Consider the following 285,802-nt stretch of genomic DNA (forward strand, 5'->3'; position numbering starts at 1 on the left):
CCGGCCAATACCCCCAAGCTGCCAGGTGGAGCCCTCCTTGTAGCATGGAGGTCCCCAGAAGACCAGCAGGGCATCATGGACATTGGAGTTTTTATGCAAAGCCCTGCTGGATGCCGTGGGGGCCACAGGAGGGAGCTGCAGGGAGGACCGAGGGCTTCTTCGTGCCCTGTGACCTGGAGGTTCGTCACAGGAAGAGCGGCGGACTTCGGGTTGAAGAAAGGGACTATTTACCCTGACCCGGAAGGAATAAGGACTTGTGGACTATTGGGCAGAAACACTTCCGGGTCAGGAGGTATAAAAGGACTATGGGAACTCACAGACAATGAGCTGAGCTGGGTGGAAGGGTGGCAACGCGTCTGGGAGCTGGAGGATTGGTTATTTGTGTATTTGTGATTAGTATTAGTGATTTATATGAGTATTGTGGAGGAGAGTGTGCTTTGTACACTGTGGAAGAAAAATAAAGTCGATTTGACGACTTTTACCTCGTGTCTGGAGTCGTGGACAGGGGTTCAAGGGAGCGAGGGCGCCCCCTATCGTTCACTATATATATATATATATATATATATATATATATATATATATATATATATATATATATATATATATATATATAGTGATAGACTGCCGGCATTTCAGTCCAGCCAGGACATCCCTCAAATGAAGAAAACAGCCTTTGCAGGACAATTCATCCCGCGGGACGCTACATGGCAGATCCCTTGGATGGAAATGGTTCCCCGGACTCCTGCAGGGCAGCATGGGACATGGAGTCCAGTTCTTCAGCCCTGTTGGGTGCCGTGGGTACAACCAGGTGGAGCTCACCAAGAACCAGGGGGATATTACAATGACGTTAACCTGGAAGTACTTAGGAGTCAGGAGGACGGAAACTCGCAGCACTTCCAGGGCACCTGAAGAAAGCATTTGACCCGGAGACGGAATACTTCCAGGTTAGGGACTTTAAAAAGGACTATGGGAAACCCAGCAGATCGAGCTGGAGTTGGGTGGTAGAGGATGGAGCTCCTGCGAGTGGAGGATTGTGTGTGATTATTGATTATTATTATTATTATGTTGATTGAGAATTGTGGATTGTGCGGTGCTTGGTGCACTATTATTGAAGAAAATTATTAAAGAATCTTCTTGTGCTTTTACACGCGTGTCTGGGACGTCTGTCTGGTGGGTTCAACGGGGCAACAACGCCTCTAGCGTCCACAATTGGTGTAGTCGGCAGGATTCTGGCTGTTTGTTGGGTCAGAAAACCTTTAATATTAATGTGGACAGAACCCCCAGACAGCAACAGACGAAACCGCCAAACTCGTTTCAACAGTTTGTTATGGGAAAAAAGAAGTTGATTAAGCCGACCAACAGTGCTGAGGGAAATCTGATGCAAGACAGCCCCTGTGTCCATAAGGAGCAACGGAGCCACACTGTCATACGGGAAGACACTTTTCCGGGTGCCAATAACAAAGACAAGGTATGTGCCAGGGGAGGGATTGAAAACATATTTAAAATAACCCATTTTGTCCCCTGCTCATTCCTCGTAGATGGTGCGCACCCAGAGGTTGTCATTAAAATGTCAAGTCCTCCCAAAGATGGTTGTGCATTATCCGAGGGGAATGAAAGCACGGAAGATTTCCGCATGAGGTCAGACAGCCTAGGACACGTGACCAGCCCCAATGCATCACGAGAAGGAGAAGGTCAACCTCAAGACCCCTTGACGGATGCGATTTCTTCGAAAAAGGAGGGGAAGGTAGATGAAGTGTCGAACACCATGTTTAAAGGTAATGAGTTTCAGGGAGTGATCAATCGATCCACCGTAAAATTGAGTCAGGCGGATCGCGGTCGGCTCAAAGCCAATCTCAGGAACTCCAAATCCCAAAAGGCCGTGCGAGACCCAACGGCACAGGCGCAGGTAAAGCCTGTTGGCTTGCAGCTGGAGGGTGAGGTTTTTGAAAGCCTGAACTTGTCTCCAGCCGATTGGGAAAAAGACTTTAATGTACGGGACCTTGAAAAACTAATAGCACCTGTCCAAAGCTTTTTACAGATCATCACCTCAATTAAAAAAATAATCAAGGAATTGGGAGAGATGGCCGAGGCACCTCTAAGGAATGTGGAGGAATATTTACGCCGCTGTGGACAGAGGCTTCCACAGATGACTGATTCAGCGGTACAGGTGAGCGTATCCAATACCGTACTTGTCTAGTCTAGTATCGGCTGCCAAGTAGTCTCACATCCCACAGTTGATCTAGGTGTGATGACTGAGTGTCTGATAGAAGGGGTGGGGCCGTCAGAGCAGTGAGATAGTGCTGGCTTACGAGTGGTACCAAACCTTAGGACATCGGCCACACTTAAATCAAAAGGGGTGCAGACAGTAAAGGGTCTCTCTCTTATCCATAGGGAGACCCAAACTGTCAGCAATCCCCAGAACGAAAAGGAAAACCCGCAGGATAGGCAGGGAGCTCCTAACATAGAGCATGTGTGGAGGGAACGCTCTCTTCATGGGTGGGGAGATAGCCTTTTGTTTAGCTGGGGGTGGACTACGCAGAAGTTGCAGGCCTGCTTCCAGTCCCACAGGACATTACTAAATAGGAGGAGGCTATGTTATGAATGCCATAGGCCAGGCCACTTATGGCGAAACTGTCCAGGGAGAACCGGGGAGGTTGTTAAAGGAAAACAGAAATGCCATATCTCCCCGTTGTTCTCCTGTTCTTTTGTTACAGGAAGAAGCCGTGGTCCGGTCAAGGCAGACAGTCCCTCCTGGGGAAGAACTACCCTAGTGGGGTTGGCTGCCTCACATTATAATGTTCGGCTGGGGGAGGAGTACTGCGATGGATGGCCGGCATTTCACTCTGGCTGGGACGTCCCTCAAATGAAGGAAACAGCTTTTGCAGGACAATACATCCCCCGGGATGCTAGATGGCAGCTCCCCTGGATGGAAATGGTTTATGGTCTCCCACAGGGCAGCCCTGTTGGGTGACGCCAGGGGGAGCTCAACAAGAACCAGGGGGATATTACAATGACGTTCACAAAGACAGCCAGGCAACCAGCCCACCATGGGTTCTTGCTGGACATCGAGCTGCCCCCCGCATAGCCGCTGCTGCCACAAACTGCAAACAGGCACTGACAGCAGGCGCAACAGGCAGCAACAGATGTTTTATGTTGATTTATGTGTGAAACCATTGCTTTGTGCGCTTTTCAGAAAACAGTTTTTTGGAAACTATATTAGCCCTGAAAGAGTTGCTACTGAACATAGACTGTTTATGCTGTTCCCAGATAAAAAAAAAAATGATTCTACTGGTATCTGTTCAGATGAAAAAGAAAATAGCAATTTGCTGTTGCTCGGAAGATGCCTGTTATAATATTGTGATCGTGGCTCTGGACTCTTATGTTCTCTATGAACAAACTAGATAAAACATTAATGCCCTGGCAGTGGCAAATAGCTTTGGTTTTATATTTGATTTGATTACATTAATGTTTAAGTTGAGATTTACAAGAAATATTTTAAGTGTTACTATGTAAAGGGAATACTGCTGTTAAAAAGCACCTTATTTGTTTAAAGTGCTTGCAAACCAAGTACATGCAATACATTACTTTTGAGTTCAATATTGAATTTTGCACATAACAATGTGATTGTTGGGATTGTCTGCAATTAAAAATTTTAATCGCTGCCCAGCACTAATTTATATATCAAATATATAAGTATATATGTGTCTATATCTATACTAATAAAAGGCAAAGCCCTCACTGACTCACTCACTCACTCACTGACTCATCACTAATTCTCCAACTTCCCGTGTAGGTACAGTAGAAGGCTGAGATTTGGCAGGCTCATTCCTTACAGCTTCCTTACAAAAGTTGGACAGGTTTCATTTCGAAATTCTACGCGTAATGGTCATAACTGGAAGGTATTTTTCTGCATATACTGTAATGGAGTTGAGCTCGAAAGCCGTGGGGGCGGAGTTTCGTGTGACATCATCACGCCTCTCACGTAATCACGCAGTACGTAGAAAACCAGGAAGAGCTCCAAAAATCGCTGATGAAAACATACATTATATAATTAAGAAGGCAGCGAAACAATTAGAAGCGAGCGAGTGACATATAAAATCGTATTCAGCGGCTCACGTGAACTGACGCAGTGCGCAGACAAAAAGCAAAAGTTCCAAAGAGTGCTGAACAAAAAACGAATTACACTGCTATGCTTAGATAGATAAACCACATGCCGTGGCGCAATTATAGAAGCTTCGCCTCTAGCGCCGGCGTCCAAGGTTCGATTCCTGAGAGGGGATGCACTGAGTATGTATGTGCGCTTCACAATTCATTTTAGCCTTGCATCCCCTTGGTTTGAGACATATTAAAAAATATGCGGTTAACGTAGAAACACAGATCACCAATTGAAGCTTTATGAATAATGGATACTTTATTCGCGATCAATGATTGTTTTGGTAAAGCCATTCTCAGTGTATTCATTAGATGAACGGTAAAAAAGTAAGAGCAAGGGAAGGGTAACTTATTGAGGCACGCAGGCAAAACCACAATAGCGCACGGGCTCGATGTACTGTAGTGCACGTCAACTCTATCTGAATTGCGCGATCACATTTGAAAAAATATATCTTTTCAAGTTCTATCTAGTCCATATGTGTCAAACTCAAGGCTCGCGAGCCACATCCGCGCGTGTCATTTTCTGCGCGCGAGATCATTTTATATATTATTGTTAATAATGGCCCGGGGATATGAAGCGCTGGTAACACGATAAACTACAGATCCCATAATGCAGCGCTTAAGCTGCCTTGCCGAACACTTACCGCGTTAATCAAGTCTAGCTTATGATGCTGCAAGTTATTGCGAAGCTAGCCCACACGATGCCGAAGAGAAAAGGTGATTCTGAACATAGAGCCTTTAAAAACCGATGGGAGGCTGAGTATATGTTTACTGACATTGCCGGTAAACCCGTGTGTCTCATTTGTGGAGCTAATGTGGCTGTAATTACAGAATTTAATCTAAGACGGCACTATGAGACAAAACATCAAGATAACCTGAAAGACCTGAATGCAATGCACAAGATACAGAAAGCAGAAGAGTTAAAGAAGAATCTGACACTTCAGCAGACGTTTTTACCCATGCAAAATGAAAAAGTGATTTCAAGTGAAGCTACTTTTATGGGAGACACAAATGCACCAGTGCAACTTGCCCCACTTTCCCTGTTGCCAAGTAATGTTGAACCAAGTCGGCACAACGGTGTTCCCAAATACGCACTTTGCTGATTAACTGAGCACTACGCACTGAGTTCGCACGGCGCTTTGGTGACTTTGATAAACAAAAAAAGAATTTTGAGTTGTTTCACAACCCTTTTGCTGTTGATGTGGAAACTGCACCTGTGCAGATTCAGATGGAGGTGATTGAGCTGCAGTGTAATGGCACACTGAAGGCAAAGTACGATACTGCAGGGTCCGCACAGTTTATTCACTCCATTCCCGTACAAATGCTCCAGCTCCGTCTACATGCGGCTCGAACCTTGTGCATGTTTGGTAGCACATATCTGTGTGAGAAGCTCTTCTCAGTCATGAAGACTAACAAAACAGCACACAGGAGTCGCCTCACTGATGAGCACCTGCAGTCCATCCTGAGAATCTCCACAACACAGAACCTCACAGCAAACAGAAACGAACCTGTGGCCAAAAAAAGATGCCAGGCGTCCAGCTCTAAAATGACATATGAGCAAAGACAACTGAATGATTTGATTTGTTATTGCTGAAAGGAACACATTTTTTTTATATTTCCAGGTTTTGTTATGCACCATGTTCATATTTGAATTTGTATAATTTTGACAGGATATATTTTTATGGAGAGCAAAATCTTTTGGGATATTTAAAATTTAAGTTTATTTTTTATATAAATTTACATAAGAGTAAAGAAATTTGAATGTTTGTTCTTTTAACGTTTACTTTATTTCTAACTTGTATAATTTAGACAGGATATATTTTTATGGAGAGCAAAATATTATAAGTTATTTAAGGTTTGAGTTGATTTATTCCGGAATAATATTCTGTCGACTAAATAAAAATTCCTTCTACTTAAAATTTAAATAAAACTTGAACAGATACGATAGTTCATAATATTCTGGCACCCCCAGCAACAGTTGCTCGCACCCCAAAGACTGTATATATATATATATATATATATATATATATATATATATGTGTGTGTATATGTATATATTTAGATATGTATGTATATATATGTTTATATTTATGTATTTGTGTGTATATATGTGTGTGTATGTATATGTATGTGTGTATATGTAGATATATATATATGTATATACACTGTATATGTGGATATGTGTGTATATATATATATATATATATACTGTATATATATGACAGCAGCACTCATCACTCACAACAGTGACAAAACAATTACATTGACAATCATGTAACGTTATTTTCAAAATGTTTCCTTTTCTTTTTCATTGCTTCTTTAACACACTACTTCTCCTCTGCGAAGCGCGGGTATTTTGCTAGTATATATATATATATATATAGTGGTGCTTGAAAGTTTGTGAACCCTTTAGAATTTTCTATATTTCTGCATGAATATGACCTAAAACATCATCAGATTTTCACTCAAATCCTAAAAGTAGATAAAGAGAAACCAGTTAAACAAAGGAGGCAAAAATATTGTACTTGCACGTTGTTGAGCCGCATGTGCCATTTGCTTCTTTTCAATGTTGTATCTCTTCATCTGTGTCATTAGCACAACGTCATTGTTGAGTGGCGGCATTTGCAGCACACAGGTCTTTCGTAGTGTGAAGTGAGGTACATGCAAGAGCCGAAAAAATTTAAAAGTGCATGCATGAGCCATCTAGTGGCTGAGGTTGAACGTGAGCAGTGTACTCCATACACACACACAGGTCTTTCGTTTATATATATCTAATAGGTTCTAAATTCTGTGCTGAACATATCTTGCAATGTAATCATATGTTTTTTAATATATTTTATGAGACAGCTTTGTTGTGAAATGCTCGAAGTGTGAGTCAAATTGCATTCCTTTAGGCTGTTGTACTAAGACTGAAGACAGTTAGTTAAATGAGTTAGTTCTGTTCCGGGAGTAATTCAATATGTATTATATGTCTTGTCAACTGAATTATTGAATGTAGTAACATTGTCTTTTTTAATGTAATACCGAGGACATCAATACTTTTAATTCTTCTTCTTTTCAGCTGTCTTCATCCTTAAAGTTCTTCATAGATTTTTTATTTTCTTACATTTACATTAGCATTAGCTTTACTTTGCTAAAAATGCTAATTGTTTTTAGTTTTCATATATATGCTCTTCCAAAACACTTTCAAATTTGTCATTTTATAATCACTAGTCTGAATTCTTGTTTGTTACAGAATATTAAGTTAAGACAGATGTAATATGTCAATGGTGTTATAATGAAAGTCAAAAGTAAAGCATAAAGGTTTGGTGTACCATGAAGTGTTCCCCAAAAAATTTTTGAAAAACAATAAACATGCAGTAACTATAGAAATGTCTTTCCAGATGTGAGTCTTCAGCTAGACTACTGGAAGATGGCAGTCAGTATATCAGGTGAGGCAGGTGAAAAAGTTGGGTTCGGGAGGCCAGATTCCAAAAGTGACATCATAGGTCTTTGTCCATCAATTTCCAGCTCTGCAGAGGGAGGAAGGGAAGAAGCTTTAAGAAGCAGCACCAGCTCCCTACTTGTGGTGGAAGTAGCATTTGACAAGCCCTGAAGTTGTCTCCTAAGTGCTTGTGTGTCCTTTGATACAATGATTTATAAAGAACCATTAATTACATTAAAGCACTGGAGCCCCTGTTCCAGTGCTTTATTATTTAAAGGGACCCCCTTTTATATTTTGGTAATTAAAGTTTTAAGACCTCATTAGCAGCACTTCACTAAACTGTATTTTTTCCTGTTGTTGTAAAGTTGCCTTGATTTGAAGAATGGCATCTACATCCTGGTCCCATTGCAATGTCTTTGTCCTTCAAGCTTTTTAATAAGATTATAATATGCAAGCTTTCAAGGCAACTTGCCTGAAGAAGGGGCCTGAGTTGCCTCGTAAGCTTTCATATTGTAATCTCTTTAGTTAGCCAATAAAAGGTGTCATTTTCCAAAATGGCTAGCATGGTACAACACCCTAGTACTGCACACATACAAGCTTTCCAATCAAAAGTCATCAAGATGCAGCTGCTTTTCAATCTTTTGCTGACTTATATTTAAATTATTTCAGTAAATAACCCCCAACTTTCTGTGCTGGGCATTTGTATTATACGTATTCACATATCTAAAATTCAGCCATGTTTTTGTTACTACTGTAACACTGTATTTATGTGCTGGTACATTTTAAATTTTTTTAATAATCCATGGTGGAGTGGTGGCTCTTCGGTCGCCAGGCCAGTGATCTTTGGTTGCCGGTTCAAATCCCAGAAGTGATTTGTTGGGCCCTTGAGCAAGGCCCTTAACCTGCAATTGCTCCATCCTGGGTATGACGTTAACCTGCCTCCAGCCCTGCAAACAGGTCCTCCAAATTTCAGGGAGAATTTCCGGAATAATTGGTGAATTGGTGGCAGGATTGACAGTCCAGCCATCATTAAAAATATCTCACACTGCTCCACTATAGTGAAACTAGTGTGGTGCAGAGGAGGCACCTGTTGCTTGGCTGCACTTGGGTCCTAATTTGGGATCCTGAGGTTCTTCATTGTGTGATGGGTACGGTAATGCGCTGTAAAAGTGCATGCTCCCAACCTCTTGTCTCTCAATACTCCCACAGCAAACAATGTTTGGTCAAAAAATTATTAATACTTTGTCTATTCCCAGCTACAAAGCAATTTTAAAGTTATAAGTGGGTTTGGAAATTTTATATTTTTTCCAGAATTATTTACTGTCTGATACTTAACATGAAGTTTTACACCTGCTCTGTTCTTAACTCAACTTTAAAAAGATTCTAATAATGTGTTTTCATTGACAGGCAGCAAGAAGATGGGAAGACGCACAAGATGTGCTGTAATACAACTGAAAGGAAGACAGCTTTCATAAAAACTTAGGGGGCAATAGGCAACCAAATAAGCATGAAGAACTTTTCTCATTCCATGTTCTTAAATACAAACTACAGTAACATTGGGCTTTAATTAGCCCCAAACCTTTATGCTTTATATATAGTAAATATTTTCATTCATTCGGGCACCTGGCATACAACGTAACTATTGAATCAAACCTAAATAGTGGCATCTTCCAAATCTCACAAACAAGTTACTTACATAAAAATATATTTCCTATGATGCATCCATGGAAAGCTGAATCAGTTGCATAATTGAGGAGAAAATGAAGATAGATCAGAAAACTAATTGTTTTACTCCTGCACTCTTGCAGGATGAGTCTCTGTGCATGACACTTTTTTATTTTGAATTTCCATAAATGTCAGTTAAAACCGAGGGAACTTTTACGGTATTTCAGTTTGTTATTCAAACTAGTCACTGCTTTGGCACGATTGGCTTTTGCTTCAGAGCACCAGCCAAAATGGGCATTCTCCAAGGTTACTGCTGTGTCTGTCCTACAAAGGATAATTTTCACCTCCTGAAGGATCATTTGAGAGGCTGGAATGACGCTCATTTATATCTTGGGATTAATGTCACACAAGTCATTTTTAAATACAGATCCGCTTCACTGGCAATTGGAAACGTTTGTCCATTCACCTGGGGCAGAACATGAGCAAAATAATATGTTAATTTGCTGGACTGGCAGAGGACTGGTAGATAATTCAATCCAATGGAACACTGAACAGCTGGAATTGTCCTGAAGAACAAACACTTAAAACAAAAAATGCAACAACTAATTATTGGTTTTAACTAAGGGCACAACTGGAAAAAGACAATCACAAAGTGGAGTGGATCGATTTTGAGGCTAATAACTAACTAATGACTACACCTTAGCCTATAAGCCTGGAGTGGTGCTGTGGTTTGAGTGTTACTAGATGATGACACTGTACCCATGAACTTTCTCCCCAGCAATGAATATCTATGATAGGACACCATTCAGTGAAAAACACAGACATAACCAAATTGATTTGTTGATTTGAGAAACTTGGGAGGTTACAGTGCAGCACAGAGTTGCAGGTTAACCCCATCACCGAGAGACTCCATTCTAATTGGGTTCTAGGTACTGTCTGCTTGGAATTTGCAATATTTCACATCTATTGATGGGCAAACCCCATGGAAATATTTGCAAACTTCGTCAAACACTGTAAAATGCATTGAAGACATTAGAGAAGGAAGAAGTAAACTACTTTTGTGTGGATTATAATGGCGCATTGGTTTTTTGATCATCCCTAAGTGCTAAAGAAACATCTGTCAACTATGGTAGACCGATTATTATGGGCAAATAAGTGATTTGAGCTTTGAGGCAGCAGTGGAATCCATTACGCCACTGTGCCTCAAATAACAAAACGCTCAGATGGAACAAATGCACAAATAAAAAAACAACAAACTTCCTCAAACTAGAAATAAGTAAATAAAACGTGCATCATGGTGCTCAAACAGTTTCACTCTTAAGGCACATATTGGCTTGTTCCATTGTTTGAAGTTACGAATTTGGGCACAGCAAGAATGTCTTTTTTTTCTTCCCATGTATCTGTGCAGATACTTTGCAATTTTCTTTTCCATTAAGAAGAAAAAACGCCTTGTAAATAGTAATAAAAATGTTGCTATTATTATTTCACTGTGTATCCTGTGTTTGTGGTGAGGGGAGGGTGGGCTTGTTTTGGGGATCGTGGCTGGGCACATGAATAATTTTGATACAAAATTAGCATTGCAGTGCTGCGCTGCCAGCTCACAAGGATCAGTGTTATATATCTAGTGGCAGTACTCATACTATTCTCATTACGGTTAGCTAATGAAAATACTGAAAGTTTTTGTTGTATTGTCTCTTTAAATGCAATGGGGTGCAAATCTGGCTGGATAAAGTGGTGGTTATTGCAATGATTTTACAGTATGCATGTGTGAAAGTTCTGACCTTGGCTGCTACGGTTCTGTGATGTCACACTGGCCTCGCAAAGCATTATGTTACACTTGGAAAAATATGTTAATCTAAGATGTCTGTATGGTGTATTTCCCAGAAAATATTCATCCAACAAGGTCACTGGTTCACATAGTATATTCGCTGTGAAAAGTGCTTCGGCAAGTTTTGCAAATCAACACTAGTCACATCCCAAAGCAGTTGGTTTAGGTTGATTCTGAATTGGGCTCAATTCCTCCTCAACTGGCTCTACATCTCAATTTGATCAAGCAGGTTAAAAATGGATAACTCTGTTGTGACTAAAGAATACATACAGTAGCTCTACCTGAGAAGGGACAAATCTATTAAGTATGGGAGTACAAGATGAATAGTCTGGCTGTAATGTTACAAGAACATTTTATTGAAATTAAATATTCATTTCTGGCTATATATTGAAACAAAATGGGATGAACAAAGCAAAAAAAAAGGTACAAAAATCAAAGTAAAGCAAAAGGAGAGAATTCACATAATTAAAGTGGCTCCCCACAAATACAAGTGTTAATGCCTCACCAGATCCAGGATCCTTTGGGCATAAGTTTCAGTTCTTTTGACTGAAAAGAACAAATTACAAAACAAAAGAAAATGTGTGATGTTACAGTCTCTGCTAGGCATTACTTACTAACTAAGTAACTTACTAATATATGAAAGTTCTCCTTCTTCCCCCAAAAATGGTATTAAAACAGGTCAATGTAAAGAAAGATGAAGATTCAGCATGGGAAAAAGAGCAGCAAACAGAAATTTGAATTGTGGTAAATTTATTTCCACAATGATCAACTGGATATTTATTTGGTTAAATGGTTTGTAAACTCTTTTAGACAGCATCAGTATGTATAAATGATTTAAAAATTTGTAAATGATCCCTCTGCTCATTTTTTAATCTGTCTGACTCAGTCAGGGGCAAGTGTGGCTGTATCCTAGCACAGCAGCAACAGGCAAAAGGCAGGAACCTATCCTAGATGGAGCATATTTCAATCCCATGGTTCACGTACACTTATACCCACAGTCAGCAATCAACCTAACATCCATACCTCTGGAATATGGGGGGAAAAAGCAAAGAAACCAGAAAGGAACACATTGGAAAGGGTAAAACATAAAAACTCTGCACAAGCATTGGCCAAGCCATGCCTTGAGTCTAAGACTCGTGAATTATGAGATAGCAGCACTATCCACTTTGCCATCATGTCACAATTTAAAAGAAGTACTGGGTTATAATTTGAAGACAGTGAGAAGGGTTGCCTCCTGTTGTCTACAGTGCACTAAAAGCCCATCAATTCTCAGATTTGGTCCTGAAGGGCAGCAATAATTGACTTCTAATTTAGACACTAAGTTGGAGCAAAAGCTTAATGCCAGTGCGGCTCTCCGTGAACCCAGCTGAGGACCCCATTTTAGACAGTTTAATATGAGCTGGCTATGCAGGGCCTCCTTCCAGTTCTGTGGAGATATGGTATGTGCAAGCAGTTGTAATATGGGCGAAACAAATAAAGGTGCATTATGGTACTGGCATTAAAGCAAATGTAACTTAAAAAATGTAATTATACATAACAATGACTATAATTGACTGTACTGAGCAACTCTATAAGGCACATACGACTAATAACTCTAAAACAAACTATAGGGCATATGTAAGAATGAAGGCTACCAGAATTAGAGAAGTTAAAATATATAAGGACAAAAACTCTAAAGTTGCATTCTTCTGAAGTTTTCACAAGAAATGGATAACCTCCCATCAGTAACAGGGACTACTAAGGAGGTGTTTAGTGGCTTAGAAATTGTAAAGAAGTACTGCATGGATTAAATAGATCAAAACCTCATAAATCACCAAACCAGATAAGATTTATCTTTAAGTGCTTAGGGAGGTAAATTAGTACATACATAAAACACTGACACATTTTTTAGAACATGAATTCCTAAGGACTAGAAAACAACATGGGGACTTGGACAGCATAAATGTTTAGGCAGATTTGTGGCAAATGATGTTTAAAGCAAGTAAATATAAGGTATTACAAGTAGGAAGTAAAAATGTTAGGTTTGAATACACAATGGAAGGTCTGAAACTTGAAGGTATTATATGATGGACCCAGGAGAAATATTAGACTCATCACTATAAACCTCCAGGCAAAATGTTAGCTTATATAGTACGATGTCTAGAGTTCAAGTCCAAGGAGGTTATGCTCAAGGATGGATAGATAGATAGATAGATAGATAGATAGATAGATAGATAGATAGATAGATAGATAGATAGATAGATAGATAGATAGATAGATAGATAGATAGATAGATAGATAGATAGATAGATAGATAGATAGAAAACAGACATAGCACCACCAGAAAAAGCCCAGAGAAGAACTGATTCCAGCACCAAGAGATATGAGGAAAGATTGAGTGAGCTGAACCTTTTCAGTTTAAGGAAATGGAGCATTAGGAGGTGACATGATTGACCTGTTTAAAATTGTGAAAGTAATTAGTACTGTACATTGGATCAAGACTGTTACTTTTAAATGAGTTTAACAAGAACACAGGGGGTACAGTTGGAAATTTGGTAAGTTGTTAATCACCCATACTGTATATTAGGAAGATTTTCTTCACACAGAGAACTAGAGACACATGGAATAAGTTTTCAAGTAGTGTGGTAGACAGTAAGATTCCAGGGAAATTCAAAATTCAATTTGATGTTGTTTTGGAGGAATTAGGTGGATACTGTACTCATCAAAAGTTTTTCTAATGTTTTGATGTACTGCTCCCCACTACTGTACTGTAGTGTACTGCCTGGAGAATATAGTAATATCTATACCAAACCAATTTAGCATTACCTGTTAATCTACAACACAATATTTATCCATGGGGGTACCTGAACATCTAGAGAAACCCAAAAAAAACCAGGATCTATTAAATTGATGTTTAAATAAGGCACCACAGATTTCTTGTGTTTTTTATGTAATGGTGTAGTTTGTGCTAGCAATGAAGACTTTTAATTTCTTCTTACCCTTCTGTGATGCTACTGTGACATTAACTAAATTCACTCCATACTGAGCACATATGAATGTTTCAATACCTCCACAGAACTTTAAAAAATAAGCAGGAACTGACTAATTAAAAAATTACTTTGGCCAGATCAGACATGGATAAACTTTTTCAGTTCACAATATTCTGTGGCCTTAAATCTTCAATGATTTCAGTTAATTGCTGTAATTCATGGTCAAGAATGGATCCTAGAAATAGAAATAGTTAAAGAAAACAGTGACTTTTTTGAGACATATTAAACCTAGAAAAATATCCATCTATGAGTCATAGGCTTCTACCAATACCACTTCAAAGAGAAACCTGATTTTTCTCATGAGACTAACCTCAAAGATACTAATCAGACTTTTCCAATTTGATCAAGCATCAAGTGAGAATTATTATTTGATCAAGCATTAAGTAAGAATTATTGTGAAGGTTTATAAGGAGGGCACCAGCGAGGGTGTAAATCACTCCACAAAGAAAATGAAAAGCCATTTCAGACTTCATTATATCAGTGTGTGTTTTTTTGGTGTTGTGGATATGGTTTCTTAATCAGTATTTTCGGCCCTGACTTCCACTAGTGAGTCTTTATTAAAACCCAGTTCCAAAAAAAACAAAGAAATTCTCTGGAGACCAGTTCAGTATCCATATGTTGAAGCCAAAATAAAATACAGTGAAATGTGGACCATCGGAATAGCGGTGTGCACAAACGCAGCAGCTCGGTGCTCTTCGTTTCAGTGTTTAGTGTACATGTGTGTGCTGGTATTACTACCTGTTTTACCTACATCTTGTCAAACCGACATCATCTACAGCCGACAGGAACTTCTCAAGATCAGAGTGTGCAGCAAGGGGAGTGTTTCACCAGAGTTTCTCCGCTCCCACAACATTCCGGCATGCATATCGAGGAGTCCCACATCTCCATGGATTATCATCCCAACGGGCAGGCGACAGAGGCAGTGTAGAGAGAGAAAACAAAAGCGAGGTTACGTAGGTAGCCTGTTAAACTACTGCTTACCAGTGTTTTTCTCATAAATGCCAGACCTCTCGTCAACAAAATTGATGAACTGAGGCTACAGGTTGTAACAAATAACATCGTAAAGAACAGTTGCGTTCTGTTGATCACGGAATCCTGGCTTCCCTCATTGATCCCAGACTCTGCTATCCAGCTAACAGGCTACACTGCACAGAGCCATGATATGACTAGTGACTCCGGTAAGAGCAGAGGAGGGGGGCTGTGTGTGTACGTAAATAACAACTGGTGTACAAATACAGTGACTGTAGACAGTCACTGCTCCCCGAGCCTGGAGTATGTGACTGTTAGATGTCAGACCCATATATCTCCCTAGAGAGTTTACTGTGGTTATGATTACCGCTGTTTACATAGCACCAGACGCTAATACAAACTCGGCTATCGAACTTTTACAACACAGTATTAGCAGTCAGCTGACCAAGCACCCTGATGCTGTGTATATCATTTCTGGGGACTTTAACCATGTGGATTTAAAACCTGTACTGCCTAAATTCCATCAGCACATCAAGTGTGCCACCAGAGGAGCTCACACACTGGATAAAGTCTACAGAAACATTAAACAGGGCTACAAGGCTACACCGTTGTGTACACAGTTGCACTTATCAAGAAGTGTGGTTCATCAGTGGTTCATCAGGAACCACATCATGTCATTCATTCCTCCCATGCTTGATCCGCACCAGTTTGCCTACAGAGCAAACAGGTCTACGTAGGACATTGTGGCGACTGTTCTCCATGTTGTTCTGTCCCTTCTGGAGCAGCTGCGGAGCTACGCATGGCTGCTCTTCATAGACTTCAGCTCTGCCTTTAATACCATCTTACCCCACAGACTGGTGACCAAATTGTCAGACATAGGACTTCCACACTCCACCTGCCTTTGGATCAAAGACTTCCTGAGTGATCACACTCAGAGGGTTAGAGTGGGCCCCTACACCAATCAGTCTCAGCACTGACTCCCCACAGTGCTGTGTGCTGAGCCCCGTGCTCTATATCCTCTACACCCACGATTGCATTCCTGCCCACCACAGTAGCACCATTGTTAAGTTCACTGACAAAACCACTATAGTAGGGCTCATAACATGGGGGGATGAGTCTGCCTACAGGGAGGAGGTGGAGCAGCTGACAACGTGGTGTAGGAACTTGCTCCTAAATACAGCCAAGACCAAGGAGCTCTTTGTGGATTTCAGGAAGAAGGCAGACAACATACAGCCACTCATCATCAACAGGGACTGTGTGGAGAGGGTCTCAGACTTCCACTTCTTGGGAGTCACCATTAGGGAGGACTTGACCTGGGGAACACACACTGCTGAGGTAGTGAAGCAGGCTCAAAAGAGACTCTACTTCCTGAGGGTTCTCAGGAAGAACAACATCCATGAGAAACTGCTGGTGTCCTTTTACTGCTTCACAGTACAGAGGATCCTGGTCTACTGTCTCTGTGTGTGGTTCTCCAGCTGCACAGTAGCACAGCAGAAAGAGCTCCACAGGGTCATTAGGGTCACCCAGCGGATAGTCGGCTGTCCTCTCCCCTCACTAGAAGAACTACATAGTTCCTGTTGTCTCAGGAACGTAAAGAAAATTCTTCAGGACCCATCACACCCAGGACATGCATTGTTTGAATGCCTGCCTTCCGGCAGACGTTTCAGATTCATAAAGACTAAGACAAATAGACTGAGAAACAGTTTCTATAATTCAGCCATCACCATGCTGAATTCTGCTAAGTGGTCAATCTGACCTAGTGCACCTTCATGTTTACAATACAATATACTCTCATGTTTACAATACAACTCAAAGTCAACATTGGATAAGGGACAAGTGCAATATGCTGTGTGTATGAATGGAAAACAGTGATCGGCTGTTATGGACTATTTTGGTACTTATTTTATTTCCTTTTTTATTTTAGTTTTAACTTGAGTGATTGTATTTTTATTTTATTTTTGCATTGGAAAATTGCACCTAAATTACATTGTACAATGTCTCATTACTAAAATGACAAAACAATTTTGATTGATTTGATTGATTGATTTTAAGGGAGAGGTGCAGCACTATTTTTAATTTTCACTTTGTGTTTTGCTCTGTGATTTCTTAAAGTATAAATCATGGTGAAGGTTTTAGAAAATAAAATCTGACTGACATAGTTTCAGTAGTTTAAAATTCAGAAAGATACATACTCACAAATGATTCAGATTCCTATTAAAGCTTGAAAAGGCATTTCATATTAACAGATTCCATTAAGAGAACATATTTTAAAAGGATTCTTTCAATCATTGGTGAACTCTGCTCCACTGCAAAAAGAAAGCATTGCTGTCTGGGAAATTCTTGCCGTGACAAATGATGCAAAGCTGTTAATAAGGCAATATTTCCCCCAGGGCACGTGACCTCATGCACCCGCCATGTCACTAATTTCTCCCTGCTGCTGTCAGGTATTTTGTAGTGATGGAACCATTCATTTCACATTCATCCAAGAGGTTCGTCTGAATTTAATGTGTCTTTATGCAGTTCATTCTGCTTGCAACTTAATTAAGAAGCAGCCATTTCTGTCAGATGGAGCTTTATTAGCGAGAAAAGATCTCACTTTCATTTCATCACAGAGCTATATTGTATTAACACAGAGCCAGTGTGAGGAATTTAAAAAAAAAATCTTTCAGATTACTGAGACTTGTGCTAGTGCTTCTTGAAATCCAATCTCAGTGAGGAGTTTGGGATTATTGGCACAAGCCACTTAAAATGGTAAAAAGCTTAATAAAGAAATAGTCATGAGTCAAGGCTCCTGAAAAAGACAGAGCAAAGGTGAATGCTAACACTAAGAAGTATAACATTTACAATCTGCTTTATCATGCTCATATTAACTAAAAACATCAGATTACCTGCATATAGACTCTGCTGTGAATTATACCGAGTAACAGTAACTAAACCACATTAAAGCCTAAAAATAAAATTCAGGGTTTGGGAAAATGTACAAAAAATGTGTTATTACAAATAAATGACCCAACATCACTTACACATTAAAGAAGCCCTACAATGGAGAAGACTTACTGTACATTCCAGACTAGGTTTTGCATTTCACTCATTCTTGCTTACACTGTAACAGGATAACTGGATACCTGGATTTGGAATAAAGCAAGTAAAGAAACTATACAAATAGGAACACAGCAAACACAAAGAGATGGGGTGCTCTAATTTATAATCTAACATCATATTTGTGAAATAGTCCGCTGCTTGATGCAAGACAGAGAAAAAAAAATCCTTCACCAATTATACCAGCTTTTGAAGCCCATGATCAATTAATCTTCCCACTTCTAAGGTGTATATATTCCAACAGATCAATTGCTTTCTAAAATGTTTCCATTCTTAAGCACATTGTAGGATTGTGAAGACCTCTGTGTAAAGACCAGAGTCAGAAGAATTTTTGTTGTTATGCCTGCAGAACAGATGAGATCTGGAGCTACCATGAGAAGGACATGAAATCAAAACAGTTCAGACTGGGAGTTCAAAGAAAAACGGACATCAAGGCCAAAACAAAGAGAAAGAAACAAAGTCAAGAATGTATGGGAAAGGTTGATATGCAAACAAATGAAGCATGAAGCTGGGATATGAAAAGATTGCACCAGAAGACCTTTTATATCCATTGGGTCATAGTAATCAGGTCATGACCCCCAAAAACAAGAATGAACCCAAGAGTGTGGTTAAATGTACAATTGCCTGTAACAGAATAATTTCTATCAGGTGCCTGATGAGCTGAAACATGGAGAGCAGCATTGATGGGTATTCTGGGTAGTTAGTGTTGGCCATTTTGTAAATTAATTGCAGATTGTGATAAAGGATTAGGTTTTTGATAGACTGCCAATGCAGTCAATTCAACTGACGTCTAAAGTAAATGCAGGGTTTGACCTAAATCAGGACTTTAGCAGCTCTAATTTTAAGTTATACTCTATTGATACCGTATTTACTGATGAAGACTACTGAATTTGGAGATATAGTTATCTTGAAGAAATGTGGTAAAACCAAGAAAAAAATGCATCAGTTTAGATAGATTAATTGTGATGATGTTAATATATGAGGTGATAAACTCTTGACTACAACTAAGAGGTTCATTCATTCCTTTTCCAAACCTATTTACTCTGTTACAGGATCACTGGGACCCTTGTCTATTATGGGCTACACACCTTCAGTTTTATGCTGAACAAGAGGTTTAGGTCAAAATTCAGTCACATGTGCTTGCTGTTGTAGAATGATGGGATCATTTGATAGAATGCAATATTCAAGACATTGTACTAGGGGTTTCAAAGGATTATTTGCTTGTAGTCAAAGGAAGTTTCAACTTATTCAATGTCTGATTTTATTGATGGAAATAGTGACTTCAACTAAAACCTCATAATATATTAAAATAGAAAGTTTCTGTGGTAAACAATGTTCTTTTAAGCAAAAGAGTTAAAAGATTAAAGTCTTTGCTATCTAACCACTGTGATTTCTATAATTGACATGTAGAGAAGAATGTTTTAATGTAGAACTGCCCTTAGTGTACAAGCATGTGCATGTGAGACCATACTAATCAAAAAAGTAACGCCAAGTAAGCATGTAAACAAAAACAAGCTGCAGTCAAGCATTGTCATCTGAACTTATCACTATTCAGGGTATTAGGGTATTAGGTTACATATTATACTAAGGTGAGAACAAGTTAAGACAGGATATGTTTAAGCTGTACAATGCACTTATTAGCTCTTGTCTATAGCAATGTGTGAATTTTTGTTCCCCATATTACAAAAAAAGATATTTCCGCTCAAGAGAAAGTCCAGAGAGGAGTGACTAGTCTTGGTCTAGGGCAGTTAAGTCTGAGCTATGGTGAAAGACTCCAGGATCTGAATTGTTTTACAAGCTAATCAAAAAGTAATTAAGAGGTGACATGAATGAGTCGTTTAAAATTACAAAGGAAATTAGCAGAGCAGACACTCTGTCACTTTAAAATATGTTCTTCAGCTAGCACATAGGGGCACTCATGGTTAAGACTACATTTTGCACTAATGTTATAAAAGTCTTTTTTTATAGAAAGAACAGCAGATAGATGTTGTACCTGTACTTGTCAAGGATTTCCAAATATCTCAAAATAGTTCATAATGGTTCAAAATGCAGCTACCAGACAAGTTTTCCAGAAAGTTAGTATAACCTGTGTACAAAAAATCTCTTCAGTCCAAGTGTCTTTATTTAAAAAAAAATTGTGAAATTCAAAGCAAACAGTTCACACAAAAAATAAGTAAGAAAGATGATAATACACACAATGTCTAACAGTTCATGTTACTTTCTGGCCTAACTACAATGTGAGGACATTCAGAGTTGGCCTTTCCACCTCTGCTTGCACCTGGATAAAGCAATTTCCACCCACAAATGGTTAAACTTGACCCTCATCTTTCTTCTTCCCTTTTGCTCAGCATAGGATCTCCACAAGGCTGTGTGTTGAGCCCACTAGTTTACCTAATGTATACATGTGACTGCACCTCAATCCATTCCACAAGTTTGCAGATGACACCACAGTAATAAGGCTCATATTAGAAGGAGATGAGTTGGCTTGCAGAGACTAAAAAAAAGGTGTTCAGTGAAAAAACACTGAACACCATAAAAATCAAGGAACTTATTCTGGACTTCATAAAGTAAAGCACAAAACCAGCTCTTCTTTACTTCAACAGAGTTTAATTGTAAAGTGTGCAGACCTTTACAACCCACATTTCAGAAAACCTTTCCTAGTCAGAGAACAGCACAGTAATGGTCAAAAAAGTGGAACAGAGACTGCACTTTCTGAGAGCGCTCAGGAAAAAACAACTTGGAGCAAAAACTATTGGTGGCTTTTTATTGTTCAACCATCGAGAACATCCTAGCGTACTGTATCACAGCACAGTACACCGGATGCATGGCAACAGCCAAGAAGGTTCTCCAGAGAGTCATAAACACTGCACAAAAAATAGTAAAAATCACAGGTTGTTGTCTGCCCTCTCTGGAAGATATTGCCCACTCTCGTTATCTCACCAGAGCCACAAACATCATAAAGGATTGTTCACACCCTGGTCATTACTTGTTTGAACTCTGGTCAGCGTTATAGATCTCTGAAAGTATGGACTGACAGATTCAGAAGCAGTTTCTTTCCAATGGCTATAAATACATCAAACAAAAATAAACAAATTAAGACAGTTTAAATGTCTTTTTTTTTTGCTCTTGTGTGCAGCTACTCCCAAGTGGAATGATATTATTTTACTGTATTACTACTGGTTCCATTATTATTTTATCTCATTTCTTTTAGACAGCATTTTTACATATAATATTATTATTTTTTTCTTCCTTGTGTTATGTGTTATAGCATTGGTTCTGCTTCATGAAAGTAGTGTCATTTTTGCTTTTTGTACTCAGTTGGAGAGGCACACATAACTTCATTGTAATTATTATGCAATGACAATAAAGGATTTCGGTTCAATTCAGTTCAAAAATATAGCATAGCATTAAGGTCATTCCATTAACTTCTTAGCTTATATGAGGTAAAATAGCATCTTCCATTATCTACGTGAAACCAATTCAAATTAAGTGTAATTTTACAATTAACATTAACTGAAATATTTGGCTCACAGTATATATAATAACTACCCTTCAAACAGTCAACAATCAGTATGTACATGGAATAAGCTGCCAAACCGTATAGCAGAAAGTAGTACATGGATACCTTCAGTTCTCATCTGATGCTTTTTAAGAGTTAGTGGAATGTAAATTGACTAGCTAATATGGCCAAATGGCGTACTGACATCAGAACTTTTATTAAGTTCTAACTGAGTCTGAATTCAAAAACAGATTATCAATGCATATAATGAAGAAAGAAACATTAGGAAAGTAAGACTTCACTTAGGGGAAAGGATCCAGTTAGCAAATTCGAATGAGAGACAAGAATAGTAGCAGCAGGTTATATTCTTTGTCATTTACTTTTTGATTCATTGTTATACACTCCCTTAAAACTGATATTCACAATCGTTCTTCTGTATCCTATCATTCTAAGGACTCTGATATGGTACCAAGAAAAGCAGACATCTACTCTGCCCAGTTCCCTGTATTCTCAGTGCTCAGTGTTTAGTCACCAAACAGCACACTCATGCCTTGTCTGACCCCTGTAATAAAACTAGCTTTGAAGAACAAGAACATATGACTTTAAGAATTTATTCTGAGAAAAATGCAGATATTAACATCTGTTCTTTATCTACAATAAAATATTCTTCATTTCTATCCAAGATAGCTTGTCTGACTTTGTTTTTTTCAAGTGTGCAGTTACCAATAATATTCTAACTGATGACTTTTAAGACTGAAATTATTCCAAAAGGTATTATATAAAATAGACCTACATAAGTATAGTCCTTCTCCCTTAAGGAAGGGTTTCTGTACCTGCCTGACTGAGCAAATATATCTTTAAACTAGTTCCAAGTGATTTATAGAGGCTGGTCTTTCTCCCGAGTAGATAAAGATTTTAAAGCTTAAATGCTTAAACCTCCAGCCACAGCACAGTCTGTCAAGTATTCTTTCTTTAGGCTCCAAGTACATACTTCAGAAGCCATGCAACTCTTGGATTTCTTAGCGGATGCAGATTTTACAGTATACAGTATGGTATACAATTGAATACAGATGTACCAAATCAGACAAGGATATAACTGGTTAAAAGACAACATAATACCACTATCCCTACATTATCATCAGTGGATGAATTACAATGGATTTGCAGTTTCAGTTTTAGGTGTCAGTGGTGGTGCTATACTTCAATTTGAAACATCTGAGTCAACAGGTACTTAACCTTTGCCTATAGATTAACTGATACTTCACCTGGAAGTCCCCTGGTTTGAAATCATTTTACCTCTGGGTTACAAACTCTGTTTTGAAATTATGATTGCATAATTGTTAATGTCAGTATTTAGTGGATGCACCTTCGGCACCCATAATAGCCCTGAGTCTGTGTGCACAGGTCTCTACCAGCTTTGCACAGCTGGGCACTTCCATTTTTCCCCATTCTTCTTTGCAAAACTGTTCAAGCTCTATCAGGTTTCATGGAGATTGTGAGTGAACAGCCTTTAACAAGTCCAGTCAGAAATGGTCAGTTAGATTGAGACCTGGGGCCTCATGCATAATGGCGTGTGTAGAATTCACTCTAAAACATGGCGTACGGACAAAAGCAGAAATGTGCGTACGCACAAAAAAATCCATATGCATAAATCTGTGCATTCACAAACTTCCACGTTCTTCTGCTCCATAAGTCACGGTCAGCGTGAAAAGTAATGCATGTGCACGCGCCTGCTGCCACTCCCAAACACCTCCCAGAATTACAATACTTTGAATATGCAAATCAATATAAATAGCCCTTAAACTCAGCGTTCTGTGAAAAGGCAATGGCAAAAGTATGGGGGAAAAATAGAAGAATTTCAGCGAATACCAAGTGGAGGCAAGGAAAAACATACTATTTGTTGGTTTAAACAGTGGTATAAACAACAAAAGGAAGTTGATCAAGTGACTTAGAGTGTCAGAGAAACTTGACAGCTCAAGTTCATAAAGTCGCACAGTGCCTGAAATAAAAAAGAAGTTATCAGATATCAAAGTCGCCGTGAAAAGGTGAATCGTAGCCCACCATCTTAGTGTCATAAGAAAGCTTATTAGGGTACAGAGAAAAGAAAAAAAAAATAGGTTCCGTCGTAACTAAAGTAGCACGTTAAATGCTTTGTTTTGTATGTGTTCTTCTTTGTGCTCTATGTGTGTGAATCACTACGTGCTTTTTAAAATGGGCTTTCTCTTCCTCTGACAGGACACAGAATCCATTACATTCGTGATATTACAGCTCTGTGAATAATTCAAATACTGAGATGTATACTTGATATCATTTTCATGATGATAGGAGTTAAAGCATGTTATTAAACATGGGAACACGGTGGCGCAGTGATGGTAACGAGCTGGCACCTCATCCAGAGATTTTTCATGCCTCCCGCAAGATGCTTGCTGTGCCTTCGATGAAATAATTTATTGTAGCAGTACTGTCTCTTTTAAACATTCTAACCTCCAATTCCAGTCCTTCCTTTTCTTTCTCCAAGTAACCAATCGCCACACAATCTGCTCTGTAACAGATGTTAAGCCATCTGTAAGCTAAGAACGCAGATTCTTCAAAATTTTTAAGGAACATTGAAATATCTTCATAATACATGTTTAATTATTTCATCAAGGGTCATGCCAGTCCCAGCAAGCATACAGCACGAGGCAGAAACAATCTCTGAACAGGGCACCAGATTGTTGCTAGCGATGCGCCACGTGTCCTCACATGTTTTAATTATTAACAATGTAAATTATTTAAATAATGTAACATTTTATCTGTAAACATATTTTGCTGCATTTCATCTTAAAAATGATATCATCATCATATGTAAATAAGGTCTTTATAAAGTGGCTCAGGTTGTGTAATATTATAACTGTATTGCAAGTTTATAGTGAAGTGATTGTAATTATATAGCACTTGATGGACTGATTGAGTGCGTTTAGAGTTCTTGGGATGAAACTGGTCTGTACAGGAAAGGCTCTGAAGCATTTGCCGTTTGACTGTGCGCATGGCTGAGGCAGCGTGTGCTTAATGCTGTATACCAATAATTCTCTTTCCGATCAGCTGCTGTAGAGCTGTGATTCCACACTCAGATACAGTGGGATAAATACTCTGAGTGGTGCATTTAGAGGAACAACGCTAAAGCAGCTATGGCATTTGGAATAGTTTGGCCATTCCGTGGACCATTACATTGTTACAGGTTAATTACAATCAGATGCCTTAAACTAATAAACAATATGCGGTTAATTTCAGTGTATATGATAAAGCCGCGTCAGGGGTGTGGATCTAAAAAAGAAAGGGAAACCATACTGGAACAAATGCACTGCTTTGATGCTGGGTGCTGCAAGTTTGCAAAACCGAGTGGAGAACTTGCATACGCGTGGCTTTATGCGAAGTTTAGGTTTTATACATTGTGATGTGAGCGTGGAAATGGGCTTATGCAAAATTTTTGTGCATACACACCGTTTATATATGAGGCCCCTGGACTCCTGATTATTGTGCCCCAATTCTTTTCATTGATTTCAGTTCAGCTTTCAACAACATCATCCCTCAGAAATGCATAGGGGAATTACAATAGGTTGGCTAAGCTACAACACTTCTCTAGGCAAATGGATCCTGGACTTCAGAACAGAGAAACCCCGGACAGTCCTCATTGAAAACACAATCTTCAGTTCTGTCACGCTGTGTAAATGACCCACTTCTGTTCACTCTGGTGACTCACAATTGTATGGATTGTACAGCTGCATAGAGATCTAACACCATTATTTGGTTTGTAGATGACACAACAGTGGTGGGTCCCATCAGCGCCGGACTTAGTCAGCTTACAGAATGGAGATATAATTGGTGGACTGGTGCTAGTGCAACAATCTGTCTCTTAATGCAGACAAGGCAAAAGTGATGCCTGTTGACTTCAGGAATGCCCCTTTTGCCCACACCCCACCCCACTGTACATCAATGGCATTGTGGTAAAATTGGTCAAGAACATGAAATTTCTATGTTGTACACCTGACAGCTAACCTTACTTGGTCAACTAACACCACCTCCATAGCCAAGAAGGTGCAGCAGCACTACACTCTACAGGGGCACCATCAGGAGTGTTCTGACCAGCTGCATCGCTGTCTGGTTTGGTAACTGCAGTGTCTCTGAAGGCAAGATCCTACAACATAAAGTGCAGAAATGATCATTGGAACCTCTCTTTTCTCCATTAAAGACATCCTTGATATGTGCCTAGGACTTGATTGGAATCCACCTGTGGCAAACTGAATTGACTGGACATTGTTCAGAAAGGCACATACCTGTACGTATAAGATCCCACATTTCACACTGCATGTCAAGACAAAAACCAAGCCATAAAGACTAAGGAACTTTCTTCTTCTTCTTTTTTTTAAACATTTAATTGACTTTATTAAAAGCAAGTAACATTCCACACAAGCAAGTCCAACTTGACAAAACCAAGTTCAAATCCAACCCCACCAAGGGACTTTCTTCTGACCGCCATGATAAAACTGTGTGGAAACAGAGATTAGGGCAAGTGTATAAAAGTATTTCCAAAGCTTTGAGTGTCTTCTAGAGCATAGTGGCCTCAATAATTATAAAATGGAAGAATTTTTGAATCACCAGGACTTTCCTAGAGTTGGCAGTCTGGCCAAACTGAGTAACTAATAACCCAATGATCACAGTAACGGAGCTTCAGAAGTTCTTTACTGAGATGGTAAAACCTATTTTAAGGACGACCATCTCAGGAGCACACCATCAATTGGGCCATATGACAGCCTGCTTGGAGATTGCCAAAATGCATTTAAGGGACTCTGAGAGCATGAGAGTGCATATTCTATGATGTGATGAGACAAAAATTGAACTCTTTTAAACTCTTAAAACTATGTCTAGCAAAGACCAGGCAATACTCATCACCTACCTAATACCATCCCTATGGTGAGGCACGGTTGAATCATGCTATGGGTGTGCTTGTCAGCAGGTAGGACAGGATGACTTGTCAGAATTGTGGGAAGGATTAATGAAACCAAATACAGAGAGGTTCTTGAAGAAAACCTGCTCCAGAGTACACACAACTTTAGACTGGGGTGATGGTTCACTTTCAACACAACAAGGAATCAAAGCATGCACCAAAGCCAGTGGTTTCAGGACACGTCTGAGAGTTCTTGACCCAGCCAAAGCCCAGACTTAAACTCCATAGGACATCTGAGGAGAGATATGAACGTGAAAGTTTATAGACACTTCCCATCCAGTCTAATGGAGCTTGAGTGGATCTGCCATGTTGAATGGCATTAACTGCCTAAATCCAGGTGTGCAGAGCTTGAAGAGATTTACCCAAGAAGAGTCAAAGCTGTAATTACTGCCAAAGAGGCTTCTACAAAGTACTAAATGAGGGGTCTGAATACTGAATACAGTTTTTGATTTTCAATAAATAGGTTTTCAGTTCATCATTATGGGTTTGTGAGTGTAGATTGATGAACAAAAGTGCACATTTATCCATATAAAATGTAATCTACAACAGAATATAATAGGCAGAAAGTGTAGGAGTCCAAATATTTTCTGAACTATAGGTTTAACAGAATTGTTTAGGTTGAATAGTGAATCTCATACCAGAAAAAAATAATGAAAATTAAGTGTAAGTATTCAAAATATGTCAAGAAGTATTCTTTGCAAGAAGGATAATAGGAATCTGGAGCAGAATCTTGAGTCACAGAGTTTTCTGTATACGCAAGAAATTCCAGAATCTAAGTATATTAACTTTTTGCACATTTTAGTGAAATTCAAAGTTAGAATAGTTCACGTAAAAATTAAGAAAAACATTGATAATACAAAAAATATCTTCTTGCTTGTGATCTTTCAGTTTCACACTTATATATTATAGCCTGCATTGAGTGCACCAGCCACCCAAACCCGACACAGACAGACACCAGGCACAAGTTCCAAGCACAACACACATTTATTTAGTGGGAAAGGCTTAAAACCTAATACAGAGAGGTCCTTGAAGAAAACCTGCTCCAGAGTACACACAACCTCAGACTGGGTTGATGGTTCACTTTCAACACAAGCAGCCCAGTACAATACAGTACTAATCAACACAGTGCTTTCTTTCTCTGTCTTTCTCTTTCTTTTGTTCACCTCCACTCCTCCTCTGGCAAGCATTGTCCTCTCCTTCTCCTTAGTTTTTATCTAAACTAAGCTGATACAGTTATTTAAGGACATAACAGAAGAAATGTTATTTGGTCTGAAAAGACTCCCATGACTTCTCAAATATCTGTCCAGACATACAGTTCATGTATTGTTACATATTGAGAACTGAGTCTGCATCATTCCTTATGGATCTGAGGTTCAGCTATTGAACAAATTCTCTAATACAAGACAATGGGGCCTTCATAGGAATTCTGAGGTGTGGAATCCTTCAATGACTTCAAGAACACACCCACCTATACCCCTTTTTAAAAAAGGAGGGCTACCATTCCTATCTGTCTCAAGGCACTGTTCCCACCATCCATGAAACAGTAAAGTGGCATACTATCCAAAACTCCTCCACTACATCCAGATCATTTTAGTCCCCCCATGCAGCCTTGTCACTACACATATCTTTAATTACTACAGAGACCTCTGTCACAGTGTTTGACCTAACTTTTCCTTCTCCTTTTCATGACATTCATGAACAGGTTATCAAAGTGCAACCATGGCCAGAGAGATATGCAGCTTGGGAACCTAATGGTTATGATGTTGTCCTCTTTGCCTTATCCAACAATGATTTCTGACATGCACTTAAATGGTCTGCAGGTAAGAGTGATGAAGTTGGGATGAGAATTAGCTTCTCCACATCATAAGTGCCTTGCCTTGGATAAAAGAGATCTTGTTCATTTAATATAAAATTTGATTAGCTATCTATTATGTAAGAGTTGAGGTACCTTGGTCTACTCTTCTTCAGCAGGATATAAGTGATTGTGAGACTAACCAATAAATCGGTGCAGTGGCAGCAGTTTTGCAGATGGCAGTTAAGAGGGAAGTAATTTTCTGAACTAAGCTTTTGATTTGCCATCTACATTTCCACTGTCATATATGGTAATATTCTCTGGATAATGACCAAAGATATGTGATTGTAAGAACAAGCAACCAAAATGTGGTTCCTATGTAGAATTGCTGGGTTTACAGTATCCTCCATGACAGGTGATGAACTAGGCAATACAAGAGAACCTTGGAGTAGAACCACTGTTTCCCTGGATTGAGAGGAGCTATTTGAAATGGTTATGGAATATAATGTAGATTCCATGGACTTTCGATGGGAAATGTACAAATTATAAAAAACTGGGAGCATGTGGTAAATCCCCATGAAAGGTTGGAAGAAGTTGCTGAGAACAGGATGGTCTCATCTGTCAAGCTGGGCAAGCTGCCATTACGACCCTCACTAAATAAATGATGTGAAAGTGAAATTAATTTTGTTTTAATAATGGTAAATAGAGTTTTCTTACCTTTTAGCAATTAATTTAAGACAGATCAATCTGGAGCGTAGAATTAATTACAACATATGTTTTACTTATTTTGCTGTCTGTAAATTAAAAGATTTAAACGATTAAAAAGTTATTGGCCCAACAATTACACTTCTTTCAGTTTTCATAGAGCATCTCCACAAAATAGCTACCATTCTTTAAATACACAGTGAGGTGAAGTGATCTCACTTGAATAACAAATAAGACTGCAGGTGAAAGGAAAACATGCCTGCAAAGACCATGCATTGCTTCTTCTGGAGGACATAAACAAATGAGGTGTTTTTGTGTAAAGTCATGAGTTGACAGATGAGTGAGGGCTCATTTTAATATATGCAATAAATGAAATCAAATGATAACCTGGTATTAATCCTTGCAGTGTAACACTTAGTATCATTGAATTTCTTGACATGGGAAGATCAATGAGAATACTGGCTTACAGGTAAACTTTTGCAAAGATTATATTCTATGGCCTATCCATATATAAATAAGGCCAAATAAAAAAAAAGCATCTGGTGAGGAGAGGGTTACTTCAGCCACAGATTTTTAATCTTAGTGGTGCCTCAGCCCTGAGGTCCCGATGAGCAAGTGCACACGGAGCTCTAATTAGAGGAATACTGTCAGGGGTATCTGGCGCTGATGAAACCCCTCCCTTCTGCCTCTGGAGACTAATTTGGGGACACAGAATCTCAATGAGTGGCTGGATGTGCTATTGCTATGGAAATCCCTGATGCCCCCATCTGTCTCATTGGGATATATATATATTTTTTTAAGAAAGATTCTTTGCACGGAAGAAGTGAGCTCTTTATTTCGTACAGTTGAGTTTTATTGTATAGTTTTTTTGCCATGTTTAAAAATAAGAAATCACTTGTTTAATTTTTTTCATCTTTGTGTTGATTTCATGCTGTTTCATACACTCCAGGATGCCACAGAAATTCTTTAGATATCAGCACCTGGTAGGGGGCATCAGAAGGGCATCAACACAAATGTGTATATTGCAATCTTCTGCTGTGCCTGGTGTACTTTACCTTTCAAGTTTAATTTGCTGTTGCAATGTTTGTTTTTTTTTGCATTTGCTTTACTCCTCATCTTGATTTAATTTAAGCCGTAATGTTTACATTTTACCTTTCACATCTTTAACATTTTTGTTATTTTCGTTTTGTTCCATTTACCTCATTTCAGTTTCTCACTGCATTTATTATTACTTTTCATGCAGTTTTCTTCATTACCTTCCTCCCTTTAACAATGGCACATGCCCCTTTTAAGCAGTGATTAGTTTATGGAACCTTAGCATAAGTGACAAATCATGAAGTTCCAACTAAACACTTCCATACATTAAAAAGAATGCAACACTCGGAGACTAAATAGTTAAGATAAGGGGAGGGGGGATTAGCCCTGGTGGCCCATGGGATGCCTGTAATAACTTTCAAAGCCTGTATTTCCAAGGTATTCCCAACTCACAAAAGCTGCAGCTGTGACATTAAACCCCACTGTGATGGATGACCTTGCTGCCACCTCAGTGGCTCTGTGATTGATAGCATCCTTCAGGCCTCTGGCAGAAATCAATTGTTCCTGCCTCCCTCATTTACATGGACCCAAATAAGCAAAATATTAATAAAATTCAGTGAGTGCATGGGGCGTATGTTTAGGGATGCAGCAGTGCAAGACCAAATGTGGTACCAGATGACATTGATTACGGAGGTTGTTATTTTTGATAAGGATAAGGGTTGATTTGCAATAACAAAATAATTATTAGAAAAGCTGTCATGTCCATAATGCAGAATGTTACAAGTATCAATTGAAAGGTAGCTCCTTCTATGTTAATATTAGCTAAATGTAAACTGGAAGAATAGGTTTTCATTAAAACAGGAAATGTATAAGGGAGTAAGCTACACCTGTTTTTATGACATACTGTAAACACAAAAATTATTTAAAGATACCATACCATTTTCTAACCCTGCTTTATCCTGAGCAGGGTCACAGGGGACTGCGACCTATCCTAGCAAGTACTGGGTGCAAGGCAGGGACAATTCCTTGGAATGGGCTCCAGTCCATCACAGGGGAGCACACACAAACACCACACACTCACTAGAGCCAATCCGCCTAACTTGCAAGTCTTTGAACTGAAAACCAGAACATCTAGGGGGAACCCACAGAGACACGGGGAGAACATGCAAACTCTACAAGGGGAGGATCTGGGACATGAACTCTGGTCTATATACAGCAAAGCAGTAGTGCTACCACTGCACCTTGTCAGTTATGCCACCACCTGCTCATTTTTGCTTGTTTTTTTGTTTGCATTAAATGGGGTGGCTTGTTTGGCACCCCAAATTTTATTTAGTTTTCCTGGTCCTTACTTACCACCTCTACCCTCTGCAACATGCATTATGCTTTGGCATAATTTTATGCATCTAAGTTTTAATTTTTGTTAGATGAAGATTATACTTGCATAGACTTATCTCTCTATTATAAAAATATCTTGGAAGGGAGACGAGGAAGACGAGACGTGATCTTCTTGGAAAACACTTTGATGTCCCGCAAGACAAGGCAGTGAGACAAAAGGACAGCTGCTGCGCAGGCTTTTAAATGATTGACGCGCAACGCGAAAAGCAGAACACACAGCTTGCCAGCAGCTGATCCAACTGCATCTCCATATCGTGCGTTCAGCCCACCCTTTACAACACGAGCAGTGTTATAAGAGTAGATGACTAAGTAGAACGTCATAAAGAATTAAAAAATGTTGGCACAGTATACATACACAGCAGGTTGTAGATAATGGAAGTACGAACATTAAAAAGTCGCAAAAAAATGATAGTAAAGATCGCATTAGTGCAAACAAACGGAAATTATTACAGAATTATAACAGAACAGCGAAAAAAGCTTGAATATATTGTTTGGATTTAAACTTTAAGTCGGAGACTTGTAGATCGTCTAATTTGCGTTGCCAATGAGAATTAAAAGATTCCAAAAACATTGGTGCGGTATGAAGTCCTGTGAGACGGAGACTTTTAACGCAAGATTCTTTCAAGTCACACCCTACTTACAAATGTTTTCAAACAATACCACAGTCATCTAACCTCAGTCGTGTGAATGCTTTTGTCACACACACTTCCTGCGCACTAAGCTCTTATACATTTTATCAGGACAATAATTTTAAACATTATAGATGACATGTCAATGACAAAGCGAAGAAGAAAGAGCATGGACAAACATTCGAAAAAGTTGTTTTATTTATTAGAGAGAAAGAAATGATATTCACTCACAGGCAGTTCTACATTGCGTTGACACAATGTAAGTCCAAACACAGAATCAAAATTCAATACGATCTTGAAGAAAACTTAATTCTAAATATTGTTTTAACTGAAGTTTTAAAGCAAAAGTGAAAATAATGCATATGTAACAATGGTCATGAAAATAACAATCTCTTTAAATTGTATATCTGGGAAAACAAACCTGGGGGTGGGCGAGTAGGGGGCAGAGCCCCCTAGTATTTAACATAGAAGTACTGCACATAGTCAAAGCTATAACAAGAAGATTGAAAATACACACCTATACTACAATGGTTCACTGATTTATACTTTTAATTGTTTCAATTGGGACGCAGTAGGATTCAATGTCATACTCAGGGTCACACCATAAGGCAGAGGGCAAACATTGAACTAGTAACATTGTGGTCTAAAGTACATTACTTTAGACATTATCCAAAACTGTGAATCTCATTCACACATTTTAATTGTGTAGTATCATTTATGCATTATTTAGAAAACATTATATAACTATATACTGCAGAGTGGCACACTGATTAATGCTGTGTGAGGCAACACTTATTTGAATCTCTGACTATTCAGTGACAGTGGGGAATTTGTATGTTCTCTTAGTGTCTGTGTGGATTTCCCTCACACATTTTAAAAACTATTAGCAAATCAAAACTGTCCTGGAAATTGTGAATTTAATTATGTGTAATACTGTGCTCAGTGGTAGACTGCTCTCCTTCAGCTAGAGATGTTTTGTGTCCTGCCTTTAATGCTGCGACACTGAATAAAACCTGGCTGGATTTAAACAACAGGTAAATTGACAGCAGGATGGAGATACAAGGGTAAGTCAATAATTATCTGCAATTTTGTGATAATTTTGTTTGCGTTGGCTATACATCTTTACCTAACCACATTTGGAAACATGGTGTGTCTGTATCACAGTGGTACATTTCCAGACTTGATTCACCAGTTTCTCTTGTTGTTTTCTTGGAGTAAACATGGCCACTCCACTCTCTGTTTGCACCATAGAAGAGCATTGAACAGTGATCTGCTTTCTGTGAGCTGAAGGTGTACCAGGGGCTGAAATCCTAAGGAGGCTTTCTACACAATATTGAGGCAGTCTTTTATTACAACAGAGTATTTACAAATGTACTGAGAAGGTCCAAAAGTGTCGGATAAGTGTTAAACATGAAAAAAGAGCGGGAGGCCCGTCAATGTATACTACCGACAACAATGTTGAGCAAGTCCATACGATGATTCTAACAAATCAAAATGAATTCATCCCTTGGTACACATTCAGCCCAAAAAAAGTGGATCACTGCTCATTACTCTTCTTTAGTGCAAATTGACAGTGGAGCAGCCATGTTTGCTTGCAGAAAACAACAAGAGCAACTAACTGATCAAGGTCAAAATGTTACCACTGGGATCACAAATGCACCATGTTCTCACATGTGGGCAGGGAAAGCAGTACAGCTAACCCAAACAAAATTATCTCAAAACAGAATAATAATTGACTTAACATTGTACAAAGAATATAATTCGATGTCTCTAATTTCTGGGACCCAAGTACTTTTACAGCCCCAGTCACTGTCAACCCTCCATGTATCGTTACAGAATTTTTATTTTACCAGGCAATGTGTCCTTTAACTAGCACCTCTAAACTGGCTCTGAATGATTAGCTATGAGGATAGACTGTAGTGTGAGAGTGTGCATGCCTGTGTACACTTTTATGAACAATTGGTATTTTCTGGGTGTTTCCCGTCCTCTGAGTGACGATTCTAGTGTGGTCCCTGGCTTCCTGTGAATTTTCATTTAGAAAAGCAGTTTCAGAAAAAGGATAAAAGCATAAATTAATTTAATATAAGTATTTAATCACATAGAATGCTTCTGGTTAAACCAATGTACTGTCTTAAGCAATTACAAATCTATTTTGCATGACTCCCTTAAATTATAAAATTGACTAATGTTTACCCATTCTGAATAAAAACAATCAAAATCAAGTCTGAATATTTTGTTCAAAGAGGTCTCCTATAAACAACAGAGGCAGATCCTTTAACAGCCTTGGAGTGGCGCCATTACCTCAACATGTATTCTGTTGCACAAAAGGCAAGGAAAAAAATCTTACTGTTTTCAAGTTGTAATGCACATGTGTGCTTTTTAGATAATTTTGAATAGCATTTATGAAAAAGAATAGCTTTGAGAATGATTTTACAACAGCACTCACAATTTTCCCTCCATAAATGTTACCACTAATGTTATTTTGCCATCTTTGAGCTTGGGTTACTAGTGCAGAATATAAAATTAACATTACAGTGAGCTACACATTGTAGTACTGTGGTCAGCTGGCAAAGTTTTCACAGGTCAGATGGGTCTTTAAGATGGCATCTGAATGGTGAAGAATCCAGAAACAACTTTCAAAGGCAGGCCCTCACTGATTAATAAATACTGTACAGTATATGTCATTGTCACTAAACAGGAGCCCCAGTGAATCGTTAGACCCTGTGAATGTTTAAGGTGCCTTAGAAAGGAACTCTGTGCAGATGACATCCAAAATAACATTATTATATTGAATAACGTAAACCCAACAGGACACAGGTGTGCTCAGCAGAGGTCATGAAGCACTGAAAAGTTTTATGTATACCAGGCCATTTAAATAAAAGAGCTCAGTCAACATAGTTTGTGCAGGACTTGCCAGAAGGAACTATGCCATGGAATCTTTGATGGATGGCCTAGAAGATACCACAAGGTGGAGTTCTAAAGGGTGACTCCCCACCTGTGGTTTAATTTCAAGATGTAAAGCTGGGCCAAAGGTTTACTGGCATGAAGACCAATCATTCACACAAATATGTGAGATGGTAGATGACTCTCAAAAAAACAGGTAACCAATTAAAGTTCCCAAAGCTACAATGCCCTCTGGTACCCAGGTCAGATTACAGGTCTCTTTCCTGACTTTCTTTTTAAGGTTCAGGTATCAGTAAATACTCATTAGGTGCAAGTGTTACATCAGTGGCTGTAATGGGTCCTGAACTGCCAGTGAACAATGATGCTTCCAAGCCACCTAACTAGACATATCTATTTGCCTAAATTTTTTATTATGATTTAATCTCAAGTACAGATGGATAGATAGCTAGATATAGCATATTGTTCAGCATGGTTACAGTCTGTATGGCATTTGCACTTTCTACCCCATGTTAATGTTTTCTCCTGATACTGCGATTTCTTACACTATCTGAGAATTGGTGTTCAAGATGAACTGTCATTTAAAACTTTTCTGTATGAGAGTTGGTGAATGTTTCTTCTTGGGTACCCTGTGATGGATTGGTGATTTACACAGGGTGAACTTCTTTCTTCTTTTCAATACTGCTTTTCAATGCTGTATTTCACCAAGTATACAAAGGATGAGTAGCAGAGAGGGATATACAGGATATTTTGGTATGCTTGTGTGGCCCTTTTCTGACTGTGTCTTTGCTGAATAACTCTGGTCTTTGGGTAGATTTCCTAGGAAAAATAGATATATTTGATATTAGCATTTAGACATTAAGTACAAGAAAGATGAATGCTGAAGTCTTTATTAACTAAGCTAAGATGGATAAAATATGACCTTTGAAACATATAAGCCAGATGTCTCTTGCTCTCTCTCTGATATTTACACAATGTCACAGCTCACTCTTATTCCTGGAAGCCATATAAAAAGCATACAACTGGCAAAGGAACAGGAAGAACCTGAGAGTTGAGACCACCAGAGGGAGTCGAAAGTAAACAATGCATCCACACCCCTCCTTGTAACATGTCACCAGGATCCATTATATAAAAAGGAGCCACATAGTGAGCTCAGTTCATTTCCATACACTCATGAAGAGGGAACACCATCAAAGATGACACATAATTACTTTAAGAGAGACTCTTGCCCCGATAACTGGAGAAGCATGCTATATTACAAGGGGAGTGGAAAATAGGGCTATAAACTGCATGGAAATCTACTAGGCTCAAAAGTGTAACATAATTTCTCTTAAAAGAACTGGAAATGAATTTGAGTCTAGGGCTGGGTACACCTGAACAGATTATTTTCTGACAATTTCTGTACTAGCTGTTGTTTTATTGCAGTTTATTAAAGGTTTCTGTATTCTGGGATGAAAAACTACTGGAATTTGTTCAGGTACTAGAAAGAAAGAAAATCTCAGCTTTGAAATGGCCTAAGATGATCTACTGTCTTTTAAATTTCATGAGAATCTAACACAAGGTTGTGAATATCCTCTAACAAGTGAAGATCAACAAAATTAAACTACTCTTTATAGTCTGACTCAAATCAACAAATTTCATTCCTTGCTACTGAATCTCACCTCCTGCAAAATTAGTTTATTTCCATTGGTTCCGAGCCTTGGATTTGTTTCTTGACAGTTCTGTGATGTTTTGAATATCACCCATTATCTACAGGTATTGTTCCTGCCTTAAACCTGATGCTTGCTGGGAAAGGCTTCGGCTACTCCATGACCCTCCTCTGGATAAGTGGGTTTAGAAGGTGGATGGATGATACAAAGAATGCTTTGCTTCATCTTCATCAACTTGACTGCTTGAGATATTTGTAAATGTCAAGAGGCCTAAAATACTACGATCAGAATCTTGACTGGTAGCAAACACAATGAATACATCACACGTCAACTGAATTGATGGCACTGCCCTTCAATCCAATTCAAAATCATCTTAAAAAAAAACGCTACTAATTTACAAAGCTGTAAATGGCGACTCCTTAATTGTTCATCCTATTTCATGGTCACATAATAACTTACCACATATCTGATATCATCATCAAACTCTAGGTCAGTTACTAAGTGTACAGTAAATGCTCATTTAACTTCACAGCTTCTAAACTAGGTCAGTGTGTGAGACTTACTCAGTTACAGCAATCAAATCACGTTGAAAGCCTATCCTTTGTAACTTGTTTTTTTAGATTAATAACATGTCTTTGTTGTACTCTCCAATTAATGTTTATAAATCTACTATAGGAATGCTAATCTCACTGTAAAGAATACTATTAGGCTGTTTCTATGTAGCATCAGTTCAGATTTCTCTTTGTACTCTGGTTAGTGTTTATTTGTCTTTGTTTTACAAGGTGTTAAGATTGTACTGAATCTTACTGTGTTATTTGAAATGCCTTTTGCTTGCTTTATCAAATGTCTGTGAAAGGTGCTATATAAATGTTTGATTTTTATAAAATTTATTTATGATCATCATTAGCTCTTCATCAGGGGTAAGGAAGGTAGTATGCTGGGCATATGACCATTTAAACCAGCTGGTTTAAGGAGTAAAATCACAACCTAACATAAAACTAATATTTTGAGCATGTGATTTTTTTAAAATAGACAAAATAGTTTTCCTTAACTTTTGTGTATTTGACAGACAATACCACCCATCTACATTTAGTTTAATCAGAAGTCCTCCTTTAAACCTTCAGTAAGATGTTATGAAGCCATTCTTTTGTAACCAAAGCTCTGACAATTGCTGCAGCCCATCTGGACTTTTAATGTAAATCAGTCTTCTGGGAAAGGTTTACATGACTCCAATCCCCCTACCTAATGGCATTCATTCCTAACTTAAAAAGTATATACAGTACATTTTACAAAACAAATTAGCTTTAAATACAATATTTTTAGTTAAAGTAACATATGGAAGTTACAGAGGAAATTATACAATGTGAGTGTGGCAGGAAAGCACAGCTGATCTCACTAAAGAAAAAGTGTCAGTTCTGCCTTTAATGGTAGTTCTTTGCTCCAATGGAGCTGTGCCACTTTTGCTGAGTAATTCCCTGAAAATAACACATATGTATTTTTTACTAAGCACTCAAATTACACTAAAATGCTACAAAACCACAAAAATGTCTGGAGTTTCAGATACTTTATTTTAAAATCCAGATTTTTAACTTCTTGGTTTGATTCCAATGTACAACTGTTTTAAATAAAAACTCAGGTATAAAAAAAAAATACAATTGTTTTTTTTCCCCAGTATTTTATTATTAGTGTTTAATGAAAACTTTTCAGAATTGGAAAGGAAAAATGTTCTCTAAAATGGGGCTACTCACCTCTGTTCAAGGATGGCAAGGTGACTGCCGGAGTTCATTGTAATCAGTCTTTATAGAAGCAGGTAATTTTTAGCTATAAATTAAGTTCACTGCCAGTGCGATTTTTGTTTTTCGCCTTCTCTACTTAATCTGTGAGTTATAGTTTACCAAAACAATGTATTAATATTTCAATAAATTGTTCCACACAGTTGTGTTACTTTTCTTCTGAGTTCATTGCTACTTTATGATTCATTTTAATAACAATAGCTGATAAAGTGTCTAGTGTTGCCGGGATGAGTTTCATCTCTCCATTACTCTAAAACTGGGCTTAATTAGTTCAGTAAATATGGTATATAAGGAAATAGAAACATGCAAAATTTCTAGTGAAGTCAGACATAGTAATAAAATGACTTTGTTAGTTAAGCAGCAGTCATGGAATATTAACTACAATACAACACTTAATTCTCAAGGAATGGTTTTTAATCTTGTGTTTTAATTAAAAATTCCTTAGTTATCAGCTGGGAGGAGCCATTTCTATTAGCAATGGTCTTCCATTAGGCATTTCCTTATTACTCTAAACAGTTAAAGGTAATTTTCCTCAAGGATTAAGTAGGTTTGAGGTAAATGTTATGTTAATAAAGACAAAAAAGGCCACACTGAACACAAAAGAGATTTTACTATCAATTCAAGTCTTCTGATGGGTTTAATTCCAAACAGATGTATAAATTAAAGTTATTTGTTTACTTAACCAAAACAAATTCATAGCTACTTACAGCACAAAACAAAGTACAAGTACATCTAGTTCTGTGTTTCCACTACTGGAGCACAAGAATTTTACCTGACCTGTTTAGGTCACAAAGCAAGTGATGGTGTGACTAAACAATCACTGTAAGTAATCAAATATAAATAATCTATTTACAATATAGAAAAGGCAAAAAGCCCAGATGAAAACTGACAAGTCAAATATTTTACTTTATGGTATGATAATAAAAATATGAATTGCATATGCTTATATTTTCTTACACAGCTATAAACTTTAGAAGATACCCACTTCTGCCAGGAACACCTTGTTGTTCATACCCTTTATTTTTGAAAAACAGAAAGAATTAAAAGTACTGCACAATTCAATGAGGCTCATCTTGCTTTCAGAAAAAAGGCAAATAACTGAATTCCATATTATCTGAAGCTTTAATACTCATTTCACAAATACTTAGCAATTGTAATGCTTTTTTATATACGTACATTAAAATTGAAGTGCTGTTATACTGGACATATTTTGACACTCCTATCAGAGAAATACTGAGGTATATGAAAAGTGATAAATTCCACATTAATTAACAACTTCTAATCTTGAGGCATTTGAAGCCATGTGACAAATGCAATGCCTCCAATTTGATCCCAAGAGTAACTTCAAAAGACCTTTAGAAATGGACACAGAAGACTGAGAAAAAAGATGTTTAAGAGAAACATTCATGCATTTTGAAACCAGCATATCCAGGTCAGGGTTGCAAGGGAGCTGGAGCCTATCCCAGCAATCATCGGGCGCAAGGCAGGGACAACATTTGGCTAGTACCAGAAGAATTTAGTGTTAAACAATTACTGACTGAATTGGTGGCACTTCATTTTGATAATTAATAATAAAAAAATAAAAAAAAAGTATAACTGGGTTCATAAGAATTACCTATGAACAGTTTGAAATCATTTTTTTTTTGTCCATGATGCACCAGTACAAAAATATCCCCACATATAATATACTGTTTGACTCATATTCATGTCTAGTTATACAAGACATCAAACTCTTTGTGGTTCCCCCATATTTTTAGCCATCAAGACCAGACATTCAGACAACCCCTCCTTTTTAGGACATTTATAACCATAGTTTGTGCAGAAAATTACACCTTTACTTTAAACAGTAAATCAATTGGTCTCTTCATCAAAAATGATCAGAAGGACTTAAAGTTGTGCATGCCACATCAAGCAACCCCAGTGGTTCACCCCATAAGGGGAAACGAGAGGTCGAAGTTACTGTGCTTCACAAAACTTCGATAAAATGAGGATCATTAATATTGGCATATAGAGTGTCGTTTTACTCTGTATCGAGGTTACTAATCACTAATATTTTTGAGATTATGCCACTCTCAGAATTTCAAACATAAGTATGCGGAGGATCATTTTAGACTATTTCATGGTCAGTGATTAAGAATATTCTTTATTTTTGATTCTTTACTAGGGATGTAGCTCTCTATGGACCTCTGTCAGAGGGAGAAATATGACAAATTTCCAATAAAACTGGGAATATTTAGACTTTAAAACATTTAAATTGAAGCACACATTTTAATATTTCAAATATATGACACAAATATTTTTGTTTGTTATGTACTTCTACATCATGACATAAGTCATATTTCTTATGATCATCTCGAATTACAGTGGCTTATGATAATTAAGACTTCTTTCACTTAAAGACTGCCAAGAATTCAAGATTTAATTAAGATACACATTAAGGCACATACTGGCAACCCTCCAACCTAGCACCGAATACTACGATTATGTGTCAGCTCCTTTCAAATATGAACTGAATTAAGCCGGATTGATCAAGTATGGATGGATGGATTTTCCTAGTCTTGGAAGGATACCAGTATATGGTAAAAGTATTAAGATCATTGAAAATGGATAGATGTACTTTAATAAAGACAACTATTCCTTAATCATCTGTATGACAGTAGATTCCTTTTCCAATCAATTTTATTAAAAATGGTTGATGTTTCACTGTTTCTAGACTGCTACAGTAACTAAATATATGTTAAATCCTTAAACATCTAACATCATTAAACAAAAATACCCATTCTATGTTTACATTTCCAATTAATCTAACAAAGACATGTAAGTTTTTGTGGCTTTTTAAGGCAAATATTTAGTATTTTTGTGGTGTGACAAATAGAATGCCTCTAATTTTATCTCACAGCAAAGAAACAAAAAATGTTCACCTACTTTTACTTTTATTAATAAAACTCTTACTTGTGAATAAGGATACAAGTGCAAACTAACAATGGTAAATCTGAAGCATCGGACATGTCTTAAAGAAGAACCGCCTAGTGTTAAGACTGTAAATGACAAGGCTGCTAGTTTTACCGTAACCATTAACTTTCTATGTCACTGTGAGCACGTCATATTTAATGACATTGCATCAGTTAACTATTCTATATTCTACTTGTAAATCACCGTGGGGTAGTGTTACTTTTGAAAGGTGTAACATAAAAAGTTTGTTGTTGATGAAATTCATGCTTATAGGATACTTCTACTAGTACTATTAATATATTTTTACTGGTGCCAGATGAAAATTGTTATTTTTAAAAGGCAACTACAGTGCAAAGGTCTCCTTATAACAAAATAAAAGTACTCAATAAGTTAAGGCAGTCATGTGTACTGAAAATTGAGGCAATGCATTTAAAAATGTATTTGTCTTTTTTCTAAATTTAAAAAAATATCAATGGTTAGTTATTGATTCAACATAATTAGACATTCCTGTTCTCATTTAACAGAAACACTTCCTAAAGTGGGTTGAAACAAAAAAACAAGTGCCAAAGTTTTATTTTAGGATCAAGTGTGATATGCCTTGCTTTACATGTTTTTGCAGCAAAGATAAAGTTTTAACAATTACACATAAAAATATTCTAACACCAGATTCCACTGTCACATTTTAAAGAGGATCCATGTTTGAAAAATAACAATGGTCACAGGATGATGGATGAGTAACCACTTACCCAGTTGCCAAACACTGTGGCACACTGTAGATATTTTTTCATTCTGTCCAAGTCTATGTATTAGCAATACACCAAATAATTTAGATAATGCTAGCAATAACCATATCTATGTATTGCTCACAATAAACTTAATGTGACTTTTTTTCTCTAGATAAACATTTAAAGAGAGGTGTAAGTCTTTAAAAAATAATAAGCTAAAAAAACTTTACTTGGCTCAAAGTTTTCATTTGTACCTTCATAAAAGACTGCAATTTTAAATAATCGGAGAGAAAGTAAAAAAATAAATTATTTCTCAGAGAATTCAACCAGTTTTCAACTATCCACACTTCCACGTAGGCACAAGAGATACCTTCACATTTTCTTTAAAGCGATAAGCAAATCAGTCCAAACACTAATGCCCCATACGTCAAAATCACCGTCCGCAGCCTTCAGGGAGAACAACGCACTTTCCGTTTCTTTTTTAACTTCCTCTGGTCCTTCCAGCAAGATGCGAAAACGCGCCAGCAAATTGTTCCAGTCCAGTCCATCTGATGTGTGAATCCACTCTCTTAGAACCACGTCGTACTGCATGGACCGCCCTTGATCCGTCAGGAAGCCGACGTAGGCAGCCCTGAATGATGGGTATCTTTGGGCCAGGAAACCTGCAGGAGTTAAGTGCAACTTTTCACACAGCCTACGCATTAAGCAATTGTTCCTCGTCAACCACTCAAGCAAGAGCTTAAAAGGTGCAGATCCGAACTCATCCTCGGATATTAACAAAGACGATGCCATTAATGGACAAAAGTATGCGCTTTGATTCGCGTCCTCTGCCAGGGATGACAGTAAGAGAGAGTCCATGAGGTCCAACACTTTATCCACTGTGCCTAAATAACCGAGACTGTCCCGCAGCCACCTCATAAGCATCTTCCCAGCTGTCTCTATATCGTTAGTCCCTAGAGACAGGCCATTAATGTGCGGGTGCGCAGCCACGGATAGCACAGACGCTGCAGCCTGCTGCCTCATAACGTCTGCTAAATAGTCCACATTTTGCTTTCCAGGGGCGTCCCACGGATTGATCAAACTAAACAGCTCGGACGAAACTGCATGAGGTAGCGAAGGGTTGCAGAGTAGCTGGGTCAATAGCACGCCCTGACAGTGTTCGAGGTCCCCGAAAGTTAACTGTCGGTAACCCCGGAGGAAAATCCGGCGAATTTCGGAGTGGGCTGTCCCCAAAGCGTCCTCCACAATTCTTCGCACACGTGGGTTGGAGTCAGCCTGGCGGTGTACCTGTTCGAAAAAGGCTGCCCAGCGAAAGGCACTGCGAACGTGTGGTGGCTCCCAGCTTGACAAGTGTGGACTCTGGACAATAACGAACACCCGTGCCATGTGAACTACGTCCTCGAAGAGAGTCTCCGCCGTCGCCATGGCTATCGCTTAAACAAGTAAACAAGCAATCAAACAAGCAGCAGCGAAGCAGATGTCCACTTTATCCTGGCAAAAAAAAAGTCCGAGAAGGGCCGGACCGGTAAGTGCTCTATACTGTAGTGCGCAGAGGTTTAAGGCACGTGTTTAAATTGCCCGGGTATTGTAACAATCTTTGTGTTCGGTTTACCCTTGGCGCCAAGCAAATCAAATAGTGAAGGAAGTAGAGAGAGAAAAACACTTCCGTTCCTATCTGAACCAGGAAACTGCAAAATGTGTGTTTAATAGAGTGCCTGCAAATGCAACCATGTTTACATGAAAACGAGGCTGCGAATGACAAGGAAGTAATGTCTATTTTTTAAACTTTTTTTTCTTTAGACTTATTCACGATGCATAAATTAAATGCAAATACAGTGTCTTTATTTACAGTGATAACTTACAGCTGCTTGTATTTATGAGTTTTATTTTTAGATAAAAATGTAAGAAACCTGTGCAGCACGGTGGTGCAGTGGTCGCGCTGCTTGCTTGTAACAAGGTTTCCATATGTTTGACATGCAAGTTAGGTGAATTTACGTTGTTAAATTTGCCTGTGCGTGTTTGCACTACAAAGGACTGGTACCCATTCCAAGGTTTGTTCCTGCATTGTACCCTGTGCTTGCTGGGATAGGCTGCTGCAGCCCTGCGACCCTACTCTGGATAAGCGGGTTAAAGTAATGGGTGGATTGATGCAAGAATCAATTAAATTACACAGAAAATAGAAAATTAGGCACTTTATTGTGTGCACTGTTTATCCTTACTGTATTTTTTATGTGGCAGCAGCCCAGTGTTAATTATATTCATCCATGGATAAGTTACACTTGGCAATTAATGCAGGTTTTTATACATTGGGAAGAAAAGTACTGAGAGAACTCCCAAACTCCACATAGTAATTGCCAGTCTGAGATCACAGCCCAGCACTCTGGAGACGGAAGAACTAATCATTGTGCCCGCATGTACCTACAGAGGAATATTTCAGACAAAAATAAATAAATGAATACTCAAATAAAAGTACTGTGAAATGTGACAATAAATAAAACAGCATGAAATCTGAGCATAAATAATGTATCACAGAATATGTTTTGTTGATAATTTATTTATTTAATTTTGTCCATAGTATTTTTCAGAACAAAGCATGGAATATGGCTTGTATTTAAAACTGTCTGTTTCACCTGTCAAAGCTAAGACAGGTACCAGGAGTACATGCAGATAAAGACAGGAAAATGTATTTCAGATTTCATATAATGCAAAATTATAAATCTAACATTTCGATCATTGACACAAGTAATAACACCTGCTCTAATCTGGTGTACAATTATGCTGTTTTTCTGGAGCCAGAGCAAGGCTGACAGGTGTTTTTTCATGTAACAGAGATATAGAAACCTGACAGAAACAGAAACACGTGTCCTTTTATTAAGGTGAATGTTTATTTTCTAGTACATACTTCTTTAAGGTTATCTGATAATTATGTAATGTAAAAATTTAAAGTCTCATTGAACAGTCCAAGCAAGTGCTTGCACATCACCTGTGCTCTGCGGTTACCTCCCCAATTTGTAAATGTTATATGAAATAAATGACCAAATATGATAAGTGTTAAAAAATGGCTCATCTAGTGATCTGCGTGATAATATTGGCTGATACCAATCTGTGTCTGTCATAACTTTCTGTGTTCTCACATCAGCATGCAGAATGATTACTCGGGTAGCATTGGGTGCACAACTATGCCACAAAAGGAAATACATGATTTTTTCAACCTTCGAAAAAAGGTAATGAAGACATAACAGGAACAAGGCTTGGCTCCTACTGGTGATGAAAAAGCAGCATTATATAAAATGAATGTGGTTTTTATTTGTTGACAGAATCAGTTAAGCTGATAAAATTTTAACATTCAATTGTATCTCTTTGCTCATAGGCTTTATACATTTTTCATTTAGCCATAATATAATATTCTCAACCTCACAAGATCTAATTCAGTGTTGCAAATGGGGCTGGGGCCCATATTAGTAGGATCAGGTGCAAGGCAGTAACATTTTAAACAATAAGTCATAGAAATACTGTTATTAAAGTATAATTTACAGCAGAATGTACAAAGTGGTGATTAAAAAGGATTTCAAAGCAGTATCTGCTTATTTTTTATTTGAGTTGTAATAAAACATATTTAAAATGGATCTAATGAATTTACTGACCTTATTATAGACCAGATATTTACACAGATTATTAAATTAGGAAAATGTATTTTGACCTTATCCTGAATAGACTGAGGGGGTACTTCTACTGTCATCTGTATCTGCAGATACAAACTGGAGAGAAATAAGTTATTCTCCCAATGAATTTGTCTTTGCTTTTCATAGCTTCTTTCACATAGTATAATACAGTATTTAACTTTAGAAGATCACAAAAATGTAAATTAAAGCAACTATATAAAAATGTGCAGTACAATGTCATCAAAATACCCAGTAATTCATGTAAATTAGGCAATAAATTCTAGTTAAAGATAAATATTTTCTGTTCCCTGATTGTGTGTCACATACATCTATATGGACTTTAGTTGGTGTTCTCACTCTCATAGATATAGGAAGTGTAAAGTTTGATTTTTAAGCTCAGCACAAACTATGTCTCACATCTCTGTATAGCTTAAGGGTATCTGCTTCATTGGAATCTGGGCTCCAAGTCTAACTTGCACAATCCACATGTTAATAGAAGAAATGCTCCAATAAATTGTTTCTATGAATAATACCAGGTGAAACAGAGACATACATTTTTTTTCTATAAATGGTACCTGCACACTCTCATTTGATCAGCAGAAGGGTCCTAAAAATATAATTTCTAAATATATATCTAGGAAGATTCATTAGTGGCTGTGTGTACAACTAAAAGAAGGAATATGAGATGAACTAGCAGTGTTAGAAATAAGTGGCCAAAAATACTAGTGCATGAGCAGCACTGACGTAAATGAGCAAGAATTGTAAAAATAATGAGTCCTAGAGTTTAGTTTGTCACTGTGTTTTGGTCAAAGTCAAGCTGAGTAAACTGAGAACTTATTTTGAATAACTCTCATAAGAGCATATGGGAAACTTTAACTCTATGAAAAAATCAGAGTTAGGTGGTGTTCCCACATGCAGGTTATCAGGATGTGTTCTCAACTGCCTTCTTAAAAAATTCTAAATCATTGTAAATAATTTATTTTTCAACTAAAAAACAATATGAAGTGCTCCTAGGGTTGTAAATGAGTTTTATTCCTGTCGTTTTTTTGTAAACCCAATTGTTTATGCAAGTTAGAATTTCCACTGAAAATGTCAGTTTATGAAAGTATTGGCAAAATGTCATAATGTTTTAATACTTACCTTATAGAAACAATGTTTCAAACTTATGAATAAAATAATAGTGAAGCAATATTACTGTACTTTAAATCATAAAACACAAACAATCAGCCTAATACTTAAACATCCTAAAGATTTTGATAATGATACAGTATCTATCTAGAAGTATCTAAGAGTTGGAAAAGGCATAACAATTGCACAAAAACCCACTACTCACTTATTGCTTAATGGGTGTGAGGTGTATCTAAGATGCTGGGAGGTACAAGTAGCAGGTTCTATTCTATCTCTCTTACATCTACATTGAGCTTGATTGGCTGACATGACATATACCCCAAATGAGCAACTTTTTAAACTGTATGTTGGAATGAGCACATCATTTCTATTCTAATCTTCACTAATTCTCCTTTCACATACAATAATGTTTCACATGTCTGTCAACCATTCAGCTTCAAGCCCTTCTGCTGCCTTTAACAATTTGTCATTTTTTTTCAGTATTTTAGCGACCTTCTCTTTGGAAAACTTACAGCTATGTTGTTTTGTTTTTGTCACAACAGATGTAATGATCCCATATTTTCTCTTCATTCAGCAACTTCTCCATGTACATCTTCTAGGTATCCTTAATGTCACCGCTATGAATCAAGGTGCTCCCTTCAGGATTTTTCATGCAATTTACACCTACTACATTCTGCCTTTCTTTTGCCACATACTTCACGATCTGCTTCAGAATTCTGTCTCCTTCCCCTTCAGTCTCTCATTCACTTGCAAAATCCTGTTTCTTGGCTTTTCACAACTACTTTTCTACTCTGCTGTTTCAACTTCTGGACTTTCAACCTTGGCACATGCATCCTCTTATACTTCTTAATGCCTCGGTATCAAAGATCTTCTACAATCTTACAATGTTGTGATGCACAACCTTATCAAAGGATCACCTTCACATTTACATTCATGTCCTGGTCAACAGTCCTCATGAACAAAGCCTATCATAATATTTTTAAGTCACAAAGAATTCTAGATAGAAAGATATATATTGAATATTTTATAATTAGTGTGATGAAAGGAAGAACCTCAGTTTTAATTGGTGACCATGAAGAGCATAATAGTATGTTATTGAGAAAATATTTTCTTAATCCTAGGAATTTATTAGCAACATTTGGAATTTTATCTGTACAGGAGTTGCAGCCAATCATTAAGAGACAGGGTTTGCTGCAAACAGAAAATAATAAGATGAAGAAGTACTTAGAAACTATGAAGAAAACAGGTATGTGTGTATAGGAGAGGCATTTCAATTTAATATGTCCTTAGGTACTGTGTAGTCTTAGTTGAACTTGGTTCAAATCTTGTGATTTCAAAGCCACTAATTGCCTTTTTAGTTTTGGGTGCAAATGTTGTTATTGTCTGCACAGGTTTTGCTTTTTTTGTAATAGATTTATTTGTGTTTTTTCAATTCAAAATAGCTGTGCATGTGGATATTTTAAAGAGCATAAGGTTTGATGAGAGCAACTCATTCAGGCCAAACAAACAGGTTAATCCCTTCATTTATTTCTTTCTTAACTTGTGGTATCTTATCAAATGTTAATAAAAATAAAGATAAGTAAAATTATTGGAAACCCTGGTGAGTTGAAGCCCTGTGTTCTTTCCTAATAAAATTCAAAAATATTTCTAAAACATGATCTCCATTTAACCCTGTTTTGACTGTTTTACTAATGCACCTCTGCTTAATAAGTGTTATTCATTTTTGTGTTTAGTAATTGGTTGCATTAATGTATTTGTGATAATCATTAAGATAACTTAAATATAAGTGCTAGGATTAAACCAGTCGCATTTTCCTAAAGTGGGGCAATGTTTGTGAGCTTCCAGGCTACAGAAAGGGGGATAATTTATTAGCCATGTTCTGACTTAGCATGCAAAATCAGTTTTTATCCTCTAAATCTATCTGTCCTAAAGTTAATAAAACAGAATGAGTATTGAAAGTGCCAAGTCATAACTGAATTGTGATGTGGTTATCCTCCAATACAGTAAAAGCATTTTCTACATCAGAATGTCAGCTATTTTTGTTTGTAACTGAAGATCTTCTTTGACCTGCATGTAGGAAGTCTGAGCAACTGATTTAGGCAGACAAGGACCCCTATTGTTGTGACAGTGAAGCTGGATCTAAGTATGTCACACTTTTTTGTTGGCATTTAGAGGTCATTCTGCCAGGTCCTAGTCAATGTTCATAAATGTGAAGCTAGAATATCGCAGGGAGCTGCTAATAAGTGTTGACTATGCTTTTATTACTTTAAAAATGTAGACAGTCCCCAAAGTTTCTGATGACTTGCTAAAATCTCAAATGAAACTAGGGTAAACTGGCAAAGCAGTTTCCTTATGTCTATATATTTATTTTTCTTATTAAATAATTTAGTATAAAAATATCTGCCTATTCATTTTACCTGTCAGCATGTGTTCTACTTTGGAAGAACCACTTCAAGATTGTATTGTAGTACATTAAATGACTCATTTGCATACATACACAATCAAAAGGTCAGTTTAGTTAACCTGAGTTTATTTCTTTGGGCAGTAATAGTAAAGTGAATTCCCTGGAGGAAATTCAGAGGAACATAAGGATGAAGCGTACAAAGTCATCTGTCTAGGTGTGATTGGTATCCGTATAAAGACAAAAAATAAAAAAAAAAAACACCCATTTTTTTCTGGCTGTGTGAGTATCATAAATTATATTTCTTTATTCATCTGCCTAATCATTTTATAACCCACTTGTCAAGTTAGGGTCATGGGTGCAGGAGGCAGCATTTGGCATAAGGCATGATCAAATCTTGTAGTGGGTGCCAGTCCATCCCAGGGTGCATTCATGCACACATCCTCTTGCTTTTCCATTTTAAAGCTGCATTGAATTGAAGTCAGTCTCAGCAATAACCAGGATTGAATGATATTGCAGCATTTGATCAGTACATGCTATTTTACACAATTTTTCAAAATCCCAGATTCAAGGTTGAATTAAATGCTGTATCTTAACAGGAAATCTTCTTTAAGTTAAATTAATTACAGGACGCTGTGGTCTTAGTTTTTTAGACAGTATCTTATGTACTACTGTATAATGTTTACAGGTTGCTGGTTTAATTCACATCTCACCCCCACTTTGTGACTCCAAGCAATTCAATGAACTTGTCTCTACTCCAATTGTAAGAAAAATAAAGTCCTAATATTTGAGGTTGCCTTGTTTAACGACTCCTTCTAAATGCAGTATATTACTTTTGTCTGTCTTCATTATTTTTATATCCATTACTCAATGAAGGCCATTTGACATCTGTGAAAGAAAGAGCTGCCCCTTATGATGGCATATTTAGCAGAGGGAATACCCAGCTGTAATTTTAATGGTGTATAATACATATTCTGTCCTTGGAAAATGCTTAAAAGAGCTGTTGAGGATTTTAACAAACTGACATGTTAAACATAATCACATACCTGTCTCATGTGAAGCTATTCATCTTTTGGAGACTTTTCCATTTCAAAATGGAAATGTGGAAAGTGACACATGTTATTTAGGATAAAACAGGTGTTTTGGCATAAGGCAGATTTTACATCATGGCATTATTTTTTGTTTCTTGTAATACATTATTGCAGTATGGTGTGTCCTGCCTCAGCTTTATGTCACACATTTTAAAACAGTTCACCTCTGTTTTGGTATTGTGAAAAAGTTATTGAGGACATTTTGTCAAAGAAGCTGTGCAAAGAATATGGAGAAATTCTCTTGGTGTACTTCTCATACTGTAGATGATAAGTGTTTGTGGAAATTTCTTTCTTATATGTGCAAAATCTATGAATGTAATTCATTTTTACATTGATGGAAGATTATGTTTGCCATAAAACAGAAAAACGTTTGGTCGGAACAGACCATTTAGCCAAACATAGCTTTTAAATTCCAATTCAGTTAACTCTTTTAAAAAATCAAGTAAAATCTGAAAATGTTTAAAGTACTAGTATATGTTACACTACTTGACAGCATTTTTGTATATCCATTATCCAAAGTGTGAGAAATTTACTTCTAAACAGTTTCCATCATCCTGTCATTTTCTAGTTCAATAATTAATTTTAAACTGATGGCTGGCATCCACCCCATTAACTCCTTAAATAATTTGAAACACTTGTATTATATATCACTTCTTAATCCCAGTTTCTGTAGACTGCAATCTATCTAGTATATCTTCTATGTATTTTAACTAGATCAGATGTGTAATTTTTGTAATATAGAGTCTATATATATATATATATATATATATATATATATATATATATATATATATATATATATATACATCTTTAAAATAACCTTCCTAGACTTGTATTCTATATTGTATTCACTAAAAAAATTTAAGATTTTAAATTTCATATTTTCTAATTTGAAATTATACATTAACTTTATACGCCCTACATATAAAACCTTACATGTATTTACATTAGACTTCTTTTGCCACAAAATCTACCCAAGTCTGAATTCCTTTCAGGACTATTTATAATGGCAATTCACGGGTATCTGCCAGTCTTCCTAGTTTAATTTGACCAGCCGATTAGTTACCATTTTATTTGGGTGATTTATATAGATTTAAAAGAGCACTGGGATCAGCACTGACCTTTGAGGGACTCTTCTAAAATATTACTAAACCTATTAAGTAATGGCTACTCCATCCTAGGGATCTTATTACCTTTACATCCTGCATTCTGTCTTATTTATTACTTCACTTACGATTAAAAAAAATGATCACTAATTTCATCTAGAACCTGCGCTTTCCTATTTGTTGGGGTTTCCCACTTAATATTGGGGCTATAAATGTGCCCCATTATTATGACACCCCCCCTCTAAACCTGTTCTTTTATATTAAAAAATTACATCGTGACACTATTATCAAAGTGGGCGGCATTATATTACACTCCAGAGTTGTGATTCTCTCCTTGCAGCTCTCTATTCAAGCTCAAATATTTCACTAAGATCTGGCCTTCATTTGAAGCTGTCTCATATTAAACCCTTTCCCGAGCAAGTGGCTACCCCTCTCACTTTGATCTTGCTTGAGTTTTCTTAAATAAAATGTACCCATTTATATTATGCTCATTACCATTTTCTCAGACTCAACAAGGTTTCTGTTACTGCTATAATACCATATTTATTTGGCACTACTACTCATACAAGAGGAGTGACCAAAATATTCTAAGAGTTATCATTTACATTGACTATTACTAGGAACGTTTGCCTTCAAAGCAGTCTCTGTTCTTAATTTGTTCCAAACGTTAATCCCACTTTCTGAAGCAATGCAAGACTTGTCCAAATATGGTATAACTAAATTGTGTTATGTTATTCTTGATTTCTGGGCTGTCTTCAAATATCCTTCTTTTCAGTTTCATTTTAATATTTATGAACAAATGATGGAAGTAAAGTTAATTTCCAGCCTTTTTTTGACTTTATCACACACTTCTTGACAGTAAAACTCATAATCAAGGTTAACTTTTGGAACAGATTTTGCAGATATTTGATGCATGCAGAAGTTTTGACCAAAAATCAATTTACAGTATTCTAAGGAGATTTATAGTTTATAGGCTATTATTTGGAAGTAGAACTATCAAAATTCTAAAATTCTCTTTCACCTTAGTCAACACTTCATAGATGATTGAATTTGGAGTTCAACCTTAATGTACTGTAAGTTATCTTTGACTAATTATTGACCATCCTTTAAAAATAATATTCAAACAATAATCAAAACTGGTAAGTCTTGACATCTAGAGGACTTTTGATCAATTTCTATAATTTTTCACAAAAATCTGATGGTGGTGTTTTGTTCCTCCTTAATTGAAATTTAATATTTTTTGATATTCTATTTATTCTCCTTTTTACTCACCTCAACACATCGAACTTCTGCTATAGTCACACCTGTAGTAAACAAAGAAATACAACTATTTGATTGGACCTTGTGTAGCTACTTCTTTAGTATTATTGCTAATATTTGTAGCATTGAGGTTAGTAATTTTAATCTACAGCTGACTGTATGTTCTCTTATTCTCAGTGTTAGTACTTTAAGAAATAAATTGTAGATTTTTTAAATACTACTTTCTATTATCTAACATAAATTTTAAAAAGGTCCTGTCTTAAACTACCTGTCTCACTGCCTAGTTTAAACAGTCCTTTATTACTCAAAAGCCTTCCCAATGTGTAATTAACCTACAGTATCACTGAAATATTATAAATACATACTTAAACATGAAAAAACAGATAGATATTTGCAAAACTTAATAGTTAAGCAAAGAATGAACGCAAAAAAACTTACAGCTCTTGGGGGACACATGCAATTCCTGTCTTTCCTAGTTAGAGTTGGAACATTGTCCTCATGTCAGCAGAAAATTTTTTAGGGTACTCTGGCTTCCTCCCTTTGTTGTAAGACATGTGTGGTGTATTAACTGCCAACTCTAAGCAAGCTGAAAGTGAGTGAGTGAGAGAGTGTATCCTGAGATGGTCTTTTCCACAGCTGGATCTTGATTTGCATCTGAAACTGCGCAGATAATCTCTGACTCTCTATTGCTTTTTAATAGTAAATATCTTTTTTGTGTTTATTTTTGTTTCATCTTTATGAGTTTATTTTTCTCCTGTTTGTAGTTCCATAAATATATGTACACCTTTGTTTTACACCTTTGAAAAAACATATTCTTCTATTTTCAGAGCTCTTAGTCAAGTTCTGGATCATGGGAGGCTGAAGCCTGTTCCAGCCACACTGGGCGCAAAGCAGAAACCAACCCTGGATAGGTTGCCATTCCATTGTATGGCATTTGCAAGATACCCAGTTTTAAACCATCAGCTAACCTAATACTTAAATATTTACAACTGTGGAAAGAAAGTTTGAGTATATCCAATATGTGAATCCTACATGCATGCTAACTAAAAATGGCACTTGGCACTGATAATTTGAAATCAAAGAAAAATTAAAAAGAGTAAGCCAATTCAGAAATTCTTGGGTGGATGAAGTACCCCTCCAACTCACCATTATCAATCACAAGGCATAAGGTAAAGGGTGCACACTGTCTGGGTGCATCAACCCCAGAATTAGAAGCATCAAACCGTTATCATGTCCTTGCGGAGCTGGATGATGTCTCTGATAATCCTGAGGTGGTAGGCACGGATGAGGAGCCCCAATGGGCCACCTCAAAACCAGTTTCCCAAAAAGACAGAGGTAGTGATAGTTGGGGGATTGAAATGCAGGTGTGCTCCAGAGAGAGAGAGACAGTCTTGCACGGTGTGTTGCCTTCCAGGAGCACAGGTGGGAGACCTCCCTGGAAGGTTGGATAGGCTCTTGGCCAGAGCAGGGGTGGATCCAGTTGTCATTGTCCATGTTGGAACAAATGACATACATAAGGGTAGTCAGTCTGTCAGTTCTGCGATCCAAATTCAAAGAGTTAGGTGCCAAGCTGAGGAGCAGAACTGACAAGGTAGTCTTCTCCGAAGTTCTGCCTGTGCCATGCCCAGTCCAGGTAAGATTGAGGAGATTAGAAGGCTTAACGTGTGGCTCAAATCTTGGTGCAGGGTAGAAGGGTATAGGTTTATGGGGCATTGGGACTCCTTTTGGAACAGATGGGACCTGTTCCGCCGTGACGGGTTACATCTGAACTGGAGGGGCACCAATGTATTGGGGAGGCGTATGTGTAGGCTAGTCGAGGATTGTTTAAACTAGGGAATGGGGGCAGGGAGTTTAGGACAGGCCAGGTTTAGATCTATACATGGAAGAACAAACAATGGTGTAGAAATAAAAATGCATAGTAATGTAAATTTTAAGCAAACATAAAATGAAGGATTAACACATTAAAAATAGCTTGCCTTAATGCTAGAAGTATCAAAAATAAGGTAAGTGAGTTGGAGTTGTATGTAGCAGAGCATAATTATGATATTATAGCAATAACGGAAACCTGGCTAAATAACAAAGATGGGGATGAGTGTAACATAGAGGGATACACATTTTTTAGGAAGGATAGACAGAACAGAAAAGGAGGTGGGGTTGCTGTTTATGCCAAACAGGGTTTAAATGTAAGTCATCTTCAGTTGGATGATGAGCCCCATCTTAGTGAGGACATGTGGCTTCGCCTGGAAAATATTAGGGAAACAGGTCTTATTTTAGGAGTGTGTTATAGACCACCCAATTCAGACAGTAATTTCAACACACATCTTTTAGTAATATCAAAAGGTTTACAGGGGATATTATAGTCATGGGGACTTTAATTATCCAAATATTAACTGGGATAACCTTACAGATGGAGGAGCACAAGAGCAGGAGTTTTAGAAGTAATCAGTGACTGTTTTTTAACACAGCATGTTAAAGCACCAACAAGGGGTGAAGCCTGTCTGGATTTAGTATTCTGTAATAATCAGGATAGAATTGAGGGTGTAGAGGTGATTGAACCACTAGGGTCAAGTGACCATAATGTAATACAATTCTCAGTATTTTGTAAGAGTACAGATGCAAAGACTAAAATTGTTAAGTTGAACTTTAGTAGGGCTAATTTTGAGCAGATGCGACAAAGTCTAAGTAGGATAGACTGGGATAAGCTTTTAAATGTGGAGACAGTCAGGAGCAGTGGAACAGGTTTAAAAATGTTTTACATGTAATGCAGGACAGATACATACCTAAATTTGGAAGTAATAGGAAACTAAAAAACTCCATGATGGATTAATAAAGATTTAAAAAAGAAGTTGCAAAGGAAAAAACTGCTGTATAAGGCATATAAGACTAATGACTGCAAAGAGAATCATAGAGCGTATGAGAACATGAGGGCAACCATTAAGAAGGATATCAGAGAGGCTAAAAGACAGTTGGAGAGGAATATAGCAGATAAGGCGAAAGAAGACCCCAAGAGATTCTTTCAGTATTTTAGTAGTAAAAGAACAGTTAAGGAGGAGGTCAAGTTCATCAGGAATAGTAAAGGGGAATTAAAAGATACAGACAATGAAATAGCAGATGCCCTAAACTTACATTTTTCTGAGGTGTTTACAAGTGAGCAAGTGGATAACATCCCAGAGGTAAACACGGCTACTAAGGAGGTACTGAGGGATTTGGAAATTGTAGAGCGAGAAGTGCTGCTCAGATTAAATAAGATGAAATCAAACAAATCACCAGGCCCAGATAATATTTATCCTCGTGTTCTTAAGGAGGCTAGTGAGTACATATATAAACCCTTGACACATATTTTTAGGAAGTCACTGTGCACTGGAGAGATTCCAAAGGACTGGAAAATGGCAAATATCATCCCATTATATAAAAAGGGTGACAGGGCAGATCCAAGCAACTATAGGCCAGTAAGCTTAACAAGCATCACAGGAAAATTAATGGAAGGAATTATTAAGGATAAGATTGAGCAACACATGGCAAGGACAGGAGTTATTCTGAACAGTCAGCATGGGTTCAGAGGGAGGTCGTGTTTTACTAACATGTTGGAATTCTATGAGGAGGCAACAAAAGGATACGATCAAAGTGGAGCTTATGATATTATTTATCTGGACTTTCAGAAAGCATTTGATAAGGTGCCACATGAGAGGTTGGGCATCAAGTTAAAAGAAGTGGGAGTTCAGGGTGATGTTTTTAGATGGGTGCAGAATTGGCTCAGACACAGGAAGCAGAGGGTGACGGTGCAAGGAACCTCATCAGAACTGGCTGATGTTAAGAGTGGTGTTCCACAGGGTCAGTGCTAGGGCCACTGCTATTTTTAGTATATATAAATGATTTACATAGGAATATAAGTAACAAGCTGGTTAAGTTTGCAGATGATACCAAGATAGGTGGATTGGCAGAGAATTTGGAATCCGTTATATCATTACAGAAGGACTTGGATAGCATACAGGCTTGGGCAGATTTGTGGCAGATGAAATTTAATGTCAGTAAATGTAAAGTATTACACATAGGAAGTAAAAATGTTAGGTTTGAATACACAATGGGCAGTCAGAAAATCGAGAGTACACCTTATGAGAAGGATTTAGGAGTCATAGTGGACTCTACACTATTAACTTCCTGACAGTGTTCAAAAGCCATTAAGAAGGCTAACAGAATGTTAGGTTATATAGCATGATGTGTGGAGTACAAGTCCAAGGAGGTTATAACTCAACCTTTATAATGCACTGGTAAGGCCTCATCTTGAGTACTGCACTGAAAAAAGTAAGGTAATGATTCACACTTAATATTTTCAATGTGAACCAATATAATTCTTTTTAGCTTATTGATCCCAAAACTTTTAAGTTGAGACAAATCATTTTAGAGTGATTGGGTGCAATTCACTTGTTTTATACTGTAGTAAATCTATTTTTTAAGTTGTTCTTTTTTGGCAGTTGGAAAGCCATCAAGCTGGAATGTTCGACCGGAAGAATATACAAACGGCCCATCAAACACAGCACACAAACAACCCAAAATATTAGGTTAACTGAAACAGGATTTTTACGTTTATTCCCTCCACCATAACTTACTTTGGTACAAACAATTTTTTTTACTTTGATTGAGATCTGAAACCAAATATTTCAAGCTACAACACTAAATGACTAATCTTAAGTTGCTTGAAAGAGAAAATTTACGTTGAATGAACAACATCAATGTTATACTTTTTTCGTGTGCAGTTTTGTTCTCCAGGTTACAAAAAGGACATAGCAGCACTAGAAAAGGTCCAGAGAAGAGTGTCTAGGCTGATTTCAGGGCTACAGGGGTTGAATTATGAGGAAAGATTAAAAGTGCTGATCCAATACAGTTTAAGTAAAAGAAGATTAAGAGGTGACATGATTGAAGTGTTTAAAATTATGAAGGGAATTAGCACAGTGGATGGAGACTGTTATTTTAAAATGAGTTCATCAAGAACACGGGGACACAGTTGGAAACTTGTTAAGGGTAAATTTCGCACAAACATTAGGAAGCTTTTCTTTACACAAAGAATGATAGACACTTGGAATAAACTACCAAGTAGTGTGGTAGACAGTAAGACGTTAGGGACTTTCAAAACTCGACTTGATGTTTTCTTGGAAGAAATAAGTGGATAGGACTGGCGAGCTTTGTTGGGCCACCAGTGCCATCTGCCTATGTAGTTACCTCACAAAACTCTTATAAAATGCCATTGCAAAGTCACATTTACTTTATATGCTGTTTTTATATGAATTTGAATAGCCTTGGATAATTCGGATACTTCACTATATCAATAATAATAATAATACATAGCTATGTACTTTTATATTAGGCTATAGCCGTATTTTATTCATCACCACTTTTTAATATGACAAAATAACCCAATTTTAAAACTAAAAAGTATTGTATTATAAACTAAATAAAAACAGATAATAGTTAAGATACTTCACTGTTGGGTTGAAAAGACGCATGTTAAGTGCCTGTAATCAAAACGCGATCCGGCAGGAACTATTCCTGGATGGGACGCCAGTTTCTAACAAAAGAAACTTGCAATCTGGTTTGACTCTTGGCCAGTCTGGAGTCCCAGGTATGCCTAATATGTTCGTTCTCGGGATGTTGGAGTAAAACCATAGACTGAACCGATATCCTGTAAACTGAGAAGCGACAGTACGGCTGAGCCACACAGCTACTAAATGATGTCTGAAGGAACATTTTCATTATATACAGTTTTGAATCTCTCCGTTATCGCATCAATAGTAATATTTTACATTGCGTAAGTCCGCAAATTTTGTTTTATTAATTATACATAAGTAACAAACTAATCTACCTGTTTTCATATAAAAATTCAAAACCCTGATACATTCAGCGACAACACGGTGATATTTAACAACTGCACGTTGCTTTTGCAAGCGCATCAATGTGATTACCATCTGTACACACGGAACGATTCTTTGAGTGCATGTATCATTTTTCTGCCTCTAACTTTTTTTCTTCATTTGCGGCGAGGAAGATGGAAATGTGAGTAACTGGCACGGGTTACAAATAGGCCCTCGGCCACGCGTGACAAGGATCGTTTCAAAAGTCGATCCCACACGTCTGAAATTTTTATTACGTTTTTGATCCACGAATGAACAAGCAGGAGTTAAACCTTCTCTACTCTCTTCTCCACACTTCCCCCTCAAAAACCAACTGAGCTGCCGGGAGACCAGCCTACGGTAAAGGGGGTTGAACGATCTCCGTGGGAAAGCGGAGCCGTGCAGAAAAAGAACTGGCAAGGTACAGATGTGCGGAGCAGAACAGTCGATACATCGTGGTGAGGAATACAGATAGCGTAAGTGTTTTCTCGTGTTGTGATTTGCAACTTGAAGGTCTGTTTTTGCTGGGTGTGGTGTGTTTCGCATTGCTCCACCGGCAGTCGGGTTGCGCAGAATTTTGAAGACTCGGTTTTACATCAAAAAGCGCAAGCCGCACATAGACGCTAGTCAGTGGAATGAGTGCACCTTTTGCTGGAATGGTCTACTTCGCCGAATTATATGTCTGTGTACTTAATTATAACCAAGTTAAATTCGGGAACATAGTAATGCAATTTATATAGATGATTTGTATTATGTATATGTGCTAGTAATATATTCGAGTTCAGTTTTTGGATATCTTTTAAAGGAATTGCTGCACCATGTGAAAGGTGCTAAGCAGTGATTTTTAAACATTACAAAATTACGAATTGATACACTAGAAGTACTCATATTCTGATTAAAAAATATGTTTATCAGTAGTGCAGATGTTTATAAAAATATGTTTTTGCATGTCAGCTCATGCTAAAAGTATGATATACTGTCTCCTAAAATGTGAGCAGATAGGATTTGATAAAGGGGCAGAATTACCATGTGATGTTGGTTTTAAATGACAAACACAGCCTTTATCATCTTTATTTGTGTAGTCCTCGGGATACAAGTTCAAAATTCTTAAAGCCTAAGGCAAACTCATGGTTTGGCCATGCATCTGTATAACACAATACTTTACAATAAGGGGCCATCCAGATGCATCTACTAACTGATGTTTACAAACAAGACCTTAACAAATATTTTGGTGCTAATAATATCTACAAAGCACCAATGGCAATAATAAAAACTACCAGCTATATAGTGAATGTAATACAATTTTGTTTTGCTATAGAGACAAAACGACTTCACAGCTGTTGGTGTTCCTGGGGTCCAGAATGCTAAGTTTTCATTGTAGTGAGATATAAAGTTAGAGGTTGGGTTTCTGCCTTTTACTGAATGTCTTACATTACGTGAATTGCTGATGTCCTCTTTTCATAGTCCTTTTTCACCTATTTTTTTTTTTTAAAGAATTTGTTATACCATTAATGAACTTATTTTACTGAACTGTGATGTGTTTTCAATCTGATATAAATATAATTGCATGGCATTCTATCAAGTAGCATTTAAACCACAGTGAAACCAAATCCCACTTCTCTAGTGAGAGTGAAATAAGATTGAAACAGTACCCAAAGAATAACAGAATGTACATATCATTGTGCCCTATCTCAGTAACAGATACAGTATGAGAAAAATTTTTATGCAATATACAGTATGTTCATTTTGAAATCACAGTCTCGCATTTGCCATGTACAGCAAATATTTGTTGTATATATTGTCATTATCTGCCTTGATTATAAATTATTTCAACCTAATTTATATTTTGTATTAAACATGTAGTGTGCTCAATGTGTACATATCTCTGGAGAATTCATTAATTGGTCTTATGAAGTTTTTTGTTCGCTTGTGAATAGAGTCCTGCTTATACTGTGTTTCTCAAAGCCTCAAAAATAAGAAAAACTGGAGTAGATTCAGCACCCAATCATGGAAGTCAAGACCAGGATTCCTTTGGCTTTTTCTTTGTGTTTTTGGTGCATGAATAAATTGATTGGGCCAGTTAAATATTGATTATATAAAAAGCAATTAAAACCGAGAATACAGCTGTTTAAGACTAAAATAAGCCATAAGTGTTCAAAATCTTAACGAGCTAGACAACTAAAATGAAGTGTTACTTGAGCAATAAGTGCTTCTTAGTAAGCAGTTTTGTTGGAACAAAAACCTGCAGCCAATGCGGCCCTCCAGGAATGAGTTTGTCCACCCTTGCTCTAGAAGATACAGGGGAGGACAGCTAATCTGGTTCTCTCCAGTACACCTTAGCAGTAAGAGAAACACACAGGAACAACTGATAACACTAGGGGTAGTTCTTCCCATATGTCACTAGGGATTGATGATGTTGTCTGGGATCCCAGGAGTGCTTATGGCGGGGTCATGGGAGGAAGTATAGAGCACATTGTGAAAGGACCTTCCATCCCTTTTGGTCCAGGAATCTTTGAGTTGAGAGGCAGCTTATAACAAAGGCTTAGCTGGTCAGAGTGAAGAGCGTTGGAAGTTGAGTAGGGAGAGCACAAGTAACGGAATAGTCAGAATTATTACTGTTTAGCTAGGTCCTGAGGACAGAGGTGTCTGTTATTTTTCTCTTTTGCTGCACTTTGTCTTTCCTGCAAGTTACTTATTTCTTCTTTTGTTAATAAAAAATTTTTTTTGTTAACGTGAATTCCACTGTTGGTGTATTGTAATTTGAGAACAACTGAAGAGTTTCCGCACAGTCCATAATACATTTTAAACACATCCATTTATAGACACATTAATCCATCTGACTATTATTGAACCTACTCAGTCAAGTTTAGGGTTCAGAGATTATCCAAAGTGTCATTGTGATAAAATTCATTAGTACATCTATAATAAAAAAATGTCTTTTAAGATTATGTAATGGATCTCTGTTAAGCCTCCATTATTTACTTTTGTTCTCTAAATATTATACCTATAATACATATCTTTTTATCCACTTTCAAGCCATAGAGCAGCAGAATGAACTAGAGGCAGGAACCAGATTATGATGGAGTACTTGTAATAATTATGTTATATTTGTAAATTGTGTGCTTATGACAACAATATGTAGGCAATGTCTAGAAAAAAAATAATGCCATACCAAATCAGAAAATTTCAAGCATCTCCAATTTGTGTCATGAGTGTCTCTGCAAAATCTATCTGCTCATTTTTCTTAAGCTTCAACAATCCTAATAGTAATAATAGTACCTTTTATTTATAGAGTAACTTTTTCATGCTAAAAGTGCTCATATTTCAGTAATAGCTGTACTACCTATCTAAGACAGGTTGAAATCTCAGTAACCTCAGTCATTTCCCCTTGGGATTAATAAAGTTATCTATCTATCTATCTATCTATCTATCTATCTATCTATCTATCTATCTATCTATCTATCTATCTATCTATCTATCTATCTATCTATCTATCTATCCCTCATCTTTTTCTTATTTGATACATGGGTTGTCCATTTGGTCTGGTATAAAAATACCCACCTGATCTGTTTCCTTCCCTCACTGAACTTTTTGCTTCTTGGATTGCGCCGCCTGCTTCACGACTTCTTCCTGGCATTACTTGTCAAACTACCAGTAATATAGTCAAAGTGTTTGTCTAGGAAAATGTAGTGGTGGTCACTACCACATTGACCTGGTTTAGCTCCAATATGACTAGGCTATAGTTGCTTTGGTTTCCTGATGCGCATGTTGATTTTTTTCATTATTTTTACTCATCTATTGCCAACTATATGAAGCTATCAGTCATTCCCACTATAGCTACTGTATAAACCTCTTTCATTCATGTGGCCCAAATGAGTGCAGGAAAGTCACTACCACGCTGCTGATACATGCGTATAACATTGGACAACAGAATAGGCAGATAAGATCAATTTCCTTATTTTTAGACCCTTATTTGGTAATTTTATTATCATTTTTGATTTTGTTGGACCCCCTTTCTACATGTTTTGCCTATCTTAAAATTTTTCTATCTTACTGTAGCAACTGGATGGACACACAGTTACACAGACACAAGCATACACATTTGTCCTTTTATTAAGATGGATAATATTTCTGAATTGTGAAGTCCTGTGACTTTCTCTCCTGTTAAAACCTAATTTACTTTACTGGTCTAAAAGTTAATTTTGCATATTTTTATTCTTCTTAATAGTTCCTGGAAAATGTGTAGCTTTATCATTTTTTTTTATTTAAATGTTTAGATTTAGTAACCAAAACCTTTCCTAATATGTTGAGCAGATGGTAAATCAGATCTTACAAGAAATCCGTTAGAATCCACTTTTTTATATAAATGTTTAGCTGTCCATAGGAATACTTTACTTTTATTGTTAAAGCTATCAAGACTGAGGGGCAGACAGACCTTACTAAATGTAGAGTGAGACACATTGAGTTTGAATAAAAGCAACATCTGGCTTCTTGCAGCTCACAAGATGTTAAACCACTACAGAGTCCTGCTGTTCAGGCCAGGCTTCTTTGACGCAGTATTGATCTAAGCTTCAGTGTCCTGGACACTTCTGTCAGCAGCTTTCCTGCTGCAGCAACTCTGCACCCACACTTGAAAAACTCAACTCAAGTCTTAAAAGCATTACCCAGGGAAGAATTCAGACTAGCAGTCTCCCTGAAAACATTTCAGACCATTCATTGTTTTTCCACTTTTCTTGTTTTCAGTGGTTATCTTAGCTTGGCATGTTTGATCGTGGATTTTGAGAAAAGTTTGTGACTGTCGGTATATGCTGGATCTCAGCTGCCATTCTGTCAGATGGTGCCAGAGCGGCTCCGTCTACCAGCTTTGCGATAAGATAGTCCTTGACCTTTTCAAGTGTAGCCTGGTGGAGCAGTGTCTAGCCTTGAGCAGACTGGCTTCCACGGCTTTTGAACTGTGAGACAGCAGTGTAATCCCATCATTATGTAGCTGTCTGAAATGTTTTCTTCTTTTGTGAATTAGTGAAAAACACATAAGATAACTTTGTACCATAATTTTTGTCTTCCTTTGTAGTTAATCTGCTTTCCTTGTTTCAAAAGGAATTTCTAAACTTTCTTTTAGTTATTTTTTTGCTCATACAGATTTCTTTTCATGTTTAATATCATGTTTGCATCTTTACACCTTTGAGACATTTTTCATCTCTCATCAGTCATTTTGTTGTTAATTAAATGTAAGTAAAAGATTTCATCTATCATATTTAATCGGTGGTGCAGTGGGTAGCGCTGCTGCCTCGCAGTTAGGAAACCCAGGTTCACTTCCCGGGTCCTCCCTGCGTGGAGTTTGCATGTTCTCCCAGTGTCTGCGTGGGTTTCCTCCGGGTGCTCTGGTTTCCTCTCACAGTCCAAAGACATGCAGGTTAGGTGCATTGGCGAGCCTAAATTGTCCCTGGTGTGTGCATGTGTCTGTGTTGGCCGGGATTGGCTCCAGCAGACCCCTGTGACCCTGTAGTTACAATATAGTGGGTTGGATAATGGATGGATGGATGTTTAATGCTAGAGTGAAATTATTAACATTAAAAATGTGATGTTTTTGGAACATAATTGAAAATATAGAATATGCTTAAGCTAGTAGCCATTTTTTGGTTTACTATAGTGTTACACTTAGAACTGTTCATGATAAAATTAATACAACTGGTTTATTTATGGAAAACATTGAATAAGCAGTACAATATAACTAAAGTATATTGAAGAGAGATTTATATTTAGAAAAATTCCTGTGATCAGTACTTACAGTAAGTGCCACTGTGTGTTACACACATTCCCTCATTTTTTATTTACTGCACAAAGTCTTTACCCTCACCCCCTGCTGTGACCTAAAACAATGAATGCAATTCATTCAGTGTAATAACAAACCATACAATTGTACATGCCAATTAATCCAGTTCAGTGCTATCACTTCTCTTCCTCTGAGAAGGTTCCAGATCAATTTTAAGATACCTCTAGATATTTAACCTAACAAAATTAAATGTCAGAATTAATAAAATGTGGATGGTTTTAAAGAGAATTTGCTAAATTGAATGAAGTTTTTTCTCAAAATGTTGGTCCTCAAAATGGCACTAAAAATGTATATGTCATCTAATACAAAGTCCTTGATGTTCTCTACAGACATTTTAATAATTGCAAGAGAGGATGGAATGGAGCAATATAGCTCTTGCATGAGAAGAAGAGTATCCAAAATAAGGAAACACTGGAGGAGAGCAAGGGATTCTATAGTATACAATGGCTAAAGGGGCATCTGGCCCAGGAATAAGAATAATCCATCTCAAATGACAAGTTATTTTTATTCCTGTTTATTGTTTCCTTATGCAAACCCAGAGTTTTGTGTATCATTTATGTGTCTTGTTATCTGGTCTTTAAAATTGTTATTACTATCTTCTAGCCAGTGCTGTTTACTGAGGTTCTTTTTTGTGCATTTATTCCTGTTGTCCTTCCTTCTATCCATATTCTAACATGTTGAACCCAGTAATGGGTCATGGACAGCTTGTGCAGTGCTGGGTGCAAGTTGGAAACAAATCCCAGACAAAATGGTATTCCATCATGGGTCATCCAGCCCCCAAATTCTCTCATACCTGATCAAATTAGAGCCTTCATTTACTCTAACATCCACTACAATACAAGAATATCCAGAGAAAACATATATATTGTGGACTTGAACCCGGACACAGACAGGCGGACATCTTAATTTCAGCCAACCCACGTTTATTTTACAAATATTTACAAGTTGACCTCATGTGCACCCCCAGTGCCTCCAGCACCAATCCCCCAAAGTCCAGGCCACACAGTCCTTCGTGCCTCTCTTTCTTGGCCGCCTCCAGTCCTCTCTCCAGCTCTGTCCACCTCCACCCGACTTCCGCCATCGACTGAAGGAAGGCGGCCCCTTAAATAGGAACACGTATGGGCTCCAGCTGCTTCCCAGCACTCCTCCATAGACCCGCCCCAGTGTGGCGGAAGTGCCGGCTGCGCACCCGGAAGCCGCCAGGGTGTCCCCGGTCGTCTTCCCCCCAGCACTTCCTGGTGTGGCGGAAGTGCTGGGCTCCAGGGTTGTTCAGGCACTTCCAAGCCCTTTACCCGTGGCCCCCAACATAACCAGGGCGGACGCCCCCTCGCGGTCTGGAGGAGGTACAAGCCCTCCTCCGGTCATCCTGGGCGTCCCGGCCAGATACCACTATATATATTATATATATATACTGGAAGAATATACAGGCTGCACACAGTATTGTTATTATTTATCCTGTTTGGACTAAATAGTTTGTGAAGATTCTGTTTGGTGGAAACTTTACTGGAGCATAAACATATGTGTAAAGTATCAGAGGGTCTTATTGGACATTTGGGGTGATAAGCAGCAAAAATGAAAGATGACACAAACAGCTCCTATACTTGGATGAACTTAATCCCAGTGTGCCATGCTGTTGTATTTAATTAACCTTATATGGTTGTGATTTTCTTCTGTTTTACTTATTTTGCACAACTTCCATTTTTGTGTGCTTGTATACAGAAAAGTGCTGTTGTTTTCTGTTATGAAACACACTTTACATTATACTTGAGAAAGTGCATTTATCTAGTAATAAATGTCAATGACTGAAACATCACTGAAAACATTACTTTCATTTTATGATATCTCCCAGTTACTTTGATTATTTTAGCTTATTTCCTAAAATAACTGCCTCCATTATTAGTTACTTACCTGAACAGTCAAATTACAGTATACTTAGTGTACATGTTTTGTTTTGTGGCTTTAATAATTTTTGTCCCTTCATTAAATAACAGATAAGCTTACCCTAACTACTGTTTGCAGCAAGTAACTGCCTAGTTAAATAACCTTGGATATTTAAAAAAAAAAAAAAAAGTTTGTGTTTCACAGCAGACTGAGGTGAAATTCTAATCGGTACCGTGCTTTTAAAAAGATAAATGCTCTACTGTATTGTAGCAGATGGTATGAAAAGCTCCCTGTTCTCTCTTCAGAAAGGAGGGAGGAATTTAACTGACAGGGTTATTGAAAAAGTTACATGTCATTAGGTGTACTGTAAACTATCCTGGGCAGAGCCCATGAGGTGGACAATGCGGCTTAGAATTGGAGATTCCTCTCTCAACTCTTAATACATTGACACAGAAGCTGTGAGTACAGGCTGTGCACAGCAGGCATTTAAGAAAAACAGCTCTTGTCCTCCTCTTCAGCCTTTACCCAGGACCTAAGACATAATACTCTACTGTCCATCTGGCAGCCAAGACTGAGGTACATGAAACTTCTTATGCTTTATCTTTGCTGGGTGAACTAGCTTTGTGCAATGTATTACACCTGATGGTGACTGAATGTTTGATTTTGTTTCTACTAATGTCTTTATACATTTTTACGGCAACTCAGAAAACATTGACATGCTGCTGGTATTGAAGGGTATCTTGTTAGGGTTACTGAAGAATGTATGCATTAAGGCTGAGAGTGTTGAGTGCTTTTAAGTATAAGTATTTAAAATGAAATTTAATACTCGGCACCAATTAAAAGCAAAGTTGCTTCTGCTTTTTCCTGAATCCTGTAGCTCATATGTTGTGATAATATTTTTATTATCGTAACATTTATAACTCACTATTTCTAATTGAAAAGTATTGTGCTGTCATACTGGGTGAATACTTTGCATCTTATTATGGAATAATATTTAATCTGAAGACATTCTAGGAAAAATGATCACACAATATTATTATATTTAAATAATACATTTCATCATTAATTGTGTTTAAAAACACTGGCATAATTGATGTGTAGAGCACTTTTCAATTATAGCTCATCCCCAGTAAAAGTGGCTACAAATCATAGTCCATTTTATATAGCATCTTACAGTGCAATATTAAGTGTTTTATAGCTGCAATACACTATTTTAACAGAATTTTTCATGGGAAGCACCTTAAAAAGATGAGACACATAAAACTTTCCTCTTCACTCTGTATACCTCCAACTATAATTATAACACCAAGTCATGACATTTGCAGAAATTCTCAGATGATATTGCCCTTATGGGGTGTATTGATAAGGGGGAAAAGACAAAGTATAGGAGTGAAGTGGTGAACATCATTTCTTGGTGCAACAAAACATCAGCAAAACCAAGGTACTGGTATTTTACTTTCGCTGTGCCTCTATGTCCAGTCAATATTCAGAGAATGGATGTAGAAGTGATGCACTTCTATAAGTACTTAGGGGTCCAAATCAATGACAGGTTGGACTGGTCTTGTAACACAGAAGAACTATTGTATATAAGAAAGGGCAGAGCCATTTTTTTTAGGAGTCTGTGTTCCTCTAATGTGAGTAGTGACATCCTTCACATCGACAACTATGCAATGGTCAGTGCGATTGTGTTCACTGTGGTGTGCTGGGCTGGTAGCATTACTTCAAGAGAGACCACCAAATCAAAAAGCTAATCATAAAGAGAAGGATCAGTTATGGCATGCAGTCTGGATTTCCTAGAGGAAGAAGCAAAGGAGAAAATGGAAAAAAAACTGAGTGCCATTATGAACAAAGCAGCACATCCTCTCTGTGACACACTAACACTGAGGACTTTCACCATGAAATTATTCTAAAGTGTGTCATGTAACACTGCTGGGGCATCTTTATACCAACAGCAATACTCCTGCATAATGCCTTACTGTGACTATGACTGCCAAGTTAGAGGTTTTTCTTACTTTTTAATTTTTTTCATTGACCCTGTAGTTAGGATATAGCGGGTTGGGTAATGGATGGATGGATGGTTTGTTTACAGTTGTTTACAATTATTTAACACCACTAGGCGAAAATGCTAGTTTTAAAATAGCAGTCTTTATACTAGGAAATTGTTACTCAGTATTAATGTAGTATAACATGTGACTAACACTTCACTCCAGGATCTGCTAAGCTTCCTCCACAGAGCCTGAATATTGATTAAACATCCAGAATTTCAAGTTTTGTTATTTCTTGAAGTACTGTATATTACTAGATCCTTAGAGATGTTTCCATGCAACCTGAAGTGATACAAGATTGCTTACCTCAGTCTTTCTGTGCTTTGTTTTTTTTTTTTTTTACTGCAGATCTGTTTGTAGGTTCACCATGTCTAATGCCTTAAGCTCCAAAGAGTTCAGAGGGCCCAGTCTTGCAGATGTTAACCAGTACAGCCAATGGTTGGCTAGCCGACATGAAGCCAGTCTTCTGCCCATGAAGGAGGACCTAGCTTTGTGGCTTACCAGCTTTTTGGGTATGTTTTTCAGTGAGACCCGGAAAGAGTGAGAGTTTGGTTGCTCAATAGTGCAGTAACAGACACAAATAAGTAGCATTTCATTCCTCTGTTTATTTTGCAACATGCCTTGTAATGTGGCAAAACTCTGTTCTCTGAAAGATATTCTGTCAAACAAATGGTTCACTTTTTTATTTTATTTATTTTTTAGTGAAAATGGTCTTTGCTGCTAAGACTTTAGGTAGGATTTATTTTTTACTATCATTTAATTAGGGAAAATTCTTCCATCTAAGCTAAATGAAATTGAATTTCTTAATTCTGTTCATTCATCGATTTTCAATATTTGATTATTCTGTTCAGAGTTGCAGCAGTATGTGACAAAGCCAAAATGAACTGAGAAATAACCTGTGGAGAAAATGTCAGTACATTGTAGAGCACCCTCAAACATATTTATGTATCTTCATCACGTTTAATTTAGAATCCCTCTTCCTTTCAAATCAAAATAATTGCATTTTCTTAAATTGTCAGAAGAGACTGAAATGAAAAAGAAAAGCATCATTTCATTGTTTAAATCCAAATTTGTTCGATTTCTTGTAGACATAATTTCACATATTCTTAAATTACTTGCACCAATACCTGAAACCAGGCCATGGGTAATTTTTGTAATTTTAATCATTGGAAAGTCTGGCATGTCAATTATATTTAAAAATATTAGTCATTTTTTATGTGTTCTTTTCCTTCTTCATGTAGAATTGATATAAAATTTTACTTACCATAATGTGAACTATTTTCTGTCAAATAATGGAAATATTATTGCTTCTAATTTAAAAAAAAAAAAATCGTAATTTTCATTTTGGTAAAGCGGGGTAAAAATTATTCTTCTACCAAATTTTGTTTAGTCCCACATATAAAGCAGACTATATACAGGTACAGCATATGTATGTATACATGTATTTCTGTATGGGTGGGTGTATGTGTGTGTACATATAAACATTGTGGCCTTTAGGGGGCACCACTAAGCCCAAAACATTAAAGAGGAATGCTTTGTGCAAAAAACTATGCTGATTAGAATGTGGATGAATAGTCTTAATTTGAAAATGTCGCTTAAGAAGGTGTACTTCAAAAAAAACAAGCCAACGGGCTTTCACACATACGTAGAATAGAATAGTGAGTTGTGTTTGATGCCCCCATTTTGAAGAACTTGAGAATACTAGTGCAGAAAAGGGTATGTAGAGAAACATTGTTTTAATATTTTGTCAGCTTTGGGCTCGCTAGCAAAATTGTGCACAATATTTTGCTCCAGTCCTAGACTGCATTAGAGTGCTATGTTTGAATCATGTGAGTTATTTGGAGATTCATTCCATGTTATTGTGGGTTGTCCATTTTACAAATGAAAACTATGCGATTCTAATTTGAATACTGTTCTGTATCAATTTAGGTAGTTCATAGCTGATGTGTTCTTTATGTCAAAGGCTGGCTAAGTGGCTTACAATTTACACATCATTTGATGTTGTGTTTTTCCAGTTGATGATAGTAGAAATTAATTCTGAATTAAATACAAAATGAGCAGACCAGGCACCAAAAGGTTTTGACACTAGGATTCAGTATCAGTTGTTCAGTTTTTCAGAGAATACCTACAGTGTTGCATTGCCTGGCAGAAATCCCACCTGTGGGGGAAAAAAAAAAAATAAAAAAAAAAAATTGGTGTGTTGCTACTGACACATCTCTTGTCAGATAAGTGTTGAAGAATATATCCAGCTCAAGGGTGTACTCAGTATGCAATAAATACTATGCTCATTTAAATTCGCACAAAGTCACTGGGCTGTACCTCTGCTTTCAAAAATAAAAAAAATCATGCCATTAACTGGGTGGAGAAGAAGTGAGCCCACTTTATCACCATGAAGGTACTGGTATGCTTAGGTGCCCTGTATAATTTTTTATAGTCTTAGTATTTATGATGAGGGATTAAACCAAATATTTAAAAATGTCCACATATATTACAGGTGGCCACTTGCATAGGTTGTTCTTCCAGTTTGCCAGCTGGTGTGAATTTGGGGTCATTACTCTATCCAATAATAATAAATAAGTGGATTAAACACACAGCCAGTATTGGAGTACATCACTGAGTTATCTGAATCTGGTTAATTCTAAAATTTAAACCAGAAAACATCAGAGATCATGCATAAGGTGAACAGACAGATGGTAGAAATCCTGAGTATATGAGAGCAGTATTATGGGTCAAAGCTTGCTTGTTTCCTGGAAGCTAGATATTGCAGAGGAAACCCACACAGGCATAATTAGAACATGCCAGTTCTACACTATTACATGGCCCTGTATTTGAACTGTAATGGTAAATGATAATGCTAATCATTGTGCAAAAGTCCAGATTACAGAAGATTTTTTTAAAATGTATACTTTTATTAGTGTGCCTTATATTTTATTTAAGACCTTTATTATTTTGTTTTATGCTAACTACTACACTGCAGTGCACAGTACCTATTGGTTTAATTGTATGGTGCGCCTTTCATGTGTTTAAGGGGGGCAGCATTTGATATTCACAAATTTCAGTTTTTTGCAGTAGGTTTTTGGGATTAATTAATGATGATTATGTGCAGAAAAATAATCAACAACACTAGGTAAATAATATTAAAAATCAAAAACTAATTATTTATTCCTTTATCCCAGGCAGTCAACATTGATTACATTTATTTCCAACAGGATTGTATTAAAATGATGTATTAAATAAACTTATGCCTTATTAATGCCTTTTATTGATAAAAAGAGCAATGAACTCATCATCCATCCATTTTCTAAACCCACTTATCCAGAACTAGGTCATGGGGAAGCATGTACACACATGCACACACACACCTGCATGTCTTTCAACTGTGGAAGAAAACCAGAGCACCCGAAGGAAACCCATGTGGACACAGGGAGAACATATAAACTCCATCGGAGTACCTGGGATGTGAACCCTGGTCTGCATGTTGGGAGGCAGTTGTGCTATCATTGCACCAACATACAACATGCATCCCATAACCATTTTAATGTTATTATTTTAAAGATTTATTATTTTTGAAAAATATAGCACAGTTCCTATAATTAACATTTCATATTATGTCCATAATAACACAATAATGCATTTATTTTAAATTATTTTATTGTCTGGAAAGAAGGAAGGCATGGTAAAAAAACAGAAATCAACAGAGAGAGCACAAAAAAAACACAGTTGGGGCACTTAACAAACAGTCAAGCGGTCATACCTTTGAAACTCAAATATTGTGCATATTCTAAATTGGAAGTTGGTATGCTGCACATTAACATTTTTGAATGTATGGCATTAAGTACCTAAATTTGTATGCATTGTGGGTTTGAATGACAGATTTTTAATATTTGTAGATTAAATTAAATGAACCAGTAGCATTGCTTTAAAGATGTTCAACTTTTATACTATCTTAAATTTGTTTTGAGAATATGTTAACTACAAAGTCTATGCTGATGACATCAAGACAGTTATTTTGGCAAACATCTGCTAGAGATAATCACTGCAGCTACACAAACCATCTTCAGGATGTGGTGTATTATATTAAGAAGATAGAAGAACATTTTTGGAATTGTTATAGAGCTATAAATAATAATCAAATTACAGTATATCTTTTTAAAAGTTTAATACAAAATACTAAAAAGAATAACTAGACTTTTTTTCCACATTTAAAAAGCTTTAAAGAAATAGCTTAATTATGATAAACACAGATGCAAGTGGTACTAATGTTTTTTAAATTATAATTTACACTGCATTATTTATCATTGTTTTTTAATAAGAAAATCTGTTAAGAACTCCAAACTTTGAAGAAGAAATGAAGTGGATTAGAGAAAAAATGTAAAGAATAAGTAGTCATCTGACAGTTCAACCAAGAAAAAATGTCAGTCCATCAAGTTATTTTGACTTGCTAATAGTTTTACAAATATTTAATATAACAATATAAGAAATCAGATAAGTTGTTTTTGTTTTCTGGTGTTATCTGTAGAAGTCATAGTGCTGCACTTGTTATAGCTTGAAATTCTATGATAGTATATCTGGATAATGAAAGTAAACCCACCCATATTTTGCAATCAACCCAAACTATACAATACCATACCATACCTAAACTCACTTAATCCTGAGTAGGGTCATGGGAGCTGAAACATATCTCAGCAAGCAAAGGGCACAAGCCAGGAACAGTCCTCTGGACAGGGTGTCAGTCTATCACAATGCGATCAACCCTAATGTTTTAAAACTTGCTTCCAAAATAACTTGTGGCTAGTTGAAATTCTTTTACTCTTAATTTCATTTTGTCAGGTTTGCACAAGAGTGTGTGAATTATTTCTGCAGTTCATGAAGATTGATAAGTAAGATTACTAGTTAACAGAAAAGGATATGCTTATAGTCATTATTTTGGTTTTGTTCCTTAATTGTCACCAAAGAACAGTGCAAGAAAAAGTCAACTCCAGCCAACTGTAATTTATGTGTAATAAATATTATATGGTGCAATTAAATTGAAATTCCATTTTATTTCCATTTTACTGTCTAAGCATCCATTCTTCACACAGGTTGCAGGGTTTTGTACATAATATTCAAATACTGAATTATATATCATTGTAAATTAAACGCTCTATTGCCATCCATTTTAAAAGTTTGGCCTTGGTTTATAAAAATATAGCCTGTGATTAAATAACAGCCACTGATATGTTACTGTAGCCCTCATAAACCAATATAACATTAAGTATTAAAAGCAAAAGATACATAGCCAAATTATGGAATGTACATTTACTGATGCACTCATGTAATAGATGCTGACCATCCTGTATAGGAAGAGGGACAGAAGAGTTGTTTTTTTTTGTTATTGGAGGCTTCTGTGGAGGTCAGCAGTCATAAAATGTGCCTAGAATTTTATGAATGACTAAAACATAATGCACTGAACAGAAGGCTACTTAATATATAAAGTAGAAAAATGTTTGTGCCATAATGATGAGTCTTCCAACACACTGAAATAAGTACTGGTTTTCGGCAAACAGAAAGAGGTCATCAACCATTTTTTTAAGAACATCTGTCTTAAGTAACATAAATTCCATTTTCCTGCTTGGTCCAAGAATGCCAATATGAGTCATGAAGTTCTTTCCAACATTCTGCAATGTTAAATTGTAGACAAATGGCATTGTGATAACCCTTTGGATGTTCAGTATATAGAATTGGGCTTGCCATCTAGTCAAAGTAATGAGGCATTTGGGAATTTGTTGTACACTTGGTTATAATACGTTTATCAGCTAATTATTTATTATACATCATACTCTTTTATTTTAATGTCATAAATAAGTAATGTAAGGTTCCTTCCCTGTGAAACTTAACATTGGATTAAGCAGGTTAAAATGTGGATAGATACAAATTTAAATTACATTTATAAAAATAATATCTGAACCCTTCTCAATTATCACAATGGTTCTTACAAAAAAAGAAACAGACTGTACATATATACTCTATCTGAAATGAAATGAAGAGAGACTTCTGTCTGCTGTCACATTCCCATATATTGTATTGATTATTTCTGACCTCCTGCAGTATATGAAGATCTGCATGCCTTTCTGGGAAATGTTATTTACAGAGTAATATTGTATGGTCTCACCTTTTAGCATCTCTGCCAGTCAAAGTGTAATCTGATAGCTAAGGATTGAATTTAAAACCATTTGGCCTCAGATTAAATTCCACCCTCAAAATACGCCCCATACTTATTTTGTATAGTTATGTTATATCATAATAGATGTGTATATGTTTGAAATAGTTTTTATTATGAAATGTACTGTAAAGCTGACTAAGCGACTGTAATGTATAAGCAGCCCAGTTTTAAGTCCCTAATTCTTAGTGATTTGTTTGGACAATGAGAGAAATCTTCTTATATATAAACGTCTACGCGTGTAAGTGTGAGGCTACAGCATGAAGCTTTAAGAGCTGGCAAGGCAGCCACAAGTTAACAAGTCAGAGACAAACGCACTTAGCTGCTAATATGCAAACAAGGTTAGCATATCGGCAAAACGATACCTCAGAGAAGAAAGAAACTTGCTTACCAGCTGATGGACAATGGGGGCGAGCATGTCCATAAAACAAAACTGCCGACTCTGCATTTCAAATTTTTTTTCTGACGATTTCAATAGTTTCTAGGAGCCTGGGTTTTTTACAGCATGGGCTCTCACAGCTAGTATAAAATAATTGTAGAAAGGTGGATGGTAATTTAGCTGCTTTTTCCTAGAATTTTCAATAATACGGAGCAGAATATGGTGACATATTCTTTATATCTTAGCAAAACAGTATTTACGGGCACTGAGTAAAACATTTTATGGTACATTTGTAGGTTAAGCTCCCAATGTTAGATTTTTTTAAACTAAACTGTGGCTTGTCCTCATTATTTGTCTACTCCGTATTCTTTTCATGGTAGTGATGTTTCATTAAATTACAGACATAAAAATGTAATATTGCTTCAGTTGTGGATTAGTTGTTTACTTCACTCATTTAGAAATGTTTAGTTAAGGGTTTAATCACATGACACACTCAGGATTCTTCCTAAAGTTACTTCTGTTGTGTTTGTGCAGGAATTTAGGCATATTTTTGTCAAAAACTAGCCCAGAGATGCAATAGCTTGCAACATATTCAACTGAAAATTCAATACGCGAGAGGAAAATATGAAATAGATTAGGGAAACCTGAACCTTCTTGGTTTCTGAGTGGCAAGTAAGGCTATGTTTACATTACCAGGTCTCGATGCCTAAATCAAATTTGGCAAAGAAATCTGATCTGATGTCTGTGGTATTTACATTACATGATCTAGATATAGCCTGAGTGGTACATACACATTCAGCTTGTGTGGAATATACGTATATGTAATATGTATATTAATAACATTCAAATGTCTCAGCAGTAAAAATGTTGTTTCCTTGTTATCATTTTTTAACCTGCTAATCCCTGAATAGGGTCATGGGGAATGCTGGAGCCTATCCCAGCTAGCCTTGGACGCAAGGCAGGAACAATTCCCTGGACAGGGTGCCAGGGAATTGCAGGGTGAACACACACACAAACCAACTTCACACTAGTGCCAATTTAGTATAGCCAGTGCATCTAACCTGCATGTCTTTGGACTGTGGGAGGAAACCAATGCGGACATGGGGAAAACATGCAGAACTACACGTAAAGGAGGACCTGGGATGCAAACATAGCTCTCCTTACTATGACGTCATAGTGCTACCACTACGCCACCGAGCCACACATTTTAGTATTTCACATGATGCATTAAAACAAGTAAAGAAGGCATTTCCTTGTGTAAAATTCTGATTTGACAGTTTAAATTCAGACTGGTTATGGGTGATTTGAATGGAAATGAATGGAGTATTGGGCATGCAAGTGGACTGTATTTTGTTTCAAAAAATAGGACACCATGTGGGTTTTGGCAAAATTTAATCAGTGTCAGATATGTGAAAAAATAGGAATCGGGTCACATCCAAGTGGTAGTGTTAAGGTAACTGTTTAAACAGAGGTAACTCTATGTATATACTGTATACTGTTATAGATTTAAATTATGAAATTATATATAAGGACACTACTCTTGTACTAGTTATATATTTATATTTTATATTTTCACATAGATTTATTTATTTTTCTTTACTTATTCATTAATGTTCTTATTTGGTTTTTTTCTTTTCTTGTAAATTTCTCCTTGACATCTTGTAAAGCACTTTGAGCTAATCTTTGTATGAAAATGTTCTATATAAATAAATGCAAGTGGTGATCCATGCACATTGACATAAATAATGAACTGAAGATAACAGTTTTAAATATTAAAATATTGCTTTTGTTAGTATAATTTATAATGTGTAGGGACTTTGGGTGCATCAGTGGCACTAGGATTAACATTTAGACAAAATAAAAGTTAGCAGCACTCCTGACACAGGTACAGGTACAACCTTTGTGTGTAGTTTTCAAAAGATGACTGATATTGATACCCAAAGGGTAAATTCTAGTGTAATTCATGCTGGGAGCAAGTAAATCTGTAAATGTCTAAATTGCAACCAAAATTTTAGTTTTGTGACCATCTAGTTGAACTTGACGAAACCTATATTATTTATAAGGCTTAGTGTGACCATACTGAAACAAGCTAGTAAACAAATTTGCTTTTGCCTTCTCTATTAGTTGTTACAAAAATAGATTTTTTGATTCCACTAAGTCATTTTGAAATGTGTACTAAAAGAATTTTGTTTGTTTATCTTTTACTGCATTTCTGGTAGTCTGCTTTCAAATTATATAACTAAGAACAATAAAATATATTTTTCCTACAGAGCAGCACTAACAAGTACTTAAACATAAACACAATGTATTTAAGCATTTACTATACACGTTCTAATCACATTTTCTGGTTCTGCACAGTAAATGCTACTGAGAAAATAGACTTAAAACAGAGAAGAAAATGATTCTCATTATGAGCTCACATATATTATTGCAGCCCATAATTTCTGGTGGCACAGTAAACATTTTCATTCCTATTAAGTAATCAGTTGGCTGAACATTTTAATTGGTGGTTCTGCTATACAGTTATAAAAATAACACTATCCCCATTATTGTACTAGTACTACACATTAGTATACTTTAAGAACTGGATTATTTAAGAAATAACAATGTAGAAAGATTACAAAGCAGCAGTGTACCTATGTAAATCTATTTTGCACTCTTAAAATAAGGCATAGGCGCTGTCACACTTCAAATAGAAAAATAGTGTGTTCTTCACCAATGACTTATTTTCATTTTTGTGTTTCATTTTTTAACATGTAGACATTACAATGGCATTCTACTGAATCAAACAAGTAATAATAACATAACAAATACTAATTATAGCAACAATCATTTGCTTCAAAATCAACATAGAGAAAACAAAGGAAAATAGAAATACAAAGGTGAAAAAAAATTATTCTGTTGCCCCTTTCCTGCCATTTCTGTTGCATTACAGGTTGCTTTTGACTTACATCTTGACTTACTACCGTAGTTGAGTGATGACTTTGAAATAAGTATCACAGTTTTTTTCCTTTTCATGCACATTCTAAATAAACGATAAGGATACTTTTACTTTTTGTGAAAAAGTGTGTTGATTGCATTAAATATCTGTTTTAAGTTGAATGCTTTTGGAAGGCAGTTTCCATTAAATTCCATGCTTTTTTTCTTTATGTACAGATGGCTGTCATGGTCATTAATTTTAATGGCTTTGAATGTAACCATTCCCCATATGGCTATAGGAAGAGGCATTTTATTTGACAGTCTTCTTTATTAGTTGTTTCAGAATTAACAGGTATGGATGTGTGCCTGAATTCCCCTGTGATGGACTGATATTCTATCTATGGCTGGTAGCTTTTAGGATAAGCTCCAGCTTTTCGCTGTCCTGAAACAGAAACGATTTCAGAAAATTAATGGATTCGATGGATGTTAGTTATAAAGACAAGCATGTTAGGGTAATCAATATTTTTAAACTGTCCCTGTGTAAGTGTAGGTGGTGTGCATTAGTGGGTCCTCAAGTGGACTGGCGCTTGATACTACTGTATAGACCTAAGCCATCCATGATATTGAATTGGTTAAATCAGGTGTTATGTTGTTTTAATACCTAATTCTTCTACTGGTTACAGTACTTATACATACTATAAATATTAATCTGATAGTAATTAACAGAATAATAACACTTGACATTTTGTTGTAATATTTGAATACACAATATTTGTTTTCTGCCTGATTGCATGTAAAGTATTTTCTGTTCTCTCTGTGTCTTATCCTTGCAATAGTTTTGTTGTTAACAACAGATGACACTCTTTTCTATTCTTGCATACTTTATGTATTTCTGGTTGCCGAACTCACTATATTGTAAAGGTCTGACTTTAAATTAAACATCCAGTAGTACCAAAAATTTATACTGTTTCAGAGAGTACAGTTTTATGCCTCACTCTTCTCCTTTAATAAAATACCCTGAAAATAAAAGAGAATACCGTTGAACCATCCCGAGTCTGCATAATATCAAGAAGAAAGTGTAACAATGATTATAATGTACTTATTTATTTATTTATTTATTTATTAATTTTATTACAATCCATACAAAGCAATCAAGTTTTTACAAAAAGAAAAATTGAGTTAAGAACAGATCGATCCCCACCCCTTATAATGTACTTATTTAGACTAATTACTTTTGTGTGTTTTTATTTAACATTACACTTGCATTTGTAGTTTGCACCATTTCTTACTTTTGTTTCCAGCTCTTCACAATTTCTGCTGCTGCTGCAACCACCAAATCTTCCGGTTCAATTTAAGAAAAGAATATCCTTTCCTGTTTTCTGTTCTGGTAGCCAGTGGTGACTTTGCAGTACAATAATTGTTAAAGGAACCAAATAGCACTAAACCCTCAAAAACCAGGAAAAAAGCGGGTGAAATCCTCATGAGAATTTAAGTGTTGGGTCGTGTATTATCCTTTTAAAATTATTGAACATACTTAATTGTTTTAGTGTCCTTAAATAGTAGAATTTGATTTTTTTCTAGCTATTGTGTTGTTTAACATGCTACATGATCTGGTAATCTTTTTTTTTTGTTAACTGCAAGAGTGGCACATATGGGAAATCTAGTGCTTTGCAGTAAGGAGGTTGTGGGTTCACTTCTTGAGTCTTCCCTGGGTGGAGAGCGCTTTGAGTAATCAGAAAAGCTCTGTATAAATATAAAGAATTATATTATTATTATAGTACAGCCACCTTTTTTACTCTGAATGGTTTACTACCACAGGAAATATGGGAAGTCAAATGTGTAGTAATACACATCTCTTTAGGAATAGTGATGTCAGTAGTACTTAAACTCGGGTATAAACACTTGATGTAATGTGAATAACCTAGAGATCCGGTGTGACTTGGAGCATAATACACACCTATTCTTTTTCTGAACATGTATTATAGTGATGTTGGGAGCATTTGTGACCAGAAAGAAAGCACTGAGAGGTGTGCTAGTCACAGGCTCCGCACATGCGCACACACACTCTTTTTTATTTGCAGATGCCTGTTAACCTAATGTGCATTTTTTACAATGTGGGGGAAAGAAAGAAAGATAAACATGACTAAAGAGAAAGCAGACAAGCAAAATAAACCCAGATCATTGATGTTGTGAGGAAACTGCTGTAACTACAAAGTCACTGTGATACCCCTCCTATAATTAATCAGAGCTAATATCCTTATTCCCACTATGGCTCAGTTGGACAGAGAGTGGAAGGAGGGCCAGAGCTGGAAGGTGAGTAAGGAGAAAATAAGCAACTAAGTAGTCAGGGCAGAGGTGTCTGTTATTTTTTTTATCTTTGGTTGTACTATGTTATTCCACTTTGTTGTTTATTCCTACTTTTGTGACCTTTTTTTATTATGCTGTATTCCTGTGTTGGTATTTGGGACTGGGAGACAGCTCAAGAGTACCTACAGATCTTTCAAGGCATTCCCTTCAATTCTTCTATAGCTCGTATCACACAATTCTGGTATAAGTTCAGAAGTCTAGAACTATTTTTATCGTATTTATAATTGACAGATCAAAACAGCACACTGGACTCCATATGTTCCTTTATATGATAATATATACCATAAGCATTATAACTTTTGGCTTGCACTCTTGATTGTGCTGTTATTCCCCACCACTTTAGTATAAAGAGTCAATTATTTGCATTGGTTATTTACAACTCATTTATTTGCAACTCCTAGCATCACAGTGTTTTGCATTATGAGTCAATTTAATTCTATTTATACAGTCATATGAAAAGTTTGGGAACCCCTCTCAGCCTGCATAATAATTTACTGTACTTTCAACTAAAAAGATAACAGTGGTAATGTCTTTTACTTCCTAGGAACATCTGAGTATTGAGTTGTTTTTCAAACAAAGATTTTTAGTGAAGTAGAATCTAGTTGTATGAAATGAAATCAAATGTGAAAAAATGGCTGTGCAAAAATTTGGGCACCCTTGTAATTTTGCTGATTTGAATGCATGTAACTGCTCAATACTGATTACTTGCAACACCAAATTGGTTGAAATAGCTCGTTAAGCCTTGAACTTCGTAGACAGATGTGTCCAATCATGAGAAAAGGTATTTAAGGTGGTCAGTTGCAAGTTGTGCTTCCCTTTGAACCATGTTCAGTATCATGGTTTAGGGGAAGGCTACAAAATACAGTCTCAGAAGTTTAAACTGTCAGTTTCAACTGTAAGGAACGCAATCAGGAAATGGAAGGACACAGTTGCTGTTAAACCCAGGTCTGGCAGGCCAAGAAAAATACAGGGGCGGCATATGCGCAGGATTGTGAGAACGGTTACAGACAACCCACAGATCACCTCCAAAGACCTGCAAAAACATCTTGCTGCAGATGGTGTATCTGTACATTGTTCTACAGTTCAGCACAATTTGCACAAAGAACATCTGTATGGCAGGGTGATGAGAAAGAAGCCCTTTCTGCACTCACGGCACAAACAAAGTCGCTTGTTGTAAGCAAATACTCATTTAGACAAGCCCGATTCATTTTGAAACAAAGTACTTTGGAGTGAAGAGACAAAAATTGAGTTATTTGGTCATAACAAAAAGCGCCTTGCATGCTGGAAGAAGAACACCACATTCCAAAAAAAAAAACACCTGCTACCTACTATGAAATTTGGTGGAGGTTCCATCATGCTGTGGGGCTGTATGACTTTTTTCAGGGACTGGGGCCCTTGTTAAAGTTGAGGGACGGATGAATTCAACCCAATGTCAACAAATTCTTCAGGATAATGTTCAAGCATCAGTCACAAAGTTGAAGTTACGCAGGGGTTGGATATTCTAACAAGGCAATGACCCAAAACACAGTTCGAAATCTGCAAAGGCATTCATGCAGAGGGAGAAGTACAATGTTCTGGAATGACCATCACAGTTCCCTGACTTGAATATCATCGAAAATCTATGGGATGATTTGAAGCTTGCTGTCCGTGCTCGGCAGCCGTCAAATTTAACTGAACTAGAGAGATTTTGTATGGAAGAATGGTCAAAAATCCCTCCATCCAGAATCCAGAGACTCGTCAAAGGCTATAGGAGGCGTTTAGAGGCTGTTATATTTGCAAAAGGAGGCTCAACTAAGTATTGATGTAATATCTCTGTTGGGGTGCCCAAATTTATGCACCTGTCTAATTTTGTTATGATACATATTGCATTTATTATGTTAATCCAATAAAGTTAATGTCACTGCTGAAAAACTACTGTTTCTATAAGGCATGTCATATATTAAAAGGAGTTACTACTTTGAAAGCTCAGCCAATGATCAACAAAAATCCAAAGAATTAAGAGGGGTTCCCAAACTTTTTCATATGGCTGTATGTAAATTGTTATATTTATTTACATGGAAATATTTTGGCTCTAAATTTTATATATGTAAATCTATAGGAATTTACTGACTTGAGAGGATCTCCAAATACACTTAATTTAGTGTTAATTTTAAATGTAACATAGTTTTTAATACTTTTCTTTGTAATTAATTTTTGTAAATTTAAAAAACCACAGCCTTTTGGCAATCCCCTTCCATACCATACCTTTGACATTTCATAATTATGAAAGTGTTTGAAACATGATAGCCTTCTTAATTCTTTTTAATTCTTTGTATAAAGGCCTCTGCACAGTATCCTACATGGAACTACTCAGTAACATAAAGGTTTGCAATAAAGGATAGTTGCTTCCTGTTTAAAAATAGTTTAGTTTTACCGATTGGGTTTCGCCTGGGTTGATTTGATTACCATTTATTTTTGTTCAAAATTCAAATTCTTTTGTAAACTTATTACTGCTATCAAGTGGTCTGTTTATATATTACTCAGAGTACTGGGGCAATGAAAATACACTTTATTGAAAAAATATTGACTTTGACAGATGCGAACACTCTTTAAGAGGGAACAATCACAATCTTATATAGAGAAACATACAAAGCTCTTGCATGAAAGAGTAAAGTTTGTGTTGTGAAATGATGCAGTAATTTTTGTGCAAATCACCATGAAAGAGTGGATTGGTGATGTTTTCTCAACCGACCAACTTAAATAATAGTCATTGGGGGTGCCCTGGCTGTGTACGGTTTAGTCCATGTTGCAGAGTGTAGGTTGTTTTCCTATTTCGAACAGTTTTAGGAAGTATCTTCCATAGTGCAGTACATAGCAAGCACAGCTGTGCAAAATTAATTTTCACCAGTACAGTTTATATGTTTGTAGATCACTTTAACATTAAGAAAGAAATTTATAAAAATAATTAAAAAAATATTTTCTACACAATAACATAATAAAGTCATCACTGGCTTTTCACAGGGATTGGTTCGGTGACCTCACACAAAAATGTGAAATTCACATTTATCGGACAACTTCCTATAAACAACACCTCAGCAGCCACCACCAGCACCACTCGCACATATAACTCTATCTAAGTTTTAGTTAATATAACCTTAAAAGCATAGTTATTAAAAGTATTTCTTAATAAATAAATAAAAAACTCATATGCGTAATTAATAAAACATCTTATTAGAAATCAAAGTATTTTCTGTTGTGGACAGAGAGGAGGGCTTGTGCCTCCTCCAGACCGCGAGGGGGCGTCCGTCCTGGTTCTGTGGGGGACCACGGGTCGGGGGCATAGAAGCCCTACCCTGTAGGGGCCCGGGGTCACCGCCAGGCGGCGCCCGATGCCGGTTTATCCCGTGTGGTCCTCGGCCGGGGCTGGAACCTGGCGGGACGCCTTAGAGGACCAGAGGAGGGCGTGTACCTCCTCCAGACCGAGAGGGGACGTCCGTCCTGGTTATGCAGGGGCCTCGGTGGGGGCTTAGAAGCCCAGCCCTGTAGGGACCCGTGGCCACCGCCAGGCGGCGCCCCAGTGCCTAATTATCCCGGGAGCCCAGCACTTCCACCACACCAGGATGCGCAGCCGGTACTTCTGCCACACAGGGGTGTGGCTAGTGCTAATTGCCGGGGAGCAGCTGGAGCCCATCCGGGTTCCCATAAAAGGGGCCAGGAAGGCACAAGAGACTGTGGGCCTGGACATTGGGGAAATCAGTGCAAGAAGGCACTGGGGGTGCACGTGAGCACAAACTGTAAATAGTATTGCTTAATAAATGTTGTGTGGTGAAAAAATGTTGTCCGTCTGTCTGTGCCGGGGCCAGCGTTCACACTGTTATCTAGACTGTTGTGCAGTGATTAATATTTCAGCATTTCAACATTGCCGGCTGGGTCAGTGTGCGGGTTTCACACATTCACATTGTGTCTGAGTTTTGATTATTTCAGATGGTTCGATTCTTTGAATGTTTTATAATGTGCTTAAATGCCATCTGATCAGACACTTAAGACACCATCTTTGCAGCTTTTGGTGCATCAACAGAAGATGTTTTGTGAATTTGTTTTAGTTTCTTAGTAATACAGCAAAAATTAGACTTGTTTGTGCCATATTTATGGTCCACAGAAGTAAAAGAGTGTTCTGCTTTTGTTATACAGTATTCAGAAATTACATTTGTTTTATCAGAAGGCTCACTCGCTTTAGAACTTTGAGCACATTTTTTGTACTTCCACACTGGAGACATTATTTAATTTGTTTTACTGGCAAAAGCAGAGACCTGGAAGTGCAATGAATGTTCATGCAGATTACTGTTTCAGTCCATACCAAATCATAAAACCAACTAGGTATCAGTAACTTGCATTTGATAAATTTGCACAGGTATTCACAGCAAAAAACAGCTGGCTCCAATCTGTTACCAATAAATCTGTGCATTATTAGAATTTACCCATTTTGTTGGGACTTTCAAAAAATACATTTTAAAGTTTTTTTTTTAATACAGTTTATAAAGTGTATTTTCAACTTTTTATCAGGTTATTTTATATCCCCATGCTGATTGACTGCTTGATTGTTTTATTACTTCTAAAACGCTGAAAGACCTTTAGATTTGACTATAATATTATTTTTTTCTCCAATAGTTGTTTTGAATGTCCTACTTAATTTAAATTTTGCCATGTGCTCAGATGTATTGCATTTGTTACTGTTCTGATTTTTTGGTAGATGTTTTGTGATTTTGTTTTTGTTTTTATTTATAGCCTATTCAACTAGAGGCCCACTGTGCACTGAGAAAATGTTGGGTGAAAATACAATATTATGTTTCTAGTTAATAAAGTAGCATAGGAAACTGTTCAGGATATTATATATTGATTTTGAATTAAATGCAATTTAATAAATTTAATAATAAAAATTACAATAAAATTGTTTAATAATAAAAAATAATAATATTAAATTCATGAGCTACAATTGACTGAATTTCAAAAGGCCATTATTGGTTGATAGCAAGTTGTTGAACAGCCCTGCTGAAACTAGTGTTACTGCAAAAAATATCATTACATGTAAACTCACCCATGCCATTTGCTGATATTTACATTATATATTGTTCTCCATACTGGGGTTACAATTACTTAACATGTATGAGATTATAGCCCTATCCAAATGGAAAAAAACACAAATAAACAAGGAAAGTCTCTGATTCCTAAGTCAATGGACAGAGAAGTATTTCTTTACTTTGGCAAAGGACAGTAGTCAGGTGTGTACTGTGCCATTACTTTGTCATGAAAGTATAAAACATCAAGAGACACTACCAGGCAACATGACTTGCTTTCAGCAGACTACCCTAAGGAATCAACTGAACAACAGCTGAAATTACTAGTTCTATTAGCATAATTTCAGCAGACCTGAATGAGTCTCAGTCACTTTTGCATATAACAGGATAGAGCTACATTGGCACCTCTAAGAGTAACATGGATTTTGGCCAAAACGAAGAGGTCATTTACAGAGTTTAGAAAGTATAAAAGATTGTGTTCTAGAAATTATGGATGAGCTAATTTCAGATGTGAAAAGAACAGTGTTATGTTAAAAAAGTAATACTTTCAAGCACATCTGTGCTGCATAGAGTGGAGGTACTTGCAGATGAAGTGATGGAAATAACATCTGGATGATCTTCAACAGACAATATAATTGTCAGAAGGTAGATGTATTTTTAAATAAATAAAAAATGTTATTTATTTATTGAATAAGTAGTTCCAAAATGGATCTAAATTAAGTCACATTCTATTAATATACAAAAGCAAAATATTATATAATACTAAACAAATTGTCTATCATTAATATCTGCACCTGTTGCTGTCATTGTGGTAAAGTTACTAATTTAAGTGCTTCACCAGCTTTCATATATCAATTTGTTTCCATTGTATTAGATCCATTGTTGAAAAAATGAAAACATTTTACATTTATGGATTCAGGGAAAAGAGAGGGGCGGCACGGTGGTGCAGTGGTAGTGCTGCTGCCTCGCAGTAAGGAGACCTGGGTTCCCTTCCTGGGTCCTCCCTGCGTGGAGCTTGCATATTCCCCCTGTGTCTGTGTGGGTTTCCTCTGGGTGCTCCGATTTCCTCCCACAGTCCAAAGACATGCAGTTTAGGTGCATTGGCGACCCTAAATTGTCCCTAGTGTGTGCTTGGTGTGTGTGTGTGTGCCCTGAGGTGGGATATAGCGGGTTAATGGATGGAAGGAAAAGAGAATTTGTTGTTCAGTATGCAGTTTCTCTAAGAGTAATCCTATTATTTTAAGGCTGCACTTGTAATTGGGCATATTTTGAATATTTCTGATCAAAATAAATGTAATTTGTCCATTATATCTGTACATTCATTAAAAAGGTTCAAATTCATTTTTAAATGCATGCAGCTTGAACATTATGAAATACAGGTCAGTATTCAGTCTTTCGCAGATGAATATGTCAATACTCTTGACTCTCATCTGTGTTTTATTGATGTAGCTCTTTTAAAAGTAGATAAAAATACTTTTTTTTATCCCCAAGGGGAATTTAAAACTTTACAGAAGTTTAAGAAGAATATATATATATATATATATATATATATATATATATATATATATATATATATATATATATATATATATATATATATATATATTACAATAAACAAATCACAACCCTCCACCTCCTACCACCACCACCACCAAACTTTTGGCTTGGATAATGAACAGGTGCCGCTGTTAAAAACAAGCTTGGAGATGGCAATAAGTTGGTCAGACCTGTTGAGACATACTACAGGATTACATTTAAAGATATTAACATTTGAATACAGGAAATGCAGATTGCCTAGGTGAAGATACCAGAGTTAGAATGACTCTTGTTTACAGTGTTCAAAACAGAGTGAATCATTTCTGTTGCTGAGTTTAAACATAATGATGCAGCTCCCTATTAGTCAATAACATGGATGGATTCAGACTGCATTTCGAAGTCTGGATCACATATTTCAGCTTTCATTGTAATATGCTTGCATTTTAGTACTGTATATCATAATTATGTAAGTCTCTAGACCCCATCCTGATTTTTCCACTATGTCTGATTGTATGAGATTTAACCCATCCAACATTAAATCGCATCTAAAATAAGAGTTTTAAACCGGTTCTCTGCAATACCCAAAATGCCACAATACCGGAACTTGCCATAACTCAGCATGATATGTTATAGTTCTTTCAACTTAAAAAGTAATCAAGGCTGTCCAGTTTTGAATCCATTCCACCTTACTTCTATCCTTACTCCAGCTCTTTACCCTTGCCATCCTTGAACGAGCTGTTTCTCCGAAAAGGTGTGGGAAAGCTCTGTTGGTAGTAGTGATGTCCGAACTACCAACTGAGTATGGGAATATTCCAGTTTGTGTTCCTCGGAGTCTGTTACTGCATATTCTTACAGGCTGTGAATGTAAATGTATTATTGTGGTGTTCTCATCTTCTTCATCTTGCTTACTTTCTCCAAGGATATATAAACTTACCTGGTTCATTACCGGGTTGGTCTTCTCTTGCACCTTAAGATTAACACACATACATACAGATATACGCTTACACACTGACCCTAACCACTGTTGTCTCTGTCTCTGTCCTTCTTCTGTTCTCTTCTCTCTCTCTCTGTCGGACAAATTATATTTATATTAAGATTCTATGTCATTGTGACATGTGAAATGGGGCTTCTTGTGGACATTGATTTCGTGATACAGCATCATGATTTTGGCTTTGTGTACAGCCTCGTGATTTGGGCTTTGATTGTCTGGCTGTCAAAGTTCAGTTTTCAACTGATAAGATCATTAAGGCAGCCTGAAGCAAAGTTGTCGAAAACAGATGTTTTAAAGTGAAGCAATTCAGGAAAACAACATGCTTTGATGTTAACTGTCTTTGTAAAAATAAGTTAATCTTTGTTTTGTTAAAAAATTACAGTATAGTAACACTTAGTAAAAAGACAGAGGTCAAATTTTAACATTATTAATTAATAACTTTAATTGGTTTAAAAAAAAATTTCAAAAAGTTATAAAAAAAAAAAAGAAAAGAAAAGAGGGAGTTTCTGAATAAAAGTATGCTGCATGATGTGTCACCCAGAAGTGAGCCTACTCCCATAAAGTTGACCTGATCTAGATACTTTATGGAACTGGGGACTTCTCTTCTAGAGCTTAAAAGAACTCACATTAGGCTCTGTTGAGAATGGAGCCTTTACTAGGTCTAAGAAGAGAAAGGAAGGATATTCCACAAAGAAAGTTATTCTTCTTGGACACAATAAAGATTAAGTAAAATAAATATGAAAAACCTGATTAAAATTATTTTGTCTGTGTAAATATAAAATGTTGCACAACAGTAGACAAAATGAGGTTCCTGTGCCTGGTTCATCCTCAGTGTTAGAGTGAAAAAGTTCCACAGTGTTGGAAGAGCTTCAAGTAGAATAAGTTTTCTCTGGACTAGTGATTGTTAGTAGAGGTGTTTTGGGCACATATTGTGCATCTCCCTTGAGTGCTTACCACATGTGGTATGCCAAGCATGCAGAAGCTTACTGGTAGGAAGAGCAGGCTTGGACACAAGGATGGGCTTTCTAAGACCAGCCAGTTTATTTAATAGCTAAAAAGAGTGCAACACAGAAGGCTTTCCTGACTAAATTTGAAATATCCTTCAACAAAGAAAACATTTAGTATTAACCACCATATGACAGGATTGCACTGAAGTCTTCACATCAGAACTCCCTTTATAAAAAATAAACAAAAATGTCTGCTGATAAAAGTGACACCGCAACCTCATCTGTAATTTTGGGAGCCTGGCAACAATTCTTCCTTTCTGGAAGCTTAAACATTAATCTTCTTCATGTTTTTAAAGTTGATGACATGGAATTATTAGTCAGTTGGCCTTGTTGCTTTAAAATGGCAGTTCTGGAAACAAATAGACTTGTTAAATATGCTTATTATAGCCTTGCCTACACATCAGTTGGAGTTAGCATTCATGTACTTGGATAGTCTTTCTGTTTCAGTTCAACAGAATTAAGACATGGTTAGTTGAAATTTTGAAAGAAATAAATGCTTTGGAGTCCCAAACATTCTCTGCTTATTTTAGTTTGAAACCCAGGTAAAACCTTGAACATTTGCAATACAGAAATAGCATGCCTTGTATTGAAAACCTTCACTGGCACAGGAGGGAGAGAAATTTTCATGGTTTGTGGCTGGTGTGGAACCAGCTTTGCAGTCCACAATTAATCAGGTCTAGTAGTTGCAGTTAAAATTTATGAAGCAATTCTTATGAAGCAATTCTTATTTCTAACATCTTTGAAGCTACATGCTACAGTACTTTACAAATAAGCTCAGATCTCACACACATGACAAACATTGTCAGGTACTGAAGGAATTAACACCATGACCAACTTTACCAACTGCAAGAGGAAAATGCTTATGTCATAGAACACTTGGATTCCTCGTTTGAGAGAACATGTGGGTTAGTTTACTGCACTACCTAGAGGCGTACATAGCCCTTTCCGATCCAGTCACCTCTCTCCAGAGACTTACTTTTCGGCCGACTATTTCCACAGCTTTGACCCTAGACTCCAACACCAGAAAAATCTTTCCTTTTCTAACTATTATAAGAACTGTGACTGGGAGACAGAGGAGGTAGACTAATTGTTTCAATCTCCTTTGCATGCAGGTTAATCTCAGTATTAATCTCAGTGGGCTACAAATATTACATTTTGGGCATAGAAAGAGGCTCTGTTACAAGACCTACATCTGGGGTTTGGGTCCAAAAGTAACCTCTGACTATCTGTGCACAACGAACCCTCATTCCCCATTATTGCATTGTTTAACTCAAGATCTCTTAATGGTAAAGCATTAGTGATATCAGAATTCATTACAGATTCCAACCTTGGGGGTATTTTTCGTATGTGGATTACTCGTTTAGCCGGATGTAATTGTTGACGATTTGACATGATCCTGGATCTGTCGGTCTTTCTAAATTCTTGCTGAATGTGTTGTCATAGCAGTACATCCAATTCCTCAAACCTGCTCCGAGCAGGTTTGTTTTATGTAAACAAGGATCAGCTCACACACTTAATCAGTGTTCGTGCATGGAATTCATTAAGTCATGGCTTCACCATTCATGAATGAGTGACCAATTCATATTGGTGCGCAAATTATATTACGAGAATTTCATATAGAGAGGGTTTTGCGCGATTGGCAAGATCCTTTATTGCTCCCGGAGGAAATTCTTTTCGAAAGATACCGCTTTAGCCGGGGGGGAATATTGTACCTCAAAGATTTATTAGCACCTTATATTCGAAGTCAAACTAGGTGAAGTCGGGCTTTCACAACCACACAAACAGTATGCATTGCTTTGAGGTTTTTTGCAAGCGGCACTTTTTTTATATACTGTAGGTGATGCAGAAAATCTATCTAAAAGCGCAGTTTGCCGGGCAATTCGTAAAGTATGTTTGGCTCTGAAATATTTCCTTCGGGTTTTCGTAGTGTTTCCTGGATACTTGCGTGTGCAGACAATAAAAGAGGCATTTCATGCCATTGCAGGTAGGTAATACACAGGCAAAAACACTCACAGTTCCATAAAGAATCTCACAATCAGCCTAACATTCTCATTACCCAGGATTTCCAAATGTGATTGGGGCACATGGGACTGATCAGAGTGGAGTTTGATCAAACATTTGGAAAATGTACCTCTCCTCCTGATGAATAATCAGACACCATGTCTTCATCAAATATTTGACCTTCGTCAATATCTCGTTGGTCAGACACAGGTTCTAGGGATATGACATTCCCTACAACTGACACAACAAAAAAAAAGAGGGTTGTATGGGATATACCTATGGCACACATGGAGAACAAATATATGAAATGACCATCCTTTACCGTAGATCCCGGAATACAGGCCGACCCGGTATATTAGCCAAACCCCTTCTCTACCTACTAAATTACATGTATTTGCTGATGACCGGTATTTAAGCCGACCCCCTTCTCCAAGCAAAATTTTCTAAATTTCCTTAAAAGTGTCTCTTCGGGTATATTTATAATGTTTATCGGCGAGAATTTGAGACTGCAGGCATTTTTGATATACTGTATAATATAATGTGCATAATTTACCAAAACACCAATCATTTTTCTAATGCACTAACCAAAAAATTATAAAAAGTACCAAGCCTACTTCGATTAAGCTAGGAGCATGGTGGCAGCGGCTCAGGGCTCTCCTTTTCAGTGCACTTTTTTTGTTGTTTTTGTACTTTTTTTTTTGTCCTTTGTGCACGATCGGTTTGGCGAACATCCGCTACACCATTAAGAACCTTATAGACATCGGTGTCCAGACCCAGACATCTGTTTCGAGTGTTTTTCATCACACGCACAACATCCCAGACAACATAGCGAGACCAGCGGGCTCTCCGTGGATTGTTGTCAGGTCTAGGAGACAACACAGACGGAGGAGGGAAAGAAAGCAGAAGCGGGGCCGCAGATCCGGCGTTATGCTAAAGCTAAAAAACAACCATACAAGCCCTATACAGAACCTTTTTCTGCACTGAAGGAGCTGCTTTTAATCTCATTGTAGATGTGTATAGTGACAATAAAAGGCATTCTATTCTAGAAACAATTTCATACTGAACTCACCATTTAATTTGACATCTTTGGGCTGCAGTAAGGGAGGAGATATTTCCACACAATGTCCATCTTCGTTTCGATTGCGATCGCTTACTTTTACCTTCTTTTCCTTCCTTAGCAATTATGTGTCTTGCTTGCATGGTCTTAATGAATTATATATATATATAGGTAAATCACTGCAATGACGGAAATTACATCCACAAACACATGTATCTGGGCTTTGACTGACGCTACTAACACTCTCGGTTGTTTGTTTACAATCACGCAAGCGGATACACGTGACCGCATCCGTTTCGTAACGCAAGATGTTGATCGTAAATCAAAACAAAAAATTTCATTTTAAACTTCCTAATAATTTATTATAAATTTTATTAATAAAATCAACAACTAAAACACTTTTTTGAATAAATTCTTTATTTAATTTAAAGTACCGGCATGCAAAGTTACTTCTTCATCTGAAAGATGGCTCTGTGGTTTCGTCATTATTTACTTCCGTATTCATCGGCAAAACTGGCATTGCGCTGGAAATCTTGAATCTGAAACGATACTCGTTGTATAAACCGACCCCCAAACTCCAAGCCAAAAATCTAGGACGAAATTCTCGGCTTATATAACGGGATCTACGGTACCTGAAATGAAGTGACCACTGCATCCTGCAACTGGTTCTGAGGAGGAGCTTCCCCCTGGAAAGCCCTCAGAAACAGGGCGAGGGGCATTTTGCTGGAGAGCCAACTCTTCTGCAGGGGTTAGGTCTGGACCACATGGACTTCCACCTGTTTTTTGCTTGTCTGCCTTCTTATACAGTAGGCTTTAAAATTTGTGTTTTTTATATTATATATGATTTTATGTCAACAATTCTTTAAATAGTTATATACCAATATTTACCAGTTTAAAGTATATTTTTGTGTTTCACTTTAACCTGTTCCCATGTTCTCCTTGTGCTCACGTTTGATCTGGAATTATGACATATTAAATAATAATTAATCTGACACACAGGAAATGAAACACTGCATTCAGTAAGTACAATGCACACTACTTACGTGTTTAATTTGTCGGCCACTTTTTGCTATCCGTCTTTTCTGGTTTGGGCTGCTTTTGCAGTGTTACACCTTGTGCATATTAAATCTTGAAATTCTTCATATCCTTCGAGTTAAAGGTCCTGCTCTGCTTGTGTAAAAAAATGCGCCCGTTCTTTCGTCATTTTGTTGCAGCCTATCAAAGACTTGCTGATCATGTTTTCTAGACTAAATATATATGGGCTTTTTAATCAGCGCGGGCGCGCGCAATCATCTTGGATGATTAGATCCAGCTAGACTAATGTATTACACAGCTGTGTTTGAAAAACTGACTTATCCCGGATGAGTTTCACTGGCATTAACTCATCCAAGATGAGGCATCTGATCCCAGATGATTTAAGCGACGTACAGAATACCCCCCTTGATGTAATATCCTTAACAGAAACCTGGCAAAACCCAAACAAATTTGCATCTCTCACAGAAGCAACACCACCCGTATATGATTACTTTACAGTTGCTCATAACTCAAAACAAGGAGGAGGAGTCGCAGTAATTGTTAGATCGGAGTTAAACATCAAAAGAATCCCAATTGACTACCCATTGTCTTTCGAGTGTCTGGCTCTTAAACTAATTATGAAAGTTTGTCCTGTCTTAGTTATTGTTGTCTATCGTCCCCTAAAATACAATGGGTCTTTCTTAACTGATCTGAGTCATTCTTCTTGGTGACTTCAACATCCATATTGACTCTCCTACGTGTAAACTGAGGAATGAATTCCTGTCCTTAATGATCTGTTTTGACTTGGTGCAACATGTTGGTTTTCCTACTCTCTGGTGGTCATATATTGGACTTAATCTGTACATCTGGCTTATCTGTTGGCAACATTTATAACAGTGGTTTGGGACTCTCTGATTATACAGCAGTTCTCCTCTCTGACTCATTACCTGTTCCTCCTCATACCTGTAAATGGCAAAATTCTTTAAAAAACTTTGAAAATATCTGTCCATCTATCCTTGCTAGATCCATTTCTGATCTTTTTCTGTATTCCCATATTCCATTAACACTAGATAGTCTTTTGACTATTATAAGCTCTTCATTCAGCAATAGATAAAACAACTCTTTTAAACCATAAGGAGGTTTCCTTTAAGTGTTCATCTCCATAGTACAATTCAGATTTATGGTCTATGAAAGCAGCCTGCCGATGCCTTGCGAGAATGTCAACTAAGAGTGGCCTCACTGTTCACATCTAGGTTTTCTCTGACCACGAAAGTGATTACAGAGATGCACTAACTGCAGCCAACAACATACATTATGGGAGAATAATAGAAAGAGGCTATGATAACCCGAGGGATTTATTCTCTGTAGTTAACTAATTCAACCTGCATTTGGCACAATGACCTCCCCCACTGAAGTCTGTGAAAAATTCCTCCACATTTTCTGTAATACAATTAAAGATCTAAATAATTAAACGGACATAAATCCATCATCTCTTTATATTTTTCCTTGCCTTCCCACTCCATCCAGCTCCTTTTCTAAAGTCTTACGAGTCACATTTGTTAATGACCTGCTTTGTAAGATGAGGCCGACTACTGTACTGGACCCCATCCCCACCACACTATAATCCCAATGGTTACAACAATAATAAACACATCCCTTAAAACTGGCTTTTTGCCAGCTACTTTTAAAATCACTTCTGTAACCCCACTGTTAAAAAAAGGCTGGTTTTGATGCTGACAATCTTAACAAGTTTTGGTCTATTTTTTCCTACCTTTTCTGTTAGAAGTTCTTAAGTGTGTTGTAGCCTCCCAACTCACCAATTATTTAACCTCTAATAATTGATGGAACCCTTTCAGTCTGGTTTCAGGGCAAAGCACAGCTGTAAAACTGCTGTGCTTCAGGAATCTATAGAACTAGACTCTGGACAAACCAGCATATTCTTTTTGTTAGATCTTAGTGCAGCATTTGAAACTGTTAGATATGATATTCTACTCTCCAGTACTCTGGTACTGTGCTCCAGTGGTTTAAGTCCTATCTGACTGATAGGCAAAAGTTTGTTAGTGTTGGCAACAGCAGATCCAGCTCAGCGCCAGTCACACAAGGGGTTCCTCAGGACTCTGACCTCGGCCCTCTGCTCTTCTGTATCTGTGTGCTTCCCCTTAGTCATATTATTTACAGCTTTTCACTGGGTTATCATTTTTATACAGATGATACTCCACTGTATTTCATTGTTAAAAGTGAAACTTCATTAGAGCTTTCTCAGCTCACAACTTGCCTGAGTGAAATTAAAACCTGGATGAAGCATACTGTAACTCTTTAAAATTAAACTGCAATAAAACTGAACTCCTGCAAATTGGCACTAAAGCACAACTTAAGAAAATGAGCTATTTTTCAGTCACTCTTAATGGTGATCTCATGAGACCTTCTTCTAATGCAAGTCATTTTGGTGTCATCTTTAATTCCTCCTTTTCTTTTTCCACCCACATAAACCATGTTACGAAACTTTCTTACTTTCACATCCATAACATATCCAGTTTTTGCTTATTCCTCTCCTTTTCTAATTCTTTTATCACATCCCACATTGATTATTACAGCTCCCTACTAGTAGGTTCTGCTTTTAATCTTACAGTATATCACAGCTGCAGCTTATTCAAAACTCTGCCACAAGAGTCCTTAAATGACAGAGCAACATTGAGCACATAGCACCCATTCTGCTTTGCCTTCATTGGCTTCCTGTGTCTTACAGAATTGAATATAAAATTCTGTCATTAACCTGCAAAGCTTTAAATGGCCTTGTATCAGATAACATCTGTGACCTTCTCCATCACTTTGCTCCTGTTTGCTCACTAAGGTCCTCTGATTCTGGAAAACTTGTTGTGCCCCATGCCAACCTGCACTCTATGGGAGGCAGGTCTTCAGCTGTATAGCACCCAGATTCTGGAATGACCTCCCTAAATTAATGAGATCAGTTGACTCCATTCATTCCTTTAAAAAACAACTTAAAAGTGATCTGTTCAGGAAGGCTTTCAACTTAAACTAACATTTCTTTCTGTCCAGATGCTCAGGATAATTTGTGTGTGCGGGTTATATCACAAATGATGATAATTGTTCAGGTTTTTCTTTTAGTATTGAATTTAGTATTTTACTCTGGTTTATTGTCTTGTATTCTTTTTAATGCTTTATATCTCCTGTATTCATTTGTTTAGTGTTCTATGCAGAAATATTTGTACTCAATGTTACATATTCACTGCTGTTTAAATAAGCACTTTGAGCATGGGAAAGGTGCTACATAAATAAAATGTATTGTTATTATTCATTTTATTATTATTATTATTAGAAAAACCTGTACTTACAACAGGTGGAGTGTTCACTTCTGGTCTTCTAATGGACATACAGAAACAAGATCAATTCAACAGGAAAATGTCTGGTAGCTGTTTTTGGGGGCCCTATGTTTACACTTGGCAATCAACATAGGATACACATTATTTTCCACCTACTTACATGCTTCAGCTAATTTTCTGACTTGAGATATCAGCTGTACATTAACACTATTTCAGCTATTTGCATCACAGGATAAGATTTTAAAAATTATCATCCATCTTTAAAAAGTTGCCATTGCTTAGAACATGCTTTATGCTCGGACGTTCCATCAATGAACAATACCAGTACTCTTTTGGGGGGTTTACTTTTAGGAGAAAAAACTGTCTATTATACAATTTCCAGCATTGAAATCTCCAGTCAGAAAGTACGCAGCAGTTATTACTTAGCATTCAGAGGACAGAGATACAGTATAACAGACAAAAATAAATATTGTATTCAGACAGGTAACGGTATTCCAGTTGACGAGCAAGCTTGCTGTGTCACACCATAACAAAAATAAATGATAACAGTGCTAAGCCACCAACCTCATCAAAATACATTCTGCTCTACATCAGTTTTTTAGTTTAAATTAGAGAAAATATATCAGAGATGTGGTCCCTTATCCTGATGCTTTATTGAATGCTTTGTGTGGTTCTGCATTTTGTTTTCTACAATAGGCCTTCAGCATAAATATTGGTTAAATGAAGGTGGAATAACAGAATTAGGAAAACATTGCATTCACAGTAGTGCATGCGATAGGCTTTATCACTTTAAGTTTATGACCATAGGACTTGCCAAAGCACCAGCAACTTGCCAAAAATTAATGGTGGTGGTGCTTTGTGGCCTTCCATGGAAAATCTGATTTATTAAGGTGATGTACAATGGAATGTACTGTGTGTGCAATTCTGGCCAACCTCTTGTACACCAACAAAAGTGAGCACATTCTTGTGACTTACATCAATACATTTCTATTGCTGGAAATTCATCAAATTATTTTGCACATTATGATACTTCATGCAGTTTCTCAAATCAATTGGTGGACTTTTGAGTCTAAGATGCTTTCTTTTGTCTGAAGCATGCCTAAACTCACCTGCTTGTGGTTATTTTCTCAGAATTTACACTTCAATTTTGTCTTTTTCACAAGTACTTCTTGCATTGTTATTGGTCCCGTGCTCAAAATGAGGCTGTTTTGAAACTGTGGTGACTTACATTAGTTATATCCTCACAAAAGCTGAAATAAAATGGTCAGCATATGACAGAAAACTCGATGCAGTTATTTGGACAGTTAGAAGGTTTTACTTCTATCACTAAAAACAGTTTTTTGTCAAAATTCACATACTTCTCTTGTTTAAATAATATTTCTCCTGATAATGATACCACTGGGTGACGTGCACTGGACAGTGAAACTAATTGTATTTGAGTGTACAGTTATTCACTGGGAGGAACACAACCATTTGAATGCTGTAGCGTTGTCACACCAAGCAATATCTACTATACCAAGAGACAGTAGTCACACTGCCTCACCTGTCACACTGTCATATGCAAATTGAAGCAAGCCAGAACCTGCTGGTCAATCATGGGGTCGTATCTATGAATGCATTATTGACTTCAAGCTAGCCATCAGGGTTCAGGCAGCACCACAAGGCCCTCAGTCTGATAGAGGATCCAAGTTTAATGGCACCTCCATTTTGAACATGACTTCCCAGTGCAACAGTAAAGAGACACAATCTTTGCAGAGATAGTGTGCTGAAAAGGTAAGGCTCATGCACCATGGTAGTAGAAAATGAAAAAGAGCCAACCTATTGAGAAGACCCTTTGGCATGAATATCAGACATTTCTCTCCATCCTTGTGGTGTTCTTTTAAGACTTACTACTTCATAAATTAGTTACTTAGCTACAAGGATGTTGTACTTCAGGCTCTGTAGATGAATGTTCTTACACTATCACACTGTAATTGTATAGTAGGTCATCTATCAGCAGCAGACAAAGGCATGCAATGTGCACAGCAGTGCTGCTAACTTGTCTTTAATGTCATGGGATATCCACATATGGTGTAAATGATGTATTTCATATGATGCCTAACGCAGCCTTATGCCTTATTAAAAAGAACCAATGAAAACATTGGTAGTTACAGAGTCATTCCAAACAGTAGCTACTTGAACTTCCTGCCATGAGTTATAGGGCAAGAATACCCTTCATATGTATATCAATGTTTTATCATTCCTGATTAAAGGTCTATAACTATATATTGTGATCAGAGATCAATGCTACTTTGTCATAATCATTTTGGGATTTTGCATAAACATTTTCTTATGTTTGCTACATACATTTGCGTGGTTTTATAAATATTACACATTGTTATTTTTTATGACTTCATACTGGTAACCTTTTGTAGTGAATTTTACCAGTGATTATCACCAATTTAGTTTTTTTGAATGTTGCCATGTTGTTCTTGGTGATGATGCTAGTTGTTAGGTATGTGATTGGTGTGTGAACATGTCACATTCCTCCATTACTTAAAATTGCAACATATGAAAGAAAAAAGATCTAAGTGTAAAAGATGCTTCATTCTTAAAGCCCATCTAAGGCATGTTTGTAGACATTGCCATTGTAATATGTGTTGTAATAAGTACATTTTTGTGAAAGCTGCCCTGTCACTGAAAACAATGAAGAACCCCATAGTTTAAAAGATACTTTGTTGTCCTCTAACTATAAATGTTTTCCATTCCAGGATTGTATATGTCTGTTTACCTGTATGACATAATGGCTGTCTATTTATCCATAGATCATAATTTAACATTCATAATTTAAATGGATGTTAAATATTTTCCCGTTATACTTTTATTAGGCTGCTGCTAGTTAAAACATTCCATAGTTTTTGAAGAGAAAGCTTAACAAAATAACAAGCATATTTTTCACAGAAATGGCAGTACACACATTGTTTAAGCATTAAAGGCACTTAACCTGAGCTGCAAGTGTGAGGAAAAGTCACTTAATTAAGAACTGGCTCCTCGCACTATGTGATTCTCATGACAGTTTAAATGGGCCAGTGGTTCTGGATTTATGACTTCAGTTTCAGCAGTTTATTTTCGCTGCCTGCTGTACCAGAAAGAATTCTCTGAGCACCCAGTGTATAAAAATATGACCTCCTGTATGAGAGATTTAGACTGATTGTGTAGTCTTCTGAAGATTTCTTTAGCAGATGTAAAAGAATCAATTACCACATTTGGAACTCATTTTCTAAAAAGAGTCAAAGAAGAAAAAGCAAAAACTTTTTTTTTTGTTTTAGAGTCTTTCATGCTTTTTAATAAGAAAGTGGTGATGTAAGGCAGTAACTATTTCCAGCAATAGCTTGGCCAAGCTTTATCATTTAGCTATGACAACTTTTTTAGGCTTCTTATTTTATTTTTGAACTTCTAATAGGCTGGTGATCCGCCCAGGGTTGGGTCCTGCTTTGTACCTGATACTGATAGGATGGAGGAGTAAGTGGGTTTGATAATGGATGGAGTTCTAATATATACGCTACCAGTCAAAGCCTTGACACTGCCTTAAGAAAAGAGTGCAAACTGAATCTAACCACGACAGTAAAAGGGTGGGGAATCCCAAGATACACAGCTGTATATGAGAATATGTACATCAGAGTCTGTAGTTTCAGAAACAAATGCCTTACAGGTCCTCAGTGGGCCTCTTCCTTAAATACACACCAAAAACCAGTGTCATCTGCAACTGTGCAAAGATGACTCCATGATGCTGGTTAAAGAGGCAGAGTCTCAATGAAAAAGCCATATCTGAAAATATCAAATAAAAAGAAAATTATTAAAATGGCAAAGGACAGATATTGAACGTAAAGATGACTGGAAAAACTTACAATGGTGATCTTCCTTATGCAGTTTTGCATCTGTGCCCCCCTTCTCTTTCAACCCTAGTTAGACACTCTTCACAAGACAGTAATAGACACCTTTGAGTGAAATGTCCAGTTTTATTGAAAACCATTCACATGAAACAACCTTCATTCTGCAAAAAAAAAAAATACACTGATGCGTTTCTTGAGAAAACTGAGTCATTTTGGCCATTATTGACCCCAGAGCTGAACTTTAGCAATGCCAACACCTTGCAGCCCAAGTGAACAGAAAAAAACAGCAATGCTAATCCAATTAAAATTGCTACTCTAATAACCAATTAGCATTTATACATGACTAACTAAGGGTAAGCTAAGGGAGTTGACCATTAGAACACTAAAGGAAGGGCTACTGAAAATGCGGCTTCATAGTCATTTGTGAATCTACTGTATGTATAGTGCAAAGCTGACTCACTCATCAAGAAAAATGCTATTCCCTGCTATTTAGGAAAAAGCTGAAATTTGGCAGGATGGTATTTCAATATTTAGGAGTAACTCATACCCTGTCAACCCCTCCATGGAAAAACTAAATACCCCACCACCACCACCCAGCCTCTCACCGAGTGCTGTACTGCAAACTCAAAAGGAGTGATGTCATAGATATTAGCATTTGAATTTCCAACAAAGAAGCCACAGAAATTATGTTGGGGTGATCAAATTTACTGCCTCATACTCCTCGATACCTGCACTTATGAATATCCACTTCAAGCACTCCTTTGTATATACTTTACAGAGGCACTCTCATCATACGGCTAACTGCGTGCTAAATGGCAACCAAATTTTAGGAGTTTGTTTCCAGACAATATCTTTTAAAAACTTTGAATATGTTTAGTGTATGTAAAAGCTTTCAGAAGAAGGATTGACCTAAACTATTTCACTTCCAGTTAAGACTATAAAATGACATCAAAAACTCAGAATCAGTGTCTCCATGATGGGACAGTTAACTTCGTAAGCTGGAATGTTAAAGGCCTGAATCACGAATTAAAGAGAAAGAAAGTACTTTCTCACCTAACAGGTCTAAATGCTAAAATAGTATTTTTACAGGAAACCCACTTACTAAGTAAGGATCAGTTCCGGCTGCAAAAAGACTGGACTGGTCAAATGTTCCATTCTAGTTTTACAAAGAAAACTAGAGGGGTGGGAATTCTCATACATAGAACAGTACCATTTGTAGCATCAGATGTAGTATTGGATCCTGAAGGGAGATATGTGATGGTCATGGGAGACTTATCTAACTGTAAAATGATTTTGATAAATGTTTATGCACCTAATGTTGATGATAAGGAATTTATACAAAATTTATTTGCATCCATTCCCAATCTGAACACTCATAAACTTATAATGGCTGGGGACTTTAATTGTGTTCTAAATCCACTTTTAGATAAGACTTCCTCCACAGGGGAACGGCAACTAACACCGCAAAGATAATTACAAAGTTTATAACTGATCACAACTTATCAGATCCCTGGAGGTTTTTAAACCCAAATTCAAGAACATATTCTTTCTACTCACCAGTACATCATTGCTACTCAAGGATTGATTACTTCTTTATAGATAATAACTTCTTGCCTAAGATTAAATCTTGTAAATACGATGCTATTGTTATTTCAGACCATGCTCCGATGATCTTGGAGCTGAAATTACTAAGCCCCATACACTCACCCCAGCAGATGGCGCTCAATCCGCTTCTATTAGCTGACGAGAATTGTACTGAATTTATATCCAAACAAATTGAATTCTTTCTAGAGACAAATACATCCCCTGAGATCTCTGCAGGAATACTCTGGGAAACTCTTAAGGCCTTCTTAAGAGGACAGATTATCTCATATCTTTCCCACAGAAATAAATCCGAAAGAAAGTAGCAGAGATAAAAAGCGAAATTACTAAAATAGATGAAGAACATGCCAGACTACCAAGCGAGACTCTACATAAGAGGAGGCAGGCTCTACATTCAGAATTAAACCTCTTGACAACTAAAGAAACTGAACAACTAATTTACAAATCCAGACATCATTATTATGAACATGGAGAGAAAGCTAATAAGCTTTTAGCGCAACAAATTCACAAGCAAGATGTACGCAACGCAATCTCGTAATTACTAACACTAACGGAGATAAAATCATCGAACACAAAAATATAATGTACACTTTTAGAGACTACTATAAATCCCTATATACTACTGAGTTTAAAGAAGACAATATACAATCTAATGCATTTCTGGATAAATTACAGATACCACAAATTGACGCTTTTAGTGTGGAGGAACTCGATAAACCTCTGTCATTATCAGAATTACTGGATGCTATAAAGTCACCCAAGGTGGAAAAGCAGCAGGCCCTGACGGCTACCCTGCAGAGTTTTACAAGAAATTCTCTGCTCAGCTAGCTCCCTCCTATTAGCAACATTTACAGAAGCCAGAGATAACCAATCTCTTCCACAAACCTTTCGCCAAGCACTAATCACTGTCTTTCCAAAACAAAATAAGGACTTATTACAATGTGCATCATACAGACCAATTTCACTTCTGAATAACGACGTTAAAATACTCTCTAAAATCATAGCTAGAAGGATGGAGAAAGTGCTCCCTCAGTAATATCACAAGACCAAACTGGATTTATTAGGGGCCGACACTTATCTTCAAATCTTCGACGCCTGTTTAATGTAATATACTCACCAACTAAATCAAACACCCCAGAAATATTATTATCATTGGATGCAGAAAAGCATTCGACATGATTGAATGGAAATACCTTTTACTATTTTGGAGAAGTTTGGGTTTGGCCCAACATTTGTGCATGGATTAAATTACTGTATACTAACCCAGAAGCTTCAGTTTGCATCAATAACATTTGCTCAGACTACTTTAAACTAGAACGTGGCACAAGACAAGGATGCCCTTTGTCACCACTGCTGTTTGCAATTGCCATTGAACCACTGGCAATACATTGTCGAAATACTGATCAGATAAAGGGGATTAGCAGAGAAGGACTGGAACAGAAAATCTCATTATATGCAGATGACATGGTACTGTATATATCGGACCCAGAAAATTCTGTGCCTGCAGTCTTAGCAGCACTCACAGAATTTCAAAAGCTCTCTGGTCTCAGAATTAATCTGAATAAAAGTGTACTCTTTCCGTTGAATTCTCAAGCATATAATATTAGATTAGACACCCTTCCTTTTATCATTGCAGAACAGTTTAAATACCTGGGTAAACATCACAAGTAAACATAAAGCTCTTTATCAACAAAATTTCTCGCCTGCATGGAAAAAATTAAACAAGACTTGCATAGATGGTCAACCCTTCATCTCACACTAGCTGGAAGAATTAACACTGTTAAGATGAATATTCTTCCTAAGCTCCTTTTTATTTCAAAACATACCAATATACATTAATAAATCGTTCTTAAGCAATTAGATTCAACAATAACCTCATTTATTTGGAATTCTAAACATCCACGCATCAAAAGAGCGACCCTACAAAGACAAAAGGCAGAAGGCGGCATGGCTCTACCTAACTTCCAGTTTTATTACTGGGCAAATATACAGTCGATAAGAACCTGGACACAAATAGAAGAACATACACAGGCATGGACCGCAATAGAAGTAAAATCCTGCAGTACTTCTTTGTATTCCTTGCTGTGCTCCAATAAACACACGCTATCGGCAATACACTAATAACCCAATTGTGCTCCACTCACTTAGAATCTGGAACCAATGTAGAAAGCATTTTAAGACGGAGCAGCTTCTTTCTGTGGCACCCTGCAAAAGAACCACCTCTTTCAACCTCACAAACATATGCAGTTTTAATATCTGGAAAAATTTGGAATTAACTTGCTTAGAGATCTTTATATAGACAACGCCTTTGCATCCTATGAACAATTACATTCCAAATTTAACATTCCAGCTACAAATTTCTTTCACTATCTTCAAATCAGGAACTTTGTTAAACAGAACCTTCCAGATTTTCCTCATCTTGCACCCTCATCCACGCTGGAAAAATATTGCTCAATTTCAAGGAGTTAGACTCCATCTCTACAATATATAAAATCCTTTTACAATCCCTTCCTTTCAAAGATCCAAGAGGACACTGGGAAAATGACCTCTCAATTAATATATCAGAAAAGGAGTGGAAAGTAGCAATGCAGAGAATTCACTCGAGCTCCATATGCGCAAAGCATACAATTATACAACTCAAAATTATATATCGAGCACATCTGTCTCACTAAAACTCTCCAAAATGTTTCCAGGGCATGATCCAACCTGCGAACGTTGCAACCAAGCCCCAGCCTCACTGGGTCACATGTTCTGGGCCTGCACCAAATTAACATTATTCTGGACAAAAATTTTAATTACCTCTCAGACAGTCTTGGACTCACAATCCCTCCTAACCCATTAACAGCTGTGTTTGGGGTTCTTCCAGAGGGTCTTAAAGTGGAGAAAGACAAACAAATTGTGATTGCATTCACTACACTGTTGGCACGCAGACTTATTCTGATAAACTGGAAGAACCCAAACTCTCCTCTTTTAAGTCAGTGGGAAACTGATGTGTTATATTATTTAAAATTGGAAAAATCAAATACTCAGTTAGAGGATCTGTACAGACTTTTTCAAAACATGGCAGGATCTAATCAGTAATATTTTGAAATAAGTTTATAAAGCACAGAGAATTTGTTGATTTAGGTATTTTTACAAGCCTTAAATTTTACACGCTTGGCTTGCTCTCTCTCTCAGGGTGGGGATCGATCTGTTCTTAGCATAATTTTTTTTTTGTAAAAACTTGATTGCTATGTATTGATTGTAATAAAATTAATAAATAAAAATTAAAAAAAAAAAAAAAGAAGAAGGATTAATAATGTTTAACGGACATCATCTGACACTCTTTAGATGTTTAAGTACCAAAATTAAGGGAAATGTCTTTAATTTGTAAATTTGCTGTTTTCAAAAGTATACCGTGCAAGCTAGTAAACCATTGCGAACAAACACTTACACAGCTGTTTAAAATTCAACCACATAGTGCACGAGTGCATGAAAGCTATTCAAGCAGCACTGAGTTTCAGTAATGTTAGGTCCGTTATATAGATAAAAAACAATTACCTTAACACATGTCTGTATACAGCAGTCTATCAAAAGCAAAATCTTTTAACAGTAGTCATCATGTTTTATTCATCAGAAGACATGGCTTTGGTTAAAACTGTGTCCAATGAAGGCTTATAAAATGATCAACAGTCAGGTTAAGAGAAGTCACCCTCTCCTGTAATTGTTATTATTTCTAAGTCACAACGTTGCATTCACTTTATTACAAATTTTAAACAAAAATCAAAATTGATCTTAAACAAGTGGCACTTTATGCAACCACAGGCAATCTGTGGTTGAGTAGAACTATGGGAGCACACCCGAGCATAACAGTTTGTTATATTGATGAGAAATATATACTGAAACCAGATGCTTGCAATACTGCTTCTTTAAATGAGTGTTCCTTTCATTACAATAGTTTTCTCAAGAACTGGGATGCCACTGGTCAAGGACCAAGTCTGGTAGCAACCTTTTAACAGTGAGTTACTATCAGACTACTTCTTGACCTTTCTATATATTTATATTGTTACATATAATACTTTAATATGCCAGTACACCAGACCTATCAGGTTGTGTTTATATTAACTCTTGATCTTACGTTACTGTCATTTACGGTTTTATCATGTACTTTAAATTTTACATATACTTGTAATATTTGTTTTCTTAGTACAGCAGAACCCGTTTAACGTCCCCATATTTAACATTTTCCCACGTTTTACATTTTTGAATGATAAGTTGTGGTGATGGCTGATTTTTCAGAAGGAACATTAATTTTGAAAACAAAAGTAGGAATGTTTGTGTTATACTTACATTTTCATAAATAAATATTTGTATATCAGTAATTCACTTAATTTATTCAAAGTAGTGACAAAAACTTTGTAAGTGTGCTGTATCCTTATTGTAGCAAATTAAAATGAAGGATCATTAAACACTACGTTTTTAATCTATCAACTAATCCAATTTTTAACAATTTCATATTAATTTTTAAGTGCTTCCTTGCCCAATTATTGTTGTACTGTACTGTGTGTAAACAGAATGTAGAACATACAGCTGGTTAGACAAGGTGTGTATTTTTCGTTGTACTGTTAATTGACATTAAGAATCTCAATTATCATATCAAAGGCAATAATCATGTTATTCATTTTGTCATAATTGTGCACCCCTATTAAAACATTCAGTTCATTGAATGAGCCACATAAATATACATCCTATAAATGTTAATGGTGTTTTTAATAAATTCAAGAAAACTTCAGTTCAGTGTACAGTATACTGCTTTTGAACTAAACCCTCCAAAACTTTGTAACAGAACAGGATTACAGATCAAAGCGTTCTATTCAAATCTGATTTTTACGAAATGTACTACAGGGTGAATTTCTATTTATACCCCAACTTCCCATGATTCCCACTGATTACCCATTTCAATTCACAAAAATTGTTTCCTGTAATGTGTTTTGCTGTGACCATCAACAAAAGACAAAGTCAGTCACTAAATAAAGCAGGAGCTGATCAGCAGTAGGAATGCTTTACTAAATGTCACCTGTATCTTGCATATTCTGCAGTAAGGAGCTCCAGTGAACTAAAAATATTAGCCCCTGACTCAAAAAAAACAAAAGCAAATATCGTGCACAAAAAAATGCTCAGATACATAGTACTTCTGATATATCCGATTAACCGATGGTTCTGTACCCGAGCCCTATTTAAAGCTACATGTCCCTGATATGTTGACCGACTAACAAGAAGTTAGACAATCTAGACAATCAAAGGAATAATGTAACACAGCTAGTAATAAAGTAAAAGTCATTTCAAATAGTAATTGCCATTAGAAACACTAGTAATATCTTGGCTATATGTTTAAATCAATATAATTGACTATTGATAAAACAAGATATCAATTTTTATCAAAAATACAAAAACTTCTGGATGTATCTAGTGTGTGTGTGTGTGTGTGTGGTTTGCCTCTGTAGTTTTTGGATTTTTTTTTTGCTTTCTTTGTAGGTTTTTTTGATTACACCTTTGAATTTATATTCTTGGATTTGAAGTGCTTTAATAAATAAATTGTAGTGTTTTTTGAGATTTAGTTTTTAATGTATGTAATGTCCTTTAAGTTTAATATTTTAATATTTCTGCTTTTTGTTTATGCTCTTCTAATTGTCTTTGCATCCTTTTATTTTCATTTATTAGATTGTTTTAGTAACTAAGTTTTATTGATTTACTTAATTGTTTCTGGGTCCTTTTGTTTGATAATCAGAAAGAATTAGTTGGGTATTTGTTATTGGCCACAAATTTAATACACATTTTTAACTCTGGCAATTTGATTTCTTGATTTTTGCATTTCGTCCGAGGCAACTGACTGAATTTAGAAAAACGTTTTATATTAAAAATATAAAAAACTAGAAAAATACCCGCGCTTCGCAGCAGCAAAGTACTGCCTTAAAATTTTTATTAAGAAGAAAATTAAACCTTTTTAAACTGAGGGAAAATATACCAAAATAATTATTTGTTAAGGATCTCTTTGTATACCACATTGTGAGTTCGGCCCTCCGGTTGTAATATGACCAAGCTATGCGCTGAGCTTACTCTTGAGCATGCAACGTACAGTTGACCATGTGAACAGTAATCTTGTTTCAAATCTCACAGCTTGGATTGCTGCTGTCATAATCGGTTTCAGTTTCATTGTTTTTTTCAATTACGACAGTATTTGTAGGACTTGTGTTGAAGAGACATTCGGCATCTGTCAAGCGTTGTAAGTATACAACCGGTTTCATCGATAACTTCACATCCAGCTTTTGAGAGTTTAAACATTCATAAACATCAAAGTGTCCACTACTGAAATCGTCACCTGTCAATCTAATATGTTTAAGAGGCATTGGCGGTTGTCGAAAGGTGTAAAATATTTGGCCATTTCGGTACACTTGAAAGCGAAAACCGAACAATTCAGCGGCAGCCATCAACTCACATGCAGATGCATAGGTGAAGGGCTTAAGCATTTCACTCTTATAGTGCTCCTGTGTAGTATAATTATCTCCTGTACAGTCCACACCTTGAACCTGTCCCAGTCATTCAATACATAAGACACAATGTTCCTCCGGATATCAAGAGTGAGCCTGATATGGCACTGCAATATGTAACAAAGAGAATGAAAAAGACAGGTGCCATCTCTGGGCATGGAAACCGCTCGGTAAGTGACAGTTCTTTGATCGATGGTGATCACCTCGATAGACATGTTAATGGGGGTACGGTTGGAATGATAAAGGAAATGGGTACCTGAACAATGTAAAGTAAGTCTAAAATACCTAAACAATAACTATAATCATAATAAATGAACAATAAAACAGCGGAGAACCCGTGGATTAAATAAAAAGGCTGTAGTTATCAGCAGGGAGACGTGAATCCCGTGGCGAAGCAAGGAAGGGAATATAGAGACTTGAGCGATGGACTGCCTTATATAGGCAGGCAGCCAACAACGTGGGAGGCATTGGGATGCGGGACCCAACGCCGCCTCACACGGTGACCAAGCTGCAGGCTATGGACGTATATATGTACGTAAGTAGGATTCAGTTAGCGCTGGGAACCCGCGTACCAAATTTCTTGAAGATGGGCCCATAAGTAACAAAGATCGTTGAAAAGTTCAATATGGCGGCCGACAGTGGCATCATACCACCGAAATAAGTACCAAATTTCAGCCTTCTACCTACACGGGAAGTTGGAGAATTAGTGGTGTTGGAAAGTTCAATATTGCGGCTGAGAGTGGCGTCATACCACCGAAATAAGTACGTACGTTGGTTTCAGTTAGCACAGTGAAGCCGCCTACTAAATTTCGTGAAGATGGGGCCATAAATAAGAAAGTTCAACATGGCGGACGTTGTCGACCGTTATGACCGTTACGTGTAGAATTTCGAAATTAAACCTGCTTAACATTTGTAAGTAAGCTCTAAGGAATAAGCCTTGCAAATTTCACCCTACTACCTACACGGGAAGTTGGAGAATTAGTGATGAGTGAGTGAGTGTGTGAGTGAGTGAGTCAGTGAGTGAGTGAGTCAGTGAGGGCTTTGCCTTTTATTAGTATAGATCTGCCCATTTTCCAAAACTGGACACAGTAGCAACACCAGTTCATTACACAAAATAATACCTAATTTGTGTAATTGGTAATGCTAAACAATTAACCTTATTTCATATTCAGCTTAAGTCATATATGGTATGCGTTTACTGAATTCTTTAAACTGTATATCATGGGTGCCCACACTTTTTCTGCTTGCAAGCTACGGGTATATATATATATATACTGTATATATAAATATATATACTGAGTATCAGAGGTGGGTAGTAACGAGTTACATTTACTCCGTTACATTTACTTAAATAAATTTAAAAAAAATTTTACTTCTAAGAGTAATTTTCTTGCACCATACTTTTTAGTTTTACTTGAGTACATTTGTGAAGAACAAACACTACTATTACTCCGCTACATTGGGCAACACTCAAATCGTTCCTTTTTTTCCATTAGATAAAGTCTGACAGACAGTTTTCAATCTGCTCTGTAGCGTATGCTGTCAAGTTGCGAGCACGCCTTCCATTATGTCTCCAGCTCTGACGCGAGGTTTTGGATGTTCCCCAAATCAAGGCGCTGCAGCTTTGCGGAAAGATGTTGCATTTTTCGTTTGAAAGCATTAACTGAGCTAATCATATTGTCCATGGTTTTCTCTTTTCCTTGCACCTGTTAATTAAGCTCATTCAACATGTTGGTCAGATTGGAAAAAAAATGCCGTCTAGCAGCCATTGATTGTTATTAAGTTGCTTGTATTCTGCATGTTTAATGACAAGAAGAAATTCCTTTTCCTTCTCCGGCCAGCAGGAATTTCTCCCTAGCCATCTGCCTCAATGAAGGCATCTTTTATCAACTCTCCATCTTGGAAGGACTTCTTATGCTTAATTGATCGAGTGACTCACCCGGAATGATGCTTCGGTGTGTCTGCCTTTGCTTTTGAATTCAGCCAAGTGAAAAATGACAGCTGTCCGATTAACTGCGATTTTAGTTCCCTCTCCTTTCTCTTTCTCAGATTGCTTTTCAGAAGGGAGTCAGTTTCGTAGATTTTATGAACAGTTCAAAAGTGCATTTCCTCATTTTCCTTCTTTGGAATAGCAATGATAGATTGACAGATCAGACAAACGCACTTCAATTGTGACATTGTGAGAGAAAAAATTCCTCTTCCAATTCTACTAGCTTGCGTGTTTGATCGTGCGTGCGGCATGACCAGTATGTTAGAAGAAAAGAGATCTCAGACTGGCCACCCTGTATGTCAATCAAGTGGCAAATGCCATAGGGGGGATATATGATAGACTAACATTTAAAAAAAATTTTTTTTTAATGCAACGCAATCTACCTGCACTCCCTTTCCGATCTACCGGTCAATCGCGATGGACTCATTGGGCACCCCTGCTGTATATTAATATGACTCTATATGTTGTCCAAATTGTAGTTTTACTTTGGATGATTACCTACTGGAGTAGATAATGTGAAGAAAAATTTGTTTATATTTCATATCCTGTTTATCCTTTGCTGTGTATTTCTGTTATTGCCTAATTTAATAGAGGTAGTGTTCATATAGTATACATGAATCTTACAGTAGGATAATGAATCCTTCGGTGCGGTGCAGGTACATGTTTTTTGTTTTGGTGTTTCTGTTAACTCAGATGATTTTGCATGTTGGCAATGGTGTGTATTTAAAATGAAACTCTAAAGAATCTGGTTGAATAGGTTCTCTAACTACTCATTGGTGTCTCATTAGTGTTTCAGTTTTTTTTCTATACCATTACAAGCACACAAATGTATCAGGCCAGAAAAAAATGAATATATTTTGATAAAAATAAAAGCAGCATTAATTGGAAAAAAAAATTATGTGATATCTATTGCTATAGCAATAAACTGCATATTGTGTACCAAGTACTGTATATGGAATATTGGAATGTCCCTGAAAGAGATTTTGCTTATAAGCTGAATGCTTTTGTGAAAAGAATTACAGCATATAAGTTTCTCTCTCACACACACGCACAAGCACACGCACACACACACACATGCATATATATATAATATTCATAGCATTTCAGTCCTGATCTGATTGTGTTTATATACAGTGGAACCTCAAGATACGAACAGCTCTGTATACAAGAAATTCAAGATACGAGAAAAATATGAGCGAAAAATTTGGATCTAAATACGAGCATTGTAAATACGAGCCAGGCTGTGGGTATGCGTGACGTGTTTCCCGATCCGCCTCGACTCGGGGATTCACCCAAGCTGACGCTGCCAGCCCGTCAGCTCAATCAGTGTTCCTTGTTCTCCCGTAGCATGAGGATCTATGCGTTTGTGCGCTTGTTATTTCATTCTTTCGCTGTAGCAGTTCGCCGTATAAGCGTATCCAAAAATATCGTGGACATGCAGACGGAGAATAGGAGAGAGAGAGAGGGGGAGGGAGAGGGAGAGGCGCGAGAGAGAGATAAGGAGAGAGAGAGAGAGAGAGAGACGCGTGCATGAGCAAGAGAGATAAGGAGAGAGAGACGCGTGCATGAGCGAGAGAAATAAGGAGAGAGAGAGAAGAACCATCAGCTCAGTTATGATCACATGACGCTCAGCAGACAAAGTGTATCCATACTACTCATATTGAAAGACATTGCACGTTTTATCAAGTCAACATTAATTAAAAAATTTAGCTCGTCTTGCAAAACACTCGTAAACAATGTTACTCGCAAACCGAGGTTCCACTTGTATATATTATTTATCAGTGTTATTTGTTAGGTAAATTGATTTTTATGTTGATATTTTTGGGGGTGCGAAACGGATTAACTGGATTTCCATTATTTTCAATGGGGAAGTTTGTTCTAGATACAAGAAATTCGCTATACAAGCTCAGTGCTGGAACGGATTAAACTTGTATCTCGAGGTTTCACTGTATATTTATACTAATAAAAGGCAAAGCCCTCACTGACTCACTCACTCACTCACTGACTGACTCACTGACTCATCACTAATTCTCCAACTTCCCGCATAGGTAGAAGGCTGAAATTTGGCAGGTTCATTCCTTACAGCTTCCTTACAAAAGTTGGGCAGGCTTCATTTCGAAATTCTACGCGTAATGGTCATAACTGGAAGCTATTTTTCTCCATTTACTGTAATGGAGTTAAGCTCGAAAGCCATGGGGGGCGGAGTTTCATGTGACATCATCACGCCTTCCACGTAATCGCGCAGTACGTAGAAAACCAGGAAGAGCTCCAAAAAGCGCTGAAGAAAACATGCATTATATAATTGAGAAGGCAGCGAAACAATAAGAAGTGAGCGAGTGACATATACAAACATATTCATGAGTTCTGCTACTTCGGAAACAAAGCACGATGTAAACCTAAACTTTAAATTAAGTTCATAGACAGGCTGCCGCTGGCGTTTGTAATTTAGTGCCTGCCCATATAAGGCCGTCCATCAGCGGCAATCCAATAGCAAACTGCCACGGGTAAATATTCACGGGTGAAGGACTGTGCTTATGCAGAGGAAGATGAGATGGTCAGGGTGGTGTTTGGCACAAACTCAGCGAAACTGCGAGAGAAAGTTTTAAGTGCCAGTACTAAGGTAACATTAAATACAGCCATGGACATAGCACGACATGGCACCAGCACAGCTGGGAAACTTCGATGCATGTACACCGAGCGGCTCACGTGAACTGACGCAGAGCACAGACAAAAAGGAACAGTTCCAAAGATCGCTGAACAAAAAACGAATTACACAATTGAAAAGGCAGCAAAAAAATATGAAGCGCCTGATACATACAAGCATATTCATAAATGCAGCTACTGAGGAAACAAAGCACACGGTGGAAAAGTCAATGTCCCGCTAAAGGAAGACAGTGTAAAAAAAAAAAACCCGTGCATGCAGTGTGTCGGGTCTCAGATAAAGAAGAAGACGAGCTGTTTATCGATGCAGTAAGAAACGAATCGATAAATGAAACCTGTCATCTTTACAACGATTGACAAACACGGAATGTAACTTGAACAACACATCCTACAAATACGAACCTGATTGAAAGAAATAATGATAATCAAATCCTTGATGACAGCAACACTCAGTAACACTCACAAAACAATTACTGTATATTGACAGTCATTTTACGTTATTTTTAAAATGTTCCCTTTTCTTTTTCATAGTTTCTTTAACACACTACGTCTCCGCTGCGATATGCGGGTATATATATATGTATATATATACCCCGATCTACATACTTGAATAATGGATACTTTATTCGCCATCAATGATTGTTTTGGTAAAGCCATACTCAGTGTATTCATTAGATGAACGGTAAAAAAGTAAGAGCGAGGGGAGCATGACTTATTGAGGCATGCAGGCTGTAGTGTGCGTCAGCTCTATCTGAATTGCGCGATCACATTTGAAAAAATATATCTTTTCAAGTTCTATTTAGTCCATATGTGTCAAACTCAAGGGCCGCGGGCCACATCCGGCCCGCGAGATCATTTTATATACTGTATTATTGTTATTAATGGCTCGGGTATATGAAGCGCTGGTAACACAATAAACTACAGATCTCATAATGCAGCGCTTCAGCTGCCTTGCCGAACACTTACCGCGTTAATCAACTCTAGCTTATGATGCTGCAAGTCATTGCGAAGCTAGCTCACACGATGCTGAAGAGAAAAGTTGATTCTGAAAATAGAGCCTTTAAAAACCGATGGGAGGCTGAGTATATGTTTACTGAACCCGTGTGTCTCATTTGTGGAGCTAATGTGGCTGTAATTACAGAATTTAATCTAAGACGGCACTATGAGACAAAACATCAGGGTAACCTGAAAGACCTGAATGCAATGCAGAACATACAGAAAGCAGAAGAATTAAATAAGAATCTGACACTTCAGCAGACGTTTTTACCCGTGCACAATCACAAAGTGATTTCAAGTGAAGCTGCTTTTATGGGAGACACAAATGCACCAGTACACCTTGCCCCACTTTCCCTGTTGCCAAGTAATGTTGAACCAAGTCGTCACTACGGTGTTCCCAAAATACGCACTTTGCTGATAAACTGAGCGCACTGAGTTTGCACGGCGCTTTGGTGACTTTGAAGAATAAAAAAAGTCCGTCTACATGCGGCTCGAACCTTGTGCATGTTTGGTAGCACATATCTGTGTGAGAAGCTCTTCTCAGTGATAAAGACTAACAAAACAGCACACAGGAGTCGCCTCACTGATGAGCACCTGCAATCCATCCTGAGAATCTCCACAACACAGAACCTCACACCAAACATAAACGAACTTGTTGCCAAAAAGATGACAGGCGTCCAGCTCTAAAATGACATATGAGCAAAGACAACTGAATGATTTGATTTGTTGTTGCTGAAAGGAACACATTTTATTTATATTTCCAGGTTTTGTTATGCAGCATGTTCATATTTGAATTTGTATAATTTTGACAGGATATATTTTTATGGAGAGCAAAGTCTTTTGGGATATTTAAAATTTAAGTTTATTTTTTATATAAAATTACATGAGTAAAGAAATTTGAATGTTTGTTCTTTTGACGTTTACTTTATTTCTAACTTGTATAATTTAGACAGGATATATTTTTATGGAGAGCAAAATATTATGTTGTTTAAGGTTTGAGTTGATTTATTCAGGAATAATATTCATGTCTGTTTTTACCATTCCTACCAAAGATATTTCTGTCGACTAAATAAAAATTCCTACTATTTAAAATTTAAATAGAACTTTAACAAATACGATGGTTCATAATATCCACGCAGACTTGCACGTAAGAGCGGGAGTTATCCGTTTTAACAAGCAGCGTATTGCACTGATACGAAATAGCTGTGTGTGTATATATGTAGATATGTATGTATATGTATATATATGTTTATATATGTGTGTGTGTATGTATATATATATATATATACAGTATGTATTTGTGTGTATATATGTGTGTATGTATATGTATGTGTATATATGTAGATATATATGTATGTATATATGTGTGTGTGTATATATATATGTATAGATATGTATATATATGTTTATGTGTGTGTGTAAATATATATTTATATATATATATATATATATATATGACAGCAACACTCATCACTCACAACAGTGACAAAACAATTACATTGACAATCATGTTACGTTATTTTCAAAATGTTTCCTTTTCTTTTTCATTGCTTCTTTAACACACTACTTCTCCGCTGCGAAGCGCGGGTATTTTGCTAGTATATATATATGTATGTGTTTATATATGTCTGTTTCTATAAAATTTTATGAGTTAAAAAAAAATGTAGAGGAACCACATTCAGCTTGAACTAGTAACTGTTTGCCAGCTTTCAGTATTGTTACAACTTTAGATGTTGGTTCCACTACTGTACTATCTGTAGTAAATTATGATATTCCTAATTTTTTAAAATATCCTTTCAAATTTACTTCTTTGTCACTATAGCCTGTAATTTTGTTGTTTACTCTTTGTAACAATTACAGTAATTTAGTGTCTTTATGCTACATTGCTTGTTGAATTTGATTGGGTGAGCTTTTCATTTGTGAACAGTTCTTTCTTAACTACTAGCGTTTACATTATTTTATGGTCATTTTTTTCTTATTTTATCCCCTCTATACTTATTACGTAAACTTACTGCACAATTATAATTAACTTTTTCTATGTCAGCTTGGCAATTTGCTTGCGTTTTGAAATTTTGTTTACACCATTTGTTTTGTTTGCTTTTCAGTAATTACATGGCAGCAAGTTTGTCTGCACCTTTGACACGTAACCAGAGTACATTGTGCCTGGTTGGTGAGCCAATTGCTTATATAAGTGGTCATAAGCTGCCATCCAATGGAGAAACAACTTTGTTACACAGTCTATGGAGCAATTGATCGAACGTTTGATGCTACCAACTATCTTTCAGTTGGTCTACATGAACGGAATGATTGCCCAGACTATGAAGCAGCTGTGTGTCGTGTCAGAGAACTGTGAGTTGAAAATGACTTTGCCAAAAGAGGCATTGTACTTATTCAGGATTACAACTCTGTGATAACATCTGATGAGGAGCAGAAACAATACATTCTACAGACAGTTGAAAGGCACTGCAAGATGCTTCCTGGCAGTAGAAAATCTACTATCACAGCTGCACAGTGACAACATTTTCTTGTTAACAACTGTAATGTTGTGCAATACAATTTTGATTTACTGTTATCTGGAAAAGCACAGTAGAGTGCTATTCAGCGACTGTAGAGACACTGCATTTTAATCTTGCATACTAGTGACCAACATTAAACCTGTGATGAATATATTGAATAGTAAGCATCACATGTACAGAATTTTCACCAGTAAAAATGCTGTAAATGAAACAAACTTTCTTGCCTGTCATGTCATGTGTATATCTCAACTCTCAACCCCTGTGTTGAAAATTCCAACACTTAATTTTTACACCTTAAAATATATATATATCCTTATATTATTTCGCTTGTGTCCGTCCATACTCGATATAAACAATGGTTTCCACAACTACTATATCCCTCCAAAATAACAGCGAGGAATCCATGCTCCTGCCAGAGTTTTGGCTTATCTTCAAGTCTTCAATTTGACCAATTATCGACTGTGGTATTTGACTGTTTATTTTGTGCATACTTTGTACTGACTGAAACTGCATTATGACACTACCATTTTACACCTCCTCTTTCCTTCACTTCAAGGTAAACCTCCCGATAAAATAAAAGGCCCATACAGCCTATCTATGACCAACAGAAACAGGCTCGCTGGCCAACATACTCAGACCAATGCACAGAAGCATCTACTTCACGCCAGACCAACCAGTACAGGCAAGATGCTTTAGAACAAGAAAGACAACGTATGGCAAACTACAGAGCGACGTTATCCGAAGATCAGCTGCAGAAATTCTTGCACTTAATGAACAAAAAACAAATTACACACACAACCTTTCTGAAAAGCAGCAGCAAACTGCCTGATAACAACAAACATCACGACAACAAAACTACAGGGATTCTATAACACTCACAAATCAAAACAACATATTCCCTTTATTTTACGGTGTAGGCAATTCCCCATTCATTTAGCATATTGTATGACTATCACCAAGTCACAAGGACAAATGTTTAATAACGTCAGAGTTTATTTGTTTTTACCCACGGCCAGTTATACACTACATTTTTTAGAGTTACTGTACATCAAAACCCGGGTTAAGTGAACCGGTACTTGCGGTTTACACACAGGGAAATGTTTTCGCTGTCAACAACGTTTATGCAACAAATTATAGACGTTGGTATAGTACATTACCTGACGGTCACACTTCACACATACTGACTTACATTTGCCCTGCATTTCCCTTCTTTTCCAATATGTTCTGTTAACGTGTTCATGTTACACTTTGTACTGTAAATATTCATTCTGTTGTAACTGACTATAATAACGTCCCATACATATCATGTGACCATTGTAATATTGAGTCCTTTCATAAGTCATTTATTAAAATAATCTGCTTTCTTACTGTAGCGTGTGATGTTCTTCTCTCCCTCATCATCATTTCATTAACGCTTTTATTCTTACAAAATTTTTGCAAGTATGATTTGCTAGTGTATATATATATATATATATATATATATATATATATATATATATATATAGGCAGGAGTAGTAATTGGCCATTAAAAAGTTAGTACGACGCTGAGAAAATTGCATGGCAAACAAAGGTGACTATGTAGGCAAGTGATGTAATTTCTTTTTGAAATTCTTAATAAATAGACTTTTTGAACATCCCTCGTATATATTTATGAATAAGTGGATTCTGAAAATGAATGAATGAGTCTTTTTCAGATTTCCTTCAGAAAACAATTAACCATATTTCATTTTTGGACATATATTTTTGAGAGTGATTATTAGTCTTGATTTAAATGTGTGTGTGTATGTTTTTTTTTATATTTCCCAATCAAATATAGGTAAGGAAATAACAGCAGAGAGATTCATGGAGGAATTAGATAATGGAGTCTTATTGTGTCAGTTGGCAGAGACCCTACAGGAGAAATTCAGGGAAAACAGTAGTGAACAAATGAGCCCCAACAAGGTAAGAAAAGAAAATGAGAACAAATATGACTGCTGGTGTTTGAATCAGTTTTGCTGTCCGTATTTTTGTAAAATATTTGAGAATACTTTCTGACAAAGACAACAACTGATTTACAATGAAAGTATAAATACCACATCTTTATAAAATGTTTTTATTTTAGTTTTTGTAAATGGTGTACATCTATTTTTTGTTAATGTCAAATGCTTTTTTTATAACATTTTGTTTTGTTGTCACGCTAATTTACTGCAGAAAAACCTTTGTTTTTCATTCCCTATGAAATATGCAGCTGTCTAATAAGAATTTATATAAATTTATCTCTCAATGTAGACTTCAACATTTCTGGTGGTGTGTTTCAGATTTTATACTTATTATTTTTAAGTTTTTCAGTATTTTCTAATGGAATCAGCTTTGATGATTTTGAGTAGGTTCCATACTAGACTGCTGTGAATGGAATGCCAAATTTTACCACCTTCAAAGCCAGTGTTAAAAAATGTAAGGCAGTGCTGCTAATTTTCTTAACTTTCAATATTTTATAAATCTCCAGATATGTTCTTATTGATCTCAAAGCACTTGAGTTTTATTGATACTTGAATTATATCTTCTTTTTAATTCTATTGGAATTGTGATTTTATGGGACAACTGACAAGTGTCAGAATCTCTACCTATTTAAAGTGATTTTGGGATGTTTTGGATATGTTTTCCATGTTTTGTTTTCTTCAATTTATTTATTATTTTGTAATTTATACTTTACATTCTTTTTAACATTGATATTCCACCCAGTGTTAGTGCCAAAATCATTACTAGAAGTGCTCTCCTGTTACTAGGCTGTTGGTGTATGTGCATCAGTTCATGACATAGTAGAATTATTTAAGGGAGGACAAAAGGGGATCAACCAAGAAAATTACTGTTAAACCAAAGATAAAAATAATGGTGATGATTATTGTTTGTGGATGCTTCTCTTCAGAATATAAATTAAAAATAATGAAAAGTTGGGTGTATTTCAAAAAGTTAGACTCCATTTGGTTCATTCTTTCTTCTTCTTGGTTTTTGTCTCAGTATCCATTATTTTCATTTTATTCTAGCAAAGAAAATCTGAAAGATTCATTTGCCATGTCTATTAGAGACTCTGATTTATAGTTTAAAGCAGGGGTGTCAAACTCATTTCTATTGGGGCTAAAAGTAAAACTTTACACAACCAAATGTGAGCTGGAATCCATCAACAAACAACTACTGCCACATTTTCTTTACAGCAAGACACACAGGTTGTTCTCTGCTCATCAAAATATTATATTCTGCCTTGGTGGGATCTCATTTTAAACTGTCTTTCATCTGTATGCATTTTCTTTTCTTATACATTGCAGCAGGTTTGGAAAGCTACCAGTAACCACAAATATACTGCTTACAGTTAATAAAGTCGATTAAGAGTGGGAGCCCAGACACAGGAAAGAATTTGTAGATTAAGCAGAGTACAAGTGTTTATACTTGCATTAACCTATAGTATAATTAGATAGCCCTTGACCATGTTAAATGTGTAACTACACTGATGATGGATCACCCAGACCACATTCGGAGTTGGATGGAAATAGATAGTAACATACTGTAAGTGGAAATACAAATGCCTTTTCTGTTGACACACAACAACCAAGTCAATGAGAAGACGAAAGGATAGTGATAGCAGCAGTCAGGTAAACCACAGAAGGACGGACAGCCCTGATACGTGTAGAGGTTTAAAAATTAAGCAGCAGCATGTGTGAAGTCAAACTGCCATCTCCTTCATGAGACACTCACATCTTTGGTATCATGCTAAAACACTCAATTCTTTATAGCTCTGATTCTGTTCACTTTTTCTGATTCCATTCTATTCTAACTATGGATTAGCATCTGTGGTATGCGATGCTGTGCAGATAAATGTGAGAAGACATTGGCAGCACATTTTAATGGCAGGGGTAAATGTAATCCTAAATTATCATGGGTGCATTTTATGTATGAAGTCCATGTCAGAGGGTTCTTTGAGAAAATTAACGGTCATCACAAGCCATAAGTAGTTTTGAATTTTGATGAAAAGGGACACTTTAAAAGGTTCACAGCCCTGATCTGGCCCTCAGGCCTTGAGTCTGACACACTTGATTTAGGGTATTTAACTCTACTTCTCAAATGTTCCCCCAGCAAATACAGTACATGCATGTATTGACATTCTTATTGATCACATAAATACCTTGTAAATAAGATGACATCTTGATATGACGATTTATATGATTTTTCTTTTTCTTAACAGATAGACATGATTATAGGGGGCAAAAAAGTCATACTAATCACAACATTACTGTTAACTTAATATGACATGCAAGGTAAATTTAAACGTGCTATATACACATGATAATAATTTGAGCTTGAAATAAATTCATTAGCAAATTTTATTCCTGTAGGTAAATGAAAGTGTGTGAGTTACTATTCATTCAATAAAAGGAAATGAAAATACAGTTTTGAAATATAGTAGCCGTTTTTTATTCAGAGCCTTTCACAATATGAATGTAATATGCGCTTTGCTTTATTTATCCCTCTGTCTTAAACATAGGAAACCTTTTATAACTCCAGATGTCAGTTAGCAGCTGTATGTAGCACTGCTGTAAATCACATCCCTCCATGTAGCAGGCTATATAATCTGTTACCAATGGCAAAGATTAAAATTTCACAAACAGACTTTCTTGGTTGAGATAAATGGTGTGTGTAGACCCACTATTTTTCATCCCTTTCTTGATCTGATCTGCTGTAAAGTACCTGTAATTACATCACAATCCAAAATGAACAATTCCTGCAGTTGTGTAAGAAGATACATTCTTTTAAATATGGAAAATGAATAGAAATTGAACAAAAATTTTAAATTTAAATCCATCCCAAGCAGTATTTCTGTATTACCACACTGTATTTCAGTGTGGTAATGTGGATTTTTTTTATTATTATTATGAGTGCTTATATTAATAAATGTCAAGGTGTTGTACGAAATGAAGTCTGTACAAGTTATGTTATTTTGTGTTTTGATGTACACATGGAAGTAGCTTCCAAATGAAGAGTAACACTGTTTTGAGAGGGTTTATTCTGCTTAGGAAATTGGGTTTTGAATATGTTATATGGATATTTCACTATTCTGTTCATAGCATGCTTGTTCAAACCATAGTACTCCATTAAGAATATTCAAAGTGCATTTCTCAAGTTAAAAAGACTAAGGATGAATTATTATTTTAGTAGTGATTATGAATAGCTGATAAAGATAAAGGCAGAATACTTTGAAAACTTTAAAAACCATATACTTAAGAGGTTAAATTATAATTCATAATGAATAGATGTCATACTGTGTTGATATTGAGAACAGTGAATAATTTACAATGCTTAGCTCATCGCATTTTTCTGTTAGAATTATGTTCTTTACATTAAAGCTAATTGTGACCAAGTGGCCTTGCTGCTGGATAAGTAAAGACAATGGCTGACTTAACAATATAGTGAAGTGCTGACTTGCTCCCAGTTGATGGCTGTGAATCAAACATAAGCAAATGACTGCTGCTACATGCAGCCACATCTCAGAAAGCAGGGTGTGTGCTGATATTGGAAATTAATAAATTGACACTGAATAGCAAAAAAAAAAAATATTCTGGCATCCTTCAGCTGTCACAGAAAGAGCTACTATTTTTGTATTCTTGAGTAACTGTAAATTGATTAAATTTATTCTTTTATGAAAAAGGCACATTTTAGATAAGTTAAATCCATGTTCATAATAATCTGGCTTTTAATTAAGAGTAGTTAAACATTTAGAGGCTATAAATGTTCATGTGTTTAAAAAAAAAACTATTTACAGACTAAAAGAATCAAAAACATAAGCTTTAGGGCACAAGGAATTTATTTATATTTGAGTATCTTTTTTAAAATATAAAGTACTAAGGTTACCGAATGAATATATTAATTTTTGTTAACTACAACCTAGTAGGCTGTGAGGAAGCCACGGTGAAGACAAGATGGATAGATAGATAGAATTCCTTATTGTCATTATGCATACACATAACAAAATTTTTGTTGGTAGGACTTGGCTTCAAGGCAGAATACTTAAAATACAAAATACACTATAAATAATAAAATAAACATAATAAGTATAAAAGACAGCAGCAATATAACATCAAATCCAGACTTTTCCTGAGGTAGAACGCCTGAAGAGACCAGTGATCTGTGGTGCATGGTTCTGCAGGGGAGGAATCCGAGTGTGTGTGTTTGATTATGAGGGAAAGTGCGTGTGCATGTCTGCAGGGGGGCAGGTTAGGGGTAGATGTAGATGTATGTGTGTGTATCAGCAGGGGCCGATGGACTTCACAGCTCTGGGGAAAAAGCTGTCTTTCAGTTTGATGGTATGTGTTTTTATGTTTCTGTACCGCTTTCCCAAAGGAAATGGTACAAACAGTCCATTTGCCGGATGGGTGAGATCTGCAGCTATACATTTGGCCCTCTTCTGCACCCTTTCAGCATATACAGAGTCCAGGTCTAGGAGAGGACTTCCCACGATCCCCTATGCTGTTCTCACCACCCATGCCAAGTCCTTCCTGTCCTGTGTTGTGCAGCTGCCGTACCACACTGTCATACTGTGACAGAGAATGCTTTCTATAGCGGATCTGTAGAAGTTTGTGAGCAGCTGAGAGGAGAATCCGGCACATCTCATCTTCCTTAAGGAAGAAGAGTCATTGTCACCTTCTTTACCAGGTGAGGTATGTTCAAAGACCAGGTCAGATCCGATGTGATGTGGATACCCAAGAACTTGATAATGTCCACACACATTACAGCCTCCTCATGTATGAATATAGGAGCATGTTCTGTTCTTCTGGACCTCCTATAGTCTATAATGGCCTCTTTGGTCTTGTTGGTGTTCAAGATGAAGTTGTTGGCTGAGCACCATAGTGCTAGGTGTTGTATCTCCTTTCTGTAGCGAGTCTCACAGGATAGGTGTAGAACAAAAAGTCATGCAGAATATTTATACTTAAGTAGTGAAGGTGATGAATATTTTCAACAAAGGAATTGTGAAGAATGTAATTGACAAAACAGGCTAATGAAGGTAGAGACCAGGTAAATATAAACTACATACTACTTTATTAAGAAAGATGTAGAGAGGTATACTGGCATACTGAGAACTGCCTTAGATTTAAGAACACAGTAAGCCAAGGGAAACTCGATGAGTTTTGGGATATTGAGGGACTAATTGTTTTAAAAGAGAGTTTTTTCTTTTTTTTGTTTAGAGATCATCTCTAAATGAACCCCATTTCAGCTAATAAATCAAAATGTTAAGCGTGGCCTAAGGAACTACAGTCCATTTTCTTTAGTTTATTTGTACTTGTAGTTCTTATTTTACAAAAAATACTTTACTTTAGGTAAAAGGCAGCCTTACCGTGTAGCTGCATTTTTACATTATTACATCACTATCACTTATTCTTCAGACTCTCACATCCTGTATTAAAACCAATTCACATAAATTTAGCAGGGAATACAGGCTAGAGAATCATTGGCTCGTTATTTAATCTCAGCTGTAGCTTTGATTTTTTTTTTTTCCTGGGGTTCCTATTTAAGTATCCTGCAGATATTATAGATATGCATGCCAGAGTTAACATTTTTTTTCTTTCCATATGGAAAACATATTATTTAGGTCTTCTTATTCGTTAGTTACGAACAGGGAACTTTTACAATGTATGTTGAAATGACTTGTTAAACAATTTTTTTCAAGCCCTTCTCAGATTAAAATACCTGAGACATTAGGAAGGTTTTAAAGTTTTATTAGTTGTATGCACGTTTCTGCTCAAACTTTAAGTAATCTAAAGTTGAAATGTGTAGTTTCTGTTTTGGGCCGAGATGTTTGATAATGTTGTACTCAATAAATGTATGTTTAATTTTTAACAGTCCCTTTTGGACATTTTAGGAAAAATTCCAGTGTTTTGTCACTGAACTGTACATTTTCATTGTGTCATTTATGTGCTATTCCTGCATAGCTACTCAGTTAGTTTCAAAGAATAGTACTGTTTTATATAGGAGTCAGGACTTACTAATGAGTGAAGCCTTGACTTCTTTTGTTAATGGTTGACTTGAATTTACCTGCGGTGGCTTTTGTTTAAGTAGGTAATCTCAATATAATCATCTTCATTCCCCTTTTTTCTGATAGCGGTTTTGGCAACAATATGTTCAGTTGTGCGGTCTTGGGCATTTCTGTCCCAGCAACTTCCTCCAACCCAATACCCAGACACACCCAGAAGATTAGAGAGTTACTTTATAATGCTTCCAGTGTTCCTTGGGTCTGCCAGTAGGTCTTCTCCCAGTGGATTGTGCCTCGTGCACACACTGGACATCCTATCTACATGCACACACCACCTTCAAAGGCTCCATTCTAAGCAGCATTACTCCCATATTGCTGAGCTATTTACACTGTCACAAAAAGTGAGCCCAGCAACACTGCAATGGCATCACATTATAGCCTCTTCAAGTAATGACTTTATTATTTCAGTCACTACCTAGAGCAAGTGACCATTAGTGGAAAAGGGAGTGTACTCTAAATCGACAAAAATGGGATGGACCCAAAACATAAACTATTCAGTAAAATTATTAAATCATCTACATATATTTGATAGTGGAGATTTTGATTGACAATGCATTGACTATAGTATTATCATGTAACACGTAGTTTCTTGAACATGGTATCATTATTTGCAACATTATTTAAGACACACTTACTATGGTTTGCATGTGGCATTGGTGGTACATGCTCCTCATATGTTTTCTTATTACCTGTCCTGTCTGCCAACAACCCAAGCATCATAAAACTCTTCCAGTAACATTTTATATTCATTTGTTTCTCTCCCCAAAGTACTTGCCACACTACTACGAACTCCAAACTCGATATATATCACTGACATTGAAGATGCTTTATATTTCATCCTTGATGATATTCATTTTGCATTTTATTTAGATTCTGTCAATCACTTTATCTTCTTATATAATATACTACTGTAGCTGTTCATTTTTCTGTCCAGGATTTTAAATCACCTGTAGCTCGCAAACCATTTCACCTATTGACTTGAAATTTGGTACACATATACTACGTGACGTCTACTATCCAAAGATTTTTATTACTCTTTTATTTTATTTTATTGTAGAATCAACTCTTGGCAGTGCGCAGCAGGGCGGCCATGCGGCGCATGCGTATGGGCACCACTCTCATTCCCTACCACCATCGCTAATCATTCTTGAGGCAGATTGAAGACTTAAGTGCCAGCATAAGTGAGAAATTAAAGATAACGTACTAAGTAATTGCAACACAAAAACTAACAATCAGTTTTAATGCAAAAAGATACCGATGAAACAAGAGAAGAAGAGGGCTGCTAGGGTGGAGATAAGAAGAGCTACTCAGGAAGTAGCAAGCGCATCAACATCTGAACAAACGAATGATAAACAGAGACAGAGAAAGAGTCTGAAAACTATGAATGCTCAAGTCAAGTGTATTCACTGCACGTTACTGTGCAGTACGCCGTTACTGGTATGACATAATACACCTTTTATACAAGTTCACATTTAGTTGGACTGAACCAGTTGTGAACTTGCTCTTATTCAATACAGTGTCATGAAAAATATTGTAGCAGTATTATTTTCTTGGGTATCAATTGAAAATAGGTTACCTACTATTGCTGGCTAAGTAATAGCGCCTTTCAGTTAAGTGGGTAATATCTATCTTTGAATTAGCCAGCAATGATGTAAACTGCTAATGCTACCTGTCAATCTGCACTTCAGACAGACTTTAAATGGAACTTTCTTGAGCCTTCATCTGATTTGCTTGGGTGTACTATTTGCTGCCATGTAGCATATTTCTGTTTAATGGATGAAGTCATAGCCTTTTCTGTTCAAATTTAGTAAAGTGACGTTTGCTTTCAGAACACCCTACCTCCTCTGCTTTCCCATGTGTTTATTAGTGTTATATTTACAGAACAGCTTAGGCATCTGAGAGGGAAGGCAAAGGACCAGATAGTACCTTTTTGCTTTTGGTTTATGTGGAAAAAATAATTCAGACTTAATTCTGAAACCAGAGTAATTTCTAGCTACAACTAGAAAATGACTTTTTAAGAATTAGCATGTTCCCAAATAATCCAAAAAGGAGCGGAAAAAATGCCTTGACCCAACTGCACTCACCATCACACATTTTAAGAAACAACAGTTATTACATACAGGTTTCCACCATCCCATGTGTTGTGCAATTATACTGATATACAGTTAGGTCCATATATATTTGGACAGAGACAACTTTTTTCTCATTTTGGTTCTGTACATTACCACAATGAATTTTAAATGAAACAACTCAGATGCATTTGAAGTGCAGACTTTCAGCTTTAATTCAGTGGATTGAACAAAAAGATTGCATAAAAATGTGAGGCAACTAAAGCATTTTTTAACACAATCCCTTCATTTCAGGGGCTCAAAACTAATTGGACAATTGACTCAAAGGCTATTTCATGGGCAGGTGTGGGCAAGTCCGTCGTTATGTCATTATCAATTAAGCAGATAGAAGGCCTGGAGTTGATTTAAGGTGTGGTGATTGCATGTGGAAAAATTTAGTTATGAACAGACAACATGCGGTCAAAGGAGCTCTTCATGCAGGTGAAAGAAGCCATCTTTAAGCTGCGAAAACAGAAAAAACCCATCCGAGAAATTGCTACAATATTACAAGTGGCAAAATCTACAGTTTGGTACATCCTGAGAAAGAAAGCAAGCACTGGTGAACTCAGCAACGCAAAAAGACCTGGACGTCCACGGAAGACAACAGTGGTGGATGATCGCAGAATCATTTCAATGGTGAAGAGAAACCCCTTCACAATAGCCAACCAAGTCAACAACACTCTCCGGGGGTAGGCGTATCGATATCCAAGTCTACCATAAAGAGAAGACTGCATGAAAGTAAATACAGAGGGTGCACTGCAAGGTGCAAGCCACTCATAAGCCTCAAGAATAGAAAGGCTAGATTGGACTTTGCTGAAGAACATCTAAAAAAGCCAGCACAGTTCTGGAAAAACATTCTTTGGACAGATGAAACCAAGATCAACCTCTACCAGAATGATGGCAAGAAAAAAGTATGGAGAAGGCGTGGAACAGCTCATTATCCAAAGCATATCACATCATCTGTAAAGCACAGTGGAGGCAGTGTGATGGCTTGGGCGTGCATAGCTGCCAGTGGAACTGTTTATTGATGATGTGACACAGGAAAGGAGCAGTCGAATGTATTCTGAGGTGTTCAGAGACATACTGTCTGCTCAAATCCAGCTAAATGCAGTCAAATTGATTGGGCGGCGTTTCAAGATACAGATGGACAATGACCCAAAACATTCAGCCAAAGCATACAAACAGCAACTGAAAGCCGCTGCAGTAAAGGCCTGGCAGAGCATTAAAAAGGAGGAAACCCAGCATTTGGTGATGCCCATGAGTTCAAGACTTCAGGCTGTCTGTCATTGCCAGCAAAGGGTTTTCAACCAAGTATTAGAAATGAACATTTTATTTCTAGTTATTTAATTTGTCCAATTACTTTTGAGCCCCTGATATAAAAGGATTGTGTTAAAAATGCTTTAGTTGCCTCACATTTGTATGCAATCTTTTTGTTCAACCCACTGAATTAAAGCTGAAAGTCTGTGCTTCAACTGCATCTGAGTTGTTTCATTTAAAATTCATTATGGTAATGTACAGAACCAAAATGAGAAAAAAGTTGTCTCTGTCCAAATATTTATGAAGCTAACTGTACAAAATATATTTCGAATGCCTATCTGTTTTTCTGTGTCTCATGTTCTAACAGGGAATGTAGTTATAAAGAAAGTAGAAGCCACTGAAAAGTTGTTTGCCTGCGTTTTCAATATTCCAGCATGTAGCAGCATCTCATTCTGGAAAGACTAATCTAGGCAAATCTAGTTAGCAAATTTAGGAAGACCATTCTCGAGGATCTTTCAAATTCTCGGAGAGTGATTATCCTTGATTGCAGCATCCTTCTTGTTACAAGAAATAAGAAGGTTATTGTCATATGTACAGTAAAAACACATGTTAATACAATGTAATGAAATTCTTACTTTGCTTGCTCACCTTCATATACAAAGAAAGAAAGACAAAAGAATTATAAAAACAAATAGCAATTACAATTACAGTCTATTCCGGTTAATTGTACCACCGGTTAATCGAACCAGTCGCTTATTTGGACTGAGTCCTAAAGAACCGAAACAGATCATATTACATAAGCCTAATATTGTTCGCTTATTTGGACCAAAATTCCGTTTAATAGGACCAAAAAACGTGACAGAGAATAAGAAAAAGAAGCCACAAGTCGCCCGCAGAAAGCGGATGTAAAGCGGGTCAGCAACATCCGGGAGGATCCCTGGGCTCCCCAGGAGAATTTATGCTTTTATCAAAGGTCAGGAAGTCGGAAAATTTGTACCAAGTGCAAACCATTGGGGGTGAACATGCCTGCCCTTTCTTTCCTAAAACGGACCGCCCAGTAGCTGGCGACATGAAGTTGAGCGTAAACAAGTGCAAGTGCAGTGTGTAAACAGAATGCGTCAGATCACACTAGGCAAGTTCTTGAAACGACTGGAATTTGGTAATGTAAACTTTTTTATTGTGCTTCGCATGCTGAGTGTCGTGTAGATCATTTCGAAGAATTTGTAGATTTCTTTTTCAATAAACAAAGTTAGCAACCGTACATGTACATGTACGTAGTTCTTGTTTGTACGTTCACCATACGCGTATGCAGACAATAAAAGTCATAATGACATTTTAATATGTTACTTATAGCATGTCCCGTCTTGGTTGCACATGTATAGGGCATGTTCGTGTAATCAGACCAGCCGGATATTAGAACCAAAATGATTGGGTCCCCGATGTGGTCCGATTGACAGGAATCGATTGTATAAGATTACAAAATAAGGTGCACACTGCCTGATTACATTCTGCAGCAGTCACTACCATTTATGGGGCTATGAGTTGTGGTTTGGATTGACTTTAATTTTTAGCATTGTTGAAGAGTCTGATTGATTGTGGAAAAAAGCTATGTGTCAGTCTTGTGGTGCGTGATTTCACACTCCTGTAACGCATTATGCTTTATGAAAAGCGTGTGTTGAGGATGAGTATTGTCTTTAATTATGTTTTTATTTTATTGTCTTTAATTGTCTTTATGTCTTTAATTATGAAATTAATCTTATTGTCTGCCTCCACTCCTTTTCACAACACTACATTACAAAATAGGGAGAATTCAGGGTCCCTCAGTTTAGTTGGACCTATTCCTTCAAGGAAATCCAAGAAGACAAACCTGATGTTTGTTGTGGAAAATGTCATTGTGAATTATTAAAAATAACAAGTATCAAAATATTACAAATGTGTTCCACCTTTAAAAATAATATCTGCATGTGCCAAAGGCCTACCTAAGTATATTGTTTTAGATAAAGGTCAGCAGTTCGCTTCAGTGCAGAAGATCTGCATAAATGAGGGGAGCTTGGGTACAGCAGAAACTGACAACAGCCTATCCACCTTCAAACATTTTTTTTCAAGAGCAAATATAATGTCTTTTTGAAATGTTAATTTCTTAATGTCAGATCATTAACTAACCCACTTAATCCAGACCAGGGTCACAGAGGGTGCTGGAGACTATCCCAGGTAGCATAGGGTGCAAGAAAGGAACAGGCCCTGCACAAGGGCGCCAGTCCATCACAAGGCAAACACACACACACACACACACACACACACACACACCAAACACATACTAGGGCCAATTTATTGTAGCCAATTCACCTAAGCTGCATGTTTTTGGACTATGGCAGGAAAGCAGAGAACCTGGATGAAACCCAAGCAGAGGACGTGCAAACTCCATGCAGGGAGGACCCAGGAGGTGAACTGTGGTGTCCTTACAACAAGGCAGCAGTGCTACTACTGTGCCATCGTGCTGCCTCTTAATTTCTTCATGACATGGAGTACTTTAATAATAAAAGTGCAGAGAAGTATAGTGAAAATACAAGTCAGACAGGCCAGATTTTATACAGCATGCTGACAAAGTGTGAAATACTCAGATGGATACTCTGTCTACTTAATTCATCACTCCTTTTTCAAAGCTACATCTAAACTCACCGCTTATGTTAAAACCAACTATTAGTGGGTAGGTCTCGCATAAGTCATTAAATAGTTGTGCAAGGTTGTAAACCAAAGAGAAAATAATAACTGTGGCCAACGTTGAGCCCTACTTTAGGCCTGAGTTATGTTTAGGAGTAAAAATTTGTAGCAGTGTCACACAATTTGTACATATATATAGACTTGAAATGTCTTCTACCCATATAAATATTACTTTTAGAATAAATGTACATTGTATAGTCTCCAAGCACAAAAAATAATTTATATGCCTTTGTGTTTGTAAACCTCATATTAGTAGTAATAGTGGTGCTGTTGAAGTACTTAGAATAATGTTTTCAATTACTGGAAGTCCAATATTGAGAAATCATATTTAGGAAGCATTTTTATAGGTGAGGTGTTACGCACTAAGAAAACTACCTTTACACAGTGCTACAAGTAATAATAATTCCTCAAAAACTCTAATGTTCGCAAAAGTTTCTGTACAGTAGCCATGTTCACAAATATGTACTCTCTCATATTTAGTTGCTCCTGTAGTATACACATTTTTAAAACATTCACCCCAATATATAGTTTCTATGGATTGAAAAGCATTATGATTAATTTTGTGAATCATTGCAAAAATGAGCACAAAACCGATATGCTTTACATGCACTTACGTCTAGGCTTAGTTTTTCACAATGTCAAAAAATCCAGTAATTTGCCAGTTCTCTTTGCAGCACAGACATTATTGCAGTATTAAGGAGATAAAAAAAAACCTTTTAAAAAACGGTGTCCAAATGCATACATTTTAAAAGAAGAAATATGAAAACAGTTTTCATTGGGTGCTGTGCAGTTTAAAGTTACACAAATGATTATAATGGACAGAACAAGAATTATGTACAAAAAGTTATGCAAAGACAAATAATACACACAAAAATCATTGTATCCATGTATATTTTTCATATAAATATTTTTTATTATTTAATGTCAGCAATTCAATTCAGGTTCTTCTTAATATCCCAGTGTGCAATACAATTAAAAAGAAAAAAGTAATTAATTTATGAACGCAAAACATAACGCTGAGACATAAATCGAACAAAATCATATTATTTTTGTTTTTGTTTAGCACTCTTCACTGAGTACATGATCAGAGTGCTATAAAATGTTCACAGGGTAAGTACAATTACAAACTTTACTAATTACATGATGAACACACATAAAGATAAAGATTAGGTAAAACATACAGTAAAACATAGCAAACTGAAACTGAATGATCTGATAGGATCCTATAAATGTATGTTCTTTAATATTATCAATGAGATATGTGCAGTGTACAACATGTTAATTTATTTGGTATAAAACATACAGAAAAAACATATGTATAAATACAAGGTCTGTCAAGAAATCAATAAAATGGTTGTTAAGTAGTCTTTTGTTGTAAAAATTATAATACACATTACCCCTGTCTTCTTCAAGACAGATTCCTTTTGAAACAACACACTGTCTTCATCAGTCCATCCATCCCTGGAATTGTTATTCAGCATTACTCTGTGACTTTTTAGATGTTTTGCTACATTTAAAAAATGGCATCCTTTTAGGCAATTCCTAAACTTCATGAAAAGAAAAGCATTGCGCTGTGACAGATCTGATGAATGCAGTGGCAGTGGATGTGATGAAATTTGCATGGAGGCCAGAAATTTCTGACAACACACAGTGAATGAATGCATTACATCGTGGAGGGCCCACATTTTGGCAATTTAGGTTGAAGTCAGTATTGTGCCAATAAAAAAGTGAAAAGAAAAAAAAAGAACTTGAATCTGTACTAAAACCTTACCTACATATGTCTTCTTATAACATTTAGCTTTTGCACTGTACCTTGGTGATTTTCTATAGAAAATGTGATGGAATAATTTATTTTTGTGACTGGGTGAGCAAGGCATACTGTTAGTTATTTTAATGACTATTTGGTATTAAAAAGATTAAGGAAGTTGTAAGAAGTCTTTTTGTGTCCAAGAACAATCAAACCATTGGCTGCTAGGTGGTTATAGATACAGGGGTGCTACAGCACATTTTTAAAAATCTTCGTTATTAATTTCACAATAGAACCTGTAAATGCAGGGAGGTTTTAATTGCATCACTATACATTACTGAAATTCTTGTTTGTTAAATCTGTTCTGCCAAAATTGTAAATAGTTTTTATAGAAGTAGCTTGGGCAAAATAAAATCATTGTAAATCTCTTTTATACAAAATGGAGTGTATAAAACATTATTTTACAGCACTTTCTAGCTTTCATGACCCCAGTTTTAAATGAGCTTTATGGAAAAAGTACAGTGTTTTCTAATATTGACTATATGCAAAACTTAAGAATTTAACTATCAAAACTAATTTTCCTTTTTGCTAATTATCACATGTCATGTATGAGACTTGATCTCAGTCTGTACCCTTTACTGTTAGTATAAACTCTGATATTTGGACATAACTCTCATTAGTATATAGATGGTGGTTTCAAAGGATTCTGCTTCTTAAAAACAATAAATTAATAATAACGATGGATCACTTGAACAATTCTAGGGGAAATGGTGCACTGCTAGGATATTTATGAACATTATGAAAGCTAGTGATTTCAGCACAGCAACTTTACAGGTGACATTTTGCTTGCTTCTGCTTTCTACCTTTTCAGGATGCACTTGTTAAAAGAATACCCTGCAAGACCAGTGCCCCCTCTGGGTCTTTTTTTGCCCGTGACAACACTGCCAACTTTCTGGCTTGGTGCCGAGAAGTCGGGGTTGGGGACACTTGCCTGTTTGAGTCAGATGGTTTGGGTGAGTGCTGAATTTTATGTGCTTTCATTTTGCGGTTGTGTAACTGAAGGTTTGAACCAAGAAAATACATGGCAAGACTTTACCTTCTAGTAATGTAGTAAGGGTCTTTTTATGCTGTGGCTCCCATATAGTGCATGTATTTCAAGGTTGGATAATGGATGGATGGATATATGAGCAATATTCATTCTTTATGTATTTTGTAATGATTCAACATTTCTCTCACACTTCAAAGACATACAGAGCTGTCAACTTGTATCTCTTTAAAACTCCAAAGAGTTATTGTGGACCTTAAACACGGTACTGCTTACTGTATATAAATATTCCTAAGATTTACTGTAGTTGTGGTATTTTTCATTGGATGTGTGGAAGTACAATCAGAGCAGACTCCTTCCCTGATTAGACATAATAATATATATAATAAAAAGACATTTAATTAAAGCCAAGTGTGATGCAGTTGGTCACAAGTTATTCAAATGTAAAATATATTGTAGGAAAATTTGAAGCAAAAGTAAAATTCTAAAGCAAAAATAATGAGCAGTTTGTAATAGATCATGAAGTGTGCCATGCTTGAGATCACCCTAAGTATTTATGGCATGAATAAGTAGTATTGACTATAGAAAAAAAAACTTATAATAAGCTGTGATTAATGGTTCACTTTATATTAGAAAGTAAGCCATAACAATGCTGTGTTATATAACTTCTTAACATAAAGCTATACAGTAAATGACCATTACTTTGTAAACGATGCATTCAGTGAAAAATATCAAACTATAGATTAAGTTAGCAGTATACTCGGTGTATAGCCTCCGGTTTCATGCGACTCCAAGCAGGAAAGCCTGCGAGTTGAAAATTAGTTGATACTTCATGTAAATATTGCTAGGATGGTGCTTCCAGCCAATCATTGCACATTATGAAATAAAGTTACCTGTTCTACTATATTGGTCTCAATTTAAAACCTGTATGCATATCCCATTAAACTTGGCCATCTACCATTTGGTTAATCTGAAGTATGCCTTATTGTTTTTTTTAGGAATACAGCTCTAGACGATTTACAGTACTTAAACAATAAGAAGATGCAGCATTACTCCTGCAGTAAAAAAATTTTTTTGATGTGGCCATCTTCTTAAAGCAGGCAAAATGGTTTGGATAAAATTACTCTACTCTAGCTGTCAGTTTTAAAGTGGAGCAAAAAGCAATAATGCAGCTAGGCCTCTGTTCCAGCAATGTCACGGAATGGAAACTAGGCATTTACTGTACTTTTGTAGTAACAAATTCTTCAATTATAAACAGGAATTATATGTTGATTCCAGCTGCACTTGGGTCCCAATCCAAGTAGTTCGTTGTGTGGTGGGTACAGCAACCAGTGCTCCCCACCAACCAGTATTTATTTTGAAAACTATACTCTGACATCCAAATTTATCCTTGAGTCATAAAAGATAACATTAAAAGTGGTTGACTTCAGACAGACCACAAGTTTTTAAACTGCCTTCTTCCTTCACCCTGTTCATTCGAATCAGGATGTACTGTTTTGTGATAAGTATTCAAGAAGATTGGCCAGCATTTCATAGGTTTAAAGGTATAAATACAAATAGAAAAGATCAGAAATGTGACACAGTGGACTGAGTAAACAGATTTATACAAGACAAAGCAAGCGATCAAAGTCTTAATGTGTCCATAAATGATGCCCTCTTTTCTGTCAGAGCTGATATTTTGTAAAGGCACAGGCTGTTGACACAATAGAATCCTGCAACAGAGATGAAAGGTTTCCTTTATTTTCTGAGTGAGTTGTCAGCACTCCGATGGAATAAACTCCCAGCTCTGTATAAAATCCTCCAATAGCCTTTTGACAGTTCAACAGAACACTTATCTCCCACACAACTGGTTCACTTCTATGGTTGGAAAGAGAAAGTTGTTCTTTATACTGTACAGCTGAATGGGATTTTCTAGTTTCATATGACATGTCCTATTTTTGCTGTTTGTAAGTGTTTCCTTTGGATACTGCTAAGGGCAAAATCAAGTTAGAAAGGGAATGCTGTTCTTGACCAAGTGAAGTGACTGGTAGATGGCTTCCAGGACTACTTGTTTAAAGAACAAAACTTATTATGGGTTTTGGCATGACTTGAGAACAGCCTTTGATATTACATTCGCTAATCACAAAATCAGTGTTTGCATACACATTTTTAAAGAAAACAGCAGATGTACAATACATATTTGAAATTCTTGATGTTTACATTTCCTTCTACGGTAACTAAATTTGCAAATCATTTTACAAACTTACTTTGCTATTTGTGCTCCAATACTATTAAATGTTATGGAAGAATAAATATTTTGAAAAGGCAGAAGTGGATCAAGGTTATCTCGTACAAGAAGGAAAATGGACAAATGACTCCAAGTTGAAATGTTTCTATTTAAATATGGCCATTTGAAAGTTTCAGATTTAATGAGACTATCCAGGTTAGCATTAAATGATAATGCAAAGATGGAAATCAATCCAGAGACCATAGACTATAAAAAAACACTTGTGCAGATTATATGAAAATTATTTTTTAAATATCTTATTAAGGGTTCAAAAGGCTCATGATACTTAAGTATTCTATTTAATTAATTGGCACACTACAATCAATGGATAAGTTTAGCATTTTCTTCACAATTATGGTATGCATTAATTTGCAACATGAAATATTGTTCTAAAGTGAAGCATTTTATATATATTATAAAAAATTCCAAGCTTGCTCTTGCACATTAAAATGGAAGTGAGGGGTGCTGGGTGAAAATGAAAAACAGAACTTACTGAATACATTCACTTTGAAGCAACAAAGGTTTCAATTTAAGAAAACATGCCTTATGCATTTCTGAGGTATGGTTGTGACAACAAAAGTTAAATGGTAGGAATACATTTTATCATAGATTCGTGGTACTTTTTTCTTCAGGTAAGGATACATTTACTATTCACTTGTCTGCTCGCAGTGCCCATGGTGGGTGGAGTTTTAGCATTTTCCATGGACACAGCCCTACTTCTGGCACACATATGGCAGCCACCATTCAAAAAAACAATGTTGCAATATTTTGCAAAGATATTAAATCCTGCTGTATAAGTTCTCCCACAGATAAGTCTGGACTTGATTGTACAGTATAATTTCTGGTATTTTATAATGTCGGTCATAAAAGTCAAATGCGGAAAACTCATGCTATTGGCCTGAGAGATTATGATATGCTAATGCCCACCTGAGAAAGTAACCACGGAGCACACTGCCTTTTTTTTTTTTTCTTTTTCTTTGTACTGTGCCTACGTGACTACACAGTAATACCTAAACTATTCCAAAGCAATGTTTGCACTGTTTTGTGTGTCTCACACCCTCATACACCTTTATCGTAAGAGCATCCCTTATCTACAATGGAGTGTTTGATCAGAAGAAAATATAAAGTTGGTTTTCAATTAAACGTCATTGAAATAGCAAAAGATATTGGTAACTGCACACCTGCAACAAAATTTAATGCATCTGAGAAACTGATGCGAGATTGGAGGAGGTAAGAAGATGTAAAAAAAAAAATATGTAAGTATCGCATTTTTGAATGGGCATATAAGTTGGGGCTAATTTTATGATCGATTTTTCGGGATTTAAGACCCGACTTATATGTGAGTATATACGGTATGTGCTTCACTAGTCTAGGGACAGCTAGTGAGAGAAGATGAGCATGCAAACAAGTGACAAGAACTAAAAAGATGTTATAGGCATCCATTGTTTTAATCAAGTTAATATTTCGTAAGTTTAGTTCAGATGCTTTAATGTAAGCAGAGTGGAAGCACAGAGCTTCCATTCCTGTCTCACAGTGTGAGGTTTTGAAGATTCTCCCCATTTATTTACAGATTGAGTATGCTTACCTTTGTAAGTTTATCAGTTGTTACAATGAATACCGAGAAAAATTCAGTACTACTTGTCAGTTACTAATAACTTTAGTCCTTTGATGGGATGTGCAGTAAATTATATCCATCCCCTTTTTCTTTTATATAGCTTGTTATAAATGAAAGCGTAACAGACAGTAATTCACATCTGAATAAACGAACATTTAATAATGTCAATAACTATTGCTGGCAATGATTTTTCTAGGTGAAAAGTGAATGTTGGAAGAAACTGTGCTTCATTTTAAAATGGATTAGTCTCACAAAAATGTTTTTCATGTTTTGCTTTTTTCCTTCTTAAAATGCCATTGTTTTACAGTATGTGTGCAATCTTAAGACACCCATCAATACTTGATAACACTTTTGAGAAATGAGCAGGCTAGGTATTTTTTAAAATTTATAAAAAAATGCTTCAAACATAATTTTTTCTGGTAAATTAATATATGGTATACCATGATTGTGAAGAAATAACTTAGACCTGAAAATACTGAACTTTAAAGGAGTTCAGGAATCCTCATGTTGTAATGGAAAAAAGATACATATGTAGTACATATAAAAACTTATTTCCATATAATGAAAACATTGAATTTGAAATCTGTAACAATCTTTTGGTCCATTTCATTTACATTCCAATGCTTGACAACTTAAATTGTTGGTATTTTTTAAAGTATTTCATATTCAAACTTTGTATTTTTGAAACAGGAGAATCCGTGAAACACCAATTAAAATGAGATTGTTCTTTTTTCATTCTCCCTGTATCCCTCCAGTAGCATGATAGGAGCTGATGGAAGCCTTATAACCACTGGAGAAGGGCCCTGTCCACAGAGCAGCTAAGGTGGATTGGTTATTGTGTGTGCATGACCATGTGTGTCTAAACATCACTTGTCTAAAATGTGTTGTCATATCACTTCTTCTGGCTTGTTTGTTTTTTCCATTATGTCACATTCTGGTGGAAGCTAAAATTTATACCTAAATTCATTTGTATACATGGGTGTGGTTTTGTGATGTAACCATCAATTCTATTATGTTTAGAGGATGCAAAGTACCTGCTGAAACAAACAAGTTAAATCCAGAACATGTTACTGTTCAACCATATGACAGAGTTTTACTTAAAGTTTCAGGTTTATTTCTGTTCCTTCATTGTTTCTTTTTATTAATTGCACTGGTTGCAAAGCCATTGACATATGTGAAGGCAACTGTGAATCTCATGGAAGGTTCTGATTTATCTGTAGGTATATTGTGTGTCATAATAAATGGGGATTCTCTTTGTTCCAAAATCTTTATCCAATGCATTACACTCGGCTTGGCACAATGGTCTTTAAAGTATTTAGTAGGAGGAGATGGTGTTTTGAATGATACAAAACTTTTTTTAAAAGAGATGTTGTGTGTAATTGCTCTTCTTATTACCTTGTTCATTCATATTTTTATATCTCAAACTGTTCAAACAAAGTCTTAAAGAGATTGTTTGGATAGTCTTCATGTTAACACTAGTTGGGTATACTCAACCAATTTGTGTAATGCATGAAGTACAAGAGTAAATCAAAGAGTAAAGGTAATTTGAAAATTATGTGCATGGTAATTGCAACAGATAGAAGCTGACATAGTACAACATATTTGTGATGGCTTATGAGTATTTTAAACACATGCAGCACAGCATTCTTCCTTTAGTCTAGTCAAAGCCAAAGTCAAATGAGTATGGATGCTTACCTCCAGTATTACAACATTGTTCAACAACACATTGTAGTGAAATTTCATAAGGCAGAGGGAGTGAAATGTGCTGAATTTCACCAAAGGATGGTAGCTCAGTATGAGAATGAAAACAGCAAAAGCTTATGAATGGGTAGAAAGGTTTAAAGCAAGAAGAACAAGTGTAACCAAAAAAGCTTGATCTGGTCAAACATCAACATTGCACACACAATTCCACATGTAGGCAAATGCCTTCATCAGAGAAGACCATCAGTTTATGTTATCCATTATTGTTGCACATTTGAATATCACTTACTGTATGGGTCTGCTCATGCCATAGTGCATGATGACTTGGGGTATCATAGGGTTTGTCCATGATGGGTGCCTAAACAGTTTACTGATTTGCACAAGGCAATGTTTTTCACTGAATTTCAGTTGATTTCACTCCCTCTGCTCAAGGAAATCTCACTACCATGGCACATCGTTCAACAATGGTGCAATTCCAGAGTGGAACATCCTTGCTAATTTGACCTTGGCTTCAACTACACTAATGGCAAAGTTCTGCGCTGTGCATGTTCGAACTACCATAAGCCATCACAAATGTGTTGCATAGTGTCAACTTCTATCTGTTGTGGTTACTGTGTAATTTTCATATTCCCTTTACTTTTTGATTTATACTTGTACGTGATGAATTGTCTGTTTGAATTACATGTATTTACTAGTGGATAAAGTTCACTTAGCCTAACATTCCCTCACAGAGAGCCAATATGTGATTTTATTGATAGTTGTATATGATTTTCAGCTTTCAGAACCATGATGAACTGCTGGTAAGCCTATTCTATGGCACAATTTGTTTTTTTTATAATCATAAAAAACATGTGCACTGTAAGTGTAACACCTAAGCAGAATAAAATGTTGTCCTCCAATGCATTTAATTGTAAGTTTGATGAACAAACCTTCCTTCCCAATTTGTTATAGGCTTTTTCAGGGAAGAAAGAGCAGTTACTGTTAGGGTAATTTTATCAGAGTTTTGTAGAGTCCTGCCAAATTTTTTTGCTGTTTTTTGCCATTTGGACTTGATTTGTTTTTTCCTTCGTACTATTTTGCATAATAGCATGAGAAATACATAAGAGTACGTAAGAGTTGTACAGGATATGTACGATGGAAGTGTGACAGTGGTGAGGTCTACAGTAGGAGTGACAGATGCATTCAAGTTGGAGGTGGGAAAACATCAAGGATCGACTCTGAGCCCTTTCTTATTTGCAATGGTGATGGAGAGGTTGACAGACGAGATTAGACATGAGTCCCCATGGACTATGATATTTGCTGATGACATTGTGATCTGTAGTGATAGTAGTGAGCAGGTTGAGGATACCCTGGAGAGGTGGAGATATGCCCTGGAGAGGAGAGGAATGAAGGTCAGTAGGAACAAGACAGAATACATGTGTGTTAATGAGAGGGAGGTCAATGGAATGGTGGGGATGCAGGGAGTAGAGTTGGCGAAGGTGGATGAGTTTAAATAGTTGGGATCAACAGTACAGAGTAATGGGGATTGTGGAAGAGAGGTGAAAAAGAGAGTGCAGGCAGGGTGGAATTGGTGGAGAAGAGTGTCAGGAGTAATTTGTGACAGATGGGTATCAGCAAGAGTGAAAGGGAAGGTCTACAGGACGGTAGTGAGACGGCTATGTTATATGGGTTGGAGATGGTGGCACTGTCCAGAAAGCAGGAGACAAAGCTGGAGGTGGCAGAGTTAAAGATTCTAAGATTTGCATTGGGTGTGACAAGGATGGACAGGATTAGAAATAAGTACATCAGAGGGTCAACTCAAGTTGTACGGTTGGGAGACAACGTCAGAGAGGCAAGATTGCGTTGGTTTGGACATGTGCAGCGGAGAGATGCTGGGTATATTGGGAGAAGGATGCTAAGGATATAGCTTCCAGGGAAGAGGAAAAGAGGAAGGCCTAAGAAAAGGTTTATGGATGTTGTGAGAGAGGACATGCAGGTGACTGGTTTGTAGCAGTGCTACTGTTAGTGAGAACTGCATCTCCCTGCAGTCCCTGCAGGGGCTGTTGGGGTCAAAGGTGGTCAAAGGAGTTTAAAAGGTGGCGTTTACCTGTCGGACTTTCTTCTGTTAATTAAGTCATATTTAATCGCTGTGTCCTGGATTGTATTTGTTGTTGGGGTCTGGATCGTCTGTCTACCTGTGTGCTGAGGACTGATTTTGGATTTACTGGCTTCCCCGCAAGAAAAGGAGCGCTCCTCAACTGTCCATCCGTCTTCACCCTTACAGTGTCTACTGGTAGGACTGTTTTTTCCTTCCCTTTCAACATACAGATTTTTGGAGTTACTCTCGTCATCTCTCATTACATCCGGTTTAGTATTCCATGGACTTTGCTGTGTGGTGTTTGTGTTCATATGTTTAATGTAATATCGCCATAGGGGTGGTATTATTGTTTTCATTTATATTATTTAATTTCATTATATTCTTAATTGTCCTTATTTCCCAGCACACTTTATTTTGTCTCTGTGATGTGTGCGGGCGGGCCAAGGCTGGGGGCATCCCTGGGATCCTCTATAAAAAATAAAGAAATCACTGTCAGCTTGACGGTGTAAATCTTGGCGGCATCTGACCGCTACAGGTGTAACAGAACTAGATGTAGAGAACAGAAAGATATGGAAGAAGATGATCTGCTGTGACAACCCCTAATGGGAGCAGCCAGAAGAAGCATGAGAAATATATGTTGTAAACCATAGAAAGCCCACGTTTTGATACCACATGTCACCTAATGTCCTGTTTCAGATTGCATATATGAGATGTTTCAATGAAAGCCAGTGCAGTGTTTGCCAGAGAAGTCCTGAGGGCCTACATGTTGGCTGTCATTAAGGGAAATATCAGTAATATAATGAAAGTGAACCACAATCATATTATATTTATACATTTTAATTGCTGCTTTGTTAGTAAAATATTAGTCATTTACTGTGGACATTTAAGCTGGACAGAGCCTCTGATGACTGAATACTGTCATATTTATATGGTGGTATTGTTAAGGGATTCATGTCTGAGAACTACTGGAAATATGATACTTTTTAAAGAAATAATTCTGAAATATGCCACTAGTCATCTCTGTTGACATTTATCAGAATTTGTCCTTCACCAAAGGATATGTTCATTTTCAGGAAAAATGTTTGCTTCTGCTCAATTCCAGTTGAAAATCTCTTGGGATACTTTGTTTTGGGTGTTTAGACAAACCCTGTTACTCTATGTACTCATCCTTCCCTTTCATTTATGCATAAGCAAATTTTAATGAAAATGTGTACCTTTAACTTGTGGAAACTACAGTTGAGTGATGATAGGATGAAACTTACTAAACAGTTCAGGGTGGGTAGTGGTTTGGTGGAAGGTTTTGGAAGACCCTTTTTGCAAAGATACATTTAACTTTTTTTTTTGTAGTCAGCATTTATTGCAGATTTTTCTTAGTATATGAAAGCTATTGCAGATTTTTCTTATTTGCATTTGTTTGTTTTTTTGTTTTAAATTGATTGGCTTATAGAATATGTGTTGCACTAAGATTTTCCTAAAGTATACATCATTTCATATGTCACAGTGCAATACCACATTTTATTCCTAATTCCACTGATTCTAAAAATTTCTTCATCAGTACATTTAACACTGAAATTCAGATTTTTTGCATTGATTCATACAGTTTTTTTGACAAAGATGTCTTAATGTTACAGTACTTTGTGCAGGTCACCTAAGCTGTTTAATTTATGACTCTTTTACACCAAAACATCTTTTGCTTTTCATCTAGTGCCAGCCTGGTAAAGGTTTTACAGATCTCTCTCAGTAGCCAAGTTTCCAGCCAGTTTTTTGCAACGTTTTGTTATCGACAAACAGAATATATGTAAAAAAAAATGTGCGAAATTTGTTGTCTCCAGCCTGTTTCCATCCAACTGACTTTTTATCGATAAAATGGTGTGTGTGATGACGTCATCCCCCCCAAAACGAACTGTCGCATAAGTTTTGTTGTATCGCGAAAAAAAACCTGCCCTTGAGTCGTTTCCATACATAATTTTGTGTATGTCACAAATGATCTACCTTTTGTTTTCCATGTTCCACCCCTTCCACTAAACAAATAAAAAAAGAAATGGAGAGATTATTCAGACACTTTTTTGAAATTTGCCAGCTTACTGTTATTTCAGTTTCACAAATAATTGGAATTGTACATAATATCCGAAGACGACAGCAGAATGAAGCAGTTGCTTGTCTGATAGCCCTAGAGCTCGAAGAAAGTACCCCAGTGCGACGAAACCCACGGGTATGGGAGAGACGACGGAATAAGACCTTCTGGGAGGAGGTGGTGGAGAGACACTTCACAGAAAATCTCTGGCTGCACCATTCTAGAATGACACGGCCGACGTTTGAGATGTTGTGTGGATTCATCAGTCCTGATGTTGCACCCATCACAGGTTGCCACCGACCACCGGTTCCAACCCAAAAGCAGATTGCCATGGCCCTTTACAAGCTGGCAACCTTCGCCAAGTATAGAGTAGTTGGAGAAACTTTCGGGGTTAGTAAAACTACCGTCCATCGATGTGTATATGCTGTGTACACCACTATTAAATAAAAATTAATGCGCCGTTATATCAGACTTACGCATGTGCCTATTCTTCCCCCGACGGAAGGCTACCGCAATTACATTAATCGCAAAGGGTGGCCATCTATTGTTCTCCAGGCCCTTGTTGATGACAGGTGCATGATACGAGACATTTGCGTTGGCACTCCTGGAAGTGCCCATGATGCAGCTGTGTTTGCAGCATCGGATCTGTACAGGTGAGCCTACCTTTCAACATCCCTTCTCAGTGCGATAACAACTGAATTAGTACTGTAACCTGCTACCCTTAAGGTTTTTAATTAAAGCTGAAATTTGAATTAATACAAAATAACGACGTTTAATAAAAAAAAACTAAAGTTAATATTAATGAAAGAATTTCTCATATATGCTAAAACATCTGCCATTTAATAATAAGAAAAAAATATTTAGATAATGAAACATACGGTTTATTAAATATTTTGACTGGCACAGTAAATTACCTTTGCGGGTTTTGTATTATTTAGACATCCTGAGAGACACCCCCAGGCTACAGTTGATGTGGAGGGAGTTCAGGTACCCCTTTTAGTAGCAGGAGACCCAGCCTATCCGCTACTGCATTGGCTCATCACGAGAAATAACGAGTCTCTTCATCAGACCATGCGAACCGCTCCGCCATTCTCGTTTTGATTGCACGTGATGAAAATGTATCATGTGATACATTTATTTGCATTAAAGCCTTTTTTTCCGACAAAAAGTGTTTCCAATGTAGTTTTTGCGACATCTGAAGTATCAATATGGAATTTATGCGCTAAAGTTAAACGGAAAAATATTATGTCGACATGTACAACATTTTATCGATAATTAGCATTTCCATCAGCTATATTTGTAAAACAATTTGAAGCGCTAAATATTTTTTTGCAAAAACTCCTTGGATGGAAACCTGGTTAGTGTGATATTTGGCCATTTGTTTCTGAGTTTTACAAGGAAGCATTTGAAACATTTGATTAAATTTAAGCATATAGAACTAGTTATCGTAACTTTCATAAAGTTTTGGATCAATTACCCAAGACAGAGCAATATAGGGTGCTGAATGATTTTATAAATTTTGCTTGAAGAAGCTATAGTAAAGCAAGATAAAGTTTGCAAAATAAAGGAAGAGTGCTAGAATAATTGATCAGAGCTGGCAGAAATGGGGTAACACATACTGTAAATAAATTAAAGTGTAATGCATAATTACAAAAAAACCTCATGAAATAAAACAGTATCCAGATTGTATGAATGACACAGTTTTCATATTAATATTCTTCTTTGAATTTTTAGTTGTTTTATCACTTCTTAACTTGTTTCAGATATATTGTATGTTATTTATTTTCAAAGTAGTCTTTGAATTCAGTGATTTGTCCATGAGTGTACAGATGTTGTGTTTACATTGTCAAATTAGTTACAAATTAATCAGTCAGTCAGTCAGTCATTTTCCAGCCCGCTGTATCCTAACACCGGGTCATCGTGTCTGCCGGAGCCAATCCCAGCCAACACAGGGTGCAAGGCAGGAACAAATCCTGGGCAGAGCACCAGCCCACCGCAGTAGTTACAAATTAATCAAAGGATAACATTAAGGTTCAGTTTTTCATATGCAGTCAGTCCCGTGATACTATTATTAGTCTGATTTAATTTAGGCCAGATTTGTAATATTTATGTCATGTAATGTGTTTAGCGTATTCCTGCTACAGTTTAATCCTATTAGGGGTTCAAATCTGCAAGTTCAAAATTCCCAGCTCTTGTGCAGAGTACATACAAAAGTGTGTAACTTATCTTGCTAAGCTAAAAAAACATTTTTTTTTCACTGGAAGCTCTTTAATAGTATACATCAGTGAAGAGGTTTGTTATATCACTTAAACTTTTCTAACAGAGTCTCTTTTGGGCTGCATCGTTCATTTAGGAGATTCATTATATTTTGTAAGTATTTTAAAATTCACAAGCAAGATACAGACATACAATTTCAAATTTGAACTGGCTTTTCACATACTGTATTATATAGAAATTCTTGAAAATTATTATTGGATCATTATTGTCACATGTACAGAGTGATTATACCATGAAAAATCTGTCTTTAGTATCTGAAATAACTACCTTGTGTTGAGCAAGGTCTTCCTCACCATGTAGTCTCATAGGATATTTCTTTCTGAACATTCAGTGACAATTCTTAAAATTCAGATTCAAATGAAATTCCAAACCCTCTGTAATATGGACTATCTAATACATGTATGGGCAGAATTTTCCAAACACTTGTTTTCTGTGTAAAATGTAACAGAATGCTCAGGATAATCTTCAGAAAGGGTAACCCATATTGATAAACTCATTATTCAATACACAAACCATTGCTTTTCTTTTCAGATTTGTTCTGAAAGTTTTTTTTTTATCTTTTGTTTATAGTTTCACGTTAAATAATATATACTTCACTGGTTGGTTGTGTTATTGATGTACAGTATGTTTATATTATTGGCTTTAAACAATCCATTGATTTTTTCTTTGTATAAAGTCTGTTTCAACAGTTATTAATTGTTTAGCTTTTTTTTGTTTCACAGTCCTTCATAAGCAGCCCAGAGAAGTGTGTCTCTGCTTACTGGAATTAGGAAGAATAGCATCCAGGTAAAAAAAAAAAAAAGTAATAATATATATAATAATATTTTTGTATGTACTATGTGTGTGTACATAATTTATGAATTTGTAAAGTATACATGCATGTGCAAAAGGAAAAGAAGTTACAAAGTTTTGACTGTGTAGAGTTTATTAAATGTGTCTCTATTATTAAAACACACATGATGACAGTTATACAGGCAAAACATTACTGTATGTATCTAGCCTTCTTTTCTGTTTTTTTAGTATGGGAATAACCCTTACCTTTATGAATGTATATGACATGTTTTCACACAAAATTATACCTCAACATGCTTTCAATATAGTAAAAGAAAAATTACAATTACAAAAACAAATAAAAATAGCAATACAAATAAATATGTAGTTTACAGTATGTATAATCCTGCACGTTTGCTTAAGTTCTTCTGTCTTAATAGTCCCTTTTGCGTAAGGAAGCTGACATTTTTTTTTCTTCTACAGCAAAGATAGCCTTTTAAATGTTTTTAAAATAAATACAATAAAATTGCAAACTGAGCAGACATGTGGTGCAACAGATGGCATGTATGACTGCTGTGCTTTATTGACCAAGCTCTTTCCATCATGGCTTTTCATCTCAACTGAATGTAAAATATTCAGATGCTAGTAACGTAGGAAAGCGATGTTAATATTTTAAAAGCACAACCCTGCTTGTTTAGGAATGTTAGCAATAGTCCCATCTTCCAAAATAAATAAATGTTTCAGGCGGGCAAAGGCACATCTTGTGTGCAGTTGTTCAAATAATAATCTATTTAGTTTATGTTCTTTCACTCTACCGTTACATGCAGCTACCATGGTTGAAGAAACCGAGTACTGGGGTTTGACTAGGTGGACAATGAGCTATCAACCTCCCCTTAAAAGAATTTCAGTATGGCAGAAGCCCAAGAAGTGATTGTTAGTTTTGATAGTATTCAAACTAAAACTAGTGGTGTTGTCCTGTTATAAATATATACTGCTGCCTGGCACAGAGGTTCTCCGGTCTTTTTTTTAAACATGCTTCTCATACCAAACCAAATCTTTCACTAATTTGAAGTGAACTGAAAATATTTAATTTTCTGTGATACACACAAAATTCCTCAGAGGAAAAGCAATGTGGCCTATTTGTGGTGAACGATAGGTATATGCTGGTTGGATTATGAAAAAAGAGAAACATGTTTTGTAAAACTTGATGTCCCTATGCATTAATGAAAGACAGAGAGATGATAATGTGATAACCAAATGTTTATCAGATAGTTTTAACATTCTCCTACATATCAAAGAACTTCATCCTTATGTATACATATGCATGTTAACATGAAGGATGTCAGATTTATTTTTTCCTCATTTGATCTAATTTGTAAAAACAATGGAGAGAAGAAGACCTCACCTACCCTGGAATAAAACTAGAAAGTGTAGTACTAGAAATATTAGAAAGATCTTACTATTTCAATCTTGTCCTGTCATTAAGAGCAAATTGCTTTTAATGTTCGATGTTATCTTTGCTGAGGGCTATTTGAAACAAAGAAACTAAATTCTGACACATTGTTTTGAGAAAGGAGGATGGTGAAAAAATAAACAAACTAATCTTAATAATTGGTAATAATATTTAAAGACCTAAATGTATAATATTTAAGAAGATTGAAAGCTCACCCAGGCAATCCTCAGAACATGTCAATGTATTACATAAATAACACACAGTATAAAAATATTTTGTTTTTTGTGAAATGTGAACTAAACAGTGGTTGTCTTTGTCATAAGTGACAATTCATCAGGTCAACTAACTTAAAACATATCATACATGTCTCCCTTTATCCAAAATGAAATTTTCTTTCAGACATGTATTCCTCCTCTTCAGTTATACATCTCCATTTGCCTCCTAAGAGCTATATCATCTTTGTCTAAGAGTTGTGTGATACATTGACTTTCCCCTGTGCAGTAAACAACTTGGTCACTTGCAGGGGTTAGTCCAAAACTATACTATCATATCTTGGTAGCAAGATTTGTTTAGATAAATTCTATGATAAATCCTTGCATCTAGATGTTTACCTTCAGTGCAAGTTCCATCATTTAGCAGTCCGCTCTAGTTAGGTATCCCGTAGCAGGGTACCATAAAGGCTAATCTGCCAGCAATTCTAAAGAAATGGAATTTGATTAGTACCTCAACAATATTTCCAGCAAACTCACTTCTGAAAATACAAATTAACTGAAAGAAATCATCCTGTTGACTAGTTACACGAGACTTTATTAAATGAGATGAAAAAATAGCATTGGGAGTAAATAAACATGAAGGGAATGTATTTGTATGCTCAAGACTATAGACAATTGACAAAGTAAATTCGAAAAGCTAGTCAAAATGTGTAGACCCATATAATGGTTGTTAAACTGGCTGGACATTTTATTGTTATCCATCAGAATGTATTGTATTCCTTATTGCACTGTAATCTCTCTCTGTCTCTTTATCTGTCTCTCTCTCATTTTACTTTAGGTTTCCTTCTTGCCTAGATATTTACACAGATAAGGAAACTGTTGTCCATGTTCATGTCTCTATATATTTTTTAAACTTTTCTGAAGTTTGCACTTCTCTAGCATTTGTGGACACCTGCTAGAAGTTTATTGTCATACTTCAGCTGCATTTGCCAAAGAGGTCTGGGGACATTTTGCACCACTACACTGAGCTACTTGACTTCAGAAGCAGCATCCTTTTTTCTGACAAGGAATCTTATTTTTAAATCATTAAATGATTTTGCCTGCTTGTAGGAGGCAAATGATGAAGTACAGTAGCAGTCAAGTGTCTTGTTTGTGTGTGTGCTGCATAGCAAGCACTTATTTAAGCAGAATCTTGTTGGTTAGCAATTTTACTGCAGATGTCGCCATATTTTTAGCTTTTGACATTAAACCACTTATTCTCCAGGTTTTTTTGGGAAGCTACTGTTAAACTCTTATAGTCAGCACTTCTAATACATCATGCAAATGTTTGAAATAAAAATAGTCCTAGTAAACTAAACGTAGTACTGTTGAATTAAAAATGCTAAAGGAGTGTAGAATTTTAGTATATGCTTTCTATGAATTTTATCATTTATCAAACTTAATACACTTCATTGTGTTCTGTTTTTTCAAAATGTTTTAAAAATAATTTACAGTAATTTATGCATCAGATTTGTTTTCAAATGTCTTTTTATGGATTTGTATGTACTTTATGCTCCTTACATTTGAGGGTATCATTTTATATTAAATTTCTATTTAAATCATAACATATAAAGCATACGAAACAAAGGTAAGCACATCCCCTGTATAAATTGTTCTGAAATTGTAACTGCACATGCTTTGAAATGGGCCCCTGACTTAATTAAACATACTGTTATTTCCCATACTCTGCTTTTATTTTGTCAGTGCAGAAATACCACGTTTTAATTGATGTTTAAGAAATGTGTGTGCATGTGTTTCTCTTTTGACATGGGGTGAATATGTTTTTCTAATGCTTTGTATTAGGAGCCTGATGTAGTATGTACAGTATGTGGTTGATTTTGATTATATATTTGGCAATAGCGCTGAAGTAACTGCTCCTTTTTAACAGTCATTGTTGTTTGTAGCCCTGTTTACTCTATTTGCATACAATTTAGAGAGCTAACTGCATAAAAAAGTCAAATTTAAAAAACTAACATGAAAAAAGTGTCCTATTTATGAAAGTGTTTAAAAAAATAAAAACGTTTCTAAGTTTCAAAAGTATGCTACAAGATTAGAGCAGAAAATGTTCATTTAGTTTAACAAGTAGTTCAGTTTAAAGCAAAACTGTTTTGCTAAATTATGAAATTATCTGGAGTTAAACATGAAGCTTCTAGGTCCCTACAGTACGGAGTTTAAGAACAAGTGTTTTATAACCTATAGCTGTAAGTGTGTACACACCCACTACTATGCATTCCTTGCTGTGTTTGTGCATCAACATATCCTTCATAATTAAGTCATTTCCCTCTTCTGAACTGTCTTCCCTCAAGTTTGTTAGCTTTGGCATGATAAGCTGCTCTATTGAAACAAATACCTCTCTGAGATGATCTGCAGATAGTGGCTCAGGTTGCTTTACAATATTATCAAATTCAACAGTTTGGTGACATTGATATTTGTTGGTGGTAGTCTTTGTGGAGGAAATATATATCCTGAATTCCTTTTTCTGTTGAGGATACTGTATGTTTAGTTTTTATCTTCATAGAACTATTTCACTTCTGTGGCAACAAGGTATTTATAGTACTTCTAGTATCCCCTCCTAATAAATATACATCAAGTCAGAGATCAGTGTTCTGTACTCTTAGGGCAATGTGTGTTGCCAATCCCAGTGTGCCTTTTCCTCCTTCACGCAGGGGACTTTTGCTACCTGCTACCTCTTTCCATTGCTACCCTTTCTTCTTGTCAACTAGTTGCCCGTAGGACAATCCATCATAATTTTAAAATACAATTATTCTGATCAGTTGCAATTTTATCTTATTATACTTTTGTACTTTATAGCTTTAGACAACCTACAAACAGAGTGAAAAAAGCCTGAGAAAACTCTGGAGCGAAGGAGCAAAGAATACCTCAACTTAAGATTTATAGCTTGCAGCCGGTGTCCAGACAATCCGGAAGACTGGCTGGAGTTTTCTTCTTTGAGTTTGCCTAAGCGATATATATATATTCAGTAACACTAATTTGAGAGCCATGCATAGCCCAGTGATCTGACAGACAGTTTTAACAGGATTCAAAATCCATTGTGAACAGCTGGCTAGACTTTTTAATTGAAAAAATCTGTAATACCTGTGCAATGGAACAGCAAAACAATTCAAACTTAAAATAGTTTTGAAAAGTTTACAGTTTAGAGCAGTCTTGCTACTGGATTCAAGGTGGAATGTATGGGAAGTATGATTGCATTAATATTTCAGATTAATTATAAAAATGTACTTTAATCCAGCTTTACCTGTACACAAAGTATAAATATTAAAACAGTGGCTGGAATAATTCAGAAGTGCTATCAAAAATAAACCTGACTAAAATACAGTATCAAATGTAAAAACCCATCTGTACACTATAATAAAATGTTCACTACAAATATAAATTTTAAAAATGCAGCACTGAAAGATGCCATAGATAGTTTTTCTTTTCCCTTTTAAATAGTAACACTGTTCTTCATTTTACACAATATGCATAGGTATGGAGTGGAGCCCCCTGGGCTTATCAAGTTGGAGAAGGAGATTGAACAGGAAGAGAAGATTCCACTTCCTCCTCCTTCCCCAGTCTCTCCGTCATCTGTAAAGTCTCCAAGTAGAAAGAGTACCGGGAAGATTCTTGATGATGCTGTGAGTACTTAAGACAGTTACGTCAATTTACCTGGGCCTATGTCTGCATCAGTCAAAAAAAAATATAAATAAAATGAATGCAACATGGGACGCTATTAAAATTTGAAGGAAATAGGTAAAAATTTGCCATAGCTTAACATGCTGGGCAAAATGCTTAGACAACAGCCCACAAATCTGCATGAAACAGGATGTCCATTGCATTTCTGAAGGTTGGGTTAAATACAGGCACTCATTTAATGTATGCATGTTTGTTTTCTGTTTTATTTTCCAACCAATCAAACCCATAGTTGGGGAGGGTTGGATCAGTCATTCTACTCATGCACACCAAGCCAGGCTATATCAAGAAGCTATAAGATACACTCTTCAATATACAAAGATTAATTAAACAAGAAATGGTACAGATGACTGACTATACGATTATATATTTAGGCCACCCTTGAGCTACTGCTTGTATGTTGGCGGTCATTTACATTTAGGAGCAGTATGTTTGGACATTGAGTAGAAAATTACAGTAGGGAACAGGACAATTGAAAAAGGAAAATGTGCACTGTTTCTCTTTCAGTATTAAAGGTTTGTTCACTGAATCACTCAAGAAAAGTATGATTTAATCTTCTTAAATAGTACATGTAGGTAGTGGATTTAAGTTGACTTTTTTGACACTGATCAACAGAAAAAAGAAGGTGGTGGCAGAGCTGTGCATAGGAGGCCCTAAGAGGCTCATGAACGAAGAGCATAAATGAATACTGCAAAATAACAGGAAAACCTGATGTAGTCTGCAAGAAACCAGCACCATGGGAGAGGATTTGGTTTTCAGCAAGACAACAACCCTAGGCAAAATACCAAATCTTCAGAGGATTGGCTTAAAAACAACAATGTGAATGTCCTGGAGTGTCTGAATCAGAATCCAGATCTCAATCCAATTTGTACATTATATTTGGAATACTGTAAATAATCACATTTTTAAATTGAATGTAAGACATACAATCTGTTAACCTGCCAGTACTCACTGCAATTGAATACATGTTTTAGGTTTTTTTGAAAGGTTTCAAATCTACACAATGCTTTTAAATAACTAATTCAGCATAAGATGGTATTTCATTTTGGCATCTTTTGTGCATGTTTGCAGTTATATGTCTTCACACCAGATAGGACCACATTTTGGTAATGCAATCAAAAGGCTAGCTAAAACCCTGAACTTGATGTGTGCTGCACAGGAATTGTGCATCATTACAGACATAATAACTCTGACATTGGATGGTATGCCATCCTTGGTGTTCCTGAATCTCTCGACAGAGCATCTTTTTATGATTGGGACAGTAGCATCGGTTGTCTTGGACTTGTAATGAAAAGGCAGTTAATGAGTGCATAGGATGTTATATTTCTTTATGGGCTTACTGATGACCCTACTCCTTCTACATTTGAAGTGTGTTTTATAATTTTCTGTTTCTAAAGACGTCTAATTTTCTCAAGTAAAATAGCTTTTCCTTTTTACAGGTAAAACATATTGCGGAGGATCCACCATGCAAATGTCCCAACAAGTTCTGTGTCGAAAGGCAGTCTCAGGGCAGATACAAAGTTGGAGAAAAGATTCTCTTCATCAGGGTAATTACATTTTTCTGTATATTTTAATGTGATAAACAATTCTGTGACTGTGAGAATCTTTTGTGATAAATCTCTCTTTCTTACTAGTATGATGACATGGCCTTATTTTATTCTGTTGGAGGAAGTACAGAGACTTTAGTATGGTAGATAACACTTGGCAGACGAGCAAAATAAACAAGTACTGTACATACTATGAAGTAATCTGAATACATAAAGTACATCTACCTTCTTCCTTAGTTTAGCATTGTTCATGGTGTAGAAGAATCTGTAGGAGAAGAAATACATTGATTGATGTGAATCAATTAATTAATTATCATCTTTTGAATTTGGTGATGCCAATAATTAATGAGAGATTTTGGTAAAGTTTTTACTTTACTTTCCTTACCTTTCTCTGTAGATAAAATTAAACCCATTGGACAGACATTTAGGTAAATGAACAATGCTTGTTTTAAGAAAAACAATAATACAATTTATTGATAAGCACAAGAAATATATAAATATAATAACTGCTTATGTATAGGCATGAAAGATAGGACAGAAGAGACAGATAAAACATCCTGGTAGTTTAATGCCATAGTTAACTTGTCCTTCTTCCAGGGTACAGCCTTCAGTGGGAGAAGGCTGAAACAGTAAGTGGTGACTCTGTTTTTTTTTTTCTCCCCCAATTGCTTAAAAGTTTGTAAATAGTGAATGTTTACCTGACACAGTCAAGAGCTTGATACACAATAAAATTGAAAAGTGAGAAAGCAGGTCCTTAGCTGGCTGTTCACTAGCTGCTTAGAATTTTCATTAATCTTGCCACAGATGATCAGTGTTATGATACAAAGCCTTTAATAGTGATGTCTAATGCTGTGCATAGTTGCAAGTCATTACCCTACTGCTTCATATTCAAGTAAAGAACTTCACCAGCGGTCAAGTACCTCTTTGTCTTTGCCAAGTCGCCCTTTGTTCATTGCTGGGTCCTCTTGTAATAGTCTAAGTTTGCATAGGAGTTGAGGACTAAGAGGGCTCATCCTAATGTCACACTCACAGAAGCATGTTGCTTGCATGCTGTCCCCATTCACTGGGAGAAGGAAGTTGTCTTACTGCTTTTCATTATGAGAGAGCTACTATGTAAGCTGTAAAACAGTGGTTCACAACTGGTGATTGACACTTAGCTGGCAACACTACATAGCAAATACTTGGATTGAAAACCCTCTGGACGCTTAATAGAGAAAAATTTGACTATTTCTGTTTAGGTGCTAAAGTTCTCTGTCTGAATCTGCACTTCTTCTCAGTCTTCCTATGAGCTTATGCTTTGTTGCAGAATAAGCATGAGATGATTAGCAAATTAATACACCGTTTATTAGGCAAAGGAAAACACATGTAAAACACATGTGGAAAGCATCAAAAGCCAAATGTGTACATCAATGTAAGTAGTTTTCACAAAGTATTAGTAATTGAAAAAGAAAGATCAAAGGGTGCAAAGCTGTATAGATGATAAGGAGTATATTCTAATCTTAAACAGAAAAAAAGTCCTGTCTGTTAAATATGTTCGGAAAACAATTACAAACTGACATTGTAGGTGGACAGAAAGTAGAAACTCTTAAGAACTCTAAAAATGAAAACTATACCATAATTCAATGCTTCTATTGTTTCTTTCTTAACATTACTGTCATGCCTTCTAGTTATTTTTACAAGTAAACATATAATTTACAAGACACATAAAATAATACATAACTCCACAGCATTTAGGAATGGATCTTAGAACTAGTTTAAATGTCCATCTCCATGGCTATATGCTCCCAAGAGAATGTGTCCACTACCTGTTCCAAATAGACCAGGGGTCCTCAATCACGGTCCTGGAGAGCCTCAGTGGCTGCAGGTTTTTGCTCCAACCCAGTTGCTTAATAAAAAGCACTTATTGCTAAAGTAACACTTCTGCTTCACTTTAGTGATTTTGAGGTGTTTCGATAAAGGTTCATGTCCAGGTAAAACTTCAGTGCCTACTTATAGGTGAGTTATATTGTAATAGTAAGTAGAAGCATCTTCTTTCTGAAAGACAAGTTTAGAAATGAATTGTAGTTTAAGGTCCATTTTTTTCCTGACGAACTTTCTGCAGACATGTCAGCTCATCCTTGATTATTAGATGAAACTCAGGAAACAAGTTGACCAAGTGTTGGCAGAGCTGTGATATCACAGATAAGATCTTGTGTGTTTCTGAAATCCTAACAAAATAGTGTAATATCCATTTTTTCTATACTGGTTATTTTAAACATGCCTTGTGTTAGTGAGTACATTTACTAAATAAAAAGACTCACTGAGGTTTTCAAACCATAGTGCAATGTGATCTCCTCCAAAATGGGATATTCAGTTTGTATTATTGTGCAGAAGGAGACACTTTGCCATAAAGTTACAACCTCTTTGGGGAATGCTTGTTTTTACACTAATAGTGTTTTCTGCATCTAATAAATCGGTTCTTAAGTACTCCGAAGATGTGAAAATCCTATTAATATAGTATATATAGCCCTTAAATATAAACACAGATGTCAGAATGTAAGAGAAAAATATCTTTTTTGTCTGTATTATTATGTCATCACCATTGTGTACTTGAAGTGATGCCACACATAGCTATAGAACTTGTTCTACATGTGTGCATGTAGCATAACAGGTGTGTGGCCATGGGGTTTGGCCAGCCATCTTAGTTAACTGGAAGATGTGTGTTCTCTGTAGTTTTTTGCAATTAATTTTTCTTACATAAGAAAATTTGTTTTTTGTAGTGTTTTTCAGGTGGTTTTGTTTACTTAAATTTTTATGCTGATGTGTTTTTGATTTGTGCTTTGTCTTTAGCTGTAGAACCATTTACCTCTATTTGATTAAGTGGTGATATCAGACTCATGCTACAAAAGGACAATAAGGTGGACATTACTGCTTTCTGTTATAGAAATTGCTTTAATGAATAACCCCTGTAAGAGTATGTGTGTCCTACCAGGTGAATTGAACTTATTGATATAATTTATTTAGAACACACTGTGTGTGTCTGTGTTTTTATATATATATAATATAGTGGTTTCTGAAAGCGTAAGACCCCTCCACAGTTTTTCACATTTTGCTATTTGCAGCCTTGTGCTAAAAATCATTTAAATTATTGTTTTTCCCTAAATAAAGCAACACTAAATACCCCAAAATGAAGAAGGGAAAACAGGATTTTACAGGTTTTTTTCAAATTTATTATAAATAAAAAACTGAAATACATACAACAAAGTCTAAATACAATATTGTAATCAATATATTCATACAACTGTATATGCGTGTGCTTTTTGTAATTCTTTCAGCCATTGAGGTTCTTAAAAATCCAGCAGTGGTCCATCCATCCATCCTCTTCCGCTTATTTGAGATCAGGTTGCGGAGGCAGCAGCTTGAGCAGAGATGACCAGACTTCCCTCTCCCCAGCCACTTCTACTAGCTCTTCTGGCGGAATCCTGAGGCGTTCCCAGGCCAGCCGAGAGACATAGTCCCTCCAGCGTGTCCTGGGTCTTCCCCGGGGCCTCCTCCCGGTTAGATGTGCCCGGAACACCTCACCAGGGAGGTGTCCAGGAGGAATCCTGATCAGATGCCCGAGCCACCTCATCTAACTTCTCTCGATGCAGAGGAGAGCTCCTCTGAGCTCCTCCCGGATGACCGAGCTTCTCACCCTATCTTTAAGGGAAAACCCAGACACCCTGCGGAGGAAACTCATTTTGGCCACTTGTATTCGCGATCTCGTTCTTTCAGGCACTACCCACAGCTCATGACCATAGATGAGGGTAGGAACATAGATTGACTGGTAAATCGAGAGCTTTGCCTTTCGGCTCAGCTCCTTTTTTATCAAGACAGACCGATGCAGAACCCACATCACTGCTGACGCTGCACCGATCCGCCTGTTGATCTCCTACTCCATTCTTCCCTCACTCGTGAACAAGACCCAAGATACTTGAACTCCTCCACTTGGGGCAGGATCTCACCCCCAACCCTAAGAGGGCACTCCAACCTTTTCCGGTCTGAGGACCATGGTCTTGGATTTAGAGTTGCTGATTCCCATCCCAGCCCCTTCACACTCAGCTGTGAACTGATCCAGGGAGAGCTGAAGATCATGGCCTGATGAAGCAAACAGAACAACATCATATGCAAAAAACAGTGACCCAGTCCTGATCCCACCAAACCTGACCCACTCAATGCCCTGGCTGCACCAAGAAATTCTGTCCATAAAAGTTTTAAACAGAATCAGAGACAAAGGGCAGCCCTGGTGGAGTCCAGCTCTCACTGGAAATGGGTTCAACTTCCTATCAGCAATGCGGACCAAGCTCTGACACCGATTGTACAAGGACCGAACAGCCTTTATCAGGGGGTTCCGGTACACCATACTCCCGGAGCACCCCCCACAGGATTCTCCAAGGGACACAGTCGAACGCCTTTTCCAAGTCCACAAAACACATGTAGACTGGTTGGGCAAACTCCCATGCACCCTCCAGGACGCTGCCAAGGGTGTAGAGCTGGTCCACTGTTCTGCGACTAGGACGAAAACCGCACTGTTCCTCCTGAATCCGAGTTTTGACTATCTGACAGACCCTCCTCTCCAGGACCTCCAGATAAACTTTTCCAGGGATGCTGAGAAGTGTGATCCCTTTGTAGTTGGAACACACCATCCGGTCCCCTTTCTTAAAGAGGGGTACCACCACCCCAGTCTGCCAATCCAGAGGCACTGTCCCCGAATGTCCATGCGATGTTTTAGAGGCATGTCAACCAAGACAGTCCTATAACATCAAGAGCCTTGAGGATCTCCGGGTGTATCTCATCCACCCCTGGTGCCCTGCCACCAAAGAGTTTTTTGATCACCTCGGTGACCTCAGAACCCAGAGATGGGAGAGCAGACCTCTGAGTCCCCAGGCTCTGTTTCCTCATTGGAAGGCATGTTAGTGGGATTGAGGAGGTCTTCGAAGTACTCCCTCCACTGACCCACAACATCCCGAGTCGAGGTCAGCAGCGCACCATCCCCACCATACAGAGTTGTCACCTGAGATGCCGGATGGTGGACCAGAATCTCCTCAAAGCCATCCGGAAGTTGTTCTCCATGGCTTCCCCAAACTCTTCCCTTTCCTCAGCAACCACCAAAGCCACATCTTCTTGGCCTGCCGGTACCTATTAGCTGCCTCCGGAGTCCCTCAGGACAAAAAGGTCCCGTAGGACTCTTTCTTCAGCTTGACGGCATCCCTCACCACTGGTGTCCACCAACGGGTTCAAGGATTGCCGCCACAACAGGCACCGACCACCTTACGGCCACAGGTCCTGTTAGCCGCCTCAACAGTAGAGGCATGGAAAATGACCCATTCGTACTCAATGTCCCCCATCTCCCTTGGTACGTTGTCAAAGTACTACCGGAGGGAGTTGAAGCTACCTATGACAGGGTACTCTGCCAGATGTTCCCAGCAGACCTTCACAATACGTTTGGGTCTACCAGGCCTGACCAGCATCCTCCCCCACCATCGAAGTCAACTCACCACCAGGTGGTGATCAGTTGACAGCTCCGCCCCTCTCTTCGCCCGAGTGTCCAAGACATGTGGCCATAAGTCCGACAGCACAACCACGAAATCAATCATCAAACTGAGGCCTATTGTGTCCTGGTGCCAGGTGCACATATTGACACCCCTATGCCTAAACATGGTGTTCTTTATGGACAATCCGTGACAAGCACAGAAGTCCAATAACAAAACACCTCTCGGTTTCAGATCAGGGGGGCCATTCCTCCTAATCACACCATTCCAGGTCTCACTGTTATTGCCCACGTGAGCGCTGAAGTCTCCCAGCAGAGCGAGAGAGTCCTCAGCAGGTCTGTCCTCTAGCACCCTCTCTAGGCACTCCAGACTGCTGTTCGGTGCATACTCGCATACAACAGTTAGGACCCGTCCCCCCACCTAAAGGTGGAGGGAAGCTACCCTCTCGTCTATTGGGGTAAATCCCAATGAACAGGTTCCAAGTCAGGGGCAAGAAGTATGCCCACACCCGCTCGACGCCTCTCACCAGGGGCAACTCCAGAGTGGTAGAGAGTCCAGCCCTTCTCAAGGAGATTGGTTCTAGAGTCCATGCTGTGCGTCAAGGTGAGCCCGACTATATCTAGCCGGAACCTCTTGACCTTGTGCACTAGCTCAGGTTCCATCCCCTTCAGAGAGGTGACATACCATGTCCCAAGAGCCAGCTTCTGTAGCCGAGGATCGGACCGCCAAGGTCTCCACCTTCGGCCACCACCTGACTCACACTGTTACCAGCAGTGGTAATGTATGTTTATATAAAGTTACTTAATTCAGTTTAGTTTACTCGTATGGCGCTCTTCATTTAGGACTGGTTTACAAATAAGATACTGCCAAATAAAGGCACATAAATTAAATTCTTTGTAATATATTTCAGACTAAATAAACAAAAATAGATCCATAAACTTTTCTTCAAAATGTAACATACATTTTTCTAATAGGAGATCCAGTTAATACAAGGTATGGCTAGTTAAAAAAACAACTTTTGAGTTCTCTGCTGTTAAAGCCTCTAAGGTTTTATTGATCCTTGTCATTTTTAAAAGACCAGTATCTTTTGATCTCAGTATGTGTTCAGGAATATGCTTATTAATAAGGTATGTTTAGTAAATTGTGCTGAAGTCATTTAAAGTTTTACATGTTAGAAAGATGATTTTAAAATCTGATGTTAACTCCTAACAACATGAGTTACATGGTCATACCTCCTAATTCAAGCAGTAATCTTTACAGGCCACAAATAAAATGATTTAAACAGTCGCAGTAGTCAAATCTAAATAAAATAAATGTATGAATTAAGTTTTGTTTTTTCTGCAAAATGAGAAGAAACCTTCTTTGTCCCATAATTTTACCTTCATTAAACAGTTTTTGGACAAAGCAGTAATATAAGCACATACTAATTGACTGATTATTACAAAAGATAACACATGGGTGTTGACAAAACTAATGTTCACCTCCTATGTTAAAAGTTCAAAGGTGATTTGAACTAATTACAGGATTTTACCAACTGGTTGAATTTCTATATATATTTCGAGACAAGCAGATATCATTGAGCCATTTATTTCACTCATTAAAGCAAATAAACAGTTGAAAAAAACATTCATAGTTTTGTTTGGTAAATTCAGCTAAGGTCCTGCGGTGGGTTGGCAGCCTGCCCAGGATTGGTTCCTGCCTTGTGCCCTGTGTTGGCTGGGATTGGCTCCAGCAGACCCCCGTGACCCTGTGTTCGGATTCAGCGGGTTGGAAAATGGATGGATGGATGGAAATTCAGCTAAGTATCCTTCACACATCATTAAAAATTCATGTTATAAATTCAAGGTATCTCTTCAAAGAGATGTATTGGGCAGAAAGCAAAACCAGTACTAAGCCCTATGAGCACTATAAAACATCAAGTCCAACTATAGAACGTAAAGACAGTACAATTATCAGATTCCAATAATTGCTAGATGTTACAAGAAAAGTATGAACTCACAAACATATAGCGATATTACCTTCTAGCTCAGCATTATTCACAAACATATGCAAAAGCATGGTGTAAGCAATAGTGTCAAAAACATAATGGTGTAATAACTGTAGAATTTCCTTTATTGGAAGATGTTAGAGTGCCATTCACAGCATGAGTTTAAACTGTATCTAAGAAAGAAGGCAAACTTTTTAAATATAATGTTGAAGAGGAGATTGAAGTTGCAAGGCTACTATTGTTTCAAGGACTAAACAATGTTAAGGTTATTTGGTAGTGGAGGAATCTCATAGTTTCTGGAGAAAATAAGTCTACCAGCACAAACAATACCTATGAAATATCAAACTCTAGCTGACCTAGACATACTAGCCCCTCAATATTCCCCTGGGGGTTTTACAGTATATTGGTTGTAAGTGTAGCATATGATTCATACAAATATCTTGTTAAATGATGTAAGCATATAAAAACTCATTGATGATTTTTGACCTTAATGTTATATTTAGTGACTACTTTTATGTAGTGTTAAGACCATATCCAGTGAGTTTAGATATGGTCCAGTTATGCAAATCAAGGTTTTTTTAACCTGTCTCTTTGAATAGTTCACCTGACTCCAGTCTTCTGGAAAGGTGATGTCTTCACAATAAAAAATAAGGGTAGCAGAGTGGGGAAACTGCAGTTTTTAAAACCTACAATTTACTCTGAGCTACCCAACTTGCAGTGAGTGCCTAAACACAAGAGAAAATTGCATAATATCTGTTCATTAGACTACTCGGTGTGATATAAATATTAACATGTGGTGATGAATGGATTTAATAAAGATATAGAATACAAACAACCACAATATATAGCATGTCTATTTCAATAAAATAATTATTTGCATAGTGCTTGGTAAATGCAAATAATTCCACCTTAAGTCTCATGATGGTTTTCATTTCTAGCTTTGTGCTCAGATATGAGGCTTTTCTTTTTAATTATTTATAAAATGAATCTAGTGGGGATTCCCGTGGAATAAGCTGTAGCTTTCTGCCAATCAGACTGTGTGGCTGTTGTCTTGGTAACTGGCCAGAATCCCTAAGGACATCCTTAGTTTCAGTGTCTACTCTGGCCCTGCTTTAAGTGCAGGTGTACTCACAGAAGAGGAACTATACAAGAGGAAAAAGAAAAGCATGTGTGATCTTAGCTTAGATTTGACTTAAATCAACCACATAAAAAAAACACATAAATGGTAAACTATGGCGCCTTTGCTATATATTTAACATCATCACTGCAGGACAGCCTGCATCTCTTTGCAACCTGCTTTTCTCAAACAAATGTTATTTTCACAACTTTTTTGTCTATTCTGCGCTAAGCCATTTTATTTTGTTGCAGGCATAGCCTCTAAATCATGCCTTTCAAGGAACTGAGTTGCTATTAGGTGATGAATGGAATTGATTTTCTCTACACACAGTATATGTAGCTGTCACTTAGCATCCCATCCTTCCAATTTATAAATTTATGATTTCAGCATTGGGTCATGAGGTCCCAGAATATATTGTATAAGTATCAGGAGTCAGTTAAAAAACAAATTTGCACAGCACATTAGTCCATAGTAAGACATTCACACAAGGTTAATTTCGATAATAATCTGCATACAGTATCTTTGGATATGGACGGAAAGTAGAATGTTACAAAGTAGAATTACTTTGTCCAAGTTAAGATTAAAACCCAGGGCTTTGGTCTCTGTTAGCCTTATTGATTAATTTAGCATGTTTTCCCTCTCTTGACAGGTATTTTTAATTATGCTTTATTTAAATTAGCATATATATTTTTACAGTGGTGTTGCACTTGACATATTTTGTAAATAAATAAAAAAAACTAATGAGTGTCCTTGGACCTCCTGCTTCTTATTGCATGACACTGTTAGTTACTCTTAGGTTTCAATCAAAATGTGTCGTTAAGCTGGATCTATTTGCACAGTAGTTCTACTTTTGAGTTATACTTTAATATTCGCTTGCCTTGCTTTCTTCGTTAAATTTTGTATTTATTACCTTTGTTTTAAGCATTTTGTATACTTTTCATCTGCCATTTTGTTCTTGATGGTTACCTGTTTTGTGTTTTACAGTTTGACTTCAGTATATAATTGTCAACACCCTTTTTACTACCTGATGGTATTTTCTTGTCCTCATGCCTTGCATCTTATTTATTGAAATAAGACTTTTAACACCACTAGTGACTTTTGTTTCTGTATAGTAGAATATGTTTTCTGTGCTTTTAAATCCCAAATGATCAACAGAAGAACAAGATGTAAAGCCCCAGCACAGGTTGATGCTCTCAGATTGCGGTAATCTGACAAAGTATCATCTAAATGCAAAAATATTTGGCCATTGATGCAAAGCAAGGCTGACTGAGCCATTAACATAACAAAAACCTATAGGGGAAATGATGACAAGGTGGGAAATGAAAGTATTAGAAGAGAAAGAAGCAATTAAATTAGTTAAGTTATGAGGGCAAAAGAATGAAAATGTGATTTAAAGTAAAGAAGAAAGGCCAATAGACTGTGAACATAAAAGATAAATGTACACTGCAGATAAAGCTGTTAAGTAGTCATCTATTGAATGTATTCTTGAGACATCCTGATGCCATACTGCAGTAGAGTAGGCATTAGATTAGTATCACTTTTTCATTAGCTGCATCTGCATTATTGCTGGCAAAATCATTTTGGCATTGTGAGTTAAATAAATATAGGCATTGAACAATAACAGGTAAATTGGAGACATTTATAGCATAGTGATTATCCTTGTGTCTCACAGATCCAGTGCATTAAATTCATTAATATAATTTTCTTTTAGCTGTATCTGCGTCCGCTTTAGCCAATATCATTGATGTTGAGCTAAAAAGAGTAGGAAACAGAATTGATTGCAAAATCTTTTGACCACCTAGTATTTTTGTGATTTAAGCAAATATAGCCGTTGAGCAATTACATTGAAATTTGGGTAGTATGTTAGCACAGGGGTTGGCCTGGTGTCAGACAGATCCAGTGTCTACTGTCTAGAGTTTAAATCCCACATTTTGTTATTGTCTGAGTGAACACACTTGCAATGAAGCCTGATGGACTGAATGGGCTCCTTTCATTTGTGAAACTTCTTATGTTCTGTAGGTGCAATAGATAATAGAGTAATTCTCCGTTTTTGCCCCTATTCACTGACTCCAGCAAAACAAAATTGGGAAGCAAGGATCCCAGGCCAGCCACAAAAGCGGGATCAGGGTGGGGGGCACTTAGGTGCTGGTCCCCAAACTAATAAGCTGAAGTATAGACCAAGAAAAGGCCTGTTTGCAGGTTAGTGCAGGTTAGCATACAAAGCAGTGACTGTCTTTTTTGTGGAGAGACAGGGAGCAAGAGAAATCAAAAAGACAGTGAAAGGAATGTGGAGAGGATAGCAGAACTCCACCTCTTCAGGAATGACCTCAAGTTAATAAAAAAGAGAGTGGAATAGACTACAGCTATTGAAATATTCCAAGCACAGAATTATTAAAAAAATATCCAACTGTGCTGGTACCTGGAATAGAAATGGAAGTGTCAGCTCAGACAAAAAACACCTGTACATCCCAATGACATAAATAAAAGGGCCAAAGCTAAGAAACTGTGACTACTGCTTGAAGGTGGTAAAGGGAAGAAAAGAGAGGGAGCAGAGGGTGTCCAAACTAGATCCAGTGGGTACCCAGGATGTTGGGATTGAGAGATGAACAATCCCACACCAGATAAGATGAAGGGTATTGACCTTTCAGAGTAATTTCAGAGGAATTGGGTGATAAGGGAATTGACCTCAGACAGTATACTCAGGCTGTGTAGTAGAGTGATCCACCCACTTTCAAATATACAGTTTAATAGACTACTCTGTTTTTCTCTCTCTGGCGCACGCATCTGCAGCTTATTACTGTCTTGTGCTCAGTGCTCCCAGGATAGATTTCAACCCTTTGTAACCCTGAAATCTCCCTATCTATCCTACTTTTTCTGTCTCTCAGTCTTCCCTCACTTCCAGTTACCAGTGAGCTTTAACCAGCAGTGTTTAAACTACAGTTGTCAGGATGAGTTCTTCCAGCTGTAAGACCATTTTGGATTCATATAAGGTTGAATCAATATAACAAAGTTTTATTAAAGCTGTTTCTCTTGATATAAACATATTGAAACAAATAAGGCATATATTTTTAAAGATAACATACATAAATCCATCATTCTTGTAGCAACCTGGTGCAAAGCAATCATAAATGAAGGAATACTATTGTATAACAAGAAGATTAAAATTTGTATACAACTATTATTTTGTGGCAAAATGATTCTCTACAGGCAAAAGTACAATGCAGTACATTGCTTTAGCATTTTCAGTGTAGATAGATAGATAGATAGTATTTTATTTGTATTTATTTCTTTTAATTTTTGCTTTTGTACAAACCTAATACCTGCAGTTGCTTTTAGCTATAGTGGTGTCTGACATTCCACTTAAGTCTCAAATGATTCAGATTTTTCTGCTAGAATTTTTTTTTTAAATGATTAATAAACCCAAGAATTAAACATGTTGTGTCCAGTATTATGGCTAAAGCAAAGGATTAGATCAACTGAAGGGAACTCTAGGCTGACTGCTAACATCATGTGTCACTTGCACCCTCTTCTGACCAGAAGTCAATCCTGCAGCTCTTTTAGCTCATTTTATTTTTATGCTGTGCTGGAAATGCATTGTTTAGTGAACCAGTTCAATGTATAGTAGCTACAAAAACATTTCCTATAAGAACTAAGTATGTAATGTGCAATAAACAATTGTCTTCTCAACTGTAAATATGGACACTTGTTATTATTCATTGGTCTGTTCATTAATTTTCCTGTCCTTTAGAAGGTTTTCTCTAACCTTCTAACCTAAGAACAAGTTATTTGTTATTGGGGTTTTGAATAAAAATAAATTGGGGTTTGCTTTCATTTTTCACCTTGATTTTGACATGGTATTTTATTTTTTTATTAAGCTTTTGAAGATCACCTAAGATTTTAATGGGTGCTGCCACTTTGAGAGTTGATTGCCATTATGTGAGGAATTGCTGCTAATGGGTGCAGTACCAAAAAGTGTGCCCTTAGGTACAATGGCAATTACTGTAAACTGGTATCTGGTATCCTTAGTTGTCAACGCTTTTAGTTATTTTGCCTAAAAACCTTCATTTGTGTTCTGTTTAGAATTGACAGTTATTGACCTTTTTGATTAGTGCACTTTCCTGCTTTGTCTTTAGTGCCTCCATCATTTTGTATTTCTGGTGTCACCACCCAGTTTGTTTTCTTGACTTAAATCTATTTCCTTGTCCATTTTGCTCATCTCTGCCTGCCATGTTCAATCCTGTGGCAGTACATTGCCTAGTTGTAAGGTTTTGAAACTGAAAATGTATCTTGCAACTGGAATAAACATGAAACTACAGTATCTGTTTAAGATTTAGTTTAGTTTTATACCAAATCAAATGACTATGAACCTGGTCAGCTTCTTTAAACAACCTGCTAGAAATATTCTTTTCAAGCCATATGGATTAGAGCTGAATCCAATTGCCCTCACTTATAAAGGTAATTAGTGGCAAAATGTTTTTAACAGCTGACAAATCTGATTCACACCTTGTATGTATTAAAAAGAATTCTGATCCAGTTAACAAAATCTGAAGTTTCCCATGAGGCATTGCTTCTTCCCAGCCAGTATTCCATGACTTGTAACACAGGAACACTAAGCAGGGAAATTCAGACTGCAGACTGTGTTTTCAACATTTAATTAGTAGCTAAACTAAAAGATACATCGCCACAGTTTCGAAACAGGGCTGTTTGTTTCCCCTTTACTTTTATTTCCTTACCTTGAAAATCACGTACAGAAAGGGAGTGTGTATATTTGAATGCGCAAAAACAAATACTCATATGAATGGATTTGTTCATAATTAAAATTATAGGCAATAAATTAAAATTGTAGACAATTATTGAACATCTGCAATACATGATTGCCACAAATTTTGTTTTCCTAAATATAATATTCTTCAATTCTTACTTACCTGATCATTCAGTTTCCTGTTACTTAATAAAGTACAAAGAAATAATTTAAGAATCAACATCCTTAACTATGTAGAAGTTAGCCATGATCAGGTGAAAGCATATCAAAGCTAAAATGTGACTTTTAAGAGAAGACGATGAGAACTGATTAAACTTACCTACAAATATTTAAGCATGTGTTTCACAAATGCTTTATAGGAACTGAGTGTTTAACACATTTAAAAATATCACAGTTTCATTACAGCCAGTCCCTCTTTAAACTAAAGATGATAGAAACTGGGAATGAGTCTCAGTAGCTGGGGACCTCATTATGGTTGGCAGTGGCCAGAGGCAACTTTGCCGTTGCCTACATGCCTATAACATGACAGACAATTACTGTTTTTTTTTTCTAGCTTAAACAAATGTAATTATTTAGCTGTAATTACTTTTAATATTATTTAATTTTGCATATATTTCTAACATAATAGATTTATCATTGCTGTACTTGTCACTAATTTTTCTAATATAATAAAACAGAGTTGTGATTTTTTTTATTGTTCTTTTCTTCTATTGCTCTAAATACAAAAAATAACAGAAACAACATCTTTTATTAAGCTAATTGTTTTAAATTATAATTTTGTATACTTTTTCTTGTAATAATTGGAATTTTTTTTGTATGTATTATTTGTTTCGAACTTATTAAAAATCCTGGTAATGCCTTTTTATGTTTAGATTTTTGGATGGTTGCTGATGTTTTGTTTCTGTATGATTGTGGCCATGTTGTTTAAATTAGAAATGTCTGTATGACATATTGAGTCTCCACTTCCAGCCTATATAAAATGATGGCACTCAGCTTATTTTACCCAGGTATTTACCAGGGGCCTCATGCATAATGGCGTGCATAGAATTCGCACTATAACATGACGTAAGCACAAAAGCTGAAATGTGCTTATGCGCAAAAAATTCCAGATGCAGGAATATATGCGTTCGCCAACTTACACGTTCTTCCGCTACATAAATCTCGGTCAGTGTGAAAAGTAATGCGCGTGCACACCCTTCTGTCCCGGCCCAACTCCTCCCAGAATTACACCTCTTTGAATATGCAAATCAATATAAATAGCCCTTAAGCTCAGCATTCTGTGAAAAGACAATGAGAAAAGCACGGGGGAAAATATAAGGATTTCAGCAAATACCAAGTGGAGGGAGGCAAGGAAGAACGTACTATTTGTTGGTTTAAACAGTGGTATAAACAACAAAAGGAAGTTGATCGAGTGACAAAGTGTCAGAGAAACTCGAAAGCGGAATTTTACAAAGTCGCACAGTGCCCAAAATAAAAAAGAAGTTGTCAGATATCAAAGTCGCCGTGAAAAGGCGAGTCATAGCCCACCCTCTGAGTGTCATATGAAAGCTTATTAGGATACAGAGAAAAAAAGGCACACAGTGGGGAAAAAAGTACAAAATGTAAACTTTAATTTCGAAATTTCCACTTTAATCACGTAGTTTATTTTGTCATTAAAGTAGATCATCATAAACTTCATCTTTAAATTGTTTAATTTATAAGTTTCTCAAATCCCATTGTAACTAAAGTAGCACGTTAAATGCTTTGTTATGTATTTGATCTTCTATGTGCTCTGTGTGTGTGAATCACTACGTACTTCTTAAACTGGCTTTCTCTTCCTCCGACAGGACACAGAATCCATTACATTCATGATATTACAGCTCTCTGAAGAACTAAAATACTGGTATGTGTACGTGATATCATTTTCATGATGATAGGAGCTAAAGCATGTTATTAAACATGGGAACACGGTGGCACAGTGATTGTGCGCAACCTTCGATGAAATAATTTATTGTAGCAGTATGTACTAACCTCCAATTCCTGTCCTTCCTTTTCTTTCTCCAAATACCCAATTGCCACACAATCAGCACTGTAATAGACATTAAGCCATCTGTAAGCTTATAACGGCGATTCTACAAAACTTTTAAGGAACCTTGAAATATCTTCGTAGTACATGTTTAATTATTCTATCCTTCATGCCAGTCCCAGTGAAGCATACAGTGCGAAGCAGAAACAATCTGTGAACGGAGCGCCAGATCCTTGCTAGAGTAGCGACACCGTGTACTTTAATTATTAACAATATAGATTATTTAAATTAAGTTAAAGTTTTATCTGTATAATATAATAAACATATTTTGCTGCATTTCATCTTAAAAATCATATCATCATGATATGTAAATACACGCTTTATAAAGTGGCTTAGGTTGTGCAACATTATAACTGTATCACAAGTTTACAGTGAGGTAATTGTACTTATAAGTACAAACAGTTCTACTAGGAGCAGTTGATCGATTGATAGAGTGCATTTAGAGCTCTTGGGATGAAACTGTTTCTGAATCACGAGGTCCATACTGGAAAGGTTTTGAAGTGTTAGACGTGTGAGAAGCAGTTCAAATATGAAACATGTCTGAGGCAGCATGTGCCTGATGCTCTATACTGATAATTCTCTTTCCGATCAGCTTCTCCGAATGGTGCAGTGAGAGTATTATGGAAAAAGATGATCCGCTGTGGCAACCCCTAACGGGAGCAGCTGTAAGAAGAAAAAGAAGGTGCAGTGAGAGTAACAACACTAAAGCAGCTATGGTATTTGGAATAGTTTGACCATTCTGTGGACCATTATATTGTTACGGGTTAATTATATTAGGATGCATTAAACTAATAAACATTATGCAGTTAATTTCAGTGTATTTATAAAGCCGCATCAGTAATGTGGATCTGAAAAAGAAAGATAAACTACACAGGAACAGTAGCACTGCTTTGACGCTGGGTGCTACCAGTCTGCAAAACCGAGTGGAGAACTTGCATACGACCGAGTATTAGGTACAGTGGAAAAGTGCATGGCTTTACGCCAAGTTTAGGTGTTATACATCGCGATTTGAACGTTGAAACGTTCATACACAACATTTCTGTGTGTATGCACCGTTTATACATGAGGCCTCAGGTTACTTATAGGAAAACAAGCCCAAGTAAGTGTTAGGATTTTATTATTTTGAAGTACTTTTTGCTAATTATAATTTTTGTTTTGTGTTTGAAATAGTTAATAGTTTTCTTTTTCTGTCCTTTTGATCTTAGCCTGTCTTCAGATCGGGCTTGTCTTTTGTACTTCACTTCCTGGTCATTCCTATCTGTCTCTCCTTTTTGGTAATCTTATTCTTAACTTTGACTTTATAAATAAGATTTTTGAGTACAAAATGCAAGGTAATTTCAGCAAAAACATCAGTCTTTGCCTAGTGTAAGTATCATTCAAGGGCAAGTCAGAAAGGGTTGGATCACTTTTGTGATCCCCGTATATTTTCAGGAGAGAAACAAAAAAGTCAGTAAGCAAGCAATATGCCTTTGCAGATTGTAGTCCAAGATCAGACTTAGGTGCTGTGTAGTAGGATACAGAAGCACGTAACAGTAAGCAAAAATAGAAATCGTAACTGCCAAAATCAATAACTGCTGCCACTTTAGAATCATTCACCACAACCACATCCAAATAGGTTAGTTATAGGGGTTTGGAAAGGGCACAATTGCCCCCTCCTTGTACCCAGCTGTAGTCCATGAGCTGATTGAGACGTGAGCAGTTAGAGTTGGCACGTCTGACCTCCCTCCACATGAAATAGTAGATGGGAAGAGGTAACTTCTGTTTGAATCGGATTGCCAGGTCCATGTTGTGGTGAGCTGGGTCCTTTGTCCCAGAAGCACACGCATGTAGCACTAGCCATTCCATAACATTCAACTCAAGTCTAAGAAATTGTCTTACTAGGTTAAATGAACAAGAACATTTATTTCTTTAGAATATATTTTCATACATATGTTGCAGCTCATACTTCTTTAGCAGATGTCAGAAATACAAGCAAAGAAAGACAAATTAAAATGAGATTAGAATAATCATGAATAAATACCATACAAAGAATAAATAATGCACACTTATATCTCTCTATTATAAAAAAAATATTGCGACAAAACAAGGCTCTTTTCCTGTGACAAGATGTGATCTTCTGAAGAGAGATCTTTTGAAGAGAAACAGAGAGACACTTTCACGTCCCACGAGACAATCGAGTCACGTTATACTTACAACATTTGGAAGCAAGTCCTGTGATACACACTCAGAGCAGGTTAGAGATAATGGAAGCAGGAAAATTCAAAAGTCACAAAAAAGATTGGATTAATGCAAACAAATGGAAAATATTATTTGATGAAATAACGGAACAATGAAAAGAGATCGAATAGTGTTTAAAGATGTTTGGAGGAGAAGAGAGACAAGTCAGTGAGACAAAAGGACAGCTGCTGTACAGACTTTTAAACGTTCGAAGCACCGCACGCAATGCAGATCACGCGGCACGGCAGCAGCAGCAAGCCAGCAGCTGATTGAGCAAAGAGGAGGTAAAAAATATTTTTTTCATGACAGGCTTGCAGGGCATTAGCTAGTTAGATAACATATTCTGTTGTGTGTTTTGAAGGTATTGTGCAAAATTTTGAAGTTTGTGCAGATATATAACAAGACTAACAGTTAACAGTCATTTGCTTATACTTGAATAGCCCACTTGACAAAAACAGTCAAACCATTTTGCTTCTTGAAATAAACTTCTAAATAACTCACTAAAAGACTTATTTAAAAACACATTTATCTCCAAGCTGGAAAGTTTAAGTTTTGTATTAAGATTTACAATTAGCTGATTCCATCCAGCGGAGAGGGGTTATGCCTATATGAACAACAGCTGGTGTACTAACACTAAGACTGTACACAACAGATTATGGTTACACTCACTGCATAAGCGCCATGTGTTGCTGCATTTTTTCACTGCACGCACAATTCGAACTCTGGAATGTTCAAAGTTAGAATCGTTCAAAGTAAGAGGCACCACTGTGTGTATAACATTCTTAGGTCTGAGTTGCAATCTGATTATTTGCGTGGTTACTTACCAGGTAACACTTCTGGTTGGTCGTCCAGTCGGTAAACATGTGCCATATTCTGTATGTTGTGAGAAGCAATCATAGATATGTGATACAGTATCTACCAGATAACATAAAGAGTACACGACATGTGTTTCTCCTTATTGAGGTTCATCATGTGTAAACACTTTTTGATTCTGACATTGAATGGGACATTTCCAACAACACTTTTTTTAACTGGCCATGACACTTCTAATATGTGAAATAAATGACTACTTTGGCAAACAATACTGAAATGTAAGTTGCTCATTTGTAGTGCACACAGAGGCAACTGGAGAATTTAATGAAGAATGTATCAGCTCATGATGAATGCAAAGAGAAACTTCCTTGCATCACGACACATACACATGAATCATAAAAGAAAAACAATACAATTTATTAGACAGTTTAACCTTGCCACCAAGTCACCTATTTTTTATTGCTACTCGAGAGATGCACACAATATAGTACATAATGTACAAAGTTTTTGACAGGTCCTAAAGTTTGCCTGAAAGATTGAGTTATTTGAGTAGACATAAAGGGCTTTACATCTTTAATGTGATTCTGTTTGATTATTGTGAGTACTTGCCTACACAACCCGGTTCTTAATAAGCAAAACAGGAACACTGCTACATAACAAAAGAATTAAACAATCAAAGAGAAAATGTTTTCAAAATGCATCCAACCCCAAAAAGCACTTTGTCCAAAAACTCAAATAAAAAGAGGCAAATGCCACAAAAACAAAAAGACAATAAATGTGGGCAAAGTCTGACTTTCTAATGAAAAATTTGAAAAGCTGATAATCTCCATGGCCGTGGATCTCTTCTAATAGGAAATAATTGAAACTGTGACATATTGCACTGATGCATGTAGCCAAGCCTTGTGCATATCTTAGTTCCTGGAAAACAAACATAGCATTAATGATAAATACTTCAAAAATAAGTTTAAAAACACAGCAAAATGCAGTAATTGTCCCCAACAATGAAAATAGGATTTATAGGGAAGTTATGCATAATGCATTCAACTGAATGCTGGAAGAAAAAGATAGCAATTTATAAAGTGTAAAGAAAGAAACAAAGAACATTTTCAGAAGAAAATCCATTCATCCATCCATTATTCAGCCCGCTATATCCTAACTACAGGGTCACGGGAGTCTGCTGGAGCCAATCCCAGCCAACACAGGGCGCAAGGCAGGAAACAAACCCCGGGCACCGCAGGGCACACACACATACACCAAGCACACACTAGGGACAATTTAGAATTGCCAATGCAGCTAACCTGCATGTCTCTGGACTGTGGGACGAAACCGGAGTACCTGGAGGAAACCCACGCAGACACAGGGAGAACATGCAAACTCCACGCAGGGAGGACCTGGGTATTTAAATTTAAAAATTTCAATGACAGTTATTGTTAGATGTAGGTCAAACCATATGGAGATGAGTACAGGTTAGAGATAATAAAAGTACTAAAATTCGAAAGTCTCAAAAAAATGATGGTAAAGATCGCATTAGCGCAAACAAACGGAAATTATTACTCGGTGAAAAAACGGAACTGTGAAAAGAGACTGAATATATTGTTTGGATTTAAACTTTAAGTTAGAGATTTGTAGATTTGTAATTTGTGTTGCCATCTGGGAAAAGTAGTGTTTCTTCCCAATGAAGAGGAGTATCCGGGAGAATTAAAAGATTTGTTATTTGGTGAAAGTGAAACCACATACACGAGCGGCAGAGACGCGAAGTGGACCCCTAGTTTAGAAAGAAACTCATATTACACCATAGTTTAAAAAAATTTTGAAACCACTAACTTCAACAGATCAAATCAGGAAATTCAAGTATTATATTACAACTTTTTATTTAAGTGACAGGACATAATAATCATGGACTCTTCATGAAGATTTTCTCAAATCACCAAAAGTTCAATTTACCTTGAGCAAAAAAGGTCTGACAAATAAGACATGCTTAAATACATAAAAACCACTCTGACCTCATGCATCAGCACATATGTATGTACAGTTAGGTCCATAAATATTTGGACAGAGACAACTTTTTTCTCATTTCTCAACTCACACATTTTATAGTTTATGCCTACATTTTGTAATATTTATTACTAAAATATGAAAAAGTTTCTGTTTTAACATTGTGTTTACACAGATTACTGTAGAAACGGAACACACATGAAATGCGTGTCTTCCAAATAACAATCTTATTATTTCCACTCTAAAACTCCACTTCACTCCCAGATAATCGAGGCATGAGCTGGGAGAAGTTCGTGCACTTCTAAGTCGGTGGGGGGATGGAATAGCCGGCTGCTTGCAGTTTGGTTTTATCGGCATATTTACATGACAAAGGAGGCTGGCGGAGAGGTGAGAACGGTTTTAAGAAGCGATTTAAGGTGGGACGGATCTACGAGTTTTTTTCGTAGACTCTGGTAATTCTAGTGTTAAGCAGATAAAAGGCCTGGAGTTGATTTGAGGTGTGGTGCTTGCATGTGGAAGATATTGCTGTGAACAGACAACATGCGGTCAAAGGAGCTCTCCATGCAGGTGAAAGAAGCCATCCTTAAGCTGCGAAAACAGAAAAAACCCATCAGAGAAATTGCTACAATATTACGAGTGGCAAAATCTACAGTTTGGTACATCCTGAGAAAGAAAGCAAGCACTGGTGAACTCAGCAACGCAAAAAGACCTGGACGTCCACGGAAGACAACAGTGGTGGATGATTGCAGAATCATTTCCATGGTGAAGAGAAATCCCTTCACAATAGCCAATCAAGTGAACAACACTCTCCAGGGGGTAGGCATATCGATATCCAAGTCTACCATAAAGAGAAGACTGCATGAAAGTAAATACAGAGAGTGCACTGCAAGGTGTAAGCCACTCATAAGCCTCAAGAATAGAAAGGCTAGATTGGACTTTGCTAAAGAACATCTAAAAAAGCCAGCACAGTTCTGGAAAAACATGAACAGATGAAACCAAGATCAACCTCTAACAGAATGATGGCAAAAAGAAAGTATGGAGAAGGCATGGAACAGTTCATTATCCAAAGCATACCACATCATCTGTAAAACACGGTGGAGGCAGTGTGATGGCTTGGGCGTGCATGGCTGCCAGTGGCACTGGGACACTAGTGTTTATTGATGAAGTGACACAGGACAGAAGCAGTCAAATGAATTCTGAGGTGTTCAGAGACATACTGTCTCCTCAAATCCAGCTAAATGCTGTCAAATTGATTGGGTGGCGTTTCATGATACAGATGGACAATGACCCAAAACATACAGCCAAAGCAACCCAGGAGTTTATTAAAGCAAAGAAGTGGAAAATTATTGAATGGCCAAGTCCGTCACCTGATCTTAACCCAATTGAGCATGCATTTCACTTGTTGAAGACTAAACTTTGGACAGAAAGGCCCACAAACAAACAGCAATTGAAAACCGCTGCAGTAAAGGCCTGGCAGAGCATTAAAAAGGAGGAAACCCAGCATCTGGTGATGTCCATGAGTTCAAGACTTCAGGCTGTCATTGCCAGCAAAGGGTTTTCAAATTCAGTCAAAGTGAACTTTATTGTCATCTCAACCATATACAAGTATACAGATAGACAAAATTGCAAAGCTCAGGGTCCACAACGTAACAACAAAACGTGCAAATAATAAATTAAAAATAGAATTAAAATTTAAAAATTTAAAAATTAAAGATTAAAACACAAACAAGACAAGACATTATGCAAAGATAGGACAAAGAAGTAGCAGCAATATTGATGTGTAAGCTATGTAATATAATAAATAAATAATAAATAATAGATATAGATAATACAGAAATTATCAGTGTATGATAATAGTTGTTTAAGACGTGTGTAAACAATGACAGGTCAGAATGTTTCACAGCAGAAGGATAAAGAATGACAAAAAACCTTAAAGGTCAGTATGAGATTTTCAGTTCTTTTCTACATGCACACTCATCTTTGCAGGACAATGGTTTTCATGTATAAAAGTTCTGTTTTTAGAGGTGGTTGAGGCTGTGTGTAAGGTCCCGGGGGCATCCTGGTGTTAAGGAGTCTAACAGCTTGGGGGTAAAAACTCTCCTGCAGCCTGGCAGATTTGGCTTTGATGCTGCAATATCTTCTCTTGGGTGGCAGAAGTGTGAAAAGTCCATGTGAGGGGTGTAAGGGGTCCTGCACAATGCTGCAGGCCTTGCGGACACTGCATTTGTAAAATATGTCCTGTAGCGAAGGGAGAGGCACCCCAATAATGTTCTCTGCTGTCTTCACTACCCTTTGCAGGCGCTTGCGGTTGGATATGTTGCAGTTGCCATACCAGACAGTGATGCAGCTGGTCAGAACACTCTCAATGGTGCCTCTGTAGAACATGGTGAGGATGGAAGGGGAAAGACATGCTAGCTTTAGCCACCTCAGGAAGTGTAGTCTCTGCTGGGCTTTCTTGATTAGTGATGAGGTGTTATGTGTCCACGTAAATTCCTCAGTTATGTGCACACCAAGGAACTTGGTACTCCTAACAATCTCCACATCTAAACCGTTGATGCTAACTGGGATGTGGGCAGGACGTGATTATCTGAAGTCCACAATTATCTCTTTTGTCTTGTCGACATTGAAAGATAGATTGTTGTCTTCACACCATGTAGCCAGTCGTTCCACCTCATGTCTGTGTATTCTTTCATCATTCCTGCTTATCAGTCCCAGCACTGTCGTATCATCCGCAAACCTGATGATGTGATTGGTGTTGTGCATGGCGGTGCAGTCGTGAGTCAGTGGACAGCAGTGGACTAAGCACACAGCCCTGCGGTGCTCCAGTGCTCAGTGTGATGATGCTGGAAGTGTTATAGCCCATCTGAACTGACTGGGACCTCTCTGTCAAGAAGTCCAGGATCCAATTGCAGAGAGTGGTGTTCAGGCCCAACCTGCTCAGTTTTACAACCAGCTTTAGAGGGATGATTGTGTTGAAGGCAGAGCTAAAGTCTATGAATAGCATCCTGACATATGTGTCTTTTTTATCCAGATGTGTCAGGGAGAGGTGAAGGACAGAGCATATGGCATCCTCAGTTGACCTGTTTGAGCGGTATGCACACTGAAGAGGGTCAAGGGAGGCAGGGAGATTAGTCTTTATGTGTGACATGACTAACCTTACGAAGCACTTCATTATGATTGGTTTGAGTGCAAGTGGTCGGTAGTCATTCAGGCATGTCACTGATGACTTCTTCGGCACTGCTATGATGGTGGTCGACTTGAAGCATGCTGGGACTGATGACTGGCTCAGAGATGTGTTGAAGATGTCTGTGAGGACACCAGCCAGTTGACTGGCACATTCTTTGAACACACGACCAGGTATGTTGTCAGGTCCTGCAGCCTTATGTGGATTGACTCTGGATATAGTCCTCCTCACATCTGTTATGGAGAGACAGAGTCCTTGGTCAGTGGAGGGAGGTGTTGCTTTTCTCGCAGGTTCTTTGTTCTGCGCCTCAAACCATGCAAAGAAGTTGTTCAGCTCATTCAGAAGGGAGGCATCACCATCGCTGCTGTGTGGGTTGGGCTTGTAGTTTGTAATTGTCTGAATGCTCTGCCACGTACGACGTGTGTCTCTGGTGCTGCTGAATTGTTTGTTGATCTTCTGCGCGTACGCCCACTTAGCTCTCCTTATAGTGTGAGACAGGTTGGCTCTGGTCACCCTGAGGGAGGCCTTGTCTCCAGATCTGAAGGCAGCATTTTTGATCTTGAGCAGCTTGTACACTTGTCATCCAGTGCTTTTAGTTGGCTCTTGTGGTAACCAACCATGTATTAGAAATGAACATTTTATTTTCAGTTATTTAATTTGTCCAATTACTTTTGAGCCCCTGAAATAAAGGGATTGTGTTAAAAAAATGCTTTAGTTGACTCACATTTTTATGCAATCGTTTTGTTCAACCCACTGAATTAAAGCTGAAAGTCTGCACTTCAACTGCATCTGAGTTGTTTCATTTAAAATTCATTGTGGTAATGTACAGAACCAAAATTAGAAAAAAGTTGTCTCTGTCCAAATATTTATGGACCTAACTGTATGTATAGTCAAGAACAACGTGACAGACCAACCCCACCCACATCTCAAACACAATAAATAGAATCAATATTCTCAAAAAAAGACAGAAATAGGGTGGAATAGTACTGAGACACCATCGGAACCTGACACAGAACCAAAAGATCTGCAAATAATGTTAAAAATGTAAAATGTTAAGTGCAGGGTAAATTCTAAAAAAGGATATGATATTGTACCAATTATTCTAAATATTTAATCATCGAGATCTGCCTTTACTTGTTTTAAAAGACTAAAATACATTTCTTGAAGAAAATATTATGCCAATCCTTGTGCATTCTTTCCTTCCTTTTGTAGGGCGTTGCTCTACCTTGCTTTGTGCTACCCTTTCTTGCCAGTTTTTTTTATTTTTTTATTTTTTATTAAACTGATATTTTTGTGGTCATGGGGGTTTAATAACCATATTGATATGCATTTAAGACATTCAAAAAATGGGTTTGACAATGAAGCCCAAGATGTGTGTCTATGTTAAAATATAGGAAAATAGTGATGCTATTGTATACCATTATGTTCCTTTATTAGCAGAAAACAGGCTGTGTTTGCATTGTAAGCAAGAAGTTCAAACCATTTTAAATGGGCATGATGTACAGGATCTTGTAAGTCCTGTTTTCATGAAAAAGGTGCCAAGGTGAGTTGCAATTTTAACAATACATCTTGTTTTTGGACTGGAGAGTTGAATCTTTCCTTTGTTCAGATGATTGTGCACTTTAAATCCTATGTAACAATAACCTTGTGAAATCTTCATATCTTAGTGGCTGCAGTGTTGCAAGTGTTTGACAAAACTGTGGTGGTGAAGCAGAATGAAGTACTCATATAAAGCACCATAATCACCAATGGTCCTTACCTTTAAAAAGAATGAGATAATGAATAAAAGAAACCAAATTTGTATCTACATGTTTGCAGAGATAACAGTCTGTAGTAGGATGAGGAACTTAACGGTCCTGGAGGGTATAGGAGTAAAATTGCCTAATGATGGACTAGACAGATAGATAGATAGATAGATAGATAGATCGATACTTTATCAGTCCCCAAGGGGAAAATTAAAATTTATAGAAGCTCCATAAATTAAATAAAAACAGACAACAACCCCTCCTAATGCACTTAAAAACTTATGGCTTGGATAACAGGGAGATGCTGCTGTCAGTAACAGGCTTGTAAGTATCAGCACGACTGTAACATACAGTATGTTTATATTCAAAGTCATTAATATTTGGATAGAGCAGGTCCAGCTTGTAGTGCCCATAAATGGAATGGGCTACTTAAGGTTATTTGACTATCCAGTGAGGATACCCAATTGATTTTTCCAGCAAGAGCACAGGTTATAGCCATCGGGGAGGACGGTCAGGTATTGTGCCAGTGAGTTAAAGGGAAAGAGGAAAAGATTGTTGATAGTTATTAAGGACTTCAGGCCTGGCCAGCATCCTATAGCACATTTATACCACTGCATTTACCAGGTTTCTGCATTGGACATGTTCAAAATTAATAGCACAATGCAAAACAACAGAAACGTCTGAAATCAAATTTTCAGACTCTGTGATTTGGACATAAGTTTGAAAGGCATACTAGAGAACAAAATTCACCATGTACTATATAAAGAATTTTCCTCTTTTTCTGCTTCCTTTGAACATTGCTGACATGCAATCCACAAACTGTTCACAATAGTGAATACTGTATGATGTTGATGTTTGGAGTTGTTTTCTTAGTCCTTTGTGTTGATGCAAGCAAAGCATGAGGCCTGGCATTCTGTAGATCTCAATGTCACTTAGCAACCAAGGACAGAGAGCTGAATTCTGGGAAGCTTAAAGCACACTCTGTAAGGCACAACAAGCTCTCATTGTTAGCATTGTTAATAAATTGAATCTAAGGAGACTCTGAAACCGCTCATATTATTTGTTTTTTGTTTGGGTGACATGGGGGCCAGGTAATTTCACTGGGTTAAAGTAGCCCTACAGCTGTGCCCCTCTAGTCTTGTGTGCACCTTCTTTGCTTTAATTAAAAATTTCCTGCCAGTGCTGGTTCTCATTTCTATATATTTAACCTTATATACCCCAGGGACAGAAAGAGAGTGTGGTAGTAAGCAAGGGTGAAAATAATTGCTCCATTTAGAAAGGAAATACAGGTATTTTCAAATAAAAAAAATAAAAAATTCATTTTCTTCTGTCATGTCTGATTTATTGGTTTCCTTACAGCAAGTTGGAAAATGGAAGGCAATAATAAAACTTCTTTTATATTCCAGCCTTTCCTTGAGCCTTGAGTTAAAACATATAATTTGGTTTATCACAGTAAATAGTATTTAAAGTGATACATTTTAAATATTTTACTTTGAAAACATCACACCATTCATTTAAAACAATAAAACAATATTTTGCTTGTACCAAGCTCACTAAATGCTCTTTGTATCTATTTTTAGATTACAGGTCTGGTATGAATCTTCCAGTGCAACAATCATAGCATTTTCCTCGCACAACATATACAATAAAACACAGCACCATAAACACAGTATGACATCAGTGCACATCAGCTCTTGACTACATTTTACAATTTTAATTTTGCTGGCATTTTTCCCAAAATAATACTTGCTTATAACAAGTGAATAGTCCAAATGTTCTTTTAATAATTATGAACTTGGAACACTTGAGTGGAGAATTAGTAGTTTGGATTGAAAGTCAACAAATTATTTACTAATTAATAATTTATTAATTCCCTTTGGGAATCTATCTATCTATCTATCTATCTATCTATCTATCTATCTATCTATCTATCTATCTATCTATCTATCTATCTATCAAAAACATTTATTTACATGGCACATGCAACAATGTAACTCAAAGTGCTTTACAAGATGACAGAAAGTGTTACAAAAAAGAAAAACAATTAAGATTAGGCAATAATATTAAAAAATAAGTAACAACAAAACAAGGTAATATCAAATGGCAGAGTGGACAGAAAAAAAAAAAACTCCAGTTAGGCTAGAGAAAAATAACGAAATCTGCAGGGGTTCCAAGGCCAATAGACCACACAGGTCCCACTGGGCATTCTACCTAACATAAATGTTCCTAAATTAAACTTTATAGCTTTCAAGCTTCACATGCCAGTATTTCATGATGTTGGTCTCATGGACAGATAAGACATCCACCTTCATTCCATTATCTCAGGGATTTGCATGTTGCTTTGATCACATAGTGGTGGCATAGATCGCCACCACAGAAGAACCGGAAAAGACAGCAGAGTATAGTGGGGATTAGTACAGATTGTGGATCCCTGAAGAATATGATAATTCTATATACCCATACAGTCGATTAGGAATACAACTGAAATGTAGAAACCATATTAAACCATATAAAAAAGCCATATTAAAATAATGGCTTTTTATCAGTTTTTTAAAATGTTCCACAGTATTAGTCTGCCAATTTTCTATAGATAAAGTATTTGAGATTTTAGGTGCATAACAGATAAAGGCCATCTCACCACTTCTTTCCCACAAGTCAACATGCTTATTTTTTGTAGTCCAGTTCCATAGCTACTAGGCCACATTGATTTACTGTACCTTCATGTTGCTGTTTTGGTGCAAGGAAATCTATGTTTTAAAACAAATATCTGATATGATGTTATTTCGATAATGGAGGTTTTCTCTGTGTTTGTATTTGTATTTCCTTACTTACTTTAAAGCATTGTGCAAAGTGTATAAGAGCAACATTTTAGACTATTTGGAACTAAAGGACTTATCACTGAAATATTTTTTACATTTAAAAAATGTCTGTTGATCCATTTACTCTTGGTGGGTTTTATTAGTTTAGAAATGTCACAAATAGAAACAGTTTCTTTCAGGCTATTGGTGTGAAGCTTATTTTTGAACTAATATCTCTCTATTATAATAAAAAAAAAAAACTGCAACGAGTCAAGACTTTTTGGAAGATTTTTTCAAGTCCTGCGAGTTGACACCTTGGCCTTGAGATTTTTTCAAGTCATGCCCTCTTCTCAACCATATACAACCTCACATGGTACTCTCACCTCATTTGTGTGAATGCTTTTGACAGACACATTTTCTGCTCTCTCAGCTCTTATAAATTTTAATGTTATGATCATGGAGAAGTGATGCAAAATAGAATTGAAACAGTTAAACGATCAGACATATTAGAAATTCTACAGTCGATAATGCATACAAATCCATACGTCCAAAAGTATTGCACTTTACACAAAATTTATCTGCAAAACCCTGACGTGCATTGGTTACTTTGCAAAACAAATTATTAACTCCTGATGATGTAGATCATTTTGTCTGTGCTGAAATTCCAAGCAGAGAAACCTATCCTGAATTATGGTACAAAGTCATTAAACACATGTCTTATCGACCTCATTTAACAGATTCAGTATATTGGGACTCCAAAAAAAAAAGTGTTTAAAGAAATTAAAACTTTCGTTAATTCAACATATATGACAAAGGCTGGCTTTCCTGATTATCAACACAGAGATAATCGTCACCAACAACACACCTATCATGGAAAGAAAGTTGTTAAAATTGTGATGATTGATAATTCAATGATTGTACTGTATAGCCTGTATTTGCTCAAACTATTCGATGGTAATATTAATGTCAAGTATTGTGCATCGGTTATTAATATTAAGTACATCTACAAGTACATTCATGAAGGGCACAATAGAGTATGCGTGAATGTATCCAAAAAACAGTCTCAGGACAAAGTTCAAGCATATTTATATATTCGGTATGTCAGTGCAATGGAAAGTGGGTGGCATTTAATGGAATTGCCAATGCACGGTCGAACTCTTTCTGTTAAATTATTACCAATTAATTTACCAGGTTTGAATATGATTCCAATTAAAGAAGGCGAAGAAGCACAAGCATTAAAGGTAGAAAAAAAAAAAATAATAATTGGCTTATTTTGAACTTGAAAAAGTTCAAAGCATATACGTTTTCTTTCAAATTATGATGTTTGACTATTTTTTATTATGGTTAATTACTCGCTGTAATGTAAAATAGTTCTATTATGCATATGTAACAGTTCTCTTGAAAATAACAAACAGTTTAAATTGTACATCCGCTGACCCATACACGACCGGCAGAGCCGTGAAGTGGCTGGGCAGGGGGTTGGCGAGCAAAGCAAGCACTCTTCCCCTAGTATTTCAGAAAATAAGTGACATATTTATTATTTGCAAGTAAGTCATATGTTGCATTGTGTGACCTATGATCTGTACCTAATCACAGTTCCAGTAAGTGTACAGGAACACCTCGCTCTTAACTAGTTCATTAAAATGTAATTCTCTCTCTTTAACTTGCTTTCACATTACCACTCCAATTTTTCTTATGTCTTGCTTTTATCAAATGTACTAATCCAAGTAAATTAAAATATTTTTCATTGTCTTCATTAGAGAGAAAGGAGAACAGAAGTGCAAGATACCTATAACAACCAAGGTGAATTTGTGCTATATCAAATAAATAGATTTTAAAAGGAACCCCTTCTGATTGTGGTTGGAAGTCTTTTCAATAAGTGTTCACCACCACATACTGCCAGAGATTGTTTTTCGTGTTAATAAATATTAAACAAGCATCAAGCTTTATTCACTGTATGCACAAGTTAAACCTTCTGGATAATTTTGGGTAGTTAAATTTAATGCCAATTACTGTCACATCACTTATGTAAGTCAATTCACATAGAAAACAAGTCATACTAAATTAAAAAAGGATTTAGCTTCACAAAAAGTAAGTTACAACTCACGAAAGTGCAAGCCTGATTCAGCTGTAGACAAAAAAAAATGTTTTTTTTAATATAGGATCATTAGAACATTAAAAAAATCTGGATAAGAACAGGCCATTCAGCCCAATAAAGCACTCCAGTCCTATCCACTTATTTCTTTCAAAAAAACTTCAAGTGGAGTTTTGAAAGTCCCTAAAGTCTTACTGTCTATCCCACTAGTTGGTAGCTTATTCCAAGTGTCTATTGTTCTTTGTGTAAAGAAATACTTCCTAATGTTTGTGCAGAATTTACCCTTAAAAAGTTTCCAACTGTGTCGAATTCAGTGTTCTAAAAAAAAAAATGACATTTCTGTGTGTTGCTTAGTGTAATGGGCTATAAACCAGTGTTTAAAAGAAAAGGCAGAATTTCTGGAAAATTCTGCTACAGGTTATTGTTGATGGCTATCTACAGGACATAAATATTTACCTGTCTTGCTAAAGTGTCTCCTGCTTTGAATAGTCAGACTGCTTTGATTTAGTATGTTAACTACACACAATGCGGGGATACAGAACTGTCTGCTTCCTTTGAAAATTAACGAGTTCAGGGGACATTGGTTTCTAATCAGGTACTCTAAGTAAATGTGTTTACAATATTTGTTATGCAGAAGAAATTGGCTTGCACCATTGTTTCACTGATTGCCATGTTGATCTATGCAGAAATCGAAGCATTTATATATTTCTGGGTAAAGGGGAATAAATAAGAACAGAGAAGTATAGTCTGGAACTTGTGACTGCTGCCTGCTTTTCTTATTCTCTTTCACCATATCGCTGTGGCTACACCCTGTAGCAACAGTGGCTTGTACCTGGCCCATGTTCCCCTAGGCCTGAGACTGGTAAAAATTTCACTGTTTACACTCCTGCTATTGGGAAAAAGGTACCAAAGCATTTGGGCCCTTACCACCAGAAATGTGTAACAGTTTTTTCCCCCAAGCAGTCAGATTCCTGAACACTCGTGGACCAGTCTAATATCTGATATATGTGTTCTGCTCTGCAATGTTGCACATGTTTACACATTTAACTCACATGCACCTTGTTATATATTATGTGCCTTTATGTTATGTATCGTGGATTCTTCATTGTCCTGTGTTCTATGTAGCACCATGGTCCTGGAAGAACGTTGTTTCGTTTCACTGTATGCTGTACTACTGTATATGGATGAAATGACAATAAATACTCTTGAATCTCTTGATGAACTCATTTTAAAATAAAAGTCTCGATCCACTGTACTAATTCCCTTCATAATTTTAAACACTTCAGTCATGTCACCTCTTAATCTTCTTTTGCTTAAACTGTAAATTTCAGCTCTTTTAATCTTTCCTCATAATTCAACCACTGTAGCACTGGAATCAGCCTAGTCACTCTTCTCTGGAAATTTTCTAGTGCTGCAATGTCCTGCACACAGTACTCCAGATGAGGCCTCACCAGTACATTATAAAGCTTGCACATAACCTCCTTGGACTTGTACTCCACACATCGTGCTCTATAACCTAACATTCTGTTTGCCTTCTTAATGGTTTCTGAACACTGTTGGGAAGTTGATAGCTTAGAGTCCACTATGACTCCTATATCTTTCTCATAAGGTGTACTCTCGATTTTCCGACTGCCCATTGTGTATTCAAACCTAACATTTTTACTTCCTATGTGTAATACTTTACATTTACTAACATTAAATTCCATCTGCCCCAAATCTGGCCAAGTCTGTATGCTATCCAAGTCCTTCAGTAATTATATTACAGATACCAAATTATCTGCTAATCAACCTATCTTGATTTCATCTGCAAACTTAACCAGCTTGTTACTTATATTCCTATGTAAATCATTTATATGTATTGAAAATAGCAGTGGCCCTAGCGCTGACCCCTGTGGAACACCACTCTTAACATCAGCCATTCTGATGAGGTTCTTTGCACCATCACCCTCTGCTTTCTGTGTCTGAGCCAATTCTGCACCCATCTAAAAACATCACTCTGAACTCCCACTTCTTTTAGTTTGATGCCCAGCCTCTCATCATTATTGTGACATTTACAGAGTGGATTTAAATTCTTACTAGCATGTGCTAATCAACATGTTTCCAGCACCATGATTAGTGAATATAACAAACTTACCCAATAACTTCTGTTTTCTTTGCCAAAAAGAACATTATCAACTATACATGACATGTGTTTGTGTACATTTCAAAAGTAGACTTGTTTCTTGTAAGGTAAAGATACAATTCATGGCAACATCAAGCTTATAGGTGTATAGGGTCATTGTTATCACGTGTATAGAGTACAGATAAATTCTTACTTGCATGAGACAAATTAACGCGCAACACATAGTCCTATTCCAGGTGCATGATTAATGAGTATAACTACCTTACCTCAAAATGTATGTCTTACTTACCTTTTTTAGATTTGTCCGACATTAAAAGAAAATCATTAAAAACGTTCAATTGCTGTTAAATCAAGTGATTAGAAATACAGTTTAAATCAGACATTAATTACTGGCATATTGTTTTCCACTGATAAGTTCATGGCAAAGGAACCATAAGTAATAATAAAATATAACATTGATTTAATATAATGGCCTTCATATAAGTACTCTAAACCTTTCTTCATTTAAATTCTGTCACCACATGTTTCATTAATAAATTGTGCAAAAACAATATAAAGCCAAGAAACAGTTACACAGTAGGCTTTGCAGTTTGTTTGATTTATTTAACAGTAACAGGGGTAGGAAAGAACAAAATAATTTTAATTGGCTCCCCTGCTGACATTATGTGATTCACAGACCCTCTGAATTATTTTTAGGCCAAATGATGTACAGTATAGTGTGAGAATAGGCCAGGGTGTTCTAATTAAGGGGAAACTACAGTATAGGCCTAGCAGAAATTAATCAAAGTGCAGTCAACATTCATTTCCTAGTACATTAAAGTAAGTAAAAATAAAGTTTTTATTTTGTTTTTGTAAAGGAGCAGCTACTTTTGGTAAAGCATTTTGCAGCTTGGTTTAAAACAAAAATCAATTTATATTAGAACTTTACATGCTATGTCAAGTCAGTATTTTTTTAGATTACTCCAGATATAGTTCAATAAAATTTGACAGTTTTGGATTGTCTGAGTCAAGAGGAATTTCCTGTGTGTGGTCACTCAGCATTGAGCTGAATGTTTTCCTCATTTTCATCTGGGATAATTCCAACAGTTCAAAGAGCTTAATTTGAGTGTAATTGTTAATTCTGATTTGATCCATGAGTGAGAATGTCATGTGATGAACTGTCATCTCATTTAGGCTGCCTTGAGCTGGGTTTAAAGTATGGCTCTACACAGTTCTGGAATACAAAAAATATTTTAAAACACTAAATGATTTTATGAAAATTCCATCCATTTTTTTTTGTCACTTGCATATCAAATTGAGGGATATAAGAAGCCAGGGTCTGTCTTAGCAGTTTTGACTGGCTGGAACCATCACAGGACATAGTGACACATACACACATTCACATTTGTTTATATGGAGTTAACAATATTTACTCATCTTTGGGAGATCACAAAAACCTGAAATACCCGAAGGAAAAAAAGCATGCAGGCAAAAGGAGGAACAGAGAACATGCCAAGTTCACACACACTGACCATAAGGCACAGTGCTAACCATTGTGCTGCAATAGTGCCAGATCAAAATTTCACATCTTAATAATAGATAAAAGCTACATGAGCAAATATTACATTTTGGTATGTATTTATTTTATTTCATAGGCAAAGTAATCCACAATCCAACATCCCAGTGCATCTCTTTTTCATATGTGTAGTTATATTAATATATTATAGAAGTAGTAATACTTTGGTAAAGAACAGGGCTCAGCCCTGGGGCTCAACTGCACCACAATCAGTGACCTTGTTTTCACTTGATATTGACAAGTTTTTTGTTAGATCGGGTGGAATTCAGTCTTCCTTTTTTGTCCATGCCCTGTGGCCCAAAACCAAAGCTAAATGCAAGTGTTAACTGATGCAGAACACTGCACATTTTATGAAAACGTTTGCTAAGCAATGCTGTGTCAACATATTTCTAGAACAGAAAGCTATGTCCAACATCACATATATGCTTTATTAAGGGTATGCAGACAATCTTGGAAAATGATTAAAGTGCTTATTTACATAGCAGCCTGACCCATTTGGATTGACAAGAAAAGTTGAAGAAGACAAGGGTGCCTGCACACTAGCCATCTCTTGTATATAACGTACCTATCGATCATGTAAAGCTATCAAGCAGAAATAAAAATGCCAGCTCTTTGAGCAGCAACTTTTTAAAATTAAATCCAGTTCTGACAGCTCCACTTTCAAGACTGACAGCATACAAGGCATACATTTTATTATTATAATGTATTTTTACATTGTGTCTTTATTTAAGACTTGACTTTCTATAAATCTGGTGCAAGTGAGTCCAAAAATGAATATTTTTGTTGTTTAATGAACTTTTCATGAAATTGTTAAGGTCAGGGTGGTATAAAGGGTAGAGCTACAGCTTCTTGGGTGCAGTGTCTTGCATTTGAATCCTGTGTTCTGACATTACCCATATGGAGCTTACACATTCTCTCCATGTCCACATGAGTTTTCATGCCATAATGTCAAATACATGTGGTTTAGATTAGTTGTTGATTCCATACTGGTGTGTGTATGAGTGTGGGTGTATGTGACAGTGTGCATTGCAGTTAACTGGTGCCCTGTCCAGAGCTTTTCCTCACTTATACCCATGCTATTTTAATGGGTTCCACCCACAATGATCTTGAATTAGTTTAAGCAGTTTGGTGAATTCTGTGTTATTTGAGATTACAAGTGGGAGTCTATCAGTTTTCAATGTTGGGGACATTGCTCCTTTTTAATACATTAAATAACTTAAATAGAAATATTAGTTTGTTTAACATTCCAGATGATGTGTGGACACTGTTAGACCTGTGTATATCTTTGGGTCGAGAATATGTTTTAGTCTTTCTTCTGGAAAACATTTTATCTGATGATTAAGATTTTGTGTTGTGCACAAATGCATGCGATTAAAACAACAGCATTAAAAATGTTTTTCAGAATGACTTATTTTCAGACCTATAATTTGCTGGATTACATCCATTATGCTCCTAATGCTATTATGTTGGGTAGTATTTCTTTTCACAATGTAATATGAAAACTGTCATCAGTGGGTTACAACCTAAATTAAACAACTAGTGTGCTGAAGGAGGATTTTAGAATCACTCTGCTACTGTCCTGATTCACTTGATGACATGCTTCTATTTGTTGTGGTTTGTTTTCAGTTTCTAAATATTAGAGTCAGACAAACAGAATTACATTACACATGGCTAATTAGCAGTTCTAATGACGATATACTAGACTAAAATAATTAGTTTTCAGCCTGGATTTAAATGCTGACACTCAGGGGGCATCTGTTATACAAGCAGATAGAGCATTCCATAGCTTAAAGTTGATCTTTGGAATCTTCAGTAGACCAACATCTTAAGAAGAAGCAATTTAAAGCTGTATGTGGGAAGAATTTTGAAGTCAGCCTTAAATGTAACTGGAAACCAATGTAAAAACATAAGGACAGGAATTATGTGAAGTATGTGACCATACTTCCTAGTTCTAGTAATGATTAATGATGTGAATATTAACACAACACAATAAGAAGCTTGTGAGATGGTTTAATAATATTCGATTTTACATCAAACTGCTGGTAATGAGGATTTTGTATGGAATTCACATTAATCAAATTATTAACTGTTCTGAACAGTATACAAGTTTTAACTCCCATGTTATCTATAGTTTAGAAAAATATTTGGAGTGAGACATAAAAAGAACTTGCCTATATCTTTTAATTGTATTTTTCCACACAGTTTAAAATACCTGTTACTTTATTGTGGCCCATCCATGCTCTAGTTTAAAGTATTCTAATGATAGAGTGGGAGTGCTTTCACTAAACAAAATAGAATTTCTTTATTATGTAATTACTTTTGGTTCTCAGTTGAGCAGCTTTTTTAGATTAGATTGGATAACACTTTTTTAATTCCATGGGAAATTTAAATGCATACTGTAGCAGAAATATAAAAAACAAAAATACAGACTCACAGGACAGATAATCCAGCCAATCAATCAATCAGTCAATTGATAAATAAATAAACTTAACATATACATTGGATAAAAGCATTGATTTGTCTGATAGAGGTGGGAAGAAAAGACACCCAGAGGTGCTTCTTACTACACTGCAGTGGAATAAATCTGTGGCTAAAAGTGTCCAAGAGAGCACCTCCTGGAGGAGATGGAAGGGATTTTTCATGATGGCATCCAATTTTGCCATCATCCTCTTTTCTGCAACAGCTTCCAGTGTGTCCAGGGTTCACCCTGTTATGGAGCAGGCTTCCCTGTGAAGTTTGTTTAAGCATTGTGCTTCTTTTGTGCCCAGGTTGCATTCCCAGTAGACTGCAGCATAGAACAACACACTGGCCACTATGGATTGGTAGAACATTTTTAGGATCTTGCTGCACACAACAAAATACCGAGTCTCCTTAGCAAATACAGTCTTCTCTGGCCCTTCTTATATAGCGCCACTGTGTTGTCAGACCAGTCCAGTTTATTTTTTTGTGAACACCTAGGTTCTTGTAGCTTCTGTACCACTTTCCTGTCCTCCCTCTGAATGGTGACTGGTCTCAGAGGCTTCTTGGCACATCATATTTCTATTACAAATTCATTTTTCCTCCATGATTTTCATGTACTCTGACTCATCTCCATCATTAATGCAGCCTATGAAGGAAGAGTCATCTGTAAATTTCTGGAGATTGCAAAAGGCATTGTCCTGGAAGTCTGTTGTGTAGAGGGTAAACAGGAAGAGAGACAGGACAGTTCCCTGAGGTGCTCCAGTGTTACACACCACCATTTCTGACAAGCAGTCCATAAGCTTCACAAACTGCTATCTGTTGATCAGGTAGTTCATGATCCAGGAGAATTTGAGAGCTTCAAGATTCAAAGCCTTGAGTTTTTACCCCGGTCAATGAGACAAAATGGTGTTTAAAGCACTGGAAACGTCAAAGAACATTATCCGGATTGTGGTACCGGCATTGTCCTAGCCTGTTTCAGAGATTTATTATAATTATACTAGTGTGAACCAGGCAATAATTTCTTGCCACAACCATCTTTTCAGTATCACAATACCCATGGTCAAGTTTCACAAAGTCAAAAAATATAGCCAGCGAAGGCAACTCAAAATGCAAAGCCAGAAGTTATTTGGTACTTATTGTGAAAGTTATCCAATACAGGAATTAAATTAGAAATGATCTCACAACAAATTTTTAAAAATCAAATGAAAAGCAAAAACTATTTTATTCCATGTAGACTTATATACGGTACAGTATACACAGCGTATTTTTTCTTCTTCTGCTGATCATTTTCTTGCATGAGTTTGCCTGTGTGAAACATGAGTAGTGAAAGGCACATATCAATATGTTCAACATTTTTCACTTTTGAAAAAGCATCAAATACAATAATGGAAAGTACGTTTATGAAGAACTAAATATTGCATCACATAATTTAATAATACATTAATTTTAATATCTATTCTTTTCCTTGTTATGCTAAATTAATTCAGAATATTATGAAAACATGGCAAAATGTCCATCTGTATACCTTTAACTTCAAACTATGTGATGCTATCATGTCAGTGTGGACCAAAATCCATGAGCAATGTTTCCAGCACCTTGTTGAATCTACGCCTTGAAAAATTATGGCAGTTCTGAAGGCAAAAGGGGGTCCAACCCAGTACTAGCAAGTTGTACCTAATAAAGTCACTGGCGAGTGTACATTAAAGTAACAAAGAGAGTACTCTAACATTAGCAGCATTTCTGACTTGTATCTAATAGAATGACACACATCTCAACTCAATATCAGGCACCATACTTAAAGGATTGGTTTCATAAAACACATTGTTGTGTGGCAACAACAACAACAACAACAACAACATTTATTTATATAGCACATTTTCATACAAGCAGTAGCTCAAAGTGCTTTACATATTAAAGAATAGAAAAATGAAAGACATAATTATAAAAAATAAATCAACATTAACATCGAATAAGAGTAAGGTTCAATGGCCAGGGGGGACAGAAAAAACAAAAAAACTCCAGACGGCTGGAGAAAAAATAAAATCTGTAGGGATTCCAGACCATGATACCGCCCAGTCCCCTCTGGGCATTCTACCTAACATAAATGAAACAGTCCTCTTTGGATTTAGGATTCTCACGGAAGGGCTTGATGATGATGATGGTCACGTAGACTTCTTCCTTTTAATCCGTCCATCATTGTTGGAGCATCATGAAGCTTTGAGTAGGTGGAGGTGGCGCAGGCCACCACCACAAAGAAACCGGAAAAAGAAACAGAAAAGAGAGTAGGGGTCAGTACCGATTTTAGAGCCACCATGAATAGTTGTTATGATGAATTGAACATACAGAGTATCAGGATTAAGTTAAATTACGATTAAAATGAAGTTATAAAAAGGCCATGTTAAAGTAATGTGTTTTCAGCAGTGTTTTAAAGTGCTCTACTGTATCAGCCTGGCGAATTCCTATTGGCAGGCTATTCCAGATTTTAGGTGCATAACAGCAGAAGGCCGCCTCACCACTTCTTTTAAGTTTTGTTCTTGGAATTCTAAGGAGACACTCATTTGAGGATCTGAGGTTACGATTTGGAATATAAGGTGTCAGACATTCCGATATATAAGATGGGGCGAGATTATTTAAGGCTTTATAAACCATAAGCAGAATTTTAAAGTCAATTCTGAATGACACAGGTAACCAGTGTAGTGACGCTAAGACTGGTGTGATGTGTTCTGATTTTCTTTTCCTAGTTAGGATTCTAGCAGCTGCATTCTGCACTAGTTGCAAACGATTTATATCTTTTTTGGGTAGTCCTGAGAGGAGTGCGTTACAGTAATCTAGTCGACTGAAAACAAACGCGTGAACTAATTTCTCAGCATCTTTCAGTGATATAAGAGGTCTAACTTTACTTATGTTTCTTAAGTGAAAAATGCTGTCCTAATGATCTGATTAATATGTGATTTAAAATTCAGATTACAGTCAACAATCACCCCTAAGCTTTTTACCTCCGTCTTGACTTTTAATCCTAATGTATCCAGTTTATTTCTAATAGCCTCATTGTATCCATTATTGCTGATCACTAAAATTTCAGTTTTCTCTTTATTTAACTTGAGAAAATTACTATTCATCCATTCTGAGATACTAGTCAGACATTGTGTTAGTGAATCAATAGAATCGGGGTCATCAGGTGCTATTGATAAGTACAGCTGCGTGTCATCAGCATAGCTGTGTTAGCTCACGTTGTGCCCGGAGATAATCTGACCTAACGGAAGCATGTAGATTGAGAATAACAGCGGACCCAGGATAGAGCCTTGTGGAACACCATATTGGATATCATGTGTCTTCGAGTTGTAATTCCCACAACTAACAAAATATTTTCTCCCTGTCAGGTAGGATTCAAACCAATTTAAGACACTGCCAGAGAGGCCCACCCATTGACTAAGGCGATTTCTAAGAATGTTGTGATCAATGGTGTCAAATGCAGCACTCAGATCTAAGAGGATGAGAACAGATAAATGGCCTCTGTCTGCATTGACCCGCAAGTCATTTACTACTTTAACGAGTGCAGTTTCTGTGCTGTGATTTGTTCTAAAACCTGACTGAAATTTATCAAGAATAGTATGTTTATTTAGGTGGTCATTTAACTGCATAATGACTGCCTTCTCTAGAACTTTTCTTAAGAAGGGCAGGTTAGAGATGGGTCTAAAATTTTCAAGAGCCGAGGGGTCAAGATTATGTTTCTTAAGTAGGGGTTTAACTACAGCAGTCTTAAGACAGTCTGGGAAGACCCCAGTATCTAGTGACGAATTTACTATGTCAAGAACATTATCAATTAGCACGCCTGATACTTCTTTGAAAACAAATTAGAACTCCATGTAGCCAGTAAGCAGTCAGTTCAAGACCTTTCTTCTCCTGTTTGATTGCTACTGTCTAACATGCTCATAACTCAGTCAGGTAAACCTCTAGTGTTTAGAAACTTTTCACTGCATTAGAAAGAAAACCCTTGAACTGCAACATAATTGTTTAGCTCTCTTTCTTTCAGTGCTACAGATTAGAGCAAAGGCTTGCGTTCTGTAACATCATGCTTACGTTTCAAAAGCAAAATGCTAAATTGAAAAGCTTGTCAAAAAAATCTAATAAAAAAAAAACCTGTAAACAAACTAGGAACAGCCAGTCTCGTCTGTGCTATGTGTTTTTCTATGTTCCTTCATGTCTTCTATATTGATATATAAGCAGTTCTACTTCTAAATCTTAATGTTTAGCTTGAAAATGTATTTGTCCATTTCATTAAACAAGTATGGTTCAGTTACATTTGATATAAGTCTACAGCTAAAAACCCCATCTACAAAGAAAAGTTAGAAAAATAAGGTGGGAAGTGTAATGAATTATTTAATTAATTACTGACATTACCAAAGCCAAACTAACATCAATTAACATTAATTAATTAATTAATCAATTAACATCAATATATTGTTTCTTCCTCTCAAATCAACTTCTTACATTATGTATTGTAATTTTCAAAGCACCTGGTAGATGATGCTTTGATGTCAAAAAAGCTCTGTTTGCAGTGTGTATTTATTTTATTAGTAAACATAGTAATATCAATACAATTTAAATTCTGATACGTTTACGCAGTATCAATTATTATTGAACTCTGAGTAACTGAAATCCGAGTGTAAGTAGGCAAACTCTTGGTTGAAATTAGATCTCTTGATGCTTTAGTATATAGATGTTAACTAATCTATATTGTTCTCCAGAATTAAGTTTGAATTCCTCATCATATCCACAAATTTCAAAAAAGAGCTACAATGTAGATGTAACACTGTTTGTGAATTAAATTATGATTGTATAGGTGATTATAGAAGCAAGTTTAACATAATTAAGTAGTGGTCAGAGTTAATTACATTTAGTGGGTACTCATGGATTTACTTAGTTTGGAAATCTAACTTTCAAAACAATGGAAGCATCAGTCAATTCAATTCAATTTATTTTTGTATTGCCCAAAATCACACAAGAAGTGCCGCAATGGGCTTTGACAGGCCCTGCCTTTTGACAGCCTCTAGGCCTTAAATCTCTATGAAGACAAGGAAAAACTCCAACAAAAACCCTTGTAGGGAAAAAATGGAAGAAACCTTGGGAAAGGCAGTTCAAAAAGAGACCCCTTTCCAGGTAGGTTGGGCGTGCAGTGGGTGTCAAAAAGAAGGGGGTCAATACAATACACAGAACAGAACAAATCCTCAATACAGTATAAAAAATAAATTCTGCTCCATACTTGTAAATTTTTTAACAGTAGATGATATCCTATAATATGATTTGGATTTGTTTAAAGTCCTGAAGACCTCAGCCATCAAAATGCCTCCCCCATTTGGCCATTCCACAGTTGAGTCAGTGCTGGGCCAGCCAATCTGATGAAAGGACTCATCTACCCCACGATACTCCATCAGGGATGACTTTACCTTAGGCAGGCAAAACAACTTGACAGGTGGGCCACATTTGAGTACTGAGAAGAGAAATAGAATAGGTGAGGGTTAGTAACAAATTCTAACTATCTTGTTACTTATGTTTTAGTGCTAATGACTAACAACAGAGATGCAGTCTGTACAGTTAATCAGCAGCTCTAGTCAGGATATGCTAAACTGAAATAGTGTGTCTTCAGCTGAGATTTAAAAGCTGAGACTGAAGGGGCATCTCTTATAGTGGCAGGCAGACCATTCCTCATTTTAGGGGCCCTGTAACTAAAAGCTCAACCTCCCACTGTTATTTTATTAATTCTTGGAATCATAAGCAGACCAGCATCTTGAGATCTTAATGTGCGCTCTGGTTTGTAAGTCATGATAAGTTCGGACAAGTAAGCCGGACCTTGGCCATTTAATGCTTTATATGTTAAAAGGAAGATTTTGAAATCTGCCCAAAATTTAACCAGGAGCTAGTGTAAGGATTTAAGAACGGAAGTGATGTGTTCGTATTTTCTTGTTCTTGTAATTAGATTGCAGCAGCATTTTGGATTAACTGGAGGATGTATAAAGAATATTTTCATCATCCAGTGAACACAGCATTGCAGTAGTCAGTCCTACCAGAAATAAATGCATACATTTATTTCTCACAATCCTCCTTATTTAAAAAAAATATTTCCCAACATTTTTAAGATGGAAGAAACATGATTTGGACAACTTTGTAATGTGTGCTTTAAATTACATGCTAGAGTCAAAAATAGCTCCTAGATTGCGGGCTGATTCAGTAAAATTAATGATGATTCCAACTGAGCTAAATGATGTCAAAATATTGTTGTGATCAGCATCATTCCCTCCAACAATTAACATTTCTGTTTTATTGAAGTTTAAAAATAGGTCATTCTCATACATCCACTCCTTTAATTCACTAACACAACTAATTAAAGACAACATCACAGAAACTTCATTTGATCTAAATGAAAGGTATAACTGGGTGTCATCTGCATACGAGTGAAAATTAACATTATGTTTCCTAATGAAAGATCCAAGTGGAAGCATGTAAAGTGAAAACAGTAAAGGTCCCAGTACTGAGCCCTGTGTGACACCATATCTCACTTCTGTGTATAATGATGGAGTACTGTCAGCACATTTCTGTACATATTGGAATCGATTTGATAAATAAGAACTAAACCAAGCGCGCACAGTGCCTGTAAGTCCAACATCATTTTCTAGCCTGTGCAGTAAAATACAGTAGAATGTTCAATGGTGTCAAATGCTGTGCTTAAGTCTAACAACATAATAACAGTAGAGTTTCCTTCATCAGAGGATATAAGAATGTCATTTACAACCCGCGTTAGTGCCGTTTCTGTACTATGACCAGTGCGGAAACCAGGCTGGAATTTCTCAAAAAAATTGTAATACATGAGGTGTGACTGAAGCTGGTTGGTGACTACTTTTTCTAGTATTTTAGAGAGAAAGGGTAAATTTGAACTACAGGTAGGTCTATAATTATTAAGTATGTGTGGGTCTAGGTCTGACTTTTAAAGTAATGGTTTAATGACTGACACTTTTAGTGCATCAGGTACTCTGCAATGCAATAATTAATTATTGATAATGTTTAGAATAGGCACTGCAAGAATATCCATTGCACTTTTTACTAGTTTTGTTGGCACTGGATCTAAGGTAAAGTAGTGGTTTCATTTTAGAAATTAAAGTTAAGACTTCCTGCTCAGTTACAGGATTAAAATTACTAAAGTGCTTAGTGGAATGTGAGACAGGGTCTTCTAAGCTAGTATGCGGTTTGTACTATAATGCTGAGATCTGGGATCTTATATTTTTAATTTTCTCATTGAAGAAGTACATAAAGTCTGTACTGCTAATATCTGTTGGTGTTTTGTAGATCTGAATTCCCATTTGTTAATTTATCCACTGTTCTAAACAGTACCTGAGGATTTTTATTATTGCTATCTATTATTGTAGAATAGTATTCTGAGCGAGCTTTAAAGAGAGCTTTTTTATATTTTTTAACACTCTCTGTCCATGTAATTTGAAAGACATGTAGCTTTGTTGTTCTCCATCTGCGCTACAGTTTTCGACACTTTCATTTAACAGCCGGAATGTTTTCATTTTCAGTCCTTTTGGATAGTCAGTTCTGGATCCTAATTGATGACCTGAGTTCCAAGGGACAAAATTCTGATCCCCATCTCACTGTTACCTAATCACCCTGTGGTTGAATTTGTGTTGCTGAGTGTGGCTATGCACTGACTATAGTGGGGGGTGGATGCAGAGAGAAGCTGAATCAGAAATACCTAAGGTATCCTAACATACAGAGTAACTCCATTTTTTATTTTTTTTAAGGCTATCAGATTCCCAGTACAGTCCTCCAAAGTGATTTTCCCCCACCAACACCAAGATAAGCTAAACCCTCAACAGGCAGAGAATAAGTAGAATTTAGTTTAGCTCTGAGTCCATTTCAAGTGTCTGCCATGTTGCAAGTGGAGTTCACTAATGCCACATCTTACAAGAGAGTACTGTTGGTTGACTGTGAGCTAATTGCATTTAGGCTTTTGGCTTTTACTTAACTCTGCACTGTACACTCTGCTTGTTCCTTGCATCTAGTTGTGTGTCCACTTTACTTGCTTCTTTTGCTCATCCTTATTTGCACTTAGTGTAGATTAATTATTCTATATTGTTAAAATGATACTTGGTTGCTTACCAGTATCATTGTTTATTTTGATCTTTTTAAATTCTTTTTAAACTCTCTTCCTTACAGTTAATTCAATGTACTAGGTGCATATTAGGTAAAAGAATGACAGTTGAAATATTCTCTTATGGAAATGTACCTTATTATTAAAATCCTCTCCATAGAAAAAAAATGTCTGAATGTACAGCTGATCAAAAGAAATCATTGCAGTGTCGGTTTTCATCATTTTGAAGTGCATCCTTAATTACAAGGATGCTGCGGCCAGTTCAATAGTGCTCTGGCACAAGTTAGGACAAGCTTTTTCTTGGAAGCAAGTCTACTGCTGCCGTAATGGGCCTCCAACCACTTGTGAATTTCTGATTATAATGTTTTGTAATGATGTGCTTGCTATTGACTGAAATTACTGAGAGAAGTTCTGTGATGAATTGGATCACTCATTAAAAACCTATTAAGCTATGTTTCTCTCCCTCTTTTCAAAGCTAGTGATGTTCCTATTTTATGCAGGTGTCTGTGTCAGTATATTTTGTGTGTTTAATGTAATGTTTTAGTCTGTGCTTTGGCATGAAAACCTACTGCAGTTTCCAATTAAAAATCTCACACTAGCTGAGACTGACCTTATGGTTCCAAATTTTAATGAGGTGTTATGAAGATGCAAACATGAATTCATCTCTGTGGCTCACTCTTTTTAAAAGCCAACTGTCTATTAGGATGCTTTAGTCTCCATGTTCAAGCTGAAGGTCCACAACTTTATCAGTATTTATACATAGTTCTTTTTTTTTTTTGCTTTCGTCTGTTCCAGTTGTTCCTGTAGTTACAGAATTAATACATTTCTGTATATCCATTGCTCTTTAATTATGTATTTATTAATTATTAATAATTTATTAATTATGTAATTTTATTGTTGAAATACTGCAATTTATATATTCTATGAAGTCACAAGGCTTATGGTAATGGGCACAGTGAAATATTCCTTTCAGTATTAAACAAGTGATTTAAAGGACATATTTTGATATTCTCTCTGTTGGCTCTACCTATGCCCTGATTATACAGCTCACAGAGCCAGTGAGAGCATAAAGTATTCACTTAATATTAAACAGTAAAACAAGAACACAAACTCTAAAACTGAAAATTAATATAAAGTATGACTTTTTGGCATTACAATGGCCTCTTGGGTCCGGAGACCTGGATTTGAATTCAAGCTGTGTCTGTGAGTGACGTTTGCTCTAAACTGGCCCTGTATGAGTGACTATGGGTGTGTGTGTACATGATGTGCCCTGTGATAAAACATAAACCTTTGAGAGTGTTTGGTGTATACCATAGAAAGGGATACAGTATCTCTTAGGGAGTTATTGCCAAGTAAGCCATACTAGTACATTTCTTTCATTCCCTAGATTTCAGTGTAGAGAGTATTTTCTTTTGCTTACTAGACAGTTTATGTTTCCTTCTACAATGTCTGGAGCAGCCTCCCAGGTGGAGTTTTTTTTATTGTGAATACAAAATGCTATTAACCTTAACTCACTGTCTTTTATGGCCAACCCCCAAACACACACACATACACCTCCTTTTCATCGTCCTTTTGGTAGAGCTTAACTTCTGTTGTTAATCCAGCTTTCTCAGGTATGTCCTGTCTCCCACACTTCTGGTTGCTTCACCCTGTTTTCATTCCTTCCCTCCATGTTTCATACATATTTCACCTAAACAAGCTGAGCAAACTGTAAGAATAAAATTAAGACATGCACCAAAATGAAAATTCTTTGCCAAAACTAAATCCAAACTTCAGAAAGCACTGAGTCAAATGTCTAATGTTAAATACCTATTTTCAAATATTTTTTACATATTTGTATCTGTGCCATTGCAACATGTCTTAATTAATGAATTTCATTTTTGATTTATGCATTTCAATGAAACTGTATTTTAAAACTGCAAGTTTGAAGAAAAACCTTTTTCTTACTGAAGTTTATTGTTTCAAAGAGGACATAGTGCGATAATGATATGAGCAGAGTTAACTTAATTGAGGTGTCTGCTCCATTTCTTGGCTGGCAAGTCATTCATATTCGCAAAGCATGTTAAGCTTACCTTGTTAAAACAGCAGTACTTTGCATCAGAATTCAGTTTGTCCCAGTCTGATCCCTTATACTTCTTCCTTTCTTTATCTTTTGATGTTTAGACTTTCAGAATTTTCCATTGAATGTTACTGATGAACTCCTCTGTCATAAAATGGAGAAACATTCTGTGCACCTTCAGTTACAGATTAGTTCACTGTTTGAGATGTACCTCAAGCAAGGTCACTTCAACTTGTATGTTTTGTTTATTTTCCTCTTTTAATAATTTAATGGCCTTCTTAATGGCAAAAGGGATCCCCAATACAAGTTAATGAAATGCTAGGACAGTTATGTTTTTGTTTTCGTGAAATCATTGTTCAAGATTGTAAGGAAACCAATACAATCCTCTAAAGATGGTGTTCATGCCCCACAATGCAATATGATGTCATGTAACCTACATAATAGGAGGTGCTGTTCAAAACTATCATCAATAACCAGCATTCTGGTGGTGGTGGGAAAGAAGCACCACGACCTTTTGGTATAGTGTCTTGAACCCTAACCATAATACCACATAAAAATTGTCCTAATGTATCTGTTACAAATGGAAGTATACATTATACATTTATAAATTTAATGAAAGAATCGATTATATATTTTTATATGTTATACTAGCCAACCCGCGGCGTACCATACGCCGCATAATCAGGCTGGTTTTTTAATGATTTTTAAGCACAGGGAGAAAACTAATATTTGAAAAATCGGAAATGAAATAAATCAGCAAGAAAAGCAACATTGTAACAATGCACGGAACGAACCAACACACAATTGTCCGTGCGGCGCTCAGGCGTGGATGGGTGGAACGGGAGGAGAGGAGAAGGACATCCACTCCGCTGCCTCCGTCATGCTAGTCTGCTGATTTCTCGTCCAGTATGCACTGCCTGCTCATGTGCCCACCTCCAACTCGTCACTCGAGTCGTTGTCGTCTGTGCACAGTCCAGATGCAGCTGTGACTCACGTAGACTTTTCATTGCTTTGTGCGGTTTTGGCTGCCTTTCTATATATAATCAACCAAGACACCCGACCACGGTAGTAGCGAGGTGGTAGGGCGGTGTGTACAGAGTGCAGGAGCATCTAAGAAGACGCATGTTTGTCGCGGATGCGATTTGCTGTATGTAGCGTGTAAAACAGTTTGCTATGGTGCACACGGTCGTGCGTCGTAACCGAAAACTCGGTTTTTAAAGACTGGTTACTTCATTGTGTATACGACTGTAGGTGAATGAAAAGATGTAACTCTGGAGAGGGCAACTAAAATACAGTATTTTACACACTGTATGCAGCGATTCACATTCGCGACAAATGTTTTACATGCTGCATACAGCGATTTACATCCGCGACAAATATGAATCTACTTAGATGGTGCTGTCGTGTCCACCGACGCTCTCGAAGCACACACACTGCCTGGTCATGTGCCCGCTCGCAAGAGCAACTAACAGAGACTCGCCCACCAACTGTAAGACCATGGGATACCCCTCGCAAACTGCTCTACACGCTGCATACAGTGATTCACATCTGCGACATGATTTTTCTTAGATGGTCCTGTCGCATCCACCCTCGCACTCGAAGCATACACACTGCCTGGTCATATGCCCGGTCGCAAGAGCAACTGACAGAGACCCAGCCACCGAGTCTAAGACCATGGGAAACCCCTCGGAAACTATTTTACACGCTGCATAGAACGATTCACATCCGCGACAAACACACTGTTTTACACGCCGCATACAGCGATTTACATCCGTGACAAACATGCCTCCTCTTAGATAGTCCTGCCGCGTCGTGTGGTGCCTCTATGTGAACCGGTCAGGCACAGAGAAGGTCAGCTGCTGAGAGAGCGTCTCGACTGTTGCAGGGCCTGCATTGGTGAAGCAGGTGAGACGGTAATGAAACAGAGGCACAGGGCTTATTGGTTTTTAAAGACTGCTTTCTTCATTGTGTTTTAACCTCAGTTTTAAAGGATTGTTTTAAGGATCCCATGGGTTTTACACGATGCATATAGCGATTCACTTCCGCAAGAAACATGAACAGTCAACGTGGCTCAGAGCTGCATGTGGACTCTATGACAGACGAACAGCCGTTTCCTGTGTTGTCGCATCCGAGTTGGTGGGCGTGGTTCTGCGAGTTGTCGTTGTATCCAATGGTCTTAGAGTAGGTGGGCGTGGCTCCTTCCTGCATTCGCCATAGGCGTTTTACTTGTCGGCGGCTTAGTGAATCCACGCCCCTTCCGGCGTGCTTTTCATGGTTGTCTTGCCTTAGTGAATTATATATATAGATACTGTACTTTTGTCTAGATCCGGGCCATTTGTCTCTCTTTCCCAGGCTAAAGGTTGAGAGATATTGAGGCACAGTGACCTTAAATCACGTAAAGTTCACCCTGTAGTTGCAGATCTCGAGTACTTACACCAGGAGTTGAGACTTTAATCAGGTTGGTTGCCTGTTTCAGGCCATTGTCCTATAGACCTGTATTCATCATCCCTAACCCTGTTTAGCTGTTTAGTGAAACTCCAAAGGTGACAACCCGCACACCTGTACATCTGAGACCAGAAAATGTAAGAATCTAGACCAAATTAATACTAAAAATGGCATATTTATTAAGGTACAAAAAATGTAAATACAGAGATAAAAGATTAAATACAAAATACAGTATAACTAATTATAAAAATAGTATTCTTACACCAGTTCAGTAATGGACATGGATTCAGACCTTCCACTCTATTTTCAAGACGATCTCCATTTTATAAATTTCATTCACATTTTTCATAATTTATTATCTAAATCTATCCAGTGCATTTCTGGCCCAATTTGATTTTTAGGCCAAGATTTCGCTAGTGGGTCATTGTGGTCTATTTTCTTAACAATGTGCAAATCTCTTATTTGTATAAACTATTTTAAAAGCTAGCTTAGAGTTAGTTTTTATTTGACTGGGAAAACTCTACGTAAAACACAAATAAACATTTTTGCACTTCTGTGAGGTGATCTATCTATTATATTTGGGCAGACAATTTTCCTTGTATGGAGGTGCAGATGTACTGTATCAATCCCTTGGCTGTCTTCATTCCTAAACTAATGTTGCAACCAGTATTTCAAGTCACAAGTCTCCATTTCAAGACTCTTCCCTCCTGAACTGTAAATCTACTGTAATCTGTGTTGTCCTTTGTCTCACAACTGGCTATGCTTCATGGTGCTCACGTGGAGTCAGTGGAAACATGCCACACTTTCACCAGTTTCATGAGGTGATCCAAGCATCATTTCTGAAGCTCTGTTGGTGGCTTCCACTGAAGCCAATGGACCTTATCAGATGGAAGAGTGTTTTTGAAGTGATGGAATCACAGAAATGCCAGTCTCTTGGCTATCTTCTTGATTGTATCGATGCTGCAACCAGCCCAATGAATTCATTCTCATTGTTGTACTATTTTAGATAGCTTACTGGCTTTAGAAGAACAGCTTACTTAAGGCTGTGTCACATTAGATGACTTTTTCAACAGCTTTCAGTTGAATCTTAGTGAGTCTGAGACAGTCACAGTGCATTCACATACCTTCCAGATGCATAACCTGTCATACCCAGTGACTCAATTAAGCTAGTCCACATCTTGTCATGACAAAGTCAAACATGTGTGCTTTTGCTTTAAGTCTTAAGGGTGAGCTGTATGTGTATGAGAGCTGACAACCAATGAGTGCTCACCCTAAAGTAAAATGTATTTAATGTTGCATTGAGGAATAAAGAATTTAGGTGTTTTGAACCTTAAAAATCAGAAGAGAGGCTTGTCTATCTCATGTCTTGTATTTTATGTACTATGATAGAATGGGAATTCTGGGGTCCAATATTGTGGTTGTACTAACAGTGCCTGTTAGCCTTTTGTACAACATCAGCTCCATCAACCAGAATATTTTTGCTTCTCAGAAAAAGGGGTGAGCACATAATTCTTTGGAAATGTAAAACTGTGCTGGAAAGTTGAAAGCTCAGCAATTTTTAGTCATGCAAATTAACATTTATAGGCATCCCTGTACCTGGCACCGAAGCTGCTCATTTCAGTATGGAATGCCAGCTCATACTGCTGCTGACTCAGTGATGACTTTATTCCCCAGGTGATGCAACTTGCCAGCAGAGTTTTAATACATTAACAAGTTAGAAAATGTACGTGTGACATAATATTTAGGTGCATTCAGGGATTTAGTTAATTGATTTGAAAGTTGGAAGACTTTACTTATTTTTTTGTTTCTTCAAGGAGTTAGTTGTCACATTTTGTTTATTTTTGTAAACAGTAAGTTATATACAGAATCACAATCACTTTTATGTGGCAATACCTAATGCAACTACTTATAACACAGCATCTCAAACAAACAACATAAGTTAAATAATGTACATTATAATATGCAAAAAGCAGAATAGTGCAATTATAAAGGAGATGTGCAAATGATGATGGGCAAGTGAAGGCATGAGTGTATAGATTGTATACATACATGCACATATACTGTACATATACACACTCTCAAACAGTATATGAGAGAACACATTGGTAACAAGGAGGACAGGCTAAATTACTGGTTTGTGAGGGCTATAGCTCTGGTAGAGAAACTATTTAGGTGTCTGTTAGTTTTAGTTTTAATTGACCTAAGTTATTTACCAGAGGGAAGATTTTGGAACAAGTGATGACCTGGGTGAGATGATTCAGTGTTGATCTTTGTGACATGGTTAGTGACACTAGCTGCATTACAGGTATGCAACAGACAGGATGACACCCAATTGTTTTCTCAGCTGACCTCACAACACGCTGTAATTTATTTTTGGAGTGGACTGTTGCTAAACCACACCAGATCACAATGGAGAATGTGATCACACTTTCAATTAATGCTTTGTAAAATTGTACAGGGAATGGCTGGGATATATTTAATTTCTTTAATTGGTGTAAAACATACAGCCTGCTGCTGCGCCTTCTTAGTGATGGAAGTTGTGTTAATGTCTCATCAGAGAGTGTGTGTGATAGTTGTGCCCAGAAATTTGAAGGACTCCACTACATTGACGGCAGAATCATTAATTTCTAGTAGAAGAAGTTGTAACTGCTGTTTACAAAGGTCAATTATCATTTCTTTTGTCTTGGTTGTATTGAGCACCAGGTTATTGCTAGCACATCAAGACACAAGACAAGTCACCTCCATTTTGTAAGCTGATTCATTACCTTTAGTAACAAGTCCTATAATTGTGGTGTCATCAAGAAACTTAGTGGTTCTTACTGAAGGGTCAGAGGACCTACAATCATTAGTATAAAGTGAATTGAGTAAGGAGGAAGTACACAGCCTTGAGAGGCACCTGTACTAATATAGATCCAGTCTAATAGATGGAAGCTAATCCAAATACTCTGTTTCCAGTTTGTCAGAAAACTGTAAATGTATTTACAGCTGGAAACATTTGCTTCACTTTGTAGAATTTTAGTTAGCAACAGTTCAGGAATAATGATGTTAAATGCTGAACTGAAGTCTACAAACAATATTCAGACATAAGTTTTTTTACAGTCCAGATTCTTTAGCACAAAGTGAAGGCCCATGTTAATGGCATATTCCATCATTCTATTTGCTCTATATGTACACTGATTAGGGTCAGACTTAAGATGGATAAAACAGGCCATGTAAATATTTTTAGTGGAACAGATGTAAGTGTAATAGTCCTGTAATCACTGGGGAAGCTTATTTGATCATTTTTGGGGATTGAAACAATAATAAAAGATTTAAAGCAATCTAGAGCAATACATTGTGCAAGAGGCTGTTTGAAGATGTCAGTGAAGAAAGGAATGAGTGATAATAGTGATAAATTATAGTGATAACAGAATGCTGTTACATGTGTTGGTAAACTACATTAAATGCATACTTTTTAGCAGTACAGGTAGCCCCCAGGTTCCGGAGATCTGACCCCAGAAACTGCCGGTCCATCATCTTCGGCCTGGGGACACTGCAAGCGGTGGCTGGAGAGGGGCGATTTCGCTGCTTTCCCAGTGTAGTATCCCTTGGGCGGCTCCCGCCGGCAAGCGGTTTCATTTCCCGCCCACCACACACGGCTGCCTGTTCATTCTCGGTGGGCGGCTGGTAATGCTGCAAGCGGTGACCCGGTTGTGGCTGAACGGAGGCCATTGAGAGTGAACGGGGCGGTGGAGGGTTGGTTTGTAGAGTGCCTTGGATGGCTGCATGTTGAATGGGGGCGGTGCTGCGGTGGACACTGCAGGCAGCATACTATAGTGGAGGTGACTGTGAGGTGGGCTGGTGATGAACCGCCCCTCACTGACACCATTCATTCTCAATAGCAAGCCTGCTTTTACTGTTACACACATAGCAGGAAGTTGTCTCTTGTCAGTACAGGGTGATGAAGATCTAATTATGAAGATCCAGATCGTCTGGATTACTGATTTATGCAGGGACGATTCCAGTTCGGCGCAAAGACAATTCTTCATGTTGTTAGTTTGCACACTTCTCGATGGTCCGGGATTTTTTGGGCGATTTTCTTTGTAATAAACTGAATAAGTTATAGCGTAATGAAAATTGTATAATTAGATCTGGACCACCCTATACATCAGACGTGCTGACATCTGGTGCCTTCCTGATGTGATAACATGTACAGTGCTGTGCAGAAGAGCTCATCTTAACCTTTTGTCTTCACCCTTCAAGAATGTATCTGAAACACAAATCTGATGCAAGTGCTGGTGGTATAGTTAAGAAGAGAAAAACCATCACCCTGGAAAATAAAGTAGAAATAATAAAAATGTCAGAAAGCGGTGAAACTCCATCATTCATTGGCAGAGAACTTGGTTACAGTCGGTCAACAATAGCATTTATTAAAATAATGTACCTTTTCCGACTTACATACAAATTCAACTTAAGTACAAACCTACAGTCCCTATCTCATACGTAACCCGGGGAGTGCCTCTACTTTACAAAATCATATAATTAAAAACATATCCCAGATAGGCTTGTGGTTAGACAATTGTTTTCACAAAGAGCAGATTCAAATGTAAGTGATGTAAAAATGGCTTCAGTTGATGTCCTATTGTTAGTTGGAGGTTGTGGAAGACCTATGACTAGCTGTAGCTTGAAAGACGTACCCAAAAAGATTAAAATCTGTTAAGTCTCAGTTGTGGAGTTTTTCCTCTTACATTCATTTTTAGATAAGTTAACTTACCTCAGGTAATAGGAGAAGTGAGGTGGTATACAATTGACTTGTTCATGAGTGCCTCTCCTGGCATTTCACTTACTTGTATTGTGAATCCATTTTGCCATCAGGAGAGGATTCAGGTGAGTAAAATAAAAAAAATTACAAAATGTACAGTACAAGGTAAAGTGACCTTTCCTGAGGTAAATTAAAAACAGTAAACTAAGCCATAATTGAAGTCATACAGACTGTTTCTCTGTTTTACGATAGAGAGGTTGTACTTTCATGGCAAATTTCCTAAAGAATTTCAACAAAATTAAACCACTTAAAGCCTAGTTGTTTCATGTAGAGGGACAGACAGACAGACATGACAATTTACAATAGGTGCTTTTTATATTATATGCGAAACAAATTAAAAAGTAAGAAGAATGCGCTGTTAAAACAAGTCCATGTTTTGTGTGGCCTTCCTTACAATGAAAATGAAGCAGTTCACTACTTTTTCTAGTAATCTCTTGGTAAATTCTTTCAGGTTTCTTGCAAGATCTGCAATTACTCTTCTTTTGACTTTTGCTCCTTTTTGTTCTTTTCCCTGCCTAAGTGATGTCACGCAACTTCAGTTGCAATGAGGTTGGGGCTCAGCGGCGGTCAATTACTGTTCCATCTCCAGATTGCCACTACAGGTTTGCTTTAATTGATGAGGTTTTTCCAATAAGTAATTTTCCTGAAAATACAGAATGGTGTTTATATTACTCAGCAGCCATCATTTTTACTCTACACTGTTGCGATATACCACCAGACTTTGACAGAGCTACCACCATTGCTCACAGAAGGCTGTGAACAACAATCAGTGCACTTTTCACCAACACTTCTTAGAACATGATATTATCCTTGTGGACCAAAAATCTCAAACTTGGATTCACTTCCTTATTAAACTGGTTCTCACTGTATGCCTTATGGTCTTTTATGTATTGTACTTTTCTTATTGCCTTCCTACAATAATTTTTTTATCCGTCACTCATCATACAAGACCATTTAACATCTGACTTCTTAACTCCGCTAAAGCATATTCGTTGGTGCCAGATGCTGAGCAAATTCTTCACTGAATTTCCTTCTGTCCATAAAGGAAGTGAACTTTGCTGTAAGTACAGTTCATCAGAGGAAGTACACTTTTTGGATCGTTCATTGAATGTTCTGTCTTTAGCTTTCCCACTTTCTTCAAATAGACAATTTGAACACCGCATCTTGAAAATCTGGTCTGCTGTGCTACCTTTCACTGACTCTATCCTTGCTAATCCTAAACAATGATTTATGACTATCAAAATATGGTAGTCCTTTCCAAATCTCCCATTAGGCATATTTGTATTTGTGGTTACCATCCAGTGAATCAATTAATTTGTTAAACTACCCTACTGCACATGTTGATCAAGTAAACACAACCCAATCAGGTGTGCTGCTGGTGGAATTTAACAAGTACCGAATGGCTAGGGTGTCTTAAAGAAAGGTTTAGGAAACAAACCTGAGTTGTTCTGGCCATCTCACAAAACATCAGTCATTTTTTGGTTCTTGTTACTTTAATGGTATCAATGTTCATTTGCTTTTATTTTAAAGTTATATAGCATTTTTGCAAGAAAGTAAACATTTTCTATGTTTGATATGGTTCAAAAAGAATAGCTAAATGAACCCCACAAAAAAAACAGTAGTGCAGTGTATTTTATAAAGCGTTATTCTTTATCATGTCAGGAAAAAGCCTTTAATTCTTCATCCGTTGGCAGACTTTCAGGTTTTCTCTATGGTAGCGTCTTTCATTCTTTTATCTCAAGATCAACCATTCAGGTAAAAGCACAATTTATATTTAACAGATTATACATGCTTTATTTTGACAGGAGTAGCCTGGTTTTCATACCATGTTCAATATTGTATCTTAAATGTTTCCATAGCCAAGGGGCACCAAGCAAAAACTAGCCCTGAGCAAGATTCCAGTTATTTCCCAGGCCACAATCATGCACCTAACCATACTGACTTACATGGTATCAAATCAAAGTCACCAGTTAACCTACTTTCCTCCAATATGATGCACGTTTTGAAAAAAATATACTTATTGAGCCTGTACTCCTAATAACTTCAGTTCACTTGGCTGTCAAAATACTCCCTAACCAAACGGTGTTAATTATTCCCCAATATAATAAACATGTTAATGGGATGCACTCTCGACCCACTAAAGGTAGTAGGAAAGAAGAGAATAAAGACCAATCTGATGGCCATTATGAACAATGCTGCAGATTTCCTGTCTGACACACTATGTGCATTTATATACAACAAATTATTCAAAAGTAGCTTGTATTAGTATTAGAATAATTCACCTCATAATTAGAGATGGACGGCACGGTGGCGCAGTGGTAGTGCTGCTGCCTCGCAGTTAGGAGACCTGGGTTCGCTTCCCGGGTCCTCCCTGCGTGGAGTTTGCATGTTCTCCCCGTGTCTGCGTGGGTTTCCTCCGGGCGCTCCGGTTTCCTCCCACAGTCCAAAGACATGCAGGTTAGGTGGATTGGCGATTCTAAATTGGCCCTAGTGTGTGCTTGGTGTGTTTGTGTGTGTCCTGTGGTGGGTTGGCACCCTGCCCAGGATTGATTCCTGCCTTGTGCTCTGTGTTGGCTGGGATTGGCTCCAGCAGACCCCCGTGACCCAGTGTTCAGATTCAGCGGGTTGGAAAATGAATAGATAATTAGAGATTCACCAAAATATGTTTCATTTGTTAAAAATTGAAATACCTTCAATGTTATTTGATTAACTGCTTACTATTTAGCCCTGCATATTTAGGTTCAAGTAAGAAAAAACTGTGCTTACAACAGACGGCATATGGGTTGTTGATTAAAAAAATTTTGAGGAAGACGTTGCTGCAAAAGAAAACCAAAAAAAATTAAAAAAAACAGGAAAAGCCCATGTTCTAGTGCCAAAGCTTATTCTGTTTACCATATTATTATCTGTTTATACAGCAAAGCTCTATGTTCTGTTTGTAATTGTGGACAATGCTCAATAACCAGTACACCGTACACACTCCTACCTTTAACTAACTACATTTATTATTGCCTAGCAGCAATTCTTTGATTATAGCATAATTAAAACAAGCTTTTACCCTTTGAAACGCTAGGTGAAGCAATCTCTTTTATAGTTTACACTCTGTTCTTTGTCATTTTTATTTTATTTGGCCTAACCATTTGTTCTCACTTATGTTTCAGCTTCCTCTGTTTGTGACTTGCTGTATCTTATGCTTTATAGACTGCTGTATTTATTTAATTTGTATTAGTTACATATTGGTTTTTAGACCTGTCTCTTCAGTAGATAATATTTTTTTTCTTTACAAATTCTTCTTCTTTAAAATTACTTTCACATATTACATCCTCTAATTTCCAATATTGGTCATTCTTTATATCCCCTCACAAATGGAGTGCAAGATTAATTTTTGTATGAAAACTGATGATCCATAGACCTACTATACATCCTTGTTTTACCCTGTTATGGCAAGTCAGTGTGCATTAAACATATTAACTTGAAAACAGCTTAGAATTTTTCGCAGTTGCACAGAAATTGAAAAGATAGGCTGGTTGAAAGTGAGAGAAATAGTGAGCAAGTAAGTTTAATATAAAAGCCTTGGCACAAAACATAAGCCTAAGTAACTATGTGCGTTCTTAGACCCTGAACTCATCTTTGAAGCTGTAATGTTACAAAAACAGCCTTTGATAATCTCAGAAATGCAACAACAAGTTAAGTCTCTTTACTGTTAGGCACACAATGAGATGTCACTTTGTGCAAGGCGTCTCAGATACTGCAGTTCTCAGTAGGGTCTGTTTATGGATACATTAGGTGAATAACGGTTTTGTCAAAATGCAATGGCCTATCCATTAACCAATAAGAGAACTTTTATTAATGTTCCTGTTACCAGAATTGAGAATGTTCTTTATTGTTTGGATTATATAATGGACTCCTGAGCATTTCAGAAATACTCTCAAAAAATGCTCCGATTATTTTGTTTCAACCAGAGCTTCTCCCCAGGCTGGGGTTCAAATGTCACATTTTTGTTTATTTTGTTAATTGCTTATGTTATCATGTTTAATATTATGCCTGTTTTAGTTTGTGTTTTGTGGATGGTTTCTCCAGGAGGTCGGGCCATCTGTCTGTCACCATCAAGGGACTACCTTCAGCCCTATAAAGGCTGAGGAAATCTCACGGTTCACTGTGAATGCACTAGTGTGCTGTTGAGTTCTCTTGTGGTTTTGCTGTTTTGATTTTTTTTTTGATTTATTGGATTTTAGCAACCTTTTACTGCCTATTTTGGAGGCATTACCTTCTGTGACCTTTGTTATTTTTGTGCCACAGATCATTTTGTATAAATACACTTTGAAAAAAAAAAATTTAAAAATAAAATTATAAAAAACAAACAATGAAGACTCACTAATGTACTTGTCTTGCAGTCTTGTATGTATGTTATCATCCAGTTGACGCTCGGATCCAGTCAACTTTATTTAATTTGGTGGTGCTCAAACATAGAGAATGCTGGCAGTCACCTCTAGTTCGCCCTCTGGTGGTCGTTCTGAGTGTCAAATGGATGATAACATGCATACAAGATGACAAGATCACCCCCGACCCTACCTAATGAGAATCATGTGTGCCAAGTTTCATGAAAACCACTCCAGCCGTTCGGAAGTGATACTGGAACATACATACATACATACGCACACATACCTACATTGACTTGTGTGTGTGTGTGTGTGTGTGTGTGTATATATATATATATATATATACATACATTATTTTTATATACAAATATTCTTCATTGCCCTCTTTGTTACCATCCGGGATTTGATGGTATTTCCCCTGTATTGGTTATTTTTGCCATTTTTGAGCTTAGGAACTTGTTAGTTCATAACACCTATCAAATAATGTGCTCTAAGAGTGTCCTTTTATTTGTGCCTATTATTATAACATAGAGAGAACTATTTTGGAGTGTAGACAGAGCTGTTTATGGAATAAGTAGGCAGACAAAGGTTATACCTTTAAACACAGCGTTTTCATAGTCAAGAGAAGATGCTTATTATTAAGTTTTTACTATATTTATTTCAGTGACACCTTTAAGCTACTTGTAGCTACTAGAAAATGTAGATTAAAGATGTCTATATAAGTCAAATATATATGATTTTTTTTTTTTTTGAGTTTCTAGTCTCATAATAGTCAAGATCCATGTTAAAGTGCAGCATCAGTAGTTGTTGTTCCTCTGTCTTCCATGTGTGAAGTAAGTTCTCACATAAATGACAGTAAAAGTTAACTATATTGTACTTAATGTCTGGCTGGGGACATTGTTGGTGAAGCTGATTCATCACATGAGATATATCCCATAAAAATAGATTCCCAGGATGCAGTTCAACTCTGTGATTCTGTAATGAAGCTGGCAACAAACACTTTTTTTATCAAGTAAATCTGAAAGTCTGAAAAAAGCATTTTGTTGTTAATGCGTCACATGCAAGTTGCTATTTTTAAATAGACCAAGAATAGAAGGGGCACCTGTTCTGAGTTATTTCTCTGTGACTTTTTCTGCAGTGATAGAAAAAGTTACATCCATCCTTTTTCATTAATTATTTTGTCCAGTTCAGGAGTTGAAACCTATTCTGGCAGCACTGGATGGAAGGCAGTAGTCAAACCTGTTTGGGGTACCAGTTCATTGCAGATAACCCACATGCATATAGCTACACACACTGTTTTATAAGGGTAATACAGAGTCACCACTTAATCTAACATGTTTAGCATGTTTTAGGATGTGGAAAATAATACCAAAAAAAAGATAGACACACATTTTTAAAGGGAAATATTCAACCTTCACCATGACTGGGCCTGGGATTCAAATGCAGTTTCATTGTGCACACAAGTGTACCACCATACAGAAAAATTGCAGAGACAAAGATTCTTATGTTCTGTGATGTCCCTGTTTAGCATAGATACATATGTGCTGGCTTTTCCTGAATGAAAGAATTCAAATTGAAGAAGCCAGTCATTCACACACATGAATAGCTTTACGGAGGTCACAACTAAGAGTATATCTGTGTCTGGATTCTCTGGTACTGTTACAATTAATTTCTTTAAACCCTGATATTCTTTCTCGGTATACTTCGCAGGGGACAATTTGCTTTTACTTCTCTCTTCATTGTAGCAAACCAGTACATCTTTCAAAAAGGACATACCTAAGCATAAGGGTTACATTTGGACTGATTTTGTTGCATGTATAACAACTAAGTTTCACTTTGTTGTCAATGTGCATATGGTTTAGTGAGAGTAGGACTGAGAACAAGTCGACCCCTGAGAGAAAGAGCATGGCCAATGGGGTAAAACTTAAGGCTTGTAAACATACCTAAATTGATGAGTATGATAAGCCAATAGAGATGAATGAAAAAGAAAAAGAAATGCAGAAATAATTGCTTCCTCTGTGCTTTAAGAGCTTATTCTAAAATATTACTGATTAGATCCTGCCATGTTTTGAAAAAAATCTGTACAGATCCTTTGAGTATTTGATTTTTTTCTAATTTCAAATACTATAAAACATCGGTTTCCCACTGACTTAAAAGAGGAGAGTTAGGATTCTTCCATTTTAGGAGGGATTGTGACACCAAGGCTGTCTGAAAGGTAATTAAACATTTTGGTCCAGAATGATGTTCATTTGGTGCATGTATGTATGTAACCATATTTATTGTTTTTGCTGTGTAGCTTATACTTAAGTTAGATTTTTGTAAGGCAGTTGTGACTGTGGAATAAATCGGTCCAAGATGCACTTTCTCTTACTGCTTCACAAGTCTGGAACAGTCACTAGACTGTTTAGGTGATATAAATCTTTATGAAGTTACTATTGCTGTTCATTTAAGGGTCACTATATATGCCGTTTTTTCATGGTAACTCCAGACACCACCATTTATTTATCTTTCTTCAAAAATTGTCTCCTTATTACCACACTATACCACTCTCAAACTCTCTTAATCTAATTCAATTTAAGGAGCTGGAGTTTATCCCTTATACCAACTGCATCCACAAGGTATGAGCCAGCTCATTCAGTCAGTCTATTGCAGGACTTATATTCTATCATAAAAGCATTTCTGATTTTAACATTACTTTGAAGGAAAGCCATGCAGATTAAGGAGCACCTTTTTGTTTACTGCAGGATTAAAAAAATCTTAGAAACTTTACTTAAAGTTACAATTTTTTAAACTTGCTCAGAAGTCACATTTATTATTTTATCATAATGCTGCTGATGGTGCTGGGACATGTTAACTGTAATATTCCTTATAGATTCAGCTGCCTCAAGCTTATTTCCACAACCGGTACCCAAAGAAGCCAGATCTGCATTGCACATCATTCCATCATGGCACAACTGAATAATAAAATCTGCAGTGCCAAACTACTGCTTATTCAATACAGGTCAGCATTAATCATTGTTCTCCCATCAAAGTTGATCACCAAGTTCCCAGAGTGTCAAATTTTATAACAGGATTTTGGACTTCCCAACTGACAAACAGCATTATCTGTAGTTTTTTGGCAACCTGTTCTCCACACTTAACACAGGCTAAGCCTCTCTGTTGCCTTTGTTCACCTCTGACTCAGCTCTCACTCCATCATGACATTCACTGATGACATAGGCCTGATCACCAACAATGACGATATGGTTTATAGAGACGGATGCTAGAATAACAATCTCTTCTTTAAGCCAAATAAACTTTAAGAAAAAGGAAACAAACATGTTTACCATCTTCATTGGCTGGGATACTGTGGTGTGACAGCAGGTTAATTCCATCACAGATCTGAAGAGGGAGCAACATATCTTGGCTCTCCAATGCTTTTACTTCGTTTGATGTCTATGTAAATTTCAGGTGTCTCAGTCTATGTTCTCCAACAGGAATTGCACACTCATTGACTTCATAAAATCTAAGTATGCCAACTTCTCAGCTCAGGGCCACAAAGCACTACAAATGGTGGTGACGTTGTCTGAGATTATTTCTGGAGCACAGTTTCCAGATAGTACATAACATATGCAGCCTTGGAAAGGCACACAGTATTATTAACGACATCAGTCACTTTTTATTGCCCTCTCACCCTCTACTTCACAATGCTTACCAACTACCAAGTCCACCAGAATTTTGTCCCAAGCTCATACAACAGATACTTGGAATTCTTGCATTTGCAGGCTCAGTATCAAGCTATTATTGTTTCAATAAAATCATCTAATCTTCATCATTTTTGTTTTATAAAATTACATTAAAGTAAGCGTACAACAAGTAAAGCCATGTTTCATACCATACTCAATTTTAGTGCCATCTCCAGCCCATCTGGAGAGCTATGAAATTTAATAACCAAATATATGGTAGTCACTCAAAGGTATTGAGGCATCTGAAAAGTGGACAGAGGCCCAATATGATTTATTAAGAACATCAGAAATACATTCATGCCAAACTCAAAAGAAATATTGGACAGCTTCTCAAATGTAAAATTTAGCTTCTCCCATTTTAAATAGAATAGGACATACTTTTTCAATTGTATTACATTTTAGGGATTACAATTTTCCAAATTAAAATGGATGAGGGATGAGCAAGCAGTATAGCCTACAATATTACAACAGACTTTACATTACACAGGGTTGTTTATCCTATTTGGATATTTCTCTGAATACAGGTGTAAAATGAGTAATGTTTCATGTTTAATACTTTACAGTATTATAACACCTTACAAAACAATTTGTTTTTGTTCTAGAATGTATTTCTGTCTTTCATGGTGAAGTATATCTTTTAAAGACATATTTGAGAAGATTAAAAATTAAAATAATACACCAAATGTTGAAGTGCATTTGTAAAGACAAGCAAAGAGCTTCATATTTAGTGTTTTAGGGTGACACAACTTGTTGCACAAGTTTTGTAAGTGAGTTCCACACTGTGGGCCCACAAAAATATAACAGTTAAGAAAGTATTCAAGGCATCAGAAGGGTAATGTTGCCAATGCATTTGGTCTGAGTCAAGACATCTAGCACTGGATTTAGTCCTAGTCATTTAAAGTTTCATGTAGGAAGACCTCTGAAGATAGAATCGAACCAAGGACTAATAAACATGTAATGAAGTCCATTAACTTTATAGTGGGGTGTGATCTGTGATGTTTAGGGTAATAGTGGAAAAAGCCAGCTTTAATATACAGTGACCTGGAAATTGTACTAAATGGATTTCTGTTTTGCTAGAAATGGAAAACTGTTATCCAAGCACAGCCGTCACTGGCAAAGTAGCTGAGTTTTAGTTTCCAGCACTGACGCTTATTAGCTTTTTGTGTATCAGAAATGCACAGCATTTCACAGGAAACATTTAACAGATTGAGAAAGGGTTGTTAAATGAGAGGGGATGAGGTTCTATGTTGAAAAATGCTGAAAATGTGAAACAAAAAGTATGAGGTGTAAATAGTGGAAAAAAGTGTGTATCTTGCACCTTTAGGGCAGTCTCTAGTCTGGGAAGAATTTATCTTGGAAATCTGTATACCTTTACATCTTCCAGAAGTATGAACATTACTTTCTGTCTCAGTCCAGCAATCAACCAGCAATATGTTGTGAAATTGTGCCTCCTTCTGGCCCTTCAGGCTCTTAGCAGTGTGAAATTTTACACTTTAGTGCTGGCCGGTTGCCTTCTGTATTTTTCTTGATGAGCCCTTTATAAATAATTCATGGGAGAAAAAATCGGTATGCTGTGAGAAATGCAGGACTTGTCAAGTAATTAGATTTCCATCAGGCCTTGTAAATGCCAGCTTAGTTTGAAATATAAAGTTAGGTGAACTAATTGGTGAAAAATAATTGATCGGGCAAGTAAAACTGGCAATTCATGTTTTAATAGCTCTGGGCTTGGTGTTTGTCTGCATGCACAGCAATGTAATGTGTTTCAGACACTGCAGGTTTGTTTCCTGCCTTGCGCCCTGTGTTGGCTGGGATTGGCTCCAGCAGACCCCCGTGACCCTGTAGTTAGGATATAGCGGGTTGGATAATGGATGGATGGAAGTTACTGGAGTAAAGAATGTTTAAAAATGTTAAAAACTCTCTTGTGATTTCCTGTTTCAACTGTATAGTTTGCTGTAGAAGGCTAATCTGATTTTAGTAAAATTTGAATAACTGATTTATTACCCGCTCTGAACACATGGGCCTCTTGAAGGATTATAGAAACAACATGAGTTTTCCAATCAGATGTCTTTACCAAAGGTGTTGCATAGTTATATTATATTAGAGTTTGTAGGAAAGTAATATAGTGATAGAAGTTAATTTGTTTATGTAGTACTTTTGTTCGTTCAGCTCTAGTCTCCTTGTCCACTCTTGAAGGTGTACTGTGAGCATCTGCTGGACTTCAAATAGTCTTGGAAAAATGAAGGACCTTCAGTTTTGTAATGTTTACACAAATAACCTTGTGATGGGTAGTCAGTGTGCCCTTATAGGTTTATCAAGAAAAATAAGTAAGTAAAAAATAATAGGATGCCTGAGGAGAGGTGCCACCTTTACTTGTTACTGGAAATAGCTTCAGGTTAAATTTAAAGAGCTCTGGGTTTTATGATGTAGCAAACATGATTGAAAGCTGGTGCCAGCTATAATGCAATTATTTTACCAGAAAGGAGCTGAAGAAATCTTGTTCTGTTTTCTAATGGTGACCTGTTCATGATCTCACTGCCTGATCTTTTTCAGCAGCTAATAAATGTTTTATTATATTACTCCACTATTATGGAACAATGTCTCAATTTTTCTGCTTTGTTTGCAGTCGATTGCCTTTCTGTTCTGAATAGATTTCTTAACCTGATTTGTTCCACTGCTGAATTTCTACAGTGGCTTAATATTTTATTTACTTATTTTATACAAAGCATATTGTTTGGAAAAGGGCAGAGGGAAGGACAAGAGTGTGCCAACAAAGGCAGCACAACACGAAAAGAGATCCCTGGATACCTCTATACTGATCTTATTTTTATTTCAGTTATTTTACTGTGATATAGAATACAGTGGCACAGTGGTTAGGACTGCTCTTTCACAGATCCAGCATTCTGGGTCACTGTAGTATGGAATCTGCAAAATATCATCTGCTTTAATTCTTCAAGAACTTCTGTTTTCCTCCAATATCCCAAAGATGTAAGTGTTAGGTGCATTGGTGAGTCCAAATTAGCTCAGATCAGCATGAGTGAGACTAGTTATGTAATGGTGCCCTTGTCAAGTACTTTTTCCTGCATGTACCCAGTGCTGCTGCAGTATTCTTCACCTCCCTGTGACCCCAAATGTCATTAAGCAGGTTTAAGAATGTTTAGTTTAAAAACAAAAAAAAAAGAGTTGATGTTGAGTGTGAGGCTGGAGTCAAACATCTATCAATGCTGTACATTGATGTACATAGTGCTTGTAATTTACTATTGTGACAGATAGGGGGCGCTGTTGTCACCTTGAACCCTCAGACTAGACACCAGACACCAGGTAAAAGTCCAATAATTGACTTTATTTGTACAAAACAGTGCACAAAACACCCTCCTCTCCACAATTCTCATAAACACTAATAAATACACAATAATCAATAATCCTCCACTCCCAAACATGGGAGTTGCCACCCAGCTCAGCTCAACGTCTGGGATCTCCCACAGTCCTCTTAGAGTCCGTGACCTGGAAGTGCTTCTGAACCCGCAGTCCATGTGACTTCCTAGCACTTCCGGGTCGGATGAAGCTCCTCTTCTTCAGCCAAGAAACATGTCATTCCCTTTGTCCATTTGACTAGGACGCACTTTCAGGTTGTAGGCAAAACACTCGTTGCTTCTCCCTGCAGCGCCTTCTAGCGGCCCCCATGATATCCAGCAAGGCTGTGGATAAAAACTCCATTGTCCATAATTCCCTGCTGGCATTCGGGGCACCTCCATGCTGCAGGGAGAGCTCCACCTGGCGGTCTGGGGGTATTGGCCGGGATGAATGGCTGTATACACTATATACAATAATATTTCCTCATGGACTATGAAAACATGTTTGCCTCCAGTAGTGTTAATTAAATGTAATTTACAATGACAAAACATTTTGCATTTTTAGTTAAAAAGTGCCTATAACCAGTGGAGAGCTGGTAATAGCTCAAGAAGTGACTAGGGCAGTTTTTTATTTTTAACTAACGTTGAATACTCTTTAAAATGTTTGCAGACAATCAGGACTTTTTCAAAGACTAATTTGCCTTGTACTCTGTGAAGAAACATTTTGCTGCTGTAGATTTAGGTGCTTGCTCACTGTCATACTTTCACCTGGTTTTCTGTGTGAATACACATGTGTGATTCTTTTTAAAGAATATACCAGTATAGTGGCTTAGTGGCTCACTGCTGCGTCAAGACCCGTTTGAATTGAAACATGAAAAAGTGCAAGCTGTTAATTACCCATCGTGACAGTAATGAGAAGCAGGGTGCATTGCTATATGAATATACATTTGGTTGTTAATGCTGCACCTACATGCCCAATTCATAAGGTGCAGGTTTATGCCATAAGATAAATGTGTACAAATAAAGCTGACATAACATATGTCTTGTCAACTATATTGGATCATTTTTTATTAGTAATATGAAAATAAATTGCTTTTTGACATCTTGGAATTCCAAATGGCACTGGGCTGAAAACCCATTGATTTTTTTTTTTTTTTTGGCTAAGAAAGAATTTTCTCCTAATGATTACAGTGAACAAAGTAGAGGTCTGCTTTGCATTCACTTACACTTCACAAACACATTCTCCATGAGCAGTAATTATTATCGAATAAGTAGAAAGTGGGCCAATGTGCACATTGTACTTTTTTCAGGATTACCTTGTCCTGTCACATCTGTCTCTCTGGGAACATTGCTATTGCTGTACATTTCTCTTTTACGTTGCAGATTTTTAATCTCTTTCTCACTGAGAATGAGAGGAAGAGAGTTATATTTTCTAAAATGTTTGATTTTACAGAGAGGTACTGGCATTGCTTTAGTGAACTGTGTAAGACACGGACGTATACAAATTGTGAATCAATGGGCAAAATAAATATATTTTGTAGTACTGGTTGGAAGATGACCCTCAGAGTCTTGGATAAGGGTTGATTTTTGAGTTATAATTGTCATGATGTTCCAGGATATACAGGGTTTTATCATTCATTCATTTTCACTCTGCTTATCTGACTACTGTGAATACACAGAGGTAGATTGACCATACCATCCTGACTTAAACAACTTCTTTCAAACTGAAACTCTCCAGGGTAACTCTAAGGTTAGTCAAAACACTTAATCCCTCTAGTATGGCCTGGGTCTTCACCCAGTCTCCATTTGTAGGCATCTCAAGAGAGGCACCTAGACAATCCTAAATACTTGCTGTTACAGCCTTAAGTTGATCATCTCAGCCAGTAAGCCCAACATTCTGTTGTGTTGCTGTGCTTCTCAGCCTGTCTTGGAGAGTCAACCCAGCTGCCCTACACAGAAACTTTCAGTTGCTGGTACTCACAATGCCATTCTTTCTGTCACATCCCAGAGCTTGTGACCATTACTGTGGATAAGGGATGATTTATCTGACAAGTAAATCCAAAGTTCTACCTTTATAGATGGCTTCCACTTCACTATCATGGTCCAGTATAATGTCCACAAAACTGCTGAGTTTCCACCAGTGTGGAAGTTATCTCACAATTACCTCAAACCCACCTCTTCAATAAATTATCAAAGTACTTAAATTCTTCTCCTAGGGGCAACAGTTCAACATTTAGCTATGGAGAACTAGCCATTCTTTATAATTAGAGCTTCATAATCTCAGATTTGTAAGTGGTAATTCTTTAGCTGCGTCCTATACAGCATGTCCTTTCCCGTACATGCCAGTAGTCTCATTTTTATGAAGCCAAGCGACCAATATCATCTGCAAACAACAAAGATGTGACTCTTAGATTCCCAAACTATATATTTTTAAGCCTTACCTGTGTCTTGATGTGTTTCCCATGAAAATCATGACCAAATGAGGAGACATATGCACCCTTTGTAAAGTCCAACATCCACATCGAACAAACTAATATCGACTGTAAATGTTAAAAAAAAAGACAAACTGAAGTACAAAGACAAGATGTCAAACAGAATTCCACATTTGTGAAGTATCAGTCAGTCAGTCAGTCATTGTCCAACCCGCTAGATCCTAACACAGAGTCACGGGGGTCTGCTGGAGCCAAACCCAGCCAACACAGGGCGCAAGGCAGGAACAAATCCCGCAGGGCACACACACACACACACACACATCAAGCACACACTAGGGACAATTTAGGATCACCAACATGCAATCTAACCTGCATGTCTTTGGACCGTGGGAGGAAACCAGAGCACCCGGAAAAAAAAACAATGCAGACACGGGGAGAATCTGGGAAGCAAACCCAGGTCTCCTTACTACGAGATAGCAGCGCTACCACTGCACCACCGTGCCACCTCATTTGTAAAGTATCTGCCAGAAATATCTGTGAAAGGAGTTGGTCCATGATATGGGCTGAATTCACATTCCTCTGTTGGACAAAGTCTCTGATTTAGTACTCTGGCATAGGCTAAGGTGTGTAATCCTTTGGTAATGGGAATACAAACTCTTGTCACCCTTTTCAAGAATATGGAACACCCATTTCTGTCTGTTAATCTCGAGGCACCGTGTACACACTCCATGCAACACTGAGAAGGCATGTTAGCCAAAAAACACCTAAACTATTCAATCCAATGACCAACATATAACCCAACCCTAAAGAAATGGTTCTGGCAATGTTTTTACAAGGTGGATGTAGGCTACTGTAGAGCTACTGTACACCACATAGCCAAAGGGTTAAGGAGTTCCTCAATATGTTGCTTCAACCTTTCAACGTCCATAGCTAAGGTCAACATTTTTTCATTTTTATTAAGGGCGGCCTGTGTTTGCCAGAATTTCTTTAAGGTGTTATAGTAACTGCCTTTTTGGGCTGCCAGAACCTCTTAGTCAAATTTAGAATACCTTTCTGCTATCATTGCATGTTCATCACAATGATAACTCGTCGTATTGCTGGTATCCACCTTTGGGTCCCAGAGGTGACACAATGGCAGATAACAACAGCCTTCTGGTCACAACTGTCAGAATAATTTGAGTTGAACCTTCTGCAATTGCCTTGACTACTAATGTCTCGAACAGAGTCCATTTTAGACTCTGTGTTTCTGACCTATCACAGGATGAAGGAGAACTCTTCCGGAAGTGAGAGTTGAACTTCTGCCAAACAGAGCCATCTGGTATTTAATACCAGGATATTCTCAGTTCTCATTTGGGTCTTTCAGGTCTCCCCAGCAGATTCTCCACTGATGCAAGCCACCTCAGACGAAATGATTATCATTTGACAGCTTAGCACATCTATTTGCCTGAATGTTTAGAGCAAGCTCGAATTAGATGATACAGCTACATAGTTAATCACAGACCTTTGGTCGACAGTACTCTTGCACCAGGTACGCTTATTAAAATCCATCTTTTCTAACATGGTTTTCATTACAGTCAATTCATGACTTGCGCAAAAGTCTAGTAACAATTCATCACTCCGATTCAGATTAGGCAGTCTGTTCCCCTCAATCATGCCCCTCCAGGTATCTTTGTCATTGTCAACATGAGCATTGAAATCTCCCAGACTACAGAGTCAGTAGAATTTACCCTTTCAAGTGCCAAATCCAATATCTTTAAAAAGGTAGGATGCTTTGAATAGTTTGCATGCACATAAACAGTACTGGAATGTTCTTCTTTGTCCTATTGAGATCATACAGTCAACCACTGGAAAAACTTCTCCTATCTTGCATCTAGCCAGATGGATGTGTATTCCCACATGCACTCATGCCATCTTCTTTAGGATAACATCAGAGTAAGAGAGCAATCATCCTTGAATTTTAGCAGTCTAAGTCCATCTGATTGTTAGCTTTCAGTCTCTTATGTGTTTCCTGTTTCCTTATCGAAGAAGGAGTTAGATTCCACTCTCAAGAGTAGTATGGTACTACATAGTAGCTATACATGGCTTTTTTTGGACTGAGCCCATTCACAAGGCATTAGCTGGCAAACCCCATTCAAGAGTCTCGATATTTCTGTTTTGATTGCCAGTTCACTACAGAATACACTCAACCCCCCACTCCACCACCTCCAAACCATGCCACTTCTCTCTAACAGGAAAATGGTATGAAATGTTTCAACTTCATTTTTTTTTTTTAAGTAAACTATAGGACATGGAGTCTGCAGGCAGTGAATGTGACATTTTTTTGTAGAAAGTGTGTTGATGGATGCAGAATGCTCATGTTTTATGTGTACAAATAGATCATCAGTAATGGAGTATTTATGAAGATAGTAGGGAAGTTCTGATATCACGATGAATACAGAAGGAGGCATGGGCACAGCAGTGATAAACCAGGATTAGAGGTGTATGAAAGAAGTACTGGAAGCTGACAGTATCCTGACTTCTAACGGATCCTCTCTGGCATTGAGGAGTAAAGTTTATAAAAGATATTTGAGGTTATAGTATGCTGTGTGGGAGTGAGCTGTGACTGATACAAGTGGAACATGAAGCTACAATTCAAATGTAGCTGAGCTGTCAGAGACTTTTAGACCATATATTTCTACACATTTTTCATTCGTTTCAGACTTAACTTGAACTGGAGTCACAGCTAAGAAACACTCTTTACCGACCCCGGTATCAGAACAAGTCTCTATCGGTTCAACAGAAATATGGGCAAAAGAAATGTTTTTCTCTTCCAACATAACGTTTTCCTCTTTAGGAGGTGTGGCTTTATAGTTGGTGCCTTTTTCCTTATTCATATGCAGAATTACTGGATGTAACTGAGAGCATATTTGGCATTTAATCTTTTCTTCACAGACTTTACTAAAATGTCCTTGTTTAAGGCACTTAAAGCATAAGTCTTTAGATTTCAAAAAGTCAATTTTACTTTCATAAGTTAGATTTTGAATTGCACTGCATTCGTTAAGATCGTGATTTTCATTGCAAAAAAGACAGTGCTTACCGCTTATACGTCCAGCTGTCTTCGCCGATTTGACTGAGGTGTCTGTATCCATTTTTTCGTCCGCTACAGAAAAGTTTGTAACAAAGCTGCTTTCTCTCAGGACGTCTTTCAAAAGATTCTTCTCTTGGTCAGTTCAATATATGACCCACTTGGATTTTTAGCGCCAGTCATATTGCCTGCCAAGCTTATTCTAAGAGAACTGTGTAAAGAGAAATATGCTTGGGATCAAGAAGTGGAAGCTAAGTACGTTCGGCAATGGAAAAAATGGATGGACGATTTGCAGCTACTTGTGGATTACAATGTAGACAGGTGCTTTAAACCGCCTGGATTTGGTCAAATAATGACCGCACAAATGCATCATTTTGGAGATGCTTCAGAAAACGGGTATGGCACTGTTTCCTACCTCCTTTTGACTAACAAAGAAAATGAGAGACATTGTTCATTTCTAATGGGGAAATCAAGAGTGGCACCACTAAAATCTGTCACTATACCAAGAAACCTGCGGATCAAGCATCAAGAGGTTTGACAATAGAAAGCTTCATCAAAAGTAAGACTTGGATACAAAGCCCGAATTTCCTACTACAGCCAGAGCACAAATGGCCTAAGAGACCGGATGAGGTGGACTTGTCTACTAGCGACGATCCGGAAATCAAAAGGTGTGTAGCAAATTTTGCATGTGTAGAAGAAAAAACTGAACCGGTAAAACGACTTATAGAGTACTACTCAGAATGGTACAAATTAAAGAAAACAGTAGCTTGGTTCCTTAAGTTTAAAGAAGTGCTAATGCGTTTGAAAGAAGAGAGAAAGGCAATTCAATATACAGTTAGCCAATCTGGACATAGCCCTGAAAGACAAAAGACGCTGATCGCGAAACATATGAGGGAATACAAATCAATAATGAGACTAAAGCCTCTGTCTCTAGATGACTTGTCTAAAGCAGAAAATGAGCTTATTCGCCTAAGTCAAGTACAAGCTTACACAGAAGAAGTTAAAGCACTAAGTAAAAATCGGCCTATAAAGAAAAGCAGTAAAATCATTAAACTGGATCCAGTCCTGCAAGAAGGAATATTAAGAGTCGGAGGAAGACTCGGCAAATCAGCAATGCCAAAGGAAGCCAAGCATCCTGCAATAGTTCACAAAAACTCACATATCGCTTACATTTAAGCCTACAAAGCAAATAGAGGAGAATGATCAGGAAGATTTGTGGAGTGTCACAGAGTGAAAGGAAGATAAATGTTGAACAAAGAAGGACTTGGTGTGGAGGCAGTAGATGTGCTATGGAGCAACAGATTAAGGTGGTTTGGGCATGTGCAGTATAACACAGATGATTATTGGGTGAATAGGTGCACCATGATGAAGGTGGAGCCAATGAGTCCCAAAGGTAGGCAGGAAAAGATGTGATTATAGGTTTATCAGATGATAGAAAAAGAATGGGTTTTTGATTAAGGATGCCAAGGACTTGAGAGAGTGTGGAACAACCAGCTAACCTGGATGAGCACAGAAAATGCCAGTACCACAGGTGGTAGGCATGATGATGACAGGTGTTGTACATGACTCGGTAATTTGTTCTAGATATGCACAACTCTTTATGGGAACAAAGACTTTCTTACTTGTAACTTCCACCCTTTTCCTCAAGTACGCAACATTATTCACTGTTTAGCTAAAATAACCACTTTATCAATAAATGTCAGTAAAATCTGGAGTAGGTTCCTTTTATACTCAAAACTAAAGAGATATATTAAACACCATTAGCCTGTCAAAGTACTACCTGCCCTTTAGTCAACAGATGCACTTGATTGCTATTTTCCTTTCACAGCTTCTAGTGCCACTACATCTTTTTTTGGACTAAATAATTGCACATTGTAGTCTTGATGCAGTCTCACAAAAGCATATTTCCATATTTGAGCATAATGTTCCCTGAATTCAGATGAATATTTTTATAATATAACATATGAGAGAATTGTTTCTGACCATGGTGTACCAATATATACTCCATAATATATAGAATTCATCTATCCATCCAGTCACTTATCGTTAACATAATGCACATGCCTTTGGGATGTTAGAGGTGGGAGGGGAGTAGTGAAGTAACCCGAGAAAAGTAATTCAGACCCAAGACTCTAGAAATTGCTATCATTAATGAGAAATACTAAAATACATTTGACATAGATTTTTAAGATGTGTCTGGGTTTATTTCTAAAAGTGCAAACTGTTGTAAATGATTCATGCTTGCTAAGCTATCCTTATATAAGCTGTTTCCAAACTTGGCGACTTTAGATTATAATGCTCACAGTGGGTCACTGGCCATTAATATGTGGGCAATCAATTTTCTTTACTTGCATGGAGACTCCGTGCAATGCAGTTGCCAATTATATGTATTACACAATAAAAAAAAAATGTATATTTCTGAATTTTACTGCATGGCGTATAGTTTAAGCTTTGGTTTCTAAACTGGTACTTTTCTTTTTTGAAAAATATTGTAATAATAGAAAAAGAGTAATAAAGTTCCCTGAATTGCAGTGTAAAGTCTAAAAGCATCAATGTTTGATAAGGTAGTTGTTTATTTCATTTGAATTAGCAGCAGATAAGGAAAAAACGCAAACCTTTTCATTTTATTTTTGTAGCTCTTAGGAGTTACAGAGCAGCTTTGTGTCACATTAAGGGAATTATTTCTACAGAATGGATTGTAAATCTGCTTGTTTCACCAGAAGCTTAATAGCCCCTTAATAAATGAGTTAGCAATGACAAGAAAAAAAGGGCAGGCTGCAGAGCTGGCAGGAATGGCCAGGTTTGCAAGTCCTCATGGGAATTTGTCAGTGTCTGCCAACTTAGAAATGAGACATTGAAGTCTCTTTCTGCAGCTGTTGTTATAGCAACAAGGCTTAGGTGTGTATCGCATGCAACTGAATAGGAGATGTATTCAGTAAAGAATGTTTTTTATTTCTTTGTAGCTGATGAGGAGAAAGTCAATATTGCTAATAACATCAGCCAAGCACATTTAATAGATCTATGGAGCACACTTACTGCAAGAAATGATTTGGTATTTTAATTGGGAGTTATGAGTTTCATAAAGGCAGTGTCTCTACTGGAGCACTGAGCAGGGTAAGAGACCTCCAGCCTAACACGTCTAATTGCCTAGAGGGTATACTGTGAGTCTAATCTCTACCTGCAAATTAAAAACACCAAAATATTTATACAGTATTATCAATAGATTTATCTCTCGTTTGATCATATTATACACTTTTGAGGTGTTAAGTTTAATTTTAAGACATATTTTAAACTTTTATTGTATAACTCTGTTGCAAAACAGCTAGAAGCGTTGATATTAGCATTTAGTAATATTGCTGATTTTTTTTTTTCTCTTAGTTGTAACAAAGATTGTGGTTTACAAGTGAGGTTTATATGGTTTAGATACTAACAGTTAAATGGTTTTTCTTTCCAGTAGGAAAATATAATTCCAAGAACATATAGATAAATATATCAGAAGGGGTAATAATAAAAAAGTAATTACTTTCAAAGAAGGTTTTTAAGAATAGCTAAGTCAGTAGCTGCTGAACTCAGTTCTTCATTGTTTTCTGAAAACAACAATGCTGTTTACTCTAAATACATCCACATATCTTTTACACCTGCATCTCTGTGGAAATTTGTTTCATTATTCCTCTGCTCCAAGTGTGAACAATGAGCCTGTCAACCCTACAGAGACTCATCATGACTGGGAAAGTTCTCCCAAATGTCTTACTATTTTTAATTTAGAGTAAGAATTGCACAAGAGGTAAACGCATATCTTGGGTGCCAGCAAACTGCACTGTACACATAAATACACCCTAAACCGTGGTATATAAAAAATAAACATACTCATAATCGCAGTCATTCTTTTTAAAGAAATCCTCGGAACAATGTGAACAGAAATTATGTTTATCATACCAACTGTAAATCAGTGTGGATTCTTAAAAGTAATTTACAGTGGTAAATTGTGTTAGTCTTATTATAAAGTGTATTATTCAAAAAAATACATAAAATGTCACTTTTGTTAGATCCCAGTTTGGAAAAGCTGTTAAGTAGCATATTTCCAGGATGTTTCTGGTACTGATGTCATTATTAAACAGGGAAAAATGTCATTTATTTATTTTTTTTTATATTATGAAAGAAGCCTACAAGAAATGTAAATGCAATATGTAAACTGTTTAAAAATGACACCTTTTTCCCTTCATAGTACCATATTTTTAAAAGCCAAACTAGATGTATAAAAATTCTGAGGCTACATTCATGCTACTTTTTTTAAATATAATACTAACGATCAGATTGCTTATTTTTGGTTTAGATTTCTTTTTAAATGGAAAAGTGATATATGCATTTCTCATGATTACATTAGTATTTAAGAATATTATCAAAGAATTAGACTAATGGTTTTGTTTATATTGGCAGCATTATATTGAGTGGATCTTTTTCTCTTGATGCCAATGGGGATGAGGGGGGGTTTGAGGTCAGGTCATTACTCTGTTTGACGCCAATCCTGTGAGGACTCATCCATTGTCCAGCTGCCTTCCTGCCTTGCGGAGCATTAATTCATTTTGCATAACGAGATTTTTTTTAAACACGTCCTCTCTTCCTAGGAGCCCATTACTCAAAGGTAAGTAAAATGTAGATGAGAAACTAAGGGAGGGTGTTAATATTTAATCAGCCTGCTGTAGCCTCTGCGATTTTAACTCTTCCTTTGCGTTTATGAAGGCTGTACACAAAGAAGAGAAGCAGTGGGGCAGAAAAATAAACGGTTGCTTTATGGCATATAAACCTACTGTAGTGATTTTGTAGCATTATAAAGTAGGAGTTTCAGCTTTTGAATTTTGTATTAACTCTATCAAAGTTTAATTATTAAAGAGCAGTTTTTGAACGAGGAGTATATTCTCTTGAGTCTGTCATTTTTTTTTTAACATTAATTTCAAACAAGGATTCATAATATCTGTCTGGCAGTTACTTAATATGTAATGCATTGTTTAATCACATTTTTATATCACTTCTATACTCTATTTTTGTTATTGTTTTATGAATGCCATAGACACATAATTTAGATATCTTTTCATTATTACTCTTTGAGGGCTGAATACTTTTTCCAAAAAACAGTTTCTGAAAAGCAATGGTTTCACACAGAAATCAACATAAAATGTCTGATGCTGCAGCTGCCAGTTTGCCAAGAATGTGCGTCAGACTTGCTGCCAGGCTGTCTTCGCGCAGCTGCAGCAGTGGTCAAGGTCGCATTGCAATCTGGTTTCTACCTCTTACCATTGTTAAGTGGCAGTCCTCCTGGCGAATATTGCCATAGGTGTGTCAGCTACACAATTAGCTGGGGACCAGTTAGCTCAAGCTGGAACCTCACATTAGTTTTCGATCACTTTTATCAAAATCAGAGTCCGGCAAGTCATAGTCCAGTTCAGAGATAATAAGTAAAACTTTCTCCATGACGTATTTTGCTTTATGCATTCGCTTTGATCTCTCGCCATTATGTCAGTGCCATTTTTGCTCTTGTTTGCACCTTACTACTCACACAAGCACAGAAAATCTCAGTCAGACCGATGAAGCTAACTTTCCTTCTAGCAACGAGAGTCCAACTAAAACATAACGGTTTATTCTGGCACAGTTTACAGTTGATAACCATCGTCAACTCCTCCTTTTGACAAAAGTCGACATCAGCCCTGAAAGAGTTTAAGATCAGCAATTCATGTCTCAACGCACTCATGTCTCTAATTACAGTATGTGTTAACAGAATTGTCTTTGCCATATGTCCACATTAACACTACTCCCTCACAACTTTAGATTCCAATGTTCAAATGCTGGCTGAAGTTTGCACGTCCTCCCAATGTCTGAATGGATTTTTACCTCAGTACTTTTCAAGTTTAAGTTTCCCTCTTGCATCTAAAGACATGGATTTTAAAGGGATACTCCATCCAAAAGTAATATATTTTTTTAATATACTGCTTACCGAATGTACAGTGTAGTGGTGGCTGAGAAAAAGTTTTACTCTCATGCTTTCATGCAGAATGGAGGGAAAAATATTTATAATAGCCAATAGTGAGTAATTATGTACAATAGATAGATAGATAGATACTTTATTAATCCCAAGGGGAAATTCACAATGACAAACAATAGTAAAAACGTTCATAGAAACAAAATAATATAAAAACTCACATTACTTGTGTTGCATTATCCTCATATCAGTTATCCAGTTGTATGCTCAAAACGTACAAAATGCATGCTTTTTTGCTAAAATAATGTTACAAAGTTACTCCCAGATTAATCAGTACACGAATCATAAACAGGAAACTAAAGCCTCATGGGAGTTACTTTCTGAGCTGAAGACAGGACTCTTGACCAGTGAATGAAGGGGAGAGGTGGGTCTTCAGTGCAAAAAGTAATTCCCATGAGGCTTTAGTTTCTTGTTTATAATATATATATTTAGCATAATTAGGGCAAAGCAGCATGCGTTTTACATATTTTCGAATATATGAGAGGATAACTGACATGTGGGTTATGCAACATGAGTAATGTAAGATTTTTCTTCTTTCTTCCATGGGCATTTTTCACATCATTTGCTGTTGCTTTTATTGTATATCATAGACCTTTCTCTCTCCATTCTGCATGAAAACATGAGATTAAAAATTTTTCTTGACCACCACCACAACCTATCTGGAGTACATAACATACAAAAAAATTAATTTTTCGGTGAAGTATTCCTTTAAGTTATTTGGCAACTGTAAATTGGAGAAATAAGAGTAGCTGTGGATATGTGTATAACTGTGTGTGTTGGTTCTCACTTGTTGCCTGGTGTTCCTGGAATAGGCACAAGCTTCATGTGACCTTGAACTCAATGAGTGAGTTGAAAAACAAATGGGTGGATGAATGGATAGATAGATAGATGACTGCTACCCTTGCATAGGCAACAGCTTTGTGAATTGAATTTATAATCAAGAAGTACAGTGTTCTACCAGGTCAAATAATTTCAGATTTTGGTTTAATTTTGCTTGACCATTCCTGGTGATGCCCTACATTAACAATAACACTTATTTCTGCAGCATATTTTGATACAAAACATGTAGCTCAAAGTGCTTTACAAGTTGTTAAAGAAAAACAATCAACTAAAATGAAAAGTAATAAATTAGAAATACATGAATACTGTATATGAATGAAAAAATAAATGAAATACCAAAAAAGTTGTAAATTATAATACAGTACATAATGCAAGATGACAAATAGCAGTCCTTAATGATTATATTACTAGCCATGGCATACATTTGAAAATATTTGCTATCTCTTGCCCTGTGTGTACCTTCAGTGCCTTTCCTCTCAATACTCTGAACTTATGTTGACCGGTGCTTCGACTTTCCCATAAACCCACTTTCTAGACTCTTATCATTTAATGGTGTCTTGCTCACCTCCTGTCCTCTTTTATACTTCTTATCTTTGAATGTAACTTCCACACCTTTATTCATCCTTGTGTGTCTCACACTTGCTTTACCTCTTTCTATTGCATCTACACCAAACTGACCAATGACACCAAAGCCTAAACTGACCAATCAGATTGCTCACAGGGACAGGACACACACACAGACCTTAGTGTTTTATTATATAGTAAATTATTATTATTATTAAGACCACTTCATGCTGCACGTCTCACAGAGGAGGTTCGTATCAATATGCAAAAAAGCTGACCTGAAATGTCTGAACTTAACTGTGTTCTGTCCTTTAATAATATTGTACAGAGGAGGTGTATTGTGTAGAAGACTGAATTCCCTTAAATGCTAGTAAATCACCCATTATACACGTAAAAGCCTAGCCTTTATAAACTGCTGAGGCCAAGTCTCCACCCTAAATGAAAGGGATCTTATGTTTTATCTTAAGTGGCATCCAGGTCACATCTGTGATCATCTTTTTCAAGCTGCATTATATTCCAGATAGAGTTCTTTACTGTCCTTAAATTATATGTTTGGTGCATGTTTAAATTTAAGTTACTCTTTCACTGTTATAATATTCTTTAATTTGCCTTTGGAAACTGTGTTCTGTAAAGCATTTTTATAAATAAAAAAAATACTGTGCTTATTCTTGTGGTTTAAAATGGGATCTGCAAGGCGCAAACATCGAAATAACATCATATAACATACTAAGTACATCCATTTTCATGCCAATAATGAGTAGTATTGCTCTGCAACTTGATATTGCACACATATTGAAAGACAACATATCCATGTCATTGTTGTTAAAAAAAAATGTTTTTTGAGATTGTGACATTTTAAAAGAAGGCCAGGCCAGAGTATGCTTTCCTGTAGTTCATTTTGTACTTTCCACACTTGCTTATGATGTTATAAAATTAGGTTGACCACTTAAGAGTAAGATTTTCCTCAAAACAAGCTATCATTTTATACCATATCATTTTAGGAAGACATGGATATACAGCATTGAGCTGAATTTTGTTGGAATCTGAGTTTTGTGATCCCTGTTTCTCTTGTATGCCATTTTAATAAATTTATATTATGGCCATGCACTCTTCTGTATATTTTATTTGTAACACTTTATTTGAGGTACTGCAGAAATGCATCTACAGTATTACTCATTTACTATTATGTAACATAACCTTAACAAACATTTTCTAGGGTCTTCATAACAGTTACAAAGCATCAGTGAAGTGTTTATTCATCTCTGCAGTGTGACCTACTAACAAAACTTCACTTTGGAGTGGTCGTAGGTGGCTTAACTGAGACACATTTCTCTTGATATTACATATTTAGTATAAGATCTATAAATCTTTCATATTAACAAGCAATTTTACCATCCTGTCAATATGCCACGTTGCACAGAGATGACTACCTGATCTACTGATGTTTTAGAAATGTTAGGAAGACCAAAAGAAGCCCATGTTAAGGTCTTGTTGCATAATGTGAGTTTCAGATGTTTTGCAGGACCTAAAGATTTACCATTTTATTGATATGACAATGCGGTCACTATGGTGTAACCTTTGTTAGCGTGCATTTTTGTTGTTTTTTTTTTTTTTGAGTTTTGTATGATAGTTCATTTTGTGACCAGACTTTGTGGTAACATGTGACTGCATCATTCAATTCATATTTAAAGTCATGGCACAACAAGAACTTTATCTGTATATTGGATTTGTTCACGTGATAAAGTAAATTTGTTTTGTAGTATAGTTAGGGAAAAAAAGCAATTCTAGATAGCTTTTTTTGCTCTTTCAGATTCAATTTCTATTTGCATTTATCTGCCTTTTAATGATCTGTACTTTTAACTTCTATCAGATAGGAAGGTAGATGGTATGTCACCCCACCTAGTTCTCAGCAACATTTGAGGAAGCCCTTATCTCAATTATGTTTATCCTCAAGAGGTAACTTCAGCACTTTGTAGAATCCATAAACCTAGTAGATATTCTCTTTCCTTGGAGGAGGCAGTGCTAAAAGTATTGACTAGAGTTGGGTCCATTTGTCTGGCTAAGATCATTGGAGTGACTAAAATGCACCATAATAAAGCACACCCACCAGGTTGTGAACTGCTGAAAGTGAGGAAAGTTCAACAGAAAGGGGAAATTTCTCAGTTTAATTAAACTTCTCTTACTGAAATTATAAAACAAAAGCTTGCCATTTTCCATCCAATCAGCATGTGTAGGCTTCAGTCTGATACTGCCAACAAAGATTATTTAAGAGTTAGTAACCAATTGTCATGTAATCTTTCATTTTGCATTTGATATTAATTTGTATGTAGTGATATTCATTTGATTTTTTTCTGTGCTTTTATTCCTTTTGTACCCCTTTGAATATTTGGGAAGTGGGAGAATGGGAGAGGTGCTACATAAATAAAATATATTTTTATGAAGTCAAAGAAGTATGGATCCTAATGCTTCATTGATATAAATCTTGTCTTTTATTATTAACCATGCAAGTTTAACAAGCATCTTCCCAATTAAAGAAATTCAGTTGAAACAGGAAGTTCACAGCATTCATTTACGTTGTTAATGACTTGGTTTTAACCAGAGATGGCCATAGTGACGACAATGGTCATGTCATGAGTGATGTTGGTGGGCAGGGACTGCAGTTAGACCCTCAACATCCACATTCCAAGACGAGGAACAGATTGTGTTCTGTTTATGGAACAGTGGAACAGTTCTTTCATTTTTGTTTCTGGTTTCATGGAAGTTTGCCTTTGTTCTGTGTATGTGCTTTGTTAAATTGGAAACAGATTATCATTACTATGATTACATACTGACGGTACTTTAAATGTATGAAGGCCTGTGGTACTTGATCACTATATGTCACATGCCTACTGTAGAGTCCATTCAGTGTCAGTGTGAGTTGCCACTATGGGTCAGTTTTGTCTCTTGTCCAATTTCTGATTTTTTATGAACATAGCCACAAGACGAGGTCAAACAAATTGTTGCACTTGCAGTTGTTGATAATTAACACAAAAGAGTTTCATCTCAAAAACACAATATAGGGCATTTTTGAATTTCTAGAAATATTACTGTTTAAAGATCATGAATTGAGAGTCTCGTGCTGCACTGAAATCATATTTTATAGAAACAGGATTTTAATATTTACATAATTATCTGATATACAATACCGCTGATCTTGAATTATTTTAAAATGTTTTTTTTCTCATAATTTTGAATGTAATTTGGTATTAATCCAGACAGGAAGTGCAGGTGATGTTTTCCTTATGATTTTTCATATCTGCTGTATACCTGTCTATATTGGACACTAACCAGCTACCGTATCTCTCCAGTAATATTAATGTTCATTTTCTTGCAGATGCTACACAACAAACACGTGATGGTGCGAGTCGGAGGCGGCTGGGAGACATTTGAGGGCTACCTATTGAAGCATGATCCTTGCCGAATGCTTCAGATATCTCGGGTGGAGGGGAAAATCTCGCCAGTTTCAATGAAATCGCCTAGCATCAAGGACCTTGGACCTGACAACTATCTGGTGGTGGCAGCACATTACAGAGGAAAAAAATAACCACAGCTAGAGAATGACCATGTCCAGGAAGGGGCCATCCACTAGACTGCCTCACGTACAGTATAAATTATTTAGAACATCTCTCATCTGATTTCCTGGATGTGGTGGGAGGAGTGTGGAGTAGATAGGACAGACTGGATAGAACTTTAAAGTTGTTCATATCTACCAAGTTGTTGCATTTAGCTCTCTATACTAACATACAATTGAACTTATTTGTGGATCACTGAAAACACCCGTCTCTTCCATTGGCATTTTGATTTAAAAATAGGATAACTGGCCTACCGTTGTGGAAGACGTCTGTGTGAGCAGTGAATTTTGTTAAATGCTTTTACCAAATTATTTAACCAGCCTTTTACTCTTGTCCGACAACTTCAAGGTGCTTCTCCCCTTCCACGCAATTTGCCACATACATGTATTTACATTTCATGAAAGACTGCTTAGCATTGGCAACAAAAAATATGTTTTAACTGAATCAAGTATTATAATTATTTTGCTTAAAGGCTTCTGGTATTTTTATTTGCTGCTGAACACAGCTGATTTTTTCTAGATTTTCATCTACTTTTTGTTATTGTGCATTATGGCAAAAATTAAATGTACTTTTATTATTTTTGTGTGGCACTTTGACTTATTGTATGACAATGAATGCTTGTTCTAAGGAATTGTGCCTTTTGTTGCTTGGTTATTTTTTAATTTGACTTGAAATACTGTCATTTCTGAAAAATAATGTCAAAATGTTGTGGTCTGCAGATTAATAAGAAAGCATTTTAAACATTTTGGATGGATTATTGTTGCATTCTGGCATTGTATAAACAGTTCTGTATAATGCTGACTTATGTCAATGGACTATACTTGTTTCAAGTTAGAATGAGTTAACATTGCATTGACATTGTCTAAACCTGCTTTTCGCTTTTTATTGTGAAATTTGACTAATCGAAAGTTGTTAGAACGTACATTTCAATAGTTGCTGTTGAACCTGAGTATTTGTAAATACAAACATTGGCCAAGGCTGCTTTAAATTAAATATACTTAGCATGTGCAGAGAGCAGATTAGCATGTTGTTGGCATACATTCAACGTCACAAAAAACAAGGCCCGGCCTTTACAAAATCAGAGCGCTGCAGATTAGCATAACTCAAATAAGGTTGATTTGTGAGCTTTGTTTTGTTTTTCATTTTACTTTCTTAGGGCTAGTAGTTCTTTCATTAGAAGGAAAACCTGAATAGCTTGGAAAGAAAGCATTGCCCTTTAATGTCAAGACTGATGTTTCCGAGCCATTAAGACACAGCTAGGGAACTTCTTAGTGATATTATGCTGATCAAGGTAAGTGTGTGTGTCTGTCTTCCATAAAAACACCGTAACCTGTGAGTATAATTAGTGCTGGACATTAATATTAACAAATGTTTAAAAAAAAATGTTGATTAAATATTGCAGCTCAAAATCTCCTGCTGATCCTGTCAGCATTGAGAATGTGCAGATTATATACAAGATAGAAAATGGAAACGTGACTTTATTGTGGATAAATACAAATCAACACTTCATAACCGTGAACCTGAAAATCTCCCCACAAACGAGTGTTGTACGATGACAGGGGAGCAAGTGAAGGTCACTCTACACCAGGAGCAGCTGCTATAATCATCTTAGGACAGGATTAATCAGGAGAGACCAACATTAATATGCACATTTAGCAAGTGTCAGAACCCAGGCAGGGTCAAAGACTCCTGAAGAAGACACGTTATTCAATCAGGAGCAGTCTGTTTTATGAAAGTCAGAAGCTTACAATTATACATTATGACATTGTAAGATGGAAGGAATTTGGGGTGTTTTCAAAAGAAATACCTTATCGTATAAACTGCCATGATTTCACAGCATGTGCCACTTTATTCATGGGCTAATAAAGTCTTTATTTTTGTTGATAGCTAACTGTAAAGTCTAGAAAAAAAAAATGTTTTAAAATTGCATTGCTTCCAACAATACACATAAGTAGTTCACAATCAGATTCAAAGGTCATAACATTAATGCATCTATCACTTAGAAAAACGTAAACAGGCATACATGAGTCAGAGTTTTTAAGAAGATGAAGTTAGAAACTGTGAACTTTGTAGAGCTTTGAAGTAAAAAGTATCCTCTTTGGGCAAAATCCTAAGCTGCCATGAGAAAGAAAATATTGAATTGAGCAGTAATGGCGAGGGTAGAGTGTTAGTTTGGGTACTGCAAAAATGCATCTATTACTGTTATGTAACAAGACCTTAACAAAGGCTTCTTTCTGTTTTCATGACACTTACAAAACATCAGTAAAGAGTTTATTCATCTCCGTAATGTGACTTACTAACAAAAAGTTACTTTGGATTGGTCTGAGGTGGCTTAACTGAGACACAATTCTCTTGATATTACATATTTAGTGTGAGATCTGAGAATCCTTCATATTAATAATAATTTTACCATCATGTCAATATACCACACTGCACAGAAATGAATAACAGCTCTACTAATGTTTTAGAAGTGTTATGAAGACCAGAACAAGCCTTTGTTAAGGGCTTGTAACGTACAAGTAAATGAGTAATAGATGCATTTTTGCAGTACCTAAACTAAAGTGTTACCTTCTCAAGTTACACAAGTGAAAGCCTTGAAGAGCTGATAAAGGACAAAAAGCAGGTGGAGGATGGCAGCTTCAGCAAAGTAGACGAATCTAGTCTGAGAATTGACCTACATCACTGAGATAGGGGCAGTGTGGATTTCACTAATGTGATGTTTAAAGAGTAATGTTAATATTAAAAAATCGATGAGGCACAATATGAATTTTATTGGTGTTAAAATTAAAGATGAGATGATTACATACGAGCAACCGCATGGTTCCATTCTCCACATGTTTGTGTAAGTTTTATTCTGAGTGGTCCAATTTTCCTCTCAAGTTCCACAGACATATTAAGTTGGTTCCAGACTGGCCCTTTGTGAGTGTGACGACCTATGATGGAGTGGTTCTCAATGCTTCTGGAGCAGACCCTGCCCTCTTAAAAATAAAGGTGTCAGAGTGGTTCTTCAGAGTGTGGAAATAACCTCTGAGGAAAACAGGAATAGTTCAATCAATCAGGTTTTATTCAGGCACCGGTGAGTACATGGATTCATTCATGCATTGCAAGGCAGAAGAGTGCAGATTCCCCATTTCAGTCAGCTTATATTTTTTTCCTCTCTCCCACTTCCCCTTACTTCTCAAAAAGCATAATATCGTTTACCTGAGCATTTAATCTTATATTGCGCAAATCGGCCAACTGTTTCTGTTTTGTGTACGTGTCAGATGGGGCCCTAAAGAAACAAAGGTCATCTTTCCTGTGTCTAACAGACGCGCCCCTAAAGAGGAAGTTGTCCTAAGTCAGCTTACTGCATCCTGTCTTATGACAGGCGCCTGTATGAATAACCTGCTGTTACAGCAAAACAGCTTTGTCAGCTTTTATCCCTTAGTAGCTTGCAAGCAGTTATTTTTTCTTTCACAAGAGCAATGCCATATGGGAATCATTTTTTGTTCCCAAAAGAACCATCCACATTGAGGCTCCATAAAGAACCTTTATTTAGATCAGGAAATAGACATGGATAGATGATCACAGGTTTGTGAAATACCAAAGAGCCCCTGATTTTCAAAGGACCTCTGCTGCCCAGACAGGCTAAGGTCAGGTTTTCTTGATCTGTTAGTATTCTTCTAGGTAGCCTACTATACATTAAAATTTTCTGTTTTGACTGCATATTAGGAACCTTTTCAAAGTCCAAAGAACCAAACATATGCAAAAAAACTTCAAAGAATAAACCGTTCTTTGTCAAGCAATGGTCTACAAGGAACCACACAACCCAGTAAAGTGAAATTGTAGAAGCAGTATTTTTATGAATGTGGCTCCTTGAGACCCTAATTTGGATGGAGGTAATGTGAGAAAGTTACTTTGAATTCAAGTCAAATCTTGTGTTCTGGTATATGTAATAAGTTCAGTACTTGTACAGTGTACACATATTTCTGGACCATTCCCTTTGAGTGTGGACACAAAAGCAAAGCAACAAGCCCATTTCAAAGAATCTTGGCTGTGATCCACACCCTGGCCTCCCCTGGCATGTCTACAGAGGAAAAGTTTAACGGCACTTTATGGCATTGTGAAATTAGACAGCAGGAATTTTGTCAAACTTTATACAATTTATACTGTTGCTTCAGTCTCTTTTTTTACGTATTTACCTTTCAGACCCCTGGATTTACAGCACCATCTTTTCATTCAAATCTGCCTGTCTTTGATCTACTGTAAGAAAATGAAAAAGAAAAAAAAATCAAGAATCAGTCAACGCAACTTTTTAAAAAAAAAACAAGGTGGAAAAAAAGTGTCATGATGGTTCAAGTACACTTTGTCTGCACCACTGCAGTTGTTTGCAGCTTCACTTTAAATTTGGGAAAATGGAAGATGGAAAAAAAGAATAACAAAACAAAATCGAAAGTCATTTTGATGCTTAGCACAATATAATATAATATGATATCTACATAAATATATAAAATGCAAAGTTGACTAACTGACTAACTCTTTTATCCACAAAAACACCATTTCCAGTTAACTTATAAAGCTGAAATTTGACAGAATTGTACATCTAGGGCAGCAAGTATCCGTGAAGAAAGGCCATTTCAATATATTAACATTTGGGGTAAAAACAACCCCTACAACAAAAAAAACTAAATACCCCAAAATTTCAAAAAAAGTGTTGACAGATTTAATTGAAATTTATGTGACACTGGAAAAAGAAAATTAGCCACATTGTGTTATATTATTTGTCAATATTTGTCGATAATAATATTGTAGTCAGTAGGCTACGGTAAGGCGCCAAGTTCTTTTTTTTTTTGGCTCATTTATGCAAATTAAGTTAGCCAGCAGAAGTGAAGTGGAAGGATGAAAGTTCAGCAAAGCTCAAAGAAGACCTTGGTTAGCAAAGCACCATAAAGCTTGAATACATGCCAGGTGTTGTGGCTGTGAGTGTAGCTGTGAGTGTAGCTGTTGCCTTATGTGAAGCACAAAAATGGAAGGAGAGGGAAGTAGAGAATTAACGTACAGAGAATAGGGTATTCTGTCGACTTTTTCTTACTCCTCACATTGTGGAATAAATTATTTTCAAATTCAAGCCGTACTGAACATCTATTATATACTTTAACTGCAAAGAACGGGGAATTGAAGGTTATTGGCTCATTGGTAAAATACATGCAGTATTGTGGAGAACTGGGGTGTCCCCTTGGAGGTCATATCATGATGTGCCACTATACTCAACTTGCTAAGCAGAAACAGGGAAATTGTACAGTTGTATGTAGCATATTCAAGAGTAAGGAGCTCAAGTGAACTCATTTATATTAACCTTTGGTAAAAAAAAAATGTAAAAAAATAAATATTGTATACAAAAAAGTTCCCAGTTACTTATGTAGTAATTCTGATACATCCAATTAACCGACAACACTATAACTGAGGCCTGTTGTTCCAGGCGAAGCCGGGTGACGTAGCTAGTATTATATAATACAAAGTGACTTTCATGCTCTTCTGTTGAACATTGCTATTCTGTTTTTTGTCTGACTTCAATGATATTTCTCTGGTACACAATCTGCTTTTTGGCTAAACAGTACATTTTAAGATAATAATTTTTCAATGTTAATATATCATTTTGTTGAATTTCACATCTATTTGCTTGGTCTTCAAACCCACTTAGTCCAAGCCAGAGTTGTGAGGAGCAGCACCTACCCCACTGGCTTTAAATATAAGGCAGGATACAGCCTTGGACAGAGCACCAGACCACTGCAGGGACCATTCACACACACACACATAGACACACACGCACACACAGGGCCAGTTTGGTACTGCTTATTAAATTAACCTGCATGTCTTTGAGGACAAAAACAGAGGGATTGTGATCTGGACTCTGACTCAGCTACTTGAGGATATTAACACTGTTTTTAAGCCATTCCTGTGTAACTTTATCTTTATGCTTGATGTCAGTGTCTTTCTGGAAAACAAATCTCTTGAGTCACAGGTTTCTTGAAGACTGCATTAGCTTTACCTCCATAATTTCCCAATATTTTGCTGTATTTATTTTTCCTTGTCCCCTTACAAGCCTTCCAAAGCCTGCTGAAGAGACGAATCCCCACAGCATAGTGCTGCCGCCACCATGCTTCACGATCGGAATGGAGTGTTTTGATAATGTGCAGTATTCAAACAGGCTGTTTAGTCTGATGATGAAAGAACACTCAATCTTCATTAGACCACTGAGTATTCTTCTAGCAATCTAGCCGAGATGTTGTGCATAGTTTTTGACAGTGGCTTTCACTTTGCTACTTTCCTGTAAAGCTGCGACTGGAGAAATACCCAAACAATAGTTGTCATCTCTTCCACCAGAACCAGCGTAGCTTGTAACCCCTTCAGGTTTATCATTGGTCTCTTGATCTCCTTCACTAGTCTTCTCCTTGTACAATCACTCCATTATTGTGGATAGCCAGGTCTGCGCAGATTTTCAGCTGTGTCATACTCTTTCCATTTCATAATAACTGGACTTCAAGGGATATTTAGTGACTTTCCTGGTCTCCATCCTCTGACTTGTGCTTTTCAATCACATTTTCACAGAATCGCTTGCTGTGTTCTTTCTGTCTTCATAGTCTGTGTTAGACCACCATACTGTCTCATCATAAGTTGGGCCTTCCCACATGCAATTGAAACCCCAGGCTGGTGATTTTCATTGAACTAATTTAGTGACTTCTAAAACCAGTGAGCTGCAACACTGAGGATTTAGAGATGTCATATTAAAGGGGGTGAATACTTAAACATACAACTATTTTTCACTTTACATTTGTAATTAATTTAGACCACTTTGCAGACATCTGTTTTCACTTTGACATTTAGAGACTTTTTACTGTTGATTGGAGCCAAAAAGGCCAAATTAAATTCACTTTAACCCTATATTATATAACAGTAAACTGTGAAAATTTCAGGTCAGGTAAGGTCAGGTTGGGGAGCATGCACTGGTACAGCGCATTGCCGCACCCATCCCACAACGACACAGCTCAGGATCGTGGTTGGCAACCCCCCAGGCAGACATGCGGTCCAGTCCCACCCTCTAGAAATGACCATCTATCTGCCGCAGCCAGGTGTTACGTGGGCGACCCCTTGGCCTGGTCCAGCCACTTGGGCCCTCAACACTGAGAATCCTGTGAGCCAGATCACCCTCAGGGAATCGCGCCACATGGCCGTAGTGCTGTAACTGACATTCCCTCACAATGCAGGTAATGTGCCTCATTCGGGACTCCATGAGCAACCGCTTATTCGACACAAAGTAAACCGCCGGTACCCAAGGATTCTCCAAAGAGACACAGTACCAAAGGAGTGCAGTCTTCATCTCAGGTCACTGGATAGCATCCATGTCTCGCAACCATATAGCAAGACAGGAAGCACCAGGACTTTAAAGGTTTGAATCTTCATCCTTTTGCCTAGATATCGGGAGTGCCACACACCCCTTTCCAGAGACCTCATAACCCCACATGCTCTCCCAATCCGTCTACTGACTTCATAAGAAGAGTCACCAGAGACATGAATGTCACTGCTAAGGGAAGTAAGCCTCTTGAAAAGGTTGACACTCTCCGCAGACAGACACAATGCTGATGGCTGTGTTAAGAGGTCATTAAAGGCCTGGATCGTGGGTTTTGTCCAGGACACTTGCAAGCTCAGACACTCGGGCTCCTCAGAAAACTTCCAATGGGGTAAATAGTTTTTATAGACCCTGCAGAAGTTAATTAAAGTAACAGAGAGAATACACACATAAACATCTGAATTTTCTTTTAAACATGCCATCACATTCCCATTTACACAATGTCACAAAGGCAGAAGTTTCGAAGTAAGGTAATTCTGCTTACAAGTCATGGCACTGGGGAGGCATGTGCGGGTAAGAATGTAACTGTGCTCTGTATTTGTGACAGTACTGACACTATAAACCTATAAGAATAACATTTATTTCTATAGCACTTTTTCATACACTGGATGTAGCTCAAAAGTCTTTACAGGATGTTCGAAGGAAAGATTATAAGAAAAGAAAAACATATTAAAATCGGGTAAGAATAATAATCATGAGTTCAATACAGACTTAAATAATCATAGATATATGATCAATACAAAGGTGATAAGGTCAGATGGCCAGGAGGACAGAAGAAAAAGGAAAAATAACTCCAGATAACCTGGAAAAAAAAAATTGCATGGGTTCCATTGCTAAAAGACCACCCAACCTCCAAGGGGGCATTCCGCCTAACAAAAAAGTCTTTAAGTCATTCGTTACAATTTCTCGGCATTGTTGCAGAGGGTTCAGTGCAGTGGGTTCAGTGGATAGTTGTGGTGTCCACCTTCCTTCGAGCATCACAGGTGACTGCACAGTGCCTCCATCAGAAAATCCCGAGAAGAAAACACAGAAAAGGAGAGCTTGCAATTGCATGAATAATATGATAATTCTATTCATCAATCATCTATTATGAGGAGAACTAAAGTAGCTATGTAGTAGTGGTAGTAATAGCAATTGAAAAGAACAAATTTAAAAAGTGGGTTTTTCGAAGGTTTTTTAAAAAGTTCCATAGTGTTAGCCTGGCGTATCTCAATAGGTAAAGTATTTCAGATTTTTGGTGCCTAACAGCAGAATGCCGCCTCACCATTTCTTTTATGCTTAGCTCTTGGAATAATAAGCGGAACAACATTAGAAAATCTAAAGTTACAACTTGCAATGTGGGGGGACAGGAACTCCAAAATACAGGAAGGAGGAAGATTATTTAGGGCTATATACACCATTAGTAGTGTTTTAAAGTCAGGGAATCAATGTAGCAACACTAAAACTGGTGGGATGTGCTCAGATTTTCTTTTTCTGGCCAAGATTCTTGCTGCTGCTTTGTGGACTAACTGCAACAGATTGATGACTTTCTTAGGTAGTCCAGTTACGAGTGTGTTACAGTAAATTAACTGACTGAACACAAAGGCATGAATTCACTTCTCAGTATCTTACAATGTTATAAGAGGACTAACTTTTGTAATGCAGCCCTAGTAATCTGGTTAACGTACGAATTAAAGTTTAAGTCAGAGTCTATGATTTACACCCAAATTCTTTATCTCCACCTCGTTTATTTCTAAGACTTTCACTATTTCCATTTTTGACAGCCAGTAAGATTTCATTTTTTTCCTTATTAAGCCTCAGCACAGTCATCCCTTCATGATGAGGAGGCCTGCTTGGTCACACTAAACTCCACTTAAAGTCTGAGTTCTTTTTCCTCTATTTAGATTATACAGTCTAATAAGCTTTCCATTGATTTTTGCCCAAAGGAAAGAAAAAGAGGGAAGAAGTAAATTGTATGGCAGCTGAAGAAAAGCACCAAAACGTTTGAAGAACATCTCTGGTGGGTGCTGCTCATTTGTAGCTGGATTGATGAGACAGCACAGAGCCTAATGCTGGTTTGTTGTTGCCCCCATCTTTTACTGATACCCTTTTTCATTTTGCTAGTCTGGTTCAGTTGTGGTTCTTTTCTTTTTTGCTCAGGTTGTAGTAAGGTGGGTGCTTTATTCATTTTTTTTTTACTTGCAAAGCTTTTATCTTTTAATATTTCCTGTTGTTATCCTTTTTGCTGGTCATAAAAAAAATGATCACAAAAACAGAGAGCACTGAACCTCATGTGCTGTATACAGATCATAATTTATTTTAAAAAATGCAGTGGTAAAAGCAGCAATATGGCACCTCACATATCAAACTGAACTTAAATGAAGTGTCAACGGTGACGTTAAAAAGGGTGAAGAGAGCAAGTGACACAGAGAGCCAGGATCATAAATACACTGCAAAGAGTGGAAATGTTGGATAATGTTACAGTATGACACGTTTCCCCCAGGCTCAGTCCTGATAGTATCAGGCCATTCAGAGAATATAATAAGAGAAGAAAAAAGAAAAGAGCCAAGCTGTCTCTTGAAGAAAAGCATAACCTTTAAGAGAGAGCCAACACCTTGAAAAGCAGCGAAGATGACGGAACTTGATTATACAGCATGGCGTTTGAAAATCTAATCTCTGTAGCGTATTGGACCTCAAAGCCCATTGATCTGGCTTATGGATTTCTTCTTTTACAATAACATCTTCATAAAGAAAAAAAAAATCAATTATTCACTTATGATCCATAGGACTGCTGAGTGGTGGCTGTTTATGAATGCAGCACACACTGTACCTGTAAAGACAGGAGGAAAGGGGAGAATCCCGAGAGCAGCTTTCAAACGGGTGGTGTGGCTTAAGGGCAGTTCACAGCACACCTCACCGGACTGAGGGGCCAAGACACGAGCAGAATTATGGTGATGCTGCAATATTGTTCATGCTTGTCTTCACTATGCTAACAGATGTGGGCCCTCTAACAGCCATCCAGCCTACGAAACCTGTGGTGAGACAGCATAAACTGACAGCACTGTGAGCAAAGCAGGAGCTAATGATTAGTGGGACTGCTGTCTAAAACACGGCCACTCTTACTAACAATGTCAGAGTCAATAAGGGTCACTTAACTGTGGGAGGTAAACACAGTGAGAACCTGCAGCTTCCTCATAGACAGTATCCAGACTGTAATAACTGTGCCACCCTGTCATCTGTGAACATCCAAAGTACCTTATGGGTAAGAACTAACTAATAAGTTAATTTTCACCTTTGAAAAGTCAATGATATGCAATGTGAAGTAATCATTATTTTATAGTAATTACAAAAATTTAAGGAAGAAAGAGTTTCATACTTTTTTGTAGCTTTTTATCAAAGAACCAGTAACGGCACGTGCAGTGAATACACTTGACTTGAGCATTCCTAGTTTTCATCGTCTTTCTCTGTACGTTTAGCATTCATTTGCTCAGAGGTTGATGCGCTTGCTGCTTCCTGAGCAGATCTCCTTTTCTCCACCCTAGCTGCCCACTTCTTCTCTTCTTTCGTCGGCATCTTTTTGCATTAAAACTGATTAAGTCGGTTTTTGTGTTGCAATTACTTAGTACGTTTTTCTTAGTTCTTCACTAAAGCTGGCGCTTAAGTCTTCAATCTGCCTCAAGAATGATTTAAGGGGAAGTGACGACGAAGGTGGTAGGGATGAGAACGGCGCCCGTACACTTTCTCCGCACCGCCGCCCTGCTGGACACTGCTGAGAGTTGATTCTACAATAAAATAAAAATAAAAAGAGGAATAACCTTGGAGGTCAGATATCACCCTGAAAGCAGTTAGTAGAGGTCACGTAGTGTATGTGTACCATATTTTAGGTTAATCGGTCAAACGGTTTGTGAGCTACAGGTGATTTAAAATCCTGGACAGACAAACGAACAGCCACGGTAGCGTATTACATGTAAAGATAGCAGTGAATTGTGTTTAAAATCTTTAATAACAAACCAATGCATATAATGCACTAGAAAACAGTTATTATGAGTTTACATAAGCATGTAATGTGAATGAAGAAAGAAAAAAAGTCCAGACGTGTCTTTAATGCATTTCTTTTGAAAATCTCACTTCACCGATTGTGGTATGAAAATACCAAGAGCTGAACAGCTCTGAGCTTTGTGTCATTTTGTCTTATTATGCTTTTGATTTTTGAAAGCCAATCACAAAGGTGGAGTATTTACAGTGAAGGGAAATTAAAAGATACAGACAGTGAAATAGCGGATGCTCTAAATTTGCATTTTTCTGAAGTCTTCACGTGTGAGGAATTGGATAACCTGGTGAAAAGGACTACTAAGGAGGTACTGTGTGATTTAGAAAGTGCAGAAGGAGAAGTACTGCTCAGATTAAATAGGCTGATATCAATCAAAACACCAAGAGCAGATAATATTTACCCTTAAATTCTGTAGCGGCTAGCAAGTACATATAAAAACCCTTGATGCATATGTTTAGGAAATCACTGCGCACTGGGGAGATTCTGAAGGACTGGAAAATGGCAAATATTATCCTGTTATATAAAAAGGGTGACCTGGCAGATGTAGGCAAGTATAGGCCAGTAAGCCTAACATTATTACATCTTGCCTGAAGAACGGGCCTGAGTTGCCTCGAAAGCTTGCGTATTGTAATCTTTTTAGCTAGCCAATAAAAGGTGTCATTTTGCTTGGCTTTCCTCTACAAGCATCACAGGAAAATTAATGGAAGGAATTACCGTATATACTCGCAGATAAGTTCTCCCATGGATAAGTCGGGACTTGATTTTACCATATACTTTCTGGTATTTTATAATGTTGGTCAATGTGGAAAACTCACGCTATTGGTTGAAGAGTTTATGATATGCTAACGCTCACCTGACAGAGTAACCATGGAGCACACTGCCTTTTTTTATATGTATTGTGCCTACATGACCACACACTAATACCTGAACTATTCTGAAGCGATGTTTGCACTGATTTGTGTTTTTTGTATCTCACACCCTTATACACCTTTATCATAAGAGCATCCCTTATCTATGATGGAGCATTCAATCAGAAGAAAATGTGAAGCTGGTTTTAAATTAAACGTCGTTGAAGTGGTAAAAGAAATTTAACTGCACTGCTGCAACAAAATTCGATGCGTCTGAGAAACTGATGCAAGATTGGAGGAAAAGAAAAAATAAAATTTAAGTGTCGCATTTTTGAACGGGTGTATAAGTCTGGGTCTGATTTTATGATCGATTTTTCGGGTTTCAAGGCCCGACTTATACTTGAGTATATACGGTATTAAGGAAACGATTGAGTAGCACATGGCAAGAACTTTTACTGAACAGTCAGCATGGGATCAGAAGAGGGAGGTTGTGTTTTACTAACATGCTGGAATTCTATGAGGAAGCAACAAAAGGGTTTGATCAAAGTGGTGCTTATGATATTTATCTTGACTTTCAGAAAACATTTGATAAGGTGCCACATGAGAGGTTGGTTATCAAACTAAAAGAAGTGGGAGTTCAGGGTGATGTTTTTAGATGGGTGCAGAATTGGCTCAGACACAGGAAGCAGAGGGTGATGGTGCGAGGAACCTCATCAGAACTGGCCGATGTTAAGAGTGGTGTTCCACAGGGGTCAGTGCTAGGGCCACTGCTATTTTTAATATATATAAATGATTTAGATAGGAATATAAGTAACAAGCTGGTTAAGTTTGCAGATGATACCAAGATAGGTGGATTAGCAGATAATTTGGAATCCGTTATATCATTACAGAAGGACTTGGATAGCATACAGGCTTGGGCAGATTTGTGGCAAATGGAATTTAATGTCAGTAAATGTAAAGTATTACACATAGGAAGTAAAAATATTAGGTTTGAATACACAATGGGCGGTCGGAAAATCGAGAGTACACCTTATGAGAAGGATTTAGGAGTCATAGTGGACTCCAAGCTATCAACTTCCTGACAGTGTTCAAAAGCCATTAAGAAGGCTAACAGAATGTTAGGTTATATAGCACGATCTGTGGAGTACAAGTCCAAGGAGGTTATGCTCAACCTTTATAATGCACTGGTGAGGCCTCATCTTGAGTACTGTGTGCAGTTTTGGTCTCCAAGCTATAAAAATGACATAGCAGCGCTAGAAATGGTCCAGAGAAGAGCGACTAGGCTGATTCCAGGTCTACAGGGGTTGAATTATGAGGAAAGATTAAAAGAGCTGAGCCAATACAGTTTAAGCCAAAGAAGATTAAGAGGTGACATGATTGAAGTGTTTAAAATTATGAAGGGAATTAGCACAGTGGATGGAGACTGTTATTTTAAAATGAGCTCATCAAGAACACGGGGACACAGTTGGAAACTTGTTAAGGATAAATTTCACACAAACATTAGAAAATTTTCTTCACACAGAGAACCACAGACACTTGGAATAAGCAACCAAGTAGTCTGGTAGGCAGTAAGACTTTAGGGAATTTCAAAACTTGACTTGATGTTTTTTTAGAAGAATTAAGTGGATAGGACTGGCGAGCTTTGTTGGGCCTGTTCTTGTCTAGATTCCTCTAATGTTCTAATCACTAAAGAAGACCTTCAGTCATGGCAGCAGATCTGAATTATCCATTTTAATGGTACTGGACCTTACTGTGTTGAATGTTTCTTCAGGTCATTACTGCTGCATGATTTTTTCAATCAACATTTTATTGAAATACATGAACGAACATTTTAAAGACAAACATACTTTAAGCCATTTTCACTACAGTAGTATTAAAATAATACCACTTTCCCTGGCGCCAACCCTTTGACACAACTCAACTCCCCAACCATCTAGATTCAAAAGTGAAGACAGCAGTAAAGAAAGCAATGGAGATGTAAACCGGTGAGCGAGGGAAAAGTACAGCTTTGACTTCACTAAGAAGAAGAACAGCTGAGGCTTAGGACTGTGTCCAGGACCGGGATAGAACATCCATATCCCAAGCTGGCGGTATCATGTCGGACAATTTACCAGTGTAGGAGTCAGATGCCCCACTAATCCTCACTACCAAAAGGGTCAAATTAAAATCAGATTTTCAGATGGTTAGGGATGTACAGCGAGAGGCCAGGACAGCTTTTTCTGCAAATCTCTGTTGGATAACACATAAATAAAGTGAAGAAAGATCCAGTGGTAGAAAAAGTTAGAGAAGCAAAGAAATGTCTAATAGAGAGAATGGAAGTAAGATCATCAGATATATCTGACCAAAATGTAAGAATTTATGTAAGTGAGACTTTATACAGAGGGTGGGAAGCCAAGGCAGAGGAGATTTAGACCTCACAAGCTTTAAAAACAAATTTCTGTAATAAGTGAAAGGAAAAGGAGACGACAGAGAAAAGAAACTTTAAAGTCTGGAATGTTCAAACACTTGATTCATTAAATACACAGTATTAGGGCTAGAAAGCAATGGGACCACCTCCAATGTGCTGGGCCGAGTTGTGAAAAACAGGAGAGGATGTGTACCAGAATGGACAAGGGCCAAGATGCCTCTTCACCTTTTACTATACGTCAAGCATATTGGTGATTAGAGGACCATTCCTTGAAGGTCAAACCCTAAATTCAACACCAGATAAAAGAAGTGGGTGGGAAGAGAACTTGAGGTACGCTAACCAGCAATAGCCACGATGGAGAGTCGGCAGTGGGGGTCATCCGATACCAGACTAGACTCAGTAAGCAAGCCTCATTTTTTTTTATAGTCAAAGTGTTTTGCAAAAAGTGCTGAGCCCGTGTCTCACAAAAAACGCTTCTTAAAAAAAAAAACCAAGTAAATTCTTATATGAGCAAATCATTTGTGACAAAGGTTCAGAGTTCTTAAACTCTTTCGGTCAAAGTTATGTTTTAGACCGCTAGATGCCCATCTTGAAACGTAAAATGGGTAAGGGAAGTAGAATGAGAGAAAAGTATATTTTAACACCAATGTTATAAAGGCAACTTCATGACAGTAAACCACTTGGTAGTGAATGGACAGACACTAAACCTTCCTTCACAAGTGAGCGGGTTAGATCAGACCAGAAGCGTCTGGGCTTGTAACATGAATTAAGAATTTTACAAACTTGGGAGGAAAAGTTGTCTAACATTCCACCTAATATGTCAGTTCTGTATCTATATCTTGTGATCACAGACAGGCACTAATGACACCAGTACCAAAGCACACGTGATTTTAATTTACAGTGTCCCCAACAGCCCAAACACACACTTTCTTTACTCTTTATCTTCTTTGTCTCTCACTCTCTTTTCTTTCATTATCACTTATTCCTTTGTTCTCCTCCACTCCTCCTCAGCAAGCTTTGTCCTTCTTCTCCCGACTCTGGCTCCCGGAGTTGTGTCTGCTGGGCCCTTATACAGGGCACCTGGAAGTGCTGATGATGTCTTTCTGGGTGTGCTGCTCTCCAGGGCTTGGCTGTAATTGTAGCATCTCCCTGGCAACGCCCGCGAATCCCAACAGGGCTGTACCAAACTCCAACTCCCATGAAGCTCTGCGGGAGTCCGAGGCACCGCTGCAACCCAGGGTGGCTGCCCTCTAATGTTCCGGGGGAAGGTAATGCACTGGCCACACTTGCTCCCCCGGTGCTCCCAGCGTGGAGGCGTCCCAGCCATCTGCCACAATCTATATAATGTAAAGTTGACTGACTCACTCACTCATCAACACAAACACGATTTACCAGTCAGTTAAAATGCTGAAATATGTCAGTATAGCACATCTAGGTCAGTAGGTATCTTCTAAGAAAGGACATTTCACTGTATTAATATTTAGGGGTAAACCAACAGAAAAATTAAATACCCCACAATGTCAAAAGTGCTTTGACTGATTTGGTTGAAATCTGGTGACTTTATAGAAAAAGGAAAATTTGCCGACTCGTGTTTTTTTTATTTGTTGATATTTGCTGATAATGATGCTGTAATTTTTTTCTGCTCACCTTTGTGAACATGTAGAGAAACGTGGCTTCTTGGTGTATGCAGATGATGACAGTCACAGAAGCAATGATGTTAGTAAGTAAAGAGTGGCGGGGTGGCAGACAGAAATACATCAGGATGTGGCTTCCTCCCATCAGTTCAAGTGCTACTGTAGTTTGAGCAGGATTGACACATCCTTAGAGAGCAAGCTACTTTTTTTTATACATCCATCTATCCATTATCCAACCTGCTATATCCTAACTATAGGGTCACGGGGGTCTGCTGGAGCCAATCCCAGCCAACACAGGGCGCAAGACAGGAAGCAAACCCCGGGCAGGGCACCAGTCCACCACAGGACGCACACACACACACACACACACACACACTAGGGACAATTTAGAATCGCCAGTGCACCCAACCTGCATGTCTTTGGACTGTGGGAGGAAACCATCGCAGACACGGGGAGAACATGCAAACTCCACACAGGGAGGACCCGGGAAGCAAACCCACTGCGCCACTGTGCCACCCATTTTTTTTTTTACACAACCCCCCAAAACAAAAAACATTTAAAACCCCCCCAGACCCTGTTTTTAGTAGGTTTCGCTATTGTAAAATCACACGTGAAACCTGATATTATATTTGATATAATCTATGAAGCGAAGCGGTGGTGGCGTGATACCCTTGGCCAAGCGCACACTTTATTTTATCGTGTTCACCAAACGTGGCAATAAATCTGAAATGAACTGATTACACTACCTTTTATTTTATCAATGCATTATATTATTAAAAAAGCAAGAACTGTTGTGCACCTACATATTGTCATTAAATTTGCAATCAATAATAAAAAAACAAACAGAGAGGAAAGAAAAAAGAATAAAACAAAGTACAAATTAACCGATAGAGCCAAGTCACGATTGAACAGAATGAAGCACCATTTTTTCTGTAGCTGATGGAGTGGTGATAAGAGAACAGGAAGGCGCTTTTGAGCGTGTCAAAGTAATCACTAACTTTTATTGATGTTTTTTTGGCAGACTTTTATTTAAATTCACTGTATACGGAGGCCGTACTCATTTTTGGTATTATTGCTAATGGAGAATCAAGATTTTCGGCAGCTTTTAGCTTTGAATGAATCAACTTTAAATCACCTTTTTAACATCACTGAATATCACTTTAAAGGGGAGCTCTGCTGCATTTTTTTTCCAACCAACAAACCCCCTGCACCTCACCACACCTCTCCTCTGTTAATGTTTTTTTGCGGTTCATGATGTACGGAGTTCACAATATCATTTCTTTTCACCTGTTCTTTTCTATACAATGCCCTTAATCTGCAATTGCTGAGCGCTTTCACTAGTGAGAAAAGTGCTATTTCAATGCAAAGAATTATTATTATTATTAAAATGTTCACGTCATGGCACTGGCCACTTAAATGTGCAGCCTGCCTGTAAACATCCCTACTGTTTGTAATAAGTTCATGTTAAAACATGATTCAGTGCTAGAACTTTATTGCCTGGCATAATAAAATAAATAAAAAAACAATAGTAATACTATAATATACTATAATATTCCAATTCCCCTGTGAACATACAACTGGAAACTTAAAAACAGATTCTTGAGTGAAGAAGGTAAAAACCCGCATCTGAAGCTGAATTTAGTTGAGTTTGCCTGGTGCCGCTGTATGATATGTACAGTATGTAGCGCTCATTGCAAGCTTAGGAGTTGTGCTTTACTCAGATTTTTTTATTTCAGTTTCCATCATTTTTCATCATCTAAGTTTATTTTGGGTTTATTTCAGTTCTTACTGGTTTCAATTTTCACTTCCCCGCTCTCTCTGAGGTGAACTGGTGTCCTTATGGTATCCTTGGTCTGTTTCAGTCTGTGTACTGTGCTTTAACCCTCCAAAACTTTATAACGGTACAAGATTACAGATCAAAGCATCACATTTAAATCTGATTGAAGCAACCATTTTACAAGATTGATTTGAATCTGGCCTGCGGTGGGCTGGCGCCCTGCCTGGGGTTTGTTTCCTGCCTTGCACCCTGTGTTGGCTGGGATTGGCTCCAGCAGACCCCCGTGACCATGTAGTTAGGATATAGCGGGTAGGATAATGGATGGATGGATTTGAATTTGGAAGAATATACAGTATATACCAGTGTGTGTAGTTATTTTTTAAAACTATATAAAGTCATCACTTTAAATCAGTGGTCTTAAAATGCAGTCCTGGAAGGCTGCAGTGGCTGTAGGTTTTCATTCTAACCCTTTTCTTAATTAGAGACCTCTTTTTGCTGCTAATTAACTTCTTTTGAATTCATTTTATTTGAAGGAGACCCATTAATTGTTTCTTTTTACTTAATTAGCAGCCAAACAATAATGAGACACAAAATGAGCCAAAAGGACCAGCAAACTGTGTCCATCATACGGTATCTGAAAATAAAGAAAGATGAAGGTCTCAGGAATGTTGATCTGATAAGGTCCTCAAAACATTTTAACAGCAGTCTTAGAAGACAGAAAATGAACAATTATGGGAAAAGTATTCTATTGCACAACGAGAGTGGCAACAAGCTTTGGAATTAAAGAACGGATTTAATTAACAACAAGAAACAGCCCCTAAATAAGTAACCGGTCGAAGTGAAATTGGTTGGAGTCTGAGGCCCTGACTTCGTTGGCCTTCTGTTAGTTGACTCACTTCACATTTCATTTCTGTTTGGGTGCCATTTAAGGAAAGAAATGAAGCAACTCAGAGGAACAAATCTTTAAAAACAATTTCATTAAAATGAAAGGACAAGGAATTAATTAGCAGCAAAAACTGATCACCAATTAAGAAAAGTGTTAGAATGAAAACCTGCAGCCACTGAGGTCCTCCAGGACTGGAGTTTGAGATCACTGCTTTAAATGGAGGCATGCAATTATGGAATATCATGTCATCCACAATTTAGAAAGCTTTATTGAACTTTGTAAAGAAGTGTTTCACTGCCACCTTGTGGACAGAGCTGGTTTAACATGTCTGTGTTCACACTATAATAGCTGCTGTTTTATTCACTTTACCCTGGGTAGCTAATCCTGGAACAGAGAAGCCACTGGTAGCTTAAGGTTTTCCTTCCAACCAGTTTTTATTTATTTATTTATTTATTTATTTTTAGCAGCTAGATTTTGCTTTTAGGGCAGCATGGTGGCACAGTGGGTAGCGTTGCTGCCTTGCAGTTAGGAGATCCGGGTTTGCAATCGGTATTGGTACAGGTCCTCTTCTCCCTTCACAGTGTCCAGCTCATCATGCATCTTATCTTTAGCCTTTGACACCTCTCTCTTCACCTTAAGCCTTATCTCCTTGTACACCCGTCTACTTTCTTCATCTCTCTAGTTGTCCAGCTATTTGGTAACTCTTCACCGCCACCCAGTTCCTGTCTTACCTCCTCCCTGAACTTCACCTTACAGTGCTCCTTTTTCATCTTCCACCATTTGATCCTTTGCTCTGCCCTCTCTCTCCTCTTCTTGATCCCTGTCATCCTACAGCCACCATCCTATGCTGCCTAACTGCACTTACCCCTGCCACCACTTTACAGTCTCCAATCTCTTTCGGACTGACCCTCCTGAACAGAATATAATTCACCTGTGTGCATCTTCCTCCCTCTTCTTAAAATATGTACTCACCACAGCCATGTCTATCCTTTTTGTATAATCCATTATCATCTGACCTTCTTCATTCCTCTCCTTGACACCATACCTATCCATCACCTCCTTTCCCTTCACCAACATGTCCATTGAAATTTGCTTCAATCACCACTCTCTCTCCCTTAAGTACACTCTACACCACTGCATCCAACTCACTCCAGAAATCTTCTTTCTCGTCCATTGCACACACAACTTGCGGGGCATATGCACTAACAACATTCAAAACTTTCAGTTTCTAGCTTCATAATTATCACTCTGTCCAACACTATGTTCACCTCCAAAACACTCTTGACATACTGTTCCTTCAGAATTACTCCTACCCAATTTCTCCTCCCATCCACACCATGGTAGAACAATTTGAATCCACTTCCGATTCACCTGGCCTTATTCCCCTTCCATCTGGTCTCTTGCACACACAATATATCAACCTTTCTTCTCTCTACCATATCAGCTAACTCTGTCTCTTTACCAGTCATACTGCCAACATTCAAAGTTCCCACCTAAATTTCACTCTCCTATCATTCCTCCTCTACTCCGGCCTCTGGACAGGCCTTCCTCCTCTTCTTCTCCTTTGGACAATAGTCCAGCTTTCCCCAGCACCCTGTTGGCTAACAGTATTGGTGGTGGCCATTGTAAACCCGGGCCTTGACTGATGCTTTATGGAAATCTGTATTGTTGTCTGCATATGATCTGGCAAAATTTTACAATGAACACCCTTCCTGGTGTATCCCACTCCATTTATCCGGCTGTGGGATTGGCACAAAGAAACACACCAGTTTGTGCATCCCCCATAGCTGGGTTTTAACATCTTGTGATAAACCAAATTAATTATCTATATACAGTATATAATTCACTAAGGCAAGACAACCATGGAAAGCACGCCGGAAGGGGCGTGGATTCACTGAGCCGCCGACAAGTAAGACACCTATGGCGCACGCAGGAAGGAGCCACGCCCACCAACTCCTGGCACCTCAGAGCACGTTGACTGTTCATAGAGGCAAGTTTCTTGCGGAGGTGAATCGCCATATGCAGCGTGTAAAACGGTTTGCGAGGGGGTATCCCATGGGATCCTCTACCAGGCGCAGAGAGGCGTGGGTAAACCGTTGAACCCCATTCGGGCTGCAAACCATGGAATTCCCACTAAGTGCGACTCATACGCTCCCACTGGTTGTGTCCCTACCCTTTGTGCACACCCCCCTCCCACCTCGCGACTACCGTGATCGGGTGTCTTGTTGGATTATATATAGAAAAGCAGCCAAAACCGCACAGAGCAATGAAACGTCTATGCGAGTCACAGGTGCATCTGGACTGTGTAAAGACGACAGTAACTCCAGCGACAAGTTGGAGGTGGGCACATGAGCGGGCAGTGCATACTGAACGAGAAATCAACAGACTTGCATGACGGAGGGAGCTGAGTGGACGTCGTTCTCCTCTCCTGCCGTTCCACATTCCGCGCCTGAGTGCAGTGCACTCGCATCCCTCCGTCTGGCAGAAGAAGGCGCGATGAGGGTCTGCCAGTTTTCAGTCACGGAGGATTGTGTGTTGGTTCGTTCCATGCATTGTTACAATGTTGCTTTTCTTGCTGATTTATTACATTACCGATTTTTCAAATGTTAATTTTCTCCCTGTGCTTAAAAATCATTAAAAAATCGGCCTGATTATGCGGCGTATGGTACGCCGCGGGTTGGCTAGTTAGTAATATTTCTATATAAATACCATATATTAAAAACAACTGCAGCTTTAGAATATTAAATAAGTATATAGGCCATCAGTGTTTTTAATGGTTTGTTCTGCTTAGCTTATAACCCAGCCACAGAGGATGCACAAACCAGTGTGTTTCTTTGTGCCGGTCCCAAGCCCAGATAAATTGGAAGGGTTACGTCAGAAAGGGCATCCGGTGTAAAATTTTACTAAATCCATATGCGGACAGATAATCCACTGTGGCAACCCCTAATGGGAGCATCTGAAAGAAGAAGATGAAGTTCTGCTTAGCTCACATTGCCCAGTAGATGCCAGTTGTACCTTCAAACAAGCCATCTCAGCACCACTATATGTTTGTTCCATTATTGGATATATAGATAACACACAGTATCCACATATATTGTAACCCTGGGTTATCAAACTCAGATCCTGCAGGGCTGCAGTAGCTGCATGTTTTACAGGTTCATCATAATTGACTTCACTATTAAAATGCAAACCTTTTCATTGGTTTTTATACACTAGCAACTAAACAAAACTGAGATGCAAAGGAAACCTACAAACATTCAAAAGTGTTTCTTTTTTCTGTGGGCCCTTTTAAAATGTTTTGTGGACCAAACCGGATCGACATTTCTCAGACTTTCACCTGATGGACATGCAGGTGCAGATCAGATCAGGTTAACTTGTTGTTTTGGCTCACTTTGCATATCATTTTCGCCAGATTGCCGATTAAGTAAAAAAAGTTCAGAATCTTAAAAAGCAAGTCAATTAAAATTAAGTCTGCTTCATCATCAGTAGTAACTGGGCATCTGAGGTTGACACCCCTTTTCTAACTCATTTATTGCCCAACTAGCTGTGCTGCATGTCTCAGACAGGTTGAAATTTGAGCAATCAATGTAGACCTCAGCATTAATATTTGCAATGCACCAATACAATACAAATGTCTCTCTTAATGTTTGCGGTGCGCCAGTGATGGAATGACACATGCATTGCATTTTACTCCTAAAAATGTTTGTGATGCACCATCTTTTGGAATGACAGGGTCATAGCAATCGGACAAACACACAGACATTCACACATGTGCTTATCCTTTTATTAAGATGGATTTCAGGTAGCCATTGTTTATTCTGGGGCAGCACGGTTAGCGGTAGCGCTGCTGCCTCGCAGTAAGGAGACCCAGGTTCGCTTCCCTTGTCTTCCCTGTGTGGAGTTTTCATGTTCTCCCCGTGTCTGCATGGGTTTGCTCCGGTTTTCTCCCACAGTCCAAAGACATGCAGGTTAGGTGCATTGTCGATCCTAAATTGTCCCTCGTGTGTGCTTGGTGTGTGCCTGGGGATTTGTTCCTGCCTTGTGCCCTGTGCTGGCTGGGATTGGCTCCAGCAGACCCCCATGACCCTGTGTTAGGATATAGCAGGTTGGATAATGACTGACGGACTTCATTGTTTATTCTTATAGAACTGGGTAAACTAACACTGCACTGGATGCAGTACCAGTGCTAAGATTATTTTGCACCCTAGGCCAAAGCTTATTGGTGCTCCAACCTAATGTTCGGTAGCTAACCCATGCAGCTTGGCCATGATCTGTGCCTGGGCAAATGCCTAATTCGCCTTAAATGTGGCACTTGCCCTGACTGGATGCTAGGCCATCATGGAGCCAATACTCACACACATCCACAAACAGTCAGTCTACATTTACCATTTAAACTAACTTGCACAAGTTTGGAATGTGGTTAAGGAAAACCAGAATCCCAGGAAAAACGACATGCAGATTACGGGAGAACAAGTAAACCTCACAGAAGCAGGTAACGATTTAAACCCAGGACTTTGGAGCTGTGAGGATCTGTGCTAACCAATGCACTTCGACTAACTTAAAAGACAGCATTCTTCACAACATGACAGTTTATGCTCAGTTGGACTGTTCAGTTTTCCTAATTATGCTACAATACGTAAGCCACTTCCTAATTTATGTTAGCCAATTACCAGTGTTTTGCCGTCTGGTATTTAAATAATTGTTTCTTTCTAACTTACTACTTTCCAAGATACTTTTTATTTTCAATATCCTTGCATCTCCATTCATGCAATTCTTTATCTTTGTAATTCATGACTTTACAATTTTTTTTTTTACTATTTAAATATTTGTAGGAGCTAAACTGTAATGGAAAAAATAGAAACATAAACTAAATAGTGCCCGATTTCCTCTTGTTGTTTGCTCATATTTTGCTTTGCCTGGTGCTCTTACCACACTTTCAGTGAGCATGCAGCCCTGCAGCCTTTGTAGTCATGTAAGCCAGGTGGCTGTAGAATAAACAGTGGTGCAAGAAGAATTGGAGGACCATCATCAGAAAACACTTAATGCTTTGTAAAATAAATAAATAATAGGAACCTTGTGATCGGAAACTGCACTGCACGTACTAAATCGTCTGCTTGAACCTTATCAGAAGAGCAATAGTGCGAGCAGCAAGGTTGGGTGTTTCTGTGAACTGTGAAGTGCAGAGGCCTTTTTGAATCATGCAAGCCCACACCCTGCACAACTTCTGCTAGTACAGTCATCATATACTGTAGGCAAAGTGAAGCAAAGGAAACCTGAGTTGTACGATCAGCTAATGTGAACTCCTTCAGCTAGTCAGAAGGTGCCACACACAGCTAACAACACAAAAACTGCATCCCGTCTGAAGACACCCCAAATGCTCAGTATTGTACTGTGGGTTGTATTTCATTTCCATGTGTAGTTTTAACAGAAGAACATGAGGAATAAAAACCAACATACTTGTTGAACTGCATCAAGAAAAGAAAACAAAACACATAAACCAACTCCTTCTGTATGAAGTGGTGGATTCATGTCAATGCTTTACTTTCTATTTAACTGACGCTTGACAGTTAAATCTGTTTAAATTCTTTGGTTAAAGACTGCTCAGGAAAGGCAAAGTAAATCAAGAAGAAACACACAATTTGTCAGCAGTGGTTTATACCCCATAAATTACTTGCATAAAAATAAGTGCAGAGCAAAAATAAATCTACAAGTTAATGCCAATCTAAATAATTTGCCACATCCAGATCTTTGAGCCGTGAGAAGGTCAGGAGCAAAAATTCAGTTTGCCAGGTTATCTTAATTAAGAGGAAACCTACTTAAGGTGGTTGTTTCAGAAGATGAAAAAAGTGAAATAGTGAAATGTCTTGCAAAGGACATGAAAAGAATTGCTAGGCAGGCAGTGTGGCACAGCGGTTAAGGCTTTGGACTTCAAACCATGAGATTGTGGGTGCAGATCCTGCCACTGACACTGTGAGACCCCCGAGCAAGTCACTGCACCTGCCAGGGCCCCAATTGGAGAAACCAAAAGAAGAAATGTAACCAATTGCATCTCAAACATTGCCAGCTGCTTTGGATAAGCATCGACTAAATAAATGTATGAAATGTACAGGATGATTCAAAAAGATTCATCCAATTTCAAAATGATTCATTTCACTTGTAAATCATTATAGACTGTGACAGGCTGGCGCCCTGCCTGGGGTTTGATTCCTGCCTTGCACGCTGTGTTGACTGGGATTGGCTCCAGCAGACCCCCCCCATGACCCTGTAGTTGGGATATAGCGGGTTGGATAACGAATGGATCATTACAGAACAATGCAGTAAATTGTAAATGGTTTAGGTGAGCATAAAGAAGTTTATGATGTAATTTTACAAGTGCTCAATATGATCTCCTACAGCTGTACGGACGACAACGACGTGATAATCAAATTCATCCCATACTCGATTGAGCATGTCGGGTGTCACTGTACTCACGGCTCTTTCGATGCGATTTCAGAGATCATTCAGTGTTGTTTGGAATGGTGCAAACTGAATGCTTAACGTATCTCCAACAAATAAAAAGTCACACGGCACGAGATCTAGTGATCTTGGGGGCCAGAAGTGGAGTGCCAAATTGTGGGCTCCTTTACTGCCAATCCAGTGAAATGGAGAATACAAAACTCTTTCTGCTCAGGGGTCACCATCTCCACACAGACTGTATTTCAGCCAAGACTAACCAATGCTCACACAGAGAAACATTTGCAGAGGTCTCAGAAATAAGACTAATTTTCAAACAGTTTTATTCACTGATGAATGCCGGGCTACACTGGATGGTCCAGGTGGGTGGAGTTCTGGATGGCTGATAAATGGCCACCCTGTTCCAACAAGACTGCAACATCAGCAAGGAGGTGGCAGTGTGATGTTTTTGGCTGGAATATTGGAAAGTGAGATGGTAGGTCCCTTTAGGGTCCATGAGGGTGTCAAAATGACCTCTGCAAAATATGTGGAGTTCCAAACTGACCACTTCCTGCCATGGTATAAAAAGAAGAACCATGCTTTGCGGAATAAAATTATTTTCATATATGACAACGCACCATCCCATGCTGCAAAAAACACAATCGACTCCTTGGCTGCTATGGGAATAAAGGGAGAAAAAAAATCATGCTGTGGCAACCATCATCCCCTGACCTCAACCTACATTGAGAACTTGTGAAGCATCCTTAAAAGGAGGATCTATGAGAGTGGGAGGGAGTATACCTCAGCAGCTAAAGAAGGCAATACTGGCATCCTCAAATGACATACTGGCAGAAGCTATACATGGACGAGAGAGTTGTTAAAGTGATGTCAAAGAAGGGCTCAAATATTAATATGTAACTTGATCTGTATATATGTTTATTGATTTAAATTGCATTTATTGTTTGAAAAATAATCTCCTCATGCAACAAATACATGTTTCTGTTTCAAATTCTTTACAACCTATTGAATGTTTTAAAAGTCTATTGTGCATAACAATTTGGAACATTGCATTTAGTTTTGAAAATATAAAAAAGCAGATGTCATCATTGGAAGTTTTGTTTGTAATAAAATCCACATTATAATTGTCAAGGATAAAAAAAAAATCTTAATTGTATTGAGTGTTTAGGCAAAACTAAGAAAAACAGCATGTGCATAGTTATTTGAAACACGGCATATGAGCAGTTGCACCATAATAGATGCCATGGATTATTTGATGTAATTGCAGCTGGTTTCAATCTGTATAATCCCAACAGAGACAAAGACAACCATTAATTAATGACTATGAAATATAAATGTTCTAATCAATCCTCTTCCTTTACTAGGTTGTGTTTGGGGCCTTAATACTACCTGGGGCAGCAACACACTTAAAAGAACAAGGTTTCTTACCAGACACTAAACCATCCCAAACTCATTCATTTGCAGGGAACTTAAAATTGTCCATCAATGTCATACACACATTTTTTGTTTTTTGCAAGTAGGAGTGTCAACCCTAAGCACATATGAAGACAATGTGTGATATGCTCATTGTGAGTTGGCCGAGACTTGTAGCTCTGACACAGCAACACTAACCACTGCAGCACTGTGATATCCCCAAGATTTCAGAATTTTGGTCTATGAAAGCAGCTGTCCCAACACCTTGAGAGAATGTCAACTAAGACAGGCCTCACTGTGCACATCAAGGCTTTCTTTTACCATCAAAAGGCTTACACAGATGCATTAACTGCAGCCAAGGACTTGCATTATGGCAGAATAACAGAAAGTGGCTGTGACAACCTGAGGGTTGTGTTCTCTGTACTTAAACTACTTCACCTGCATTTGACCGAATTACCCCTCCTACTGAGGTTTATGAAAAAATCCTCCACTTGGTTCACTAATAAAATTAAAAATCCAAATAATTCAACTATCCATCATGTTTATATATTTTCCTGTCTTCCCACTCCATCCAGCTCCTTTTCTAAATTTTCACCAGAGATGCTTTCTAAGATGAGGCCAACTACTTATCCCACCCCCACCACACTTGTTAAATCCTGCCTTCATTCCATAATCCCGACTGTCACAACAATAATAAATATATCCCTTAACACGACTTTGCACCAACCACTTTTAAAATCGCTTCTGTAACCCCAATGTTAAAAAAAAAATCTGGCCTTGATGCAGACAATCTCAACAATTTTTGGCCTCTCATTCACTTGCCTTTTCTGTTAAGGGTTCTTGAGCATATTGAACATTCGCTCTCTTGGCACTAAAGCTGTTTTGGTAAATGATATAATATTAAGTTCAAAATCTGATCTGTGTCTTCTTACTGAAACCTGGCTTAGTAAATGTGACACTGTTCCCCTAGCTGAGGCGTCACCAGATGGATACTCGTTCCTTCATAAGTCTAGAGATTCTGGTCGAGGAGGAGGCCTTGGAATAATTCATTGTAACAAAATGCAAATCACTCCTAAAAATTTAGGCAACTTTACATCCTTTGAGGCATTCATTTTAAATATTAAAACAGATTCCAACACAATTATAGTGCTAGTCTACAGACCACCAGGGCCATATTCATTGTTCATGACTGAATTTAGCAACCTTCTGTCTGATTTGGCAATAAATTATGATCACGTAGTTCTGATGGGGGATTTTAATGTACACATCGATGTGGAAACTGACACTTTTAGCAAATGTTTTACTTATTTGTTAAATTCAGTAGGATTTTGTCAGATTGTCAAAGGTCCAACTCATAATCATAACCATACATTAGATTTAATTATAACTTACAAAGTTGAAATTCAAAATTTAAATATTACTCCATTAAATGTAGTTATTTCCGATCACTTCTTAATTACGTTTGATTTAGTTCTGCCCATGCCAGCGCACTCGCAGATTAAAACAAAGACAGTGCGACATCTAGATTGTAATTCTGCTTCAAAATTTATAGATACCTTGAGTAAGTCGAGTGTAATTGTGGAAAACCATTTAGATCAGTTAACATCAAATGTAAACGTGGAAAACAATTTAGATCAGCTAATATCACATTATAATGTGACCTTGAGAGATGCTCTGGACACAGTGGCTCCCCTAAAAACAAAAGTAATCAAAGCACATAGAAACTCTCCCTGGTTTAATGAAAACACTCGAGCTCTTAAATTAGAGTGTCGAAAACTGGAGCGCAGATGGAGAACAACAAAGCTACATGTCTTTCAAATTGCATGGACAGAGAGTGTTAATAAATATAAAAAGGCCCTCTTTAAAGCTCGCTCAGAATACTATTCTACATTAATAGATAGCAATAATAAAAATCCTAGGGTACTTTTTAGAGCAGTGGCTAAATTAACAAATGGGAATTCAGATCAACAGTGCAAAATACCAACAGATATTAGCAGTACAGACTTTATGAACTTCTTCAATGAGAAAATTAAAAATATAAGATCCCAGATCTCAGCATCACAGTACAAACCAAATACTAGCTTAGCAGACCCTGTCTCACATTGCATTCAGCACTTTAATAATTTTAATCCTGTAACTGAGCAGGAAGTCTTAACTTTAATTTAAAATGAAGCCCACTACTTGTTCCCTAGATCCAGTGCCAACAAAACTAGTAAAAAGTGCAATGGATGTTCTTGTAGCACCAATTCTAAACATTATCAATAGTTCATTATTGCATGGCACAGTACCTGATGCACTAAAAGTGTCAGTCATTAAACCTTTACTTAAAAAGTCAGACCTAGACCCACACATACTAAATAACTATAGGCCTATTTCAAATTTACCATTTCTCTCTAAAATACTAGAGAAAGTAGTCGCCAGTCAGCTTCAGTCACACCTTACGCATTACAATTTATTTGAGAAATTCCAGTCTGGCTTTCGACTGGTCATAGTACAGAAACGGCACTAACACGGGTTGTAAATGACATTCTGATATCCTCTGATGAAGGAAATTCCACTGTAATTATGTTGTTGGACTTAAGTGCAGCGTTTGACACCATTGACCATTCTATTTTACTGCACAGGCTAGAAAACGATGTTGGACTTACAGGCCCGTGCTCGCTTGGTTTAGTTCTTATTTATCAAATCGATTCCAGTATGTACAGAAATGTGCTGACAGTACTCCATCATTATACACAGAAGTTGAATATGGTGTCCGCAGGGCTCAGTACTGGGACCTTTACTGTTTTCACTTTACATGCTTCCACTGGGATCTCTCATTAGGAAACATAATGTTAATTTTCACTGTATGCAGATGACACCCAGTTATACCTTTCATTTAAATCAAATGAAGTTTCTCCGATGTTGTCTTTAATTAGTTGTGTTAGTGAATTAAAGGAATGGATGAATGAGAACTACTTGTCTTTAAATACAGATAAAACAGAGATGTTAATTGTTGGAGGGAATGACGCTGATCACAGCAATATTTTGTCGTCATTTAACTCAGTTGGAATCCCAATTAATTTTACTGAATCAGCCCGCAATCTAGGAGTTATCTTTGACTCTAGCATGTCATTTAAAGCATATTACAAAGTCGTCCAAAACCTGTTTTTCCATCTTAAAAATATTAGGAAATTAAGGCGCTTTCTAAATAAACAGGATTGTGAGAAATTAATTCATGCATTTATCTCTAGTAGGATTGACTACTGCAATGCGGTGTTCACTGGCTGTTCAAACTGTTCTCTATACAGCCTCCAGTTAATCCAAAATGCCGCTGCAAGAATTATTACAAGAACAAGAAAATATGAACACATAACCCCAGTTCTTAAATCTTTACACTGGCTCCCAGTTAAATTTAGGGCAGATTTCAAAATCCTCCTTTTAACATATAAAGCATTAAATGGCCAAGGTCCGCTTACTTGTCTGAACTTATCATGACTTACAAACCTGAGCACATTAAGATCTCAAGATGCCGGTCTGCTTAGGATTCCAAGGATTAATAAAATAACAGTGGGAGGTCGAGCTTTTAGTTACAGGGCCCCTAAACTGTGGAATGGTCTTCCTGCTTCCATAAGTGATGCCCCCTCGGTCTCAGCCTTTAAATCCCGGCTGAAGACTCACTACTTCAGTTTAGCATATCCTGACTAGAGCTGCTGATTAACTGTACATACTGCATCTCTGTTGTTAGTCATTAGCACTATAACATAAGTAACATGATAATTATATTTGAATACTAACCCTCACCTATTCTGTTTCTTTTCTCGGTACCCAAATGTGGCCATTGGTGCCACGGACCACCTGCCAAGTTGTTTGCCTGCCTATGGTAAAGTCATCCCTGATGGAGGATCACAGGAATCATGGGAAAGAGGGTCCTTTCATCGGAGCAATGTTTCAGCCGTGGCATGGCCAAATGGAGATGCAGCTAGATGGATGAGGTCTCCAGGACTCTAAAAATATCCAAACCTAATTATGTCATATCATCTACTGTTAAACCGTAATTCTAAAATTTTTATTATGCTGTCTTAAGGAATTGTTCTGTTGTGTATATTGTATTGTATTGACCCCCTACTTTTGACACCTACTGCACGCCCAACCTACCTGGAAAGGGGTCTCTCTTTGAACTGCCTTTCCCGAGGTTTCTTCCATTTTTCCCTACAAGGTTTTTATTGGGAGTTTTTCCTTGTCTTCTCAGAGAGTCAAGGCTGGGGGGCTGTCAAAAGGCAGGGCCTGTTAAAGCCCATTGCGGCACTTCCTGTGTGATTTTGGGCTATACAAAAATAAACTGTATTGTATTGTATTGTATGTTGCAGCATCCCAACTCACCAGTTGCTCAACTTCTAATAAATTGATGAAATCTTTTCAGTCTGGTTTCAGATAACCAATGATCTGTTTATGGTAACAGAGACTCTACAAACCAGTATATTAATTCTGTTAGACTTCAGTGCAGCATTTGACACTGTCGGATATTACATTTTACTCTCCAGAAAGGAGAACATGTGGGGTATCTCTGGCATGGTCCGATAGGCAAGAGTTTGTTAGTCTTGCCAAAAGCAGATACAGCTCAGTGCTAGTCACTCAAGGAGTTCCTCAGGGCTCTGTCTTCAGCCCTCTGCTCTTCTGTACCTATATACTTCCCCTTGGCCATATTATTCATAGCTTTGGACTGGGTTATAATTTTTATGCTGATGACACTTGACTCTATTTCATTGTTAAAAATGACAGTTCAGTGCTTTCTCAGCGAAATTAAAACCTGGATGGAGCATAACTCGCTAACATTAAATTGCAACAAAACTGAATTCCTGCAAATTGGCAATAAAGCACAATTTAAGAAAATGAGCTCCTTTTCTATCACTCTTGACAGTGATCTCATCAGACCTTCTTCCAATGCAAGGAATCTTGGCGTCATTTTTAATTCTTGCTTTTTGTTGTTCTACCCACATACAGTAAACCATGTTGCAAAACTTTTATTTCCACCTCTGTAACATATCCCGTGTTCACTCATTCCTCTCCTTTCCTGATGCTGAGAAACCTGTCCATGCTTTTATCGCACCCTGCATCAATTATTTTAACTACGCACTGGCAGGTGTCCCTTCTAATCTTCTATCACAATTCCAGTTGATTTAAAGAGACTTTACATGACCCAGCAACAGCGAACACATAACACCCATCCTGCTTCACCTTCACTGGCTCCCTGTGTCTTACAGGATTGAATATAAAATTACATTAATAACTGACACAGCTTTAAATGGCCTTACACCAAATGACATCTGTGACCTTCTCCATCGCTATGCTCCCGTTTGCCCACTAAGGTCCTCTGATTCTGGCAATCTTGTTGTGCCCCACACTAACCTGCACTCTGTGGGTAACGGGCCTTCAGCTCCATAGCACTCAGACTTTGGAATGACGTCACTAAATTAATGAGATCAGCTGACTCCATTCATTCTTTTAAAATCAACTTAAAACTCGTTTGTTCAGAAAGGCTTTTAATTTCACCTAACATTCTGCTGCTTGTTTCAGTTTACCTCTCCATTCAAATGATCAGGATTTGTGTGTGTGTGTGTGTTGTATCACAAATTGTTACTTTTACTCGTTTTTTGTCTTTAATTCTTTGGAAATCCAGTATTTATGTTTTAGTGTTCTATACAGAAAATATTTGTATCCAATGTTACATATACCCTGCTGTCTTTTCTGAAACTCTGAAGCGCCCTGAGCATGGAAAAGGTGCTATATAAATAAAATGTATTAATATTATCTTCCATATTCCTCAACTTTGAGGTAGAAAGAAAATTGCATTTAGGTTGTGTGTCACTGTCTCAGGAAGATTTACAGGGATCAGAAATGAAGTATAAAGCACAAAGAGGCCCCAACAAAGTTTTTAAGCTCAGGAACGTGCCTGACATTTATATAACTGTAGGTGCAGAATACGATGAACATATGAAGTCGGCTTATTATTAGATTTAACTAAATCATAGAAGACACTACCAGCAATGTCTCAGGTGAATTAGAATAGCACCTCATTGAATTTATGAAATTTGATTATTCAATTGTCCAAACACTTGGACAGCATGACAAAAAAATCAGTATTATGAAAAAATCTTAAAAGCCTTCAATCTGTACATACATTTTGAAATGAGTCAGGTTTGTGGGGAGCAAGATTCTGGGTACAAGGCAGGAATCAACCCCAAAGGTCATGCAAAAAGGCAGTTTCTCCTTGGGGATTAATACAGTGTACCAAGAACCCTTCAAAAAAACAAAAAAAGACAGGGCACCTGGTTACAAATCTTGAACACTTACAACACCATTCTCATTATACAAATACTATTACTGGCAAGAATCTGGGAAATAGAAGGAAGCAACTGTAAGCAATATAGCAATGGATTTGTTTGTAGAATTTCACAATTACATAGACTATTCATATATGGTGATGAAGAATCTTGGCACATAAATAATACCTGAAAATAAAACAGCATTATCTTCAATAGTGATTTTATTTCAGTATTTATAGAATAATCAAACCATTTAGCAATAAGTAGTCATAAAATAAATTAATGCACTGGACACTATATCTCTTAGAAAAGCATGCTAATAGCCTCCTAATATGAAATTAAATAAATCCATTTATAAATAAAGAAAAAGATCACATTAGTTAAGAATAATGGACACACAGTAAAGGCAGATTAAATTAACCTTTGCATTATAGTAGTCACAAAAAATCCTTCACCAAATAGTAAGACTGTGTCACCTGACTTGCATACTGGTAAATGCTATAAAGAAGTGAATGCCAGCAGCACAGTGTGGTTCCAGAGGTACATCTGCACCAGCATATAAACCAGTATAAATAAGCAATTTTTGTGGATTAGAATGAGCTATAGAATAAAATTAAGTAGTGGACCACAATCAAAATAAAAAACAAAATAATTAGTTTTATACCATTAAATAAAAATTGTGCTGGTAAACTGAAACTGAAAATAAACTATGAAAAGTTTGAGTCAAAATATTTTAAAAGAGTTTACATGTGGTTCTTTGGTGGCTGGATATGCAGAACAACACGTGATCAAATAGCTTGATAAGTATCAAAAGTCAAGCTCATCAAGAACCTGGAGATGCACGATGATATCCCCTTAGGACTTGTATGTTGGCCGGCATTCTTCACACATGTATCTTGGCAGCACTAATAATGGCACTAGACTGGGTCATCCTATGCACACAAAACCAGTAAGCTGCACAGCAATAATAGGATCAATTCCTCAACAGGACAGATGTCCAAGCTGGCAAAACCCATATGAATTGTCCTTCATCTTTTGGTCAATAATGTAAACTATCCAACTTGCCACTGCAAAAAAAAAACAAAAAAACAAATTGCATTTGAAACAGTAATAAGTCAAGACATTTAGTTAGATGTGAGTCATGCTCTGAAAAGCCACTCAAGGACATTTTACAGTGCCTATAAAAGACCATTAATAAACTCTTCCCCTTTTCACATTTTATTGTTTTATAATTGACTGTCTTCATTTATTTAAGATTTTTTAAACATTGATTAGTTACTTCAGGTCTATTCAAACTGCTGAAATGTTCATTTCTTGCAGAAGGCATGTTTCCATCCATGTGCCTTCTGTTCTGTGCTTCACTCATTTTGTCAACAATTATGACAAGTTCCATATACAAATGAGTAACATTCCCATAATATGCTGCCTCTATCAAGTTTCAAGTTAGATAGTGGCACATTGCATAAAGGCACTGTATTTAGTCTAAAAATTTGTAATACAACTTAAGTTTATGCTATACATCTAGACCATTTTCTGAATCTTGTTTTGTATATTTGGGATTCAAAGATGGATTATTTGATATATATTTCACAGAAAGCACATATGTGAATTACTGTATAAGCAAATAAACTATTCTCTTAAATTTTCCACAGACTTCTTTAATATCCACTTCCACAAGTCTCTTTCTTGCTTGTACAAACAGTTTAAAAGGAGGAATTGTAATACCTAATGATCACCAATTTTCCACAGGTATGGCTCAAAGGCCTTCTAAAATATCATTGATGGTATATTTCATTATGCAGATGCACACAGACACATAACTAACACCTTTTCACTTTGGTATGAAACTTGAAAACTATTCCTAATGTATACTGAAAGCACGTGAATCACTGCAATTTTCATAAGGTTTTGTTTGTTGTCTTTTTTTTTGCTCTCAATGGAGACGGACTGAAATATGAAGCCTGTTGCTATTCCTGTACTACACTATACACCATAAACAGCCTGGTCGCATACTTTGGTTTCACTTTTGAGATTTTGGCACAGTATTTTTAAAAATTATCAGGATACAAGACAAGATAATATCTTGTAAAAGATACTTTAGTACTGGTGTTACTGCTTCTGGCAAACTCAACTCAAAGTTTAAATACAACAAAATTACACAGTATACAGTAATAAATATCAAGAAATGCAAAACAATTTTAAATACTGCAAGCATTTTCCACAATGTTCCAGCTATATAACTAGGGCTTAGGATGAGAAGAAAATGTTCATTGTCTGTGCTGTATTAATTCATTGTACAACTCAATGGGAAAAGAGGTTGGCCCCCACGCAAGGCTGCCTATATACTGTACCTTGACAAAGGCGTCATCTTAATACCTAAGCATTCTGTTGGTGTTATACATGTGTGGAACACAAGCAATCCCACTGTACTTTTATTTAAAAACATGACAATAAACTTGATATTTTCAGAACATAAGCATGTAATACTACAAGTCAAAATTGCACTGCAGATAAAAAGGTTTCAATGACTATATGGGCACAGCCTGCTTTTCCATATCCTCTAGAATGCCACTTTGTAAGAGCAGACAAATCCTTAAAACAGACTTACTTAGATATATGCCATCTGTTACAAGAAGTATGAACTTATGCACTTATACATACACACACACACACACACACAAACGCACACACAGACACACACACCACCCCGTCAACTAATCCTTTATAACAGTACGGTCTTTTGTGACTTTAACTCTATACTATGAAGACATTTTCTGACGCCAACACTACCTCATAGTAAAATTGTGCCATTTCTTTCCCACCCCTTTGTCTTATTTTTCGTTACTACTAATTTTTCACAATGTTAGTCTACATTCTTGGTATAAAATGAAGTGCATGCACAATCTTTCAACTGCTCTTTAACAACCATAACCAAAAGATTATTTGTCTGTATCCATCCATCCACTTTTCAAAGACAATTTTTTTTCACTCTTTGTACAACTATAACTGGTAGCCCTAAACATGCATTTTTATAGATTAATCCTGTATGCTCTCTAAAATAAGTTATTATTAGTAATTGCACATAATAAACAACATTAACATTATCAACTAAATTATAAAAGTGTTTGTCATGTGGTGGGTGCAGCAACGCGCAATCAGCAAATGCTCCCAACCTCTCCTCTCCTACCTCCATCAATTTATGCTCAACTAGAAACACAGAAATGCATTTTGCAACACTGACCTCCGAGAGTAACCCCTGGGCTGTAAGTTGGTTTAGGACCTAACATCACTGCTCTGAAACACTATTTGGTCCTTTGTGTAACAACTATTAACTTTGACACAAGTAGTTATGGTACTTTTGTTCAAACAGTACTTAAACATACAGTACATGTCACTACAGATAGTAACAAAAATAAGAAAAAATGTAAATAAAATGCTACAAGTTGTAACTTCTTATAAAACTGAATTTGGGGAAAAATGCAATCAAATATTTTAAAACTAGGGGGCTCGCTCCTCTTTCTTTCCTTCGCCAACCCTGTGTTTGGTTAATTGGATATACAATTTTAAAAGCTGTTTTTTTCCTTTGGAATTGTTTCAGTTTCATTATTTGCACTTTTACAAGCTTCATTAAAAACAATATTTGGAATTACCTTTTCAGGATCGCATTGAATTTTGATTCTGTTTCTGGAGATATTTTAATATGAATGGCTTTTCACGATCTCCTTTGGTGTCTAATGTTATTCGCAGAATATATACATTAGCTTTCTTTTCGTCTGTTTAAATGTGCATCGTTTCTCCGTGATCTTAAATATACACCTGACCGAGTTGTGTAATCTTTGAAATTAAACTTGTCTTGTTTAACTGTTGTGGGACCACAGATTCTCATAGCGTATGGTCCATAATTTCTCTTTTTATAGTGCTAATGCGATCTTTACCTTGTTTTGATACTTTTGAATTTTTCTGCTTTCATATTCTATACCTTTCTCTGCCATTGTTTGTTTGAGCCTTTCGAATTCTACTGCTTTCATAATCTCTTATCTGCCTTTTATTCTCTCCAACGCTTTTGGGTCTCTTTTCTCCGCACTGCTCTTTCTTCTTTGCTTAGTCATTGACATTTCATCTCAAACGGATTGTCTTTATACGCTTTATATGTGCTGAAAGCACAGGATCGGTTTGTGCTACGTGCCTTTACACGACTGAGTGTTTTGCTGGCCATGCTCTTATTTGATATCGGTTGTAAGTAGGGTGTGTCTTGCAAGAATCTCATGTTCCACGTCCCCACGAGACAGTCCAGGGACAATCTATTGGCACCAAGTCTCATGTTTACGGTCCCAGAGAAGATCACGTCTTGTCGTCCTGCTTTTCCTTTCCGAGATTTCTTTTTATAATAGAGATACTATTAAGTGTAGGATGGAGATTTCATGTTTTGCTTTAATGCAGATCCTTCTAAAGTACTATTTATACAGTTGTATTGAACATGCATTCAAATGGACTGCTAGTGACACAACTTTTTTATTATTTCTGACAGCACAGAAAGTATCTTTTTGCTATCCTGCCATCAAAGAAGGGAGACTCTTGGTTCTGTCCAGTGCCTCCTGCAATTACTTAAAATTTGTTGCCTAAGCTGATGTCATATTACAAGACTGTCGGAAGAGTTGCCAACTTTGACATGCTGAGCACATCAAGTTACACGGCAAGATTTTGCTGGGCACATAAAATTATGGACTATGTGATGACTGTCTCGCGAAGCCTCAAATTTCCATAGCATAGCTGAACTTGCTCTGTTTTCTGACAAGCAATCAATTGACTGGAATGATTCCAGTGTGAAGGATTTACTGGTAAAATAGGTTCAGCTGCAAATTCTGACACATTTTTCATTTTTTCCCATTCCATCGTGGTGCTTGAAACATGAGACATCACACAGATGAGTCTCTCTTCTGTTTGTGAAGTCCAAAATACCCACATAACTTATTCCTCATCGCTGCACTATATGCATTGTACTTCCAGGTAAGTGTTCATTGGTTGTTAGCTCTTATGCACAAAGAGTACATCCCTAAAACTTCTAAATCTAATCTAATCTTTTGTTGGGATGAGCCACAGGCTGTGTCACATTACATAACTGTTGTTGATCTGGAGAGTGTAGTGCAACTGCACCCAACATGCTAAAATAATGTAAATTAAGTCTACAACTGAAAATCGATTAAAAAGTCACATAATTTGACATTTATACGCAAGTTTCTTAAAGGCAGTGCACCTGGTATCAATGGTACACTTCTCAAAATCCCACGTAATTATTACTGTGAGTGAGTATGTCAGAGCAGATGAGGATATTGTGCCTTTCTTCCCCTGTCTCATGTTTGTTTTTTTTGCTTTAATGGTCAATTGTGTTTGTTGCTATACATCTACTAGTTTTGGATTTGTAATAAAGTTTTGAATTCTCTACCAAGGCCAGCTTTCACACCTCAGTACCGGTTTCAAAACGAAACAAACCTAGCACCCCAGGCCCACAGCTGCTTCGTTCTGCCCAGCCCCTGGAAATCTGTTTCTATACTATAGCTAAACTCATCTATGCTTTTCTGCAAACCTAGTGTGAACAAAAAATAACCAGATGTCAGACATTAACATACTTAATTAGTTACACACATCTTCCTATTATTACATTCCCTATCAGAAGTTTTTTTTTTATTACAATCCTGTCCATGCCTATCTCACTCACTAATTTAGCTGCAATAACATATTTTAAAAATACATTTATAGGTCAATACTGCAGTCTTCTAGATAACAGTCAAAAACATGTCACTTATATTTTTAACTGAACATTAGGAAAACGTTTCTATTTCCTAACATTTTTCCTAACAGGAAAAATAAATTCAACATGCACCTTTATACTCTTAAAACAACATCTAATAGCAGAGAACTAAATAACCATGCTACCAATCTAAGAAGTTCAAAAATATTTTTGAAATTAATGAACGGTTTCTAAAATATACATCAATGATTTTTTTTTTGCCAATAACAAAAGGATTTTTATAAGTCAAATTCTCTATATTCTCGATATTTTACCTTAAGTCCTCCACCTTGTCCTGAGACCTCAGATATCTTGGCCTGCTTCTCCATCTCTTCTAGTTTTTTCTTTTTTCGTTCAAGGGCCTCTGGGTCCTTAATGCCTCTGTTTGTTGCCTGTTAGAACAGAATACAATGCTTCACATAAAAAAAGCAATTTTAACTCTCTGAAGATTCAAAACTGCAAGTATGTAATGACTAGTAACTGGCTCTCCAAACAGCACTAAAAGCAGTTATTCTTATATAAATAAGTGTCTAAAACTTAATATCAAGCAGTTATGACCAAGGAGTATAATTTACTGTTGCCATATAGTATCTAGCTATGGGTCTGGGCTTCACAATTAAACATTATTAAACAAATATTATGGAAATGTAACAATATTACAGTTGTATCAAAGAAAATTCTGGCTGTGAAGTTGCCTACATTGTTCACATTATTCTCTAATTAAGCCACCATCTATGGTAGCCTGATGGGCAAAATATACACAAAAAGCCAAAACATGTTTCCCCAAACAAAAATGAATATGCAAACAAAAAGACAAAAATGCACAAAAAATAAAAATCAAAAATTGAGATAATGTCACTAGAAAATAAACTGAAAATAGTAGGGATCTGTAACAATAAGCAAGACTATCAGAAGACATTTCTTTGAACTTAAGAAATCCATCAAAAAGAGATGTGCACAAAATGGTGGCTGCAGTGGCTCGAGCCCCTGCCCCTACCCACTAGCCCCATATTGGCCCGAGAGCCCTTTTCTTCCATTAGGAATGTGCCTCTATTCTTCATTATAAGAAGTGCAGAAAAAGCAACAATAAGTAATGGTCCTTGTTAAAGTGAAGTTGGCTACTCTTTACTACCCATCAAAATAAAGTGTGGTCTTTAACAGGGGTATCACTACACTGGACCATGTGGGATTTTTTTTTTTAGCGCACCACAGTGAAAGTGAAGCTGCAGCTTGCTTATGAGCTATGGATAAACACACCCATTGAAGCATGGAGACCCCAAGCTTTAATGGATTTCTATGGAAGAAATCGTCGACACTGTAAATAATACAACAAAATTGTGAACGTTCATTGGTCAAGAAGGCTTCATATATGTAACTTTTAATTACTTCCAGAAGGAAACTACCCATAGTTACCTGACTGGCCATTATCCTAAGTTACTTTTTGCTGTTTGACCCCATAGGAGCCAAGACAGCTGTTGAAATTGATCATGTATTGCTGCTGTTTGTAATTTATAAAACTACAGATTTTAAAATTTGGAAATATTCTAATTTTGTGTTACACAGAGGTTTAACTTGGAACAACTGAGTGGTACTTGGCAGGCTATGGCCAGACAGGAACCACAAACACTGTGTACTGCAGTTTGAATAAATCCTCTCTTTCAGTTTTAAATAAAGAGGGGCAGAAAATGAAACAGGAAAGTCAACTAATACCAAAACAGTAGTCACAAAATTAAATAACAATAACATGTCCTTCACTGTGGCAACCTGAGAATAACATGTTTGCTGTTGAAGCTGGGATGTGATTCCTCGCATCATGCGGGCAATGGCTGTTTTTGCACCCTTGTAAAGTTTGATAGGGTATGCAAGAAACAACAAAACTTAAGGGAACACTTCAGTCAGGGGTTCTTTACTTGGAAGTCGTATAACAGTTGTGTTTTAGGGGGTGTAAGGCTGGTATCACGAGAATCTCACAGTTGTAAATATTCACAGCTAAGTTGTTGTATGAAACAGATGGTTTTAGAAAATATATAGAATTGTTTGCAAACTATGCTCTTATGTGGACTGCTCATTTTGTCATTGTATTCAGGAATTCTAGCATGTCATAGTCTACACAAAGTTATTTTATTGTTATTTCTTTAGGAAATCAAGGATGAGGACAAAACATCTTTTTTGCAAGTAGATAAGACATCAGGCGATTCATACTGTGTATAGCTATCCATGATAATGAGTCACATGGATATTGACAGCTTAATTCAGAAGTATTTTATTGGCTTTCTTGAATCGTGAGATAAAAAAACTGATGAAAAACTCTGAGAAGCTGACAAGATAATAAAAGTAGTTGTTCAAATTAAGCAGTAAACATAGATCTAGATGAGGTTTGGTGTTACTGGTTATGACAAGATAAATTATGTTTCCTCTTTCCATTATTGATAGCCACGCACAAAGCAGTAAGACATATTTGCTAATGTTTACATAGTAAAATAGTGGCACAATTGTACGATGTTCTGAAATAATTTATTTCTAAAATTCTGCAAAGTACAAGACCACTGTGGAAACTAAAAATAGTGTTCATTCTGTATAGTTATACAATGATAATGATCCATAACATTGTGTTCATGCTGCCTTTAAATTAAAAATCATGCAGTATAAGACAAAGTGTTTATGCACAGCATTTATCTTACTTCCTACAGCCTAAAGTCAAAAGTAGTGTGCAGAGGGCATGCTCAAAAAATACGTGTAATGCCACAAAAAGTGCCTGCTGACACTTTTGTACGCAAGCAATGGTACGAGAATGTAGTTAGAGTTTTTTTGGGGCACATACACCATCCAGATCTAAACACTAGCGTGTAGAGTCCCTTACATTCTACATCGGAGCATTGCTTTCGAATGTTATTTACCTTTATTTATTTACTTACTTCCTACACCATAAATCACAAGTAAAATGCAGAGCTTCCCATATACATATACAAAGTGCAGTAATGGCAAAAGTGTGATGTGCATTCTTGCTCCGATGTAGAAGGGTCGTCATAATCCGAGTTTACCTCTGGGCGTCTATGTGAAAACAGCAGTGTCAAATGCGGGGGGGTGTTTGGGCTCATGAATGCGGCCGAGATAATAAAACTGAATAAAAAAAAAAAACCTAACCTTTACAAGTATCATAAATTACACCGGCTGTTACAGACTGAAATCAAATGTATGTTTTTATTCTAAAATAGTAAGAATAAGAGCAGTTCACTTCTCAAAACAGAGTTGTGCAGGATCGAACTCATGACCTTTTGATTCCCAGTCAGCAGCTAATACTGTTGCGCCACAGAGGGAGTCATAGTAAATGCGTGTCAATGTCGCACACTAAGGCGGCTTTTTTCTCCTGCAGTTATATTTTTGAATAAAAGCGCACTTGTTCTGTTATATTTGTACCTTTTGTGAAAGTGTTTCTTATATATTTGGACTTCAGGCTTCATACATTATATAGTTTATGACTACATTTTGTCATTTACTACTAGAATATGAAAAACGTTTGTTTTAAAAATTTGTTTACGCAGATTACTGTAGAAATGGAACACACATAAAATGTGTTTGTTCCAAATAACAATCTACTACTTCCACTCTAAAACTCCACTTCACTCCCAGATAATCAATCAAGGCATGAGCTGGGAGAAGTTTGTCCATGTTCTAAGTCGGTAGGGGGATGGAATAGCCGGATGCTTGCAGCTTGTCTTAATCAGCACATTTAGAGGACAAAAGACGCTGGCGGAAAAGAGCAAACAGATTTAAGAAGCGATTTAAGGTGGGACGGATCTATGAGTTTTTTCGTAGGCTCTGGTAATTATAGTATAAAAGGAATGTAACCAATTGTATCTCAAATGTTGTGAGTCACCTTGAATAAGAGCATCACCCTAATAATAGGTAATAATAGTACTAATAATAAGCTTCATGTAGTTGTACTCCTGTGTTTGGTGTAGTGCGACCTGCAGCATATTAAATATTGCATTTTTTCCAATTGCTTGGTTACAAGTGATTAATGAGATGATACTGTAGTTTTCAGAGTTGAGTTGAGACATTTTAGAAACCACAGGAGCAGAAGTTAATATAGGGTGACACAATATTAAGTGCTGCTGCTACATAGCTTTGGGTTTTCAAATCCTAACGTCGGGCTCTGCCTGTGTTCAGTTTCAACTAGTCAGTTAAAAAAATACAATTAAATTATTTTTTTTCCATTGATTAGTCATTTTAACTGATTAATTGTGGCAGCCCTAATACATATTACATATTTATAAAAAGCAAAAATTTTACATATGACAAGTTAAAACTTCAGCATCTTTATACAGTAACTATTTGGACAGTTCCTTTTAACTCATTGATTGAGAATAAGGGAACACTGCACATGTTTACAAAATTGTCAAAATAAACATAAACAGTGTGAGACCTAAACAATGGTTTTTAATAGTTCATGGTCACAAACAGACCATTTATGTTTTTCAGCTTAACATTTTACTTCTCTCATTGTGTGCCAGAATAGCACATAGTAGACACATTCAAATGCATAAGTAAAATTTCACAAACATATATGGCAAAACAATGGATAATACAGGGCGAGTCAAAATTATGTTAAAACTAATGGTACTGCGACGTATATACTTATACACAATTTTTGTTAAATGTTAACATAATTTTGACTCACCCTGTATATAATAAACCCACTTTTTGTAAGTGTTTTGGAAGTGCTTCTGTGGTTTTAATAAAGCCTGAAAAGATATTTACAATGTTGCAGTCACAATTCAGTTATTATACATTTACATCCCACAATAATACAGTATTTAGCAAATAGTATGCTAATAGTAAACTTCAACAAAAAAAAAATATCACCACAACAGTAAAGCAACTGTAACATTCTTAAGGTGCTCTCAATATATTATCTGTTTAAAAACAAACGAGGAATATATTTACTAGAAAATGAATAAAAAAAGAGTGCCAACTATATGATGACCGCTTACTTTTCATTTCAGGGCCAATAAATGCACGTTTTACCCTGTAATTATTATTGTGCATGCCAAAAATTCTCAGATATTAAAGACAAGAGGGTACCACTTGTCACCATATCAGACAGTCATCCTTGGGTTTTGAAATAGGAAATGAAAAGTAGTGAGTTTATGATGGAAGATAGGATGGGATGCAATGGGATTACTCACTATATTAATCTTAAAACTGATGCAATGATCCAAAAAAATATTTAATATGCTTCACTGTACCAATGGATAAAAGTCCAAAGAAACATATGACCCATTTGAAAGGAAAGTGAAATAAAACTAGAAGTGTTCCAAACCTCTTTCTGTCTCTTTTCCGCAGCTTCAGCAAGTTGCTTTCTTCTCGTTTCCTGATACATAAAATATAAATTTCAAATAAAATCAGACATGTATTTATGCATAAGACATATTTGATATAATCTTGCTCAGGCATGGAAAAAATTGTGTTTTATATAGTACCTTTCTATAGTGTACACAATCCCAAAAAATTACTTTGCAAATGGTTAATTTTTTTATTTTAAAACATAAGCATTGGCAGGTTAAGAGTCTTTCAATATCACACAGTGAGCAAAAGGTCATGTGGTTTAATAGCTTCAATGCTCTTAAATTACATCTTACTCCAGTTTATACATTAAAACTGGGGCAATTTTAAAGGACTGCTGTGCAGTAAACAAATACTATATATGTTGTGTGGCTTACTATATTGATTTTTATCTTGAAGCAACTGTAAAGTGGGAAGTATTCTAATAATGCTCATGAGAATTCTATATTATTGAATTAATTTTTAGCAATTTATTTTTAATTTATATTACTTTTTCAACAGTAGTCTTATGAAACTCATATCTAATTCAGACTATTTAAAAGGCACCCTCCAAATTCTAAACTTTATCTATTGCTCCCAACAAGATGAAAACGTTTTTAATAGGATTATAACAACCTTTCTTTGTCACAATGACAAGATATCAACAGCAGCTTTGAATATTTAAAGCATCACTTAGTTTTGCGGTTTAAAAATACCGATCTAAATCTATTCGCCGCATGTTAGCTGGATGACAGCTGCAATACAGTATTGTACACATGATTTCTGCAACCATTCGGAGGCAATCAACAGGAGCTACAGCGCTAATGCTGTATGACAGCAGTCGAAATAAAACGTGAAAAAACTCCCAAGTGATGGACCTCGCAAAACTATAAACGCAACAGTAGTTAACAACGACGATGCAGACAATTTTCATCAAAGATGCTTAATGCAAAAACGTCGGTTTGCAACTTAACATGGACGCCATAAAAGCAGCACTTTGACCAGCGCCTCGCCCACCGAGCGGACACCGAACAAATTGTTGGCTCACCGGGTCAGGCGTTTCAACCACATCTTCGTGCGCTCCATTCAGACACGGTAAACACATCCCCATTCCAGATTACGCCCTGTCAGCTCAGCCCGACTGCGACCCCACAACCCCTAACTCTCCGAGATCGACTCTGTTCGCACGGTCAGCTGGCTGGAGTTGGGACGCGTCGAAAGCTGTGCGCATGCACGTGTGTGCTTGACTACAAGAGGCGTGCTCGGACGGAGAAGAGGGGGGCGACAACAACAATAAGTAAGGCAGCACCAGCACCTAAAACATATTTAAAACATTAAACTGTATCTCAAACGGAAGTGCTGTCACCGGTTAAAGACCGTAACCGGATGTGACGCGTGTAAATAACAAAGTGATCGTTTTAATCGTCATTATTATTATTACATATTATTTACTGAACTGCGCCACCATAATGTATACAGTATTTTTGTAATATGATCACTTATTGCGAGAGCTTTACGAAGCTGGTTCCTTATTTTGGAAAACACGTTGATGATGTAAGGATAATTTTCAGTGTAACCATTTAGCTATCTTTCAGTTAGTATATCAAAAAGAGCAATACTATTTTTTTATTTCGTAGTTTGCATCGAAGCATGTATGATTTTAGTTATTATGTTACTACTATGATAATGTTAAACGTAACTGAACATAAAGTTGCCGAAGAAGTGCCTCCACTGACATACTATACCAACAAAAATATTCACTTCACTCTGCCACATGCTTTCTTTAAATGACGCGCTTTTTATAATCCATCCGACAATAAATACACACCTAAATTCGTGAAAATAACATAAGCAGCTCGCTTTGGTTTTGGATTAATTTCAACTTCTGCCCAGTGATTGCAAAATGTTTCACTTAAAGTGCATAATGTGCCAGGCAAAATACCCATTCGTTTTGCGGGATTACATAACGATACGAGGAAGTTACAGTTACTTTTGAAACAGCCTTCTTAATAATCACATAAATAAAATCTTGTAACGGTTGATAAAATGCAGACAAAGGGCGGCTTGAGTTTGAGATTAGATTGAAAGAGGAAAAACAGGCAGGCGAGGCGAGTGCTTTTCGGAGAACCTTCGGGAAGACGGAGGAAGGTGGGTGGTGTCTACAACCGAAAAAGGATAAGTGGGGCCAGCACGAAAACAACTTCTTGGAAGTAAGAAACTGACTGAATCTCCGATATTGCTTATGTTAACAATACCATAAGTAAAAAGGTTAAATAAATAAGAGTACGTCTGTGCAAACATACAAGATGCCAGTCATCTGTACAGGTTAAAGAATGCCTTAAAAAAAGAGGTGCCTACTTTGTGCATAAAGTAAACAACAACAACTTGGGGTCGTCTGCCTACCAAAATCAAGGCATATTATTGATTAGATAAATTGTATTAATACCAAAGGGAAATTCAGTTTATGGAAAAAAAAAGAAAATAAAAGACAAGGTCCAGTTCAGGTTGTAGAAATCCTTTAAAAATGAATAAGAGACCTACAGTATCTGCAAAAAAAAAATGAATGAAATTCAAAAAGGGTGCATCACTCAAAGCATTAGAAGTCCTAGTCAACTCACAAAAGTAGTATCTCTTCAAAAATACAAAGTACCATTCTGAATGTTTAAATATATTCCATCAGCAGATTGAAGAAAGGCAAAAAAATAGGACATTTCACAATAAAGAACACATATCAGTATTCATTACCATTACTGTTATTGGAATTAACTTGTTACTACCACTGATACTATTGCATATTATCTTTGGCACTTATTAATATATGCAATTTAGTAGTCTGGACATAGATTTTGTTATATCATTAGCATTATTGAGCTGAAATTAAAAGCTATTATGTTTGCTTTAGGCTATTATCATCAATTAGTGCTTTTACAATAACTTATGATAGTAAAATAAGAATTGCAGTTCTTTTGTTGTCATGATTTTCCACAAAATGAGTCAACTAATATAGCATTACTGTTATCACACTAAACAATTTGCATAATATGAAAAAAGGCAATAGATATTATTTTTTTACTATCATCAATGTGCACAAAAGAAGACTGGTAATATTACATTGTTATTAATTAGCAGCATTAGCAGTAGTATTAGTAGTATCATCCTCCTCTATAAACAATGTGCACAACATAAAAAAGCTATTAAATACTACTTCTTCATTAATGCACGGAAACGAAGACAGCTGCATTATCATTAACAACATCACCCTAAACAGTCTGCATTAAACAAAATAGCAAAGATTTTATTATTATTATTATTATTCCCTACACAGTTTGCACAAAACTAAATGGCTAATATTACAAAAAATTATCTCATCATCAGCATCAATTTCTACAAGATGGAACCTCTTATAATGCATTATTATTATTATTAACAACTGATAAAGTTTGTATAATTGCACTAAAGCTAATACCTGTGGCGTTATTTTTACTACCATTAGGTGAATAATCATCATCAGTGATATGCTATTTTGTGGAGTTCTTATTTCACTGTTAATTAAGTCATTATTGACTCATGACTCTTCATTGTCATATACTGACAGTAACTTTAAGGCACTTGGCGGATGGCGGGGAGTGACTTGGAAAATTTGGAATGCACCAGACTTTGCTAGAATTAAAGGCAAACAATGGAACAACCAATAACAACAACAACAACAACATTTATTTATATAGCACATTTTCATACAAACAGTAGCTCAAAGTGCTTTACATAATAAAGAATAGAAAAATAAAAGACACAATAAGAAAACAAAATAAGTCAACATTAATTAACATAGAATAAGAGTAAGGTCCAATGGCCAGGGGGGACAGAAAAAACAAAAAAACTCCAGACAGCTGGAGAAAAAAATAAACGCTGTAGGGATTCCAGACCATGAGACCGCCCAGTCCCCTCTGGGCAATCTACCTAACATGAATGAAACAGTCCTCTTTGGATTTAAGGTTCTCACGGAACATGGAGAACAACGGAACAATGACACTTTGCAGGAATCAGAACAGAAAATCAGAACACAACTTAAAAACTGAACAACCTATCCCATGCCACTTTGCCTGGTAGGAAAAAGAAAAAATGTTACAGATGATTGGATATTTCTGAATTGTGAGCCCTAAGGAGATTGTTTGTGACTCTTTTCAAGGCTGTTTTTAGAATTACCAAATTGAAAAGTTCCAAAATATTTATTAATGTTCAAATGGTTCTATATTTTAAAGCAAACAGCAAGGTTGACAAAGACAGGGATTGATTTACCAAAATATTATTAGCTGGCGAGAAATCAGAAAAATATAATGTGACATGTAAGACAGTGCTCATCTAAGATGGAAGCGAAAAATGTTGTGTAGTGCTGAGTTTTTAGTGAATCTGTTCAGGTTTGGGTTCAAAACTTTTCAAAACAGAACAACAAATCTCTGAATAAACAACAGAAGAAAAATTGATTGTGCTTGTTTATATCTAACAAGATAGTTAGTACCTAAACCGTGTGATAAATAACATATATATATTTTTTTTTTCTACAATTAAAATTGCAGGTGTTCTTTATAGATCTGAGGGTGCTATTACATCCAGTTTTAAAATGATTAAACACTATTTTAGAAAAAAAAAACATTTTTAAAATAATTGTTTAGACTTGAAAAATTGTAAATTACACATATAATTGTTTAAATATTATAATCTCTTACATAAAGCAGATGTCCTGGTAGAACCTCTTCCCATGTTCATCAGAAACCACTCCCATGTTCTCGGAGAGTGTAGGAAATGGACTTTTAAAGATGTGTTGCACCCACGTGCTAGGCAGGAAGACAGAAGCTTCTCAACTACTGTAGGTCCTCATACTTTTCTGCCTTTGTATTCCCAAGAAAAATGTGGACACGCTTTTCTTTTCAATAAAGGCAAGGTGTGTATTCTTTTACCATTTGCTTATCTGTTACCTGATAAAGTCAATGGTTGGAACATGTTTCTGTAAAACCCATTTAAACAACAACTTTCTTTCTTCTGGTCAATAACAATATCTTTATAACTTTCTACATATACTTTCCTGGCTATTTTGAAAGAATAAGTGGAGGGAAACAAAATAAATACTGATTGAGAGAAAAAATGTGTAGCAAATACTTGATTTTGGGTTATTTCCACCCTAACTAATATTAAGAGCAATTCCAGAAATTGTTTCAGCTCAATTAAATCTATTGAGTACACAGACCAGTATAATTAATTAAATATGCAGTTCATTCAGTGACAGAAAAATGAGCATCAAGGAAAGAATTTTTACTAATAATAGTGAAATAAAACACAGGCTGGTGAAGATTTTACAGATAACGAAAAGAAATAATGCGCCCTTGGTTTATCTTGGTTAAATGATTCGAAATGTTGAAAGTAGTAGCTTTATGAGGCAGGCAGGTTATCAAAAAGTACTAAAGAATATATTTCAATGAAAGTATTACTGCATTGACAAAAACGTATTTAAGTTAAAGTATCTTACATTGTTGCTCAAGTAAAAGTAAAAATAGTAGGCTCAGAAAAAAATATTCAAGTTAAACTACAATTTAGCTACTTTAGAAAAAAAATTTAATTAGTAAATATCCTGGCTTTGCAGTGGAAAGTATAAGCAGAATATACATAAGCAATGACATAGATTTTATTTAACATATATGAATATATATATACAGCATATTTACATGATAATTAAATTTCAAACAAATTCATCCTGCATGTGTCTGTAAAATACAAGAAAACATTTATAAGAAAATCTAAATGAAGTACACAGCAGTCTTATTGATTTCAGCTTGCAATTATTATTGTACACTTCAAGCAAAAGGGTCCATCATCAAATTAATTTTACTGAATTTTACCATTAAAGATCTTGTGATTGTGCTGCATACCCTTAAATGTTGTTGAAAAAAAAACCAAAAACAAATATGCAGGTGTTGCGGGAGTTATTGGGGCATTAGCAGAATTTCTTATATTTTGTTGATTGCTGCTCTCTTGAAATAGGTGTGTAGACAAATACAGCATGTATGTCAAAGAAGCCCTTTGTGTGGATAATTTTGAGGTGTCATGAATCATAAAATGTGGGCGCTATGGACTTGTCATTACAATTCTCAGTGTGGATTCTTTTGAAAACAAAAATTTTGCAGATAACCTTATTCTTAAACAAAAACCTTCTGGTAAATGTTGCAACCTTACCAATGTACACTATGCACAGTTAGGAAATTATGTACAGCATATGCAAAATGCACCTCTCATATGTATCACATACTAAAGAAGAACATTTTTAAAAATGATGCTTTGTTCGCATCAGTTAGTGGTTATCCAAATTTGACTGTTGTTTTTTTCAGTATATTTGACTATGGTTTTTTTTTTTCTTTTATGCTGTATTTTAAACACTCCACTACTTTTTAAATCAGCTTACTTCCATGGATTTTTGCAAATTTGA

The 285,802-nt window shown here is 37.0% G+C and overlaps 3 protein-coding genes across 6 annotated transcripts; 1 reads left to right on the plus strand and 2 right to left on the minus strand.

Moving 5' to 3' along the window:
- Positions 1 to 35,869: 35,869 nt before the first annotated feature.
- Positions 35,870 to 43,921, minus strand: fancf (FA complementation group F). Its single transcript, XM_039753560.1, has 2 exons — positions 42,596 to 43,921; positions 35,870 to 35,925 (listed from the first exon to the last, which is right to left on the minus strand). The coding sequence occupies exon 1, from the start codon at positions 43,648 to 43,650 to the stop codon at positions 42,598 to 42,600; it is 1,053 nt and encodes a 350-aa protein (XP_039609494.1). The 5' UTR covers positions 43,651 to 43,921; the 3' UTR covers positions 35,870 to 35,925; positions 42,596 to 42,597.
- LOC120529620 (growth arrest-specific protein 2) lies at positions 43,685 to 235,654 on the plus strand. Of its 4 annotated transcripts, none has more exons than XM_039753593.1 (8): positions 43,685 to 43,750; positions 68,866 to 69,029; positions 118,363 to 118,487; positions 133,307 to 133,448; positions 146,213 to 146,276; positions 151,453 to 151,600; positions 153,095 to 153,202; positions 234,840 to 235,654. In XM_039753593.1, the coding sequence occupies exons 2-8, from the start codon at positions 68,885 to 68,887 to the stop codon at positions 235,047 to 235,049; spliced, it is 942 nt and encodes a 313-aa protein (XP_039609527.1). In that variant the 5' UTR covers positions 43,685 to 43,750; positions 68,866 to 68,884; the 3' UTR covers positions 235,050 to 235,654. The 4 variants fall into 4 exon arrangements, with proteins under 4 accessions (XP_039609527.1, XP_039609506.1, XP_039609516.1 ...); XM_039753572.1 differs by lacking the exon at positions 43,685 to 43,750 and adding an exon at positions 43,966 to 43,991; XM_039753582.1 differs by lacking the exon at positions 43,685 to 43,750 and adding an exon at positions 58,817 to 59,234.
- Positions 235,655 to 268,417: 32,763 nt separating this feature from the next.
- On the minus strand, positions 268,418 to 280,705 carry LOC120529632 (small VCP interacting protein). Its single transcript, XM_039753611.1, has 4 exons — positions 280,376 to 280,705; positions 279,326 to 279,376; positions 274,278 to 274,394; positions 268,418 to 269,281 (listed from the first exon to the last, which is right to left on the minus strand). The coding sequence occupies exons 1-4, from the start codon at positions 280,436 to 280,438 to the stop codon at positions 269,267 to 269,269; spliced, it is 246 nt and encodes an 81-aa protein (XP_039609545.1). The 5' UTR covers positions 280,439 to 280,705; the 3' UTR covers positions 268,418 to 269,266.
- Between the last annotated feature and the right edge of the window lie 5,097 nt (positions 280,706 to 285,802).

Source organism: Polypterus senegalus, chromosome 1 (genome assembly GCF_016835505.1).
Source record: "Polypterus senegalus isolate Bchr_013 chromosome 1, ASM1683550v1, whole genome shotgun sequence".
NCBI classification, from domain to species: Eukaryota; Metazoa; Chordata; class Cladistia; order Polypteriformes; family Polypteridae; genus Polypterus; species Polypterus senegalus.

Bases quoted from the DNA above. Each gene is read 5' to 3' on its own strand.
- LOC120529620 (XM_039753572.1), top strand. The intron at 133,449-146,212 runs GTGAGTGCTGAA...TTTGTTTCACAG, and splicing joins GTTTGAGTCAGATGGTTTGG to TCCTTCATAAGCAGCCCAGA. The intron at 153,203-234,839 runs GTAATTACATTT...ATTTTCTTGCAG, and splicing joins AAAAGATTCTCTTCATCAGG to ATGCTACACAACAAACACGT.
- LOC120529632 (XM_039753611.1), bottom strand. From the start codon at position 280,438: ATGGGGATGTGTTTACCGTGTCTGAATGGAGCGCACGAAGATGTGGTT. The intron at 279,377-280,375 runs GTGAGCCAACAA...TTTATGTATCAG, and splicing joins TGGTTGAAACGCCTGACCCG to GAAACGAGAAGAAAGCAACT. The intron at 274,395-279,325 runs GTTTGGAACACT...CTGTTCTAACAG, and splicing joins CGGAAAAGAGACAGAAAGAG to GCAACAAACAGAGGCATTAA.
- fancf (XM_039753560.1), bottom strand. From the start codon at position 43,650: ATGGCGACGGCGGAGACTCTCTTCGAGGACGTAGTTCACATGGCACGG.